Here is a 243693-nt window from a genome sequence, read left to right as displayed (position 1 = left end):
TTAATTTATCTTCCACCCTGTTAGTGAACTTGTCCAGTAGGAATTATTTTGATCCTAGAAAGCCTATGGGGCCACCCTGAGGAGATGTGACTCATCAAGATAAAGCCTATTTGCTTACTTGCCTTCCATCATTTCCTGATATCTTTTGTCTCACATTATGCTTCTTGCTTTAAACATGGTCACAAAGCAAAAAGCATTGAATCCGCAAGACTTTCTCTTAGAAAAGGAGCCTCAGCCTGGAGCACCCATTTCTGTTTAGCTTTGTAAAAACATGTACTGAATTCTAAATAGATAAATGACTTAACCAGTAGGTGGGCTTGAGGAACAAAGCCACCTACTCTTGTGACTTTGAGCTCCTCCCCTTAGGCTCCCGTGTCTTTTGTATATAAAATAAATAAAACCCTCACGACTAATTAGAATGTTCCGAGTTGCCTTTGGAAGGTCTCCAGACACTCCACTCACATCACGAAGGCTTGTCATCGGATGCCTCTGATTACATTTCTCTTCAACCAGTGAGCAAACAGCATCAAAATCCTGCTCACTTTTGCTTCCCTTCGCAGGAGCGCTCAGTGCTTTAAGCCAAGCAAGCTCAAGAGGTCCCTCAGCTGGCCGGCCACGCCCACCTTCCAGAGTCCTCGGCTGGCTCATCCAGGTCAGCCACCCAGCGCCACTTTGTTCCAGGGATTAGCAGCACAGTGCCTGAAACAACGGTTTAAATCAATTTGCAGAGGATCAGTTTTAATGAGCTAAGAGTGGGATAATGCCACAGATTTTGCAAGCTGTAGCTTCTGTTCACTTTAATTACCTCCCTCTGTGGAGTTAAAATCAACCAGCGCTTCAGACAAAGGGAACTTCATCTCTTTCCCAGCATTCTACATGGTAGGTATATACCTACAGATCAGGATATGCTAGAGTAGGCAGCATCCATCAAAACTGACATAACCATGGTGACGCTGTCAAACTAAGGGTTCTAACAGTGACACCTGGTAAAACATAAAATACTCATGAATGCTAATGCTTTGTCAAAGTTCAGAGAGGAGAGTGGGATGGAGTGGGCAAAAACATCACTGCACAGGACAGCTTACTCCTCCTTCACCCCCAGGCCATCACTCCTGCCAGGTGCTGTCATCTGGCCCCACTGCTCTGGCAATGGATGTCAATGAGCATGGTTTAAGTTCTTTTCATCAAATCCCAAAATTCAGTTCGGCACACATTCATCAGGGGCCTGCTATGTAGAAAGGCATTGTTCCAGGGCTGTCAGAGGACACAATCTTTGCCATCAGAAGCTCACAACTTGTAACTACAATACAAAAACCGTGTTGACGGAGGTACAAGGTTTCATTGCACCAACAATGAAAGGGGGGGTTAATTCCAAGTGGGCAATATGGGAGGTGACATTTACACAGAGCCTTGGAAAATCAGTAGAAATCCCCAAAGTAGGCCTGGAGATCAGGGTATGAGAGCTGAAGGGCATGGTCCAAACAAAGTAGAGAGGCAGGGAAGAGAAGGACTTGTCTGGCAAAGGACAGGGGAGTGGTCTGCTGGTGCCTGGTGCCTGCAGTGCACAGGAAGAGGACTTGGGGGTGCCTCGAAAGTCCAGCTAACGAATTTATGTGATGGGAACAAGTGATGGCTTTTTAGAAAAGAGTGACAATGATGAGATCTGTTTCAGAAAGGTGACTCTGGCTGTGGTTGGTAGGATGAACTGGAAGAGAGGAAATGCAACCAACACAGGGTTCTTCACATCTTAAGAAAAGGATTTTCATCCAGTAGGGAATCCATCTGTTGGAACAATACTCTGAAGTCGAGCAGCAGAATCAGTTTCAGACCAAGGGTTCTTTGACTTCTAAATTCCATCACGGGGCACTGCTCCCCACCACTAACCAAGCCTTCCATCCTCATGCTTGACCTGGACTTCACAGACAGTTTTCTACCTCGCACTTTGGATGAAAGCCAGTGATTGTTTTATCCATTATATTTTTCCATTATTTTTTTCACTATACCATTCTCAGAAAAAATGCTTTGAAGTGCACCAATATGGCCTGAAAGTTAACACCTGAAATACCTGAGAGAGTCACCTGCTTTTTCCTACTGACAAAGGGAAAGGGGCATTGGGTTGCTTCATCTAGAGCAGATAGCAGCTCAAATCCATTTGAATCCTCTGATTTATATGTAAAAAACTTTTTCTTTCCAAAATTTAGAGAAGATTTGTGTCATAGCCTATCAATCCAACTCAAAGAAGGCAAGATACCAACCTTAAAAACTAATTCACTGCAATGAAGTAGGAATTACAGTGTCCTTACAAAAGGCAGACTGTTCAATCTACTGACATTTACACACTCTAAGCATGGTATATTATAGTTAGATTTATAGTGCCACATTAATAGGATGTTAAATAGCCAGGGCACACAAAGCATTCTGTGACCTGCTAATGTTTTTTAAAATCACATCATGGCAGATACAAAGAATTATTTCCTCAACAAAGACAAGACCCTGATTCAGGGTAATTTTCTGCACGGCCAGCATTTTTTTTCCCCCTTTTGTTTTCTTTTTTTCTTCTGGATAGTTGAATAAATGCTTGTCACACATCACAGTGAAGCGATTATATATACCCACATAATATATTGACATAAATTAGGTTTACGAGTTCTGAAATAAGTTCTGGGCCATACAAGCCCAGCGTTAACAAGTGAGTGACTTAAGAGTAATTCACAATAATTTTTTAAAATTCATAAGATCCATGTTGAATGACAATGTGAAAAGGGTTCATTTTCTTACTGATCACTGGATGAGTTTTAACTTTCAGGTGTTTTGCTACTGCTAAAGCTCAGGGATTTAAGTAAAGTCACAAATTTCTGGAAACTACAGTCATAACTTTACAAATTAACATTGAATTCTCAGTTACACTAGCTAGTTTTGCCTATTAATATTATCAATAAAAACAAAGTGCTATGTAGAACTTCTGTCAGAACCTTTGATCTGAAAAGAAGAAGGAAGCAGAGAATTGTGGTTCACACATAATAAACAAATCTCCAAATTATTACAAAGGCATTTTATTATAAATACATTTTAGTTGTAGCAGTAAAATACATTTTGTGTTACCATGAATCTTTTAAAACAAAAGAACTTCACTGAGACAATGGTCACACTGTAGGAACTGGAGACCTCAAAACTGAAAATTTTTTTCTAAGAAACCGAAGTGGCTAAAATAATTCAGACACTAAGTTAAAAAAGAAAAAAAAGAAAAAGGAAAAGAAATCGAGAAAAAAAATTAAAACCCTAGAGAGTGGCTTTGGGGTGATTTTATACTACAAAGTCATTTTTACTTTTAAGGATAAGCTCTGTAGGTATTAGACCCTCTCAAATGAGGTATCATGAACTGCACAGAAAAAAAATAATAATTTTGTTAAAATTTTACCATAAATTATGCTTAATCAGATGGCTGCACAGCTGGTACTTTTACTTTAAGAGATGGGAGCTGACCACCTCAATTTTACAGAGCCTCCCTTAGACTTTACAAAATAAGGCCCAATATAAATTTGTTAAGTAACTGGTCATATGACATTAGCAGAACAAGTTTAGATAAGAACTCTATTTTTGAAGCATTAACAAAAAAACAGCATTACTAATAACAGGACCCTTTAATAAAATGCAAAACCCATTACCTTTATAATTTAGAAGAGAGGTATTTTAATCATCAAATTTACCTAGGATGCTACCACTACTAAGGTATAACCAGTACCTTCATGGGTTTCAAAGAATCAAGTCAGATGACTGGCACAGAAAGCGAATACAGTACAATGTCATGTACGTGGGTTTAGAGGAAGCAGGCATGGTCTGGCTATGTGCAAATCCAGGACCCTTCCTCTGGATGGGAGGGGACTGAGAAACATTCTCAGGTGTAACTGATACATTGGGACTTTAACCTGGACAAGAGAACCCTCTGATATATTGAAAGATATAAAGAGGTCTTCTCATACAAGGTGTTGTACAAAGCAAAATGTAAATAAACTCAAGCTCCTTATAAGTTGGGACTGAATGAAGGAGCCCATGCTGCACACACGAACAATCCCCAGCAAAGGTGATCGAGTCTTTCAAGTAGAAAGTGCTGCACTTGACGAATACCATGGCTGGGCATTCTGTGATGGTCATCATGTTTACTCATGTGTCTAAGTCGTTCTACATTCTATTATCTTAAAAATATAATTTTTTCTTTCTAGTATCTCAAATTCAAAGCCAAACTAAAAACCAGAGGCAGAGCCCAATATCCCTCACCCTTCAGTCCAGGATGAATATTAACAATGATGACAACAATGACAACAACACAAAAAATTTAAAATATCCAAAGACCTGTCAGATTTATTACATTATAGGCAGTTTCTTTCTCAAAAATAACTTGCTCATACATGTGCACCTATGATTTCTGCATAACTCATGCTGTGTAGATAGATGGTAGATTCCCCCAGACTATTTTGGAAACATATATAGATTTTTTTAAAAGGTAGCAAAGTAATCAGAGTCAACGATCAAGTTTCTGCCATATACAACACTCAGGCTCCTCTAACAACCTGCTGACATGGCAGAGAATCCAAAGTAACTTTATTGTTAACCTGAGAAACACATAATTTGAAATCCTTTGCCCTCACCCCCATACCCACAGCAAACAAAAACAAAACAAAACAAAAACCTTAAAAACTACAGAATCCATCATTTAGGGATTATTTATTGTTTGCATGATCCACGCCACTCGCATCTAAGTAGTGTCTCCTGTACTTAGTGCCTCAGTAAACGCAAAGTGCATTCTCACGACATGCTGATGACTTCTACAATTCTCATCTCCATGTGTGGATCATCACGACTGACTCTAAGTATGCCAAACAACCGCACAACTTCCAGACCAAAGCTCTGGCAGCAGTGTGCCCCAAATCAAGCTCACCCTAGAAATGAAAGAGCTGCTGCACCCTAATGTGGACAAGCAGCACAGAGCCTAAAGGGGACAGGCTGGGGGAGGGTGGCAACCAATCCAAAGGGCTCATCACTCCACACAGATCCTTTTCCAAGAGTGTCCCAGTCCTGGCGTCAGAATTATAAAAATAAGTCTCAAGAGATCAGAGTTTTCTACTGTGTAAACGCATGGCTGAAAAGACCTTCAGACTTTTTTTACACCAGTGGTTCTCAAAGTGTGGCTCCTAGACCGGCAGCAGCGGCATCGCCTGGGAACCGGATGAAGATGCAAATCATCGCAACTCCACCTGAGAATCAGGAACTCTGGAGGTGGGATCCAGCAATCCATATTTTAGCAAGATCTCCAGGTAATTCTGATGCTTGCTAAATTTGAGAACCACTACTCTATGCTGTTCCCTGTTCTAAAATCTTAAAATAGAAGCACTACTCTATACTGTTCACTGTAAATAGATAACTTGATTTTCATTCCTGACTGTGACTTCTACTCTGTGTCGAAAGCTATGTCATTTGCCACCCCTTCTACCTTACCTCTCAAACATTAAGAAAAGAATTATGGAAAAATTCATTTCATAAAATCAAGCATTTTTTTAAAAGGTAATATTGATTTCCCCTCCTCTACACAGTTCTAAGGCAATCACATGCTAGTACATAAAATAAAACATAGAAGAGACCTCGTTGATGAAGTGTAGAAATAGCTAAAGGACTCCCCAAGAATATAATGAAAACTCCACAATATTGTTTAATGAATTCATTGAATTATATAAAACTTACTATGCTTTATGCTTAATATCTATATCAAAATAAAATCTCTGTTGAACAGGTTGCAAGTAAAGTCTGATCTAATACTGTAGCTGATTACCAAAACTCTAAGTATATGAATGTCTCTGGGCTTCCATAACACTCCAGTTTTAGAAGCTTTACACTGCCACTGTATAACTGGGTTTAGGATTTAACCGCAGTTCACATTTCCAAGTCTGGATTCTTCTGTTAGGTACCTCCCTTCAAAAAAAAATTTAGAAAATCATGTGACTGTTTCCTTAAAGTTCTCTCCAAAGTAGATATTTTCAATCAGATCAACATTTTAAATGTTGAAATAAAAACTTTAATTTTCAATCTGTTTAATCTGATAATCTAGCATAAAGTAATAACAAAATGCCATTTTCTGAATGTGTCTTTAATAAAGGATGTTAACCTTAACTAAGATTCACTCCTTGTAACAATGGTCTCAAAATCGCTAATTTAAATGGTTATGAAAGTAGTAAGTGTGAATTTAGCAGCTTTACAGTAAAATCTCAGCAAATAAATATAGGACCTCAAGTAGGAAGAAAATGCAAGATGCCTATCAATGCGCACTTGGAAGACTAACATGCCACTTACTCTTCATGATGCTACCTGTATAACGTGACGGACACCACTAAGTGATATTCTGAGCAAGAAATCATAGTCAGAACACTATCCATTACTTCTAATTTCTAGGTGGTTAAAATAAGGATCAGACGGCTATGAGGGAACAAAAAATTCAGATTAAAACACTTATTTAAGATTCAGGAAGACAGAGAGGGTAATGATAGAGTCAGAGGGTCTTTATATGTTAAGGAGATGGTTAGCAAGAAATAATGTTTTGTAAATCAGAGAAGACAAATTACTACCTTTCAGGTTGAAAGAAAAATGGATGGCTAGCTTAAATAACATTTTAAGGCAGCAATTTGTATCTTTCAATATATTTAAAGTTTTTACATTGTGTTTGTATAGACTTTCTGGAATTCCCTTTTTAAAAACAACTTCAATGTGAAACAATGCTAAATGTAACAGGTGTCCATTTTGAAATGACTATTTCAGTAAATATAATTTTTAAATACAGTTGAAATACTAAAATTTATCCTAAAATTGTTTTTCACTCCTTGGCTTTCTTGTGCCAAGATGGCTAAAGATACCTTCTCATAGTTTCATATCTTTGCTCTTGAGATGTATGTACATGAAAAATACCAAACATGTAAAATCCACTACCCTATATGTTAACTATCCCGAAGTTAGGAAAGTCAGTTAGCTTTCTCAGCAACTTCAATGCCTCAATACACAAGGAAATTATTTTAATAAATAGGTCTTTGAGATAGCTATGTTTAATTAGGTAATGCTTATACAGTAGGAATTCTGCTTATTTTACTTTTTCTGCAACTCTTTGAACTGAAAAGACCAGTTGATGTTTACACTGAACCTGAATTTATTCTAGGATCTCTGATGGAGAAAAACACACACAGTTTGTTATTTCACACATACAAAATGGCCTAGATAGAAAGGAGGAAAGGAAAATTAAGGCCATGTTAGTTTAAATGGTCAATAATTAACAACTGATTAATCAAAAACAAAGTACTATTATAACAATCTGGCAAAGCACATACCAAAATGGAAACCAAAACCTCTTTTAAACACCAGAAAATATCCATGTTACACTGAGTGAGGTACTTCAAACCTTAACAAGAATTCATTTTTAGATCAGGAAAAAAAATTTTCCTTTACAAACTCCATCACCAAAAGGAATTTCTTTTAAGGTTAAAAGAAAAGAAAAGAAAAATTTCAAGGAGCACTGAAATTAAAAAGTGAGAGGAATAAAAAATATTTCTGGCAAGAAAAAAGAAACTCCAGAGCAATACAAAGAACAAAGAAGTAGAAAGCCATCATGTGAATAATTAACCTCACTTAGAAAAAATCTGTTCTGGAAGCAAAAGAACTTGGTAATACTTGGTATTATCAGAGGGTTATCATCAAGCTTTCTCAAAGAAAAAAAAAAAAAAAAAAAAAGAGTTCCACCTGAACTCTAAAGTTGAACTTCATGTATAAAATAAGTTGTTTTGTAAGTCTGATTTGTGGGTGCTTGCTAATTCTACCTAAGTAATACCCAAACAGCATCAATTGTATTCAAAAGCCATGCTTCATTTCAACTCAACCTTGCAATGATTCTTACAATAAAACTTGCTTGAAACCGTTACAAGATACTATGCATAAATAAGTCTTTAAAGCAATTGGAAAGATGGCATTAAATAATAACGAGGAAGAGTAAGCTTGTTAGAGGTTAAAATAAGCATTCAATTAAGAATCTAAAAAGAGCAGATGGAACCAACATTCAAACCCTTGACTGGCTGTAGACACAAAAAGGAAATGAGGAACTCTTGGACACTTAGCAGAGCAGTAGACTAATAAGTAGCTACTATAATTTTTTGTTTCTTTACAAATAACTGCTTGAAATTAGGATGTTACAACAACCAAACAGCTTCTTTATCCAAAGCTTCCACCATTAGTATATTTAAGGTGGTGGGGTGCACACATGACCCCCTTAACTAAATATAAATATAAATAACTTTAAAACTGATATTTTTTAAAGGTTCAAGTATGGAAAACAAAAAATTAGGCAATTACTTCATGATAAGGGGTTAAACGAAAGCCCTGCCATTACACTTCTGCTTTTCATGTTATCAAAATGTTTTTGAACATTGATCTAGCTTATGTTGTAGCCCTCTATATTCTGGGGAGGTGGTGATGGGGGGAATCATCACTGATCATAAAATTATTTACACAGACCTCCTCCCATCAGGAACACCTAATGTCCACTTAAGCTATGTCTTAAGTTTTGTCATAGAGTAGGAAAAACACAGCTATATGGCAAATTTTTTTCCCTCTTTTCTTCTGCCTAAAATAATGTTGAGTACAAAGACAATGTGGTGGTGTAACTTGCTGGCTCAGTTTTCCAACTGTGATTTATACTAACCATTAACAGGTCTGCTGTCTACAGAGCTACATCTGCCACCGCATACAGAGACCCACGGCCTGTAATATGAAGCTGCATACAAATGAACTACACTCTGAGCAAAAAGATAAAACCGAATAAAAGAGGCACACCTCCATCTGTCCTGCAGCTTACTAACCTTTAATTAAAGGCACTCTCTTATCCTAAAGTGTCTGAGGATTACAGGGGGTTGTAGCTGGCCAACACATAACTAAATGCCAATCCAGTAAGAGATGTAAGAAGTTTTTCTTTACCCCTGCCACTTTTCAACCCCATTTAAAAAGTGTACTTCCATTACAAGACAGCCTTTTCAAAAGTAGTCCTCCAAAAAAACTATTCTTGAAGGGCTCATCAGGAAGGTTGGGTCCATTTGCAATGTTTCCCAGCCTTATCTTATTTAAAAAAAAGTTATGATATAGTTTCAAGATCTCTGAAGTTTAAAGTAATACTACTAGATCAGGAAAAATGATGACATGCAATGCTTCAAAAGTATTACAAGACCACAAATTTAAGAGGGTAAATGTTTTCCCTTGGATTTTACCAAAGTTCATTCAAAACAATTTGTAGATTGCAGAATTTTTAAGGTAGCTATTTAAGAAGTTCATATTATTGTACAAGTTGAGTGGGGTTATTTTAGAAGAATGAAAAACAAAGGTAGTTTTCTGTCCCAGATTTAGACGAATTTTGATACATTTTTGACTAACATATTTCTCCTTTAATGATGCTCCTCAAACAAAACAGTTAGCAAAATATTTGAATTTCCATGTATAGTGTCACATTTTAATGTAAACAACATATAAGGTACCAAAAGTTTTACTGGTGGAAAAAAAAAACAAACCTTAAAGCGGCACGATTCTTTATACCACTGGAGAAGGGGGGAAAGCCAGATTACAAACATTTATACATGCATAGTGAGAAAAAAAGTATTTTACTAAATTCACGCATTTTTAAAATAGTTATCGAGTCTACTAAGCACCAACAATCCTAAAAATTTTTCAGCTTCATGATTTGTTAAAAAAAAAAACCCAACACTATCAAATTAACATTAAAAACAAGCCTGAAGTTGGCTTGTCCAAAAAATAAAATAACTAAGTGTGCCAATGTTTTTTCACATTTCAAAAAACAGTGGCATACTAAAAACACCTGCAAGAATGCCTTTAACTCTATCCTACAGTGGATGGAGATTACAACAGCACATCATACATAGTCCAAAAACTATAAAAGTTTTAGAATGCAGCATCCTGTCACAAAAAAAAAAAAAAAAAAGCTGATAAAACTTAAAGTATTTAGAAGATGCTGCCCCTTTATTTTAAAAAAATTTAAATGAATTTAAGCAAAAATAACATACATTTGTACATCAACTGGCCATTTCTGGTACAGAAACCCAGCATATGGTAATATTACTGAATAAATGTAAATGCTACTTACAGTTTTTTTTCTTTTTAAATACATTTTAGACAACTTTTTTCTTTTTTTTTTAATAGTTGCACAATTAACCTCTTAGCTGCTAGCTTGATGCAAACATATGTAACAATACACAAATTTAAAAATACTTTTTATTCTACATAAAAGCTGTCAAAATTCTGACACATCAAAAATGCAAAATAATGGAATATACTTTTAAAAAATTAGTTGCAAGTCTAGCAGCAAAGCAATTAAGTGAGAACATATTTAATATTAAAAACAAAGGGAAATGTGCATCTATAGATGAAGTCCAACTATCTTAATTCTATTGATATGAACAGAAATTAAAACATTCCCCCTTGAGGGAAAAAAAGTGATCATTTAAAATAGGAGTAAAAGCCATTGCTGCCTGATGAGCTCCCCAGGCTAAGTTCTTGGAAAAGAGAAAGAGGGTCACTACCCTTCTTGGCCTGCTCAGGCGGGGGCCTTGGCTTGGGAGGGGCTCGCAGAGCACTGGCATAGGACATGGTGGGCTTGCTCCCCGCAGAGGTCTGCTGGCTACTGCTGTTGGCCGACTCGGCGAGCTGCTTGTTGGGCATGAGTGGGGGGAACTGGCCGAGATGCTGCAGCACATTATAGTTGAAGGAACTGGATAACTCGAGGTTTTCAGACTTCAGTTGATCCTCAAGGGGGATGACAGTTGTGGGAGGAGCTAGAAGCAGAGAACAGTGACAGTGATTTAAGTGCGACTCGTGATAGTCATGTACCTCAATGACTCATAGTGTCATAACAGGTTCTCACATATCAAGGAACTGAGTGACAGGTGAGCCACAAAGACACACAATTAACTACACAGAACGCTGAAATCACAACACATCTAACCAAACTTCTCAATCCTATAAACGCACTCACAAAACAATGAACTTTGTGACCTCGAACAGCTAACATAGAAGAACCAAAGGTCAAATTTGAAGGTTTACTAAGAAAAACAAACAAAAAAGTTGTACAACTGTACAATTTGATATTATATTAATGGCTCTTAGTTTGAAGATGGGAACAAACATTTCCTTTCTTCAATACAAACTAGTTGTATATGCAGATTGCTGGTCAAAATCTTTTATTATTAACCTAATTATGGATTCTATTTGTTAAAAATGCTATCTTTTCTTGTAATATTAAATAAACATGGAATAAGATGGGTTCAAAAGAAACACATAAAAAGCAACTTCTCTAATTAAAAAAATTTTTAAAAAGAAGCTGTAAGCCAGTTCACATTTCTATAATCTGCTTGACTTTCAATGTCTTTTAAAATTGGACTCCACCTTTCCTAACCAATTTTCTTGCCCACTAAATCCCACTACCACAGCATGTTTTGAAATACTGTTTGTTTAACTCTTTAAAAATTTTTAATAACATTTTATTGGATTACAAATATAATACAGATTCATCGACAATTTGGAAATTACAGAAAAGTCCAAAGAAGAAATAAATAATTCATATTCCCAAATATCAGAGATAAGCCTTAGCTGCTTGGTGTATTTTTTTCCTGTGTATACCATTAAAAGCAGAATATTTCATAACTTATTTAAAAGCAATCTCTCATTTTTAGAAATTTGGATTATAGCCATTTTCCCCTTTTATAAACTGTGATAAATGTTATTACAGAAAAATATTTCTAAGTATTCATGACTATTTCCTCAGAATAAATTACTAGAAAAATGGCAGGGTCATATGGTATATACATAATTAAAGCTTTTGGTAACTATGGCCAAACTCCAAGAACTGCCCATTTATACTTACACCAAAAATGTTAGAGAGTGATTGTTTATCTAACCAACCACAATATTGCTGTTATGATTTTTTCAGCCTTAACTAATTTTATAAGTGCATAATTTTCTTGTAGTTTCAATTTGCCTTTCTTTCATTACTGGTATGTATGAACATTTTTTCCTAATTTAATATCTATTTGTTGCTTTTTTCATATTATTTTGTAAGAGCTTTTTACATATGAGGGATACTAATACTTTGCCATATGTTTCAAACACGTTTTACCTACTTTGTGATTTCAATTTTTTTTTTTGCCTTGCAGATTAAAAAAAAATTTTTTTTACATTTTATTTTGAAATAAAGTCAAAGTTATAGGAACAGTTGCAAAAACAATACAAACCCCATACACAGAACTCCAGCATTCCCTGACCCCCGATACCCCGATCCACTAACTTTAACATGTTGTCACACTGCTATTTCTTTCCCTCCCTCCCTCCTTCCCTCTCACCCTATCATCCATCATCTATTGCTCTGTCTTCTGAACATATGAGAGCTAGCTGCACACATCCTTGAACATACACTATAATTCACATATACAATTCCCATGAACAAGAACATTCTTCTATGCAATCCCATTAAGCGCAGCTAAGAAGTACAAGAGATTCAACAATGATACAAAGCTTACATTCTATATTTCCTTTTCCTTATGTCTCAACTGTATCCCTTTGAGCCTCCTGTCCTCCATCCTCAGATCCCATCCAGGGTCATCCTTGGCATTCAAATGTCATCTATTTAGACTGTCTTTTTTTTTTTCCCTCAATTGTGGAAACATATGTATAGCCTGAATCTTCCCATTCCATACCCTCTCTAGCATTCCATTAGTGGGATTAATCACATTTAGAATGTTATAATGCTATCACCTTCCCACCATCCATTACTAGAAATTTCCCTTCACCTCAAACAGCAACCCTACACTCATTTCTTAACTCCCCATTGCCCCTCCCCCCCATTTCTCATAACCCATACTCTACTTTTCATCTCTACGGTCATATTCTTTGACAATTTCTTTGTGTTTACTGTGGGGCTTAAAATTAAACTCTTAAATCCATAACAATCTTGTTTTTCTTTGATACCAACTTAATTTCAATAGAACACATAAACTATGTACCTATACTCCTCCATTCTCCCACCTTTATATAGTTCTTGTCAAAAATTACATATTTTACATTGAGTTCAAAACCACTGATTTGTCATTAGAGTTTGTGTATTTTATATCATGTAAGAAGTAAATAGTGGAGTTACAATACAAAAATTATTGACTTCTATTTGTATTCCATTGTGGTCAGAGATTGTGCTTTGAATATGTTAAATTGTTTTTTTGTTTTTTTAATTTATTGAGGCTTGTTTTATGTCCCAGCATATGGTCCATTCTGGAGAAAGATCCGTGAGCACCAGAGAAAAATGAGTGTCCTGGTGATTTGGGATGTAAGGTACTATATATGTCTGTTAAAATTCTCTATATCTCTTTCTCCTTTCTTTGTTTCTCTGTCAGTAGGGCTCTCTTTAGAATCTGAAGTAGGGCAGGTCTTTTATTGGCAAAGTCTCTCAGCATTTGTTTGTCTGTGAAAAATTTAAGCTCTCCCTCAAATTTGAAGGAGAGTTTTGCTGGATAAAGTATTCTTGGTTGGAAATTTTTCTCTCTCAGAGTTTTAAATATGTCATGCCACTGCCTTCTCGCCTCCATGGTGGCTGCTGAGTAGTCACTACTTAGTCTTATGTTGTTTCCTTTGTATGTGGTGAAGTGCTTTTCTCTTGCTGCTTTCAGAACTTGCTCCTTCTCTTCAGTATTTGACAGTCTGATCAGAATATGTCTTGGAGTGGGTTTGTTTGGATTTATTCTATTTGGAGTTTGCTGGGCATTTAAGCTTTGTGTATTTATATTGTGTAGAGGTTTGGGAAGTTTTCCCCAACAATTTCTTTGAATACTCTTTCTAGACCTTTACCCTTCTCTTCCCCTTCTGGGACACCAATGAGTCTTAACTTTGGACGTTTTATTTTATCTATCATATCCCTGAGATCCATTTTGATTTTTTCAATTTTTTTCTCCATTCTTTCTTTTGTTCTTTCATTTTCTGTTCTGTGGACCTTTAGGACACTGAGTCATTGTTCAACTTCCTCTAATCTTGTATTATGAGTATCCAGAGTCTTTTTAATTTGGCCAACAATTTCTTTTATTTCCATAAGATCTTCTATTTTTTTATTTAATCTTGCAATTTCTTCTTTATGCTCTTCTAGGGTCTTCTTTATGTCCCTTTTATCCTGCTCCATGGTCTTCTTCATGTCTTTTACATCCTGTGCCATGTTTTCGTTCCTTGACTGTAATTCTTTGATTAATTGCGCCAAATACTGTGTCTCTTCCGATATTTTAATTTGGGTGTTTGGGACCGGGTTCTCCATATCATCTGGTTTTATCATATGCATTAAGATTTTCTGTTGTTTTTGGCCTCTTGGCATTTGCTTTGCTTGATAGGGTTCTTTCAAGTTGTAAAAAAAAAAAAATATCAATCTAATTTTTCAGCAATACAAGTTGGTGGCATACACTTTCTCCAACTAACCAGCAGATGGCATCTGTGAGTCACCTATACCCCTGAAGTCAGTTCTCCCCAACTCTGTCTCTGTGGTGTGTGGGGAAATGATTTTTGTGGGGTTCAGTTGGTGAACTCAGTTTGGGTTTGTTGTTGGAGCTGTCCACCCTGAATATGGTACATGTGTCTGGGTGGTCAGGGAGGCAGGGCCGCTTTAATATTCAAACCTCTCAGGTGTTCCTGCAGATTCAAGGCTGTTGCAAGAGTCTAAGCCTTCATTTCAGTTTTGCCCCAGATTTTCTCTGTCACGGACCCACAAACCACCGGCATTGACATAGCGTCCCTGGGTTTTCCAAGTGGGCCCCCCTTCTCAGCTGTGATCTTCCAGGACCTCTGCTGAGGGAAGGCTGTGCTACGTCACTAGTGCATGTCATCCCTCAAGGGAAGCCCCAGGCCGCCGGGACATGCAGGGGCGCTCTGTGCCTGATGCAAAGATTAGCGTATAATTCTTGACTGGTGTAAGTTCTGAACGAAAGGCAGGTAGTAGAGCTGGGCCCCACCCCTTTCCTCTTAGAGAAGATAGACGCCTTAGGGGGAGGTCATTTGCATTTCAATGGTCTCTCTCTGCCTCTGCCACACCCCTGTCTGGGTCAAAGAACTGGGAACTGAAAATGGCTGAGGCTTTCTCCACTGAGTCGAAAAAGGAACAGAGCTAGTCCGAGGCCACCCTCCGGCTCTCCAAGGTCAGTCGTCACCCAAAGCCTCTGTCTACTTGCTGGGGATTCGTACCTCGTAGTGAGCAGTTCACACTCGCTAATTAAAACCCCAATTGGAGCTCAGCTGAACTATATTCACTTGCTGGGAGAAAGCTTCTCTCTGGCACCATGAGGCTTTGTAGCTCAGGCTGTGGGGGAGGGGTCTCCCAATTTGGATCTGCAGTTCTTACTTACAGGTTTTATGCTGTGATCTCGGGCAATCCTCCCAATTCAGGTTAGTGTATGATGAGTGGACGGTCACGTTTATCCCCCTGCAGTTATTCCAGATTATTTACTAGTTGTTTCTGTTTTTTTTTTAAGTTGTTCCAGGGGGACTACTCAGCTTCCACTCCTCTCTATGCCGCCATCTTGGATCCTCCCATGATTTTAATTTAAAATATTTAGTTTCCACTTTGTCTATAAATGTTTTGGATTTTATATAAATATATCTATGAACTATTTCCTTTATGGAATCAGATAAATACTTACTATATTTTTTCTTATATCTTTTATGATTTCATGTTCTAAATTAAAATCTTTAATCTATCTGAAATTTGTTTAAGGATATGGCATACAGTAAAGACATAACTTTTCATTTGTTTATTTTTCCCCTGAATGAGTAGATGATTGAGCCAGAATCATTTAATGAATAACCCATTCTTTCCATGCAGATTCTATTTTTATTATATACTGATTTTTTCATATACTTGAATATGTAACCAGGCTTTCTATTCTGTTCCACTAAGCCATGTGTGTATTTTTATACTAGTACTGTTTTAGTATCTCAGTTCAATAATGCATTATATTTTCTGTTATTCAAAGCTCTCCTCTATTATTTTCCTCCCCACTGCCTCCTCCTAGATAAATTCTGAATATTCTCACCAGACCATCTATATAATTAGACAGCCCTTGTGTATAATGCTCATTCCTATTTCCTGCTTTCTTACAGGTTGCTTCTCTTACCTGGAATCTGCCCATTTCACTACCCAAAACCTTAAATTACCAAGTCAATTCAATTCAGTGAGTATTTGCTGAGTGCTCACTATGTATGAGGGCTGTGCTAGGCCTACGGAAAGTACAAAGTTACTACCCGTGGCCCTGCATGAATTATGATTTCATTGCAGAGATAACATATAAACCCATGACATGGATAAATAACAATTGAAGTGGCACATGTCAAGTGTCAAGTGAATGCTGATGGGTAGTGAACAAGTTCTGTGAGAACAGCAGAGGGAATCTTCATGGGAAAAATGAAATTTAGGATGAGTCTTGAAGGACAAGATTTAGATAGGTAGGGAAATGTTGGGAGGGTGTGGTGGACACCATTAATGGTTCCTCAGTGTCCATTTTTTTATCTTCTTACTTTTAGTGATAGAAACCCCATCCACTCACCACACTAATTTTAAACTGGACACATGGGTACCCAGCTACTGACTACATTTCCAGCTTCTCTTGCAGCTCAGAAAGCTGCAAGTGGCTAAGCGACTAAATTTGACCCAATGGAATATGCACAGAAGTAATGCATGCAATTCGTGTCATCCCTAGCCTGAAGACAAACAACTTGCCATGAAACACAGCCATGGAAGAGACCCAGCTTTGACCATGCAAATGAAGACAATCCCTTGGAGGACAGTGAAACAATATAGAAGGTACTTGTGTCCCCTGACCTTTTGAAACAGAGCTACTCAGCTAGCCTGGACCAGCCAGACTACTACTAGGTGAGAGAAAAATAAATTTCTATCTTATTTAAGCCACTGTATTTTGGGGTCTCTTTGTGACAACAGCTTGGCCTTTATCCTGACTAACGTAAGTAGAAAAACCACAAAGGTAAAAGATGACCAAGACAAGAATGGGAACTAATTCTTCTGAAGACTACCCTTGGTAGGGTAGGTTAATGTTAGACAATGGAGGTAAATAAGGTGGGAAAGGTGAGTTAGTCCCCCTTCTACAAAGCCTTCTCTTAATGATTTCAGCATTTCTAAGGGTACAGGATCTGTACTGCACACTTCACACTTGATTTCATGCCTTTTAAAATTGACTGCTACTGCTTCACCTATGTTATTCTTTTTTCCCAAACTAGATAGCTCCTTGTAGGAGAGGACAATGCTGTCTTTTTAATCTGAATCCTCATAGTATGCTGTTAGGCTTACTAATGATCCAGTGGTCAGTGGACTGGATAAAACCCTCCTGTGTTCTTATCTTAAATAAAGTGTTCTGCTCACAACTCTGGACCATGCCTGATCCAAACTAGACCAGATTCCTTCTGAGTGTGTGTGTGTGTGTGTGTGTGTGTGTGAAAAAGAGAAAGATGGAAAGAAAGAGAAGAGAGAGACTGGTAGACTGAGCCCTTTGGCTAGATTATGTGGAGTCAAGGCACCGCGGCATTCCAAAGCTAAGCACTTAAAAATACACGAGAAGCAGAGCAATCAGAACACTAACTCTAACAGAGACAAATACAAAACTGGAGCAGAGCAGAAGGCCACATGGCCCCAGGGAGAAATGTTATGATAATTACATCTAGTATTTAAGTAGATACAGGCCAGACACTTGTGCTATGCACGTTACATAGATTTTATGTATATCCCAGGAAACTATCCGGTTCCCATGAATCCAACTGTCCTTCCTATGCCTTATTTCCAATAAAATCCTCTTTCCTTGAGGTACTTTGGCTAAGTTTCTGTTCCTTGAAATAAGATGTAGCTTAAGGCAATCACCAAATAGATGAAAAACAAACTTCTGATCTTCAGATATTAACACTAGGTTGCTCTATCCTTGAATTCAAAATAATAAAACAATTGAAACCATTAGAAAGCCTGCTAATATTTCTTTTTTATACCTGTGGTAGGTTGAATTACGTACCCCAGGAATACACACATTCCTTATTTTAATCAATTCCTGGATGGTGTGAACCCATTGTAAATAGGACCATTTAAAGATGTTATTTTTACTTAAGGTGTGGCCAAATGAATCAGGTTGAGCTTTAATCTGGATTACTGGAGTCCTTTATAAGCAGAATGAAATTCAGACATAGTGAGAGAAAGCTACGCAGAGAAGCTGGAACTCAGTGGAACCTGGAAGAGTAAAGGAGAGGATATCGCCATGTGACAGAAAAGCCAAGGAACCCCAAGGAATGTCAGCCAGCCAGAAGATACTTATCGTGGGAGGAAGCAAGACTTGTAGCCTCTTAAACTAGGAGTCAATCAATTCCTGTTGTTAAGCTAATCCATTGGATAGCATTCATCTTAGCAGCTGGGAAACTAAGACAATACCCTAATTACAATGGTTCACTTTCTCTAAAACATGCAGGTAATGTTTGATGGAACTACTTCACTTCCCATAGGACAAAGTTTACAAAATATTTTAACATCAGAAAGACAGTTGCCCAATAAAACCTAAAGCTAGGATTCAGAGGTTAAGATGAAAGTATTTCATTTTTTAGTATTTTAGTATTTGTTAGTATTTCATTAACTCAAACATTAATTTCACACTACTATTTTTAAACTTTTAAAATTCATAAAATTGTTTAAAACTATTTTAAATACTGCTAGAACATTTATCATTTACCCCCCTAATGTTACTGATTTGGGGAATGAAATAATTGCTTTTAAGGGCATTAGTTTATCAAAACATTTCAATATACAAGCAACCTGCATTGCCTAAAATAATACATAAAGTACTTAATGTCTAGGCAGTTCAAAAACTTACTGTTTTTATATAATTGATAATGCAATTAGTTTTTAATGTTTTAAATCAAATAAGTATTTACAAAATACTATTTTAGAAGCAGTTTAACCTATTACCCACATTCCCATCTGACCATGAACACAAGATCTGCATTAATTTGATCTAGCACATATACTTCCTATACGAGACCCACTGTTTAAGACCGCAAATTTTACTAATCTAACAACCAATGATATTTTTCAAAATACACATCTGTATTTACTCTTAAGTTTTCACCAATGCATTAAAAGAAAATGTCTGATAAATTATGTCTTACTATGAAGGCAAATGAACAGAGCCCAAACACACCAGTGTTGGAAAGGGGAGCCCCATCAGAACTTGGCCACCACGAGGTGGGACAGCCCTGCAGTGTGCATGGATTGTGCTCTCCATCTCATGAATTTACTTTAATTATCTCCTTACTCAGCAAGCACTACCAAGAGGCTGCAGTATGTTCAGTGACCAAAGGGGAAATTCAAAGTTCAACAAGGTCAAAGACATGGTCTCTACTCTCAAGCTTCCAATTTGGAGAGAAAACATGGCCATATCAGACACAATGATCACTTTTAAATTTCAAACCAATATAATATGAACAATTTTCTTCATGCTCAAGAAATAAATCTCGCACTTCAAAAAGAAATATCCCATGTGGTGATTTTTTTCCTCCTGATTTACCCCTGGTAATTGCTATGCTCCTCTAAGGAAAAAAAAGTACTGATAAGAAAGAAGTTGTGTTTCAGGACATGACTGATTTTGAATTAATGTTCTAATACTTAATAAGGCATTATTTCAATTAAAGAACACAACAATTTGTCTCCTAGTAATGAAGAAAATAACCATTTTATATTTGAGGAAAAGATACCGTAAGTGACATGAGCTTTGAGTGTTTGTTTAGGAACATTCTACCCTATCAGCTCTAGTCAGGTTTTTAGCAATTTGGGCCAAAACCCATCCTAAAACTTAGAGAAGGAAAAAAAAGAAAAGAAATGATGTTATCTTTAAAATAAATTATAATAAACAAAGCAACTAGAAAGTAACAAATTAATGGCACTGATTTATAATTTAGATGTTTCTCAGGAAATTCAAATATCATAGTATATGTATGTTAGACCTTTAAAATGACAAGACAACCTCAGACAAAATACAGCAGCTTACACACAGTAGGAATTAATGAATGTTTAAAGATTAAAATGACAATGTCTCTTGCCAGGAAACAAAACCAGAATTTTTTTCATGTTTTTGTCCAACCATGTCTATTGTTCCAAAAATATGCTTGCACAGCACATACTCAAAAATGGGTCAGTTACAAAAACAATGAATTCACATTCTAAAGATGAACAAAATTAATTTCAAATACAAAGAATGATGCTACCATGGCAGAAATTCTCCATGCAAGATCACAGACTTGGTCACAAAGATTAACATCTGTAGCCTACAAAGAGTAGGACATCAGAGAACTCATATAATATAGTTTCTTTACATTCAACATGAAAAGAAGAGGGTACAAAGGAAAGATGAAAGTGCATTCGTATTCAAGGCTAAAGGAAAGACTTCCCACCATACCATACAAAGTTTAGAGTGCCTTGCCCATTCCTATTCCTTTTTATGCCTTTATTTCTTTAGCCACAGACTTCTCAGTTTGTTAGAACAGAAGGAACAAGCACGGGATTTCTAAATCTCAAAATATTAGACTCTACTGGTCTCTCTTGAGACTAAGTTCTATTACATAGCAAAATGTCAACAGTTTTATTGAAAACAGAACCTTGAAAACTGATTACTATTGAACCAACTAACTTACACCTCAATTCTGAATTTAAAAAAACAAGAAACAGAAAACAAATAATGCTCAAAGATAATAATGCAAATAGAGGGCGGTAGAAGACAAACTCCATAAATATCCAGGAGCTGAGTATTTACAATTGCCGAGTTTGGGCAACCCACCAACTCTATCTTACCTATCAACTCTTGGGGCTGAGCTGTCCTACTGGATCCATTGCACGGAATGTTCTGGTAGGGGACAGATGAGGTGGTGTTTACCCAGGACTCCGGGGATGAAAAGTTGATAGAAGATTGGTTATTATGGTCCTGAAGCTCTTTACACTGAGCAAGACTGTCTTGAGGAGTGTTTAGTTCTTCAGAACAAGGCTGGACTGAGCTAGATGAGATTCTTCTTTGGTACAAGGGCCGACCAGGTCCTCTGGGTTCATACTGTACAAAGAAAAAGGACACTTCTTAAATCAGTGCACCTTATTCCACCCACCCCTTTTCAGTCCAATGCAATCACACTACATTAAGTCGAAATTTTAAAGAATATTCTCTTATGTAACTGTGAAAACCTCCACAAAAGTAACCCGAGCTCTGGACAGGGTGTCAGGGGACTGAGGTTGAAAATCATTTCTGCCCCTGTGACCAAGAAAAACTACCTATCTTTAGTTTTCAAATTCTATTTAAGTTTTACATAAGAGAAGATTAAGAATAAGAATAAAGGAGTACATTTGCTCAGAATTAAAAGGGAAAAATTATAGTCACAAGTCAATTGAATTACAGCCATCTTGAACAAAGTCATCCATTCTGGATTCATCTCTTGGGTCTGAGCCTTCACAACCACCCCACACACTAGTCCTTTTACTTCAGGGCAAGGCAAGATGTGATTTCTCCTGTCCTGAAACATAACTACTACTGACTAGACTGAACTGCATTTCTTTTTTTAGTCAAGGCTATTGATACATAACATTCATTATTTTGTTCAAAAACCCTTCATGTTTGAAACTCAAATAACTTATTATTTTCTCCTCCCTAAACTACAAAACCCCAGATTCCTTTAACTCTCTTGACAAGATGTTTGCTTACCCTTTTGAGTTTTTTTTTATTGTTACCTAAGTGCCCTCTAATTATTTTCTGGCCTGACTGTTGCCAGAATTCAGTGTAGTGGAGAGGCAGTGTAGAGTAGTGGTTGTGTATGCAGCCTCAGTCTAGAGCCAGACTATCAGGGTTTGACTTCAGGCTCTGCCATTTATCAGCAAGTCACCCTGAGCAATTGACTTAACCTCTTGGGAACTCAGTTGCTTCATCTGTAAAATGGATTACCCATAGCTACTACTTCTTAGGATTGCTGTATTAAATGAGTTAAGCATTTACAGCATTTCGAACAGTTCCTGATACACAGGAAGCGTTCAATGTTGTATGATCATTTTAGTGTAGAGGAAGTGTTCAAAATGTTGTACGATCATTTTAAGGTAGCATATAAAGATAAGATTCTGTCTTAGATCTTATATGACAGTTCCTTTTAACAGAATGGGATTGGCTTTTCACTGTGCCTCTCTCTTTCCCCTAAATAATAATACACTTCTTAGTTCCTATCAGTTTGTGGTTCATTGGGATCCTAAGTTCAGAATCTTTCTTTTATCACTGTTTCAACAATAACTGGAAATGAGGAAGTGGAGGTTGGATTAAAAAGGAGAGAGAGAGACAATTGTGCATTAACAACAGGGTGTTTGGGGGAATATAAAGACAACATAAACAGATATTGTAAGGTGAATTAAATAGGGAAATAATGGATGTAAACATGTGGGTGTCAGGTTACCATGGATGGAACCATGGGAATATAAGCCAAAGAAGTGAATGGGTTCTGGACTCGCTGCCCTTATGCTGGAAGACAGCAATTCCCTCATTATTAAACCGTAAGTGGCTAAGTTGTTTCTGTATTTCCAAGGTTTTAGTTACTGGATGAGGAAAGCCAGACATAATACTCCCATCCAGTCAATTCCTTTTCTCATATATTTTTATTGTTCTTTTGTCTCTAAATATAATATCTGAATTTATCTTTAATTTTAATCTGCATTAAAGTTAATTTTTTCCAGTGGTCAAGATGATTTTGAATTAGATTTTTTCTCCACAATACAACCCATCCTAACTAATTTAGTGTCAACTGCAAATTTAATCAGCACATTTGAAATTTCCTTGTCTAGGTCTCTAAATGAAGGTACTGAATACAATAATCAACCTTTCCAAGCTGTTTTATGTTGTCTATGCCTAGACAATACCTGAATGATCGACAGCAACAGCTCGTGCCATGTGCGTATTTTATCAAGGTCTGTTATGAACACCAATTAGATCTTAAAACCAAAATCAAGTGTTTCTTTTTATTACCATCCCTGGAGTGTTTAGCCTAGTCACAACTCTGTAGCAGATCACAGTCCAAAGACTTTAAGTGTGAATAATGAAGTACAAAGCTAAGGTCTGTTATGGCCTCAGAAAGAACCAGTTACAATAATTAAATCTCCAGTACAGAATAGTAAACATGCTCAGATGAACATTATGCATTAACTTTTTAAGCCCTATTTCATTAGATAATGAATACATATAGTATAAACAAATACTTTTGCAATGATTCCATAATGAACCACAATGCTTATTAAATGAGTAAAGCTAAAAATCAGAAAGAAATGGAAGACTGATATAAGAAGGCAATAATATTCAATTAAACTTTATAGACAATGTGCATCCATTTGTATCTACCAAACTGAAATCCAAGAAATCACACAGTTGAAATTCACATCAGGATTTGGGGAAGTATTGAGTGATGTATTTATGACAGCTCTTAAGCAACTATTGACAAAAATGAATGTGTAGATGAATTGCGAAATTCAACTTCAAATCACATTATAAATATGACTGATTCTGGGAGGCGGGGCAAGATGGCAGACTGGTGAGCTGTAAGTTTTAGTTACTCCTCCAGGAAAGTAGGTAAAAAGCCAGGAACTGCGTGGACTGGACACCACAGAGCAATCTGTCTTTGGGCATACTTCATACAACACTCATGAAAACGTGGAACTGCTGAGATCAGCGAAATCTGTAAGTTTTTGCGGCCAGGGGACCCGCGCCCCTCCCTGCCAGGCTCAGTCCCGGGGGAGGAGGGGCTGTCAGCTCCGGGAAGGAGAAGGGAGAACTGCAGTGGCTGCTCTTATCGGAAACTCATTCTACTGATTCAAACTCCAACTATAGATAGACTTAGACCAGACACCAGAGACTCTGAGAACAGCCAGCCCAGCAGAGAGGAGACAGGCATAGAAAAAAAACAACACGAAAAACTCCAAAATAAAAGCAGAGGATTTTTGGAGTTCTGGTGAACACAGAAAGGGGAAGGGTGGAGCTCAGGCCTTGAGGCGCATATGCAAATCCCGAAGCAAAGCTGATCTCTCTGCCCTGTGGACCTTTCCTTAATGGCCCTGGTTGCTTTGTCTATTAGCATTTCAATAACCCATTAGATCTCTGAGGAGGGCCGTTTTTTTTTGTTGTTTTTTTTTTTTAAATCCTTTTTTCTTTTTCTAAAACAATTACTCTAAGAAGCCCAATACAGAAAGCTTCAAAGAATTGCAATTTGGGCACGTCAAGTCAAGAGCAGAACTAAGAGAGCTCTGAGACAAAAGGCAATAATCCAGTGGCTGAGAAAATTCACTAAACAACACAACTTCCCAAGAAAAGGGGGGTGTCCGCTCACAGCCACCATCCTGGTGGACAGGAAACACTCCTGCCCATCGCCAGCCCCATAGCCCAGAGCTGCCCCAGACAACCCAGTGTGACGGAAGTGCTTCAAATAACAGGCACACACCACAAAACTGGGTGTGGACATTAGCCTTCCCTGCAACCTCAGCTGAATGTCCCAGAACTGGGAAGGTGGAGCAGTGTGAATTAACAAAGCCCCATTCAGCCATCATTTCAGCAGACTGGGAGCCTCCCTACACAGCCCAGCAGCCCAGAACTGCCCTGGGGGGACGGCACTCACCTGTGACATAGCACAGTCATCCCTCAACAGAGGACCCGGGGTGCACAGCCTGGAAGAGGGGCCCACTTGCAAGTCTCAGGAGCCATACGCCAATACCAAAGACTTGTGGGTCAGTGGCAGAGACAAACTGTGGCAGGACTGAACTGAAGGATTAGACTATTGCAGCAGCTTTAAAACTCTAGGATCACCAGGGAGATTTGATTGTTAGGGCCACCCCCCCTCCCCGACTGCCCAGAAACACGCCCCACATACAGGGCAGGCAACACCAACTACACACGCAAGCTTGGTACACCAATTGGGCCCCATAAGACTCACTCCCCCACTCACCAAAAAGGCTAAGCAGGGGAGAACTGGCTTGTGGAGAACAGGTGGCTCGTGGACGCCACCTGCTGGTTAGTTAGAGAAAGTGTACTCCACGAAGCTGTAGATCTGATAAATTAGAGATAAGGACTTCAATAGGTCTACAAACCCTAAAAGAACCCTATCAAGTTCAGCAAATGCCACGAGGCCAAAAACAACAGAAAATTATAAAGCATATGAAAAAACCAGACGATATGGATAACCCAAGCCCAAGCACCCAAATCAAAAGACCAGAAGAGACACAGCACCTAGAGCAGCTACTCAAAGAACTAAAGATGAACAATGAGACCATAGTATGGGATATGAAGGAAATCAAGAAGACCCAAGAAGAGCATAAAGAAGACATTGCAAGACTAACTAAAAAAATGGATGATCTTATGGAAATTAAAGAAACTGTTGACCAAATTAAAAAGATTCTGGACACTCATAGTACAAGACTAGAGGAAGTTGAACAACGAATCAGTGACCTGGAAGATGACAGAATGGAAAATGAAAGCATAAAAGAAAGAATGGGGAAAAAAATTGAAAAAATCAAAATGGACCTCAGGGATATGATAGATAATATGAAACGTCCAAATATAAGACTCATTGGTGTCCCAGAAGGGGAAGAAAAGGGTAAAGGTCTAGGAAGAGTATTCAAAGAAATTGTTGGGGGAAACTTCCCAAATCTTCTAAACAACATAAATACACAAATCATAAATGCTCAGCGAACTCCAAATAGAATAAATCCAAAAAAACCCACTCCGAGACATATACTGATGACACTGTCAAACATAGAAGAGAAGGAGCAAGTTCTGAAAGCAGCAAGAGAAAAGCAATTCACCACATACAAAGGAAACAGCATAAGACTAAGTAGTGACTACTCAGCAGCCACCATGGAGGCAAGAAGGCAGTGGCACGATATATTTAAAATTCTGAGTGAGAGGAATTTCCAGCCAAGAATACTTTATCCAGCAAAGCTCTCCTTCAAATTTGAGGGAGAGCTTAAATTTTTCACAGACAAACAAATGCTGAGAGAATTTGCTAACAAGAGACCTGCCCTACTGGAGATACTAAAGGGAGCCCTACAGACAGAGAAACAAAGACAGGACAGAGAGACTTGGAGAAAGGTTCAGTACTAAAGAGATTCGGTATGGGTACAATAAAGGATATTAATAGAGAGAGGGAAAAATATGGCAAACATAAACCAAAGGATAAGATGGCCGATTCAAGAAATGCCTTCACGGTTTTAACGTTGAATGTAAATGGATTAAACTCCCCAATTAAAAGATATAGATTCGCAGAATGGATCAAAAAAAATGAACCATCAATATGTTGCATACAAGAGACTCATCTTAGACACAGGGACACAAAGAAACTGAAAGTGAAAGGATGGAAAAAAATATTTCATGCAAGCTACAGCCAAAAGAAAGCAGGTGTAGCAATATTAATCTCAGATAAAATAGACTTCAAATGCAGGGATGTTTTGAGAGACAAAGAAGGCCACTACTAATAAAAGGGGCAATTCAGCAAGAAGAAATAACAATCGTAAATGTCTATGCACCCAATCAAGGTGCCACAAAATACATGAGAGAAACACTGGCAAAACTAAAGGAAGCAATTGATGTTTCCACAATAATTGTGGGAGACTTCAACACATCACTCTCTCCTATAGATAGATCAACCAGACAGAAGACCAATAAGGAAATTGAAAACCTAAACAATCTGATAAATGAATTAGATTTAACAGACATATACAGGACATTACATCCCAAATCACCAGGATACACATACTTTTCTAGTGCTCACGGAACTTTCTCCAGAATAGATCATATGCTGGGACATAAAACAAGCCTCAATAAATTTAAAAAGATTCAAATTATTCAAAGCACATTCTCTGACCACAACGGAATACAATTAGAAGTCAATAACCATCAGAGACTTAGAAAATTCACAAATACCTGGAGGTTAAACAACACACTCCTAAACAATCAGTGGGTTAAAGAAGAAATAGCAAGAGAAATTGCTAAATATATAGAGACGAATGAAAATGAGAACACAACATACCAAAACCTATGGGATGCAGCAAAAGCAGTGCTAAGGGGGAAATTTATAGCACTAAACACATATACTAAAAAGGAAGAAAGAGCCAAAATCAAAGAACTAATGGATCAACTGAAGAAGCTAGAAAATGAACAGCAAACCAATCCTAAACCAAGTACAAGAAAAGAAATAACAAGGATTAAAGCAGAAATAAATGACATAGAGAACAAAAAAACAATAGAGAGGATAAATATCACCAAAAGTTGGTTCTTTGAGAAGATCAACAAGATTGACAAGCCCCTAGCTAGACTGACAAAATGAAAAGAGAGAAGACCCATATAAACAAAATAATGAATGAAAAAGGTGACATAACTGCAGATCCTGAAGAAATTAAAAAAATTATAAGAGGATATTATGAACAACTGTATGGCAACAAACTGGATAATGTAGAAGAAATAGACAATTTCCTGGAAACATATGAACAACATAGACTGACCAGAGAAGAAATAGAAGACCTCAACCAACCCATCACAAGCAAAGAGATCCAATCAGTCATCAAAAATCTTCCCACAAATAAATGCCCAGGGCCAGATGGCTTCACAGGGGAATTCTACCAAACTTTCCAGAAAGAACTGACACCAATCTTACTCAAACTCTTTCAAAACATTGAAGAAAATGGAACACTACCTAACTCATTTTATGAAGCTAACATCAATCTAATACCAAAACCAGGCAAGGATGCTACAAAAAAGGAAAACTACCGGCCAATCTCCCTAATGAATATAGATGCAAAAATCCTCAACAAAATACTTGCAAATCGAATCCAAAGACACATTAAAAAAATCATACACCATGACCAAGTGGGGTTCATTCCAGGCAAGCAAGGATGGTTCAACATAAGAAAAACAATCAATGTATTACAACACATTAAAAACTCGAAAGGGAAAAATCAATTGATCATCTCAATAGATGCTGAAAAAGCATTTGACAAAATCCAACATCTCTTTTTGATAAAAACACTTCAAAAGGTAGGAATTGAAGGAAACTTCCTCAACATGATAAAGAGCATATATGAAAAACCCACAGCCAGCATAGTACTCAATGGTGAGAGACTGAAAGCCTTCCCTCTAAGATCAGGAACAAGACAAGGATGCCCGCTGTCACCACTGTTATTCAACATTGTGCTGGAAGTGCTAGCCAGGGCAATCCGGCAAGACAAAGAAATTAAAGGCATCCAAATTGGAAAAGAAGAAGTAAAACTGTCATTGTTTGCAGATGATATGATCTTATATCTAGAAAACCCTGAGAAATCAACGATACAGCTACTAGAGCTAATAAACAAATTTAGCAAAGTAGCGGGATACAAGATTAATGCACATAAGTCAGTAATGTTTCTATATGCTAGAAATGAACAAACTGAAGAGACACTCAGGAAAAAGATACCATTTTCAATAGCAACTAAAAAAATCAAGTACCTAGGAATAAACTGAACCAAAGATGTAAAAGACCTATACAAAGAAAACTACATAACTCTACTAAAAGAAATAGAAGGGGACCTTAAAAGATGGAAAAATATTCCATGTTCATGGATAGGAAGGCTAAATGTCATTAAGATGTCAATTCTACCCAAACTCATCTACAGATTCAATGCAATCCCAATCAAAATTCCAACAACCTACTTTGCAGACTTGGAAAAGCTACTTATCAAATTTTTTTTTTTTAATCATCATTTTATTGAGATATATTCACATACCACGCAGTCATACAAAACAAATTGTACTTTCGATTGTTTACAGTACCATTACATAGTTGTACATTCATCACCTAAATCAATCCCTGACACCTTCATTAGCACACACACAAAAATAACAAGAATAATAATTAGAGTGAAAAAGAGCAATTGAAGTAAAAAAGAACACTGGGTACCTTTGTCTGTTTGTGTGCTTCCCCTACTTTTCTACACATCCATCCATAAACTAGACAAAGTGGAGTGTGGTCCTTATGGCATTCCCAATCCCACTGTCACCCCTCATAAGCTACATTTTTATACAACTGTCTTCGAGATTCATGGGTTCTGGGTTGTAGTTTAATAGTTTCAGGTATCCACCACCAGCTACCCCAATTCTTTAGAACCTAAAAAAGGTTGTCTAAAGTGTGCGTAAGAGTGCCCACCAGAGTGATCTCTCGGCTCGTTTTGGAATCTCTCTGCCACTGAAGCTTATTTCATTTCCTTTCACATCCCCCTTTTGGTCAAGAAGATGTTCTCCATCCCACGATGCCGGGTCTACATTCCTCCCCGGGAGTCATATTCCACGTTGCCAGGGAGATTCACTTCCCTGGGTGTCTGATCCCACGTAGGGGGGAGGGCAGTGATTTCACCTTTCAAGTTGGCTTAGCCAGAGAGAGAGGGCCACATCTGAGCAACAAAGAGGCATTCAGGAGGAGACTCTTAGGCACAAATACAGGGAGGCCTGTATTATGTAGAAAACTACATAACTCTACTAAAAGAAATAGAAGGGGACCTTAAAAGATGGAAAAATATTCCATGTTCATGGATAGGAAGACTAAATGTCATTAAGATGTCAATTCTACCCAAACTCATCTACAGATTCAATGCAATCCCAATCAAAATTCCAACAACCTACTTTGCAGACTTGGAAAAGCTACTTATCAAATTTATTTGGAAAGGGAAGATGCCTCGAATTGCTAAAGACACTCTAAAAAAGAAAAACGAAGTGGGAGGACTTACACTCCCTGACTTTGAAGCTCATTATAAAGCCACAGTTGCCAAAACAGCATGGTACTGGCACAAAGATAGACATATAGATCAATGGAATCGAATTGAGAATTCAGAGATAGACCCTCAGATCTATGGCCGACTGATCTTTGATAAGGCCCCCAAAGTCACCGAACTGAGCCATAATGGTCTTTTCAACAAATGGGGCTGGGAGAGTTGGATATCCATATCCAAAAGAATGAAAGAGGACCCCTACCTCACCCCCTACACAAAAATTAACTCAAAATGGACCAAAGATCTCAATATAAAAGAAAGTACCATAAAACTCCTAGAAGATAATGTAGGAAAACATCTTCAAGACCTTGTATTAGGAGGCCACTTCCTAGACTTTACACCCAAAGCACAAGCAACAAAAGAAAAAATAGATAAATGGGAACTCCTCAAGCTTAGAAGTTTCTGCACCTCAAAGGAATTTCTCAAAAAGGTAAAGAGGCAGCCAACTCAATGGGAAAAAATTTTTGGAAACCATGTATCTGACAAAAGACTGATATCTTGCATATACAAAGAAATCCTACAACTCAATGACAATAGTACAGACAGCCCAATTATAAAATGGGCAAAAGATATGAAAAGACAGTTCTCTGAAGAGGAAATACAAATGGCCAAGAAACACATGAAAAAATGTTCAGCTTCACTAGCTATTAGAGAGATGCAAATTAAGACCACAATGAGATACCATCTAACACCGGTTAGAATGGCTGCCATTAAACAAACAGGAAACTACAAATGCTGGAGGGAATGTGGAGAAATTGGGACTCTTATTCATTGTTGGTGGGACTGTATAATGGTTCAGCCACTCTGGAAGTCAGTCTGGCGGTTCCTTAGAAAACTAGATATAGAGCTACCATTCGATCCAGCGATTGCACTTCTCGTTATATACCCGGAAGATCGGAAAGCAGTGACACGAACAGATATCTGCACGCCAATGTTCATAGCAGCATTATTCACAATTGCCAAGAGATGGAAACAACCCAAATGTCCTTCAACAGATGAGTGGATAAATAAAATGTGGTATATACACACGATGGAATACTACGCGGCAGTAAGAAGGAACGATCTGGTGAAACATATGACAACATGGATGAACCTTGAAGACATAATCCTGAGCGAAATAAGCCAGGCACAAAAAGAGAAATATTATATGCTACCACTAATGTGAACTTTGAAAAATGTAAAACAAATGGTTTATAATGTAGAATGTAGGGGAACTAGCAGTAGAGAGCAATTAAGGAAGGGGGAACAATAATCCAAGAAGAACAGATAAGCTATTTAACGTTCTGGGGATGCCCAGAAATGACTATGGTCTGTTAATTTCTGATGGATGTAGTAGGAACAAGTTCACTGAAATGTTGCTATATTACGTAACTTTCTTGGGGTAAAGTAGGAACATGGTGGAAGTTAAGCAGTTATCTTAGGTTAGTTGTCTTTTTCTTACTCCCTTGTTATGGTCTCTTTGAAATGTTCTTTTATTGTATGTTTGTTTTCTTTTTAACTTTTTTTTTCATACAGTTGATTTAAAAAAGAAGGGAAAGTTAAAAAAAAAAAAAAAAGAAAAAAGACAAACAAGGAAAAAAAAAAAAAAAGATGTAGTGCCCCCTTGAGGAGCCTGTGGAGAATGCAGGGGTATTCGCCTACCCCACCTGCATGGTTGCTAACATGACCACAGACATAGGGGACTGGTGGTTTGATGGGTTGAGCCCTCTACCATAAGTTTTACCCTTCGGAAGACGGTTGCTGCAAAGGAGAGGCTAGGCCTCCCTGTATTTGTGCCTAAGAGTCTCCTCCTGAATGCCTCTTTGTTGCTCAGATGTGGCCCTCTCTCTCTGGCTAAGCCAACTTGAAAGGTGAAATCACTGCCCTCCCCCCTACGTGGGATCAGACACCCAGGGAAGTGAATCTCCCTGGCAACATGGAATATGACTCCCGGGGAGGAATGTAGACCCGGCATCGTGGGACGGAGAACATCTTCTTGACCAAAAGGGGGATGTGAAAGGAAATGAAATAAGCTTCAGTGGCAGAGAGATTCCAAAACGAGCCGAGAGATCACTCTGGTGGGCACTCTTACGCACACTTTAGACAACCTTTTTTAGGTTCTAAAGAATTGGGGTAGCTGGTGGTGGATACCTGAAACTATTAAACTACAACCCAGAATCCATGAATCTCGAAGACAGTTGTATAAAAATGTAGCTTATGAGGGGTGACAATGGGATTGGGAATGCCATAAGGACCACACTCCACTTTGTCTAGTTTATGGATGGATGTGTAGAAAAGTAGGGGAAGGAAACAAACAGACAAAGGTACCCAGTGTTCTTTTTTACTTCAATTGCTCTTTTTCACTCTAATTATTATTCTTGTTATTTTTGTGTGTGTGCTAATGAAGGTGTCAGGGATTGATTTAGGTGATGAATGTACAACTATGTAATGGTACTGTAAACAATCGAAAGTACGATTTGTTTTGTATGACTGCGTGGTATGTGAATATATCTCAATAAAATGATGATTAAAAAAAAAAATATGACTGATTCTTTATGTCAAAAAAACAGAGCCACAACTTGAAACTGTTTTAATGTTCTTTAAATTTTAAAAATGTTGAACATTATATATATATATATAAAGTCTAGTAGTAATACAGCTATTTCATACACCAGAGATGAGCATAAATTCATGAAAAAATGATTTGCTACTTTGGAGTCAGTCCTCAAAAGTAATTTGAGTAGAGGCAGAGAAATCTTGATGACAAGTGAATAGCTTATATATCAAATAAATTACATTTAAGCAATTTTTCAGCATACAGATCTTGTGCAGGTTTTTAGATTTATACCTACATATTTCATTTTTCTTTGAGCTATTATAAATGGCATTGTTTTAAAATTTGGGGTTTCCAATGGAACATTGTTAGTATATAGAAATCTAGTCGATTTTTGTGTGGTTGACCTTACAGCCAGCCTGTGGCCTTGCCAAACCCACTTATTAGTTTTAAGATTATTGTCGGTTTTTTGGGTAGATTCTTTGGGCTTTTTCTACATTGACACTCATGTCATCTGTGACTAGAGACATTTTTATTGCCTTATTGCACTGGCTAAAACTTCCAGTACAATGCTGAATAGGAGTCTTAAGAGCCTACATCCTTGCCTTATTCCCAGTCGTAAAGAGAAAGCATTCAGTCTCACAACATTAAGTATGGTGGTAGCTGCAGGTTTTTTGTAGATGCCCTTTAACAGGATGAAGAAGTTCCCTTCTATTTCTAATTTTTATCAGGAACTGATGATGAATTTGTCAAATGCTTTTTCCTGTAATTGATATGATCATGTGGTTTTTCTCTTCAGATTGCCAATGTGGTGGATTACACTGATTTATTTTCAAAACTGTATCAGTCTTGCTCCAGTGATAAATCCCACACAGTTGTAGTGTTTTAGTCATTTATTATTGTGTTAGAGTCAATGTTTTGTTGCAGACATCTGCATCTATGTCCACAGAAATTGGTCTGTAGTTTTCTCTTTTTGTGTACTGTCTTTGTCTAGTTACCAGTATCAGAGTAACATGGGCCACATAAAATAAATTGGGAAGTTCCCTTCTCTTCTATTCTCTGGAAGAGATGTATAAAACTGGTAACATTTCTTCTTGAAGTGTCTGGTGCAATCTGGTAGGGAAATCATCTGGGCTTGCAGATTTCTTTTTCAAAAGGTTTTAAACTATAAATTTAAAGAAATTAAGAGTTACAAGACTAATTATGTCATCTATTTAATTTTTAGTGAGCTTTTGTAGCTTGCAGTTTTCAAGGAATTGGTTCATTTCATCTAAGTTGTTGCATTTACGTGCATAGAGTTGTTTGTAGTATTCCCTATTATTATCCTTTTGATTTAACAGCAAATGGGTCTGTAGTGATACTCCCCCTTTCATTTCCGATATTGGTAGCTTATGTCTCCTCTTTCTTTCTTTGTCAATCTTGCTAAAAGTTTACCAATTCTATTGTTTCAAAAAAACAGCTTTGGGTTTCACTGATTTCCCTCTATTTTTTTGGATCCAATGTTATTCAATTTTGCTCTGGTCTTTATTATTCCCTTTCCTCTGCTTAATTTTGAGTCTATTTTGCTCTACCTTTTATAATTTTTTAAGGTAGCAGCTTAGATTATTTATCTGAGACCTTTCTTCTTTTCTAATACAAGCTTTTAATGCAATGAAATTTCCTCTAGCACAGCTTTAGCTGCACCACACACAATTTGACATAATGTATTTTCATTTTTATTCAGTTCAAAATATTCTCTAATTTCTGTTGAGACTTCCTCTTCCACGAATTAATTATATGTGTGCTATTTAATATCCAAGTTTCGGAGATTTTCTTGTTATCTTTAAGTTCTGGATTTCTAGTTTAATTCCATAGAGTCAGATAACACAATTTGTTGGTGAATGTTACATGTGCACTTGAAAAGATTGTATATTCTGCTGTTGTTGGGTGGAGTGTTCTATAAGTGTCAATTAAATTCAGTTGGTCAATGATATTGTTCGGTTTTTCTATATCTTTGCTATTTTCTGTCTACTAGTTCTATCTAATACTGAGAGGCAAATGTTGAAATTTCCAACTATAATTGTGGATTTGTCTATTTCTCCTTTTTTTTTTTTTGCTTCATGAATTTTGAAGCCCTGTTGTTAGTGGCATACACTTTTAGGATTATGTCCTTCTGATACATTTTCCCTTTTATCAACATATGCTGTTCCTCTAAGTCTCTGATAATTTTCTTTGCTCCAAAGTCTACTTTGATACTAATACAGTCAATCCTGCTTTCTTTTGATTAGTCTTTGCATGGTGTATCTTTTCCTATCCTTTTGCTTTTAACTACCTGTATCACTATATTTGAAGTGAGTATTTTATAGATAGCTTATAGTAGGGACACTCTGAAAAATCCATTCTGACAATATCTTAACTATTAACTAGTGTGTCCAGATCATTTACATTTAACCTAATTATTGGTATGTATGAATTTAAGTCTATCATTTACTTGTCTTCTGTTTGTTTCCTTTATTTTGTATTCTTCTGTTTCCCCTTTCCTGCCTTCTTTTGGTTACTTGAACATGTTTTAGTATTCCATTTTAATTTTTCTATTGTGATTGACTAAATCTCTTTGAATGATTTTTTTTTTTAGTGGTTGTTATAAGGATCACAGAATACATACTTTTTAGTCTACTTGGTATCTATAAATATATCACTTCAATTGGGTTGTAAAAATCTTACCACTACATACATCCTTTACCTCCCTCCTTTATGCTATTAGTCTTATATATTACATCTACATTGTGAACATAATGAACAGCACTGAATTATATATTTGAATGTGATTAAAAGGGAAAATTTTATATATATATGTTAATAGAATCAAAATTTTAAAAAAATTATAGGGCTGTACCACACAGTGAACCCTATTGTAAATGACAGACTATAGTTAATAATATAACTATAAAAATGTTCTTTCATGAATTTAACAAATATATCATACTAAGGCAAGGTTAAGTTAATAATAGTACTTTATGCATAATTTTTCTGTAAACCTACAACTTCTTTAATAATAAAAGGGGGGTGGATAAAAAGAAACCTTATCACCATATATATCCTCTAGCCTCCCTCCTTCATTATATTAGTGGTCTCACATATTATATCTACACACATTGAAAAATACATCAGGTGATGCTATATTTTTTGCTCTCAATTGTCCAACATCTTTTATAGGACTCAAGAAGAGAACAGTTTATAATATTTACTCAGATATTTACCACATCTACTGTTCTTCCATTGCGACGTGCCAAGTTTCCTTCTGGTATCACTTCCCTTCTGTCAGAAGAACTTCCTTTAATAATTCTTTTAGAGAAGATCTGTGGGCTACAAATTCTCTTAGTTTTCCTTTATCTAGGAATGTCTTTATTTCACCTTCATTCCTGAAGGACATTTGTGCTGGAAATATAATTCTAGGTTAACAGTTCTGTTCTTCTAGCACTTTAAAAATGTTCTGCCACCTCCTTCTGGCCTCCATGGGTTCTGATGAGAAATCTTCAGCCATGTGTATCACTGTTCTCTTCTAGTAATGTGCTGTTTAGTCTTAAGATTTTTTTCTTTTAGTTTTCAGGTGTTTGATTATAATGTGTCTGGGCAAAGATTTCTTGGGGTTTAACATGTTTGGGGTTCACTCAGCCACTTGAATCTGTAAGTTTACATCTTTCACCAAACTTGGGAAATTTTCAGCCATTATTTATCAAACATTTTCTCCACATCACACTCTTTCACCTCTCCTTGTATGACTCTGATGACATGACTGTTCAGCATTTTGTCTTTATCCCACAGACCTCTGAGGCCCTGTTCATTTCTTTTTCTCAATCTTTGTTCTTTTTCCAGACTGGATAAATTCTACTCATCAGTCTTCAAGTCTGCTCTTTCCTCTGCATAGTTCAGTCATTGTTAAGCCCTTTGGATGAATTCTTCATTCTGATGTTGTATTTTTCATTTCTAGCATTTCCATTTTATTCTTTTTTACAGTTTCTATGCCTCTGCTAAAATTCCTCCATCTTTTCTTGTATATATATTGTCTTCCTTTTTCTCTAGCTTTTTTTAGCATTTTTATCAAAGCTAGTTTAAAGTCCTTGGGTGATAACACCAACATCTGTGCCTTCTTTCAGTCTGCTTCAACAAATACTTTCTTGACTATAAGTCATATTTCTTGCTTCTTTTGTATCTTACAAATTTTTACTACATGCCAAACATTTTTATAAAACACAGTGGTAAATGAAGTAAATAGTCACATCTGGAAAAAGGCGTGCTCTGTTCTTGTGTGGAGGGACTGAGTCAGCCTGATCTGTGGGTGAGCAGGGTCTGAGCTTGCTGCAGCTTTGGTGTGATTTAGCACACCACAGTACCAATATTGCTAAATATTGGCAAAATTCTAGACATCTTTCTGTGCTTTATGGCTAAGCAGCTAGCTTTCCAAACCACGGAAATAATAATCTCTACTTAACAGCCGCTGGAGGTTTTTTGTTGTTGGTTTTTTTCCCTCCTCTTTACTTCTATCCCAGGCTTTCTGCAATAGGAAGCCTTCTCTCAGACTGGAATGCGTGTGAAGGATTTCTTTCAGAAAGTTCTCCTGCTCCATCCCCTGCCCTTGGCAACTAAAAGTCCAGAATGTTCAGATGGATTTCTCTCAGCAATCCCGCCCCATCCCCAGCCACTTCCCCAACCTTCAGGGGACCTTGCACTTGGGGGAGACTACATGCCTTGGGGGGAGGGGTCTCTTTGAGCTCTACCACCCTTTCCCCCAGCTTTGAGCACTTGTGAAGGCATCTGAGAAAGAGCATGAGGGAGAGTGCAGGTGCTGTGACTGGGACGTCAGAAGTCTACTTTGTCACACTAGCCAACAGTCCTTAAAAGGGTGAAGTCCTCCTCCTTTAACTGTTCTGCCTGGGATAAGAGCGGCTATGGATTTCTTCTCTCCTATGAAAAGCTCTTTATTTTCTGACGTTAAGTTTACTTATGTTTCTTTGCATCCTATCTCTCTGATTAGTTCAAAGGAATCAACTTTGTAGTTTATCTAGTTTATACTGATTATTAGAGCAAGTGTGATGATACCTTCCTATCTCCTATTCGGAAGTAGAACTTAACAAGCTTTATTCCATCACCTCTCATCACCTCTGCTATTCAATTCTCTCACAGACTACTATTATAAATTCCTATCAGTTCTTTCTTCTATTACCATATTGGCCATGCTACCTCCATCTCTGTCACCAGACAATTTTCTTAATGACATGGCATAGTTTCCAAAATTACAGAAATGGTGTCATACTGTATATGTCATTCTTCAATCTGGTTTTTATATTTTTCACTTAACATTACATTTTCAAACTTTATGTATGTTGATACTTGCAGCTCTAGTTCATTAATTTAACTGCTATACAGAACTTGACTCAATGAATATACCACTTTATTTATCCATTCACTTGTTGAACATTTAGTTTCTTATGTTTCTATATGACAATGTTGCAATAAACATTCTTGTACAAGTCTCCTTGCCTACAGGTGTTAAGAATTTCTCTAGGGTATATATCCAGAAAAGGAATTTCTAAGTGGGATACATCTCCAATTTTTATAAGATTTTGCTTTCCAAGGTGGTTGTGGCCATTTATACTCTCACCAGCAAGTGTATGAGAGCTCCTGCCATGCCTCCTCACAACTCTTGGCATTGTCAGACTTGTATATTTTTGTCAGTCTGATAGGTGTGTACTAGTATATTCTTTTAATTTACATTTCCCTGATTGCTAGTGAAGTTGAGCAATTTTTTGTTATATATTTCTGATGCATTTGGGTTTCCTTCTCCTATAATTTGCTTGCTCACACCTACTAATACCTGTTCATTGCTTATTTGTGTACTGAATCATCTACTTGTCTTATTGATTTGCAGGAGTTCTTTAAATCAGCTTTTCTGAAAGTGTAGTCCACAGACTGATGAAGGAGTCTCTGCGATCCTTTTAGGAGGTCCATGGCATCAAAATTGTTATCATAATAATACTAAGGCCTTTCCTCTGTGTTAGCATTTGCACTGATGGTGCAAGAGCACAAATGGGAAAAACTGTTGGTACCTTAGTACAAACCAGGACAGTGCACCAACTGTGCTAGTACTCATCGCATCCTTCATGGCTATGCACTCACTGGGGGAAAAAAAGACAGCTTCATTTAAGGATATCCTTAAAACAACAAAATTCATTAATTTTTAAAAATTTCAACCCTTAAGTATATCTTTTAAATATTCTGTGTGATGAAACGGCACATATGCGCCACAGTGAAGGACAGTGGTTTTCTTGAGAAAAAGCACTCGTGCAATTATTTGAACTGTGATCTGAACTAGCTGCTCTTTTCAAAGAACAGCATTTTTACTTGAAAGAACAACTGACTATTCATACTTGGCTGTTCGGCAGATAATCTGCTTGGAAGTGAGTCAAGTGAGCCTGTCAAATCAAGGACAACAATTCACAGTATTTAATGCCAAAGGTAAAATTCAAACTATTGTGTGAAAATTGAAATTTTGGAAAACTTTTATCTATAAAGTGAGCTTGACAGCTTCCCAAAACTTAAAGATGTTTATGATGAGACCGGTGGTGCTAGTAAAAATTGCATACTGAAATGTGTCAGTCTTTGGAAGAGCTGCTTCTGCAGCTCAGTAAACTAATAGTTTCCAAGTCATGCACCAGTAAAAAAATCCATTCAAAGTGACAGACAAACTAATGGCCTATGATGTAACAATATGAAAAGTTCATTCATAAGGTTTCAGATTCCACATTGCAACTAATCGTTAAAAAATTACCAATTGTCAGGTTTTGGTATAGTAAAAAGCAAAGAAGATATCTATAATCATCCAAAAAAGCTATTAAAATACTGTTCCCTTTTACCTACTACATATCTGTATGACCAGATTTTCTTCATATACTTCAACCAAAATAACATATTGCAGTAAATTTGCAAAAATGTGAAAAAAACAGCACTCTTCTCACTAAATATCTTTGTTTTACAAAAAAATAATTATTTTCATAAAAAAATGTTAACTTGTAATAAGTCTATTATTATAATTTTAAAATGATTCAGTTTTTCAAGTTCAGTTTTAAACATTAGTAGCTTGTGTAAAAAACTATCAATAGTTTTAAAAATATTGACAGCTATAACTCACATAAAAGCTCTTTGAGATCCTCAATAACATATACATTCAGTTATTCCTTGAAGCAAACAACTAGAAACAATCAATAGCAGATGGTTAAATAAACTATGGTATACTATGCAGCTATAAAAAGGAATCAGGAAGATTTCTATATACTGCAATGGAGTGATCTCCAATCTATCAAGGTACATATCAATAGGAATAGCACACTACCTTTTATCTAAGAAAGGGGGGAGTATATTTTACTTATATACATACATATAAGTATTTGCTTATATTACAAAAAAAAAAAAATAGAAGGATAAACCAAAAACATAATAATGGTTATCTATATAGGGAGGGGGCAACCTAGGGTTAGGGAATAGCAGCTTCACCTCTCTGAATATTGCTTGTCTTATCATGTGGACTTTGGGAGCATGTTTTAATAAATGCTTCTTTAAAAGAAAATTAAATTTTAACAGGCAATCTTTAAAAAGTAAAAACAAATAGAAATAAATGAACTCAATGTTTATCAAATGGGGACTATAACCACATGTAGAAAAATTATTTCAAATGCCCTTAAAATCATATTGCTTTAGGACAATATGAACCACAGAGATAACCGTACTTAGTAGTCTTATTATTAATTTAATATTGGTATTGTTATTATAAAACTATTATATATACATTTAGATATATGTAAACACATACAGATACAGAAATAAGCAACTATGTTAAAGTCATTCATTAGGAACCAAGATTTTTAGTATAAAAGAAAGGATACAAATACTTAAAACTTTATAACCCTTCATTTGACTTAGAAATATCAAATATGAACTCATGATTTATTTTCTCTTTCAAATAAATAAGTAAAAGTGTTTCCCACCTCTGCCCAGTGAAAAGGCAATAACAATTCAGTGGTAAAGAGCATCCTTAGCAGCAGACTATAGCCAGGGCTCTCTGAAAATAACTGATTCCTAGTCTGGGAAGAAAATGTACAAAATAAACTAGGGACATCTTACCATGCCTCAAAGCAAGGAAGCTATGAAACATTTCTGTAGTTATGTCCAAAGAATGCATGCACCAATATGAAGAGGCTCTTACCGGGCAAAGAACAATATATCAAAAAGTATAATGACTACAATGAATTGAAAACTCAAACACATAATAATACTTAATTCACATGACATTCACAAAGAAAATGGAAAACAGAAGTCTCAATGGTCACCTTTGGAGCCTCCAAAAGCACCAACTCATTACTCTGAAAACTAACTAATAAAAGGCAAGAATTAAGCATTTATCCTTCCTTTTCTACATAGACTGTATAGAATAGTTGATGAGGAAAAGTTCTCCTTTACAGAAGAGAAATAAATACAGAATAAATGGAAAGTATTCTTAAATCACCATTTTGCAACCTCCAGTAAAACAATGAATCTAAGCAACAGTTTTCATTAGCTGCTAAAATCTGAAAGGTTGTTGGGAAGTTTTAAAATCAGTGGATCAGACTGATAACGTGATCACTGACATCCAGGGATCAACATCAGTAAAAGTAGGAAAACCAGATATTTTAAACATCCTTCTCTATATGCATATAAACAAACGTTTATTTAAAATGAAAGCATATTGTATGCTGTTGGTAATTTTTTCATTAAAATATCATGGATATCTTTCCATGTCATGAAAACTGTTTAATAACATCACATTTAATAGCTGAATCTGATTTCATTACTTATTTAAACTAAGAGTAGCAAATTTCAATGCCCACAGGGCCAGGTCAAGACTTAAAGGTGGAACTCAGACCAGGCATTAAACAAGAGTCGGGTTGTGAGGAACTGGAAAATACATGCCTGCCACTCAAACCAGTCAAATTCAATTTTTTAACAACCACTTAAAAAGCCAAATACAACAAATCTGGGCCATCAGTCTGTACTCTTTGAGTTAAAAGACCTCTTATTCCTGGGACATTTACATTTTTATAATTTTTCATAATTATACAGGTTGAAAGGTCCAAAAGATCACTAAATGCTATTGCTTTATATCTTTGTTCAGCTAAACTCTCTCATAAAATGTGAAGGTTATTGATCCATCAGCAAAATTGTTTTTTTTGGAGAAGCTCATGTTTTTCTCTTAATAAAAAAAGATGTTTTAAGCCTAAATTTGTTTAGACCTGAATTTGTATGATCCAAGGAGAGGCATTGAGACATTGACCTAATTAAAAATGTCAGGGATATACAAAGGATATACAAAGTTTCTGAGGGCAGAAACTGATGTTACTCACTTTTGTATTCCCAGCACTCAATACAGTGACTTGTACATAAAAGCCCTCAGTAAATATTTGACAAAAGAATTAAAATACTGAATGTTGCATAAATGCCACATTGTTTCTATTTAATTTTCCCAAGATTTGAAGAAGAAATTCTTGGCCACAGAACTCACTTGGACTCCACTATTTCAATTTAGCTCTTAGGTTTGAAGCAATGTATTTGGTAGAGAAGAATAGCATTACCTAGAAGGAAAGAAATGAGGAAGGAGGGAGGAAAGGAACATCACTGTAGGATTTAAAACAATCAATATTAACAAGTCAGACAATATGCAATGGATAAGTTGTAGTCTGCAACAATAATGAATATGGTGGGTTCACATGCTATAATCTATTGAAAAACACTTGATAAACTTAAAACATTATTTTTTTAAAGATGTGACTCGTCTGCCCCTGAGTATCTCTTTGTTGCTCAGATGTGGTCCTCTCTCTCTCTCTCTCTCTCTCTAACTAAGCCACCTTGGCAGGTGAACTCACTGCTCTCCCCCCTACATGGGACCTGACTCCCAGGGGTGTAAATCTCCCTGGCAATGCAGGATATGACTTCCGGGGATGAATTTGGACCTGGCATCGTGGGATTGAGAATATCTTCTTGACCAAAAGGGGGATGCAAAATGAAACGAAATAAAGTTTCAGTGGCTGAGAGATTCCAAATGGAGTCGAGTGGTCACTCTGGTGGACATTCTTATGCACTATATAGATAACACCTCTTAGGTTTTAATGTATTGGAATAGCTAGATGTGAATACCTGAAACTATCAAACTCCAACCCAGTAGTCTGGACTCCTGAAGACAATTGTATAACAATGTAGATTACAAGGGCTGACAGTGTGATTGTGAAAACCTTGTGGATCACACTCCCTTTATCTAGTGTATGGATGGATGAGCATAAAAATGGAGACAAAAACTAAATGAAAAATAGGGTGGGATGGGGTATGATTTGGGTGTTCTTTTTTACTTTTATTTTTTATTCTTATTCTTTCTGATGTAAGGAAAATGTTCAAAAATAGATTGGGGTGATGAATGCATAACTATATGATGGTACTGTGAACAGTTGATTGTACACCATGGATGACTGTATGGTATGTGAATATATTTCAATAAAACTGAATTTAATTAAAAAAAAAAAAAAGACGTGACTCTCTACTTATATGAAATAACTAGAATATGCAAATTAATAGACACAGAAAGTAGCATACAGGGTACCAGGGGAGGGAAGGGGGAGTAATTGGGAGTTAATGCATAATGGGTATAGGGTTTCTACTTGGGGTGATTGAAAAGTTTTAGTAAGGATGATAATGATGGTAGCACAACATTGTGAATGTGCTTAAAGCCACTGAATCATATGCTTGGGAGTGACTAAAAAGGGAAAGTTCATGTTGTATGTATTACCACAATTTTAAAAATAAAAGACTAAACAAACAAAGACAATGAAGTGCAATACATGATTCTGGACTGGACCTAATAATGGAGGAGGAAAAGGTCCAAAATGATACCACTGGGACAAAAGAAAAACTGGAATATAGACTGTAAGCTTACATCAATGTTAAACTTTTTGGACTTAAAAACTGTACTTAACGTGTTTACATATTTGAATATCTTTGTTCTGAGGGAGTAAACACGGAGGTATCAAGTGTTAAAGGAGCATGACGTATGCAACCTACTCTCAAATGTTCAAAAGGCAAAAGGAAGAAAGAAAGGAAAGAAAAAAGTCGTCTCCAAAGGAATGAATCAAAATGAATCTAGATTTCTCATCAACAACACTAGATACCGGAAGACATTTTGGTGGGAGATGGAAAATTGTTTTCAACTTAGAATTCTACACCTAGACAACCACTGTCAATCACCTATAAGGACATTTTCGGACATCCAAGTTCTCTCCTCAAACCTTTTCTTAACAAAGCCACTTGATTCCTTGGTCTCAAACTCTCCCATCTTCATCAGGGTTTCACTTTTGTAATGATTTCCTTTCTCTCCTACATCATCAATTTCCCCCTCTCAACTGGATCATCCCACTATCATACAAAACTGATTTTAACATCACCAAATAACATTAATCAAACAAACAAAACTCCAACCCTACCCTCCCCCACACCCAACTCCACATTATCTTCCAGACTATCCATCTCTTTTCGCTGCTATCTTTCACAGGAAAACTCAATAGTCATCTATTGTCACCATTTCTAATTGTTTCCCTCTAATTTTCTTAATATATCCCAATAGTTCTTAACAGGTGACCAGTAATAACCACTTATCATTACCAAATCCTGATATACTTGGGCCTTCATCAGCATCTGATAAAACTGACCACGTCCTCTGTCTGGAAATTTTTTCTCTAAGCATTAATGACACCTCACTAACCTAGTTTTCCCATCTTTCTTATCAGTCATTCCTCCATCTTCTTTGCTGGCTCTTCTTCTCTATGAGAATGCCTCAAGGTTGTGCCAAGGGTGCCGTGGATTGAAATGCCATCTCTTGGGTTAATTTGTATCTCCAGTCCAGCCCTCCCCCCCGAGTTCTAGACTCCTACATCTAACCATCCACTTGACACTTCCAACTGGATGTCAAATAGGCCCCTCAAAATTAACATATCAAAATAAAATCTCCCCACCCTGCCATAATCCCTGCAAATGTGCTCCCTTATCCAAGCCAACCTCATCTGAGCAAATGGCACCACCATTTAGGTAGCTGGTCGGGCTTAAAACCTAGGTCCTATTCTCCTCACAAACCACATCTAATCCATCAGGAATTCCTATAGGTTCTATATACAAAGTAGATCCTGAATTTACTTACTTCTCACCATTCCCGCTGTTACACCATAGTCCAAGCCACCATCATCTCTTTCCTAGTTAACTATGATACCCCCCACTATTAAAATAATTATTTTAAAAATAAAATGCATTATCTCAGAATTTTAAAAACATCTTTAACATTCTGTATTACGCTCATAAGATTCAACCATAATAATAAAAGCAAAAATTTGTCTGAATTTCCAACATTATAGTACATTTATTTCAAACTTTTATTATCGTTTTTCTTGAAAGGAAAGTACACCGAAATAAACGTAACTATGGCAAAGTGCACTAAAATCAATATAGGTCCATACAAAGAAAAACACCATTTGAAACATCTCACAGGCAAGAGCACTTACAATCGGCAAGTAGTATTTTCCCTCCAAACAATATTATTTTTCTACATCCTAACAGCAGGTAATAGAAGAGATACTAGAATGAATGCACATATCACATCTAAGAGGGACATGTCAGATTTACTGCCACGACATTTTCAGCTACCTTAAATCTTTCTAGCTTGTTTACTCTTCTTGGATATGAAACATCGAGATATCAAATATAGACGATAGCACCTCTTACAATGAAAAAACTGCCAGTTTGGGTAGGAAACAAAATAGTTCACAGTTTACCTTCAATTCATAACTGTTTATGCTTTCTTTGAAGAATCATAAGTACATAATGAAATAAAATTTCCAGCTTTTTAAAAAAAGTTGTAATGCTAGGGAATTTCTGCTTTAGTTTTAAAGAATATTGAGAAAAGAAGTACACTGCTTACAGTTAATTTTCAGGTATTTGAGACCTCTAAATTAATCATTTCAGCAAACATTTAATAGCTAGAACTGGAGAGCTTTCAAGAATCAAGAATTCTAAAATGAAACATCTTCCCTCTCCCCAACACCACACACACACACACACACACACACGAGTAAAATGTTTTAGAACTGAAGACATAATTCTTAAATCCCAAGAATATAATTTGGCTTTTCCCATTTATTTCTGTAATTTTACTCATTACTCATTTTCAGTAATAAATCTTTCTCATGGTACAAAGATCTGAAGAACAGTATGATGTTTCAGAGGCAGCCTGGGTCTGGAAGTCAGGAGTCTCAGCTCCACATTAATTGCAAGTCCTGTTATATCTTTGTGTTCTCAGTTTCCTTTAAAAACAGGGAGTTAGAATAAATAATCTTCAAGACCCTGACTAGTTCCAAAGTTCTAAGAAAGACTTCGATGATTCAAAGTCTTTGTCAATAAGAGCAATAGATTTCAATGTTTTATTATAAAAATTTCCATCACTAACTTTAACAACCATCAACAATTTGATACACTGGCTAAAATATAAACATAAAATAATCCAAGTGTGATGACATACACAAAACTATTTCAGTAACTTACATTCAGAAAACTATAGAGAATGCTAATTGACTACAATAAAATACATTCTGGGCAATATGTTTAAGATTTCTGATTTTTTTTCCCCACAGAGGAAAGTTTCTATACAGTAAGTTGAAAGATCAGAAAAAGACCCCTTGCCCACGAAATAAAAATATTTTTGATAGGGAACATCAATTATATCTCCATCCATACTCAGTCCTGTGGAACCCTATCTAGGCTGTTTAAATATTTAAGCTATATTTTTCTCCCTTCTTTTCTTATTTCTTGAAATTTTTTGTTTCCTGTTGCTTTTGCCCAGTTCTCCTTGGGTTTTTTTCCCCCCATGAAGAGACTATCCCTTCTATATACATCTCCTACCAATCAGATTGTTCCTTTACTTTTAAATTGCAACCTTATCAGTGACAGAGACTCAGGTTTCATTTTAGAATCCCAGGCTCTTAAATAATTTCATTATTCATTACTTAAAGGTTCTTTCTATTGTATCAGAGATGCTTACTTCTGGGTTTGGTGTCAACTCTATATACTTCTGTGTGTTTGTAAATATTCTTCATGTTAAACTGTGAAATGATTATGAGGCTAAAAATATTTTTATTTTCAAAATTCTTGAAATTCCTTCTAAATATCAAAATGTACTGCTAAAAATTTTAAGTCACTTAATATATGAAATATAAATAAGGAAAAATTACTACATTAATGTATAAATTCTGTTAAATATAATTATCAGTTTAAATAAAAACATATAATTTGCATAACACTCTCTCTTACCAATATATCTCTACTGTATGATGTTAGCAAGCCATTTCACATGGATGTGTATAAATAAATACCTGGAGGAAAGGTTAGCACCTTAATTAATTAGTGCTCTATTTATAATCACACTAGAGAAGATCTAAACACTGGTGGAAAGTCAAGTCTCATTAACTACGGTGCCAGAAACTTTAATCAAAGAGGACATCTCATTTAAATGATTAGTTTTGATAATTTAAGCATGAATAAGATCCAATTTATTAATTTATTGATCATTGTCTCTGCTGTGTGTATCAGAAGATTTATTAGATACCATACATTAAAAATCTCTCTGAGAAGAAACTTCTGAGAAGACAGCAGCATTTCCACCTGGTTATACAGCACAAGTCATTAGCTATCATCATCCACAATTATAATCTTCAAGCTACATTTGTACAATACTTTGCTCCGCAGAAGGGAACCTGGGGGAGGAGGGGTGGGGAATGATTAGACAACAGTAAAAAATCAAAACTATTGACTAACTTAAACTAGAGTTATTGAAGGAAAACAAATAGATGATTCAAAAATGTCTTCGTTCAAAAGCCATCATAAAACAAAAAGTATTTCAAAACTGATACATTACAGGAGCATGCATGTCCTCTCTATAGAGGATGCCATAAGTAATGCTGATTTACCGAAAGCTGATCAAAATGAGGGACTAATAAACATTCAACGTGTGTTAGAAGGGCATCACAATATCACCATTGCAGCACAAAAATACACAGTTTTATATACCAGTGATGCTTTTAAAAAGTATTTTTATTAATAAATAATAAATAAATAATAAATAACATAATAAGTTAGGAACATTTCTAATCCAAATATTTCATAATAAAGAACATCGTAAATGGTAAAAGCTTTGCTTTGTACTACTATCAGTATCACTGGTTTTAACTTGGAAAAACTATGCCCATTTTTTCGGGAAAAAAAAAGTCATTAGCTATCATCATCCACAATTATAATCTTCAAGATAAAATAACTGAAAAGTATAATGGAAAAAGGGATCCTGTTCAAAAAAAAAAAAAAAAGAGTAAATTTATCCAGAAATACTTAAGATCTAAGTGAAGACACTACAGAATTTTACAACACAACATTCAAAAAACAAAAAGAAAAAAAAAACTTAAAATATTGAAGATTGCACCAGTTCTTAAATGAAAAGTTTAAAGTATTCATAAAGACAAAATTTCTTCCAATTAAGTCATATATTTAACTTAATTTAAGTGAAACCTTAGGAAGGAGGGAGTTCACAAAGGTATTCTAAACTTCTGTAGAAAAAAACAAGAAAAATAGCACACATACCCCCACATGCAGAAATTCAAAGTAGGAAGAAAAAAAAAAAAGAATGAGGGGGGACTTTACACTATTAGGATAGAACACTATAACACCTCAAAAATGTAAAACAGTGTAGTTCTGGTACAGAAACATATAGATAGCTTAAAAGAAACAAATAAAAAGACCAGAAACAGAGCCTAGCATATCCTGAAGAACTGCATTTTACTCAGAGGTTAGATTATAAAAGTTTCATGCAAAGTGAAAAATCTTACCCAGATAAAATTACCCTTGACAAACCCTTAATCATGCCAAAATTACCAGAAACTGAACACCTGTCAGAAACCAGGAATTAACTTCATTTCCCTTTGCATTCATCTTTTGCTCAAGTCTCCCCCCAACAATTAGTTGAACATGCAAATATGAAACAATATTGTTATAAAAATAATTTACTATTTAATAAGAAAGTTTCTTCTAATTAGTGAAAAGGCAATAATTTAATAAATGGTATAAAGTCAACTGGCTAAATGTAAATCAAAATCCCAAGCTTACACTGAAATTTGAAATCAAATTGGAGCACCTTATCAATCCACTGTTAATCAAGAATAGGTAACCTAGCCCTAAGGACGGCATCTTTGCCCTTTGTTCTCCTCCTTATCCTATCACACTGGTGGAGAACTGGAAGTCGAAGAGGATGCAGGCCCCACTTCCAGTCCACAGAACCCCAGTCTCCTCCAAGCAGCTGAGGGACACAGTCTTAGCTACATTGAGGGTAGGTGCAGAAAACCCTTGGAGTTAAGCTGTAATCATCTAAATGAGAACATTCAACTTGAAAGTGGTGAAAAAAGAAAAAAATGTGTGGAATAGGACCAAGATCCTCACAAAGGTGCCTTGACAAAGTGAAAGGAAGGGTTTGATGGGGTGGTGTAGCTGGACACAGTGATTAGGGGAAAAACTGGAGTTTTCTTCAACAAGGTAAGGCCCCCTTGATAAATCAATCACACATGTATATCTATGCACAAGAGAGTAAATGGCTAAATGCTACAGTAGTTATCTTTATATAGTAAAATTATAAATAATTCCTCTAACTTCTACATTTTCCATCCTGATCACGTATTTCATTTGTCAAAAGAAAATCAAAGTCATTATAAAAATAGATAAAACTATTGAAACATAATATAAAAACCCATCTCCATTCAAGTTAACTATTAAGCTAGATTCTAGGTGTTTTCATCCCACATAACATCAATCTGCCAAAATATCTGGAAATAAAACAATTCACAGTAGGGAGGGAAATAAGACATTGCTCTGTACCATTAATGTTATAGAAATTACTTGAAAAGGCTGGAAATAAACAGCAAGCACATTCATTCTATGAGATAATTCATGCAAAATCATTTTTTACAATGTAACAGACAAAAATTATCCTAATGCACTAAAAACTTTAACACGTGCAAAGTGGCAAAAAAAAATTTTTCCTTGTCAATGTATTTATTTAATGTTGCAAGTTTCTCATCATTTGTGAATCTCATGCATCTAAATAAACATGATCAAATGATTCTGTGAAAATAATTTCACTCTAAGAACTCACTGACCAATTGAAGGCACTTTACTCATACATTCACTGCTACACAGTAAATACCAAACCTTAAGAGCACCGGAGTGCAAAGAAATTAAATTCCAAAATTAAGGATCATATAAATACATCAATAATTAAAGAACATTATTCAGTATTAAGTATTATTTAGTAAAGCAAAAACCTTTATCAAATGTCATTAAAAACTTTGGCACATAAGTTTTTGCCACATATTATAAACTCATTTGGCAGGCTAAATCAAAACTTCATGAATGATAGCAGTGAACATGGCAAAGTAAGGAATTGCAAGTCCAATCCTGCTTAAAAGCAACAAAAAAACTGACAAAAACTCAGAATCAATTTTTTGTGCCTCTGGAAACTAACCAAAAATCTGCAGCAACCAGGAGAGCATTTAATTAAGAAAAAGAGCTGAATTTCAGTAAGAACAGAAAGCTTTTAGGTGTGTTAATATCCCCTGGCCCATCTTCTGCTCCCTACTTCAGCAGTAGCCTTGAAATTAAGAGCCCATTTACCAGTTCCAATACCAGAGAGAGCAGAATAGATCTCATTAAACACCTGTCTTTTTTTTTTTTTTTTTGATCTGTCTGGTGGCTCCCTGGAACACCGGCTCAAAAGGTTTGTCTTATCTAACTGGGAACTCCGCCAGTGCTGAAGTACTGTGAGGTGGGGTTGGAGGATGTCCCAAAACATTTACAAGTAAATGTTTCAGTTGCTGCTGCCTAAGACAATTGTTAACAGTCGGGGCAAACAACAAACTAACCAAAAAGCCTGGGAGGAAAAGCTGGGGAATGAGATGCTTTGGAGAACGCTGACTTTGAAAAGTTCTGACACATTCCTTGGAATCTGAAAGGCCACACATATATCCAGGGCCGTATGCATGCTCAGGAAAAATGTGAGAAGACCCACAGTTCTCAACTCTGGTTGACCTTGAGGCTCTGCACAAGCAGGAAGTAAAAGCTAAGCCAGAGTCGTAAACTGCTTGGCTGAGTGTTGAACACAGATCCCCTTGGCATTTTTGGCTCTCTATGTTCAACGATTAGTTGACCACTAAGCTAACAGAATTGAGACTTCAGAGGCCACACATGACAAAGAATACAGGTGTTACAAAATTAGTTAAGAAGTCAGTAGACAAGCAACAACTATAACAAGCAGCCAACAACCAACACTGGGGAGTGGAAAGAATCTGATTTCCAGAGCTGGGACATAATATTCAAAATGCCTAGTTACTAACAAAAAAAATTATGAGGCATGCGTAGAAATCAGAAAGTATGGCCCAAAAGTGGGGCAAAAAAAAAAAAAGCAATCAATAGAAACTATGCCTGAGAAGCCCAGACATTGGACTTAATAAGCAATGACTTTAAATCAGCTATTTTAAATATGTCCCAAGAGCAAAGGAAAACCATGAACAAAAAACCAAAGGAAATCAGTGAATGACGTCTCAACAAAGAGAGAATATTAATAGAGATAAAATTATAAAAAAGAAATCAAATACAGAATTTTTCTGTAAACCCACAATTTCTCTAACAACAACAACATTATCTAACTAAAAAAAAAAAAAAAGGAGAAACCAAATAGAAATTCTGGTGTTGAAAAGTACAATAACTGAAATTAAAATTTCACTAGAGGGGCTCAATAGCCCCTTGATTTCAGCAAGCAGGAAAAAAAAATCACTGAACTTAAAATCAGTCAATTGAGATTGCCAGTATGAGGAACAGAAAAAAGAATGAAGAAAAATGAACAGAGTCTCAAAGACCTGAGTGACTCCATCAAGTTTATCAACCATATGTATACGAGGTGTCCCAGAAGGACAGAGAGAGGAAGGGGCAGAAAAAATATTTGAAGAAATAATGGCCAAAAACTTCTCAAATTTGATGAAAACAATCTACACATCTAAGTCGCTCAATGAACTCCAAACAGGATAAACTCAACGAGATCTACATATAGATGCATCACACTCAAACTGCTTAAAAACAAAGAGAGAATCCTGAAAGCACCAAGAGAGAAATGATACTTCTCGTACAAGAAATCCTCAATCAGATTAACAGCTGATATCTCATCGGAAACCACAGAGGTCAGAAGACAGTCGGATGACATATTCCAGGTGCTGAAAGAAAAAAATATCAATCGAAAATTTTGAATCTGACAAAACCATTCTTCAAAAATGGAAAAATTAAGATACTCCCAGATAAATAGAAACTGAGGGATTTTGTTGCTAGCAAACCTAACCTACAAGAAATGCTAAAGGGAATCCTTTAGGCTAAAATGAAAGGACACTGGACAGTTATTCAAATCAATACAAAGATAAAGAATATTGGTAAAGGTAAGTACATGGGTAAATATAAAAGACAGTAATAATGTATTATTCTGTTTTTAACTAGTCTTTATTTCCATGTGATGTAAAAGACAATTGAATAAAACAACCATTATAAATCTTTGTTGATGAGTACATAATGTATAACAATGCAACTTGTGATAATAACAGCATGGGGAGGGGAATTGAGGTATATAAGAGCAAAGATTTGCATACTACTAAAATTAAGTTCACATTAATCCAAAATCCATTCTTCTAAATTAAGATGTTAATTGTAATCCTCAGGGTAACTACTAAGAAAATTACTCAAAAATACACAATAAAAGAAAACAAGGGAGCCAAGATGGTATACTAGAATATATGTATAAATACAAAAATGACAGTAACCGAGGAATTGAGATGCAAAAAAAAAAAAGTAGAAAATAAATAGCAAAATGGCAGAAGTAAATCCTTCCTTATCAGTAATTACATTAAAAATAGATTAAACTCTCCAATTAAAAAGCACAAATTGGCAAAGAAACATGTTCCAAATATGTGATGGCTATAAGATTTAGATTCAAAACACAAATAGGTTGAAAGTAAAAAGAATGGAAAAAGACATTCCATACAAATAGTAACCAAAACAGAGCCGGAGTAGCTGTATCAATATCAGACAAAATAGACTTTAACACAAAAATTGCTAGGAGAGAAAAAGAAAGGCATCATATAAAATAAAAAAGGCCAATCCATCAAAAAGATATAACAATTATAAACATGTATGCACCTAACAATAGAATCCTAAAACATAAAGCAAAAACTGACAGAACTGAAAAGAGAAATAGTTCATCAATAACAGCCAGATTATTCAATACTAGATAATGGAAAGAATGACTTGATAGAAAACCAGCAAGAAAATAAAAGATTTCAACAACACTATAAACCAATGAGACCCAAAATATATCTATAGAACACTCCAACCAACAATAGCAGAAGTTTCTCAAGTAAACCTGGAATATTCTCCAGGACAGGATATATCATATGTTAGGTTACAACAATGTGATTAAAATCATACCAAGTATGTTCTCCAACCACAACGAGACTTAATTTTGTTAAGCTGGTAATAACCCCCAAATTGATTTAAAGCAATCTGTATCAAAATCCCAGATGGCTTTTTTTTTTTTTGCAGAAATTGACAAATGAATCCTTAAATTCATATGGATATTCAAGGGACCCAGAACAGCCAAAACAATCTTGAAAAAGAACAAAATAAGAGGATTTGCACTTCTGGGTTCCAAAATTTACTACAACAATATGGTAATAAAGACAGTGCGGTACTGGTATAAGGATAAACATATAGATCAATGGAGTAGAATTAAAAGAGCAGAAATAAACCCAAACATCTATGGTCAACTGATTTCCAGCAAGTGTGTCATGACCATTCAATGGGGAAAGAACAGTCTTTTCAACAAATGGTACTGGGAGACCTAAAAATCCACATTCAAAGGAATGAATTTTTACTCCTACCTCACACCATACACAAAATTTAACTAAGAATAGATCAAAGACCTAAATGTAAATGCTAAAATTATAAAACTCTTAGAAGAAAATATAGGTGTTGATCTTCATGACCTTGATTTAGGAAATGGTTTATTAAATGACACCAAAACCACAAGCAATAGAAGAAAAACATAAATTGGACTTCACAAAATGTAAAACTTTTATGCATCATCAAAGGACACCGTGCTGGTTTGAATGTATTATGTCCCCCAAAACGCCATTATCTTTGATGAATCTTGTGTGGGCAGATGCATCAATGTTGATTAGATTGTAATTCTTTCAGTGTTTCCATGGAGATGCGACCCACCCAACTGTGGGTGATGACTCTGATTGGATAATTTACATGGAGGTGTTACCCACCCATTCAGGGTGGGTCTAAATTAAATCACCAGAGCCATATAAATGAGCTGACAAACAGAAGGAACTCAGTGCAGCTGAAAGTGACATTTTGAAGAGGTACTACAGCCAAGAGGGACACTGTGAAGAAGCACAGGAGCTGAGAAAGGAACTGCAGTTTACAGAGACATTTTGGAGACGGCCTTTGAAAGCAGACTTTTGCTCTGGAGTAGCTAAAAGAGGACAAATGTCCCAAGAGCAACTGAGAGTGACATTTTGGAGAGAAGTTGAAGCCTAGAGAGGAACGTCCTGGGAGAAAGGTATTTTGAAACCAGAACTCCAGAGCAGACGCCAATCATGTGCCTTCCCAGCTAACAGAGGTTTTCCGGACACCATTGGCCATCCTCCAGTGAAGGTACCCGATTGTTGATGCGTTACCTTGGACACTTTATGGCTTTAGAACTGTAACTGTGTAAGCAAATAAACCCCCTTTATAAAAGCCAATCCATTTCTGGTGTTTTGCATTCCGGCAGCATTAGCAAACTAGAACAGACACTATCAACAATGTAAAAAGACAACCCATGAGTAGGAGGAAATATTTGCAAATCATATATCTCATAAGGAACTAGAATCCAGAAGAGATGAAGAACATGACTCAACAACAAAAAGATAAAAAATCCAATTTAGAAATGGGCAAAGGACTTGAATAGATATTTCTCCAAAGTTACATAAATGGCCAATATGCACATGAAAAGATGCTCAACATCATTAGCCATCAAGGAAATCAAAATCAAAATCACAAAAGAGGTTCTTCACACACAGTTGGATGGCTATAACAAAAAAGATGAACAATAATAAGTGTTGGCAAATATGCAGAGAAATTGAAACCCTCAGACATGACTGGTAGGAATGTAAAATGGTACAGGCACTATGAAAACAGTCTGGCAGTTTCTCAAAGTTAAACATAGAGTTATCATATGACCCAGCAATTCCACTACTAGGTATATGCCCGAGAGAAATGAAAACATATGTCTACATAAAAACTTGTTCACAAATGTTTTAGCAGCATTATTCCTAATAAATAGTAGAAACACTGAAATATCCATTAACTGATGAATGTACTAAATGTGGTATATCCATGCAAGGAAATATTAATAAGCCATGAAAAGGAATGAAGTACTGATACATGGTACAACATATATGAGCATCAAAAACATTACACTAAGTAAAAGAAACAAGTCACAAAAGGCCTCATATTGTTTGATTCCTTTTATATGAATGTTTCCAAAGACACAGAAAGTAGATTAGTGGTTGCCAGGGCCTGGAAGTACAGGGGATTGGAGAGTGATGGCTAGTGGGTATGGGGTTTCTTTTTGGGGTGATGAAAATGTTCTGGAATTTGATAGTGGTGATGGTTGTGCAACCGTATGAATATACTAAAAATCACCAAATTGTACACTTTAAAATGGTTAAATGGTGTTTTTGTGTTAAGTGAATTTTATCTCAAATAAATAAATAAAATGCCACAAAACTGAACATTAAATTACTTCTCGATTGTAAAGCCATTCCATTACAATTTGAAATAATGTCAGATGTGTGTTAAATTTTTGTAAAGTATGGTTTCAAATTTCTAGATCTTCAGAGTACCTACATACACATAACAATTCATCTTTATCATGCTTATAACTTGTTTTAGGAGCCTATGAGAGCACTTGAGTTGTTTAAATGATAGCTATTATACATGATGAGCCAATCAATGATACTAGAACAATTCTGAACAAATTACATCCAAAACCCTAGAAATAAGATATACAGCTCTCCCTATGAAATTGACTTTGTAATCAGCATCTGCAGCAGAGAATTTGCGAACATGTGAATTATTAATTAATTAATTCTAAAGGCATTTTAGAAACCAGTAAAATGCCAAAATGAAGCTAACATTGAAAAATTATTTTTCATATATCAAAATTGGAAATTTTTATACTGTTTTAAAAAGAGGTCACTGATAATGATCACAACTAGCTTTATAATTCTTATCTTTAATAACTGTAAACTTAATGAGAACAGCTTTTTTTTAGTCTACATCAAATGGAAGTTTTATAACCTGGAGTCATTACATTTTTCACATCAGAAAAGTGCCACAAAGATGCTCCTTTGAAACACTTTAAATAACTTTAAACACTTAAAAATACTTTAAGATAAAAATTCAATTTATATTAAAATGCTTTGTTTAGCAGACTCAATTCTATGTTGAATACCTGCAAATTCTGACATGTGGAAATCAGAGTATCATTGTGTATCAACTGCCTTAGTCTAAGAAAGCTTCAGGATGAATGACAAGAGAAAGAGCAAAGCACTTGGAACTGTCCACTGGTTGAGAAAAGCCAACATCTTTGGAAAGCTCTAATTAACAAATTTGTAATTAACAAATGTGACTTAAGGTAAAAAGATGACTCAATAAAAACCATTTCCCCAGATTAGGAAGGACAAAGCTGCTTGAACGAATAACCTCAAGTCAAACGGATGTTAAGTGCTCCAAAACAGTTTTAATAAAAGGCTCTAAGAGGCTTCATGTTTCAATGATAATGATCATACTACAAAAGCTGAAATACCACAATAAGAAGAGGGGAATTCAAATAATTCTAACAAAAACCTTCAAAACCCGCCAGGTACCTTCCAAGAAAGGATTATCTTTAAAAGATTATTAAATTCAATAAGATGTGTCCGCTGATATCAGCAAATCAATAAATACTGATTTTTTTTCACAATCAACTAATCCCAAAACGCAAAGAGGAAAATAAAAAAGATATTTACCTCTTCTAAGCTAGGGAGCGAAGAAGAAGACACTGTTCGAGATGACAATGGGTGAAATGGCTCTTGACCAACAGCATGTTGATGATTCTGAATTTGTACAAAAGGGTTTTGCGGTGGCCTGTGAGGCAACGGAGGTAGGCCATAGGGAAAACCTGGCCCCATTAGATGATTCTGTTGTAAATTAGCAAAAGTCCATGCTCCATCAGGTGCCAGGTACTTCAAGGGAGGAGGGGCAATGTGTTCAGATGGCAACGAGAAATGTGAGCTGAATATCTGGGGTGGTAGGCGCTGCGGAAATGCTGGGCTACTGGCTACTTCAACGTCTCTGCTGTTGTCACCAAAGTTAGAAAAGTGGCTACTGTGGTCTGAACTGGATGGGGGAGATGGGAGTGCTGGTGGGCTCCTAGTCTGAACTTGTCTATATTGCAAAAGTCTTGATTGAGGTGGTGGCATTTCAGCTAGCTCCCGTGTTTCACTTTGATCACGACTGGACAGTTCTCTGATTAAGTCTTGAAACCTACACAAAGACAATGAAATATGATGAGAAGAAAACAAAAGAAAGACTCTATCACACTAAGGAGAGCTTGGTCAACTAGACATGTAATTTATACAAACAAAATTGCAATACTTAATTAGAACTAACAATACTTAATAGCTCGAATCTCAAATGTAAGTGTTAACAATCAACAGATGCTAAATTGCAGACACTAAATATGCCTGAGTACCTGACTAGAAAAAAGATATATATTTCTTTCTTTCTTTTATCTTAGTATTAAAAACAACTGTCCTTATTGCTACATGCCTTTGATAAATGGTAGTTAGAAAAGGTCACCATAATGGTGACTTTATTCAGCAGGGATTAAGAAACACTTCATAGCATTCACATGACACTGGCCATAAAAACAAGTTTAGAGTCAAGATTGAACACACTTCACTACTTGTGGTTATAGAAAGGCAGAGTTCTGTGCTACTTCAAAAAAGAATTAATGATAAATTTTTATTTTAACTTTTAACGTCTAATTTACTGCTGTCATTATTCATTCTTTGTAAGCATTACTACTAAGAAAGAAAAAAAACACCCACAGTGATGGTGTGTTTCTTTTACAGGAAAGACTAGAAGACAAGGAGCCTAGTTAACTTACATTCCATAGAAGATTATCTATGCCTAGATTTTTACAAGACTTGCTACTACATGAATTATCTATGTTTTAGAGTTAATCAAGGGAACTTTGTAGCATGTGACTAGAAGGCCAGCATGCAATTTCTTTGGGACAATATTCTAAGTTGACACTATCAGGATTAAATGCAAGAAAAGTAGTGAGGGTAATGCTTCAGAGGCTATTTTGAGGCTGCTGAAATAAGGCACCTTGAGTATGTTGTTTCTGCTTCATTTTCAGCACTGCTGGTGAGCTTCCAGTCTGCCCTTACTTGTGGATGATGTAACCCAATGGGAGGCTGAGGGAGATGTGGGAGGTGAGGGTGGTGGTGGTGTGGATACGGAGGACCGCCATGGCTGAGATAGGCAGGATGCTCAGTCCACTGCTGCAACCGCGCTTGCTGCTGCCTAAATGTTTCCAGAGTGATGCTCCCAGGCACACGATGATCTACAAACATATTTGTGAAAATTTTAAGGTTTTGAGTATCTGGAGTTTCAGGTTAATTTTCTTCAAGAGTTTGTACAGCCAGAGTTCTCTCCACAAAGACAAAGAAATGCTACAATTTGGTTTTGGGAGAAAGTAAATGTTTTCTAAATTTGCCAGTAACCAGAGTTATGGTAACGATGACAATTCTTCCTTACCTTGAAAGTAATGTAACCTGCTATCAATTGCATACTTGATTGTATATAGCATTTGGAACTAGATTCTGATTATTACACTAAATGGTTGATTTTTGCTAGCATTTTTTAAAGAAATGAATCAATGGTGATTCAAGTTAATATTGTATAGTACATGTTGTTTTTAAGTAAATAGTCACTGAATTTTATCACACCCAGCTTTGACAGAATAAAGGAAGAACTTACCTAAAGCCTCCCTGATAGTCAATCCCGAGGAGCTCTCCTCAATGAAGTTACTCAGATGTGAAGGAAGAATGGGGCTGGGCTGTGGAATGGCCCTCAGGGGACTATGGCCTTCTTGCAGCGTGGGAGGGGGCTGCTGCTCAGGAATCACAGCCTCTGCAGGAGGAGACTGCGCCTGATGACAAACTGCATTATTAAAAAAAGCGTTGTTGGGTCCTGTCTCGTATGCAGGAGAAAGTTGAGGAGGTGGCTGCTGAGTCTGCTGATTCATCTGATTTTGCTGCTGGACTACCTGATTTGGTTGGGGTGGCATTTGATTTGGTTGTTCAGGTAAATTACTCTGCTGTTGATTTAACAAGTTGTGCTGCTGTGGAATAGGAAATGGTGGCCTTGGTAACTGGGGAAGGGGATGAAAATGGCGATTAGGGATTGCATACTGTGTATGAGGAGCAGGAAGAGGAAGATTTAGGTGTCTTGGGTTGAGGTTATCTTTGCGATGAAATTTGGTATTGGGATAAACAATACCAGGACGTGATTCAGGACTTCTATTCTGTGGATTTGATTCCAAATCAACCTGGGGGGGAAAAAGGCAATTTTTTTTTTAACTGCAGAACATCAAGTTCAGTAGCTCTCCATCTTTTTCTACCACTGACACATCTAAAGTTTAATATATATTCTTATCAGTAATGGCAGGAGTGCTGGGTGCCCAGCCCAATCAATCACATACTGACAATCAAATAAGGAATCAGTATTTTTTTAAATTAGGAAAGATGAAACACAGATATATATATATATATAACAAGTTTGCATCATAAAAAGGTACTACGATCTTCTTAGCATATTCATTTTAATTCCTTTAAAAATATTATTTTTAATTTCACACTTTCTTTCTTAAACAGATAACCATTTATTCATCTCTGACATAAATCATTAAAATGTTTTCTTTCCTTCTAATTTTATTGTATTTATATATTTAATCTACTTCCTCAAACATATCCACATTAATAAAAAATATTTATCTCAAATTAGACAACTTTGAAATGAGCAAAGAAATAATTACTATATCACCTTTGGATAACCAGTTTGGTTGTCAATTTTTGCCATTATATACTGACATTCATTCCTTCAACACAAATTTACTGAGGAGCTACCAAGGATGTTGAGCCTGGTGTTGAAGATGAGAGAAACAATAAGATTTAGCCTGGATGCTGAAGAGTTTAAAGGAGGGGTCAGATTACAGACCCCAGGCCAAACCTAGCCCATTGGATTTCTGTAAATCAATTTTTTAAATTATGTTACACATTGTTTATAGCTGCTATGCACTACAAAGACAGAGTTTAGTAGTCAACAGAGACTATATGGCCAAGAAAGTAAAGATTTACTATCTGGCCCCTTAGAGAAAAAGTTTGCTAATCTCTGGCTTAGAGTCTAGGAGAGGATACCAATATGTAAACATATAATTAGAGTTTTATAAAAGAAAGTGCTATGAGATCCTATCCTGAGAAAATGAAAGAAGTCTTCACAGAGGCCTTGGCATTGGAGTTGAATCTTGCAGGAAGAGCTGGAATTTGCCAGGGAGGGAAGGACAGAGCAGGGAAGGGTAACAAAATCCTAAGTAAAAGGGAGAGGAGAAGCATGGTAGATTTGGGGAGCATGAGAACTTTTGTGTAAAGAGAGCTATTACTTCACTTGTTTACAAGTTAGTTTTCCTTTCTCAACATCAGATGAAACTGTAAGAGCCTAATTATGCTAGAATCTAAATGATTCAATATTGAGTATAAACATATTTGTTTTAATTCCATAAACTGTGTAAGCTACTAAGGTTTTGAAGCTAGTGAATGCTGTCATCCTTCTAGAACACCATAATAAGTGGTAACAATGGAAAAATGAAACGTAAGATGGAAAGAGACAAGTTGTCTATTCCAGATCTGCCAAAATATTCAATGAGCTGCTTGGCATATCAATCTCCTTACAAGTTTCAATGGTGAAGCAGTCACTGAGGAATCCAGAGTATTTGCTTCACCAGAGGCTACCAAGTGAGGCACGGAGCTGACCGCTCCCAAAGAAAAAGAACCAGTAGCTTGTCCTAAATTGAAGGTGGAGTACCCCAGGTTTCTACCTTGTGACCAAGCTATTAGAACAAATGGTTGTGATGTGCCAATCGTGGCCAAGTGCATGCTCATCTCTAATCTACTAGCCCAAGTGAACTGCCATTAAATTTGGCCAATCAAGTCCTTAAGGTTATAGGACTGAAAACGAAGTGAGGATGACAATTCTGTCCCTGTCTTCCCAAGTAGCTACAACGCATGCCCTTCAAATATCTCAGAACCTGATTAAGATTCCTTATAAATGAAACAATTTCCCCCATAAATCTCCATCTTTTTTTTGGCTTTTATAAAATCTCCATCTTTTTGATGACTAAAGTTACATCCATCTGGGTTATACTTTCCTCCAGAAGATGCTAACAATACACATACTCCGACTGCATGAGGGAGACCATGATTAGACGTCAAGATTGTTTGTGGATAAGATGCTGTTTTAATTGCCCCTTTCATTTCTAACTTTGATAGGACAGGAAGCTAGACCTGCAACACAGAAATTCAGACCAAGGCCATGGTACTTGAAGTTATTACAAGGGGCTTGCTAAATTGGATCAAGAACTGTCAAGTCTGAAGGAGCCTCTACCTACTATTGTCAGAATCAGATTATCTTTCATCACTATTACTTTTCTCATACTACTGAAGCTCTGAGTCAAAAAGAGCTATAAACTCCCTCCCCCACCAATTGGCTGGGAAAAAGAAAGAAACATGTCTATTACATTACCTTGTTTCCTATAAGGGAAGGTTCATCAGAGAAATTTAAAAACAAGGACATGAGAGACACTTAACTATCTTGACTTCAATTGGTCTGGATAGCATCTAGGACTCTTGTGATTGGTTCAGTCCTAGGCTGCCTCTCACTACAACCACTGCTGTTGCTGCTGTACTACCCTAATACGACATTTATTCTCTTTCTCAGATACACTCCACTTCTACTTTCGCTGCAGTTCCCCTCTTCCTCTAACTGGAGGTTCTCCTGGTTGCCTCATTCTCAACGCAGCAACTCCAGTGGGTGAATTCTTCCAGTTGTAAAAACTATGAGTCAGAGCTGCTTATGGGATTTAAGCAATTGAATATAGAGAAGAGTTGCTTAGAAGCAAGACTAAGATAGGGGATAAAGATTTGGAAGTCATTTACCATGGAGAAGATACTGAAAATCTTAGGATTACAGTAAGAAACTTATACTAAGAAACCACAGAATGGAAACAGAGATAGGATAATGATAGAACCATGGGAAACCTCAATTCAATTTAAGGACTAAGAAAAGAGGTAGTGGACAGGAATTTATAAAAGAGACAGAAATGCACATTAGAAAAGGTATGTTAAACGTAGAATGTTCTGTCAAAGAAACCAAAGGAAACAAAATGTCAAGACCGAAGTAGAAAACATAGCCAAGTAACAAAGAAAAGTCAAATAAAACTATAACTGAAATGTATTCGTAAGATTTGGTGACTTGGGGCTCAATAGTTTCAGTGAAATGTTGAGGCCAAATACTAAAAACAGAGATAGGATAATGATAGAACCATGGGAAACCTCAATTCAATTTAAGGACTAAGAAAAGAGGTAGTGGACAGGAATTTATAAAAGAGACAGAAATGCACATTAGAAAAGGTATGTTAAACGTAGAATGTTCTGTCAAAGAAACCAAAGGAAACAAAATGTCAAGACCGAAGTAGAAAACATAGCCAAGTAACAAAGAAAAGTCAAATAAAACTATAACTGAAATGTATTCGTAAGATTTGGTGACTTGGGGCTCAATAGTTTCAGTGAAATGTTGAGGCCAAATACTAAATTGCATGACTTAAGGAGCAAGTAAGAGATGTGGTGGAAAGGAGAAATTAGGCACTAACCAGAGGGGGGTTGACAGTCAAAGAGTCTTTTTTAAAAAAAAACAGTGTATCAGTCAATTTACTTACTTTAGGGTAGAAGAGATATAAACATCCTACAGGCTGAGTAGGAGGAACCAGTAGGAAGAAAGAATTTAAAGATAAATGAGGAGAAGGGACAAGGTCTGTGAGGTGACAAGAAGAGGGATTAGTCTTTATATTCCTCTGAAACTGCTGATAAGGAGTAAGGATGTTCAAAGATAACAGAAAAGGTGATAAATTAATGGGGTAAAATCCTGATGACTTAAGTCTAAGGTCATCCCTGATAATAAGGGTAATAGAAGGTTGAAGGCAACAAGGCGTGCAAAGGGCCGCTGAAAATTGGGCAACATGCAAAAGGAATGCAGGTTCAACTGTTTTTAGAAAACATGAATTTCCAGTGGCAATAATTCAACCAATGACATGATTTCCTTTAACTGGGTTCACAAGCACAGAAGCAGAGAAAGAAGATGAATGGACTAATAGTTAATGATTTAAATAGTGGGTGTGATATGAGAAAAAGGGTGAAGGACTTGAGGAAGTTAAGCCTTCCTCTCCACCATAACAGCTCTTCCCATTTTTAGATAATTTTCAAAGATCCATGTGCAGCTGTGTCTTCATTTACTACCTTATCACAGAAACTCTCTAAATTTACGTCTATTGGTGAACAACAGTGTTTAAGAAAAATATACTAGATAAATGAAATAAGGCAGCCAAAGAAAAGATGAAGGAAGAGAGGGCAGCATGACCCACTAGATCCTTTTAGAATAATAAACATAGAAGACATATGTAAAAAGGAAGACACTCTTCTTTAAAAACATCAAGACTCTAAGATGATCAATTAGACGAGATCCATTAGAAAAATGCATTCACTAAATGTAATCAGCATACCTGTTTTGGTTCTGTAGGCTTTTTCTCTGGTGTTCGAATCTTATTAATTTCAGGTCCAGGATTATTTGTATCACTTTTACCTAAGAAAATATTTAAAAATCCTTATAAATTTTTTCCAGTGGATGTGACATTTCCAACGACTATCCATAATTAGAGACGCAGAATAATTGAAACATTACCCACTCATTATTAGAAATTTATATTACTGCTTGGATTTTGTTCTTAAATTTTCAGAATTGCAGTTTCACTGCAAGAAAGAAAATCTATAAATGACTCAAACCCCATTGACAAGGCAAAAGCTTAATAAGGGAATAACCTTAAAACATCAATTAATCCAAAGTAAATCATCCAGTCTCTAGAAATTGAGATTCTAGCCTCATTTTCTCGGACTACACATATAAAGGACTTGACATTCTTGCCTATTTATAAAGGTTAAATGCTCTGATCATTTACAAACACAATTAAGCAAAAGTGCAAATAATGTACCAACTCACTTTAGAAAAATACTATATAACCCGAATAAATTAGAAAAGAAATGTAGTTATACTGTTTAAAATTATTAATAGATATCAAACTAAATATAAGTAGGTCTTGAATAGTAGAGGAAGCAAAGTTTAAAAAAATACAACTATAAAAGACTTAAATAACACTGCTTTATGATTGTGAAAAGTCTTTTAATCTATAAAAATTCATTGTTAGATACTTTAAGCTCCTTGAAGAAATCCTTGATTTGGGTCCTTAGTTTAGAAACATTCTTATAGTAATACCACTGGAACTTTGTAAAATGAATTATCATGCTAGAATAACTTTACTACTAAATTTCGAGAGATGAAAACTACAATGTCTGAGATGAAAAGTATACTGCGTGGGTTTAATGGCAAAGCACATTGTAGAAGAAAAGGTTAGTGAACTTGAAGGTACTTAATACAAATGATCCAAAATGAAACACAAGGAGAAAAAGGAATTTTTTAAAAATCAAGAGTATTTGTGAGCTGTGAGACAACTTTAAGTGGCCAAATATATGATTAATTGGAATCCCTGAGGAAGAGGGGAGGTGGAGGTAGGCCAGAAAATATATCTGAAGAAACAAAGGCCTAAAATTTCCAAATTTGATGAAAACTATAAAACCACAGATCCAAGAAGCTCCACAAACCCCAAACACAAGAAACATGAAGAAAATAACACCAAGGTATATTATAATCAAATTCCTCAAAACCAGTTATAAAGTCTTTAAAGCAGCCAGCTAAAGATATGCTATGCACAGATAACAAAGATAAGGATGACAGATTTTTTCACTGGAAACAATGAAAGTGAGAAAACAGTGAAGTATCATCATTAGCATACTTAAAGATACAAGCTGTCAACCAAGAGTTCTAAACTCCCCAAATACATCTTTCAAAAATGAAAGAGACTCCCCGGCAATACAGAATATGACTCCTGGGGATGAATGTGGACCCGGTATCGTGGGACTGAAACTATCTTCTTGACCAAAAGGGGGATGCAAAATGAGACGAAATAGTTTCAGTAGCTGAGAGATTTCAAATGGAGTCGACAGGTCACTCTGGTGGACATTCTTATGCACTATATAGATAACACCTCTTAGGTTTTAATGTATTGGAATAGCTAGAAGTAGACACCTGAAACTACCAAACTCCAACCCAGCAGTCTGGACTCCTGAAGACGATTGTATAACAATGTAGATTACAAGGGGTGACAGTGTGATTGTGAAGACCTTGTGGATCACACCCCCTTTATCTAGTGTATGGATGAGTAGAAAAATGGGGATAAAAATTAAAGGACAAATGGGGTGGGATGGGGGGATGATTTGGGTGTTCTTTTTTCACTTTTATTTTTTATTCTTGTTCTGGTTCTTTCTGATGTAAGGAAAATGTTCAGAGATAGATTGTGGTGATGAACGCATAACTATGTTATCATACTGTGGACAGTGGATTGTATACTATGGATGATTGTATGGTGTGTGAATGTATTTCAATAAAACTGAATTTAATTAAAAAAAAAAAAACCAAAAATGAAAGAGAAATAAAGACGTTTTCAGACATACAAAAGCCGAAAGAATTCATCGCAAGCAGATCTGCACTACAAGGAATGTTAAAGGAAGTCCATTAGGCAAAAGGAAAAGGATATCAGATGGAAATACAGATCTAGAGAAAGAAAAAAAGAATACTAGAAATGGTGACAAAATAGGTAAATATATAAGATTGTTTTATTATTTAACGCTTTAAAATATAATTAAACAAAGATAACAGCAATGTATTATGAGTTTATAACATATGTAAAAGTAAAATATATTACAATAGCATAAAGGAATGGAGAGGAAAAACTGAAATACTGTAAAATTATTTTATTATTTATGAAGTGGTAAGATATCAATTTGAAAACAGACTGTGATAAGTTAAAGATGTATACTATAAACACTAAAGCAATCATTAGAATAATAAAACAAAGATTATAGCTAATAAGCCAATAAAGATGATAATACGTGTGGTGGTTTGAAGCTGTACATACCCAGAAAATCGTGTTCTTCAAGCTAATCCATTTCTGTGGGTGTAAACCCATTGTAAGTAGGACCTTTTGATGAGGGTACTTAAGTTACAGTGTGACCAACCTCATTCAGGATGGTCTTAATCCTATTACTGAAGTCGTTTATAAATGGAATGAACACAGAGAGCGAGAAAGAGAAAGAAAGCCCTGGAAGCAAGAAGCTGAAATCAACAAAACCCAGAAGAGAAGTGAGAGATGCCATGTGCCTTGCAATGTGACAGAGGAGCCAAGAATCGCCGGCAGCAAGTCTTTGGCATGATAATGCTTTGATATGGACATTTTCTCAGCCTCAAAACTGTAAGCTAGAGGCGGGGCAAGATGGCAGACTGTTGAGCTGTATGTTTTAGTTACTCCTCCAGGAAAGTAGGTAGAAAGCCAGGAACTGCGTGGACTGGACACCACAGAGCAATCTGACTTTGGGCATACTTCATACAACACTCATGAAAATGTCGAACTGCTGAGATCAGCGAAATCTGTAAGTTTTTGCGGCCAGGGGACCCGCGCCCCTCCCTGCCAGGCTCAGTCCCGTGGGAGGAGGGGCTGTCAGCTCCGGGAAGGAGAAGGGAGAACTGCAGTGGCAGCCCTTATCGGAATCTCATTCTACTGATCCAAACTCCAACCATAGATAGACTGAGACCAGACACCAGAGAATCTGAGAGCAGCCAGCCCAGCAGAGAGGAGACAGGCATAGAGAAAAAAAACAACACGAAAAACTCCAAAATAAAAGCGGAGGATTTTTGGAGTTCTGGTGAACATAGAAAGGGGAAGGGCCCTGAGGCGCATATGCAAATCCCAAAGAAAAGCTGATCTCTCTGCCCTGTGGACCTTTCCTTAATGGCCCTGGTTGCTTTGTCTCTTAGCATTTCAATAACCCATTAGATCTCTGAGGAGGGCCTTTTTTTTTTTTTAAATCCTTTTTTCTTTTTCTAAAACAATTACTCTAAGAAGCCCAATACAGAAAGCTTCAAAGACTTGCAATTTGGGCAGGTCAAGTCAAGAGCAGAACTAAGAGAGCTCTGAGACAAAACGCAATAATCCAGTGGCTGAGAAAATTCACTAAACACCACAACTTCCCAAGAAAAGGGGGGTGTCCGCTCACAGCCACCATCCTGGTGGACAGGAAACACTCCTGCCCATCACCAGTCCCATAGACCAGAACTGCCCCAGACAACCCAGTGTGACGGAAGTGCTTCAAATAACAGGCACACACCACAAAACTGGGCGTGGACATTAGCCTTCCCTGCAACCTCAGCTGATTGTCCCAGAGTTGGGAAGGTAGAGCAGTGTGAATTAACAAAACCCCATTCAGCCATCATTTCAGCAGACTGGGAGCCTCCCTACACAGCCGAGCAGCCCAGAACTGCCCTGGGGGGACGGCACTCACCTGTGACATAGCACAGTCATCCCTCAACAGAGGACCGGGGGTGCACGACCTGGAAAAGGGGCCCACTTGCAAGTCTCAGGAGCCATACGCCAATACCAAGGACTTGTGGGTCAGTGGCAGAGACAAACTATGGCAGGACTGAACTGAAGGATTAGACTATTGCACCAGCTTTAAAACTCTAGGATCACCAGGGAGATTTGATTGTTAGAGCCACCCCCCCCCCCTCCCTGACTGCCCAGAAACACGCCCCATATACAGGGCAGGCAACACCAACTACACACGCAAGCTTGGTACACCAATTGGACCCCACAAGACACACTCCCCCACTCACCAAAAAGGCTAAGCAGGGGAGAACTGGCTTGTGGAGAACAGGTGGCTCGTGGATGCCACCTGCTGGTTAGTTAGAGGAAGTGTACTCCACGAAGCTGTAGATCTGATAAATTAGAGATAAGGACTTCAATTGGTCTACAAACCCTAAAAGAACCCTATCAAGTTCAGCAAATGCCACGAGGCCAAAAACAACAGAAAATTATAAAGCATATGAAAAAACCAGACGATATGGATAACCCAAGCCCAAGCACCCAAATCAAAAGACCAGAAGAGACACAGCACCTAGAGCAGCTACTCAAAGAACTAAAGATGAACAATGAGACCTTAGTACGGGAGACAAAGGAAATCAAGAAGACCTTAGAAGAGCATAAAGAAGACATTGCAAGACTAAATAAAAAAATGGATGATCGTATGGAAATTAAAGAAACTGTTGACCAAATTAAAAAGATTCTGGACACTCATAGTACAAGACTAGAGGAAGTTGAACAACGAATCAGTGACCTGGAAGATGACAGAATGGAAAATGAAAGCATAAAAGAAAGAATGGGGAAAAAAATTGAAAAAATCAAAATGGACCTCAGGGATATGATAGATAATATGAAACGTCCAAATATAAGACTCATTGGTGTCCCAGAAGGGGAAGAAAACGGTAAAGGTCTAGGAAGAGTATTCAAAGAAATTGTTGGGGAAAACTTCCCAAATCTTCTAAACAACATAAATACACAAATCATAAATGCTCAGCGAACCCCAAATAGAATAAATCCAAATAAACCCACTCCGAGACATATACTGATCACACTGTCAAACACAGAAGAGAAGGAGCAAGTTGTGAAAGCAGCAAGAGAAAAGCAATTCACCACATACAAAGGAAACAGCATAAGACTAAGTAGTGACTACTCAGCAGCCACCATGGAGGCAAGAAGGCAGTGGCACAATATATTTAAAATTCTGAGTGAGAAAAATTTCCAGCCAAGAATACTTTATCCAGCAAAGCTCTCCTTCAAATTTGAGGGAGAGCTTAAATTTTTCACAGACAAACAAATGCTGAGAGAATTTGCTAACAAGAGACCTGCCCTACTGGAGATACTCAAGGGAGCCCTACAGACAGAGAAACAAAGAAAGGACAGAGAGACTTGGAGAAAGGTTCAGTACTAAAGAGATTCGGTATGGGTACAATAAAGGATATTAATAGACAGGGGAAAAATATGACAAACATAAACCAAAGGATAAGATGGCTGATTCAAGAAATGCCTTCACAGTTATAACGTTGAATGTAAATGGATTAAACTCCCCAATTAAAAGATATAGATTCGCAGAATGGATAAAAAAAATGAACCATCAATATGTTGCATACAAGAGACTCAGACACAGGGACACAAAGAAACTGAAAGTGAAAGGATGGAAAAAAATATTTCATGCAAGCTACAGCCAAAAGAAAGCAGGTGTAGCAATATTAATCTCAGATAAAATAGACTTCAAATGCAGGGATGTTTTGAGAGACAAAGAAGGCCACTACATACTAATAAAAGGGGCAATTCAGCAAGAAGAAATAACAATCGTAAATGTCTATGCACCCAATCAAGGTACCACAAAATACATGAGAGAAACCCTGGCAAAACTAAAGGAAGCAATTGATGTTTCCACAATAATTGCGGGAGACTTCAACACATCACTCTCTCCTATAGATAGATCAACCAGACAGAAGACCAATAAGGAAATTGAAAACCTAAACAATCTGATAAATGAATTAGATTTAACAGACATATACAGGACATTACATCCCAAATCACCAGGATACACATACTTTTCTAGTGCTCACGGAACTTTCTCCAGAATAGATTATATGCTGGGACATAAAACAAGCCTCAATAAATTTAAAAAGATTGAAGTTATTCAAAGCACATTCTCTGACCACAATGGAATACAATTAGAAGTCAATAACCATCAGAGACTTAGAAAATTCACAAATACCTGGAGGTTAAACAACACACTCCTAAACAATCAGTGGGTTAAAGAAGAAATAGCAAGAGAAATTGCTAAATATATAGAGACGAATGAAAATGAGAACACAACATACCAAAACCTATGGGATGCAGCAAAAGCAGTGCTAAGGGGGAAATTTATAGCACTAAACACATATACTAAAAAGGAAGAAAGAGCCAAAATCAAAGAACTAATGGATCAACTGAAGAAGCTAGAAAATGAACAGCAAACCAATCCTAAACCAAGTACAAGAAAAGAAATAACAAGGATTAAAGCAGAAATAAATGAAATAGAGAACAAAAAAACAATAGAGAGGATAAATATCACCAAAAGTTGGTTCTTTGAGAAGATCAACAAGATTGACAAGCCCCTAGCTAGACTGACAAAATCAAAAAGAGAGAAGACCCATATAAACAAAATAATGAATGAAAAAGGTGACATAACTGCAGATCCTGAAGAAATTAAAAAAATTATAAGAGGATATTATGAACAACTGTATGGCAAGAAACTGGATAATGTAGAAGAAATGGACAATTTCCTGGAAACATATGAACAACCTAGACTGACCAGAGAAGAAATAGAAGACCTCAACCAACCCATCACAAGCAAAGAGATCCAATCAGTCATCAAAAATCTTCCCACAAATAAATGCCCAGGGCCAGATGGCTTCACAGGGGAATTCTACCAAACTTTCCAGAAAGAACTGACACCAATCTTACTCAAACTCTTTCAAAACATTGAAGAAAATGGAACACTACCTAACTCATTTTATGAAGCTAACATCAATCTAATACCAAAACCAGGCAAAGATGTTACAAAAAAGGAAAACTACCGGCCAATCTCCCTAATGAATATAGATGCAAAAATCCTCAACAAAATACTTGCAATTCGAATCCAAAGACACATTAAAAAAATCATACACCATGACCAAGTGGGGTTCATTCCAGGCATGCAAGGATGGTTCAACATAAGAAAAACAATCAATGTATTACAACACATTAAAAACTCGAAAGGGAAAAATCAATTGATCATCTCAATAGATGCTGAAAAAGCATTTGACAAAATCCAACATCCCTTTTTGATAAAAACACTTCAAAAAGTAGGAATTGAAGGAAACTTCCTCAACATGATAAAGAGCATATATGAAAAACCCACAGCCAGCATAGTACTCAATGGTGAGAGACTGAAAGCCTTCCCTCTAAGATCAGGAACAAGACAAGGATGCCCGCTGTCACCACTGTTATTCAACATTGTGCTGGAAGTGCTAGCCAGGGCAATCCGGCAAGACAAAGAAATAAAAGGCATCCAAATTGGAAAAGAAGAAGTAAAACTGTCATTGTTTGCAGATGATATGATCTTATATCTAGAAAACCCTGAGAAATCGATGATACAGCTACTAGAGCTAATAAACAGATTTAGCAAAGTAGTGGGATACAAGGTTAATGCACATAAGTCAGTAATGTTTCTATATGCTAGAAATGAACAAACTGAAGAGACACTCAAGAAAAAGATACCATTTTCAATAGCAACTAAAAAAATCAAGTACCTAGGAATAAACTGAACCAAAGATGTAAAAGACCTATACAAAGAAAACTACATAACTCTACTAAAAGAAATAGAAGGGGACCTTAAAAGATGGAAAAATATTCCATGTTCATGGATAGGAAGACTAAATGTCATTAAGATGTCAATTCTACCCAAACTCATCTACAGATTCAATGCAATCCCAATCAAAATTCCAACAACCTACTTTGCAGACTTGGAAAAGCTACTTATCAAATTTATTTGGAAAGGGAAGATGCCTCGAATTGCTAAAGACACTCTAAAAAAGAAAAACGAAGTGGGAGGACTTACACTCCCTGACTTTGAAGCTTATTATAAAGCCACAGTTGCCAAAACAGCATGGTACTGGCACAAAGATAGACATATAGATCAATGGAATCGAATTGAGAATTCGGAGATAGACCCTCAGATCTATGGCCGACTGATCTTTGATAAGGCCCCCAAAGTCACTGAACTGAGCCATAATGGTCTTTTCAACAAATGGGGCTGGGAGAGTTGGATATCCATATCCAAAAGAATGAAAGAGGACCCCTACCTCACCCCCCTACACAAAAATTAACTCAAAATGGACCAAAGATCTCAATATAAAAGAAAGTACCATAAAACTCCTAGAAGATAATGTAGGAAAACATCTTCAAAACCTTGTATTAGGCGGCCACTTCCTAGACTTTACACCCAAAGCACAAGCAACAAAAGAGAAAATAGATAAATGGGAACTCCTCAAGCTTAGAAGTTTCTGCACCTCAAAGGAATTTCTCAAAAAGGTTAAGAGGCAGCCAACTCAATGGGAAAAAATTTTTGGAAACCATGTATCTGACAAAAGACTGATATCTTGCATATACAAAGAAATCCTACAACTCAATGACAATAGTACAGTCGGCCCAATTATAAAATGGGCAAAAGATATGAAAAGACAGTTCTCTGAAGAGGAAATACAAATGGCCAAGAAACACATGAAAAAATGTTCAGCTTCACTAGCTATTAGAGAGATGCAAATTAAGACCACAATGAGATACCATCTAACACCGGTTAGAATGGCTGCCATTAAACAAACAGGAAACTACAAATGCTGGAGGGGATGTGGAGAAATTGGAACTCTTATTCACTGTTGGTGGGACTGTGTAATGGTTCAGCCACTCTGGAAGTCAGTCTGGCAGTTCCTTAGAAAACTAGATATAGAGTTACCATTCGATCCAGCGATTGCACTTCTCGGTATATACCCGGAAGATCGGAAAGCAGTGACATGAACAGATACCTGCACGCCAATGTTCATAGCAGCATTATTCACAATTGCCAAGAGATGGAAACAACCCAAATGTCCTTCAACAGATGAGTGGATAAATAAAATGTGGTATATACACACGATGGAATACTACGCGGCAGTAAGAAGGAACGATCTCTTGAAACATATGACAACATGGATGAACCTTGAAGACATAATCCTGAGCGAAATAAGCCAGGCACAAAAAGAGAAATATTATATGCTACCATTAATGTGAACTTTGAAAAATGTAAAACAAATGGCTTATAATGTAGAATGTAGGGGAACTAGCAATAGAGAGCAATTAAGGAAGGGGGAACAATAATCCAAGAAGAACAGATAAGCTATTTAACGTTCTGGGGATGCCCAGGAATGACTTTGGTCTGTTAATTTCTGATGGATATAGTAGGAGCAAGTTCACAGAAATGTTGCTACATTAGGTAACTTTTTTGGGGTAAAGTAGGAACATGTTGGAAGTTAAGCAGTTATCTTAGGTTAGTTGTCTTTTTCTTACTGCCTTGTTATGGTCTCTTTGAAATGTTCTTTTATTGTATGTTTGTTTTCTTTTTAACTTTTTTTTCATACAGTTGATTTAAAAAAGAAGGGAAAGTTAAAAAAAAAAAAAAGAAAGAAAAACAAGGGAAAAAAAAAGATGTAGTGCCCCCTTGAGGAGCCTGTGGAGAATGCAGGGGTATTCGCCTACCCCACCTCCATGGTTGCTAACATGACCACAGACATAGGGGACTGGTGGTTTGATGGCTTGAGCCCTCTACCACAGGTTTTACCCTTGGGAAGACGGTTGCTGCAAAGGAGAGGCTAGGCCTCCCTATGGTTGTGCCTAAGAGCCTCCTCCCGAATGCCTCTTTGTTGCTCAGATGTGGCCCTGTCTCTCTAGGTAAGCCAACTTAAAAGGTGAAATCACTGCCCTCCCCCCTACGTGGGATCAGACACCCAGGGGAGTGAATCTCCCTGGCAACGTGGAATATGACTCCCGGGGAGGAATGTAGACCCGGCATCGTGGGATGGAGAACATCTTCTTGACCAAAAGGGGGATGTGAAAGGAAATGAAATAAGCTTCAGTGGCAGAGAGATTCCAAAACGAGCCGAGAGGTCACTCTGGTGGGCACTCTTATGCACACTTTAGACAACCCTTTTTAGGTTCTAAAGAATTGGGGTAGCTGGTGGTGGATACCTGAAACTATCAAACTACAACCCAGAACCCATGAATCTCGAAGACAGTTGTATAAAAATGTAGCTTATGAGGGGTGACAAGGGGATTGGGAAAGCCATAAGGACCACACTCCACTTTGTCTAGTTTATGGATGGATGAGTAGAAAAATAGGGGAAGGAAACAAACAGATAAAGGTACCCAGTGTTCTTTTTTACTTCAATTGCTCTTTTTCACTCTAATTATTATTCTTGTTATTTTTGTGTGTGTGCTAATAAAGGTGTCAGGGATTGATTTGGGTGATGAATGTACAACTATGTAATGGTACTGTAAACAATCGAAAGTACGATTTGTTTTGTATGACTGCGTGGTATGTGAATATATCTCAATAAAATGAAGATTAAAAAAACAAACAAACAAAAAAAACTGTAAGCTAATAAATTCCCATTGTTGAAGTAAAAGGATATGAAATAAGCTTCAGTTGCAGAGAGATTCCAAAAGGAGCCGAGAGGTCACTCTGCTGGGCACTCTTACGCACAATATAGACAGTTCTTCTTAGGTTCTAATGAATTGGGGTAGCTGGCGGTAGATACCTGAAACTATCAAACTACAACCCAGAACCCATGAATCTAGAAGATGATTGTATAAAAATGTAGCTTATGAGGGGTGACAATGTGATTGGGAAAGCCATATGGACCACACTTCTCTTTGTCTGGTTTATGGATGGATGAGTAGAAAAATGGGGGAAAGAAACAAACAAACAAAGGCACCCAGTGTTCTTTTTTACTTTAATTGCTCTTTTTCACTTTAATTATTATTCTTGTTATTTTTGTGTGTGTGGTAATGAAGGTGTCAGGGATCGATTTGGGTGATGAATGCACAACTATGTAATGGTACTATGAACAACTGAATGTGCAATTTGTTTTTTATGACTGTATGGTATGTGAATATATCTCAATAAAATGAATTTTTAAAAAATTCCCATTGTTTGTGCCAAGCCATTTCATGTTATTTGCTTTAAGCAGCATAAGAAACTAAAACAATATGGAATCATAAAAAAAAAAAACACTCAATACGAAAAAGCAGACTAAAAGGAAAAAGGGAACAAAAAACAGAATGGACAAATAGAAAATAAACAGCAAGATGATAGACTCAAACCTAATTATATTTCAAGCTTCCCCTGTAAGTGATGGATCACTTTTCTCAGCTGCTTTCAAAATTTCCTCTGTCTTTGACATTTGATAATCTGATTAATCATCTTGGTGTAGATCTATTTGGGTCTATTCTGTTTGGGGTATGCTGCATTTCTATGTAATCTGTAATTACATGTCTTTCATAAGAGATGGGAAATTTTCAGTGATTATGTCATCCATTATTGTTTCTCCCCCTTTTCCCTTCTCTTCTCCTTCTGGAAAACCTATGACATGTTCATTCATGCACTTCATGTTGTCATTCAATTCTCTAAGATGACGCTCATATTTTTCCATTCTTTTCCTATCTGCTCTTTTGTGTGCAGGACTTCAGATGTCCTGGCTTCCAGTTCATGATTTTTTATTTCTGCCTCATTAAATCTGCCATTGTATGTCTCCATTGTGTTTTTTATCTCTTGCATTGTGCCTTTCATTCCTGTAAGTTCTACCAATTGTTTTTCACACTTGCGATTTCTTCCTTATGTTTGCCCAATGTCTTCTTTATTATCCTTCATCTCTTTTGTCATTATCTTCCTTCAACTCATTGATTTGATTTTTGGATTGATTTAGGAGATTTGTTTGATTAATAATTAGTTGCTTCAATTCCTGTATCTCAGTTGAAGTTTAAGTTTGTTCCTTTGACTGGATCATATCTTCATTTTTCCTAAGGTGACTTGAAATCTTTTATTGTCTAGGCATCTGGTTTCCTTGATTATCCCAATCAGATTTTTCCAGACCAGATGCGCCCAGGTCTCAGGAAGAAGGGGTAGTGAGTATCAAGTTTCTCTGAGGAGAATGTTGTCTGACTTTCCCGTGAGGCCTCTAGACTCAGTGCTTCTCCTATTCTGCCCAGCAGGTGGTGCTTGTCAGCCCACAGCTCCTCACCAGAGTAAAGAGGTGCAGTCCCTTCAATTCACAGTGGAGCCTGTCCTGGCCAGGGGCTGAGGGCATCAGAAGCCAAGCCCAAGCTGTTTCTGGTTTGTTTGTTTTCCCCCAGGCCCTGGGGTCTGAGTTCTCTGAGGGAGGGCTGCCACCCTGAGCTGGACCCCACCCCCCCCTCCTAGGGAAGATACACATCCCAGGGAGTCCTCTTCTACACTTGAATTCCTCCTTTGTCTGACTCTCCCAACTGCAGCCTTGCCTGGGTCAGCACTGACAACTGAAAATCCCTGAGGCTTTCTCCAACAAGCCACCCAGAATGAGAGAGAAAAAAAGGAAACAGAGCAAAAGACCTTTTTCAAAGCCAGTCCCCAACCGCCCAGCCTCACCGGTTGACAGGAGCCTGCACCCAGTACTCTGTACCCCTCCTCCTGGGACACAGCCGTCCTCCAGCACTCCGAGCTCAGCCATCTCCAAAAGCCTCCACTTTCATCTAGTTATGTGTGTGTGTGTGTGTGTGTGTGTGTGTGTGTGTGTGTGTGTGTATTTTTTTTCTTCAGCCCTGCCTCCTCCCTGCTAGGAGGAACCACAGATTCCTGCTTGCCCAGAGTCCATCCATGCTCACAGGTTGCATTCAATAGTCAAACTTGTTAAATGAAAACACCACCTGGAGCTTGGTTGAGCCATACACCCCCACTCCCGGCAAGGACTACTTCCTTCTCCCACAGTGAAGTCTTGCAACTCAGCCTGCCAAGCCAAGAGGGAGGGGCACTGGCTCTGCAGTTTTGACTCACAGTTTTTATGCTGTGATCTCAGCCATTCTACCCATTCCTGACTGGTGCACAACATGTGAACAGTCACGGATGTCCCCCAACAGCTGTTCTGGACTATTTACTAGTTGTTCCTGGCTATTTACCAGTTGCTCTAGAGGACTAAATAAATTCCACACCTCTCTATGCCACCATATTGTCCCACCTCCTCGAACCTAATTATATAAATACTCACATTAAATGTAAATGGTCTAAACACTCCAATTAAAAGGCAGAGTTTGTCAAGTTGGCTAAAAAAAATCAAAGCCAACTATATGCTGCCTATGAGAAAGGCTTTAAATATAAGAAACAAATGGGTTAAAAGTAAAAGGATGATACTATGAGCCACTGATTGTATTCCTTGGATGAATTATTCGGTGTGTGAATATATCTCAATAACATTGCATTAAAAAAGGACAAAAAAAAGATATATCATGCTGTGATGGTTAGGCTCATATGTCAACTTGGCCAGGTGATGATACCCAGCTGTCTGGTCAAGCAAGCACTGGCCTAACCACTGCTGTGAGGACGTTTGTGGCTTGTTTATTAAATCATCAGCCAATTGGCTGCAGCTGTGACTGATGACTCAATGAAGGGCATGTCTTCCACAATGAGAGAATGCAGTTGGCCAGATTTAATCCAATCAGTTGAAGACTTTTAAGCAAGACAGACAGAGGACCTTCACTTCTTTGGCTGCCCAGCGAAGCATTTCCTGAGGAGTTCATCGAAGTTGCCAGTTCATTCCTGAGTTCATCGAACATCTTCATTGGAGTTGCTAGTTTGCTGACTGTCCTACAGAATTTGGACTCGTGCATACCCACTTTTATAAATCTTATATTCACAAATATCTCTCATTGATTCTGTTTTCCTAGAGAACCCTAAACTAATACACATGCTAATACAAGTTAAAAGAAAGCTGAAGTGGCTATAACAATATGAAGCAAAATAGATCTTAGAGCAAAGACTATTACCAGGGATAATAAAAGTTCCTTCCATTATGAAAATGGATTCACTAATCAACAGGACATAACAATCCTAAACATTTACACACTTAGTAACAGCTTCAAAATTCATAAAGCAAAAACTTATAGAACTTTAAAGAAAAACTGACATACTAATTTTATAGTTGATTTCAATACTCCTTCCTGAATGTCTGACAGAAAAAGTAGATAGAAAATCAGCAAGGATATAGTATTAAACCTGAAACACATTATCAATCAACTTGACCTGTTTAACAACATTTATAGAACACACCATTCTTCTCAAGGGTACACAGAACATTTATGAAGATAGATGGGCCATAAAACAAATCTGATTAAATTCAAAAGGATTCGAATCATATAAAATATATTCCTTTACCACATGATCTTAAAGTAGAAATCAATGACAGAAGAATTCTTGGAAACCCCCAAATAATTAGAAACTAAAAATCACATTTCCAAATAACATATGGATAAAAGAAAAAATCAAAATGGAAATTAGAAAGTATACTAAATGGAATGAAAATGAAAATACAACATATTGGAATTTGCTGAATGTACTAAAGCAGTATTAGAAGGAAAATTAGAGCATGAAATGTCGATGTTAGACTAAGATTCCACCGTATCAAAATCTTTTCAAGAGTCATATACTGAAAACTTTTAAAAATTGCTGAAATTAAAGGTGACTTTAAAAAAATGGAGACATATACTCTGTTCATTGATCAGAAGACTTAATATTAAGATATTAATTCTCCCCAAATTGACTACAGATTCAAAAAAATCCCAATCAAACCCCACCAGGATTCTGCAAAGAAATCAACAAGCTAATTCTAAAATGTACACGAAAATGCAAAAGATCTAGAATAGATGAACAATTTTGAAAAATAAGAACAAAGTTGGAGGATCATACTACTTAATTTCAAGACTTGTAAACCTAGAGTAACCAAGATAGCATACTGGTATAAGCATAAACATATGAAGCAATAGAACAGAACAGAGTCTACATATATGGTGTGGTAGTTTGGAGCTGTTATGTACCCCAGATAAGGCCATGTTCTTTTAATCCATTCCTGCAGGTGCAGTCTTATTATGGGTGGGACCTTTTGGTTAGGTTATTTCAATTTGAGATGTGACCCACCCCACTCAAGATAGATCTTAATCCTTTTACTGGAGTCCTTTATGAGAGGATAAAGGACAGAAGAAGCCAAGAGAGCTTAGAGAGAAAAGCCCTGGAAAAGCATGCAAGGAACCAGAGAAGCCGAAAGAGTCACTGATGCCAGAAGTTGAAAGCAATGAAACCCGGGAGAGAAGGACCAGCAGACACTGGCCATGTTGCCTTCCCATGTTACAGAGGTGTCCCAGATGCTGGCAGCCTGTCTTCAGAGAAGGTATCCTCCTTTTGATGCCTTAAGTTGGACATTTCCATGGCCTTGGAATTGTAACTTGTATGCTAATAAATCCCCATTGGTAAAAGCCAGTCTATTTCTGATATATTGCATTTTGGCAGCTTTAGCAAACCGAAACATATGGTCAATTAATTTTCAACAGAGGGACCAAGGTAGTTCAGTGCAGGGAATGGAGAGTCTTAACATCAAATGGTGCCGGAACAACTGAACACCCATATATTTAAAAAAAAAGAAAACAACAACAATAAAAACCCAACCTCAATTCTTATCTTACACCATATACAAAAATTAACTCAAATGGACTAATATAAGAACCAAAACCATAAAACTTCTAGAAGAAAACACAGAAGAAGATATTTGTGACCTTGAGTCAAGCAAAGAGTTTCTGGACACAACAGCAAAAACACAATCCATAAAATTTTATAACTGGATAAACTGGACTTCATAAAAAATAGAAACTTTTGTTCTTTGAAATAAAGTGTTATGAAAATTAAAAGGCAAGCCAAAATCAGGGAAAGAATATTTTCAAAAAAATATGTAAGGATTTGTATCTAGCATCTATCAAGAACTTTTAAAACTTAATAAGACAAACAACCCAATAAAAAAGTCGGCAAAAGATATAGACATTTCACCAAAAAAGATATACAGATGGCAAACAAACAGAATGAAAAGATGTTCAACTTCTGCACTGATTTGAATCTATTGTGTCCCCCCAGAAAAGCCATGTTCTTTTATTCCAATCTTGTGGGCGCACACTTACTATGGGTGGGATCTTTTAATTAGGTTGTTTCCATGGAGATGTGACCCACCTAACTGTGGGTGAGACTTGTGAATAGATTATTTCCATGGAAGTGTGATTCTGCCCATTCAAGGTGATTCTTAATTAGTTTACTAGAGTCCTTGAGAAAGCTCAGGGGCTGACACAGCCCCAGAAGGTTGGAGATGCAGATAGAAAGAAGTTCAGAAATGCTAAGCTAAGAGATGAAGCCCAGAGTTTGCCCCAGAAAAAATGAGAACCCATAGACACTTGGAGAGAAAATGCCCTGAGACATTTTGGAGACAGCCATTGAAACAAGAAACAGAGAAGCTAAGAGGAAATTCAGAGTTTGCCCTTGGGAAGCTAAGACGGGACCCCCAGACACTTACAGGGAAACAAGCAAAGATGCACAGTAGCTGAGAGAGCTATGTTAAGACAGAAGCTCAGAGACATTCTAGAGAAAGCAAGGGAAACCAGAAGCTAACCCCAGGAGAGGCCCGGCAGACTTGGGCCATGTGCCATCCTATGTGGCAGAGGAACCCCAGATGCCATCAGCCTTTCTTCAGTGAAGGTATCCTCTTGTTGATGCCTAAGTTTGGACATTTTTATGGCCTTAGAACTGTAAATTTGTAACCCAATAAATCCCCTTTATAAAAGCCAGTCATTCCTGGCATTTTGCATTTTGGCAGCATTAGCAAACCAGAACAACATCATTAGTCATTAGGGAAATGTAAATTAAGACCTTAATGAGATACCACCACACAGCCACTAGCCAGGGTAAAATTACAAAGACTGACAACACCAAGTGCTAGTGAGAATGTGTAGCACCTAGAAATCTTGTACATTGCTGGTGAAAATGAAAAATGGTTCAGTCACTTTAGAAAACAGTACGGTAATATTTTTTAAAGTTAAATATACATTTACAATATGGCCAACCACCTTACTCCTAGGTATTTAATCAAGAGAAATAAAAACATAAGTTCACACATGTTTGTAGCAGCTTTATGCACAAGTTTTATTATTTTAGCTCTTTATTTGTAACAGCTATAAATTAGAAATAACGAATGTATCCATCAATTGGTGAATGTATAAACACATTGTGGTACATCAATACAAAGGAATACTACTCAGCAGTAAAAAGGAATTAACAATGGACACATACAGCAACATGGATGAATCTCAAAAGCATTAAGCTAAGTAAAAGAAGTCAGACACAAAAGCCTATATACTATACTTTATATACTATACTATATTATATTATTTCATTTATAAGACTTTGTAGAGTAAAGATGAAAGTTTAAGTAGAAAAATCTGATTAGAGGCTGCCCAGGGCTGGGGGTTACAGAGATTGCCTGCAAAGGGGTCTGAGGGAACTTCTGAGGTAATATAAATGTTCTTTATCTTGATTGTGATGGTAGTGTTAAACAATTCTATATATTTTTCAAAACTCATCAAACTGTACATTTAAAAAAGGGTAAATTTTACTGTATATAAATTATATCTCAGAAAACCTGACTTTTTAAAATGCAGTGGGTAATTTCCTCTTATTTATAATTCTAGCAGACAAAAAAACTATGATTTGAGTATTAAATAACTTTTAAATCAACTATCACCATAGTAGCAGTAATGCTAAGCATGTCATAAAAATATTTTTGGTTAACAAAAATATTTAAGAGGAGAGGGTTTTTTATTTCAATTTTAAGCAAAAACACTTTAAACACTCTAAATATTAAAATTCAATAGTTTTCAAAAATTAGTGATACCAATTATATGTGGTAGAGTTTAACCTAGGGAATCCTCTGTAATTACATGCAAATTTTGTGTACATATGTGTATCTTCTGGGAGAGAATACATAATTTTTATTTCAGATTCTCTCTCAAAGAGGTCTATAGTCCATGAAATGTAATAATCACACTATTAAGGGAACTTTGTATATATTGTAAAACTTGGCCTGTCATCCATCTGGGAATATGACAACAGCAAAGCAGCTCACCGTTTCGATTCTGTTCATGCTGATCCTTCTCCTGATGCTGATTTTGTGGCTGCCCTATGCTGACAGGTGGGTGATGTCCAAGGCCATAAGGTATGGGAGACCCACGTCCATGTGTCTGTAACAGGTTCATATTATAGGCCATTGCTGCCTGGTGTGTAATGATTCGAGGATCAACTGCAAACCTACCCTGGTATCCTGTCCATGGTACCTAGGTTATGATAAGAAGTAAATAATTATATTAAGTACATTTGGGAGACAAACTACTCCAGTGCTGCTGATTAGGAAAAAGCAAACACACACAGGGAGACGTTAATTTTATCAAAGTCAAAAAAAAAAACTGATCCTAACAGTGAAAACTGGTAGAGTTACTGCTATGTCTTTACTGGCCAAAAAATGGCTTCCTGAACCTTTAGTGTATAAGGGAAAATTGAACATTTTTAAGGTTAGGATAAAATTGAAGACTTAAAGTCTTAAAATTGGCAATCATATTTCCTTGAGACATTAAATCATATTATGGTCTTGAATAATTTCCCCTTAATACAAATATATATATGTCACAAGTTATCATGAAAGATAATTTTAAGCAATATCTGCACAGTTGCATAATTTAATAGACTGAAAACGAAAACTGAGAAAAAATTTTAAGAATTTAGTCCAAGGAGATTCAATTCAAAAACTGGGCATTCCAACTTTATAGAGATAACCAAATCATTTATTGTTCATTTATAGTAGGTAAAATTCATACAATTACTTTTAATTAGTGCATTTGATTAATTCAACTTTATCTTAAAACCGCAGAAACAGAAAAAAAGCAAAACAAAAAATTAATAAGTTTTTAGGCATGTCTAAATATATAATCTGCATATTAACATAAAGGGAATTAATACAATGAAACTGAGCTACTTTCTTTATTATTTTACTATAACTGTTAAAGGCAGACTCTTGGAAATTTTATATAACAAAGGACTCTTTGACCTAGTAAAATGAAATATAAGTCCTAAGGGACATACTATTTAAAGCAGATGATGTATAATGTTGCCAGGCTATCTGGAAAGAAATAACTCAGCTAAAATCTAAAGTCTACAGGGTATGGACATGAATTACATAGCTCATACTGATAGTTATTCTCATTGGTTGCTGTGACTGAACTATCATGACCAACATGAATGAGAAATGTTGGCAGCGAGGCATTTTCCACACTGGGGTGTTGACAGGGGTGCCAAAGATCCTTTGCAATGATCACATATGCCTGAAAATACAGTACTTGCCCTAAATGAAAGAAATATTTTCTAGGCTAAAATCCCTGAATTTGGAAATATTCTAGTAAATCATTAAATTAACAAAATTACCAAAATATTCAAAAATCTTAAAGGAAATAAAATTATTTACTTAGATGGAAGCCCTCTAAAACCTATACTCAGAAAAGACTTAGGTTTTTAAGTAGCAGTAAGATTTCTTAAGGCTTGGAATTTCTCAAATAAATTTAGATCCAAGGGAACTGGACTAATTCAAGTCTCTCTGCCTCCTCCAATGACCTATATTTCATAGGAAGGATTAACAACTTGTACAAGTATAAAAAACAAAAGCAAAAATAAAAACATCACTTGACAAAACAAGAGACCAACTTATTAGCTCTATTAATTTTGAGCAAAATTTTCCCAGTAAAAATATGTTAAAAGAATACAGTCTTCTAAATCAAACCATGCAATCTACAGATTTCTTCATAATCACTGAAGTAATAAGTTGTAAGCAAAAATTCACATTTCTTTGATCATTTCAAATTATGAAAGGTTAAAAATGAGTTGCTTTAAAAGAAGCTCATGGGCATTGAAAAATTAACCAAAAACAGAGGTTAGAAGAATACTATTTGGGATAGTCACTCATTTAGGATTAAGTGAAGCCTATTTTTTACTTTACTCGATGGGAAGTATCTCAAACATTCACTTACAGGTAAAGGCACCGACATAACTACGTTCCCTCCATAGACAGCAGGTACATAAAGAATACTTGTCCCAGTGTGGGGATCTATTCTTTGAACAGGGCTTGGAGATTTCCCCAAATTTGGGTGAGGTCCAAGAGGAGGTGGAGGAGTATATGCTCTAATAGGATTGCCAATAAGTACAGAAGGATTGGGCTGAACTGAAAAATAAATAGAAAAAAGATGCACTTGGTAGCTGTACATATCCACTTATACAGAAATAATTTAAATCATTCAATAGAAAAATATATTTCCCAGGTTTGCCATAACATATCTCATATCCAAAGGATTATCAATGTATAATAGTAAATTATATTAAAAACATAACCATTTTACAATATTCTCTAAAATTAGCTTGAGATATACAATGTATTCCTTTTGTAAATTGGCACACTTTAAAATGTCTTCTGAGGAACCGGAGATGTGTTCTTCAGGAGAGAAAACCATGCACACACAAACGATCACAGTAATTATTTTTCTAAGACTGGGAAAACACACACAATTCTTCAGAATAAGACTGACTTGCAATTGCAATGTAGCCACATACAAAATGAAGGTTAATCAACTATTATTTTAAAAAGCATAACTCTACAGCATTTAAAATCACTTAAATAAACTGCATTTTGAAATTTGTATGACCTGATATTTGTAGAATATAGATCTTTTCTAGAAACCTATGTTGAATAAAACGCTTATGTGTTTTTTTCTCAAAACTTTTGGATATGTAGCAAGATCTATAAAATCATGCCTTTTCAGAAATGGCATATCAAAGCATTCCCAAGACATGTTGAATAAAAGAGTTAATTAAGTTAGGTTCCAAGATATGTGCCTGTCTGTGTGTGACTCTCTCTCTACTCTCATCTTTGTAATGGTGGAATCAGGGTTAAATCTCATATAATAAAAGCTTATTTCCAAGCAACACATCCCAAAGTAATCTGAGCAGAGAATAAAAATATATACACAGGGCCCCCCTGAGGAGCCGGGGGGAAATGCAGACGTGTTGGACTTCCTCACCTGGATTGCTGCTGATGTTCTCACAAACATTGAGGACTGGCAGTTTGGTATGCGGAGCCCTCTATCACGGGACTTGCACTTATGAAGCTTGTTACTGCAAAGGAGAGGCTAAACCTACTTATAATTGTGCCTAAGAGTCTCCCCCTGAGAACCTCTTTGTTGCCCAGATGTGGCCCTCTCTCTCTAGCTAACCTGACTTGGCAGGTGAACTCACTGCCCTCCCCCCTACATGGGACCTGACTCCCAGGGGTGTAAATCTCCCTGGCAACGCAGGGATTAATTTGGACCCGACATAGTGGGACTGAGAACATCTTCTTGACCAAAAGGGGCATGCAAAATGAAACAAAATAAAGTTTCAGTGGTTGAGAGATTCCAAATGGAGTCGAGAGGTCACTCTGGTGGACACTCTTACGCACTATATAGAAAACCCATTTTAGTTTTAAGGTATTGGAATAGCTAAAAGTAAATACCTGAAACTATCCAACTGCAACCCAGTAGCCCTGATTCTTGAAGACGACTGTATTATAACAATGTAGTTTACAAGGGGCGACAGTGTGATTGTGAAAGCCTTGTGGATCACACTCCTTTTATCCAGTGTATGGATGGATAAGAAGAAAAATGAGGACAAAAACTAAATGAAAAATAGGGTTGGGGGGGATGATTTGGGTGTTCTTTTTTACTTTTATTTTTTATTCTTATTTTTACTCTTTCTGGTATAAGGAAAATGTTCAAAAAATAGATTGGGGTGATGAATGCACAACTATATGATGGTACTGTGAACAACTTGATTGTACACCATGGATGACTGTATGATATGTGAATATATCACAATAAAACTGAATTTTAAAAAAATTAAACATACATGTACCCTTTAATCCAATAATCCCACTACTGAGAATCAATTCTGTAGAAATAAAAACCCCAGTTCACAAGAAAAAAAAAAAAAAAACCTATTTCCAAAGGAAGAATTTTTCTACTTACCAATTCCATCATTCTGGAAATGATCATTCTGGGTATGATGGAGGCCTTTCCCCTGTGAAGAAAAAAAACATGGTTAATAAATGGTGCAGAGTCATTTAATAGTATACTAGTATACTAGTCCATCATAAAAAAAATGATGACATTAGGGCAGAAACAATATTTGAAGAGACAATGGCTGAGGATTTTTAAAAACTGATGAAAAATATCAAGTTCTACATGTCCCAAGCAGAATAAATATAAAGACAACTACATTTGAATAAATTGTAGGAAAACTGGTAAAAAAAAAAATAATAAAGACAAAAAAAATATATATGAAAGGCAGCCATGGGGGTAAAAAAGACATACTACTTTCAAAGGAGCAATAATAAGACCAACAGTGATTTCTAAATGAAAATAATGGATGGTAGAAGACATTCAGAGTACTGGAATAAAAACCGCAAAACATACCCAGAAAAAAAATGTTCTATACCCAGAAAAATACTCAGAAAAGTGATAGTGAATTTCTTCCCCTTCCCCCTGTTCAGTTTCAGGGCAGAAGGTGTGTTCTCCAGAACCAGGGCTGCAGACTCAGCCAAGGACCCAGTAAGCATGTCCACCAGGACTCAGGGCCAGGAGCTCAACTTAGAATAAGGCTGAGGCCTCAAACAAGTGTGTTTATCAGAGCTGGGAACTCAACTAGCATGTTTTCCAAGACTAGGGCCAATATAGTAGCCAAGCAGTAGGAGCCAGTGAGGGCCATAACAGGGAAATGACACGCATAGTCAGAAGACTGATTTTATAGAGGTATTCCACAGGGGTAAATATTTTGAGATATATTCTTAATATATCTTTCTTTCTCACTGTCAGCAAAAGGAATTACAAATATGGAAAGTGGAAAGACTAGAAATAATAATCCTATGGTATTAGATTAGAATTGTAGATATTGGTGTAAACTCATGATTTTAGACTAGGTAGACAGATATAGATACAGATATACAGGTGTGTATACGTATATAAATATTTCCTAGTTCCTTGGAAGGGCATAGAAGCACGATCCCCCATAGCAATGAGCATTCCTAGCCCCTAGATCTAGGTTTTTAAATATGATTCTCCACCAAAATGAATTAAGGCTCTTCGGAGAAACGGATGATCCTAGGGCTAGAGCAGGAAAAGTATAAGAGGAATCTGTAAAATCTTTTTATGTCATAAAGGAAGGAATTGATCAAAGAATGATGGAGACATATCAAAAGGAAACAGGAGCCTGTTCAAGAGGTTACCCACTGGCCAAATGTGGGACTATGTGAACATCAAAATAAATAATGAAATAATGAAGGTACTGAATTATAACCTACTGAAAACATATATATATTCATGAGACATACTGAAACAAATAAAAAAAAATAATAACTGGAAAAGGAAAAGCTCTACCTTACTACAGAAATCTGATTAGTAAACATAGAAGAAATTATGGGGAAAAAAATCACCATTTTGTAAACATCCTTGAAATAAACTGAGATAAGAATCATAGATGCTAAAACCAATAGATAGACATTTGAGAAACAGGATATTTACCTAGTCTCGAATCGGCCCTCCCTAAAATACTAATTAGTTAAGTATTTACCAATAACTTTATAGTAGAGAAAATTATCAAGTGACAAAATTTAATATCCAACATCATGTGCCTCCTGAAAAGCATAGCATCACTTTTGTAATATTCCTACCAAAATCCATGACCTAAATTTAATCATGAAAAACCATCAGACAAACCCACACTAAGAGGTACTCTTCAAAATATAGCAGGCTTGTACTCTTCAAAAATGTCAAGGACATGAAAAACAAGGAAAGACTGAGAAACTGTTCCAGGTTGAAGGATACTAGAGACTTGACAATTAAATGCAACACATGTTCCTGGCTTACATCTTCATTCTCTAAAGACATTATTGAGCTAACTGGCAAAATTTGAATGGGATCAATGGATTAGATAGTAGAGCTGTATCTACAGGAAAGGGAGAGAGGGAAGGGGAGAGGGAGAGGGAGGTGAAGGGGAGGGGAAGAGGGAGAGGGGAGGGAGAGGGAAGGGGAGGGAAGGGGAAAGGGGAGAAGGAGGTAGGGGAGGGAGGGGAGGGGAAGGAGGGGAAAGGGGAGGGGAGGAAGGGGAGGGGAGGAAGGGGAGGGGAGGAATGGGGAAGAGGAGAAGGAGAAGAGGGAAGGATGGAGGGGGAACGAGGGAGGAAAGAAGGAAGGGTAGGCAAATACGGTAAAACATTAACAACTAGGGAAGCTGGGTAAAGGATATATGAGATTTCCTTGCATTTTTCTTGCAACTTCTCTGTAAATTTCTAATTACTTCAAAATAAAAACTTACAAAAATTAACTGACAGTGAAATAAAGGCATTTTCAGAAAAATAACAACAGAGAATTCATTACCAACAGACCTGAATTAAAGGAAATACTAAAGGGTTAAAAGTTTTCAACTGAAAAAAGAAAATGACCCCAGACAGAAATATGGAAATATAGGAAAGTACAAAGAGCAATGAAAATGGTATAAAATACAAAGTAATGACAATGTCTTTGGTTTAAAATACATGCTGAAATGAAATGAACGCCAACAATAAGACAAGGTGGGAAGGAGTAAACAGAATTAAAGTGTTCTAAGGTCCCAGCACTGTCTGGGAAGAGGTTGAAGCACTACTAATTTGTATTCAACTGTAATAACTTAAGGGTGCATACTGTATTCTTTAGGGTAACCTCTAAAACATAGCATATATATAAAACTAAGAAACTAACAGAGGGAAAACACAAAAATAAAAATATTTGATTAATTTAAAAGAAGGCAAGAAAGGAAAAATTGAATTTAAAATTAATCGCATTTCAGAATAAAGGAGGAAAAAACCTTATGATCATCTCAGTAGATGTAGAAAATAATTTGATAAAATTAACATCCAGTCATAATAAAACCTCGTAGCAAACTAGGAACAGAAGGGAATTTCCTCAATCTGATCAAAATATCTACAAAAGCCTGAGATCAACTGAGTCATGTGGGAGCTGACACTAGAATGCACCTTATTGCCACTCTATTCAAGAATGTCCTGAAAATCCTAGCCAGTGCAATAGGCAAGAAAAAAAATAATAAAATTATATAAGGTTTGGAAAAGAGGAAATTTACAGATAACTTGAGTGTATGTAGAAAATCCAAAAGAATCTATGGAGAAACCATTAGAATTAACATGAGAATTAGAAAGTCAATATATTAACAGTAACTGTATTTGTATATACCAGAGATTTTTTTAATTTAAAAATATAAAGATAACACTTATAACAGCAATTTAAAAATCAAATACCTAGAAGGAAACAAATCCAAAGAAAGAGATGCACAACCTATGTGTTAAAATTTTTAAGACATTATTGAGAGAAATTTAAAGAAGACATACATAGATGGCAGGATAGTTACCGTGCTTGTGGATTGGAAAACCAAATATTGTAACAGTAGAATGGTAAGGTATGGTACATTCACATAATGAAATGATATACAAAATGTGAATGAACAAACTGCTGTTACATGAAACAATATGGATATATCTCACAAACATAATGTTGAGAAGTCAGACACAAAACAACACATACTATATGATTCCATGTATATAAAGTTCAAAATCAGGCAAGAATAATAGAGTTATAACTTAAGATAGTGGTTATACCCTATATGTGGATGTGTGTGTATGATTATGATTGGGAGCAGCTTAATGGGGGCTTCTGGGGTATTGTCAATGTTCAATTTCTTGATCTAAGTGCTAGTTACACTGATGAGTTTATGTTGTGAAATTTTATCAAGCTTTACACTTATTGTGCAATTACTTTATGGATGTTAAATTTCAAAAAAAAGTTTGCTTTAAAAAATGACAATATTGGTATATCTTTGTTGACATGGAAAGGTATTGAAGATATCCAAAGCAATATGCAATATATACAGTACACACATACACATACATACAACACACACCCACTGTGGTAGTCTGGAGATGTTATATACCCCAAAAAGGCTACATTTCTTTAATCCATTCCTGTGGGTGCATACCTAGTATGGGTGGGATCTTTCGGTTAGGTTATTTCTGTTGAAATGGGACCCAGACCATCCAAGGTAGATTTTAATCCTTTTACTGGAGTCCTTTATGAGAGAATAAAAAACAGAGGAAAAAGCCCCCAGAGGAGCTCAGAGATGTAGTCACTGAAGCCAGAAGCTGAAAGCAACGAAACCTGGGAGAGAAGGGCCAGCAAACGCCGGCCATGTGCCTTCCCATGTGATAGAGGTGTCCCAGATACCAGCAGCCTTTCTTCAGAAAAGGTATCACCCTGTTGATGCCTTACTTTGGACATTTTCACAGCCTTAGAACTGTACATGTGTAAGCAAATAAATCCCCACTGTAAAATCAGCCCAATTCTGGTACATTACATTCTGGCTATTTTAGCAAACCAAAACAATATGTATAATATACAATACACACACACATATATACACAATACACACACACACACACACACATATACATACAGATTGCTATGACTACAGTTGATTTTTCTTTCTTATATTTTCTACATTTTGCACCATGAATATATATTACTTTTCTAGGAAGGGGAAACAACAGTTCTTCAACTTTAACTTGCCTTGTAGAACACCTTAGAGAACGCCCACTGTGTATTAATAATGCTTTTCAGTTGCCAGCTAATGAAAGTGTCATCCAAAATGGGATAAGAACTACTAAGAGATAATAATATGATACATTATATTCTTCCATTTAAAAATAGATATTGGAATGCAAATTAATGATACCCATAATGGGAAATAAACATTCCCTTTACCTTACAAAGTGCATCTACCATAATGCAACCAGATTTCACAGTGCAATGTGGTTATTATAAATTATCATAAGCCAGATTTACTGGAGAAAAAGGAGGAAATCTTTCCTTAGAGGAAGGTAGTACAGTACAGTGGAGGAGGATTGACTCTGAGGTGAGCAGAACTGAATCTGAATCCTGGCTTCACTATTTACTGGCTATGTACCCATGGGCAAGCCACCTCATCAACCTGAGGCCCAGCTTCCTCACTTACAAACTGTGCACAACAGCACCTATCCTGCAAGGCTGTTGTATAGAACTGATATAAAGTCAGGCACTTAGAAAGTACTAAATAAAGGTAATAGTTATTAAATTTATTAGAAGTTTAAAACTGATACATATTGGTGGGCCTATTCTAAAGTTCATGTGAGAACAAATTTACTAAGGAAAAACACATCATCTGAATAGAGACTAGAGAGACAGGTGGTTTGAGGGGCTGGTGGCCACCTGTACGATCATATTAAGGTCCTGAGGTGTGAATGCAGCTGTGAGGAAAAAGTAACAGCTGGTGCTATGGAAAAAGTAATCAAAAACTTTTTAAAAGACTGATCAAAAAATAAAAATGATAATCTTTACATTAGCAATATTCCTTTTTTCACATTTTTAGCTGACATATCTCATTAGAACCTATTAAGAATATAAAATGTATAGTATATTAAACATATACATTTCTATATGTAGTGAGAACATGATTTTATGAAGAAGTAAAAAATCATGCATCCCTATTCTTAAAAAAGTAACTTTAGAGATATAAAGGAAAATTATAAAAACACATAGCTATTAATTTTCAACTTTCTTTGCTCTCTCCCTCAAAGAGCAGGTGCTCTCTTTCTCAAGACTTTTGAATTTCTGGACTTCAAAAAATCTTTCTTTCCATTGGCTAAATGTCCTAAGCCAGCTAAGCAAAAATAATACATTATGCAATTTACCCTTAGACATAAACAAATTTATTATTGGTATATTACAGTTGAAAACTAAAGAGGGGATAAGGTTTATAGCAGGAAGAAAAATTCATTCTTGACCAAAGCAGAAGTATGGTAATACTTCATTTATCTGTCTGTTAGCAACTTTAAATATTCTGATGCGCACTGAACATTGAAGGTTTGAGATCAGTTGGTTACTTACGGATGAGCAAGGCCAGCTAAGATCCAACTCTTGAAAAGTCAGAAAAAAAAAAAAAAGGCTCAGAAAAAAATCATACTTGGTTCCTTAACCAGAAGAGAAAGAATATTCACGGTGACTGGCATTGGGTACAAAAAATAAACTTCTGACAAATAGAGAGATGATAAGAAAAGCAGACAGAAGAAAAGACAAAAAGTGAAAAGGAGAAAAATGGCAAACATCAGAGATAGCAAAAGTCAGCAGGAAGATCAGAAGCATGACCAATTAGAAGGGACAAGAGCAGCCATGGCAGATGTACTGACAAACAAAAGGAAGGCCAGGGACAGAGACAAAAGATAAGATAGTTCCAAGAGGGTAACAAATCATTTAGATTTCTTAGCCTGCAAACCTTATCACTACAACCTGAGAAAGACCCACCAACCAGGGGCAATTGTAAGGCCTTTGGAAAACAGAGCAATTATGTCATAGGAGGGTAGGCAGAATAGCCTCAGATTGTTACATGGCAATTAAGCTTAATAGATCTTAAAATAGGATATTCCTGGATTATCTGGGTGAGCCCAAACTAATCACAGGAGCCCTTATAAGCCGAGAAATTCTCCAGCTAGAGTCAGAGAGATACAGCAGCAGAAGTAAGAGATGTGGTGGAAGGGGAAGTCAAGAGAGATCCCAATGGAGAGAGATTCACTAAGCTGTGGCTGATGCCGAGACATAGGGGGTTCCATGTAAGGACTGGAGAAAGGCCTCTAGAAAGGAGGGCTCCCATATGACAGCTAGAAGGGAAATGGGGACCGCAGTCCTATCACCACAATGAACTGGATTCCGCCAACAACCAGCAGGAGCTTGGAAGCAGATCCTTCCCGGAGGCTCCAGATAAAAAAACCATTCGGCCAATACCTTGATTTCATCCTGGTGAAATCCAGATCAGAGAAACCAGCTGAGCCAACCCAAGTTCTGACCTACAGTACTTTGAGATAATTTGTGTTTTTTTTCCCAACTGCAAAATTTGTGCTCATTTGTTATGGCAGCAACAGGAAACTAAAACAACGAGTAACCAAGCCTAGGCTAACCCTATATGGTAATGCTGAAGCATACCAGACAATGTACGTCAACAGTCTAGGTGCTCTGTGGTAAACTAAATGAAAAAGCAAACTGGAGCCTGTAGTTTCAAAGTGATAGGCAAAAGGATTTTACATGCCCACAAAGGTGGCTCAACACTCTGTACAGCCCAATATAGGATACAATCCTCTAGGGTATTTTGACATAGCATACAACTGTACAGCAGTAAGCATACTTAGTCTATACAAAACATGAAGTGTTTGGTAAGTTGTAAACTTAATAATAATGTAGCAGTAAGCTAGAGCTAACTCTATATAAAAGTCATTCCATAAAATGAATCCAAACTTTCACTAATAAATCTCAGAAAGGACATCTATCTTTGGTAGAACACTAATTAATGCAAGGGTTTTTATAGGCAAATACTGTTCAGAGTAATTTTTTTTTCAGAGCAACTATTTTCTGAAGATTATCTTTTTGACATTTAACTATTTACTCATACAAATCTCATTCATTCACTTTTCCCCCATTTATTCACTCAGTAAAGTTTTCAGAGGGTCTACCATGTCCACCCTGGCTAGGCACTGAGGTAAACAAGAGTGATGCATTTTCCGATGACTGGAAGTGGGACACAAAATCAGCAGCTAGATATAAGTAGTAAAAAACAACTAACAAACTATCTATAAAATAATGCTATGGTGGTTCTTTTCAGAGAATTCATTTCTGAATAGTATTTATCATCTGAATAGTTTTTATAAAAACTGTGTGCAAATGAAACTGGTCCATTTTCACAAAACCTCCAAGCATTGCCCTCAGCTGTGAGCAGAATGAGTGGAGCAACTTGTTTATGCACATGCTAATTCTGCAGGCTCCCATGAAGCATATCCTTTACCATAAACGATGGCTAGAGAGCGTAAGGCTAACATTTTATACCTTTACTAAATCTTACCACCAAACTGAAGTCTTCCTCAGGAAAATAAGTAGTTACTTGATTGCTAGATAGCTAGGGGGATGTTTTGTTGCCAATCACAACCCTGAGGAAGAGGATCTGGGAGCATTTTTAAGCACTGCTTAATAATTAAAGCATTATTGCACATTAGGTCTGTTTTTATGAAACTCAGAATATACAACAGTATATTAACAATAGAAAGTAGCTCTCTTTTCGCTTAATACTTACTTACCTAAAAGATTTTCAAAATATTAAACCATTAATTACTGCATACACATTGGAGTTTACATTTTTGAAATGAAGCCCAAAATTGATGTGCACCTGATTCATGTCAATAAGTTTAATACCACACTGGTGACTATAAATATACAAAAAAAATTGAAACAAATACTAAACATGCCATTCTCATAAATTTCTCTTCCAGACGATAAAGACAAGCATTTTTCCCCCAGGTACCCCAGCAAATAAGCCAGCTGTCTGTCCAAAATAACTATGGTTTAAAAGCAGAAATGGCCTTGACTCCTAACTCCTGTACCCATCCAACTAGACTACTTTTACAACAAATATAGGTCAAAACTGATTAAAATAATCTTCAAAAAGTTGGGCAAATGCTCTCATGGATTCAAATTCCACTATAAATGAATGGGTCATCAAAAAAGGCTTTGAATTATTTTCTTTACACAAATGTTGTTACTATATCATTATTCTTTGTAAATAATATGCTACAGAGCATGCTTTTTATAAGTGACAGTCTTTAAAACTGCTTTGTTTCATTCATATCTTGCTAAAACAAGGCTATCAGTAGAGTGGACTGGGAGGTTATACTATATGTAGAACACCAGGAGCAATCAGGTACTTAAAAACTTTTGAGGATGATTATGACATTAAACATGGCTAAACACCACAATGTCTTTTCATTTACATATCCAAATCTAGACATGTTCCTTGCAGAAACTGTGCTTATCACCAAATGTAAACTTTAATTCCAATATTTCAGGTAACTTGCAGTCCAATAAAGCTCTGACACTTCCATGCTGCTCCCTGCCTTTAACAACTTCAATTACATTAACATAGACTTTACCTTAGGTGGCGACTGCTGTTGTTTGTTGGTATTTCCTGAATGCTGCAGTCTTAGAGCCCGGGGGATAAATTCAGGTGCCAGTGGATTCAACACATACGTCTTCTTTAGTTCTAAAGCCTCTAACTGAGCTTTGATCTGTTCAAAAGTGATTCCGTGTAGGCTATTATTTTCATGACATAGGGCAATAAACCGCTCCCAAAATTTCCTACAGAAAAAGTTTAAAAGATCAGTTTACAATTTCTGTAGATGAGATCACAGGTATCAGCATAAGCAACTAAAGATAATTTTGAATTTCCTCCTATACCCTGCCCCCTAAATCCTTAACTCCTGATCTATAATCATGCCTAGTATTGTAATATGCACAAATCAGACTCAATTAATTTTGGATGATCAATGCAAGTAACATTGCCCATGTTCACCTATGCACACTAGTCTAGAGTAACATATTTTAACAACCACGTAAGTAAGGACTTGAAAACTGACAACTCATTTTACAGAAGATTTGTTATGGCTAGGCATACATACATATATACTTATATATATATTTAAAATTAAATTGAAATATGGGGTTAAAGTAGCCTGGGTCATTCTGGGAAAAGGTGCTAGATGACTAAGAAAAGCCAACCCAGAACATAAATTTAAGCCACAAAGTAGACAATCCCCATGAGGATCATTAGGAAATAACTAGCTACTCCTAGGTTTTTCTCTTACTTAACAGATGCTTATCACAAGCACAACTTAGAACACTGAGTTAAGAGTTAAAGGAATTATGAAAAATATAGGAAGCTGGAATGCTAATTTTAATATTGATCATTCATGTCCTAATCAAATTAATAAATACTAAAGGATAAAAATACATTTAAAACATGTTGTAGTTACACACTGTTGCTCCTGAAGGTTTGAAAATTGATCTCCAAATATTAAAAATATTAAATACATATTACAAAAGATAACATATAAAAAGTTTTTAAATTTTAAATGACTTATAAATATGCATACCTATGTCTAATAAGATGTTCAAATGTTTTATTATGCTATAAAAAATATGTGATACGGTTTCTTCCCAAGTTGGGATCCTTATGTCCAGATGGACAGCAGATAATCAAGATGGCTTCAAGAAGCATAAATGAAAAGGTTTATATTATAAAAGTTAGTAAATGAATGGGAATTTGATTATCAATATATTCATAAAACTTTACAGAGTTAAATTTCCAACTATGTTTCTCTTACATGTCTTCTACCATCTTTTCTAAATTTTCAAAAATGATTTAAAGAAATGATCCAGAAAAAATTTTAAGCTCATTTGTAAACAACAAAAGTAAAAACGCTATAAAATATTAAATACGTATTTCTGACCATAAAACATAAAGGCTAACAAGATAGTCCATTCAGTTACAGGAAGTGTGTTTTGCTAAGAAACGCACACTGCAAAGCTGTCCTTTATTTTTATGGTTAAGAACCCTTCTGAAGGAATTACAGTTTTTTTCTTAGTCTGATACCTGAGGAAGGGTTATCTTTATGTAGCGCTCAGTATCTAAAATCAATAAACTTTCCCCACCTTTTGATAAAAATAGCCACAGTTTTCAACTGTATGATTTAAGAACATAATTCTATTACATGCTGTATTCAAAAGTAAGATTTTTTTATTCTAATTGATAAACTATCAATTTCATTGAATGGCATTTCTTATTTGTCTTAACATTTAAGACAAAGGAAAGCAAAGAAGAGAATGGATTGGTTTCTACTATATCTATATATATCGGGCCGCCGAGTTACGCGTGGATGCTTCAATACTGACGGGGCACATTAGGGTTGTAGTGATTATGTAATTGGTCAGGGGGTAGTTTAATAAGAATGTCAGTTTTGGGGGCTGATGGTGGGACTAATAGTGGTCTCCTTCCTGAAATATCCTTGGAAGAATGTTCTTCATTTTTGGTTTACAAGACCAGTGTAATTTGTTATACTACAGGGACTTATCATTTTATTAGGTTGTTTTCAATTAAACCTGCTGTGGGTATTAGGATTAGAATAATGGAAAAGTATGAGATTGATGCTAGTTGGCCAATGATGATGAATGGGTGTTCTACTGGTTGTCCTCCAATTCATGTTAGAATTAGTAAGTCTACCACTAGCATTCAGAACAGGCATTGGCTGATTGGTCGAAATATCAGGCTTCGTTGTTTTGCTGTGTGAAGTATAGGTAGGATTGCTAGGATTAGGATGGAGAAGACAAGGGCTATGACGCCTCCGAGTTTATTAGGAATGGAGCGTAGGATGGCGTAGGCAAAGAGGAAGTATCACTCTGGTTTAATGTGTGGTGGGGTGTTGAGGGGGTTTGCGGGGGTGTAATTGTCGGGGTCTCCTAGGAGGTCTGGGTAGAATAGTACTAGTGCTAGTGTGATGAAGATTATTGGTAATAAGCCTAGGATGTCTTTTATGGTGTAGTACGGGTGAAATGGGATTTTGTCGGAGTCTGGTGAGATGCCAAGTGGGTTGTTTGATCCGGTTTCGTGTAGGAAGAGTAGGTGTGTTATTGTAAGGGCTGTGATGATGAATGGGAGGATGAAGTGTAGGGCGAAGAATTGGGTTAATGTGGCTTTGTCTACAGAAAATCTGCCTCAGATTCATTCTACTAGGCTTGCTCCGATGTACGGAATGGCTGAGAGTAGGTTTGTGATTACTGTTGCGCCTCAAAATGATATTTGTCCTCATGGTAGTACGTAGCCTATGAATGCTGTGGCTATTACAGTGAACAGTAGGATGATTCCGATGTTTCAGGTTTCTAGGTAGGTGTAGGAGCCGTAGTATATATCGCGGCCAATGTGTAGGTATAGGCAGATAAAGAATATTGATGCTCCGTTAGCGTGGAGGTAGCGGATGATTCAGCCGTAGTTTACGTCTCAGCAGATGTGGGCTACGGATGAGAAGGCGGTGGTTGTATCAGGTGTGTAATGTATGGCTAGGAAGAGGCCTGTTAGGATTTGTATGATTAGGCATGTTCCTAGGAGTGAGCCAAAGTTTCATCAAGATGAGATGTTTGATGGTGTGGGTAGGTCGATAAATGTGTGGTTGACAATTTTAAATAGGGGGTGTGTTTTGCGAATGTTGGTCATTAGTTCTTGTAGTTGAGTTACAACGGTGGTTTTTCATGCCATTGGTCATGGTTAAATTCCATGTGAGAATTATGATGTATACTGTGTTTTTGTTAAGTGTGATTTTTGTGGCTAGCTTTGTTGGTTTTTCATGCAAGCCATCTCCTATTTATGGAGGTTTGGGATTGATTGTTGGTGGGGGAGTTGGTTGTGGTATGGTAATAAGTCTTGGGGGTTCTTTTTTGGGCTTGATGGTGTTTTTAGTATATCTTGGTGGAATACTGGTGGTGTTTGGGTACACTACTGCTATGGCTACTGAGGAGTATCCTGAGGCTTGAGGGTCTAATGTTGTTGTTTTAGGGGGTTTGTTAATGGGTTTATTGGTTGAGGGGTTGGTAGTCATTTTACTTTTGGGTGGTGATGGTGTGGGGTTTGTGTCTTGTGGTTTTAAATGTATAGAGGATTGAGCTGTTTTTAGCGGTGGGGGGGAGGGGTTTGTTCGTGAGGATTGTGTTGGGGTGTCTGCGTTGTATAACTATGGGGTTTGGTTTATAGCTATGGCTGGATGGGCGTTGTTAGTTAGTGTTCTTATTGTGGTTGAGGTTACGCGAGGTGGTAGGTTAGTGGGAGTAGGATAAGGAGTAGTGAAATGAGGAAAGAGAGGAAATAGAGTTTAATTAGTCCTTTTTGGTTGGAGATGTTGTTTGAGGCTAGAAGGTTAAGCCGGGATAGGCCTTTTGGGGCTGTTTTTTCAAGTCAGGTTAAGTCTAGTAGGGTTAACGCTAAGTTTTGACTAATGCTGAGGGTGAGATGTGGTGGTGTTCGGTGTATGATGGTTGGGAAGAAGCCTAGTAGGTTAGAAAATGTGTAGGGGTGAGGTGGGGTTTTAAGTTGTAAGTTGCGTGTCAGTTGGTTTAGTTCTATAGCAACTAGAAATCCGGAGATGGTGATTGTTAGTGCTGATAGTTTTAGGTGTGTTGGTATTGTCATTTGGGGGGTTGTTATTGGTGTTATGCTGTTAGAGATTAAGAACCCTGCGAAAATACTGCCCAGTGTTAGGCGTTTAATGGGTTTAAGGAGGGAGGGGTTGTTTTCGTTAATTGAGGTTAGGGTTTGGAAGCGTGGTTGGTTAAGTAGAGTGAAGAAGATGATGCGTGTGCTGTACACGGCTGTGAGGGAGGTGGCAATTAAAGTGATTAGGAGGGCTCAGGCGTTGGTATTAGACGTGTTTGCTGATTCGATGATTAGGTCTTTGGAGTAGAATCCTGCAAGGAATGGTATTCCGGTCAATGCTAGGCTTCCAATGATAAGGGAGGATGTGGGAAGTGGGAGGGATTTGAATAGTCCGCCTATTTTTCGGATGTCTTGTTCATTGTTTAGGTTATGAATGATGGAGCCAGAGCATATGAATAGCATGGCTTTGAAGAATGCGTGAGTGCAAATGTGCAGGAATGCTAGGTGGGGTTGGTTAATTCCGATTGTCACTATTATTAAGCCTAGTTGACTGGATGTGGAGAAGGCAATGATTTTTTTGATGTCATTTTGTGTTAGGGCGCAAATTGCAGTGAATAGGGTGGTGGTAGCTCCTAAGCATATGGCTAGTGTGAGGATTAGGCTGTTGTTTTGTAGTATGGGGTGAAATCGTACGAGTAGGAAGATGCCCGCTACTACTATGGTGCTGGAGTGCAGTAATGCGGATACTGGAGTAGGTCCTTCTATGGCTGAAGGTAATCACGGGTGTAGGCCGAATTGGGCGGATTTTCCTGTTGCTGCTAGGAGTAGGCCTAGGAGGGGGAGGGTGTTTTCGTTTAGGTTAAGTATAAAAATTTGTTGGAGTTCTCATGAGTTAGAGTGGGATAGAAATCATGCTATGGCTAGGACGAAGCCGATATCTCCAATGCGGTTGTACAGGACTGCTTGGAGTGCTGCCGTGTTGGCGTCGGCTCGTCCGTACCATCATCCGATTAGTAGGAAAGATATAATACCTACCCCCTCTCACCCAATGAATAATTGGAATAGGTTGTTAGCGGTTACTAGGATGATCATGGTGATAAGAAATAGGAGTAGATATTTGAGAAAGCGGTTGATGTTGGGATCGGAATGTATGTATCATATTGAGAATTCTATAATAGATCATGTTACAAAGAGTGCTACTGGGATGAATGTTAATGAGAAGTAGTCTAGTTTAAAGCTTAGGGTAAGTTTCATGGTTTGGATAGTTATTCAGTGCCAGTTTGAGATGATCGTTTCTTGTCCTGATCAAATGAGTATGGTAGCTGGGGCTAAGCTGGTTAGCATGGAGTATATGATGGATGTTTTTACGTAATTTGGATATTGGTTGGTATGGTAGGTTTTTGAGGTATATATTATGACAGGCGTGATGAGAATAAGAAAGGTGGTTAGTGTGAGGGTAGGGAGTAGGTTAATTACTTTCATCTGGAGTTGCACCAGTTTTTTGGTTCCTAAGACCAATGGATTGCTTTTATCCTATAAAAGTAAGAAAGCCATATTTTTATATATGGGAACAAGAGTTAGCAGCTCTTGTGTAGCTGTCTTGGTTGGCAAGGATTTTTGGGATCCTGTTTCTAGGTTCACGATCTAGTGTTTTTGGTAAACTATGCCTACAGTAGGGTAGTCCTAGAATGAGTTTTGGGTTGATTGATAGGAGGGCCAGTGGCAGGAGATGTATGAGTATTAGAGTATTTTCTCGTGTGAATGATGGTTTGATTGTATGTATGTGGTTAGTTGGGTTGCCGCGTTGTGTCATGACTAGTATAGACAGTGAATATATGGATGTAATGGTCATACTGAGTCCTAGGAGTGCGATTGTAATATTGGATCACGAAATCGTTGGTATAATCACAAATAGTTCTCCGGGAAATTACTTAACCTCTCTGTACTTCAGTTTCCTCAGGTGTAAAATGGGGTACCAACAAGCATTATTAAACTTAATTATTGAAATGCTTTTATTTCTCATTTAATTTCACTTAATTATTGAAATGCTTTTATTTCTCATTTATAAAATTTCAGAGAAGTAATTTTTCCTTCAAAAATTCTTATTTTTAGAGCTAAAAATTTTCCTTTTTCTTTTAGTGAATGTTCTTTCAAAGACTATTCACACTGCCCTTGAACTCCTTGATATCTTACTGAAGTACTACACCTGGCATTCTGAGGCATTTCTGAACATACATAAATGGAAGATCTACCTGAGAGTTTTAACTATACCCATAATGAGGGGCTAAGAATTCATCACTATGATTATTTAAAGCTTCACTAATTCTCAGTGCCCACAACAAAATGAGAACAAGATACTGTTGTTTAGGGAACCTATGTGTATCTGCCTCTGCAATGAAATAGAACTTTAGGTATTTCAAAGGATAAAACCTTACTTTTAATCATGGCATGAACATAAAGTTTAGTTTTGTTTATATGTTAATCTTGCTCCTAGGATCACTGATAAAACTGGAAAAATCACTTGCCATCCTCAGGCCACAGTGATTTTAGTGTATGTTGTGTTTAAGTGTGTGTGTGCCAGTGCAAAAATGTGTAGAAAGATACATCTACATACATCACTACACATATATGAAATGTGTTTCTATTTCACTGAGTAAATGAAATTTGCTAATGAAGAAATTCAGCAAAGGGAAGATCTACCTTCTCCAAATGTGCTGGTTTGGAGAAATGCTGACTTCCTTCTCTACCTCTCCCCATTCTATGCAGATTTACCATGCATATTCATCACTTCCTGGGAAAGGCAGGGTAGCCCAAAGAGAACAGCAGGGGTTTTGAAGTCAATCTAACATCCATGTGAGAGAACCACTTACTAGCTATGTGACCTCGGGCAATAAATTAACCTCTCTGAATCCAGCTGCCTATTTAAAATGCAAATAAAATACCCACATTGCAGGGTTGTTGGGATAACTGAATGAGGCAATGTGTGCAAAGCACTTAAGCCAACACCTGGCACAGAGAAAGCTGCCAATAAACAGCAGCCACTATATTAATATTTGTTCCGTTGGGGAGGTGCTGTTCAGTACATTCATTTCAGGTTAATAGAAAAATTCTGTTTAAAAATACTTTACAACAAAAAGAATACATAACTGGCTGACTTCTAAACTGGTAATTATTCCCTGAAAAAGCAATTGGTATTTGAGAGTATCGTATTTGTTTTTTATAGATATTGAATAAAGAAAAAAATCCTGATGAATTCAAACTACAAAAAATTCATTTCTCCATTCTTGTAGTACCTAGGAACACATTAAGTCCTCTAGATTTGCTTGTATTGTGAGATTAATTCCTAATGAAATTAGATATTCATGTGCTCTAATTATCAGCTCACGTTTTAGAACCATGATTTAAATAGTCAAATAACATGGATAATCAAAATTCCCATTCAGCTATGAGACACATGATTTTCTTTCCATACAATGTATTATTTATCTCTCTGAAAATATTTTCCTTAATTTATAAATAATTTGCAGTCCATAACATACCCTAGCTGAGTGGTAAGAAAAAAAAACCCACCAGTAAAGCCAGCTTGCGGTTAAAAATTAGCTGTGGGTGACTCTGACAGCATGGCCTCAGAAAGAATTATTCACTTATTTGCTCTGAGAAAGTAATGATTTGTGGTCAGAAAAAAAGGGGTGAAAATGTTGATCTCATTCATTTCACAGTATAATATAAATCTATAGAATGAGGAAATGATTAAAAAATATATTTGGGTTGGTAAATGTTTGGAGTTATTTATAAGGAGGAGCCAAAACTAATGTGGCTCAAGACTATCCTTATATCATTTGTCTCTCCAATAGTTTCTTGGTTTCAATGCATGTTATCCTATTTTATACATGTTTTAACATATAAAACTCTAATGAAACTGAATGTGTTCTCTCATTAATCAAATAATAAAGAAAAATGGTAAAATACACAGCAATATTCTAACCAAATACAGTTCCAAAGAACAGGAGTGAAGCAACTAAAGTAAAATTCTCAGCAAGGAAGGCAAATTAGTAGAGTTGTTAGTATATTAGTTCTATTCATTTATAACTTGGACTTAACATATTTCCTTCCCCAATTTTTCATCATTAGTTGCTAAAAATGAATGGAAATCTATTTTAAAAATACAAAATTTTTCAAGAAAAAGTTATCTAAAAAATACGAAATTAATGGCATTTTACAAAGGAATTGTCTAGCTATAAATAAGTCATGGGCCCTTCAAGTTTTGTTTTTAGAAAATAAAAAGCTGTTTTTCATAATGCAACCATAAATTAAAATAATTCCTTTAATGTCTCCTATAAAAGATAATAACTTCTTTTGGGGTCTTAAATCCTAACACTGCAGCTTATGCTTAAAGTTCCCAAATAGTTTCCCTTCCCACAGAATATTTTTTTCCTGCTGAAACATGAAATCAGACAATAAAATGCTGTCATATACATTTTGCAACAGAGAACTTAGTTTAAAAAGGGCCACTTCCTCACAAACTTGTCTACTTTAATTCTAACATATCAAAAAGAAATAATTACCCAAGATATTTTTGAGCCTGTCTACAACTCTGTTGATTCTGAACTCACTTTGACAGGTACCAGAATGCTCATAAAATTTTAAATAATCCCTAGCGTATTTCTTTTCTGAGTATCATCACTATAAATTTCCATTCAACTGTTGTAGTTCTAATGCTAACATACTCTTTCAATACTCCAAAGGCCAAGTCTTAGTATGACAACTTCATAAGGTTAAAATTCCAATTAACTGGTATACGTAACAAGTGTATGAAGAGAAACTTTTTGTTTTTTGTTTATACTTTAACCACATTTCAGTAGAAATAGTTTCTTAAGACTAAAATCTGATGATACTAAGAATGCTATCCAGAGACAGGTAATAATCACTTCTAACTACCCAAATTTTAAGATTCTCTGGATAAGCTAGATACAAAGAACTATTTACAATGAGAAGGCTTAAGAGAAAATGACTAGAGAAGGAAAGTCATAAAAAAAGGGCGTCAAAGTAACAACAGAGGAAGACAAAGTGAAGCATCTATATAAAATTTAGTCTCCATTAAAAATATACACACACATGAAACTGCCTCTGGGCTCTTGTACTAATTGGTCCCTCTTTTTGAAGCATTTTTACCACAGATACCTGCATAGCTCACTGCCTCACCTCCAATGTCGGCTTTCTGGTAAGGCCCTACCATGGCCACATTATTTCAAGTAACTTAAAATATAAAATTACAAACCAGCCCCATCATTCCTCATCCCTCTTACAATGTTCTAGTTCTTTTCACTGAACTTACCTCCTAAAGTACGATATGTGTTAGTTTGCTAGGCTGCACAAAGCAGATATCATGAAATGCGTTGGCTTTAACAATGGCAATTTATTAACTTCTCTCCCTTCTCTTCCAGGTTTTGTTGATTTCAGCTTCTGGCTTCCCTGGCTTTCTCTCCCTGTGTCTGAATTTCATTCTCTTATAAAGGACTCAATTAAGAGGATTAAGACCCACTCTAGGCCATGCCTTACCTGAAGTAATCTCATCAAAAGGCCCTACCTACTTAAAACAATAGGTTTACACCCACAGGAATGGATTAGCTTTAATGTACCTCATGATTTTCTGAGGTACATACAATTCCAAACCACCACACTCCATCCTCTGGACCCCAAAAAGTCGTGTTCTATCCATTTAAAAGCCTTAAATCATTCAAAAAAAAATGTTAAGCACAGTCACATAAAAATTGGTTATAGATGTGGTCTGTTCTGGGGCACAACTCCCCTCTACCTGTGGACCTGTGAAACCTAGAGAACAAGTTATCTGCTTCCAATATACAAAGGATGGACAGGCACAGGAAAAACATTTCCATTCCAGGAAGGAGAAATTGGAAGGAAAATGGGTCACAGGTCCCAAACAATTCCAAAACGCTGCAGGGCACATCCCATTACATCTCAGTCTGGACATGATGGAGCGGCAGCCCCACCCTTTCCAAGTGTTTGCGCAGCAGTCATGCTTTCACGAAATACTGGAGTGTTGTTCTCCCAAATACTGGGGTAAAGGTTCCACCCTCATCAAGCATCGGGATGGCGGCCAGGCTCTAGGCTCCATCCTCGTCAAACATCAGGGTGGCAGCCAGACTCTCCACAATCCCCAGGCATCTGAGAAACTGGGGTGGTAGCACTCTTCCTGAACAACAGGGCAGAAAGCCTACCCTCTCCAAGTACTGGGGCAAACTCACCCCTTCTACACATATGGATGGGCTTGCTCTCTTGACCCAAGAAGATGTCTTCAGTCCAGACCTCAGCTTCCATGGCTCTGCCTTTGAAGTCATTTTTCCTTCAATCTGTCCCTTCTCTATCCCTTTTAGTCAGGCAGGCAGTGGTTCCATTCATACAGATCTCACAAAAAAACTTGTAGATTTCATATGTGGTACACAGGGGTCCAAACCATCAGACAAAAGAACTTTCCACATATCCTTTCTGGATAACTGCATTTCCAATACTGAATTGCACTGAAATGGCTGGCCAGATCCACATTCAGTTAAACTCTCACATGGAGCACTATTCTCTAAGGACTCACTTTCTGGAAGCTCAGAATTCTCCAAACCATCAATTTCTGGTTTCTCTGTGCCCAGGAGTTTAGTTCTCAGCTTATCCCTTTCCTCTTGCATTTTATTATACGCTGCAAGGAGAAATCAGGCTGCACTTTCCACATTTAGTTTGGAAATCTCCCCAAGTAAATATCCACGCTCATCACTTTCAAATTCTGTCTTCCCTGAGAGATCAGGACTCAATTTTGCCAAGTTCTCAGCCACTTTAAAACAAGAGTCACCTTTCCTCCAGTTTGCAATGACATGTTCATCATTTCTGCCTAAAAGCTCATCAGAAGTCCTTTAGCATTCATATTTCTACCAGCAGTCTCTTCAAAGCAATCTAGGCCTTTTCTATCAAGCACCTCACAGTTCTTCCAGCCTCTACCCATTATCCAAATACATTTTTGGTATTTGCAATAGGAACACCCCACTCTTCTGGTACCAAAATCTGTTTAAGTTTGCTAGGCTGCACAAAGCAGATACCATGAAATGCATTGACTTTAACAATGGCAATTTATTAGCTTACAAGGCTATAGCTTTGAAGTTGAGAAAAATGTCCAAATCAAGGCACCATCAAAGCAATGCTTTCTTCCTGAAGACCAGCTCTGATGATCCTTTGCTCTTCTGCTACGTGGCAAGGCCCATGGCAGCATCTGCTGGTCTCTCCCTCCCCTTCTTTTCAGGTTTCACTGATTTCAGCTTCTTGCTTCCCTGGCTTTCTCTCACTTTGTCTGAATTTCATTTTCTTACAAAGGACTCCAGTAAGACAATTAACGCCTACCTTAACTGAAGTAACCTCATCAAAAGCTCCTACTTACAATAGGTTTTCACCCACAGGAATGGATAAGCTTTAAGAACATGATTTTCTAGGGTACATACAGTTCCAGATCACCATACCATATAATTTACTTATTTTGTTTATTGTCAGTCTTCCTCATTTTCCCCCACTGCCATAAAATGAAAACCCCAGAAGAGCAGATATTTTTGTCTATTAGGTTTACTAATGTCTCACCAGTGGCTAGAAAAGTGCTTTTTATACAGTAAGCACTCAGGTAGTATTTGTTGAATGAGGAATGAATGAATGGATGGGTGGATGAATAAATACACAATTAAGCATATAATGAATAGTTCCAAGACAATATACTTCTGTGTTCTCAATGGATATCAGGTAAGACTAACCTGATTTTAATTCACTAAGGAGTCAAACAGATAAATGTACACATAGGGGTACAAATCACTTTACATTTCCCCTTTTAATGTTTCCATCAGTAACATGTAATTACCTGCATCTTCCAATAGAGCACAGAGCAATGGGATCACCCACCACAGCAACCAGGGATTGTGCTCTTGTGATGGCAGTATTAAGAAGCTTGTAGTTAGATAAAAATCCATAATCTAAGTCCTCTGTGGAATCTTCTAGCAGTTGCTCTTTCTTTTTAATTGGCGTCTGTTTATGTTTACAAGTATGCCTTGTACGCACCGTGCTAAGAAACAAAACTCTGAATTGCTTTCCTGAAAAAAAAGCAAAAGAAAATCAAAGACTTAAGATTGTCATTTTGAACCACTAATACAATAAAAGCACTGTATTTTTAAAAATTTTAGTGCTGGAAGCAACCAAAGAGATCATCTAGACCAACATCCCTCCCATACAAGGACATTTTCCTTGAGGCAGGGTCACCTAGCCTGTTGCTATCCAGGGCGAGCACAGCTGATTCCATAAAGCTTCCTTCTTCCTTATGGAGAGTCTACTTTGTACAGTGTTGTTTCTTACGCTATTTCTTAGAGTAACACATCTATTCTTATTCTATGACAAACCTCCAACCTTTGAAAACAGTTTTAATGTCTGTCCTTACCCTTTTCTTCTCTAGGCCAAATAACTCGAGTTCTTTCAACTACTCTTGACTCCCATAGACTGTTTCTAGACCATTAACTCTACCAGATCTCCTCTGGGTACTTTCTAGTTTACTACTGATGTTCCATCTAAACTGCACCATCAAATTATGCATGATCTGGAAAATACGTTGTTCAGTGGACTATTTTTTTCCATGACTCAAATATTACATTACTCTTACTATTGCATATTACCATGAAACCTACAATTATACTCTGTTTTTAGCACTCACACCATATTGTTGCTTTATATATTTAAAAACAGATTTAATAGCAATTAGTTACATGAGGACAATGTACATTAGGACAGTACACATGAGGACGAGTTGCTAAGAACTATTCACTTAGAGAGATCTACAGAAGAAAAGCACAAGCTGCACTTTGAAAAATGCACCTAAACAAAATTTGCAAGGCAGATGCAAGTGTTAAAAAATCTTCATGAAAAAATTAGTCCGCAGATATAATAAATCTACATTATGTGTTGTATGCTACTGTGCTTGTAACTACAGCATACAGGTATTATATGGCATTTATATAATTACGATCATTGAAAAAGTCCATTTCTTTATACTTCTTTTATTTGAATATATAAATTTAATAAAAGTATAAACAAGCTTGACCTTTAATTGTAAAATTTGGCACTAAAGCACTTGATACAAAATGAATACATAAATGTGTGTGCAGAAAAGAGATCCTGAGAATTAAAAATCAAATTTAGACACATTTTAAAGAATAAAGCATTTGAATTACTTAATTCATTTCAATTAATACTTACCTTGAACATTTAGCACCCGTTCAACATTAACATCAGACAATCTCTTTTTTCGAAGTTCAGCACGTATCCTAAACACTTGGTCAGCATATGGAGTCACCACACCAATACTTCCATCATCTAACTTCCCCCACGCTACTGGCCACTTCCTTCTTAACTCTTCTACACGTTCCACCACTTCAAATACCTTTAAACACATGCCCACACAAATTAAAGTTAGCACCAGGGTCTGGAGAAAAGAATATGGTAAGTAAATAGATGCATAGAGGATCTCACTGAGCAAATGTCATCATAAAAACTACATCTAAATAGGAATAATGTTTTGCTGATATAAACACAGTAAGAATAAAAACTTCTTATTTACAACTGGAAAAGTGAAATTCTATGATAATGCACCCATGAAAACATGAAAATCAGAAACAATGTAATAGGTAATTGAACCCCACCCATCACCCAGCCCCCTTTGTAAATGCAGACAGGCTCAAGTTACTGTGCAGGGAAAAGGAAAGGGATAGGGTCTTGAAACTGGTAGTACCATCGAGGAAAAGAGGAAGCAAGCCCCCACTCTCTCAGACTACTCTCTCCAGATCAGAAACTAACCAACCAACTAGGAGATTCCTGGAAATCAGTGCCACCACTAGGTTCCAGCAGCACAGAAATTAACATTGCTCTTCCTGTCATTTATATAACTAAACAGAGCAGCCAAGAGCCATCACCTGGCTCCAAACCATAGCTGAGACTAGGACAAATTTGGATCAGAGAGAGACTTCAGAACTTCCAGCATTCTAGCTGTGCAAGTTTGTCCTAGCCATTTTACTAACCTCACAATAAAGTAACCCCACATTTTATGCAATTAAATTTTTTGGACCCACTTACTGGATTATGATAGGGTTTTTTATTGTAGTTTGATCTATTTTAATTCAATAAATTAAGCAAACAGTTCCCATGTTTAGCACAGTGGGGGATCAAATCTTGCCCACTAAAAGATTACTACTGGATGAATGAGTAGAAAAATCGGGGGGGGGGGGGGGAGGCACCCAGTATTCTTTTTACTTTAATTGTTCTTTTTCACTTTAATTTTTATTGTTATTATTTTTGTGTGTGTGGTAATGAAAATGTTCAAAAATTAATTTTGGTGATGAACGCACAACTATATAATGGTACTGTGAACAACTGAATGTACACTTTGTATGGCTGCATGGTATATGAATATATCTCAATAAAAATGAATTAAAAAAAAAAAGATTACTACTTAGTAAACAGATTCCTAACATATGTATACTTATTTGGCAAGGCCAAAAGAGGGTCAAACAAGATTCTAGGAATGAATAGAGGGAATAGAAGAAGAAGAAATCTGAAAAGATATCTTTAAAATACATTTATTCATTAACTATTTATTAATATCTATTTGAATATACAATGTTAAATATGCTTAACAAAATTTGACAGTTTTCTGTCCTTTCAAGAAACTTGAGGATTACTGGCCAGGATTCAGCCCCATGTCGTGATACACATTCAGTGAATGATAAAGGTAAAGACTCTAGTCATCCTATTGTTATAATGATAAAAGAGTAAGTACATTAAACATGGAGAATGTTCAAGGATTCAGAAGAGCAAGCCTGACTAAGATATGGTACGGCTGAATCTATTGCAATAAAGTGTATAAAAAGCTGTTTTTACCTCTGATTAGATATGGTAGTAGATGAAAGTTGGAGAGATACCCCCCCCCCACACACACACACACATACACAGGATTCCTACTGCTAAGCAAAACATAATCATTTTTCCACTTTATCCCTCCTGTTCATACTCTTATATTCTAGTTAAGGGGTCTGGCAGTTGAGCGACAGTTCCCATCTTCCCAACTTCCTAGGGTGGAAGACCTAAACTGGATAGATTTTGACAGCCAGTGAGCATCAGCAGATCCCATCTTCCCTGGCACTGTAGTTAAAATACACAGACTCAGAATGGTGGGATAAGGAGTTTGAAGAAAATGCTCTCCCAAACAGACATCTATTAAGCTGGTCAAAGTTAGAAATTGATGAAAGGGCTTATAAGAAATCAAGAATCATTTATTAACAAAATCTACAGAAACTAAGAACAGTGGCAGGCCATGGCATCAGAATTAGGGATTGCATCCATGCCCCCACAGGTCTGCTTACAGAACTGTTTCAGTGAATTTGGTACCAAGAGTGCCACACTCTTGCTTCCTGGAGTAGAAGAGCTATTCGGGTGGTTTGGGCAGCTGGTGACATCAACAGATCTAATTTTCTATAGCTCTATGCTGCAGAAGGCCTATATTAAGCAGTTGGCAGTAGTCAGGTGGTACCTGTTCCCCTACCCCAACTCCAGCTATATAGGGAGGATCTATCTGAGTGGGACAGCGGGTGAAGAGTGAGTCTCCCTCTTCTACACAGTTCTGTGTTGCAGGAGGGGTGCTCCAATTGGTTTGGCAATTGAGCGACAGACAGCTCCCATCTTCCCCAGCTTCCTAGGGTGGAAGACCTAAATTGGACAGATTCTGATATCCAGTGAGCATCAGCAGATCCCATCTTCCCTGGCTCTGGGCTGTGGAAGATCCACACCGAATAGTAGCAGTAGCTGGAAAGCAGCACCTGAATGGCAGCTTCAGATCTTCACCACACATGACAGTCACAGAGCTCCTCTCCATTGGGATGATCCAGGTGGGAAGGTGAGTGAAGAACAAGTCCCCCATCCTCCTCCAGAAACTATTCCACAAGTTCTACCCTGCCTCTGCCAAGGAGTCCAACTTCAGTTGGATCACATTTTAGAGCAAATTATGCTGCAGGAAACTACCAAAAAAAAAAAAAAGAGAGAGAGAAAAAACAGCTAGCAATTAGCAAAGGCTAACACCTGGGTGTGGTACCAATCGCGACAGACCAGCCAAAACTTAGTGGGAGAGAAATCCCAGGTAAAACCAGTCATCCTTGGTGATGAAGAAGACTAGGTGCATGCCCAAGGCTGCACCCTCTGAGATGCAACATCAGAAACCACACACTGTGGAGGGAATAAACTTCAATGAATTAGTCCAGCCAAGACATAATACAAATAAGCAAACAACAAACTTCCCAGGGAGAGGAGAATCAGTATCCAGAGTTACTATTAAATAATGTCTAAAAGATCCTGATTAGAACAAAAAATGATGAGACATGCAGAAGAATAAGAAAGCATGAGCCTCATAAGAACTGCCTTTGAAGGGTTCCAGATGTTGGACTTTTAGCAGAAAAGACTTCAAAGCAGCTATTATAAATATGTTCAAAGATCTAAAGGAAACCATACTTAAATAATTAAAGGAAGGTATGATGAAAATATCTCAGCAAATAGAGAAAATAAAGAAATAAACATTATTAAAAAAAAAAAAAAAGACCAAATGGAAATTCTGGAGTTGAAAAGTAAAATGACTGAAATGAAAAGTTCACCAGAGGGTAAACAGTGAAAAAACATGAGATATAATAGAAAACAAAAGCAAAAGGCAGAGTTAACTTCAACGATATCAATATAACAAGAACCAGTGATATGCTATATATAGGAGACACACTGTAGATTCAAAGATACAAATAGGATGAAATAAAAGGATGAAAAAAAGATATACCAAGCAAAAAGTGACTATAAGCAAGGTGGAGTGGCTATACTAATACCAGACCAAATAGACTTCAAAGCAAACAAAATATGTTACTAGAGATAAAGAGCGACATTTCATAATAATAAAAAGGCCAGTCCGGATGATATAACAATTATAAACACCTACATACACCTAACAACAAAATTCCAAAATACATGAGACAAAAACTGTGTTCTTCTCTATGCCACAGGTCCCACCAAGCCTGATGGATTCATTTTTGATATCTGTATTATCCTGTGTACCTCTCATTTATCACTATCTTAAGGTTATTTTTATCTTTTTTTTGGTAGTTCCTCCCTTCAGACTGAATTTCTCAAGGTTAAGAATCACATCTTGGTGCTTACTATTTAATATTCTGCCTTTATTCAACTCAGCATTATATTGAGGCCATTTCATTATTGTGGGATATGAATTCATAATCAAGAAAAAATGGTCTTTTTCAATCTCTTTCATTCTATCATTTTAAACATGTAAAAGAAGGCACAAGTTCAGGTGATGAATAAAGCACAAGACATAAAGGAAAAAACATGTTCCCTAAACAAAGGATTACACATAGCAAAAATGCTATGAGTATTCTTAAATCTCCAGGTTCTTTAACTTTACTTTTAATTTCATCCTATGTTTTACATTCACTTTGGCTATAAATTTATGTAAGATCATCTTATTTTCACAATAATGAAATCTAAACTACATTAAACCTCACAACACCCTCCTAAATTTTAGCCAGAAACCATGAAAGTAGAGTTCTCATTTTCCCTCTTTGATATAACTGGTGCCACTTGCTCTGCTTGCTCTAGACCACAAAATAGATCTGAGTTTCATCCTTTTCTGCATACCATCAAGAAAATCTCAGGGCTTCCAAAAACATATTTACCATTCAAATATTTCTGCACTGTTATTCAAAACTTCGGAAAATTTTGCCTGTAAACTCAAGAGCTTCTATGTTCAGCCCATAGGAAACCTATAGCTCCTTTATCCACTGCAGTCAGTGAACAAGAGTCAGTTTATGCCCCTTGTAGAAAAAGCCCCAGGGCAATGCGTGTCAGACATTTTTATTGCAGTAACTCCCAGGGCTGAGGAGAGTAACTGAACAAACATGGTCTGGTCTGGTAGTGAAATTCAGAGAGGCTTAAAATTTCTCTAACATTACAGGTTTAATATTTAAAGGTTACTCAAATTTTGTCTTTGCTTATTTTAATATTAAAAAAAAAAAATACATCCTCTCTCCCAAAATTTCCAAATAAATAGAGGACAGTACAGGAAGATAGACTTTATTTCTTCTACTGCTTTTATGTTTCACGGAAAATACCATGTCACTGTGAAGGAACAAGTATCCTAGGATGAGAAGCTGAGCCTCTGGCAAACATAAATCCTGCCTTGGGCTCAGCTCTGATACCAGTGTCACCACAGAGTCAACAAGACTTCTTGGCTATCATAACTTAAATGCCTCTCCCAGAGAGACCCTCATACACCCACCCTCTATGGTCAGTTTCCTACTTTACAGATCAGTGGTTTCCAAACAAATACAAAAGTAGTCAAGATGACCCAAGAGTTATAGTCAATATTTCAAATATCTAAAGAGAATTTTACCTTTTCCTAAAATTAAATGGCATAGACTAGCTAAAATGTTGAATTTCTTTCCTTTGGGCTAGAATTTCATCAATAATAAGTAATGCTGATTTTCTTGTACTGACTTCTAACTGCAGGTTTCTGATCAATATTTAAAAGAAAAGATAAACCACTATTATATAATAAAGGTCATTTCTTTGTAAATAAAATGAGTAAAGCATGAAATGCAAGGGAATAAAATGAGGTGGAGCTCAGAGATCAAGAACCATTCCTCATGCCACTCTCCCATCCCCTCCCCATCTCGGTTTCCTGGCTTTGTTAACACTACAACCTTAACCACAGGGTTTCTGACCCTCAAAGACTTCACCATGCTTTTGCCTGGTGTCCGATCTGACTCCTCATACCACTCCCACTCTCTCTGTATTAAAAAGCGAGAAACAGTAAGAGACCCACGTGATTTGTAGCACAGAAAGGGATAGCAACATCATCATCATCTGGGTCTGGATGACCTCCAGGACAGGATTCTGCAATCCAAGTCCTACTCATTTAGTAAGTGACACCTCATTTGAGTATGCTCTATAAAACTTAATGAGAGAGAGGCGGGGCAAGATGGCAGACTGGTGAGCTGTAAGTTTTAGTTACTCCTCCAGGAAAGTAGGTAGAAAGCCAGGAACTGCATGGACTGGACACCACAGAGCAATCTGACTTTGGGCATACTTCATACAACACTCATGAAAATGTGGAACTGCTGAGATCAGCGAAATCTGTAAGCCAGGCTCAGTCCCGTGGGAGGAGGGGCTGCCAGCTCTGGGAAGGAGAAGGGAGAACTGCAGTGGCTGCTCTTATCGGAAACTCATTCTACTGATCCATACTCCAACCATAGACAGACTGAGACCAGACACCACAGAATCTGAGAGCAGCCAGCCCAGCAGAGAGGAGACAGGCATAGAAAAAAAAAAAACAACACGAAAAACTCCAAAATAAAAGCAGAGGATTTTTGGAGTTCTGGTGAACACAGAAAGGGGAAGGGCGGAGCTCAGGCCTTGAGGCGCATATGCAAATCCGAAGAAAAGCTGATCTCTCTGCCCTGTGGACCTTTCCTTAATGGCCCTGGTTGCTTTGTCTATTAGCATTTCAATAACCCATTAGATCTCTGAGGAGGGCCGTTTTTTTTTTTTGTTTTTTTTTTTTTAAATCCTTTTTTCTTTTTCTAAAACAATTACTCTAAGAAGCCCAATACAGAAAGCTTCAAAGAATTGCAATTTGGGCACGTCAAGTCAAGAGCAGAACTAAGAGAGCTCTGAGACAAAAGGCAATAATCCAGTGGCTGAGAAAATTCACTAAACAACACAACTTCCCAAGAAAAGGGGGGTGTCCGCTCACAGCCACCATCCTGGTGGACAGGAAACACTCCTGCCCATCGCCAGCCCCATAGCCCAGAGCTGCCCCAGACAACCCAGTGTGACGGAAGTGCTTCAAATAACAGGCACACACCACAAAACTGGGCGTGGACATTAGCCTTCCCTGCAACCTCAGCTGAATGTCCCAGAGTTGGGAAGGTGGAGCAGTGTGAATTAACAAAGCCCCATTCAGCCATCATTTCAGCAGACTGGGAGCCTCCCTACACAGCCCAGCAGCCCAGAACTGCCCTGGGGGGACGGGACTCACCTGTGACATAGCACAGTCATCCCTCAACAGAGGACCTGGGGTGCACAGCCTGGAAGAGGGGCCCACTTGCAAGTCTCAGGAGCCATACGCCAATACCAAGGACTTGTGGGTCAGTAGCAGAGACAAACTGCGGCAGGACTGAACTGAAGGATTAGACTATTGCAGCAGCTTTAAAACTCTAGGATCACCAGGGAGATTTGATTGTTAGGGCCACCCCCCCTCCCTGACTGCCCAGAAACACGCCCCATATACAGGGCAGGCAACACCAACTACACACACAAGCTTGGTACACCAATTGGACCCCACAAGACTCACTCCCCCACTCACCAAAAAGGCTAAGCAGGGCAGAACTGGCTTGTGGAGAACAGGTGGCTCGTGGACGCCACCTGCTGGTTAGTTAGAGAAAGTATACTCCACGAAGCTGTAGATCTGATAAATTAGAGATAAGGACTTCAATAGGTCTACAAACCCTAAAAGAACCCTATCAAGTTCAGCAAATGCCACGAGGCCAAAAACAACAGAAAATTATAAAGCATATGAAAAAATCAGATGATATGGATAACCCAAGCCCAAGCACCCAAATCAAAAGACCAGAAGAAACATACCTAGAGCAGCTACTCAAAGAACTAAAGATGAACAATGAGACCATAGTACGGGATATAAAGGAAATCAAGAAGACTCTAGAAGAGCATAAAGAAGACACTGCAAGACTAAATAAAAAAATGGATGATCTTATGGAAATTAAAGAAACTGTTGACCAAATTAAAAAGATTCTGGACACTCATAGTACAAGACTAGAGGAAGTTGAACAACGAATCAGTGACCTCGAAGATGACAGAATGGAAAATGAAAGCATAAAAGAAAGAATGGGGAAAAAAATTGAAAAAATCAAAATGGACCCCAGGGATATGATAGATAATATGAAACGTCCAAATATAAGACTCATTGGTGTCCCAGAAGGGGAAGAAAAGGGTAAAGGTCTAGGAAGAGTATTCAAAGAAATTGTTGGGGAAAACTTCCCAAATCTTCTAAACAACATAAATACACAAATCATAAATGCTCAGCGAACTCCAAATAGAATAAATCCAAATAAACCCACGCCGAGACATATACTGATCACACTGTCAAACACAGAAGAGAAGGAGCAAGTTCTGAAAGCAGCAAGAGAAAAGCAATTCACCACATACAAAGGAAACAGCATAAGACTAAGTACTGACTACTCAGCAGCCACCATGGAGGCAAGAAGGCAGTGGCACGATATATTTAAAATTCTGAGTGAGAAAAATTTCCAGCCAAGAATACTTTATCCAGCAAAGCTCTCCTTCAAATTTGAGGGAGAGCTTAAATTTTTCACAGACAAACAAATGCTGAGAGAATTTGCTAACAAGAGACCTGCCCTACTGGAGATACTAAAGGGAGCCCTACAGACAGAGAAACAAAGACAGGACAGAGAGACTTGGAGAAAGGTTCAGTACTAAAGAGATTCGGTATGGGTACAATAAAGGATATTAATAGAGAGAGGGAAAAATATGGCAAACATAAACCAAAGGATAAGATGGCCGATTCAAGAAATGCCTTCACGGTTATAACGTTGAATGTAAATGGATTAAACTCCCCAATTAAAAGATATAGATTCGCAGAATGGATCAAAAAAAATGAACCATCAATATGTTGCATACAAGAGACTCATCTTAGACACAGGGACACAAAGAAACTGAAAGTGAAAGGATGGAAAAAAATATTTCATGCAAGCTACAGCCAAAAGAAAGCAGGTGTAGCAATATTAATCTCAGATAAAATAGACTTCAAATGCAGGGATGTTTTGAGAGACAAAGAAGGCCACTACATACTAATAAAAGGGGCAATTCAGCAAGAAGAAATAACAATCCTAAATGTCTATGCACCCAATCAAGGTCCCACAAAATACATGAGAGAAACACTGGCAAAACTAAAGGAAGCAATTGATGTTTCCACAATAATTGCGGGAGACTTCAACACATCACTCTCTCCTATAGATAGATCAACCAGACAGAAGACCAATAAGGAAATTGAAAACCTAAACAATCTGATAAATGAATTAGATTTAACAGACATATACAGGACATTACATCCCAAATCACCAGGATACACATACCTTTCTAGTGCTCACGGAACTTTCTCCAGAATAGATCATATGCTGGGACATAAAACAAGCCTCAATAAATTTAAAAAGATTGAAGTTATTCAAAGCACATTCTCTGACCACAATGGAATACAATTAGAAGTCAATAACCATCAGAGACTTAGAAAATTCACAAATACCTGGAGGTTAAACAACACACTCCTAAACAATCAGTGGGTTAAAGAAGAAATAGCAAGAGAAATTGCTAAATATATAGAGACGAATGAAAATGAGAACACAACATACCAAAACCTATGGGATGCAGCAAAAGCAGTGCTAAGGGGGAAATTTATAGCACTAAACACATATACTAAAAAGGAAGAAAGAGCCAAAATCAAAGAACTAATGGATCAACTGAAGAAGCTAGAAAATGAACAGCAAACCAATCCTAAACCAAGTACAAGAAAAGAAATAACAAGGATTAAAGCAGAAATAAATGAAATAGAGAACAAAAAACAATAGAGAGGATAAATATCACCAAAAGTTGGTTCTTTGAGAAGATCAACAAGATTGACAAGCCCCTAGCTAGACTGACAAAATCAAAAAGAGAGAAGACCCATATAAACAAAATAATGAATGAAAAAGGTGACATAACTGCAGATCCTGAAGAAATTAAAAAAATTATAAGAGGATATTATGAACAACTGTATGGCAAGAAACTGGATAATGTAGAAGAAATGGACAATTTCCTGGAAACATATGAACAACCTAGACTGACCAGAGAAGAAATAGAAGACCTCAACCAACCCATCACAAGCAAAGAGATCCAATCAGTCATCAAAAATCTTCCCACAAATAAATGCCCAGGGCCAGATGGCTTCACAGGGGAATTCTACCAAACTTTCCAGAAAGAACTGACACCAATCTTACTCAAACTCTTTCAAAACATTGAAGAAAATGGAACACTACCTAACTCATTTTATGAAGCTAACATCAATCTAATACCAAAACCAGGCAAAGATGCTACAAAAAAGGAAAACTACCGGCCAATCTCCCTAATGAATATAGATGCAAAAATCCTCAACAAAATACTTGCAAGTCGAATCCAAAGACACATTAAAAAAATCATACACCATGACCAAGTGGGGTGCATTCCAGGCATGCAAGGAGGGTTCAACATAAGAAAAACAATCAATGTATTACAACACATTAAAAACTCGAAAGGGAAAAATCAATTGATCATCTCAATAGATGCTGAAAAAGCATTTGACAAAATCCAACATCCCTTTTTGATAAAAACACTTCAAAAGGTAGGAATTGAAGGAAACTTCCTCAACATGATAAAGAGCATATATGAAAAACCCACAGCCAGCATAGTACTCAATGGTGAGAGACTGAAAGCCTTCCCTCTAAGATCAGGAACAAGACAAGGATGCCCGCTGTCACCACTGTTATTCAACATTGTGCTGGAAGTGCTAGCCAGGGCAATCCGGCAAGACAAAGAAATAAAAGGCATCCAAATTGGAAAAGAAGAAGTAAAACTGTCATTGTTTGCAGATGATATGATCTTATATCTAGAAAACCCTGAGAAATCGATGATACAGCTACTAGAGCTAATAAACAAATTTAGCAAAGTAGCGGGATACAAGATTAATGCACATAAGTCAATAATGTTTCTATATGCTAGAAATGAACAAACTGAAGAGACACTCAAGAAAAAGATACCATTTTCAATAGCAACTAAAAAAATCAAGTACCTAGGAATAAACTTAACCAAAGATGTAAAAGACCTATACAAAGAAAACTACATAACTCTACTAAAAGAAATAGAAGGGGACCTTAAAAGATGGAAAAATATTCCATGTTCATGGATAGGAAGGCTAAATGTCATTAAGATGTCAATTCTACCCAAACTCATCTACAGATTCAATGCAATCCCAATCAAAATTCCAACAACCTACTTTGCAGACTTGGAAAAGCTATTTATCAAATTTATTTGGAAAGGGAAGATGCCTCGAATTGCTAAAGACACTCTAAAAAAGAAAAACGAAGTGGGAGGACTTACACTCCCTGACTTTGAAGCTTATTATAAAGCCACAGTTGCCAAAACAGCATGGTACTGGTACAAAGATAGACATACAGATCAATGGAATCGAATTGAGAATTCGGAGATAGACCCTCAGATCTATGGCCAACTGATCTTTGATAAGGCCCCCAAAGTCACTGAACTGAGCCATAATGGTCTTTTCAACAAATGGGGCTGGGAGAGTTGGATATCCATATCCAAAAGAATGAAAGAGGACCCCTACCTCACCCCCTACACAAAAATTAACTCAAAATGGACCAAAGATCTCAATATAAAAGAAAGTACCATAAAACTCCTAGAAGATAATGTAGGAAAACATCTTCAAGACCTTGTATTAGGCGGCCACTTCCTAGACTTTACACCCAAAGCACAAGCAACAAAAGAGAAAATAGATAAATGGGAACTCCTCAAGCTTAGAAGTTTCTGCACCTCAAAGGAATTTCTCAAAAAGGTAAAGAGGCAGCCAACTCAATGGGAAAAAATTTTTGGAAACCATGTATCTGACAAAAGACTGATATCTTGCATATACAAAGAAATCCTACAACTCAATGACAATAGTACAGACAGCCCAATTATAAAATGGGCAAAAGATATGAAAAGACAGTTCTCTGAAGAGGAAATACAAATGGCCAAGAAACACATGAAAAAATGTTCAGCTTCACTAGCTATTAGAGAGATGCAAATTAAGACCCCAATGAGATACCATCTAACACCGGTTAGAATGGCTGCCATTAAACAAACAGGAAACTACAAATGCTGGAGGGGATGTGGAGAAATTGGAACTCTTATTCATTGTTGGTGGGACTGTATAATGGTTCAGCCACTCTGGAAGTCAGTCTGGCAGTTCCTTAGAAAACTAGATATAGAGCTACCATTCGATCCAGCGATTGCGCTTCTCGGTATATACCCGGAAGATCGGAAAGCAGTGACACGAACAGATATCTGCACGCCAATGTTCATAGCAGCATTATTCACAATTGCCAAGAGATGGAAACAACCCAAATGTCCTTCAACAGATGAGTGGATAAATAAAATGTGGTATATACACACGACGGAATACTACGCGGCAGTAAGAAGGAACGATCTCGTGAAACATATGACAACATGGATGAACCTTGAAGACATAATGCTGAGCGAAATAAGCCAGGCACAAAAAGAGAAATATTATATGCTACCACTAATGTGAACTTTGAAAAATGTAAAACAAATGGTTTATAATGTAGAATGTAGGGGAACTAGCAGTAGAGAGCAATTAATGAAGGGGGAACAATAATCCAAGAAGAACAGATAAGCTATTTAACGTTCTGGGGATGCCCAGAAATGACTATGGTCTGTTAATTTCTGATGGATATAGTAGGAACAAGTTCACAGAAATGTTGCTATATTATGTAACTTTCTTGGGGTAAAGTAGGAACATGTTGGAAGTTAAGCAGTTATCTTAGGTTAGTTGTCTTTTTCTTACTCCCTTGTTATGGTCTCTTTTAAATGTTCTTTTATTGTATGTTTGTTTTCTTTTTAACTTTTTTTTCATACAGTTGATTTAAAAAAGAAGGGAAAGTTAAAAAAAAAAAAAAGAAAGAAAAACAAGGGAAAAAAAAAAAGATGTAGTGCCCCCTTGAGGAGCCTGTGGAGAATGCAGGGGTATTCGCCTACCCCACCTCCATGGTTGCTAACATGACCACAGACATAGGGGACTGGTGGTTTGATGGGTTGAGCCCTCTACCATAAGTTTTACCCTTGGGAAGACGGTTTGCTGCAAAGGAGAGGCTAGGCCTCCCTATATTTGTGCCTAAGAGTCTCCTCCTGAATGCCTCTTTGTTGCTCAGATGTGGCCCTCTCTCTCTGGCTAAGCCAACTTGAAAGGTGAAATCACTGCCCTCCCCTCTACGTGGGATCAGACACCCAGGGGAGTGAATCTCCCTGGCAACGTGGAATATGACTCCTGGGGAGGAATGTAGACCCGGCATCGTGGGACGGAGAACATCTTCTTGACCAAAAGGGGGATGTGAAAGGAAATGAAATAAGCTTCAGTGGCAGAGAGATTCCAAAACGAGCCGAGAGATCACTCTGGTGGGCACTCTTACGCACACTTTAGACAACCCTTTTTAGGTTCTAAAGAATTGGGGTAGCTGGTGGTGGATACCTGAAACTATCAAACTACAACCCAGAACCCATGAATCTCGAAGACAGTTGTATAAAAATGTAGCTTATGAGGGGTGACAATGGGATTGGGAAAGCCATAAGGACCACACTCCACTTTGTCTAGTTTATGGATGGATGTGTAGAAAAATAGGGGAAGGAAACAAACAGACAAAGGTACCCAGTGTTCTTTTTTACTTCAATTGCTCTTTTTCACTCTAATTATTATTCTTGTTATTTTTGTGTGTGTGCTAATGAAGGTGTCAGGGATTGATTTGGGTGATGAATGTACAACTATGTAATGGTACTGTAAACAATCGAAAGTACGATTTGTTTTGTATGACTGCGTGGTATATGAATATATCTCAATAAAATGATGATTAAAAAAAAAAACTTAATGAGTCTATTTTATATAGGTAACAATAATGATCTATAGGAGAATAATGTCAAATCTTCTTCTAAATGAAGTGATACATTTTGTTTATCATAAAACAGAAAGTAAATCGAAATTTTTGTTCCCCACAGGAGATTCATCTTAACAAATCAATGTTATTGAAGAATAAACTTTACATTCTATTTTCATGTAAAAATCTCAACACACAACTCAATGTTAACCCCAAATTTTAAATGAATGCTCAATAAGACCAGGCTGTCTGACTGCAAAAATGTTAATTTGCAAAAAGAACTAAGGTACCTCTGCATTATTATAAAAAGCTGTGCTATTTTTTTCTTGTACATCTTCCCCTCGTGCTGTAAAGAAAGTTAGTGGGTAGAAATCCTTGTGAGCTGGTTGCTTTCCACTGGCCATCAGTTTGCCCTCATAGAAAAGCTCAGATGTGTAACTGTAGAAAAAGACCAAAAACAAACAAACAAAATAATTATCATCAAAATTAATTTCATCCACAAGAAAAAAATTATCAAAATCAGTTCCAATAATATTACTTCATGCCCATGATTAATTTTAAACCAAACATTTAATACCTAGGATGCCAAGATTTTCTCCAAAATAACTACAGCAATAAACAAAGTAGGCACCTGGTATACCATCACCAAATGGCTTGGTTTGGGTAAGATATAAAGTCAGAATACATAAAGAATAGGCAGAAATGATGGCAGTTCAATACTAGATGAAATCTATGCTATATGAGGAAACTTGCTAGCCAGTATATTTTCCTGGTTAATACATATTTTTCTATTATACGTATCATATGAATATACATAAGTATATAAACAGTTACATAAACATTAAAACAATGCAGACACTGAATATCATTCAACCCCTCAACTGTGTAACTGTGTGGCAGTGCTAACAAATGAATATACTTTACTGATGAAGGTACCATCATTTAGTACTTGTCTCATTACTGACTGCAGCATACAAATGGCAACAATAAAGAAGAATCACATTTTGAGATACTGATAAGAGCCATAATTAAAATTTATTTTTTTTTAGATATCTTATTGCTTTTAGAGAAACCTAAAAATGGTTTTCACATGATGGGCATAATATTATTAAATGATATTATACTAAAGTTTAAAAAACTATATGTTTCTGGTAGGAAGTGGTGACTGGAAAGGAGAACAAATGGGGCCTTCCAGTGAGCAGGTAATGTTCTGTTTCTTGACCTAGACACTGGTTACGTGGGTGTGTTCAGTTTGTAACTATTCACTGAACTCTTCGCATATGATATGTTCACTTTCATGGGTGCATACTACATGTAATAGAAATCTTTAAAAACTTTATTACAGTTTAATGGTCTTCCTTCCTTCCTTCCTTCAGTTCTCCCCCCCTTCTTTCCAAAACAGATTTCTTGTCCAACACAGCCTGAGACATGTAAATAAACCATTACATGGTTTGTCAATATATTTATTAAGGCAAACTGTTTTTCATATATATTGTAGTGTCACAGAAAAATACATGTCATAGCTAGTAGAAACTCAAGTTTTACTTTTCAGAATTGCCCTGTTTTATGAAAAACTACAGCTCTGACTTTGGAAGTATTCTTTTAAAAACATAAAATTAAACATAATTTGCAACACTAGGGACAGCATGTAACTGTGTTGGGAATAATCTGTCCCTAGTAACAGTGCAGTCTGAGTTCCCTCCCACCAGACCACAGAAAGTGGAATATAGAAAGGGCAGTTCACACCTACTTGATGATAGCTTCATGGGAGCGGTAGTTCTCACACAGGAGGATCCTACAAGGAAACTCGGAAGGGTAATGCTCATACAGTCGATCCAGTAATGAAACATGCAGGTTTCTCTCCCTAGCAAACTCGCTGTAAACAAAAGGACTGAGCTGTAACAGACAAACATACAGAGAACATTTAACTAAAGATATGAATAGTATTTTTTTAACCAACTTACAAAAAACCTGCTATGCTGAAACTTGTGATGTACAAAACCTCAACACGATCTATGCTGAAGTAAGCAGAATCAAAAATATTTTCTTTGAACAATTTAACTACTATAAAAAAAACAGGATAAACCCTAACTTTTCCTCATAGTACATAACAACCCTAATCTAGAGTTTCTACCAACATAAAAGTTGTTAGAAAGAACTCCACCAACATAATAATAAATAGCTTCTAGTGCAGTAACTTCAGGGATGCAATTCATTGCATAACTGGGGGTGGGGACTGGGGAGTGGGGTTCAAATAATCTATTTCACTGAAATTGATCAATTGTTTACCATGGCAGGACATACAGTCTATGACTAAAGTAAATTTTTAAAATAATTAACAAAAGAATCCTCTTTATCTCATAAAGTATAAGAAGCCATTCTTGGTGATGCCTTTTACTGCTAAAGAGCAAAATTAAACTGCTTTAGACAAAGAAACAAAAGCAGAATCTGCTCCCCTACATTTAACTCTTTCCTGGATGTCCTGACAGCTACAACACCACATAGGTAAAACCTTAATCAAGGCAGAAGATAAAGAAACCCAAACCGCAATTTTATAAAATAGATATTTTAATGGAAAAACTGAACTTCTCTTTCTTATTCATAGGAATTCAAATACATAAAATTGGACATGTTCTTTGGGATTCTATTACTTTTAACAAAGCACTTGGTTTCCTATGACACTGAAAACTTAACCCTTCAGGAAAACAATTAGGGATAGGAGGAAGAAAACTATAGGGAGGGTAATTTATATTTTATTTTATGTTATGTTATAAAGAAAAATAAAAATCAAGTATCACACTACAGAGAACTGAACTTCAAATTAATAAATATGAAAATTTTAACAATGATAAACTCCCATTCATTCCAAACTATCGATCCAAACGAAGAAGAAAAAAGTGGCAGAATAATAATTTTCCTCCAGAAGAAATTTTATCACTAATTAGTAAAGAGATATTACAGTACTTAAACTATAATACATGGCACAGTTTCATAGGATGTTTTAAAAAAAGAATTATTAAACATCAAAATATAACAAAAAACTACTTTCACTATGATGATTCAGAGTGCACTTACCTGCATGTGGTCTCCAGCCAAGACAATCCGAGTGCTCTTAGTTGCTAATGCTAGAGGCATAATGGTTTCACACTCCATGGCCTGTGCAGCTTCATCTAATAGAATGTGCGTAAAAATCCCTAGAAAGTACAGTGTAAGCACAGTAAAGCATATTACAGCTGCAATTAAGGTAAGAGTAGTTGTTTTCTTTTCTGCCAAGGAATTTAAGAGTTGTAAGTACTTTTAGTACCAATCCTCAATTTAGACAATTAGACAATTTAAATTCAAATCATTTAAAAATTAGAGATTAAAAATAATAACTTTACTTATTCACATAAACATGACTGGAAACTGGTGCTAAAGGCCCAAAGACTGAATCAACATATACAGAAAAGATTTTAAAAGTACAAGACAGCAGCTTTTGACCAAAATGGACTGGCAAGTAAACATAATAGCTCCAAAACCCTTTCAGTATCTAGTCTGCAAAACACCAAAAAATAAAAGAAGTAATTTTACCCCAAACATGCATATTAGACTTTAAAGAAAAACATACCCAAAACCTAATATAAAGAGAAAGTTACAATGTATAGGAAAAAGTTATTTCAGACAAAGACCTTAAAAATCCACTTGGACTGAAAACAAAAGGCATTTATTAGCAAAATCACACTAATTCGTTTATGTTTATTTTACTAGAATAAATAGAAAATAGAATTAATTTCTATACATAATTACATAAGGTTTATCTTTTTGTTGTTGTTGTTGTTGTTGTTTAAGGCCCTAATCTGGCTGAAAAATTACTACTCTGCAAAAACAGTGACTGATGATAAAGGTCAGCAATGGACATTATCAAATGTCCCCCAGGTGCAAAACACCCGCAGCAGAAGGTACCCTGCATCTTGGTTGCTGCTGCTGGTCATACTAGGGCTCAGGGCTCTGATATGTTGGGGGACAGGTGTGCAGCGAGGAAAAAAAAGCTCCTTTGCCCCCAAGAAAAGGAAAAGAGGCAAAAACCTCCTTGCTAGCAATGCAGAAAAGGAAAAAGGCCCTCCCAACTACCAACAAATGGGAGAAGAAGACAGAGCTCCTCTTGCTAGAAAAGCAAAGGACAAAAAGTAGTTTCTCAACATAATAGAAAGCTATATAGATAGGACTAGTTCTCTCGAGTCCAGTGGTGTTATGGATTAATCAGACTCTTGTAAGATGACCCAGGAACCTCTGTCTGTCTTTCTGTGAATAGTAATAATTTCCAAACAATTTGTTTATATAATTTCCTAATGCAACCTGTTTTTAGGTTGGGAACTTCATAATCTACTGACAGGCAGTAATAACCATCATCACCATGCATTCAAACAAATGACGGAGGTTAACAATACAAGTAAACTAGTTAACAGCTGTTGTCTATTTACCAATGGTGGCACCAGCATGATATAAATATATACACTTTTCTCCATGTTGAGGAGTATTTGCACTTTTGTCCTATAAGACTAATTAAGGAAGACTATGTAAACACAAGACCACATTGGAAAAAACTGTGACTAGTTGGGGGGGGGGGACCACCCTAGTGTTTTCATTAGATAACATTTTAACTAAATAGAAGTAGGCTTGCATCCGGAGCTGGATAAATCAAAAAACTGTTATGGTTATTGCTTAAGCTAGTTAAGGTAACTTGAATTAATAAAACTGATTTAGCCTGAGCCCTCGTTTTCGTATCCGTAAAATAACCTTCTACAGGCTTATATGAATTAAATGAAATACAGTATACACAAAGTCCAGAACAAAGCATATAGACAACTTCTAATAAGCATCATTCTACATTCTTGCCCTTCAAAGCCATTCTTTACTCTTTTCCACAAAACTATACTGTTAAGGAGGTTTGGGTTTTTAATCTATGTGGCAAATAGGCAGAGTGTAATCATAAAGTAATGGGACTAATTTTTAAATAAACATACCAAAATTTACATTTCAAACAAATGTGATTCCATTCAAAGAAGTCACTTTGGAGGAAACATAACTCATTTCAATGAAGGTGCCACTGATTAAAACATTTCTGAAACTCTGCTCCTGCAATTGCCCTCATGAGCCAGCTATGAGCTGCATGCACAAGAAAATAAGTCCCATTACATGAGAGGCACGTCTCACTATTTTTTTTTAACCTTCCTGATATTACTCAGTTTGATCACTTGCCTTATTCATCAGACATAGCTCAGAAAGATTTTTTGAAGATTTTCTAAAATTAAATCTACCTTCAAAAAAGAAAGTTTAGCCATAATTCATTCACTGAAGATAAACAGAAGTTTATCAAGGGCCTCCAAGTGTCTACACCCTGGGCCAGGTGCCAGGAATCCAAGGTGAAGAGAAGAGGCTCTACTCTCCAGAGACTCAGATGTTCAAAAAGTTCTCAAGGCAATTCCAAAAGGAGAGCGCAAAAAAGTGTTGAACAATGTCAACAATTTTAATACAGCAGTAATAAATGAATATTCTTCCAAAGCAACTACTTTAAAGGGATGCCACCTTTGATGGTTAAGTTCTGCTATATTTATCAGAACATCTTCTTGTCACCTTATCCATTCTTCACACAATATTAACATGATTTTACAGTGTCTGTACTTAATCTTAACAGTATGTCATAAAATCCCCCATCATTATTGTTGTACCTACAGTACATAACACAAAAGCATTTTAAGAAAAAAACTTAATTATGAACGAACAAAAGCCACCAGCACTGTCTAAATTTGAATTTTTCACATGAGTAATAGTAATAAATACCAGCTGAACCGTTAGAAAATAAGTGGAATAGCAATAATCACTAAAATGTCTAAATGAGGGAATGAGGGATAAGAAAACTTTTTCGATAAAGGGCCAAATAATATATTTTATGTTTTGTGGGCCACACAATATCTGTTGCAACCACTCAACTCAGCTGTTGTAGCATAAAGCAGCCATAGACAATAAATAGGTAAATAAGTGGGCATGGCTGGGTTCCAATAAAACTTTATTTACAAACACAGGCAGCAGGCCATATCTGGCCCACAGGCCGTAGATTGCCAGTTCCTGGTCTAACCTGAATGCATAAGTCCTAAACCTGTGAGACCCCATATCTGTGTCCTGAGTCAGCATACCAGGTTCAAGGTCCAACTGACAGAGGTACTGGGAAGTATTCAATGTAACAACAACCACTCGATGTTTAAGTATATCTTCTTTCTGTGGCATCTGAAAGGTGGAATGTGCGCTTGAGATCAAACAGTACTGATGCACAACTGGGTGGACAGTCTTTACCCAGCGATTTCTGAAATATACCCTATAAAGCAAAAGAAGATAATATTTCCTATTTACACTTAGTAACATCTTAACAGTACCTAATTATCATAATACTGACTGTTATTTTAAGACTACAATATCTTGAAATCAAATAAATTTGATAATTGTCAACACTCTACTAGATTAGAATTTAACATACAACTATCACTAAAACTACTGCTACCTTCTCCCTGTCAAAAAAAAAGGATTCAAACAGAAAGCATTTGCACTGCCACAAAATAAATACCTACTTATTTTTAAATGTTTAATCTTTGCAACAGAATGACACAAAAACATAAGTTTCCTAAGCATTAGTTTTTTTAATTTCAAAAGATCCACATTCAAGAATTACTGTATATTATTATATCTATATTTAAATAGATCACTGAGATTATGGAACTTTAAAAATAAATTTGCATTTAGGACAATCAATTCCATTAACTGTGAAATAAAAATATTAACAGGCCTTATGAAATAGATTACCAAGATGGTACACAACTCATCCATCCATCCACCCACCCATCCACCCACCCACACATATATAAAAAAGATTTACTGGGTACCTACTATGTTCTAGCACAGAGGCAGGGCTTATGAGCTACAATAAAAGCTTTGGATTTCATCTAAGTTTAACAGAAAGCCATCAGAGAGTTGTGAGAGGGCAGTCACATGACATGACTTAAGTTGTTAAAGGACCAGTCTGATTTCTCTGGGCAGAATACATGGGGGAAGTCCATATGCCAGTAAATGGTCAAGAACTAGCTCTCTGAAGCAGAAAAAAAAGCCCTGATTTGTAATGTTTGCTGATTTCTGTGGTATAAAAACCACCACCATGATCTATTTCAAGCTACCAACAATGATGTCATTGAACAGGAATTTGGGAAGGGATGCACTGATCAGCTCTGCTGGCTCCAACACAACATTGAATGGGATGGATGAAGAAAGTGGAAGCAGGGAAACCAATTAGGAGGTTATTGTAAGGGTCTGGACAAAAAAAAAAAAAACGATGGCTTGGACTAGAGTGGTAACAGTGGAGATGTGAAAATAGTCTCATATGCTATACATTTTCAAAGTAGTGCTGACAAAATTTACTAATGAACTAGATGTGGAATGTAAAAGAAAGGTTGATTTCATGCTTTTGCCACTGGTGGAATGGCGGTGATGTTTACAAAGGTGGTGAAAGGAGAGGAGTTGATTTGGATTGGAAATTGAGAGTTCTGTTTTGGAAATATTCAGTAGTAGACATCCAAGTGAAGATATCCTGTAAACAGTGGGATAAATAAGTATGGAGTTCAGTAGAATGCCTGGGGCAAGAAATAGACAATTACGATGATATTTAAACCTTGAATTTGGATGAGATCTCCTGGAGAATAAGTACAGATAAAAAAGAAACTAGTTGGAAAACTGGGTGATGGGCCACTCCACCATTTAAAAGATAGGAGAGGGATACAGCAAAGGAGACTGGGAAGGAGCAGTCAATAAAACAGGAAATAACTAAGGAGAGAGTAGGGTCTTGGAAACGAAATGAAGAGAGTGTTTCAAAACACAAATGAGAGTAACTAACACGTCATTAAGAAGCCTAGTAAAATGACTTTTGGGCTTAACAACAAAGAAATCATTGGTTATCTCAATATGATGGTTTCAGAGTAAAGGTAGAGATGAAAATCTGATCAGCTTGAGCTCAACAGAGAATGGGAGGAGAGGAACTAAAAACACTGAGGAAGTAAGATCAGTGAGCACAGACTAGTAGGTAGTAAGTTCTGCTTAAAGGAATGCAGGTATAGGGGAAAATGGGGTCTAGACAACTTTTTGTTTTGTTTTTAAAATAGTAGACATTATAGTATATTTGTATGGTGGTGATAATCCAGTGGAGAGAAAAAAGAATGCAGGAGAGGAGAATGTGAGTAGAAAAGGGATGAGAACTCATTTACAGGTGGAGAGATGAGCCTTAGAAAGGAGCAAGAACAGTCTGCCCATTTAAAATGGGAGGGAAAGTAGTGATTATGGCAGATGTACATCAGCTGGAAGATCTGTTAAATGCATTTTAAAGCTAGTAAGAATACCAAGTTTCATGGTTAGGATTATTTTCTTAAAAGTCTATTCCAGTGCTTACTAAAAAAGATTTAGGTATAAAGTTTAAGTATTTTCTCTGTACTTTCATATTTGGCAACATTTAAGGTAGACAGACTATAATAAGATTATTTAAAACACTTCCAAAAACATTTTTCAAAATTGAGAACTGATAGTGACAAGTGACACTTTCAAGCCCATAGTATAAAATGTTAAGTGACACTGATTAAGTAATTTACATATTTTAAAGAAATAAACCAATTCACATATCCCACATGAATTATAATGATTCTTAAAACAGGTATCTGATAATATATCATGTTTAATTCGCTGAAGTTTTATTCATGTATTGAATCTATATGCAATAAATAAAACCCCCCAAAATTTTTATTATTTAAGATATTACTGAATCAATAAGACCTGAGCCTGGGAGAAAATGTTTCTTTAAAGACCTATATAAAATAACAAATACCTTCAATTTGCCCAGAAACATATCCAAAGTGCACCAAACATCCACCATCAGTGAATACATGCTTTTCTCCAAGTGATAACTTTGCCAGAGCTAGATACTGATCTTCTAATCCACACATAGAAAGAGACAGGGTTTTCCTCTGTATTCCATTTTTAAAATCTTTTAATTCTAACCAAGAGCAAACTGATGCTAAAAGTAATCTAAAATGGTTTCTAAAACCTCCATTCCCAAATATTTTAAGCTTGACTCCTGGCCAACTACTAGCATTTCATAAATTTTAATCATGTGTAGCTATTTAAAAATATTTACTGCATTTACTATTTAAAGTTTATGACTATATTCACTACTGTCACATTCACCAGGGCCCCCTCCACACAATACTGTGAAGAAAGCAAACTCTGGATCAGTCTTACTCCCTAGAGAGGCCACATCCTCATGGTCGTACACAGACACTACTGCCCTCTAGTGTTCTTTCCCCTGCATCCTGGGAAAGTTCAGGTAAAACTGATCTCCCCAAAGTACTCAATGATTCTAATCTTTATTCCATCTCCCATACCTCTCATGTTTGTTGTACACTAGGAAAATGATAAATTAATCAGAGTTAATGTAATAATATGTTGCTAATAAATCTTAACAACTCAATACATAAATTTTCTTAGGAAATACACTTGCAAGCTAACAAATTTTTCCAAAGGGAAAAGTTATGGTGAAACCACATGGCAGCCTGAAGATAATAAAATATTATTATTTTATTCCATTTACTAAATGAAATATTTAAAACTTTTATTTGCATATATTTATGTAGTTTTCCATCTTGGACTGAGCCACTCTTGAGACTTGTGGAGAGGTGAAATTTTCTGCTAAAGGGCAAGTTTCTGTATTTGGGTCACTATGACTACACACATACCCTACTGAAACATGACCTCTTATTATACATATTTAGATGTACTACATGTTGGATTATAACTTCCAAAACATAATTTTACACGGAAAAAGCTAAAACAACCTAACCAAAAGATGGATTTTAATGTTCGCCAACAACTCTACTGCTCCAAATGTTGAATGACCTATGCTAGATTACTGAGGTTTGAGGGGTCTCCCTCCATTGTTTCCATGCCAAGTACACCATGATAATTGAGATTGTCAGTTTTCCTATTGTAACACACACACACTCACACACTCTCCTCTCCCCCAACAAGATAAACATCCAAAACAAACAACTTGAGGTAAAAACACAGCAAAAATGCTAGCTATCCAATTTTCACTTAGGAGCCAAAAAAGATTAGAATCAAAAGTAAACTAGTTATTGATGAATTTACCATCAATAAGTGCCACATTTTCATTTATCATGATTGTGCATGCACCATGTGTTATTTTCTTATTAAATACAACTGAATTCTACTTAAAATAATTTTTTGTTTTAATTTATATTCCAAAATGAAAACAAATTATATCATAAAAACCTGTGTTAACAGGCCACATCACTTTTTTTCTCTTTTGTTCTTTTTATGCAAATCTAAAATCATTCAAATGATTTTGGTTATGGTTATAAAATAATTAAATAGCGTAATTTCATTTTTCCATGCCTGGGCTACTAGAAATAAAAAGTTAGTGACTTATGATTCAAAGGTGTGGTTAGAAATTAATTTGTAAACAATAATCGTACTCAACATAGGGCATGACATATTAGTTTGTAAAATGGAAAAACTAAACATTAATTCATATAACAATGAAAGCAAATGGTATAATAACCATTTAATGATTCTTTATTGTTTTCTGAAGAAAAGGATTTTCTCCCACAGTCCAGTATTTAAGTATGTTTTAGGTCCATATACACTCATAAGATCTTTCTATATCCACCCAAAATTTTCTTTGACACTTTGTCTCCTAAATGTTTTTAACAAAAGGTTGTAAATACCAGTCAACTACATTTGGTTGCAGAAAACATTTCATTACTTCATACTTCTCTAATGCATAGCTTTTATGAAATTACCTGAATGATCACAATCAAAACTTACTTCCATAAAGAACTGTCACTGCCATTGCATGACCATTCTGCCATGCTAAATGTGCTAGAATATTAATTATATTAAATTTTATTTAAATTAATATTTATACTATTTCATCATAGTTTTACAGGTAACATGTCAAAATCTGCTTAGATTGTAACAATATTTTTATATACAAAACTTAAAAAAGGATGTCTTTCTCATTAATGTTTAAAAATGGATGGTAAAGGTTTTTAAATTTCTCCTAAATTTAAATGGTTTCTTCAAAATGCCAATGCACAGTTAAAAGATTTTGTTATTCCTAAAGTTACTAAAATCTTTACAGACACCTTTTCTTAAGAATAATAAAGTATGATAAAGATACATAATAAGCCTTAAAAATACCTGAGAGGTCTTGCCTGGGGATTGCCTGCTTCTACATATGGATGTAAATAATCCTTTATGTAGAGATCAGCAGCACTATTAGAATGGGTGCAAATGAGAATCCTGCTGAAATAAATGGTGCAAATAAAAAGAATGATAAAACACAAAACTATTCAAGCAATATAATACAAAAAAAAAAGCAGTGGCCATCTTAATATCATACATTTCCCTCAACCAACTCAGTCATCTCTTAATATATGATGCCTTTAGAAAATTATAAGACTCTAAGCTATCAAGGAAGTAAGCTCCCCAAAATTACTTTTAAATCTATCATATAAAATAATTTTTTTAAAAACCCAACCCTTTTAGTTCAAATATATATATAACAATACCCTAGCAAACTTGGAGTTTTAATAGCTATTTAAATAGTATCATTCTCTATGTTGCCAATTTAAAAAACAATGAGTTTTAAGAGGACTCAAATTTTAGTGCTTCAGGTTTTCTTCTCTTTTGCTTTTTTTTTTTTTTTAATTTTTAAGGGCTGGATGGAAACAGTCTTGCTAGCCCTCACTTTGTATTTAAAACTAGAACAGAGGTAGTGCCCTACTAATCAAATATGAACACACATACCACCATCTCACCTAGTCTCCTGTTGTTGAAGTATGTGCTTAACAGCCTGAGCTAGAGTGAATGTTTTGCCTGTCCCATAGGGTCCGATGATAAGAACAGGAGGCAGCTGTATTGAAAGCGGAGTAGTAATGGCCAGAACAGCCTCTTTCTGTTTTGCATTTAGTCGAGGATCCAACTGCTCATCCCACTGTCTATGGAAAATTTAAAACAAATTAAGTTATTTTAAATGCATGCTTCTCATTAATGAACAGTACATGACACACAGGTATGCTGAACTGAGCCATTAAAACTACTGAAGTAACACAGCATCTATAAAAACTAATGTTTATTTTAAAAATACTTTATAGAAAATTACCTAAAAGAGTCAGTGTAGGGTGGTTTACCATGTAGATCAAAACTAAACTATCTTGACCTATTCCAAGTACAAGATTTTGATAGCTAATCTAAAGAAATCACACACTTCTAATGTAGTTGCTGCCAAGTCTGTAAATAGTAATGGCAATGTCTCAAAAACATAATTTCCCTGTTATATAAAAGCATCAAAAACTCCCCCCCCCTCCCAGTAATAAAGTAGTAGTATTTTCCTTGCACAGCAAAGAAAATGCAAAAGGAAAAACTCACTGAATTTCAAATTCTAATCCACTGAAAGATCTCTTAGGAAAGTTTAAAAACAGGAGACAAAACTTTTATGTTCCCAGTCTAAGAGACATCAAACATTTATAAAATCTTAAATTAGAAAATAGCAGTTTTTTAAAAAATGAACCAAAGGCCAAAGATTATGAAATGTCTTCTGATATTTCCTCTCTCTCACTCCCTCCCTCCTCCTCTCTCTTTCTCTCAAACACACACACAATACACATATATCGTATTTTTCAGGGTAAGAGAATGCCTGTAGCAGTAGAAAAAATGGCCACTGTAGTGAGATCTTACTAGTGTCCCCACTATGACTTGGCTTAGTTTTGAAGACTTAAATGGATAACAGATGCTGAAAGGGAAAAAAACAAATGAAGAATCAACAGCATTCTCTCTCACAACTACAATTAAAATACTAAATATCACAATAACTACGGTAAAAATGATAGGGATGTGAACCAAAATAGGAAGGGTGTGTTAAGAGACTCTTAGAAAACATGCAAAGTGCCTACAAAATATTCCCAAATTGGATGACAGTTTAGACAGGAAAATTCCCTCTGCATGAGGCTTATTACACTTTGATCAGAAGCTAGTTATTTCTGGAAAATTGACTTACACCTTAAGTTTTAAAATCATAACTAAGGCTATATCGTAACAATTTCAAACAAATTGAATTCTCCTCAAAAAAACGTAAAACCTTAGACAGCAAACTTTGACTATATAAACACTTCATTACTTATTTTGCTCAAATCCAAAATTTTTCAAGTTAAGTGACATAGATTTCTTGGAAGCTGTTCGTTAACGCTCAAGCATTTTACTCCAAAGAGTCCGTCAGCACTTACCAGCTAATTTACTTATAACTTTTCTACTAACTTGCAATGTTCCTTCATCTGTAAATTAGGAAATTGCTGTAGGTAGTCTCTAAATCCAGACCTATTATCTGCGGCAGAAACTGTGGATCAATTACCCCCAAAACATTCACCACATCATTCTCCTTTGCCTTCTGTACTATTGAGATGTGACAGCTAAAATACTCGATTTCCCAGCCTACTTTGTTGGAGAATGTGTCCTAATTCTAGTCACTGACAGGTAAGAAGTCATCCCTGGGACTTTATTGTATTTACATAGTCCATTCTGCTTATCAATTGTTTCAGTATAAATAAGTGCTTCACAGCAGATCAGAAACTTTATCAGTGTCAGTCAACTCTGCAGTGTCTGGCCAATGATGATAACCATTGATAGAAAGCCAATCAGTAAAGAAAATTGTACTTATTAATTGTAGCACCTGCTTAATAAGGAAAAGAAGGTTTACAAGATGCATGCCAAGAAGATTCATATCTGATTTTCACAATTTAAACCAATACAAAATAAAATGTCCTCAAATTTATCCTGAATAAAATAAAAATTACTTTATTTCCTGAACCAAATTAATTCAAAGTCCTCTTGTTTCCTGGCCTAATGCATCACTATAATTAATTTATAGTCCACATACTCAAGAATAATTTCCCAATTTCATTTATTTATCCATATCCCACATTATTCCAGAAAAGTTTTTAAACAGCTAATGCTTTCTCAGCATGTTCCTAGACTCAGATACTTTTTAATTACAATTTAAATTAAAGTTTTTATGGAGTCTTTTCCTGTTTGAAAGTTCTCTGCTATTTGATATTTTCTTTTTACTTTTGCAGTTAACACTTGCAGTCAGTAGTATTTGAATATGCTATAATTATAGGCAATGTAGTCTTCAAAAGTGACCATATCAAGTAAACTTAAAATTTTACTGATATGGCCTCACATTTGAAACCCTAATTTTCTTCTTTAAACCTGAAATTCTTATTAATTTAAAAAATCTGTCAAATATTAATACGTATAAGATCCTGCTGGAGATTCAAAGATAAAGTATGGTTTCCTCCTTCAAAAAGCTCAGTCTACTAAGAATGGTAGAAATGCACACAATTGACAAAAATTAGTTTGAGAGAAACCAGCTTAAAAGTATGTAGCTGACTGAGCCTAGCACATGGCAGAACCTCAATAAATATTTACTGAAATAATGAAATGGAAAGGTCAGGTTTATGTACTTGAAAAAGAGTACCTGAACTGGGCTAAGTCTTAAAATGATGAGTAGATCCTTGTCCTTTCAAAGGAAGGAAATCACTTAAGGGAAGCAAAAAAGTATAGGGTAAATTAAACTTCAAAGTAATCCAATATGGCTAAAACATGGAGATTTAGAGGGAGGAAGAGAGTTTGTCAAGTAGAAAAAGGTAAAAGAAATTTGAAAAGATACTGTTGGAAAGCAGAGTCAATGGACCACATAATAGAGCTTTGTATTCGACTTTTCAGAATTTCTCTACATACTGAGAAGCCCTCGCACAACTGTGAGCAGGGAAATGATAGGATTATTCTAGAAAGCTAACACTGGAAGAAATTTGTGGGTTGGACTGGAAAATAAAGACAAAAATGGCAGGCTAGAAGACCCATTAGAGGGCTACTGGAATAGTCCAGGTCTAAATAAGCACTATGAGAATGACAAGAGAGGGAAGGAAGCAGAGAATCTGAATCAAATGAGAACTGAGACGATGTCACTGGATTTTTACAATTAGTACATCACTGCTTACTTTCAAGGGAATGAAGAAAGTGTAAGTGAATAAATAAGAATACTGAAAATATGTACATTACTGTTCCCTCTTGAGAATTCTGGCAATAAAAGGAAAAAGGGCAATAGGTTACTAAGGGAAGCAAAAACAAGGTAGAAATACTTTGGTTCTGATTGCTTCTGTGTTCTAAGACATATTTTGTTTAATTCTATCTTTAGGACCATAAGAAATGGAATGTCAACAGAGCTGATACATGCCACTACTAGGCCTGGCCCATAAAAATCTCCTACATGATCATCTGTGCTCATTCTTCCCCTGCTGCCAACACAACGTCAACAGCTAGGGTGACCTTGGAAGTCACTTTGTGCAGATACTAGAGCTTCCATCAGTCATGGAACAGGGCCACCCAGTCATGACTGCATCAACACAAGTGATTAACTTCAATTGTGTAGTCTCTGAGATTTAAAAGAAAAAAAAAGATGGAGTGTGCTGAGCAGACAGAGGCCTTGTGAAAAGGATGAAATTAAAGACACAGCTAGTTATACAGCTATTGTGTCTTCTCTTCTTAAAACAAAATAGAAGTATCTTAACATTTAATTATGTGTAAAGACACGCCAAAAAGAATTTAAGCAGAACAATATTTACACAATTATTAACTTGAGAGCAGTTATAGAAGTAGCAACTTCTATAATATTTTTTCCATTTTGCTAAATTACAACACTGTCTTCTGAATTCAAAAATTATTTTAAATTAACCATTTGAACCACTTTAGAAAGGCCCTAATTTTTCCATTAAATTCTACTCAAAAATATTCCTAAATTGTTTGTAATCCTATCAAATGAAGGCTGTTGAGAAAAACAATAGAACTTGTTTAGACCATGAAGAAAATACATGATGCCCCTCAAATGTTTTCATTCTAAGGGTTCTTTTATTCTATTTTCTTAACTAATAAAATCTCTACTGAAGAACACAGGCCGTCTTTCTCATAAAATTATGCTTAAGTTATTTGATACAACTATTCAATTTAAGTTAACATAACTTCCTTTAATGAGATATCTCTTTTTTGTACCTGTTGGGACTCCAAGGAATGGTAGGAGTCATAGTGATGTCTGGAAACAAAACCCCATTGTCCTTGATCCTATCTAATGCATAATGCATTTCACAGAGGGGTAATCGATTTAACTGAAACTGAAGTTCGACCTGAAACATAAAATAAAAATTTTTAATAAAAGCATCTAAGCAAACATAATGTTGGCATGTCACTAGAATAGTTTGTGGAAATAACCTTTCAGGGGGGAAAAAGCTTAGAGATTTTTTTGAAGTATAATCATATTCTAATAATACTAATTATTGCTAATATTTGCCTTGTTTATTTAGTTCCAGGAACTATAATAAGTACTTTAAATGGATTATCTCATTTAATAGTATCAATGATACATATATATATATACACTATTATCTTCATTTTATGTATAAAGAAACTGAAGTAATTACAAATTACTTCATCTCTAATATCAAAAATGAAATAACTTCTGATAATTAAATGTTACAAGACACTGTGAAGGATATGGCTGGAACTTCAAATAATGCAAAACAATTCATTCAACAAAATAGATTCCTCTGTAGGATCTTAAAAGAAATAAGTAACATGATAAAAAAATACCCTAGTGTTCAAAGCAGTATTTAAAGTTGATATTTAAATAAACTTAATATTCATTTATATACATTTCCTTTATAGTTTTTACAAAACATTTTATTTGTGAACCAATTAAATGTCCCTCTCATAACACCTGGATTTAATAATAATATATGATGTCAACAGTGAGCTGAAGAAAGGAAGTGAATAACTTAATAATTTAATTTAAGCGCAAATTGACCACACATAAGCTGAATGTTACTAATGTTAAAAGTAGGGTTGTTGACACAACTTCTGTTGAATGCTTCTGTCTCCAATAAAGTAAGAAATCAGAGGAATGAACAACTTTCTCTTGCTGACAAATCATATTCCTCTAAACAAAACGTGATATCTTGTTTAACAAGTAAATAATAGAAACTTTATGGCAATCTTTTCTTAATTAGTCCTGTGGCTAGAAATTGTTTCTTTTCTGTTTATTTTCTTTTTAGGTAGTTTTATTTCTTTTTTATTTAATTGAGGTATAACTCATACAGTAGAGTGTACACATCTTAAATATATGGCTTAGATATTTTTACATTCTTACAACCAGCACCCAGATAGTGTTGCCAGATAAAATACAGAATTCCCAGTTAAATCTGAATTTCAGATAAACAACAAACAATTTTTTAATATAAGCATGGGATTTTTATTTGCTAAATCTGGCAACCCTACAACCTGTCTACCATTCCAGAAGACACCCTAATTTCCCTCCCTGTCAAAACCCACCCTCAGATTATTCTGACTTCTATCACTACACACCAATTTTCCCTAGTTTTGGACCTCACGTTAGTGGAATAATGTAGTATGTACTTTTTTGTGTACCTAGCCTCTTTCACTCAATATTATGTCTGAGATTCATCCATGATGCTCCATACAGCAGCAGTTTCCTCCTCATTGCTGTGTAGTATTCCATTACATGAATACACCATAACTTCTTTAGCCATTATACTGCTCTAGAATTTATTTTTAACTAAAAGAAACCGATTCTAATTCCATAAGCATATAACATAATAGAATATAAGACAGTAAGTATACTCAATAATTCACTCAATAGATGTAGATGAGCACTGTAAATCTTCTGAAGCCACCAAAGGAGCTTTCAAATGCTCAGGGCACAGCTGAGTTACTAGATTATCTAACTGCACCATTTTTATGAAGAATAGATTTGATAAAATCAGTAGAACACTTGTGAAATATCATCTCCAGTGATAAAAACCTTTCCAGTTCCATGACACTTTATCAATTACTATGAATGAAAAATATTTGCCAAGTTTTATGTTTAAAAAGAAAAAAGATAAGTCTTCCACTTAAATATGGCAGAATGAACACTTGGGTCATCAATAAACCCAGGACAAAGAAAACAGATTTCAAAGATGGATGATAACTTCATTTCCTTTTCTCTGTTCTTCCACTACTGGCTTAAAATTCTAATCAGAGAATTAAATCTTCTATGGAACTATTTTAGTGTTACTTAGATTAAAAAGTATCACATTTCTTTGGGAGATACCAGAGGCTCAATTCTCAACTCACCAGTACAACACTTTGAAGTCAACCGCACTTCTGGTTACAGCAGAAAAAGGAAAACAAAATTGAAAAAGAATACCAGCTGACAATGAGATTACAGACAACCATACTTAAGCTGCCATCCTCCAAAACATACCTGTGTGTCACAATCAGGTCGAAGGTTAAGTTCTTCACAGCATTCCCTGGATAACCTTAAAAATATATATTCTTTTGTTTTTTCTTCAATAGTAGCTTCATAAACCTTCTCTTTGGTTCCCTGGGTCTGTACTAACTTCTCTTTAGGGACTGGTAATAAATAAACAGCATTGACTTTGGTCATGACCAGTCGTCCAGCCAAAGTATCTTCAGAAAGTGTTTCAGTCAGCTTAAAGCGACCAAATAGCTGTCCATTCTGAGCATACTTTGCACCCCCAGAAACACCAGTGAGCATGAAGCTTGCTAGAATCTGCAATTGCACTTTGAGGTTGAACCTAAATCAGAAACAGAAAACTAGTTTAAATATTTTATATCAAAAACATAAAAACTAGAAGAGTAAAAAATCAAATATAAGCATATCAAAACTTAAAACTTCATATCAATTCCACTTGGTTGAGCTGCAAATTATATACTATCTTTCTGCCTTTATTCAGAGCTGGAGGAAACAAAAATTTTTTAAAAGAATAAACTTCCACACAGGTTAAATAAGGATGTATCCTTAGTTGTGCTGAAGAGCTGAAGAATACACAAATTCAAAAAAAAAAAAAAAAAACAGTACTTAGAATGAAATTAAACAAGATTTTTAATAGAATGAAATATAATTTATTAATTTATATGAAAGTATGTCTTAACACACCACTGGGATAATTAAGAGTTTCAGATTGCCTCAAACTAGAAGGAAATACACTGCATTGAAACTATGATGATCTTTTATTCAACTGATCTTTCAAGTACATCTTACCAAAGGTCTATTTATGAAACTTCTCTTTCAATAATGTTGATGAATAACATTCAGAATAAATTTTCATTCATGGCTACACCAAGGCAGATCTCATACAGGAATTATGGAAAGAGAAGTTAAAGGCTATCATATTAGACAATGGTTGGTGTACTCACTCAAGCTTCCATGTGTACACACACAACTAGGAAAGAGAAGATGCATGCAAAAGAAGCAAGAGAATCAGAATGAATTAACACAGACAAGAAACAAAAAGGGAAAGAAAGATTTAAACTGACAGCTCTATTCCTTTGCTATTCTGAAATAGCGTTATAAGAGGCAAGACAATGGGTAAATTTTCTCCTTTCTCTTAGAAGTTTTAAAAATTTGAACTGAAAAAAATTGCTTTAAAACCTATATTTCCATTTGTATGTAGAAATGGCTACATTTTTTTCTCTTTTTATTTTTATTTTATTTTTATTTTTTTGTTAGAGGAGTTGATTAAAGATTTTTATAGAAAAATCATGCAGAAAATACAGACTTCCCTTTACCCCCCATTATTAATACCTTGCATTAGTTTAGTGCTTTTGTTACAAACGATGAAAGAATATTATTGTAATTATACTATTAATTATAGTCCATGGTTTATATTAGGGTCCCCTTTTGTGTTGTACAGTCCTTTGGTTTTTTTATTATTATTTTTATTTTTATTCTTTTTTAATAGTATAACTGAAATTTTCCTTTCTGACCTTCTTTTATATACAGGACACAGATAATGTCTTATAAATCCTTAAGGAAAAAAGAACAACACTTTTTAAGACATTATCAATTTCTTTAATGGAGATATTTGTATTGCTTGCAGTATTAGGAAACCAAATACTCTAATTAAAATATACCAAAATGTTAAACATCCATTTATATAAAGTTATAAAATTATAAGTACAGAGAAATATTTTCCCAGAAATAAGAAAATATTTCAGGAAAATAACATACTTGAAAAATTCTGCATATAATAATTATTAAAGTTTACAAGCCCCATTAGTAATTTAGAAACCCATTTACAATACTTAAGGCTTCAAAAAGACATCTAAATACTTATTAAAGTTAATATTTAATGTGACTTTATATGAGGATTAAAAGAATTCTAGCAGTATTTGCCTAACAGACATAAGTGGATTTTTTAATCACATTATATTTCTCTCATTCTCTATTCACATTTCAATAGACCCAAATTAGAGAAGTAGGATGGTAATTAAAAGAAATACAGATACATGTTATCTAGTTACATCTGGCTCTTTTAAAGACTGGAATGTGCATTAAGTATTCATATAAAAATTTCTCTTAAAATGAAAATGAAATAAAGTTTACTATACTTCCCAGTTTGCAATATTATAATCTAAGCTCACCTGCTTCTTTATAAAATATATGCTTTAAGAAAGTGCTGGACCATTTCTCAAATGAAGTTAAAATTTTACTTTCTTTTTCTACCCATACAATATAAATGAGGTTTGGCGTCATTAAAAACTTTCTCAGAGGGAACAGATCACTTATAGTACATTCTTGATTCACATATCATCTCTCTGTTGCTAAAGCAGATACAGTTTTCAGATTTTCTTTTTGACTTTGTATCCTCTCTCCTCCTTCTTTAAGCTCCCTCCATTGACTTCTGTGAAATCATACTCTCCTAGCTCTCTTACCACCTCTACCTGTGCCTGCACCTCCATCCACTCTCCCCTGCCCTCTTCCGACCCTATAAATTCTCACTGGGTGATGTCACCCTCTCCCAGATCTCTAGCCTTAGTTCAGAGCTATAAATGCAACTGCCAAACTGACAGCTTCACTTATATGCCTTTCAAACTCAGTATATACAAAACCGAACTCACTACCTGATCCCTCTACGTCACCTCCAACCCAATCCTCTGGTGCATTAGACAACTTAGGGAGCAGTATCAGAGTCCACCTAGGTGTCCAAATCAGAAACCAAGTCATCCTTGCCTTTCTCACCAACCTGTCATTCAATCACCGAGCCCTGTTGGTTCCTCCTCCTTTTTCACCTGCACAGCCACTACATTACTCTCGACATTTTAACTTAATTTCTCTAACAAACCCCTAACATGACTCCTTGCCAAATCTACTCTCCACACCACAACCAGAGGACCTTTGTAAATCTGCTGATAAGCAGCTTCCAATAGCTCTGAGGATAAAGTTTAAACAGCTTGATCTCTCACCTACACCACCCCACCAAACAACCCTGCATTACAATCACAATGACCAACTTGCAGCTTCCTCAAAAACTCCATGTTCTTACTCTCATAATCTGCTTCCTTCAAATCAATAAATACCTTCGTCCTACTTCCTAACCTGACATCTTCTACCTGTTTTTCAAAATCAAGTCACCACTTGACTACCCTTCTTCTCCCCTCTAATCTGAGGGGGGGGGTTCCCTCCCAAAAGACTTTTTGCATACCTCTATCATAGTGCTAATCACACTGTATCTAATCACATACCATATCAGTAAAGGTCTGATTCCCTACTAAATTTTAAACTTCTTGGGGACAAGAAACAAACTTGTTTTCAGCAGTGACGAGCCTAGAATCTTATCTTTGAGTACTCAATTAAAATTTGTTGTTGAATTAATTTTATATTTTTGTAATACTCCGATTTTTCCCAGGTACCACATTCCCATTGCAACCACTTTACATAATCCCTAACAAATTCTAAAAATCTCCTAATATATGTCTCAACTAACTTAGGCAATATGCTAAGTTCCACTGTTTATATCTATTTTTAAATCTGCCACCCAGAACTTGATTACAACTTAGCAGCCATAAAAAATTAAGCTCAGAGCATTAGAGCAAAAGAAGATCCTGTCACATTCAGTTGTGCCTTGCAACCCAAAAACTTGTGGTAAAAGCACGAAAGAAATACACCTTTTCCCACAGAAGTTCATCATATGTTAAATGCAGACATTATACTTTCTTGTAGAAGATACAACTACTAATATTTAATTTTCTAAAAAGAGAGGCTAAAACTGAAGTAAAATTATAAGCTCCCTTATATACTTAAAATAATATGCATTTCTGAAATTTAATGATTCAGAAATACCTAAAATATAAAATATATCCTACAATAAATTAAAGATATTCTTATAAGAAGAAATCTATCTTTCCATGTTTCAGGGAACATTTTGAAATCAACCTTAAACTACATAATCCCTAACCTTTTTAGTATGCAAATAGTACCTACCAAATTTTCAACCAATTTAAAATCGGGAGGGAAGGAGGGAAGGAGGGAAGGGAGGGAGGGAGGGAGGGAGGGAGGAAGGAAGGAAGGAAGGAAGGAAGGAAGGGCAATACGATTGAGTACTAAATCCAGCCTAAAGCCAAAATATATTTTGTCTACTCTTGAGAGCCTTCACTCAAGGAAGAACTGCAAAGACGACTATGTAAAAGTCTGAACCTTATAATCAAAACATAAGAAACCAGTATGCAGTCTCTTAATGCTACTTTCATGATAAGTAATATTCTGTTTAAACTGTCAAAGTTCACACATGACCAAAACAGTCTCTTGACTATGGGAAATGCCTTATCAATCATGTAGCAGGTCTGACTATAATATCAAAGAGGTGTATTTTAGTACAACAGACCATACTTATTACTGTCTACATATCCAAATCACTTAGAGGGAGGACTCTGTTTATCCATATCTTTCTTTTCTGTCTTTAAATTGGGTCTCAATCCACAAAAACAAACAAACAAACAAAAAACATTCTTCACAGTTCTAATGGTGACCTGGGTTTGCCTTGATGACTAATATTGACTGAACAGACAGGCAAAACGACCCAATCAGACAAATTAGAGCATGGTCTAAGAGCCAGACTCACTCTTTGGCCTGTTTTTATCCAGCCCTTGACTAAGAAAGATTTACACAAGTTTTTAAAAAAGCAACAGAGAAGGCATGTGGCCTGCAAAGCCTAAAATATCTACTATCTGGCCCTTTACAGAAAACATTTGGTGATTCCTGTTCTAGAGTATAGCTTAGTAGCTGCATACAGACCTCCCAAAAAATCCGTTTTTAAAATATATCTTTAGTTGTGCTATCTGTGTTTAAAGAACAAGTAAATTCAAGGTAACATAAAAATGCATGTAAATATTGCTTTTAAGGAGCGAAGGAGAAAACAAACTATTTCTTAAAAACAATGCATAAACTTTGTCAAAGGACTTTTGAAAATCCTTACAAATTATTTCTTTGTTGTCTCTTGCCTACCTGCTTACAGATGTTCTCAGAGAACTTTAACTACCAATAGGATTTTGCGTCTTTGTATATTCACCAATTCTATACTATACTTCACTAAATTCTACAAGCCTACCAAATTCAGAGGCGCAACTTACCAGCTTTCACATCCAGGGTGAACTCTGGGTGAGAGTAACTTAGAAATTTTCTAGGCTTCTCTGGCACAGTAACTATTTCTTGTCACACATTAGATATGGAGCAATAAATTTTCATTTCTATCTTCAAGATTCCTCAAAATTTTTGTGTATTTAGCATATATAACACATATAAATCAATGATCTGACTGATCTATATTCAATTTGCAAATATCCTTATTTGAGTCAATAACTATGGTCTAATTTTCCAAAGAATAAAAAAAGAAAGAGATTAAGCTCAGATGTTCCTACAAAAAGACTAGACCCTATCTACCACTGTCTGCATTCTGCCTTACCAAAATCTCTACTTTCATACCTCAGGGGACTTTTTACACCATGCTCACAAAGTGTTGAAACTGATGATGGATCAGTTTCCTTTATCTCTTTGTTTGCTTTTTCTTATTATATAGTAACACGCGGTCATTTGTAGAACATTTTAAAAGTAGAGAGAAACCATATATTAGAATATAAAAATCATCGGCAAACCTCCACCCAACCAGAACACTTTGCTTATTCATTCTAATATTTTTATATGCAAATAAATATTTTAACAAATTTGAATTGCAGTGAATAAGGTTTTATAAAATCATATTTTTGCCTTAATATTACATCTTGAGCATTTGTGCTAAAATTCTTTGAGAACATCATTTAATAGTTGTTTTTGACATTTAATCATATGGCTATATCATAACGTACTTAAACTTATTCTTACTACTCTGTGAAAGACTTGTGCACAGACATCTTTATCTTCATCTCTGATAACTTCACAGGGATGATTTCCCATAATCAGAATTACTACACTAAAAGATTTCAATTTTCTAAAGGCACTTAATACAAATGCAAAATAACCTCCAGAAATATTGTATCAACTTGGTTTTCACTGATACTCATTTCACAATGCTGTGTATTTCAAGCCCCTCTTACGCTGGCTTGGAACCCCGTACAAGATGCTCTTAAGTCAACTTTGACCAACTTAGTTTCCTGATCAGAATCTGGCCTCCAAAATTTTATAGGGTGAACTTCCAGTTTCAATCAGGCAAAACTCATTTTAAGAGATTTTTAAAACTATAATCATCCAGAAGCTTTTTGGTTTTTAGCTATGATATACATTCTAAGATAATGTACACAGAATGATTTACAAACTTGATAAATATAAATAACTGTAAGTTAGTATACAATGTTTCTGAATGTCTACTACAGCATGCAAAAAGTCTCCAAGATTCTAGTAAAGTTTTAAAGTATTTTAACCCCAGTTTATCAGTGTTTTTTCTAAGAAAAAGGAAACTAAGATAATGTAAATAATGTACACATACATTAGTAATCTGAATAATGTATATGATACAAGGCACTGTGCTTGTTATTTAAAATCTGATTTATTCATTAAAACTGTCTACAAACACAATCAATAAAGGCCTTTTTAAGAGGACTATCAATGGGCAATGATTTAAAGTCTCAGAGTAATGAAAAATATATTATAATTGATTTTGTAAATTTATGTGCAACTAATTTAAAACTAAGATACTTTCCAAAAATTAGACCATATTTAATCTTATAGAGTCACATAGGCATCTTTTAAGTTTTCACTTATTTTCCTTTTTTGAATATATCCTCTTAATGAGTGTGCAGTAAGTATCTATTAATGATAAGGTACCATTAAAGCAGCTTTGAAGAAGAAAAATATGTTGCTTGGGCCATATTTAAAAGGAATACTATTTATAAAATGTATTCATGCCTCATTAATTGTGGTTCAATCCTTAAGGCTCACTGCCATTTTGTCTAAAAGGAGAAAGTTATTACCATGTATAACTATTTATTGATAGTCTTCCTTCACTCGAGCTTTCATGTCTAAGATTATTCTTCCTATAACAATTCAAATAAGCTTTGGATTCAAGCACTTCATCTTATTACCTATGGCAATGGATATAAATGTTCAAATTTTTTTTTTTTCTCTTTATTTATAGAAAAGAACACTCCATCCCTTCCCTTTCATTCAGAAGGAACTCTCTTCAGTGCAATGGAGAATATAAATTTTATACAATGAATTTTTGGAGACCAATTGACAATACCTAGTAAAGCTGAAAATGTACACTGTTTGGAATATGGTCATTTTGTTTTAGAATAAACACCTACAGAAATCACTAATGCATCTATATAAGAGAATATTTATACTTATGTTTTTGACAGCACTACCTGGTTTTAGCAAAAACAGTATAAATTAAATGTCCATCTAGATGATACAATATGGCTTATTTGTACAATGAAACACCATACACACAGATAAAAGGAATGAACTGGATGTAAGAAAACAAAAAACATAAACTATAAACTGTCCTAAAGGTATTTTATTACTATCAAACAATTTTCCTGAAGATCTAGATTGTTTTGTTCTTAAAGTTTTTAAGTTTTTGTTCTTAAAATCTTAAAATTTGCTTTTCAAAATATGTGGTCTCTTTCAATTTTTATACATTTATTCAGACAAAATTCATTAAGGGATTGCTATGATTGAAAGCTCCCTTTGAGGGCAGAGACCATATATTTACATTCCCAGCACACAACACAGAGCTTGTCACCTAGTAGATGCTTAGTAACGCATCTACAAGTAAGGGCTTATGGAAATGAACTCAACACTAGGGATACCAAGATAAGCAGGACACATTTCTTACCTTAAGAAGCTCATACTTCATTTAAAGATAGAATACAGCTATTGAATAACAACCATTTCACTACCAAAGTTCACTTGGGCTCTCCTCGATTTTAAAAATTAAAAATAACATCCACAGAAGAGATTAAAAAAAATATAACTGTCGGGAAGTGTTTCTCAAGTAACTTACTTGCTGACTTCTTTATACTGGGCTATCTCCTCAATATAAAGAAGGTCATGCAACCGTGACTGATAGTTGGTCTTGGTCAATGATTTATCTAAAACGGACTGGGTAAATAGCTGGTCAGCAGAGAGAGGAATTTGGTATCTGATAAGAAGGCTCTTCTCCAAATCAGTAGTTTCATTAGGCTCAAAATCTATAATAGTCTTAGAAGAAGAATCCCAACGCTTAGCTGTGGTTACTAACTGCTGTCTTGCATGCATCAGGTATCAAGATCTAATGGAAACAAAAAATACATTTATAAGAGGGCACAAATTAAAATTCTCAAATAATTACATTACACATTTTGATATAAAAATTTTACATACTAGAGCTAAAATTCTTAAAAACAACACAAAAACCCATTCAACACAGTATTTTTCCCACACAGAAATATTTCTGTCTTGTTAACAAAGTAACATAAATAGGAATTCATGAAACCACTTTTTACAAAATTAGGCTAGGTCGTACAAGTAATAGTTATTGACATTTTAAAAATACAGAATAACATTCAGGGGTGAACCCTTCAGTTAAGAGAAAACTGATCTGCAGAAAAAAGATATATTAAACTCCTCATAAGGCAAATCTATCAGGTGTTAACCACTTTTCTCCTACTACTACCAATAAGTAACTTGCTCCATTATAGAAAAAGATGACTACAAAACTGCAGAAGATTAAATCTTTTTGGGTGTGGTAAAAAGCACAGTGGAACTATCTGAAAGTCAACTTACTACAAACAAAATTCTTTATAAAATATTCATGTTAAACATTGTTAATTCCACATTAAATGTAATACGATGTGCCATTCAATGCACTTGCAGAAAAATCCAGGTTAGCCTCAAATTATACTGTAAGTAGGGTGCAATGTCAAAATGAATGACTGTTCTAGTTCTGACATCTGTGAAAAAAAAAATGTAGCATCTTTCTAGCCCCATGTGAAATCCCATGAAACACAAACTCTGAGCACCAGACATGCTCACTCTGTCTACACTTCATATTACTTTTCTATTGGGTGGAACAGATATACATCTATAAAAGCAGAGGTTAAGCAAAAGAAAGAAAAGTTGCTTGACTAACTCATTAGGCCAAGATCTAGGTGTAATATAACATAAATTAGAAAGATGATTTGACAATTCAAGTTAAAATTTTAGGAAGAAACAATAAAAAGTCTAGATTAAGATCCATTCATCTCCAAGTACAAAGACAAATTATCCTATACTATCTTTGAAATAAGAATCTAATGCATAATTGCCATGTCTTGTTTAATGAAAATTTTTGCTACATTTGTTATATGCACATTAATAAATGTTATTCATCCGCCAAAAAAACATTTCTCAATAGTAGCAATGAAAACAAAAACCAAAAATGTAAAGGCTTCTAATTCTAGAAGCCTTTGGTCCTTGAAAAAGGCACCTTGTATGCCAGTTTTATTGTTTGGCAAATGACAACAAAAATACAACAAAATCATCAAGATATAAAGATTGATTTGCTCATTAGAAATTCGTATTTTTAAATACTCTGGATGAGATGATGATGATGGTCTGTTTTTGCAACAGCCTTACAAGCAAAAGTCTCCTAAAGTAAACTACATTTTCTTCCTAAATCACTTTAAAATTGGGTCTGGCCTGCTCATTCTTTAGAACACAGTTAAAAAAAATATTTCAATTAGACAAATGCCAATACTTCTAAAACAGATTATACCATCACTAAAGATTAGATGCTAATTATTATCAAAATAGCAAGGATGTACATAATTTTCTTCCTTAATTTAAAAGTCAAAAGAAAAACCACACTGATAACAGTGACAAGCCAAATAATTAGCCCTTAAAAAATAAATTTTAAAAACTCTACATAATATTGGAGAATCTATTTAATATATACACAGTTCCTTGTTCCTACCCTGATTTTATGGAACTTGTAAAAGTGTCTCCAGTGATCCCAAAGGGCAACACAGTTTCAAAACTGTGGCCAGTGGCTACTAAGGACGTAATCTGCAGAAACCACTTCTCCTTCCCTCCTTCATCTGAACTAGAGTCAAACTTCTGCCTCCATTACTGACACTTGTAAGAAGAAATTTATTAAAGCTATTTAATTACCCACTTAACTTACAGTACATAAAAGTAATTAGGTCTTGAGCGTTCCTCCCTAAATAGAGAAGGGAGGTAAAGGCAGAACGCATGTGGGGATACTGGACATGACTGCTGCTGGGGCTCACTGCATCCCCGCCTGTGGCACATGCATACCTGCTAAATCTAAACCAAACACATGCACCACTCAGGACAGCCTGAGCGGGCTCATCCTTGGTATGCACTTTTCTTCAACCTAAATTAGGTTTAATGAAAAATACTCTGAAAAGATGAAAAGTGAATAGGTTAGCATCAATATTCACAAAACCATTTGGGGAGAGTTTACCACTGAATGTATATACTAACTTCTATAATACTAAACGTCAAAGCAAACGCGACAGAAATAATAAACCCACGGAACTTGCTACCCTGAGACATGGTAGGCAGAAACTATATACAGATTTTAGGGAAATTCATAAGAAAGAAGGAGTCAGAGGTAATTTGAATACATTTAATCTTTTGACAATAACCTAAAGGAAGGATTGCTGCTGTCAAAAATAGAATTCAGTGTTGGAAAGACTAGTCTGGCACATGTTTCCCAACTTCCTCTGCCCTTCTGATTACCGAAAATAGCAGTGCTCTCTTTCAGCCACATAGTTACTATTTTAAAAAAGGATCCAAAGGGCCGGTTTATTTTGTCTTGAGGTTTGTCTTTAGGAACTTAACAGCAAAACATTCAATGATACAAATTTTAAAAAAATATGTAGTGCAGCAAGCTTGGAAAATATCTTTAACGGGATCTGGATAATGAATAAAAGAAAGTAAGGCAAAAAAAAAAAATTTTTTTTTTAAATTTAGTGTTCTAAGCACCCAGGCACAGGGGCTGACACACAAGAAGCATGCAATAAATGTGTGCTAAATATGGAACTCATTTAAAACAGTTATATTTATCTAAGACATAAAGGGAATGAGATAAAATGCTTTCTAGTTCCATGTTCTTCCTCAGACAATATTTTAGTCCGTAGCTTTACAAGTCCTGACTGCCCATATTAATAAGAAAATAAAATCCAAGGGTAATCCCAAACTACCATTTCAGCTAGCAATTTCAACATCCTTCCTTTCACCAGGCCTGCAATACAAAAACAAGATGAACATCTCTTAGCTTACCATGTTGTCTGTCCCTATCTTCCAACCCTTAAAGAGGCAAATAAAAAGCTAAAACAGCCAAGTGATAGCATGAGAACCTCATACTTTTTACATACTTCTATTTAGAGTTATATTTTATTGACAAACAGTATTTTTAAAATCTATTTTTCTATTACTTTTCTCATCACATAAATATAAATATAATAAACATATATATCTAAACTGTTCTTAATTTACTGACAACATTGGGAGTTTGGGGGTAATTTTTTTAGACCATACTAAATTTTAACGTTAATGTGAACACACTCTGCTAGACCTAAAGTAGAGAAATATATAATGTCAAGTTTTCAGATTTAAATACAAGAATTAATTTTCAACACGTAGCTTCTAGATTATTTAAAGCAGAATTCCAAACTAATTATCCAATCCTGCCAAGCAAAATTTTCCCATTAATCAAAGTTCTGGTATAAAATGTATAATGCAGTTTGTTTTCTAAGCAAGGGAAAAAACTCACTAGCTTCTTTCCTGTGAAGATGTCTTTTGCCACACATTTTTGAGAGGCACATCTTTAATCCAAAAAAAATTTTTTACATATATTGTCTTTTTCTGAACCTGAATCTCACCAGCCAAGGGAAAAACACTGAAAAAAGGCAAAGTTAAAAGTTATACATTATTTCCTGAACAGTTTGCAGGACTGCCATAGAACAATCAGAAAGAAAAAAAATTAATTTATGGCCTACAAACAGAAAAGGTTTGGATGCCTTAACTATCATGACTATAATGTAAGAAAAACAACTGTGGGGTTTTTTCCCCAATTCAAAATTTAATGAATTAAAGTAAATAGGATTTTTAAAGTTCAATACTTAACAATTGAATTAGAGAACCACATGTCTGCTATGTAATTTGGTTTTAAGTTTCAAAGTGAGAAATGCACTAATATACATAAAAAAGGTTTCCATGATCAAATCAGTTTGGCAAATACTGAGAGGCTTTAATCATTAAGATGTACTATGAAACTCTAAGAGGAAAATAATACATACAACACTTCAAAATTTATTTGTACATGGAACTTTTTCCCACGTAATAACTATTAATTTCGGTGGAACACAGTTTAGGAAACACTGAGCTAACAGATATTCCAGCATGGTCCAAATTTATAATTCCATGGAATAGAAATATATTATGTTTCCAGAATTAACTTAAGGACAAAAAACTGCTTAAATAATGAACAGCCCATGAAGAGGAAGACTGACAAATAATAAAGTTTTTCCCACTCAAATTCCATTTTCACACAATCACTAAATATTTTCATGCATGCAGAAACCAAACTATACTATCATATAATTTAATTATATTTAAACATAATTAAAAGCATATAAAAACATGATAGAGCCCAGACCTAATCAATTCTCAACATCTGGCCTACTTATACCTGGAATGACACTTTTCTCTTAATTCCAAGCCAAGGGAGCCAAATTATGGGTTGGCTGAGATTGGAAGTCAAACTAGCCAGACTGTCACATTGTCACCAATTTAACAAAGGAGTTATCTTGCTTTCAATGTCCCTGAATGTTGTCCATACAAGTATCCCAGGAAAAGATACAAAATATGGCACCAAATTTTACATATTTATTGCTGCAGAATGTTTTATAAAATTGTGATTTCACATGAACAAATGTTTTGTCTTCAAATTCTTGCTGACAAGAATCTACTGAAATAATTTTTTTAACCTAACTAACAGTAAGCTAGAAGCACAAAACAAATGCTATATTCTTGATATCCTCTTTTTATTTGTCCAGAATTCTGTTAGGATCCAGTACACACTCAATAACACTTCTAAGTCAGTAATTTTTAAGTCAGTAACACTGAAACAAATATAGTCATACAATAAAAATTTTAGGAACTTAACAGCAAGACATTCAATGCCACAAATTTTTAAAAAATAGGGAAAATATGAGACAAAGATAGAACTAAATATTAGCACAATAAGTCAGCTAATTTAAGTAACAACTCAAAAAAGCCAATGTCATATAGCTTGCCTAGTCCTAGATTTAAGTTCTTTTTAATAATGTTCAAAATCTTACAGAAAACATTTCGTACATTTTTCTATTGTTCTCTTGTCCTATTTTCCCTCTATCTTTGAAAAAACAAATTTCACTATATGAAATTGTTTTAATGTTTCCAAATTAGTTCAAGAAAATGTTTGATCTCTTTTAATTATTTTCTATAATGTAACTACTCAAAGGTAAAACCTGATCTTAGGGAAAACAGGCAAGGATATCAAACTGCAAAAAGGTTACTAACAAAAGGAACACAGCGTTATAAAAAGGGGGAAGGGTTCCAAATGAGAAGATACCTGTATTAATTTCCTCTACCAAATCTGAATGAAATATAATTCCATTATATGTTCAAATTGATATATTAGAAACATAAGAAATAAGATTCTTGTTTTCTTCCAATTACCAGGCAAAACATCAATCATCTTGGACAATTTATCTTTCACCCCCTATATTGCCTTCTGTTGCCATGATCTACAGACACTGACTTGAATGGCTCAGGTAGGCAGCTCTGCTTTTTTGTCTCTCTGCTGGCACCTTAGTTCCAGTCTTCATTATCTTCACCTTGAATTACTTAAACAGACAACTAAGCGCAACTGCTTTCTCACCTCAATCTATCCCATTTAACCATTCATGACAATCAAGCTAATATTCCTTAAAAATATTTTTAGCCAATTCTATAAACTAGTTCAAAGGCTTTCAGTGTTGCTACAAACCCCCAAAGCCATAATACCAAAACAGGTACAAAAGTTTCACTCTGGCATTCACACACACACACACACACACACACACACACACACACGAGTCTCAATATACATTCATTGGCCTCTACCAATCATCCTCCAGGTTGCTACAAAAAGTAAGCCCTGTTCCTTTTACATGCCTAAGTTGTCCCACTCTACAATTTGTCCACTATTCTATCCACATAGAATGAACTCTTCTCTCTTTTTTCATCTCTCCATCACTATCCCATTGGCCCATTATGTTGAAATTTTTGTCATCTGTTCAGCCCAACTGAAATGTTATCTTTACTATCTAATGACACCTATAACTAGACTTAATAATTCCCTCCTTTGAAATCCCAAATAATTTTCTTTGTACTTTTCATAAGACTTACCTTACTCTCTCTTCTAAGTCATATACACCCTTAGATTGAAGACAAGAACTATGCCTTTCTCACCCTTGAGTCCTCTATGGACTAACACAGGACTGTACCCAGGAGGCACTGAATAAATGTTAACTGAATTGTGTCTAGTACACATGTACAGATCACGGAATTTTCTAATTAGTCCCTCACTTCCCTTCTTCTTAGAAGACTAATGACTGAAAACTACCAAGGAATCAAAAGCACATATTCATGGTTTGTTCTGACATCTCCCTACTTCCCTATCTTTTTCCTTCTTTCTCCAAGAGATCAGGAACACACACTACCATTCTCCCTTTCCCAAAGTCAATCAAATCCACTTATCTTTTAGAATTCTCCTTCATTCTTTTGTAAATATTAACTTTAATCCTCATTCACATGTGAATATTCATGTTAACCCTCTTTCAGATCTCTGCCCAGTTATTGTGGGTGAACAAAGCAAAACAAAAACAAAAATCTTCCTCTCTCTTTCTACTTTCTTCATTCTGTCAGCTAGAAATTATCCTAATCATAGCTAATGCTAAAAAATAATAGCTACAATTTACTAAATGCTACTATGAGCCAGATACTATAGGAGGCTTATTTCTAGTTCTCACAATAACCCTCTAAGACAAATATTACTATCCTCATTTTACAGATGTTTCCACACAAAGCTCAGAAACTTAAGTACTTTGCCCAGGCTCAAACAGGTAATAAATAGAAAATCAGGATTCAAAGCCCAATTCTCTGTGACTCCAAAGTTTGTCCACTACTCTTTTTCTCTAACTAGAAAAGTAGCACATATCTGAGGCAAAAGTAGTCAAAGCACCTCAATCTTCTCATGCCCATGGAAGTGCCTTGAAGTCTTCATCACCACATTATCATCTATATTTTAACAGCATTCTTTTACCTTTTATTGCAGATGTTTAACATTTTATATTATTAATTAAATAGGCTGTTATTAACTAGTATGGATTCTTAACACTTACAAGCTTACTTCCACGGGAAAATAAGTCATGGCGTTAAAAACCAAAAATCTAAAAGCAAATTTTTAAACACAACCCACATATAAGCTAACATTCTGTTACAGTTATACTTGAAAGTAGGTCTCTATGATTTAAATCTCCCTATAACTTAAAAAGGGTGCTAGGGGTAGGCCATCCACACCATATGTGGGCCAAATCCAGCTCAGTGCTTGTTTCTGTAAAGTTTTTATCAGAATACAGCCACACTTATTCATTTACATATGGCCAGAGGCTGCCTTCCTGCTACAATACAGATCAGAGTAGTTGCAACAAAGACCGTCTGGTCCACAAAGCTTAAAATACTTACGGCCTGGCCCTTCCTTCACAGAAGAAAATTTTCAACTCCTATAGTAGTAGATATAAACCAAATACTCTCTTTTTATCTTGTCAACTATCCTATCTGTTCAGCTATGTAAATTACTTTAAACTCATTCCAAAGTGAGATGACAAAATACATATAATAGGATAAAAACAGGTAAAGGGAATCAAAGTAAGTGGAAGATTCAGGTTAAATGAAGTCTAGAAAATATTAGCATATATGCAAGGAGGTATTGCCTAACTGTGTAACCTGGACACAAATACTGCTTTAGCCTTACCTAGCAGTTGAAGCAAAAAAAAAAAAAAGACAGAATCAGTTCCACCTTTTTACTATGTCCAGAAAATAAAATCCTAGCATTTACTCGTGAAAAAATCTTCTAGGTTCTTATATATGGGACACTTGTGGTACAAAGTAAAAAATATTCTCCACAACATGGTTAGTTGTAGTCAATACAATAGAGCAAGTTTCCTACAGCTCTGCTATATGAAGTTTCATTAAATAAATGTTTGTTAAATAAAATAAAGCACCTATAAATGAAACTAAGAGCCAAAGAAATGCAGGCTAACATGCCCTTTCCTTGTCCTGTTGAATCTTGGCATAAAATTTAGGTATAGTCAGTAAAATGACAACATATGAAGTAATTCATCATCTTTTGTAGATGCTTACATATTGAAACTAGGTACCTCTTTCCAAGAGAATGGAGCAGGTCCTAATAAGGAATCCTGGTCTGGTGAATGTACAAAACTGACCTATGAAGGCCTGTATATAGGACTTTTCCTTCAGAGATAATATATCTACATCAGCAAGGTTAATATGGACAGTCAGAGGAACATGGAAATAGACATAGTGGTTGTATTCACAATTACCATCAAAATGATTTTTGACCAAAACTAATATTGAAAGGTTTTACTGTGCTAAAATCACCTTATTTTAAAAATGAAGTTGGTAGACCAAAGCAGACCTAAATGTATTCATACAAGTTTGGGGACTCTCAAAGCAAGCTTTGCTGATGATTGTGAAAAGAGAACAGAGTACAATGGGAACCAATTCTAAGCCTATTACACAGTAAATGAGTCAATTAATTTGGGATTTTTTTCCCTTATTCCCTTCTTATCCATGGAATGTCTAGGGGCCAATACATATGTTTTAATGTTGCCATTAAAGTGCCTTTTAATACATCATATCAGGGGAAAAAATTCTAAATATTACCTTCTGTAGAAGCTGCATCAATCATTACTCTTTGCATGAGTACTGGCTCCAATCCAAAGTCGAAAACTATAGTTTGGCGAAAAGTTCCAAATATTTCTGTGTTAAATGCTATTCCGACTTTATACACGTAATGATCTAATCCATTTTGGACCATCTTTCCTCCTATCCATTCTTGACAGTTTTCTGGGACTTCTTGTGATACCTGGGTAGTACTATCTCCGGCAGATATTGCAATGATACTAAAATGAGGACGATGAGCATCATAAAGCAATGCTACACGATACAGCATTCTTGCAGGCTACAAGGAAGTTAAAATAATTCATTGAGTACAAAGGGGGTAAAAATCCAATTGTAATTGGGCTCTTCAATGAAAATATTTTCTATAAGGGGATTTTACTTTCCCATTCCATCCCATCCCATATGTGTTAAAAATGTAAATTTTCCTCATAAATCATTTAAAGAAAAAAAGCAAATGGTTAAAAATATATCAGTTGTTAAAATGATATATTTATGATACATCACTAGCCTCTATGGTCTTTCTGTGGTATGTTCATGTTTCATTGTGGCAAAAGCTATGAGCCCATATGACAAGCAACCTCCAACTTTCCATACCCTTTGCTAAATCATTTTATCTGATAGCCTCAAGCAAGGAGTCTTCATAGAAAGGCAGTTACCTGTGAAGGCACTGGATTGGGTTCAAGGCGAGGCTAAACATTCCCAGATTTTTTTCATCCCAAGTATAGATGGTACAGTGGAAGAAACACCACCAAAAAGTATACAAAACTTTTCCACTGCACATATTCACATAAATTTTTACTTTGCTTCAATCTTAAACTTGAACATTATAATTTAAGATGGCATCTACTGCAGAAAACATAGTCTCTTGTACTAAAACCCCATTATTACAGAATTTATGATTGCATCAAATATACAAGCAAATTGTCATTGTTTAAAAATCTTAGTACTGGCAGATTAAGTAATTCCATTCCTAATTAGTTAATTATTAGCCATGAAACCCATCTTATATTCCAAGTTTGGAAGACAGTATTTCAAAGATCTCTTTACCAAATAAATAAACAAACAAGCAAGCATCCTAGACATCTACAAAGATCTTACCTCAATCTAAAAAAAAATTTGTAATTTTAATGATCAAAATACAGAATTACACTTTAGCACAATAAGAACCTATTTTAAATGTACTCAGTTGAAAACATTATCAATGACCTTTTAACACAGAGATCTAAAAGTCTAAAAATGCTTAAAGAAAATTGTACATTTTCATTCTTTAATTGACACAAAATTCATACCTTACAAGTGAGAGCAAAGGTCCATGTTTGATGAGATTTTTTGGTGTTGACAGTAACTGACAGATCAGGATGATGCTCTACTTTTACTCCTTCTATACATTCACTAAGCTGAAAAGAGAGCAATTAATGCTACGATTTTACTTTTAAAAACACAAACAAAAACATTTAGAAAAATGGAAAATAAATGTCAACAGTAAAGATGTTGATGAAACTGTTTATCAAGGTATTTTATTCATTCATTTTCAGTTATTTTCAGTTATTTTTATGAGCAAAATATAATATACAACTAAAACAAGAGACATAAAAAAAGTTAACCAAATAAATGACAGTAAAAAACTTCCTGAATGAAGACAATTAAATACCAGCAAATCCCCCAACACATGGTTTAGCTCTTTATTTTAACCAATGGGTCTACTTTTGCTACTACAAACATCATTTTATCAAGAATCAAGTTCTTCATGTAGAGGGTAAGGAAATAAACCAAAACAGATCACAAAGTAAAGTCAAGACTCAAGCAAGTTCATTGTTTAAAACAAAACAAAACAAAACAAAAAATACAGTTTATTTTTCTCACCACTTTTTCAGGTGATAACGAATTCATCCACTTTTCAATCAAGGTTTCCATGTAACTGCCTGAGAGCTGTTTATTCTCATTTTGCTGTTTCAGTTTTATCAACCGTGAAGCATATCTTTTCTGCCATTCTGCTAGTTCTTCCTGGGAATGTGCTGAAGTACACTGGGCACCATACCTACAGATTCCTTGCTCTAAAAATCTAAACAGAATAGTAAAATCTGTTTTAGCATATATTTCGTTGAACCATTTAAAAGATAAAACTTCCAGCACTTTCCCTCTAATTTTTCAATAACAAAAACAAAACTTCATCTCCTGAAAAGTCATATTTATCACACTCTCTTATACAAAAGGAGAAGTGGTTTAAAGAACATTTATCCCAGTTAATCAAAAGTAGCCTACTCCCCACATTCACTGGTCACTTTTTTTAGACTAAGGGGTTCCTAAAGCATAACATACTCACGATCCCCCCCAAAAAAAACGGAATTGAAAAGCTAGTCATCTTCCTTTATGATTCAACCACTTTACAGGCAATTCCTCTTAGAGCAGAATTTTTCTAAAACAACACTGACATCAAGTGGATTCATTGCTCAAATACAGATACAGTCTACTTCCCAAAACTATATAATCTAAAGAAAATTTTCATATACTGGAAATTTCATTATGGGAAAAATTTAGTATAGCATTAAATTATCATTTTGAGGCTTCTACTTTTCACCATCAAACTTAATGCTCTTACCATTTTCTGCATTACTATTACTTGTATTTCATTGAAAATATTATTGTTTGAAATTAGAATAAAAGTTTTATACTATGGAGTCATGATTTATTCAACAATATATTCAATTCTTCAAAGGTTAAGTTCATAAATTCTCATTTTAAAGGAAAGGGTTAATGATTTCTCAATGTTATGATTTAACTGTCAAATTCAGTGGTCAAAGAGACAAAAATACAGTATTTTGATCATTAATTAATTTTTTTAATACTCTGCAAACTTATGGGTCAAGTTTGTTTTTAAATCAATGAAAATTAATGGCGAAAGACCTTCTGAGAGGAAAAAAAGAAAATTAAACTATAATTAACAAAACTTAGACAAGAGAGATGTTATATTATAGATAACTTTGAACTGGGAAAAAATATGGATAGTAAGAAATACAAAATGAACCACAGCACAACATAAATTGTTAAATGGTTCATCATATTTGAAAGGATGGCTGCATTTGAAGCCATTCTTGATGACATCCAAAGTACCTGAAGTTAAATTATACCATTTGTTAAGTTCTCTTATGCTTCAGAAGACACATTTAAAATCATGTATTTATGTTTCTCTTATGTATGTCTTAATTAGGAAAGTACTTGTTTTTCTACTGCTTTGTTTTAAATTATTTACCTGAAAGCTGAAGATTTTATATTCTGATCAGAACTATAATTTTCTCATATTTCCTTTTCACAGTATCGTGTTCTACCTTTCCTACAACATACCAACAGGATATTCAAAATTCACTATTTGGTTTCCTTATTTCTACTATAAAAATCAAATCTGATGTCTTGACTTTTTAATCATCAAAACTACATATCAAATTTCCTTAATTATCAAAAGTAATATCTAGAGTAATAAGAACTTACATTTAAAATCCCAATAGTTACTAGTTCTTATAAAAGAACTAAAGAGCTTACCTTTTTAAATGTAACTTTAGTAATTCTTTATACATTAATACATAATTAATCATATTTGAAAGATTAGCCCTTCAATACTTATAAATTCCATATAAGCATCACATGAAGATAATGGTTTTTTTTTTTGGTTTTGTTTTGTTTTTTCAGAAAAGTTATTAAAATAATTTAACATTTCGTTATCTATTTTATGCTCTACTCCAGTTCGATAAAGTAATAGCAATTTCAATCACCATAACTCGGACAAATTTCACATAAACAAGAGACCAGCAATTAAGCTCAGCCATAATATTGCAACTGTTATTATAAAAGACTTCTGAACAAAGTTGCAACAACCTCCATTTAGGTCATCATTTATTGTAATTAAGAGAAGGTGGCTCATCAATTTGGTTTTGACTTTCATTACTTAATGACCATTATGGCTTCTATTTCAAATTAAAAATAAAAAATTTAATCATTATAATTTTCCTTCACATATTATCTTCTTCTTTAAATTTGAATTACAACTTTCCAAAAAGTGAAGGAAAATTATCTATCCTTTGAACAAAGACATGCCATTGGTTTAAAAAAAAAATCACGTTACCTTTTACACAAAGTATATTCCTCGCTGCTTGTGATTCCCCTAGGTGGTGGGCGGAAATGCCAACCATTACAAGATCCTAGAGAGTAATCAGGATATAGTCTTATCATTTGAGGCTTACTAGTGATTCTGATACTTTAATGTGTAAGAAATACTATAATCCCTCCACACACATCATCCCAGATGATGTAAAAAAGGATATAACATACTTGCTTCTACCAAAAAGGCAGTCTACCCACCAGCAGAGTTAAATCAATTAATATATGAAACTTACAAATCACTGAAGAAGCAGTTACCCAGCAGTTAAATCAAGTTAATAACTCCGGTTCCATCCTAGCAACTGGTAGATAAATTTCCCATGCAGTCTCTTCCCTGACAACTAAAAGGGAAATGCTGCCATGCTTGTCATTTCTTAAGCATGGGATATGTCTCTATTAAAAATTCCTTCAGGAATGAAAAAATTATTGTATTCTGGAAGGAAATCTTGTATAATGAAATTTCAATACTGCATATTAAGTGAGAAGAAACTCCACATTATCACCCATGTTCCTTAGGATGTGTCTGACACATTACTGTATAAAGTAATCCTTTTTTATAATTGACATAAACTTCAAGAAGTTGAATTCTGAAATAAGAGCTAAAATAATGATATTTGTTTACTTCAGAATTCTATGAGCTTTGATTAATTTAGATAAGAGTTTCCAAATAAGCCAGAGAAAATACGGCCGAAGAAAAAGGTTAGAGCTATAACGGCTAAGCAGTGACAAGTTTTCAAAGACTTTATAGACATTTTCTATTTTCTATTTCTCACAAGACACTGTGCCAAAAAAAAAAAAAAAAAAGACATTCAGCCAGGCTGAGCTTAAAAACTATGCTTCATCCCTTACAACCTATGTGACTTTGGGCAAACTATTTAAGCTTAGTAAATACCAGTTTCCTCACCTAAAATAAGGTGGAAACAGTTCTAAGAAGTCAGTATATGTTTATGTGAAATCCACTACCATAGTTGATAGCATTTAGCAAGCACTCAATGAACACTGGTCTCTCTTCTCTTTCCTCTGGCAAGAGATGGGGAGATCATGGACTTTAATGGAATAATGCAGGTTACAGATCAGAACTTCCAAAAAGTAATCATTGTACTAGTCTCAGATAAAGAGGAGAAAACATCCTCCCTCTACAATTGCTGAGAATGAGGTTTAAATTTTAGTCCTACATGGAAAAAGATGAACTAGATGACCTCTGGAGTTACCCTGGCACCTCCATCCTTCCATTATACTTGAAAAAGGGCCAGTGAAAAAACTGCTTTCAACAACACCTAATTCTGAAAATTAAATCTTTATGTTCTCTCTTACATTTCTACTTATACGTATTATAATTCACCTTATTTCCTCCCAATAACTAATAAAAAACCAAAGCCTGGAATCACAAGAAGTTAGTTTGTACTTACCTTCTTCTAAGTCTTCCACATGATAATCAGAGAGGACGTTACTAGTTGCTGTCTGCAATTTTTCAAATGGAAGACATTTAAAATAAGAAATAACTAGTTGTTTTTGAATTAAACTTGGACATTTTCAACATTTAAAAAAAATGTTGAGTTTGCATACTTAGAAATTTTTAATAGACTTTAATCTGTTGCAAATGATATTATTTTTGGCTCTAATTTATGTTATACTGTATTTTAATATGGAAAAGAAGTATTTGTGTGGCCCTCATTGAGGAAACTGATAAGAGTCCCCCTACAAAAAAAATTACCCGGTAGCAGAAGAGAGGTCTAGAGTCTCCAGCCCTGAACCCCACAGGGTCAGTACCTTCCATCCATTTATTCATTTCACTCTCCTCTTCCAACACCTAGAGAATGACTAACTAGTGAGGTACCTTTTTTTTCTGCAGCACACGTTGCACCATGGCTTCAGGGCCTGGAGCATTTCCTGCAAAGTCCCCCTCACTCTGTAATGAGCCCTTCTCCCACAGGGAACCCATGGCTGGGGACCCACTCACTCTAACTTTTGAGTTTTCTTTTACCCCCTGGTGCAGATAAATCCCAAATCTACCCCTTTGGCTCTAACTTTACCCTAAGCTCCACACCTGCAATATCAACTAAGTGCCAGCTGAAACACTTTCTCCTAACTATTCTGTTGTACTTCACATGCTAGATCAATGTTAGCTACATAGGGATTTTTTTTTTTTTTCCAATAGCCTGTACCTGTCTTTCTGCATGCCAGCTTCTAGCAGACTAACAGGCACATAATGGGGGCTCAGTAAACACTGAATGAATGAATGAATGAATATCACCCAATTCAAAAACATCATGTCCAAAACAAAATCCATCAACTTTCCCCCAAACTTGATCCTCTTCCATTGCTCCTTATTCCAAGTTAATGGATTCATCTTCCTCAAGAAACCAGACTGAAATTTTGAAAGCCATCTTGAACCAACCCCTCTTCTCTCCTGTTCTGGGTACTCTCCATATCCTGCCTGAGCAGGTCTAGAATGACTGTCATGTCTGTCTCCTACTCTTTACTCCCACTGCCACTATCCTAGTTAAGGCCCTCATTACCACCTGTCTCATCTGCCCCTCAACCAACTGGCTGCTTGCCAGTTTTGCCCTATACTTAGTCACCTCTTGGTCTTTACTTAGCTGTCCCCATCAGTTCCCACACTTGTGCCTCCACATTTTCCCAGAGGATTCATTGCTCCTTTCACTGCTTGTAGTTCCACGGCAGCATTTACTGAGCACAAGCTGCCCTGTGTCCACATTAGCTATGTGCATGTCTGACTGTCCTGCCAGATTGTTTCTCACTGATATCTCAGCTTCCCCAAACCCCATATCCATGAAAAGCACAGATACTCAGTAAATGTTGAACTGAATAGAAAGGAGGAAATGGTAATCCAAGTTGGAATTTGGAATGTCTTATACCATAAAAAGAACTCCATAAATGCTATTTGGGTATAACTGAAACAACAGCATCACTGTAACTTTTATTTGGTTGATTAAACTGGTCTTTTTAGGTTGAGCTGGAACTAAATCACCATAAGACTGTTTCTCCAGGACAATGCCTCTGATTCTCACACACCCTACTTACTAACAAACTGTTAAAACACATTCTTTCTGTAAAAATGGGGGACTGAATATTAGAATACATAAACTACAAATAAATCAGGAGTAATTATTCACATTACAGGGATCCTATGTGTCACAAAATTTAAAGATTCATTGAAAGATCTCTTTAAATTCTACAAGTAAGGTGTCAGTGCCATCATTGCACACTAATCCTTAAAACATGATTCCATTTACAAAGAATATATAAATATGAAAGGCAAAAACTCACCATAGGTACAAAAATTTTAAATATTTCTTCTTAAAAATTCATAAAAACAAATTTACCAAATATGCAAAAAAAATGGGACTAAAATGTTTTACTTATTTTAAAAAAAGCTAAAACATTTATAATTGTTGGAAGCAAAAACCACATGGTGTGTTTAGCAAGTGTACATATGAGATGATCAGCAAATGTGCAGCGTGTATCTGTGCCAACTCCGCAGTTCTCAGTACGGTGGTATCTGGCTAAGAGCAGAGCCTCATCAGAAAAGCAGGGCAAGAGAGAAGCTGGGCCTAGGCTGAGTATTTGGCCACCTTGGCTTTTATAGTCCAAGGTGGTGTTCTATTTTTAACAACCTTTTATGTACTCAGACCCCAAAACAGAAGGGCAATATTAATAAGCTTATGATCTTCAGCCTTTCCTGAGGCTTTCAGGGAAAAATCATACTGTTAGAACTCATAAAATTCACAATCAAATCTAGTTATTACATAACAAAATTTACTAAAGAACACTTTGCTTATGTTTTCATTAGTCAACCTTTAAGTTCCATGTCTTTATCCTCATCCACTAGAGTTTATAAAAAGTTAAATACCAGCTCAACCCAATCTTTTTTTTTTTTTTTTGAGGTCAGAGATTGAAGCTATTTTATTCAGCAATGTATTCTCAGTTCTTGGACATAGTAGACAGGGGCTATCTGTTGAATGAATAAGTCAATCAAAATGGAAAACAATGATTAGATTCTGTTCATTGACTGTTTATATGTGCCAGGCACTGTGCCAAGTTCTTTACATAAATATTTGCATCAATTTTCACATTGATGGTATCAACCCAATCTTTAAATAACAAATTGTTGCTATTTTTAAATGTCATGTGCCATAATAATCAAGGGCAGCATTGTTTGTTAGCTTTTCTGTAGATGATTTTTTAAAAAATAATATCAGTTCACTAACCAAAAAGACTACTACTCTGGTTACAGAGAAAAGAAATTACAAACAAAAACTTAACATCACTCTACCAAAAGTATAGTCACAAAATAAGAGTCAAGTGATCTTTCTGGCCTCATATGTAAGCAAGATTATAAATACTAAAAATAAATTTTTAAAATATGTTTGTGTGTGATTATTAGATGTGGTAATTCAATTAAGACAATAAAAGAGAAGAACAAAGCCAAAAATCTTAATAAAATGAAAAGTCATTTTATTTTAAGGTCTCATTAAAAAAAAAAGCCTATAACATTTATAATTGTCATCCTTCACTCCTTAGAAATTAAAAAGACTATACATATGTACAAGAAAGGAAATGGCTTTGAAGTTAATTAGGGCTTACTAATTCTCAGTAAATCACAGTAAGATTATACAAGACAAAGAAAATGTTTTAATAAAAAAAAACTAATAGTAGCAAAATAGTTTGTGTAATCCACAGTGACTGTCTCTTTGCTTATTTGTTTGTGACGTATAAGATTTGAAATGAGAAAGGAACTTACAGGAGGTGAAAGTTTATACTCGGGCTCTCTGCACATGCTCTCCACCGGTTTGAAGTACTCCCCACTGCACTCTCCATGAGACCCACACCATCTCAATTCTCAGCTCCTGGCTGAACTGTCACATCTCCTGACCACTCAATCCCAAGTTATTTTTCTATCACAGAAAGCATATTCTTCTTCTTCATGGCATTTACCTCAATTTGAATTACACCTATAGTTAATTAATTTATTTGTTGTCTGCCCTCCTCCCCCACATCCCCAGGAACTTAAGCTCACAAAGAACAAGTACCTTGTTCAGCCTTGTATTCCCAGCACTAGTACAGGACCCCCTAGCTGGTAGGTGCTAAAATCTCAAAGCAAGCCATCAATCACTTTACATGAGCTTCCGTTTATGACAAAAGCTGACAAAATGGCTATTTTTAAAATAGGGCATATAAATGAAAACAAAATTTATATCCCTGCATAAAGAAAAAAAATCTAAGATTTACAAAGCCATGGGCCTTTGACATGCCACTGCCATCCCTAGCCTTCCATGTGCCCAAGTTCTGCACCAGAGCACCTTTTTTACACCATTTACCCTGACACACATTATTTCTACCTCCCAAACCCAGTCCCTAAAATAGGTCTTCAAATCACAGACTTCCTTTAGTTGATTAAGAAATATGAAAGGCTTGAGGAGTATCTCATTTTTAATTATTGCATTTTCTAAAGTCAAAAGTAATTAAAAACTCAAGTTTCCCAATCACTTTTCCATTTATTGGTCAGAGACAGCTCTGACCAATAAAAAACTAAAGTTTCCCAATCATTTTTCCATTTATTGGTTAGGGGCAGAACAGAAAACCTAGGATCAGAGGAGACATAAAAAGAAGCAGAGTTCCTAGCATAGGACCAAGCCGTGTTACAGGGAAAGTTTGGGAAGGTCTCACTATCCCACCTTTACAGACTTGCCTTCTTGGCTGACACCACATTGATTTTCCCAATTTTAATGAAGAATGCATACTAGCCAGACTGAGTTAAACTATTTCCAAACAGATCCACTAAAATAAGTCTTACCTCTGTTTCTGTGAGAAGTGTTTTTAGTCTTGTCAAATCTTTTGTTACCATCCCATTCTGAATGGGAGAATAAAAAGAGAAAAATCAATTACCTTCGGAGACCTAGTTCAATTCCTCAGCTGTTTCTGAAGTTTATCTGTAAAAATCAATGATATCCTAACCCCATCCACACTACCATCAATGGTGATAATAAAGCTCTTCATCTACGAGGAAAGTTCAAAAAGATTAAGTAGACAAACTATGCAGTGTGCATTTTCTGGTAAGTAAAACACTGTCATGCACCTTACATTAAAGTTGAAAATTTATTCAATAAAATATTCATAACCTGTATCACTGTAGATCAAGACAGGATTACTGAAGAGAAAAATAAACCTAAAACTTTTTAAACTCTTTTTCCTGAGACTAATAGGTTTATATTTGCAAAATAGTGAAATCAAACAGTTAACCATGACTCAGAGAGATTCACATAAAATGATCATCACTTTAAAGTCGGCTCATCAATAAAGTTGTTGAAGGAAAATACACAAAATATTCACTTTTCTTATATTCATATTTCACTTGAGATTTAAAAGCAAATTAGTTCTTTCTAGTTTTAAATTTGAAAATCAAACAAGTAAAACTGTAATATTTTTAACATATATAGAAAAGTCCTTAATAATAGAATTGTCCTAACAAAGAAGAGATATATTTATCATCTATTTATAACTAAATAGATAAAAATACAATTTTGCTATATTAATAATACATTTTAGCTTTTAAATTCATTTGTAAGTCTGGTGAATTCAAGAGACATTGCTAAAGGAGAGGCTAGCTTCCTTATAATTGTGCCTATGAGTTTCCCCCACAGAACCTCTTTTGTTGCTCAGATGTGACCTCTCTCCAAGCCCACTCAGCAGGTAAACTCACTGCCTTCTCCACTATGTGGGACATGACTCCCACAGGTGTAAATCTCCCTGTCAACACGGGACATGACTGCCAGGGATGAGCCTGGACCCAGTATCGTAGGATTGAGAAAGTCTTCTTGATGAAAAGGGGGAAGCAAAATGAAACAAAACAAAGTTTCAGTGGCTAAGACATTTCAAATGAAGTTGAGAGGTCATTCTGGAGGGTATTCTTATGTGCTATATATCCTTTTTTAGTTTTTAGTGTATTGGCATAGCCAGAAGGAAATACCTGAAACTGACAAACTGCAACCTGGTAGCCTTGATTCTTGAAGACAATTATATAACCATGTAGTTACATGGTGTGACTATGTGATTGTGAAAACCATGTGGCTCACACTCCCTTTATCCAGTGTATGGACAGATGAGTAGAAAAATGGGGAAAAAAATTAAATGAAAAATAGGGTGGGATGGGGGGATGGGATGTTTTAGGTGTTCTTTATTACTTTTATTTTTATTCTTATTTTTATTTTTGTTTTTGGAGAAACGAAAATGTTCAAAAATTGATTGTGGTGATGAATGCACAACGTATGATGGTATTGTGAACAACTGACTGTATGCTGTGGATGATCGTATGCTATGTGAATATATCTCAATGGAACTGAATTTTTAAAACAGACATTACTAAAACCAATTAAATAATTCACTACAAAATAATTTCTTAGAAAATGACTAAGATACCCTCTTAGATGGGTCAATATATTACACTCAGCAATATGTCAGGTACTTCCCTAATTTCTTTTTTTTTTTTTAATATCAAATATGTTTATTTTTCAGTGAACACATAACTTCGCTCCAGATTTTCACAATTTATATCAATTCAATTCAGAAGAATAAGTAAGGTACAGGGAGTTCATGCTGTGTAGTAAAATATACATATTACTTTCTTGCTTGCACTGTTTTTTATTTTGATCCCTGAAAAATATCAGCATATTACATAACAGTTAATACCTGGTGAAAAAAATTGTATCTTTTTCTTCCAATTTCTATAGAGCACCAATTCTAAAATTCCAAAAAGTAAAAAACTACCCCCCCTCAAAAAAAACTCTAGAAAAGTAAATGCTTTGATTACAAAATTATCTCCAAGTCTGAATAGAATTGAATAGTTCCTTCAAAATGGTCATGGATATTAACTTAGATATTAACATCTTCAAAAACAAAAGTATCACTTAAACATGGCAAATTAAAAAAAGACATTCAGAACCCTATAAGATCATATGTCCATATCAGCATTTTAAAGCTGAAAATATTTCTAGGCTTCATTAAATTAAATCTTTAAAGAAAATCATTTAGTTATACTATAATTTCAAAATTTTAGAAAGTGTCTGCAAATACATTATCACAAGCTATAAGAATCCAATGATTAAACATCAGTTTTGTTCTTGAGAAATGAGTTTCTCAAGATACTCAAGAACTTTGACTTCTGATAAGAAGAACTAAGGGGGAAAACACACATTAATTATTTTTTCCAATAACATCCTAAGGAGTCCAGTAAGAATCCATTTTCAGGTAGATAAAATTAGAGCTCATCAACATACCAGGGACTCTCCTGTCAGTGACTTGGCAAGAATGTTGGATACAAGCTGGAGCTTTCCTTTCAGCTGCATGCAGCACAGCACTGCCTGAAAGGCACCATCTCCCTTGGCCAGTCCTTCTCCCAACACTGTCATGAAAGAACAGCAATCATTACCTACATGACGTTCCAGACACATTTTTCTTGATTATATTAACGTACCATCACCAGCATGGCTTATTATATGCTAAAAGAATAATTTCAAGTCCTAGAGGAAACAGCTGTTTCAGTTCTGTCCAAGACACACAAAAGGACAAGAAAAACCATGGAGCAATCACCATATTAACCCATTAAAGTCAGGTAGCTCATACTAAAATTGCAGGGAAAAGAATCAGTCTGAAAGCTCTTCAATAAAAAATAGGGTCCAGCCTATGATTTCTAGGTAAATGAGGGCTTTTAAATTGCAACAATATCAGCTGAATAAAGTTGCCAAATTTTTGACAGTGACACGAGATGCTGTGCCATTAAAATGCATAATAGAAACTGCGATATCCCCAAGCAATTAAATATTAGCCGTTTTCTAAATAAGAAAGATTAACTGAGAACTCACCTGTCATAGAAAATGCCATACAAATTGTTTGTAAGTGTTTGCAGATTTAATTTAATACAATCACAGGAAGCACATGTTCCTAGCAATACAGAATATATTAATATACTAATTTTTATGCCATGTCATTTGAGACGATATCTCAAGGCAACCACTAATGGCTCAACCATTAGACAGCAATCTATAAACTTCTCTTTACTGCTAAATCCAAGATTCTATTTTTAGTTTGTACATACATTAGCTTCAGTTGCAAGAAAATAAATTGCTGAAGGAAAATATTTTGGAAATTGCAATTTTTTTCTAATTATTGCCATGGAAAAATTTTTTTGCTAGCAGAAGAGTTTCTATTTTCAGTTTTTGTCTTTATTTGCAGTAATGTAATTGGTGCAATAGATGAAAATGATTTTTTTAAAACCTACATATTACCTTCCTTGAATTTTTACTTGATACTTGAAACGATCTAACATATGGACGTACCCTCAACTCCCCCCACCTACATGTCAAATTTTTAATGTATCATCTTTGATTATCTTCTTACTCTCTCCCATCTCAGAAATGAGGATGATTCCTCCTTTCCCAATTGGTTCTATCCACTGTACCCTTATTTCATTCCCTCCCTTCTTCTCCAAGTTTCCATTCATCAGTTATCCTCTTTCAAACCTTTCATTTGAACACTCATTGCTTTTGTCACTCAGAATCCATTCTCCATTTTGTATTAACAGTACCCTGATTTTTCTCCAGGGAATCATGTCCTCCCCATTCTTGGTCAATGTGCTTCCCTGGGGCTCCAAGTCCAGGCCTAGACCAATGAGTGAACTCTATCCCCATCAGGAATGGGCTGTTCACTCCAGTGAAGCTAATCCAAGCCCAACCAAAGCTAATTCCAGGGCTCTGCTTAAGCAGCTAGGTAAATGCCTCTTTTGTTTTCACTAGATTGGAAGTTGGGAAGATATGGGGCTGAAACTACTGTATCTTGCTACCACATGGAATGTGAAAATGAAGCCACCACACACAGGAAACAGAGTCAAGCCAAGAGATACTGATGGCATCAACTGAACCCTGAATCTATCCATGCCAAGAGCCTGAACTACCCCAGTAGATTCTCCAGTTATGTAAATTTTTGGTTGGGTCATCTGTCACTAGCAATCAAAAATTTTCTAGAGAATACAGCTGATGCTCTCTCATCTGAAGGACACACACTCCTTCATTTCATGGTATACTTCTTTAAAAATCAGAATACATTTACTGCTTCCAATTTTCATTTTCCATATATTCTCTCATTATTCTCTTAAAAGTCACCAAGCATATTCTATAACCTAATTTAAACAGCTCTCTCTCAATCCTTATATTCCTTGGATACACAGAAGCACTGTTAACTCATCAACTCTGTTCTTGAAACTTTTTCCTCTTTTAGCTTCTATCCTTGATCCCTCTCCAAGCTCTCCTCTGGCTTCTTTGTCTCCTGTTACCCTAAATATAAGTGTTTCCCAAAGTTCTTTCTTATTCCCATTCTACCTTCTCTTCTTCAGCAGGGAATTTTTCTTTTAATTATCAATATGATATACTGCATATCTAAAGCCCATTGGGTCTTTTCATAATATATCTGCTTAAGTGGTAATGAATATATATTCTCATTATTTTGTTCAATTTTTCATCACATAAATAGCATTATAGCAACACCAATAAAATCCTACAAAAACTAAACTGCTTTCACTTATTTATGTTCTCTTCCCATTTTTATTGATATTTACATAATTTTTCATAACAGTTTGCATTCTGCTTTATTCCCTCAGCACAATGTATTTCCATGTTATTAGCATATTTAGATTCATCATATTATTTGCTATATAATGTTCCATCAAGTGGATGCATCATTTAATCATACCTTTTCCAGAAAAATTCCAATATTAGCTATTAAAAAAAAAACGGCAATAAAAACATCATACACACACACACACACACACACACACACACACCCTTTATTGCCTACAAATTGTTTCCGAGGATAAATAACAATTTGAATTAGATTATTAAATTGAAGTTGCAGGCTCTGAATTTAAGAATGTTTTACTGGATTACTTTTAGTTTGGGACAACCTGCCATCTCCCTCCATGAGTAGATCACTCGTCTACTCAACTGCCACTGAATAATTCCAGTAAGGGAATAATCCCAATAAAGTATGTCTTGAATGTCTTATGAAAGTCTACAGTAAACCCCAATCTCCCTCAGATCTTATTATTCCTACAGCTATTCAAACATGACCTTGAGCAAGTCACTCTCTCTCTCTGGTCCTCAGTTTAGTCATCTGTAAATTTGTTGTAAGGATTAAATGAAATAATGCAAGTGAAATATTTTGAAGAAACAAAGCAGTCCCTAATAAGGTCTAGATTACTTACATTCACTAAGCCTGGTTCATCCCCTATAAAATAGAAGTGACAGCAGCTACCTCATAAAATTGTGTATAGATTGTGTTAATTAAAAACAGCATCTACCATAGTCTCCTGAATAAGTAAGGTTCCCTAAGTGTTACCTTTCTCTTCCAAAAATTATAAAGCAGTATTGAGAACTGCAAAGGAAATATCCTATTTAGTCCCTTTTCAGTAATCAGGATATTAAGAAACTAGTTGTCAAGAGCTGAAAAAATGTTCAGGGGAATGAAAAAAATATAATAATATTTGAACCACAGATGATTATGCCATGTTTAGAAAGTATTTAAAATAATACAATATTTTACCGACACCATTCAAAGATCTCTGGTTTTCCACAAGGTATTTGCTGAATTTTATTTTACATTAGTGTTTGAATGTCTCAATATTTGTTCAAGTTGTTTCCCATTTCTCTCTATTTTAGACAAGATGTAGGACTAATGTTACTTTCTTGCAACTGCTGCCTTTAAATGAAATTCAGTTTATGTCCTGGAGGATCCCACACGAAGAATTAGGCCAAAAAAACACTAGTCAATAATTACAGACAAAAAGCTTTCCTGCTATGGCATCATACAACAAAATTAGCTTGCAGTGCTGCCAATCTGGTCCCTTATTATCTTTACTATTTTGAAAAAGCTTGGAGGAAAAAAAAGTATGGACTAGTGTGTTATTAAACTTGTCTCAGCCATAATTGAATTTGCCAAAAAAAGATGATATTAAAAATATAATCTAATGTTGAGCAATTGTAAAAAAGTTACAATCTGTAGGAATCTACAACTGTTCCCAAACTAAACTGCTCCCTTCGGTCCACTAGGATTTACAGAGGAGAACATCTGTACACCTCAGCTGTGTGGTCACCTTCAAGTCTCTACCACCTTTCATTCTTAAATTTGTGTAATATTTTCTAACACCTGAAAAATAAATGTCTTACTTGGCCTGTTTGGACTCAAGAAGTATTCATTCAACTATCTCAACAAAAATAGTTTCTCTTGAGTTTCTGATAAGAGGATTAACAATGAAAATGTCATCCTCTTACTTGTAAAGAATTACCTACAATGAGAAAGGTAATCTTAAAACAAGCTTAAAGTATAATAAATGTTAAGTATCGTTCTCTATTTTCTCAGTAACAAGACCATATAAGGTATTTCTTTTACCAAATCCTTAATTATTTCTAAAGCTTTTTATTGAAGAGCTTAGCCTAGGGCAAATAAAATATTTTTCCCAAAATAGGAATTTTTTTAATTACCATAAACTCTAAATCTTTTCATCATTAATTAAGCAAAATCATTCACTCCTTGGATATAATCATGCTCTCAGAACCACCAAAACTTCAGGAACTGAATCAAAATTGAAAATAAATTCCTTTCAAATTCTCTTTCCTTTCAAAATTCTCTTTAATTTTGATAATAAACTCATTTGCCACGCATATAGTTATATTTATTTATACATACATATTTAACTTACCTTTTTTTTTTTGCAAAAACATATAATAGACTCCAAATAATGGAAGGCCTAAATCAAGTTATTAGAAGAAGGAGGTCAAAATGTCCATTTGTTACAAGTATCAAAAAGTATAATATAAACCAGAGTAACAACACAGTGGCAAATATCTCACCAGTGACCCTTTTGCCAAACTAGGTGGGTGGGTTTTTTCCCTCCCATCTTCTCTTCCTTCTCTCCCCTTTCCCATGCCCTTCCCATCCAACTGTAATAAATAAATGCTTCTGAACATATGGGCTGCAGCTTTTGTGACATTTTACACTTTTCCTACCAAGGTCTTTTGCAGATAAAATATATAAGGAAAAATGAAAAGCTCCCACAGTATTTAATGTTAGGTATTATCTAGACCTCTTTTGAATACTTCATCTCCAGCTTTAAATTATATGACGTACTTAAATTTTTAAAAATCCCTGCTCCCTTGCTCCCTTTCAATATTCAGGCCTTTCTCTGGTCACAAGAATCTTTGTGATCTAACACTCTCCTTGGGTGTACAATGAGCTTTTAAGTTAAAATCTTATTGTTTATGTTTGGAAGTACCATTTCTACAAAGACTTCTGAATTCCTTCCTTGTATATGTGTTCATACTACAGAAAAACAAGTAATTTTTCCTGGTTTATTTCCAGTGTTCAAGTTTAAAGATTAGAGCTAAGTACTTTAAAGTCTCTCAAATTCCTCATTATTATATAAATAAAATAATTATAAACAGTAAAAAGCTGACAACTCAATTAAGTATAAAAACGAACCTGAAACCTGGTTGTCTGTAACATCATAAAAGGTTTTTATTTTACCTGCATGCTTGAATAAACTTTTTACTTAAGGCACTGTTAAGCAGCCTGTCCTACACTGTGCGTAAAAGGGAGAGAGAATCTGCTGCTTTGCAGCACCTTCCTCTTCCTCTTTAGAAAGAATCCTAATTTCAGAGATACATTTGCAATGCAGGTATAGCAGAGTTAGCCTCTGTCAGCTGTTCAATAACCAGTTAAGAAGCCTTTTCTATAGAAAATGGTCCATTTAACTGTATTTTTTAAATCTTAAAACTTCTCCAACATCACCTTTTCTATTTCAGAAGTCATCAATTCACCCCGTCTGTTATAAGCACTAGAAAGAAATCTTGATTGTGGAAAAAGTAAGATTTGCTCAAATCCTCTGCTAAGATACTCCCTTGCTTCACAGTTTCCATAGCTGATTTGCTTATTTAGAAAAACAGTCACATTTTACTACTCTTCTGGCTATTTTCTTTGCTCTATGGGAGAGAGCTCTGTTCAGGTGTAAACAATAATCCTTAATTCCAGCCCCCTCCTTGGTACATAGGTATTTACTGAGATTTTACAAGGCAAAATACTATTCATTCTAAATCTTCACCTTTTATGTGTATATATAATTTCAATTAAAATGAAATTAACACTAACAAATATTTATTCCATGAGTCACAAACAACACAAAGTATATCAGAAATGATACTCTGGCTATAGCTGACAACCTGCATAATTCAGAAAATGCCTAGAGCCAGAAGGGCAATCATATAGCCATTATGAGACTTTTGCAATGAAGTTTACATAAATTCAGACTACTGCTTACTTAAACACTTACTCATATAAAACACAGCTTGCATGTTTAGAGGATACAGTCCTCAAACTTAACTCAACCATTATATAAACTTTCACTTCCTAATTTATATTCTGTCCCCCCAGTCAATATTCCATAACTTAAATCTTTACTCTGAACAACCTAAATATAAGACCATTTAAAACATGTAACTGCATCTACAGAACAGTGAGTTTTTTTAATGTTATTAGAATTCATTTCTATTTTTAAAAGTCCGGAGAACAGGAAAAAAACACGGGATGGACTAGAAGATTCAAGGCCCAAATTCTTGACTCTTCTCCACTAATAATCATCTAGGTAATCTTGAGCCCCAGTCTTTCATTTCCAGAATTTAAAAATAACACTTTATTTGCCTTTTTCCAAGATTGTTAGGCCGAACTGGATAATGTCTGCAAAAACCTGAAGAATACACAGGCAGTAGTTTAGGATAATGAAGAGTAGCATGGCCTTTCAGATCAGAAAGACCTCACTTCAAAATCCCAGTTCCCCTCAGACTGGCTCTGTTCTCTGAAGCAACTGACTTAATTTCACAAAGCCTATTTCCACACAGGTAAACTTGAATGCAATGTGATTAAATAAAAGTACATAATACATGTAATAAATACATGTAATAAATACAATGTGATTAAATAGAATATTTCAAAGAGCTTGACCCAGAGATAATTCTGAATAGTGTTACCCTTTTATACCAAAATATTTTTCAAAGTAAATATTTTTTTAATTACCATAAAAACTATTTTATCAAAACTCTTCTGAGAAGGAAGGTTGTTAAAGATGGCACTGTCCCCCTCAAGGAGAGTGTAAAAAGTTCAATCAATCACCTATCATTTTGCCTTTAAATACAGTCAGCCTCCAATCCAGAAGTGATGGCTGTGTTATTGAAATATTTACTTCACAGGTCAAGTACCATTATAATAAACATCAGTAGATGGCCCAAACTCCTTTGCTTATCATGATGATTTCTTAAATTAACCACACTTTCAATTAGGACTTAAAAATCTTGCAGCCTTATACAAATTTCTCGTGCATGTGTATGATGATCGGGTTTGACCTACATATTATATGAATCAGTACTCTTTTAGTGGATAACATTGCTTTCTTTTGATTTCATTTTTCTCCATTTACCTCACTCCATTTTGTCATATTCAAGTTAGTGTAAAAAAATGTATGCTTCCTAGACAATGAATATTTCAAGGGTAGAAAAAAGAGTAATTTTTTTCATGAAAGTTCTTCTGTTAACCAAAATGCAATTTATGTTTACATAATGAAAAATGGTTTGACCAACTCATTTATCTGCTGTTCCCCAGACTGGCAACCTTCACTATCCAGAATATAATCCTAAACTCAGACTGAAATCCATTAACTTAGAGCATTTGTACATTTTATTTTCAAGACATCCATTATTGCATCCACACTCACACACCATTTGCCCTTACTGAAGCAGAATTCCAATTTTAAAATATTATGACTCCTTGATTAGCTCCTGATTTGAACAAATCAGCTACAAGAATATTTTAGGGAAAATTGGGTAATTCTGATTCTGGACTGAGTTTTAGATAATATTTCATTAATTTTATTATCATGGTTATGTGTAATGCCCTATTTTTTAGAGATGTAAACTGAAGTATTCAAGAATAAATGCCATGATTTCTATAATTATTTAGAATAACTTGGAAAAAATAAATGAAGTAAATCTTTTTTTGTTTTTATTTCTATGACTAAGACTAGCCTGACTGCAGGTCTGAAGCAGCAAGAGAGAAAAGAAAAGAGAGAAGCTGCAATGAGGAATGTTAAGAATTGCTAGGAATGCAAACTGATAGCTGGACAGTAAGGGAACAAACATCAAGACTACACTGCATATAAAATACAAACTTAAGTACTCATCAGTCTGGGGCCAGTAAGATAGGGCCTATCCATCCTATTCCTAGAAGCATCCTGGCATTACAAAGCAGTATAATAATTAACACATAGAGAGATCCTAGACTTGCTTTTATTACTGGCTGACTGCCTAACCATGGTATTTTACCTTACCACAAAAATAACATGATCATTCAACATGAGAAAATCAATTAATGCAATGCACTACCATTAACACAATGAAGGAAAAAAAAAAAACAATCATCTCAATTGATGCAGAAGAAGCATTTGACAAAATACAACACCTCTTCTTTTTTTTTTTGATGTATTAAAATACCTAAAACAAACAGAGAACTATATATACACCATGACATTTGGTTTAAGATTTTATTAGGAAGTTATTGTTTCTGTCTTTAAGGTAGTATTTTTATGTTTCTGAAATAACTTCAAACATATAAAACAAAACATAGAGTACATTCAGCAGGATAACTCCTTACCTGTACACGGTAGAATGTTGAGTAGCAACCCTGGTCTCTACCACTAAGATGCCAAAAGCACCCTCTTCCAGTATGACAACCAAAATGTCTCTAGATGTTGCTAAATGCCTCCTAGCAGGCAAATTCACCCCTAATTTAGAACCACTGGCCTCAAAGAATGCATATTTTTGCAACAGATGTTGCTGAATGACGACAATTTAAAAAGCATATTAGGTTTGGGCAAAAATGGTATCAAGATCACTATTTAAGAATAAACATTGTACACTGTGGATGATTATATGGTATGTGAATATAACTCAATAAAACTGAATTTAAAAAAAAAAAAAAAAAAAAAAAAATAAAATACCTAAAACAACTTTACTAATAATTACTCATTAAGTAATAAAAAATCTTATAACAAACAGAAACAAAAAACTTGGTAGTAGAATAAAAAATTCTCAACTGTTATTTATTACTATTATTATAACATGTAAAACAGTAGAGAATTTTTTCAATCTAATTTCTTTTATTAATATAAACACAAAAAGCATTTCCCCAAACAAAGCAAGTGTTGCCTTGGCAGCAACCTTTCTTGATAAAAACACTTAGAACACAAGGAATAAAAGGAAACAACTTCTATATGATAAAGGACATACATGAAAAGCCCATAGCTAACATCCTACTTAACGGTGAAAGTCTGAAAGCTTTCCCTCTAAGATCAGGAACAAGACAAGGATGCCCACTGTCACCATTGTTATTCAACAATGTATTGGAAGTTCTTGCCAGAGCAATTAAGCAAGAAATAAAAGGCACCTAAATTGGAAAGGAAGAAGAAAAACTTTCCCTACTTGCAGATAATATTATCCTATACACAGAAAATCCTGAAAAATCCACAACAAAGCTCCTAGAACTAATAAATGAATTCAGCAAACCGGCAGGGTACAAGATCGACACACAAAAATCGGTAGAGTTTTTATTCACAAGGAATGAAATCAAGAAAAATATTCCATTCATGCCCCAATATATCCCAGAGTAATCTGGGCACAGAAAAAAAAAAAAAAGTATTTGCAAAGTCCCCTTGAGGGACTGGGGGAAAATGAGGAAATATTAAACTTACACACCTGTGGAATTCCTTATAATTTCAAGAACTGGGGATTAGTAATTTAATAGACTGAGCTCTCAATCTTGGGGCTTGCCCTTATGAAGACTGTTACTGCAAAGGAGAGGCTAAGCCTACTTATAATTGTGCCTAAGAGTCACCGCCACGGGACCTCTTTTGTTGCTCATATGTGGGCTCTCTCTCTAAGCCACCTCAGCAGCTGGACTCGCTGCCCTCCCACACTACATGGGACATGACTCCCAGGGGTGTTAATCTCCCTGGCAACGCAGGACTTGACTCCCGGGGATGAGCCTGGACCTGGCATCGTGGAATTAAGAACATCTTCTTGACCAAAAGAGGGAAGGAAAATGAAACAAAATAAAATTTCAGTGGCTGGGAGATTTCAAATGGAGTCAAGAGGTCATTCTGGAGTTTATTCATATGCATTATATAGATATTCCTTTTTAGTTTCTAGTGTATTGGAATAGCTAGAAGGAAATACCTGAAAATGCTGAACTGTAATCCAGTAGCCTTGATTCTTGAAGACTACTATGACTATATAGCTTATATGGTATATCCATGTCATTGTGAAAACCTTGTGGCTCACACTCCCTTTATCCAGTTTATGGACAGATGAATAGAAAAATGGGCACAAAAGTAAACGAATAATAGGAGGGGATGGGGGAGAATGGGATGTTTTGGGTGTTGTGTTTTTACTCTTATTTTTATTTATTTATTTATTTTTTTTTTTTTTTGGAGTAATGAATGTGTTCAAGGGCTGATCAGGGTGATGGATGCACAACTATAAGATGATTCTGTAAATAACAGTATGTGAATATATCTCAATAAAAGTGCTTTAAAAAATTCCATTCACAATAAAAACTAAAAGAATCACATATCTAGGAATAAATCTTACAAAGGATATAAAGGCCTTGTTTACAGAAAGCTATAAAACATTGCTAAAAGAAATCAAAGAAGAACCTAAATAAATGGAGACATTCCATGTTTATGGATTGGAAGCCTAAATATCATTAAGATGTCAATCCTACCCAATGTAATTTATAGATTGAATGCAATCCCAATTATAATTCCAATAGCCTTCTTCGCAGAAATGGAAAAAGCCTATCAACAAATTTATATGGAAGGTGAAGGGGTCCCAAACAGCCAAAGCCATCTTGAAAAAGAAGAACTGCAGAACTCCCACTTCCCCATCTCAAATTTTATTACAAAACCACAGTAATCAAAACAGCATGGTACCGGCACAAGGACAGACATAGACTAATGGAACAGAATTGAGAGCTCAGAAATCAACCCTCACATGTATGGCCAACTGATTTCTGACAAGGGGGGCAAAGACCACTCAATTTGGAAAGTAAAGACTTTTCAACAAATGATGCTGAGAAAATTGAATGTCCATTTGCAAAAAAAAAAAAAAAAAAAAAAGGAAAACCCCTACCTCACACTTATATAAATATCCAACTCAAAATGAATCAAAAACCTAAATATAAGAGAACTATTAAAATCCTAGGAAAAAAAACACAGGGACAACCTTCAGGACCTTGTGTTAGGCAATGGCTTCTTAGACTTTACACCCAAAGCACAAGAAACAAAAGGAAAAACAGATAAATGAGACCTCACCAAAATTAAAAATTTTTGTGCCTTAAAGAACTTTATCATGAAAGTAAAACGACAACCTACACAATAGGAGAAAACACTTAGAAACCATGTATCCAATAAAGAATTAATATCCAGAGTACATAAAGAAATCCTTCAACTAAACAACAAAAGGACAACCGAATCAAAAAATGGGCCAAAGATTTGAACAGACATCTCTCCAAAGAGGATATACAAATGACCAGAAAGCACATGAAAAGATGCTCAACATCATTAGCCATCAGGGAAATGCAAATCAAAACCACACTGAGACACCAATACACACCCATTAGAATAGCTACCATTAAAAAAATGGAAAATAACAAGTATTGGAGAGGATGTGGAGAAACAGGAACATTTATTCACCACTGGTAGCAATATAAAATGGTGCAACCACTGTGGAAGACAGTTTAATGGTTCCTCAGAAAGCTAAGTATAGAATTACCATATGAACCAGCTATTCCATTACTCAGTACATACCCAAAAGAATTAAAAGCAGGGCTAGTTCCCCTGCACTGAGATTCTTCTGTGTAAAGTATGCGGAGCAGCGTCCCCATCAGAGCGGTGACCCTGTCAGAACCATCTTAGTCCCATCTGTGAATTCCTTCTTGGTGGGGCCCAGAAGCTGGATAATCCACTCAGTAGGTAGAAAGCCAGGAACTACGTGGACCGGACACCGCAGAGCAATTTGACTTTGGGCATACTTCATACAACACTCATGAATGCGTTGAACAGCTGAGATCAGCGAAATCTCTAACCTTTCAGCAGACTGGGAACGCCCCTACACAGCCCTGCAGCCCGGAAACACCCTGGGGGTAAGGCGCTCACCTGTGACATAACACAGTCATCCCTCAACAGACGACCTAGCAGTGCACAGCTTGGAAGAGCGACCCACTTGCAAGTCCCAGGGACCACATGCCAATACCAAGGACTTGTGAGTCAGTGGCAGAAACAAACTGTGGCAAGACTGAACTGAAGGATTAGACTATTACAACAGCTTTAAATTTCCAGGAACACCAGGGAGATCTGATTATTAAAGTCGCCCCCTCCTCCCTAACCACTCAGACACACGCCCCATATGCGGGGTGGGCAACACCACCTACACCCGCAAGCTTGGTGCACCAATTGACCTCACAAAACTCACACCCCTACTCACCAGAAAGAAAAAGTGGGGGAGAGCTGGCAAGAGGGGAACAGGTGGCTTGCGGACGCCACCTCCTGGTTAGATACAGAAGGTGTACTCCATGAAGCTGTAGATCTGACAAATTAGAGATAAGGGTTTTAATCGGTCTACAAATCCTAAAAGAACCCTATCAAGTCAAGCAAATGCCAAGTGGCAAAGAATAACAGAAAATTTTAAAGCATATGAAAAACACAGACGATATGGATAACCCAAGCCCAGGCACCCAAATCAAAAGAACAGAGGAGACACAGTACTTGGGGCAATTAATCAAAGAACTAAAGATGAATACCGAGACCATGGCACAGGATATAAAGGACACAAAGAAGAGTATGGCACAGGATATAAAGGACATGAAGAAGACCCTAGAAGAGCATAAAGAAGAAACTGCAAGAGTAAAAAAAAAAATAGACCATCTTATGGAAATAAAAGAAACTGTTGACCAAATGAAAAAGATTCTGGATACTCAATAGTACAAAACCAGAGGAAGCTGAACCGCAAAATCAGTGACCTGGAGGACGAAAGAACAGGAAATGAAAGAACAAAAGAAAGAATGGGGGAAAAAAACGAAAAAATTGAAATGGACCTCAGGGATATGATAGATAATATAAATGTCCAAATATAAGACTCACTGGTGTTCCAGAATGGGAAGAGAAGGATAAAGGTCTAGGAAGAGTATTCAAAGAAATTGTTGGGGAAAACTGCCCAAATCTTCTAAACACCATAAATACACAAATCATAAATGCCCAGCGAACTCCACATAGAATAAATCCAAATAAACCCACTCCAAGACATATTCTGATCACACTGTCAAATACAGAAGAGAAGGAGCAAGTTCTGAAAGCAGCAAGAGAAAAGCAATTCATCACATACAGAGGAAACAGCATAAGACTACGCAGTGACTACTCAGCGGCCACCATGGAGGTGAGAAGGCAGTGGCATGACATATTCAAAATTCTGAGAGAGAAAAACTGCCAACCAAGAATTCTTTATCCAGCAAAGCTCTTCTTCAAATTTGAGGGAGAGCTTGAATTTTTCACAGACAAACAAATGCAGAGAGAATTTGCTAAGGAGAGACCTGTCCTACTTGAGACACTAAAGGGAGCCCTACTGACAGAGAAACAAAGAAAGGAGAGAGAGAGATGGAGAAAGTTTCAGTACTAAAGAGGTTCAGTATGGGTACGTTAAAGGACATTAAGAGAGAGAGGGAAAAAATATATATGACAAACATAAAGCAAAGGATAAGATGCTGATTCAAGAAATGCCTTCACAGTAATAACGTTGAATGTAAATGGATTAAACTACCCAATGAAAAGATACAGATTGGCAGAATGGATCAAAAAATATGAATCATCAACATGTTGTATACAAGAGACTCATCTTAGACACGGGGACACAAAGAAATGGAAAGTGAAAGGATGGAAAAAAATATTTCATGCAAGCCTCAGCCAAAAGAAAGCAGGAGTAGCAACATTAATCTCAAATAAAATAGACTTTAAATGCAAGGATGTTAGGAGAGACAAAGAAGGCCACTACATACTAACAAAAGGGGCAAGTCAACAAGAAGAAATAACAATCATAATGTTTATGCACCCAATCAAGGTGCCACAAAATACATGAGACAAACACTGGCAGAACTAAAGGAAGCAATTGATATTTCCACAATAATTGTGGGAGACTTCAACACATCACTCTCTCCTATAGATAGATCAACCAGACAAAAGTCCAATAAGGAAATTGAAAACCTAAACAATCTGATAAATGAATTGGATTTAACAGACATATACAGAACATTACATCCCAAATCACCAGAAAACACATTCTTCTCTAGTGCTCATGGAACTTTCTCCAGAATAGATCATGTGCTGGGACATAAAACAAGCCTCAATAAATTTAAAAAGATTCAAATTATTCAAAGCACATTCTCTGACCACAATGGAATACAATTAGAAGTCAATAACCATCAGAGACTTAGAAAATAAACAAATACCTGGAGGTTAAACAACACACTCCTAAACAATCAGTGGGTTAAAGAAGAAATAGCAAGAGAAATTGCTAAATATATAGAGACGAATGAAAATGAGAACACAACATACCAAAACCTACGGGATGCAGCAAAAGCAGTACTGAGGGGGAAACTTATAGCACTAAACGCATATATTAAAAAGGAAGAAGGAGCCAAAATCAAAGAACTAATGGATCAACTGAAGAAGCTAGAAAATGAACAGCAAACCAATCTAAGCCAAGTAGAAGAAAAGAAATAACAAGGATTAAAACAGAAAAAAATGACATAGAGAACGAAAAAACAATAGAGAGGATAAATATCACCAAAAGTTGGTTCTTTGAGAAGATCAACGAGACTGACAAGCCCCTAGCTAGACTGACAAAATCAAAAAGATAGAAGACCCATATAAACAAAATAATGAATGAAAAAGGTGACATAACTGCAGATCCTGAAGAAATTTAAAAAATTATAAGAGGATACTATGAACAACTGTATGGCAACAAACTGGATAATGTAGAGGAAATGGACAATTTCCTGGAAACATATGAACAACCTAGACTGACCAGAGAAGAAATAGAAGACCTCAATCAACCCATCACAAGCAAAGAGATCCAATCAGTCATCAAAAAGCTTCCCACAAATAAATGCCCCTGGCTTCACAGGGGAATTCTACCAAACTTTCCAGAAAGAACTGACACCAATCTTACTCAAACTCTTTCAAAACATTGAAGAAAATGGAACACTACCTAACTCATTTTATGAAGCTAACATCAATCTAATACCAAAACCAGGCAAAGATGCTACAAAAAAGGAAAACTACCGGCCAATCTCCCTAATGAATATAGATGCAAAAATCCTCAACAAAATACTTGCAAATCGAATCCAAAGACACATTAAAAAAATCATACACCATGACCAAGTGGGGTTCATTCCAGGCATGCAAGGATGGTTCAACATAAGAAAATCAATCAGTGTATTATAACACATTAACAATTCGAAAGGGAAAAATCAAATGATCATCTCAATAGATGCTGAAAAAGCATTCGACAAAATCCAACATCTGTTTTTGATAAAAACACTTCAAAAGGTAGGAATTGAAGGAAATTTCCTCAATATGATAAAGAGCATATATGAAAATCCCACAGCCAGCATAGTATTCAATGGTGAGAGACTGAAAGCCTTCCCTCTAAGATCAGGAACGAGACAAGGATGCCCGCTGTCACCACTGTTATTCAACATTGTGCTGGAAGTGCTAGCCAGGGCAATCCGGCAAGACAAAGAAATAAAAGGCATCCAAATTGGAAAAGAAGAAGTAAAACTGTCATTGTTTGCAGATGATATGATCTTATATCTGGAAAACCCTGAGAAATCGACGATACAGCTACTAGAGCTAATAAATTTAGCAACGTAGCGGGATACAAGATTAATGCACATAAGTCAGTAATGTTTCTATATGCTAGAAATGAACAAACTGAAGAGACACTCAAGAAAAAGACATCGTTTTCAATAGCAACTAAAAAAATCAAGTACCTAGGAATAAACTTAACCAAAGATGTAAAAGACCTATACAAAGAAAACTACATAACTCTACTAAAAGAAATAGAAGGGGACCTTAAAAGATGGAAAAATATTCCATGTTTATGGATAGGAAGGCTAAATGTCATTAAGATGTCAATTCTACCCAAACTCATCTACAGATTCAATGCAATCCCAATCAAAATTCCAACAACCTACTTTGCAGACTTGGAAAAGCTACTTATCAAATTTATTTGGAAAGGGAAGATGCCTCGAATTGCTAAAGACACTCTAAAATAGAAAAACGAAGTGGGAGGACTTACACTCCCTGACTTTGAAGCTTATTATAAAGCGACAGTTGTCAAAACAGCATGGTACTGGCACAAAGATAGACATATAGATCAATGGAATCGAATTGAGAATTCAGAGATAGACCCTCAGATCTATGGCCGACTGATATTTGTTAAGGCCCCCAAAGTCAATGATCTGAGTCATAATGGTCTTTTCAACAAATGGGGCTGGGAGAGTTGGATATCCATATCCAAAAGAATGAAAGAGGACCCCTACCTCACACCCTACACAAAAATTAACTCAAAATGGACCAAAGATCTCAATATAAAAGAAAGTACCATAAAACTCCTAGAAGATAATGTAGGAAAACATCTTCAAGACATTGTATTAGGCGGCCACTTCCTAGACTTTACAACCAAAGCACAAGCAACAAAAGAAAAAATAGATAAATGGGAACTCCTCAAGCTTAGAAGTTTCTGCACCTCAAAGGAATTTCTCAAAAAGGTAAAGAGGCAGCCAACTCAATTGGAAAAAATTTTTGGAAACCATGTATCTGACAAAAGACTGATATCTTGCATATACAAAGAAATCCTACAACTCAATGACAATAGTACAGACAGCCCAATTATAAAATGGGCAAAAGATATGAAAAGACAGTTCTCTGAAGAGGAAATACAAATGACCAAGAAACACATGAAAAAATGTTCAGCTTCACTAGCTATTAGAGAGATGCAAATTAAGACCACAATGAGATACCATCTAACACCGGTTAGAATGGCTGCCATTAAACAAACAGGAAACTACAAATGCTGGAGGGGATGTGGAGAAATTGGAACTCTTATTCATTGTTGGTGGGACTGTATAATGGTTCAGCCACTCTGGAAGTCAGTCTGGCAGTTCCTTAGAAAACTAGATATAGAGCTACCATTCGATCCAGCGATTGCACTCCTCGGTATATACCCGGAAGATCGGAAAGCAGTGACACGAACAGATATCTGCACGCCAATGTTCATAGCAGCATTATTCACAATTGCCAAGAGATGGAAACAACCCAAATGTCCTTCAACAGATGAGTGGATAAATAAAATGTGGTATATACACACGATGGAATACTACGCGGCAGTAAGAAGGAACGATCTGGTGAAACATATGACAACATGGATGAACCTTGAAGACATAATGCTGAGCGAAATAAGCCAGGCACAAAAAGAGAAATATTATATGCTACCACTAATGTGAACTTTGAAAAATGTAAAACAAATGGTTTATAATGTAGAATGTAGGGGAACTAGCAGTAGAGAGCAATTAAGGAAGGGGGAACAATAATCCAGGAAGAACAGATAAGCTATTTAACGTTCTGGGGATGCCCAGAAATGACTATGGTCTGTTAATTTCTGATGGTTGTAGTAGGAACAAGTTCACTGAAATGTTGCTATATTATGTAACTTTCTTGGGGTAAAGTAGGAACATGTTGGAAGTTAAGCAGTTATCTTAGGTTAGTTGTCTTTTTCTTACTCCCTTGCTATGGTCTCTTTGAAATGCTCTTTTATTGTATGTTTGTTTTCTTTTTAACTTTTTTTTTCATACAGGTGATTTGAAAAAAGAAGGGAAAGTTAAAAAAAAAAAAAAAAGAGAAAAAAGAGAAAAAAGACAAACAAGGGAAAAAAAAAAAAAAAAAAAAGAAAAAAGATGTGGTGCCCCCTTGAGGAGCCTGTGGAGAATGCAGGGGTATTCGCCTGCCCCACCTCCATGGTTGCTAGCATGACCACAGACCTAGGGGACTGGTGGTTTGATGGGTTGAGCCCTCTACCATAAGTTTTACCCTTGGGAAGACGGTTGCTGCAAAGGAGAGGCTAGGCCTCCCTGTATTTGTGCCTAAGAGTCTCCTCCTGAATGCCTCTTTGTTGCTCAGATGTGGCCCTCTCTCTCTGGCTAAGCCAACTTGAAAGGTGAAATCACTGCCCTCCCCCCTACGTGGGATCAGACACCCAGGGAAGTGAATCTCCCTGGCAACGTGGAATGTGGCTCCCAGGGAGGAATGTAGACCTGGCACCGTGGGACGGAGAACATCTTCTTGACCAAAAGGGGGATGTGAAAGGAAATGAAATAAGCTTCAGTGGCAGAGAGATTCCAAAAGGAGCCGAGAGGTCACTCTGGTGGGCACTCTTATGCACACTTTAGACAACCCTTTTTAGGTTCTAAAGAATTGGGGTAGCTGGTGGTGGATACCTGAAACTATCAAACTACAACCCAGAACCCATGAATCTCGAAGACAGTTGTATAAAAATGTAGCTTATGAGGGGTGACAATGGGATTGGGAAAGCCATAAGGACCAAACACCACTTTGTCTAGTTTATGGATTGATGTGTAGAAAAGTAGGGGAAGGAAACAAACAGACAAAGGTACCCAGTGTTCTTTTTTACTTCAATTGCTCTTTTTCACTCTAATTATTATTCTTGTTATTTTTGTGTGTGTCCTAATGAAGGTGTCAGGGATTGATTTAGGTGATGAATGTACAACTATGTAATGGTGCTGTAAACAATCGAAAGTAAAAAAAAACAAAAAAAAACAAAAAAAAACAAAAAAAAAAAAAAAAAAAAAAAAAAAAAGTACCATAAAACTCCTAGAAGATAATGTAGGAAAACATCTTCAAGACATTGTATTAGGCGGCCACTTCCTAGACTTTACAACCAAAGCACAAGCAACAAAAGAAAAAATAGATAAATGGGAACTCCTCAAGCTTAGAAGTTTCTGCACCTCAAAGGAATTTCTCAAAAAGGTAAAGAGGCAGCCAACTCAATGGGAAAAAATTTTTGGAAACCATGTATCTGACAAAAGACTGATATCTTGCATATATAAAGAAATCCTACAACTCAATGACAATAGTACAGACAGCCCAATTATAAAATGGGCAAAAGATATGAAAAGACAGTTCTCTGAACAGGAAATACAAATGGCCAAGAAACACATGAAAAAAATGTTCAGCTTCACTAGCTATTAGAGACAAGCAAATTAAGACCACAATGAGATACCATCTAACACCGATTAGAGTGGCTGCCATTAAACAAACAGGAAACTACAAATGCTGGAGGGGATGTGGAGAAATTGGGACTCTTATTCATTGTTGGTGGGACTGTATAATGGTTCAGCCACTCTGGAAGTCAGTCTGGCAGTTCCTTAGAAAACTAGATATAGAGTTACCATTCGATCCAGTGATTGCACTTCTCGGTATATACCCGGAAGGTCGGAAAGCAGTGACACGAACAGATATCTGCACGCCAATGTTCATAGCAGCATTATTCACAATTGCCAAGAGATGGAAACAACCCAAATGTGCTTCAACAGATAAGTGGATAAATAAAATGTGGTATATACACACGATGGAATACTACACGGCAGTAAGAAGGAACGATCTCGTGAAACATATGACAACATGGATGAACCCTGAAGACATAATGCCGAGCAAAATAAGGCAGGCACAAAAAGAGAAATATTATATGCTACCACTAATGTGAACTTTGAAAAATGTAAAAAAAAATGGTTTATAATGTAGAATGTAGGGGAACTAGCAATAGAGAGCAATTAAGGAAGGAGGAACAATAATCCAAGAAGAACAGATAAGCTATTTAACGTTCTGGGGATGCTCAGGAATGACTATGGTCTGTTAATTTCTGATGGACATAGTAGGAACAAGTTCACAGAAATGTTGCTATATTAGGTAACTTTCTTGGGGTAAAGTAGGAACATGTTGGAAGTTAAGCAGTTATCTTAGGTTAGTTGTCTTTTTCTTATTCCCTTGTTATGGTCTCTTTGAAATGTTCTTTTACTGTATGTTCTTTTTTTTTTTTTAATTTTTTTTTTTCCATACAGTTGATTTAAAAAAGAAGAAAGAGTTAGGGAAAAAAAAAAAAAAACAAGGAAAAAAATATGTAGTGCCCCCTTGAGGAGCCTGTGGAGAATGCAGGGGTATTGGCCTACCCCACCTCGATGGTTGCTAACATGACCACAGACATAGGGGACTGGTGGTTTGATGGGTTGAGCCCTCTACCATAGGTTTTACCCTTGGGAAGGCGGTTGCTATAAAGGAGAGGCTAGGCCTCCCTATAATTGTGCCTAAGAGCCTCCTCCCGAATGTCTCTTTGTTGCTCAGATGTGGCCCTCTCTCTCTAGCTAAGCCAACTTGAAAGGTGAAATCACTGCCCTCCCCCCTACGTGGGATCAGACACCCAGGGGAGTGAATCTCCCTGGCAAAGTGGAATATGACTCCCGGGGAGGAATGTAGACCTGGCATCGTGGGATGGAGAACATCTTGACCAAAAGGGGGGTGTGAAAGGAAATGAAATAAGCTTCAGTAGCAGAGAGATTCCAAAAAGGGGCCGCGAGGTCACTCTGGTGGGCACTCTTACCCACAATTTAGACAACCCTTTTTAGGTTCTAAAGAATTGGGGTAGCTGGTGGTGGATACCTGAAACTATCAAACTACAACCCAGAACCCATGAATCTCGAAGACAATTGTATAAAAATGTAGCTTATGAGGGGTGACAATGGGATTGGGAAATCCGTAAGGACCACACTCCATTTTGTCCAGTTTATGGATGGATGAGTAGAAAAATAGGGGAAGGAAACAAACAAACAAACAGACAAAGGTACCCAGTGTTCTTTTTTACTTCAATTGCTCTTTTTCACTTTAATTATTATTCTTGTTATTTTTGTGTGTGTGCTAATGAAGGTGTCGGGGATTGATTTAGGTGATGAATGTACAACTATGTAATGGTACTGTGAACAACTGAATGTACGATTTGTTTTGTATGACTGCGTGGTATGTGAATATATCTCAACAAAATGAAGATTAAAAAAATAATAAAAAAAAAGGACAAATATTGTATGATCTCACTGATTTTAAACAATTAGAATAAGCAAACTCACAAAATCAAAATCTAGAATATAGGTTACCAGGGGATGGAGTGGGGATAGGGAATGGGAAATTAAGGATTAAAATGGACAGGATCCTATGTGGAATGATGGAAATGTTCTGGTAATGGATGGTGGTGATGGCAGTACAACCTTGTGAATGTAATTAATAGCACTGAAATACATATATCTGAATGTAATTAAAAGGGGAAATGTTAGATTTTATATGTGGTAACAATAAAATTTGTTTTAAAATCCATGGAACTACACTACATAGTGAACCCTAAGTTAAATCATTAACTGTAGTTAATAATAAATTATAAAAATGTGCTATCATCAATTGTAACAAATGTGCCACACCAATGTAAGGTGTTAATAATAGGGTGGTGTATGGGAACCCTGTATTTTATGTATGATTGTTCCATAAACCCACAATTTATCTAATAAAGAAAAAAAATTATGAAATATTGGAAAGAAAGAAATTTACATATAATAGCAGAACTCTAACACTACAAACTTCCAGTATGTTCACATAAGGTAGGCCAATATTTACAAATGTCTATTTCAAATGAACAACTTTTTTTATACACTGATTTTGTATTTACTGAAAACTAAGCATTTCCAGGTTTTATCACTTAAATAGGAGCAAAGAATGCACAGAATGTAATTAATAAGTTCCTCCCTTATTGCAAGCTAACCAATTGTTCACTTTTACACACAGCACTGCAACAAACACTATACTGCATGTAACTTTTTCCTTCTATTAGATTATTTACTTCGGATAATGTCCCAGAAATGAGTTTAGTGGGGTCTCAGGGTGTGAGCATATATTACCAAGCTTCATTCCACTTTATACCCCACCAATAACACAAGAGTATACTCATCTCATTACAACTTTTTATTAGCATTGGTTAAGCTCTTCTTTTGCTAATTCAATAGTTGTAAAACAATACTTATTTTTAAAATGCTAAGTAAAACAACTAATAGAAAAAAAACGGAACATTTTCCCATATGTTCTTTCACCGACAGCATTCACTCATCTGTGACTTTTCATAAGTCATTTTACCTTCCGGGACTTTTGTTTCCACATTTCCAAAATGAGAAGACTGGATCAGCCTCACTGGTACTTAAAGATGTGAAATTAAACAGACCATTTCTCATACATCATAGTGTCAATGATATTATAAAGAATGGTCATTCTTATACACTGCTGGTGGGCACATACAGTTGAAAACTAATCTGACAGTGCCTATTAAAATTACAAATACATATTCCCTGTGCCAGTTTGAATGCATTACGTCCCCACAAACGCCATTATCTTTGATGTACTCTTGTGTGGGCAGACCTATCAGTGTTAATTAGATTCTAATTCTTTGAGTGTTTCCGTGGAGATGCGCCCCACCCAACTGTGGGTGATGAATCTGGATAATTTCCATGGAAGTGTTGGCCCGCCCATTCAGGTTGGGTCTGAATTAAATTACTGGAGCACTATATAAGATCAGACAGAAGGAGTGAGCTTACTACAGCCAAGAGGGACACTTTGAAGAACACACTGGAGCTGAAAGAGGAGCTTCAGCTTACAGAGACATTGTGGAGACGGCCTTTGAAAGCAGACTTTTGCTCCGGAGAAGCTAAGAGAGGACAAATGCCCCAAGAGCAACTAAGAGTGACATTTTTTGAGGAGCTGAAGCTTAGAGAGGAACGTCCTGGGAGAAAGCCATTTTGAAAACAGAACTTTGGAGCAGACACCAGCCAGGTGCCTTCCCAGCTAACAGAGATTTTCTGGACACCACTGGCCATCCTTCAGTGAAGGTACCCTTTGTTGATGGACACTTTATGGCCTTAAGACTCTAACTCTGTAACCAAATAAACCCTCTTTTACAAAGGCCAATCCATTTCTGGTGTTTTGCATTCCGGCAGCATTGGCAAACTAGAACATTCCCTAACCCAAAATCCAACTTTTAAAATTATCCTATAGAAACAAAGTCAGAATGGGTTTATAATGACAGACTAAAAATCTAAAACCACCTGAATACCCATCAATATGGAAATGACTAAATAAATTATGGCATATCCAAACAATGGAATATTAAGCCACAGTTGGAGCTGGTGTATTGACTTAGAAAGATATCCATTATATACTGGAAAATAAGAAAGCATGCTGCCTTGTGATGACTGCACTATAATTTTTAAAAACAATTTTAAAGGTAAAACCCTATCTATATATTATAAACATTTATGTTTATCACTATAGAGAAGGCTGTGGAAAATATAGCAAGCTAACAACAATGATTTCTTCAGACAGGGGAAGAAGGGGAAATAACACCATCCTCTGAATGATTTGGCTTATTAATAATGTTAAAACGTCCACAGACAGCAGGATCTGTGTGTATGTATGTATGTATGTGTGTGTATGTGTGTGTGTGTTAAGGAAGATGGTACTAGATATTTCTGCAATTCTAATTAACTCCTAAAGAGGTCACTGACTCTTTAATAAATGGTTAAATTATTTTCAATATCCAACAGGAAAATGTAATATATTTTGCAAGATTTATAACAAAAATAGTTAATACCTATAATAGATTTGACATAAAGGAGTAAGTCTTAGCATCAAAAAAATTAATTTATGCTAAACACCTCATCTCCCCCAAATTCTGAGTAAATGAAACATTACATTATTCAAATCACTGAGCCTGCGCAAAAAATTCCACCAATGGTATGTGAGAAGTTACACTGAACTCTTCTTCACCCACTTGCTCCTAGACTCATTCTAGTGAACTGGCAGCAGTGAAGAAGAAAAGGATTCTTATTCTGTGAGTACCAAAAGAGCAGGACTCTTATTAATCTCAATTTCCTGCCCCAAAGAATACAGAGGAAAAAGCACTAAAGAAGTCAGTCTCTTTTCTCTACGGAAAATCTTCCAATGAAGTAGGAGGGTGGGGAGAGGGGATGGATTTAGGAAGAATAGGCCCAAGCTTTCAATGTATCCAATTTAATATTTTAGTATGTATTGTATTTCTTAAAATTTGGCTCTTATTGACTGCAATTACTCACACAAACATAAAAGTACACTATCAATGTTCCCAGAGAAGTGATGGGATGTCAACACTCAGGAACAGCAACAATATTCACGAGTGTACCAGACAGCAGAAAAGTCATCATCCAAATTAGTCACCAGTCACCAAAGATGGTTTTTAAAAAATATTATAATCACTTCTGAAATTAGCAATTGAAAAATATCAAACCCCAAACTTATTGCTCAATTATATAATTCAAAATCTCCAATTCAGAAAAGAGTCTCATTTTTAAACATACCATGCCTACAATCTTCATCAGCTTGCCCATAGTTTTTCTGCAAAATAAAAGATACAAGATAAAATTAAATAGCTCAAGGGCTGCTTGTAACATCTATTTTATCCAAAAGAAGCTCAGCTTTGTTTCAAAGTTTAAACCTTAATGTTGCAAATTTAATATGCGCAGAGCAAAGCAACCTCATATGCTATCAGAGGATTACAAGGTACTCTACAAATAAACATCACACTATCCTTCCCTAGTCCATTTACTCACAGTCCTATTTCTCACCTTCTCTAACCTCAAATCACCAAAACTTCATCCCCCAACTTCACTCTCAGCTGACTTTACTGAAAAAACTGAAACCATGAGATGTCACCACATCTACATCTACCTACCTCCCAGCATCCATGCATACCAGATGAATAGCCAGCTCCTTTCTAAAGCCAACCCTACCACTTGTGCAGATCTTGCTCTGTTGCCTACTCAAGAACATTACTTCAGCAAGCCTTCTCTATTTTCCTACTTTTTTTTTTTTTTTTTGCTTTCTATTGGTTCATTCCTATAAACATACAAACATGCTGTTATTTCTCCCATCTACAAAAAATCCTTCTCTTGACTTCACTTCTCCCACCAGCTACCACTCCATTTTCTTTGCACTGCTTTGTGGCAAAAGCTCTTCAAGAGTTGTCTACAGTCATGTCTTAAATCCTTTCCTGTGATTATCTTAAACCCTCTTTAATTAGACTTCACCACTACACAGCAACTGCTCTCACTAAGGTCACCAATGACCTCTGCTGTATCCAGATAGCTACCTAGTCTGTATCCATAGTTACCTATTTGAATATGACCATGGCTCAATCAATTCTCAATTCATATTTATCTGTTAGTAGCATTTGACACTATTGAAACAGTCCCTCATTTGATACACTTTCTTCACTGGCTTCCAAGACACCTTACTCTCTTAGTCTTCCTTTTACCTCACAGGTTGCTCTTGAGGCAGCTCTCCTGGTTCCCCTTCTTCTACCCAACCTCTTAACACTGTAGTGCCACAAGACTAAGACCCTGGTCCTCTTTTCTTCATCTACACTCATTTCCTTGGTTATTTTACCCAGGCTCAAGACATCATATATCATCTATATGCCAAAGACTCTTAAGTTAACATCTTTAGTTCAGACCTTTTCCCAAACTTCAGACTTGCATATCCAAACTCCTTATTCAACATCTCCACTTGGATATCTCAATGACACATCAAACTCAGTATGCCTAAAAGTGAACTCACATCTTTCCCCACAAAACCTGTACCCCATCCACAGCCTTCTCATCCCAGTTGAAGGAAACTCCATTCTTCCAATTGCTCAAATAAACCACTCAAAAAAAATCTGTGACTGTTCTCTCATTCCCCACGCTCAACCCATTAGGAAATGTTATTTGTTCTGCCTTCATATTATAACTAAAACCGAGCCACTTCTCACTATCTCCACTGCTAACATTTTAGTCTGAGCCACTATTATCTCTGACCTCGATTATTCCAACAGCCTCTAAACTTGTTCCCTTGTATCTACCTTTATTCCTTTGAAGTCTATTCTCAACACAAAAGCCAAGACTATTCTTGTTAAATCAGATTAAGAACTTCTCTGCTCAAAATCCCACAATAGCTCCCTATCTCACGCAGAGTAAAAACAAAAGTCCTTACAATGACCTAAAGGCCCTACAATATCTCCATATTCATCTACTACTACTACTCTCCTCTGGCATACTCAGCCACAATGGCCTCCTAGCTGTTCTCAAAAGTAGCAGGCATGCTCTTGCTTCAGGGTCTTTGCACTAACTGTTCCTTCTGCCTGTAATGCTCTTCCTCCAGATTTCCACATGGCCCTCAGCTTCTTCCTATCACCTCAATGAGGCCTGCCTTGACCATCCTATTTAAAATCACAACACGTCACTAACCTCAGTACTCCTGACCTCCCTTACCCTTTCTACTTTTTTTCATGTCGTTATTACCCTCTAAAAATCTTTAATATTTACTTATTTATCATGTATATTGTTTGTCTATTCCGCTACTAGAAAAAGTACCATGAAGAAGGGATCTTTCTCTTTCACCAACATATACCAAGTACCTAGAACACTAACACACAGTATGCACTCAGTCAACATTTGTTTAATCGGTGAATAACCCAAAATGCCATACAATCATACAATTTTCAAAGTTTAAAAAAACAGTTGCTTGCCACAAAAGATATTTAGCAATCACCAGCCAATTCATTTATATCCTTGGCCCAGAATTAGATGATTTGTATAGGAATGACCAGCAGTAGTCCCTACTCAACGAAAAAAGTCATTTTACATGATTCATCTTTGGCTAATACAGTGTTTACTCACCAGTTGCAAAAATGAGGCAATTCTGTAAAGGAGACTTTCAATTTTGATGCGTTCTATCTCCAATGGACATGGCCCTGTGAAGTCTGCCAGGGAGTACTGGCCTAGAGAAAGGAGGGCCTCTGTGCAGTGCTTGAGGGCCATTTCATAGTCTTGCTTTTTAAGTGATTCACACGCTTGTTCACATGACTTCTCAGCTCTTCTGTCTTCCATGACTCAGGGACAAAAATCCTAAAGACAGGGAGAAAAAACAAGTAAAAGAAGGTTTTAAAAATGTATTAATTATACATTCTAGCCCCATTCTTATCTCAGCTGGCTTAATTATCTCTTTGAATAGGTACACTCAACTAGCCTCTGATCAAGGTCACAGCTAAGAAGCAGTTATGGATACAACCAAATCTATACTTCTCTTTTATGTATCATGATGCCTTTACACAAAACACCAACTACAAACCAGCATCATACCAAAAATACATGAAATTCATAAGTGAGACAAATGTATAAATGAGACATGGCTTTGAATACTACAAAGCACAATAAGGTTGTTTTGAACCAAAAGGTACAGAAGTATTTAATATTCAATCCTCCAAATTCCAGTTTCCTCAGTATCTTCTTGCAGTTCTGTGACTGTGAACACAGAAAACCAAAATCTATACTGTGTATGATTTTCCCCCATAGATAAAAAAAAATGGCCAAAAAGAAGTTTGAACTGTCTATCAATTCAATGCAGTAAGCATTTCCTGAGAGCCAGTCCCTGTGCTAGCAGCAGTGAATACAAAGATGGAAAATGTTATCACAGCTTTCTAGAAACTCAGATTCTAGCAGAAGGGGCACAATGCTTCTCAAATGCACAATTACAAGAAAGACTCATTCCATTTGCCTAAAGGCATGAGCTGGCCTTAAAAGGTGAACAGGAGTTCACCACAAAGAAATGATAAGGAGAGCAAATGAGAGCTTTTCAGAGAGAAGAGTTCAAGCAAAATCAGAGGGGGAAAAGTATATGGCTTAAACACAGAATGGGTGAGAGGAAAAGGAAGAGGTATAAATGACCCAAATGCCACAACAAGAAGTGAGAGCTTTATTCTACAGGCAGTGGAGCAGAGCGGAAAGTTTTTAAATAAGTAAGGACCCTATCAAATATACATCCTATGAAGAAGCAGTAAGAAGATGACGAAACCAGAAGTAGGCATAGCCCTTAGTAAGAGACCCCTAAAATAGTCCAAGTAAGAAATAATGAGAATTCAAAAATGCCTTCTCCTTAGCTATTTGCACGCATATGCCAGGGAACAGAAGACCTGAACAGAAATGCTGATCCCCTCGTCACCATCTCTATCAAGCCTATCAATTACTTTTCTTGCCTGTATCCATCCACCTTACTCACTTTCCTGCTGTTTTCTACGTCAACAACTTACCAACTGGTCCCAAGGTACCTGCCCGTTCCTCCTTTCTCCAGCCTACAAATATATTCTCTGCCTGGCTTCCCCAGCTTTGACAATGAAGACCTGGCTCTATCCTCACCTATTTGTTCTGCAATCACCTGCTGCCTACACCCTCCAGTGAAAGACGAAGGAAGAAATTTGTTGAAGGGTAGCTAAAAGACAGTAGCGGCAAGTGAGAGCAAGATGACAGATATCAGAAGAGGTCTAGCCCCCTCCCATTTTTGAAATTCTTGGTATATCAAAAAAAAAAAAAAAAATGTGCAAATATCTCAGGAATGGGATGAAGAGGAGTTCAAAAAGAATTTCTGCTGCATGTGTTACCATTTGTTAATACAAATGGCACATACATGGGGTATTCTCTGTACTCTACTCTGTTTGAAATTTTTTATTTAAAAAAACAGGGTTTGAAAAATTATAGTACATTTTAAATGTTTACATTTAACAAATTAACACTTTTAACATAAAAAAATGAAATCTAATTGTCATTATTCATAAGAGAAACCAACAGATAGATACTGTATCCTCAGTCTTTAGGTGGTTTTCCTTTAAACTTCCTCAGCTTTCCTTCAGTGGCTATAATTCTCAGTTTGATTTAAGAGAATCTGAATATTTATGATTAGCATTTATGCCCCTTATACAAACATGTATTAATTTGAGTGAAATCAATTATGAAACAAAAATCAAAAATAATGACTTCCAAATTACCACAGTGACTTTGCCTACGAGACCTAAAAATGGCATTACAAAATAATTACTAACGTGATTTAGACCAAAGTTTCTCAGCATTGGTACTACTGACATTTTAAGTCAGATAAGTCTTTATTGCAGGATGTCTAGCAGCATCCCTGGCCTCTGCCCACTAGATGTCAGTACCATACACTCCCCCCACCACTTGTGACAACCAAAAAATTATCTCCAGACATTGGTAAATGTCCCGGGGTGGGGGGAGGGGGGGAGTCAAAATTGTTCCTAGCTGAGAACCACAGATACAGACAAGCTGTTTGCCTGCAGATAACAGCAACAGTAGACGGATAAATCCATGGACACCAAAGGCCTTAGAATCAGCAAATCTTTCCTACATAATCCCAGCCCACATCTTGAAAACTAAAATATTACAAAAAGACTTAGCAAGAAAAGCCAAACTAATAATATAAGAGCTAAAATCTTTCCTTGGAAGAGACTAGCACAGTGATCTATGGCACAGGCTCTAGAACCAGAGGAACTGGGTTCAAAACTCAGGTGCATGACTTACCAACTCCATCTCTCACCAGCCCATCATTCAACAGCTCCGTGGCCTAAGGCAAGCAACTTAACCTCAAGTATCTCAACTTGCTCACCTCTAAAATGGTAAGAAGACAACTAACCTCCTAGGGTTAATGTAAGGATAAGTGAAATGAAAGCACATAGTACGTTAGCCATTGTTATTTCCTGAAATTCCAAAATTTCAATTTATGTAAAGTAGGAATCATTTTACTGATCTCATCATAAGATACTGCGTTTATAAAAAACAAAATATCGCTGTATGTAAGAATGAGTTTACCTACTTGACACAATTATTTTCACTTATTTTCTCCATTTCAGTAAACTGGTAATGATAATACAAGAATAGCCATTACAGAGGTAAGTACATCTGCATGTCACTGACAAAGACTAGTTAATCCCTAGGAGGGGACTTTGCTGAAGTGTGGGTCTCAGGACAAGAAAGATCTCTGTTCAACTGTTTTCTGTTTTGTTGTTGTTGTTTTCAGAAAACAAGACCTCGCTACACCTGCTCCTTCTGAAGAAGCTAATGTGCTTTCTCAAACATAAAAATTAAAACTGTCAAAGTGAAAAAATGTCTCAGGCCATTCCAAAAAGGACTACAGGGAATACATAGTGAGAGATCTAAAACTACTTCTCCTATACTAGGCCAGTTCCCTAAATACACCTCACCATGTAGCTGACACCCTTCTCTAGGACACAGAGAATCATCCATCATCCATCTCTATAGCAAATGATTCTGCCCCTCTGGCCATAACAGCCCGATCTAAGAGCAGACACTGACCAAGCTGTGTCCAGAAGAGTCTCTCCCCTGGAGACTGAGAGGCCCAAAGAATAGAAGTTATGGAGTTGAGTCACATGAATCACAGCAGCGCAGGAAGAAGCACCACATTCTCCCACTGCTGAGGTCCACCCCATCTGCCTTGTTTCTTTCTCTTTCTGTTAAAAGTACCCAAAACTTTCACTAAGAGATCATAACACACTGTAAATTTCTACACTTTCCTTCCCCTGTGAGGAACATTTACTTGGAGGGTGTGACTTCCTGGGCAAGAAAGCTAGAATCAGAAACCAAGATTCTAATCCAAATCCATTAATTCCTGTGATCTACTGCTGACCTGTAAAAAGAGATTAATACCATGCAGTGGACATTGTTTTGCCACCTAGTATCCATCCCCTTCCCTGTGGTAAAAGCCCACAATTTTCCTTTGAGAGTTCACCTCTCCGCCATTCGGTCCCTGTGATTTCTCAGGAGCTGACTCCACCAGGGCTCTAGGGTTAGCATGTGACTGGAACTGACTAATTAGAACCCCACCGCTCCCAAGACAGCGATTGGCTCAGGGAAGGACATGTGACCCCATAAGAGCCAACGAAACATCATCAGACTTGTTGAGGCTTCTGGGAAAAAGAAAGGTGCTCCTCCTTCCTGCTGAATCTAAAATCTGGAGGCTACAGAGGTTGAAATGTACCGCAATCATTTTTCTAACACATACTGCCTGCAACTGGCGTCTATACAGCAAAAGGCAAAACTGATTCATGGGGAGAAATTAAGTCCTGATGACATCATTTAAGCCCTGAATCCAGACAGCTGTGCCAGGACTTTACCATTAGGGGAGCCAAGAAATCTCATTCTAGCTTAAGGCAGTTTAGATTGATATCTGAGGAACTTTGAACCAAGAGAGTCTTGATACATGTGTGTATATAGGATTAGTACCTCCATTAGGTGTAAAAAACCAAACGAGATGATGTAAATCAAATGTCTTGTAAAATAGAGTACAAACATATGAATATCAACAACAGGGGGCATATGGTTTTGAGTATTAATAACAACAGTGAAATCCTGATACATGCCAAAGTAATATGGGCAGAGAGTGAGGATATATTTGCAGGGCCCCCCTGGGGAACTGGGGAAAAAAGCAAAAATGTTGGACTTCCCCACCTGGGTTATCATTAATATTCTCACAAACATTGAGGACCAACAATTTGGTAGGATGAGCCCTCGATCTGGGGGCATGCCCTTGTAAAGCTTGTTGCTGCAAAGGAGAGGATGAGCCTACTTATAATTGTGCCTAAGAGTCTCCCCCAAAGAGGTGGCTGAGAAATTTCAAATGGAGTCGAGAGGTCACTCTGGAGGGCATTCGTTTGCGCTACACAGATACCCTTTTTTCGTTTTCAGTGTATTGGAATAGCTAGAAGGAAATACCTGGAACTATCAAACTGCAACCCAGTAGCCTTGATTCCAGAAGACGATTGCATAACTATGTAACTTAACGTGATGTGACTGTGGGATTGTGAAAGCCTCATGGCTCACACTCTCTTTGTCCAGTGTATGAACAGATGAGTAGAAAAATGGGGACAAAACCTAATGAAAAACAGGGTGGGATGGGGGATGGAATGTTTTGGGTGTTCCTTTTTACTTTTACTTTATTTTTTTGAAGTAAAGAAAAAGTTCAAAAATAGATTGTGGTGATGAATGTACAACTATATGATGGTGCTGTGAATAGCTGATTGTACACTGTGGACGATTGTAGGGTATGTGAATGTATCTCAATAAAACTGTATTTTAAAAAAACTATCAGGGGAAAAAGAACTAAAAAAAAAACAAGTGGACAGGGGAAAAAGAAGTGGTGAGGGAGAAAGGATTTACTGTGACATTTGGTTATTCTACTTCCTGAAAATATAATCCCAACGTATTTGGCCGAACAACTTTATTATAAAGCTACTTCAGTAGTAAGAAGAAGAACCACTGACTGAATGCTTACTGTTGCCAGATGCTACTGAAAAGACTATGTAGTCTAATTTAATTCTAACAATGATCCTATAAAGTGGACATTATAATCATTTCCATTTTTTATATGTGGGAAGAGAAGCACAGAAAAGTCACCCACAAGAGTAGCACAAAAAGTTACCCACAAGAATACAGGGGTATTGGCCTGCCCTTCCTTGAGGGTTGCTAACATGCCCACAGACGTAGGGGACTGGTGGTTTGATGGGCTGAGCCCTCTACCATGGAATTTGCCCTTGGGAAGACTGTTGCTGCAAAGGAGAGGCTAGGCCCCCCTATAATTGTGCCTAAGAGCCTCCTCCTGAATGCCTCTTTGTTGCTCAGATGTGGCCCTCTCTCTCTAGCTAAGCCAACTTGAAAGGTGAAATCACTGCCCTCCCCACTACGTGGGATCAGACACCCAGTGGAGTGAATCTCCCTGGCAATGTGGAATTTGACTCCCGGGGAGGAATGTAGACCCGGCATCATGGGATGGAGAACATCTTCTTGACCAAAAGGGGGATGTGAAAGGAAATGAAATAAGCTTCAGCGGCAGAGAGATTCCAAAAGGAGCCGAGAGGTTACTCTGGTGGGCACTCTTACGCACAATATAGACAACCCTTTTTAGGTTCTAATGAATTGGGGTAGCTGGTGGTGGATACCTGAAACTATCAAACTACAACCCAGAACCCATGAATCTTGAAGACAATTGTATAAAAATGTGGCTTATGAGGGGGGACAGTGGGATTGGGGGGGCCATAGGGATCACACTCCCCTTTGTCTAGTTTGTGGATGGATGAGTGGAAAGGTGGGGGAAGGAAACAAACAGACAGACAGACAAGGGCGCCCAGTGTTCTTTTTTACTTTAGTTGCTCTTTTTCACTTTAATTATTATTCTGGTTATTTTTGTGTGTGTGGTAATGAGGGTGTCAGGGATTGATTTTGGTAATGAATGTACAACTATGTAATGGTACTGTGAACAATCAAATGTACGATTTGTTTTGTATGACTGCGTAGTATGTGAATATATCTCAATAAAATGAATAAAAAAAAAAAAGTTACCCACATACATGTATAAACAACAGAGACAGGACTCACATCCAGCCTGTTAGACACAACTCATGCTTTTAACCACAAGGATTCTGAACCCACAAGCAGGAAGATTCTAATGCTGTCCCAATGGAGTAAAAACTCAAACTCAGGCACTCACATCACAAAAGCATCAAATGTGACTGTAAAATATCACCGCTTTAACTCTAAAACAGCATTAAAGACTAATTTCCTACTTAGTTGTGCATTATAAAACTACATCTGGGTTCATAACCACAACCACAGGAAAAAAAGACCTGAAAAAGCACACAAACCTAAGTCAATCATCTGCTTTACTTAAGCAAAAGTCCTGTGTCCCCAAGGCTAAGTCTACTAATTAGCACCAGCTTTCCATAATGTGACATTTGTACACTTCCACAAAAGTGAACTTCATGAGACTGTCCCCAGTTTCTTTTCACCATTTTTATAGAATAGAAATTTGTTTTAAAGTACAGCCATCTCAGCCCAATTCAAAAAAGAAAAAAAGTCCATAAATTGAACTTTATCAAAATTAAAAACTTTTGCTCTGCCAAAGACACTATTAAGATAATGAAAAGGCAAGCGAAAGACTGGGAGAAAATATATGCAAATCACATATCTGAAAATGGACTTAAAATATATAAAAGAACTGTCAAAACTCAATAACAAGGAAGCAAACAACCCAATTAAAAGCTGGACAAAAGATTTCAACAGACACTTTACCAAAGATATAATGATGGCAAATAAGCACATGAAAATATGTTCAATGTCATTAGCCATCAGGAAAATGCAAATTAAAATCATGATTAGATACCACTACACACCTAACAGAATGGCTAAATAAAACTTATTGATAATACTAAGTGCTGACAGTAACACAGAGTAACTGGAACTCTCATACATTGCTGTCCCATATGACAGCACTCTGGAAAAAAGGTTAGCAGTTTCTTAATAAAGTTAAATATGGACTCACTACATGACCTAGCAATACCACCCCTGGACATCTACCCTAAAGATGTGAAATGAAAATGAAAATGAAAATTTCTATTCATGCAAAAACCTGTTCACAAATGTTTATAGCAGCTCTATTCATAATTGCCCAAAACTGGAAACAATCTAAATATCCTTTAACAAGTCAGTGGATAAACAAACTGGGGCACATTTAAACAATGGAAAACTAATCAGCAACAAAAAGGAACAAATTGTTGATACATACAATAACTTGCGTGAATCTTAAAGACATTTGATTGAAAGAACGCTGCCTAAAAGGCTTACATACTATACGATTGTTTTTATATGGCATTCTCAAAAAGACAAACCTATAGGGATGGAGAACAGATAAGTGGTTATGGGGGAGGGGATACTCCCCAGGGAGGTTTTCAGGGTGATAGAACTGTTCTATATGCTGATTGTGGTAGTGGTTATGTGAACTATGCATGTGCATGTGATAAAATTCATAGACCTGTACTCCAAAGGGGGGAAAAATCTATTTTACTATATGGCAATTTAAAAACTAAAAAGCTTTAAATTATTTTTTAAAATGAGTCTTGATCTTACAATGGCCAGGGTTTTTATAATTGAAAACAAAAGATCCAGAAGAATAAGTTTGTGTTACTAAATGGAAAACTCATTCATTTTTCTTCCTGAGCATGTAGGCTGGAAGTTCAGAAAGAACACCTCCAAACAGAACAACCATCGAGTTCACTTGGCACAAAATCTAGGATACTTTTGAAGAATTCCTTATGGTTAGATGGTTGGTCCAAGACCAAAAGTAATTAGAAGAAGAATAAAATCAATACTGTATCACAGAGGCAGTTGGCTGACTTAGTAGGCTAAGATATTCAATACAGATGATAAGGGGGTGATTTATTAGCATCATTTTCTTCCCTGTCTTACACTGTGGACCTCCTTTCATGAAAGTGAGAAAATAACCACCAGATCACCTTGAAATCAAATCATGAAATGTACTTTTACTAAAAAAAATCAGCCACCTTCCTTAATTTCTCTTGTTAATGCAGTCATGGTCATCTAATATTTCAAAAAACCTAAATTATTTATTTGAGTCTCAACTATTAATGAACAGAAATAAACTGCGACCAAATAGCAGGAACCAATATTAGTAACTAAAATTTCATCAATCTAAATTTAAGATTATTTCTGCAACTCTGTGTTAACTTTGTCTTATTACAAAAACAATATTCCAGAGAAAGAAGAGAACATCATCATGTGACGCAAAACAGAGATTTAAGCCAAGGAACAAAGAAGATCTCCGTCAGCCAGCACCAGAATGTTACAGACTTTGGGGAGAAAGCATTGCTTTGTTGACAATCTTGCTTTTTGATTTCTCCTAGCCTCAAAATTGTGAACCAATAAACTCCTGTTATTTAACCTGTGGCAGCATCAAACAGACACTGTTAAACAGCACAGGGCTTCCGGAAAGATGGCGGATTAGGAGAGGCAGAGCAAAATTCTCCTGCATGAAAAAACACTAAAGGACAGAAAGCAATCCAGAACAGCAGATCCAGGGTTCCGCTGGCTGGCAGGGACTTCTACACCCATAGTGAGTATGTAGTTGGAGAAGCCAAGAGACTGAGTTTAAGACAGGTGAGTGTTCGGCCCAGAACCCCACCGGGGAACAGGCAGTTGAAGTCGGCTGACAAGCATGGTGGGGAGCAGCCTTCCAGACCCTGGGCACCCTCCTCAGCACTTGGCTTGGATGACAACGTTTCGCGAACCTGCGGTCGAGAGCCCCCATGCCAGGGACTGGTGGTTGGAGCAGACAGATGAATGCAGAGGGGGGCAGCTTTCCATGCCCCATGTAGTCATCTTTGCAGTTGGGCAGGAAGATGAAACTTTGCAGCCCCAAGGCAGAGAGCTTCTTTGAGGGAACTGGGGCTTCGGCGTGCTTGTGACAGCATCTACTGTTCCACCCCAGAAGCCCGTGGTGTGCACACCCTAGGCAAGGGCATGGCATGGAAGTCCCAAACTCAGGGACTCGAAGGTGCACAGCAGACAGGAACTGTAGGACATTTGAGCTGGAAGGTGAGACATGCAGATCTGCAGACCAAGAGCACTCTACCCGCAGCCCCTGGAATGGTCAGGACCACTGTGTCCTAGAGCCGACTCCCTGCCCAACTGCACAGGGCATGCCCCTCACCCTCAGGGCTGGCAGTTCCCAGTGCACATGAAAAACTGGTGCAATGACTGGACTTCCACACAGTACGGACCCCCACCCAGTGCATTGACCATACTGGGGAGAACTGGATTGGGGGTAAGAGGTGCCTCGGGAGTGCCATCTGCTGGTAGGTCAGGGAAAGTGCACTCCACCAAGCTGCAGCTCCGCCAAATTAAAGATAAATGTTCAAATAGTCCTGCATATACTAAAAGAACCCTATCAAGAGAAGCAAATACCAAGAGGCCAAAAACAACAGAAAATTATAAAGCATAAGAAAAAAACAGAAGATATGGATAACCCAAACATCCAAAAAAGCCAGAGGAGACACAGAACTTGGAGCAATTAATGCAAGAAAGACACACAAACATCAATGTCATGGCTCGGGATATAAAGGACATGAAGAAGACTCTAGAAGGCATTAAGAAAAATTTGCAAAAGTAAATTTAAAAACACCAGACCTTATGGAAATAAAAGATACTATTGATCAAATTAAAAATATTCTTGAGACACATAACAGCAGATTTGAAGAGGAAAAGGATCGAATTAGCAAACTCAAGGACAAAGCAATGGAATGCAAAAGCACAAAATAATGAATGGCGAAAAAATCAAAAAATTTGAAATGGAGCTCAGGGAAATGATGGACAGCATGAAATGCACAAATATATGAATCATTGGTGTTCCAGAAGGTGAAGAGAAGAGTAAAGGGCTAGTAAGAGTATTCAAAAATACTGTTGGGGAAAACTCCCCAACCCTTCTAAACAAATCAAAGATGCTCGACAAACTCCAGATAGAATACCTCCAAATAAACCAACTCTGAGACATATTCTGATCAGATTTTCAAATGCTGAAAAGGAGAAAGTTCTGAAAGCAGCAAGGGAGAAAGCGACTGATCACATACAAAGGAAACAACATAAGACTAAGTACTGACTACTCAGAGGACACAATGGAGGCAAGAAGGCAGTGGTATGACATATTTAAAATTCTGAAAGAGAATAATTGCCAGCCAAGAATTCAAAATTGAGGCAGAGGTTAAAATTTTCACAGACAAACAAATGCTGAGATAATTTGTTAACAAGAGACTGGCCCTAAAAGAAATACTAAAGGGAGCACTACCGGCTGAGAAGACAAGAAAAGAGAGAGAGGCCTGGAGAAGGGCACATAACTGAAGAGTATTACTAGAAGGAACTTCAGGGAAATAAAGAGATAGAGGGGAAACACAAATCTGACAAATAAAAACCAAAGGATAAGATGGTTGATTCAAGAACTGCCTTCACAGTAATAACATTGAATGTGAACGGATTAAACTTCTCAATTAAAAAATACAGATTGGCAGAATGGATTAAAAAATATGAACCATCAATATGCTGTTTACAAGAGAGTCATCTTAGAGCAAGCAACACAAAGAGATTGAAAGTGAAAGGATGGAAAAAAAATATTCCATGCAAGCTACAGCCAAAAGAAAGCAGGGGTAGCAATACTAGTTTCAGATGAAATAGACTTTAAATGCAAGAACGTCATAAGAGACAAAGAAGGACAAAACAATACACTAATAAAAGGGACAATTCACCAAGAAGAAATAATAATCATAAAGGTATATGCACCTAATCAAGGTGATCCAAAGAACATAAGACAAACGTTGGCAAAACTGAAGGAAGCAATACATGTTTCCACAACAAGCATGGGAGACTGCAATACACCATTCTCTCCTATAGATGGATCAACCAGACAGAGGACCAATAAGGAAACTGAGAACATAAACAATATGATAAACGAATTAGACTTAAGAGACACATAGAGAGCACTGCATCCCAAATTACCAGATTATACATTCTTCTCTAGTGCTCATGGAACTTTCTTCAGGTTAGATCATATGCTAGGGCATAAAATAAGCCTCAAAAAATTAAAAAAGATTGAAATTATTCAAAGCACATTCTCTGACCACAATGGAATACAACTTGAAGTCAATAACCATTAAAGATCTAGACCATTCACAAATATGTGGAAGTTAAACAACATACTCCCAAACAATCAGTAGTTCAAAGAAGAAATTGCAAGAAAAATTGTAAAATACCTAGAGATGAATGAAAACAAGAACACAACATATCAAAACTTATGGGATGCAGCAAAGGCAGTATTGAGGGGGATATTTATAATTCTAAATGCATACATTAAAAAGGAAGAAAGAGCTAAAATCAAAGAACTAAAGGAAAAACTGAAGAAGCTAGGAAATGATCACCAAACTAATCCTAAAGCAAGTAGAAGAAAAGGAATAACAAGAATTAAACAGAAATAAATGATCTGGAGAACAAAAAAAAAAACAGTATCGAGAATAAATAAAACCAAAAGTTTATTTTTTTGAGAAGATCGACAAGATTAACAAACCCTTAGCTAGACTGACAAAGTCAAAAAGAGAAGACCCAAATAAACAAAATAATAAACGAGAGGGGGGACATTATTGCAGAGCCCCAAGAAATTTTAAAAATCATAAAAGAATACCATGAGATTTGCCCTTGGGAAGACTGTTGCTGCAAAGGAGAGGCTAGGCCTCCTTATAACTGTGCCTAAGAGCCTCCTCCCGAATGCCTCTTTGTTGCTCAGATGTGGCCCTCTCTCTCTAGCTAAGCCAACTTGAAAGGTGAAATCACTGCCCTCCCCACTACGTGGGATCAGACACCCAGTGGAGTGACTCTCCCTGGCAACGTGCAATATGACCCCCGGGGAGGAATGTAGACCCGGCATCCTGGGATGAAGAACATCTTCTTGACCAAAAGGGGTATGTGAAAGGAAATGAAATAAGCTTCAGCGGCAGAGAGATTCCAAAAGGAGCCGAAAGGTCACTCTGGTGGGCACTCTTATGCACAATATAGACAACCCTTTTTAGGTTCTAATGAACTGGGGTAACTGGCGGTAGATACCTGAAACTATCAAACTACAACCCAGAACCCATGAATCTTGAAGACAATTGTATAAAAATGTGGCTTATGAGGGGGGGACAGTGGGATTGGGGGGGCCATAGGGATCACACTCCCCTTTGTCTAGTTTGTGGATGGATGAGTGGAAAGGTAGGGGAAGGAAACAAACAAACAGACAGACAAGGGCGCCCAGTGTTCTTTTTTACTTTAGTTGCTCTTTTTCACTTTAATTATTATTCTGGTTATTTTTGTGTGTGTGGTAATGAGGGTGTCAGGGATTGATTTTGGTGATGAATGTACAACTATGTAATGGTACTGTGAACAATCGAATGTACGATTTGTTTTGTATGACTGCGTGGTATGTGACTATATCTCAATAAAATGAATATAAAAAAAAAAAAAAGAATACCATGAACAACTGTACACCAACAAACTAGACAATGTAGAGGAAGTGGATAACTTCCTGGAAACACATGAACAACCTAGACTGACCAGAGAAGAAACAGAAGACCACAACAAACCAATCACAAGTAAAGAGATCCAATCACTCATCAGAAAGCTTCCTGCAAATAAAAGCCCAGGGCCAGATGGTTTCACAGGGGAATTTTACCCAACTTTCCAAAAAAAGAACTGACACCATTCCTACTCAAACTCTTTCAAAAAAATGGAAGAAAATGGAACACTACCTACTCATTCTACGAAGTCAACATTACTCTAATACTAAAACCAGATAAAGATGCTACAAGAAAGGAAAACTATAGGCCAGTCTCCCTAACAAATACAGATGCAAAAATTCTCAAAATACCTGCAAATCAAATCCAAAGACACATTAAAAAAATCATACAATATGACCAAGTGGGATTCATCCCAGGCATGCAAGGGTGGTTCAACATAAGAAAATCAATCCATGTAATACAACACATTAACAAAACAAACAGGAAAAATCACATAATTGTCTCAATAGATGCTGAAAAAGCATTTGACAAAATTCAGCATCCTTTTTTGATAAAAACACTTCAAAATGTACGAATTGAAGGAAATTTCCTCAATATGATAAAGGGCACATATGAAAAACCCACAGCCAGCATAGTATTCAACGGTGAGAGACTGAAAGACTTCCCTCTAAGATCAGGAATGAGACAAGGATGCCTGCTGACACCATTGTTATTCAACACTGTGCCAGAAGTTCTAGCCAGAGCAATCCATCAAGACAAAGAAATAAAAGGCATCCAAATCAAAAGGAAGAAGTAAAACTGTCATTATTTGCAGATGATATGATCTTATATTTGGAGAACCCTGAGAAACTGATGACACGGCTACTTGAGCTAATAAACAAATTCAACAAAGTGGTGGGATACAAAATTAATGCACATAAGTCAGTAATGTTCCTATACACTAGAAATGACCTAACTGAATAGACACTCAAAAAGATTCTATTAACAATACCAACTAAAAAACTCAAGTACTCTAGAGATGGCACATGATCCTAAATGCCTATAAAATAATGCTCAAGCTTACTAGTCAGATATACAGGCCACCCACAACCCAGCTACAACCAGCTTTCTTACCACTCCCATACGCAAGGCCCAAATACAGTCAGGCCTCTGTATCTCTACCAGTGCTGCTGCCTCAGCCTAGAACATCCCTTCCTCTCCTCTCCCTGGATCTATATCCTACCTAGCTTTTAACGAGCACTTCAAGGCCTACTTCTCCAAGATGCTCTTCCCCCCAAAACCAGCACTACTGCCCAAAGAATCATTTAGCCTCTTAATCATCTATTATTTTGCATTAAATCTATCAAATAAGATTCCTTATCTTCCTATCACAACTATCTTATAAGTAGGAGTTATGTTTTGACAACCATTCAATTTCATTAAAACCATTCAACAAGTACTTTAATTGAATTTCCCAAAGGGATGACCTAAAATAACCTAAATGCCAAGCATTCCAAGAACTGTCCTGTACCAAATTCAAGTTTCCATTAAAAGGCCAAGTCATAAAGAGGAACACTGTGTTATCTGTAAATGTATCTGCTTTCATCCAAAGCTGGAATCTACGATGGTTCCATAAGGTACACTGGCAAAATATTCTGCAAAGTAAAAAAGTTTTATTTATTGTACTGTACTTATATTCAGACTTGCATTTTTCTCTAAAACTCTTATAAAATCACTGAGTATGCAAAAAGCATTAGAAGAAAAGAAAGCTAAGCCTATTGAGAAAAACTAGATCATCAACCGTATTCTATTTTGAATCATCTCTTTCATAAAGAGGTAAATTCTCCTCAATTACAGAATGAATAGAATCCAGTAGAGCAAAGCAAATTATTTTAAATACATAAAATAAATATCCTGATGGAATTTTAGCATCTGTGTTAGTGAACAAAATGATATAAACAAGAAAAACTAAATTAAAAAAAAATCAACAGCTAAAATTAAGACTCCCCCCATCTCTTATTTTGTCTTTTCCCTATCCATTTTTTAGAATTGCCACAATTCTAGAGACAGACTTCTTAGTTTCAATAATTCCAAATTATTTCTTGAAGAGTTACAGCCTCCTCCCAAATCATTAAACATGGTTAGTAATCAATAAAAATATGAAAAAAATAAAAAATAAAAAACCCATATTCAAGAAACAGGACAGGCAAACTACACTAAGACTGACTTCTAGAAAAGGTTTCTGCTTGCCAAGGAAGTTTTACTGTTATGAAGCATTTTCTATTTGCATTTCTTCATTTTCCCTTCCAGGCTATCTATGTAGACATGTAATTACATCATAATCCAAAACAGAAGAGCTTTTCAAATAAAACATGAATCAATATTTAAAAGACTATATAATTAAAACAAAAGAGTACCACCACTACCCTACTTAAAAGCTGTCTTCAATTTACCAACAGATTATGTTCTAAAACTCTATTTTCAAATAAGATGTTTGGAGTTCATAACATAGTTTCCTACAGAAACAGTATTAAAAATAGGGGTTATTGGAAAGATATAAAGGAACAGAAGCAGGTTACAAAATAATATAGAGAGAGTGATGTGCGGGTTTGGATATATTATGTCCCCCCAAAAAGCCATGTTTTAATCCAGTCTTGTGGGCTACTTGGATTAGGTTGTTTCCATGGAGATGTGACTCACCCAACTGTAGGTGAAACATTTTGATTTGCTATTTTTGTGTAGGTGTGGCCCCCGCCCATTCAGAGTGGGTCTTAATTAGATCACTGGAGTCCTTTAAAGAGAGCTCACAACAGAGAGCAGAGAGGAAAAAAACGCCCCAAGAGAAGCTGAGAAGAATCATTTTGGAGAGAAGCTAAGAGCTGACCTAGATGCTTGCTGAGGCTTAGAAACACTTGGAGATGCAGACAGAAGGACATTTGGAGATGCTAAGCTAGGAGATGAAGCCCAGGGACATTCTGGAGAAAGCCATTTTGAAACTAGAACCCAGGAGTAAAGGGACAGCAGACACCAGCCACGTGCCTTCCCAGCTGACAGAAGTGTTCCGGATGCCTCTTTTTGATGCCTTTTGGACACTTTTATGGCCGTAGAACTTTAAATTTGTAACTGAATAAATTCCCTTTGTAAAAGCCAATCCATTTCTGGTATTTTGCATAACAGCAGCATGAGCAAACCAAAACAAGTGAAATCCCATTTTGTAAGTGAAACCATTCAATTTATAAAATAATATGGTCTGTGATCTCATTTTTGTAAAGTAGATATATGTATTGAATATTTTACATAAAAAGCCAGGAAGGATATGAAACAAAATACATTAAAAGTGGGTATCTCAAAGGAAAAATAGGGTGATGGGGGGGCGATTTGGGTGGTCTTTCTTTACTATTTTTTTTTATTCTTATTATCACTTTTTCTGACACAAGAAAAATGTTAAAAAAAATAGATCGGGTGATCAATGAACAACTAAATGATGGTAATGTGATCAATTGATTGCATATTTTGGATGATTATATGGTGTGTGAATAAATCTTATTTTAAAAAAAGTAAATGAACAATGGATGGAGGAGGGGAATGGGATGTTTTAGATTTTTTTTATTTTAATTTTTATTTTATTCTTTGGAGTAATGAAAATGTTCAAAGTCTGATTGTGGTGATGAAAGCACAACTATATGACGATACTGTGAACAACCGATTGTACACTTTGAATGACTGTATGTTATGTGATCATATCTCAATAAAATTGCATTTAAAAAAAAGGATATCTCCTTCCCAAACTCCCATAACCACATGAGGAAAACATCACACAGACCCAAATTGAAAGAGATTATTCAAAACATCTGACAAGTACTCCTCAGAACTGTCAAAGGTCATAGTAAATAAGGAAAAACTGAGAAACTATCACAGGCCAGAGAATGCTAAGGAAACATGATAACTAAGTGCAACGTGGGATCCCATATAGAAGCTGAAACAGAAAAAGGGCATTAGTGGAAAAAGTGGAGCAATCCAAAGAAAGTCTAGAGATTAGTTACTAGTAATGTACCAGTGATGTTTTCTTAGATTGGATAAATGTATCATGGAAATACAAGATGCTAACAAAGGGAGAATGTGGATAAAGATATATGATAACTCCAACCCACTTGGGCAAACTTTTCTGTAAATTTAAAACTATTCCAAAATAAAAAGGTTATTAAAAAATAAAAAGTGGGTATCTCTGGGTAGTGGAATTAGAGATGATTTTAAAAATTATCTGTATTTTCTAATTTTCCAACAAGCAACATGTTTCATTACCAGGAAAAGCAAAAAAGGGGAGAAGGGATTGTATTACATTAAGAGAAATTAAGAGACACAATAACCAAGAGGAATAAAAGATATTTTTGGAACAATTGGGGATATTTGCATCAGGACCTGATACTTGATGGTACTGTTGAATTAACAGTTTCCTAGATGTGGCACTGGTATTATGCCTATGGAGGAGGTTTTTTCTTAGGAGATACATGGAAATAGGGATGAAGTGCCAGACAAGATGTCTGCAACTTACTTTCAATTGGTTAGGGAAAAAAATATCTATCTGTAGACAGAGAAAGAGAGAGACGGCAAATGTAGCAAAATTCTAGGAACCAGGTGGTGTTAATTACACTACTCTTACAACTTGCTACAGCCTTGGAGATTTTCATAATTTAAATTAACTAATTTTTTAAAAAGGGATTCAAACCCCAAACTAAACCACAAAAGCTATAATTTTCTCTTAAATATAAAATACATTCGAATTTTATGTACTGCTTGGCTTACTTTTTCCAAATAAGAAAAAGTGATAGGGGTGGTTTATTTCACATAATAAATTAGACCTAACATTCAACATTGGGCAGTTTATACAGATCTTGGGCTCATTAATTCCTAACTTCTCTTGTTTTTCAAATAAATCTGTTTACTTCACTACAATTATACTATCTTTAAAGAATCTGGAAAGAGAATTAGATAACCCCAGAGAAGACACAGTTGGAGACTATAAGAAGTGTAAGAAATTGGGTCACTAGCAGAATAGACAAGCAGATCTCAAAGTTGCATTCTGTGTACCCTAGAGCAGACATAGCTCATCCTACACCTGAGATCTAGTATAGACACATCTACCCAAATTCCCTTCTCCAGTTGAGAAAGAAGTGAAAAGAGCTGAGACATAGGAGGGCACTTTTTGCCTCTTATAGCTAATTGCATTAAAAATCTTTAAAATCATTTCTAGTTCTGAAAGTCTATATTATTCCACAGAAATCACCTCTACAACATGTACATGGGCCATAATACCCTCCTTATAAGCAGTGAGGGCCATATCCTGATCCAGATGCAAACATAAGGACATATTCCTTACCCATCTGTGCCAGTTTAGATGTATTGTGTCCCCCAAAACGCCATGTTCTTTGATGCAATCTTGTGTGGGCAGACATATTAGTGTTGATTAGATTGTAATTCTTTGAGTGTTTCCAGGGAGATGTGACCCACCCAGCTGTAGATGATAACTCTGACTGATAATTTCCACAGAGGCATGGCCCTGCCCCCACCCAGCTGTAGATGATAACTCTGATTAGATAATTTCCAGGGAGGCATGGCCCTGCCCCTTCAGCATGGGCCTTGATTAGTTTACTAGAGCACTATATAAGCTCAAACAGAAGGAGTGAGCTTGCTACAGCCACGAGGGACACTTTGAAGAATGCACAGAGCTGAGAGAGGAGCTGCAGCTTACAGAGACATTTTGGAGACGGCCTTTGAAAGCAGTCTTTCGCTCCTGAGAAGCTAAGAGAGGACAAACACCCCAAGAGCAACTAAGAGTGACATTTTTGAGGAGCTGCAGCCTAGAGAGGAACGTCCTGGGAGAAAGCCATTTTGAAACCAGAACTTTGGAGCAGACGCCAGCCTGGTGCCTTCCCAGCTAACAGAGATTTTCCAGACACCATTGGCCATCCTCCAGTGAAGAAGGAACCTGATTGTTGATGACTTACCTTGGACACTTCATTTGCCTTAAGACTGTAACTTTGTAGCCAATCCATTGCTGGTGTTTTGCATTCCCGCAGCATTAGTAAACCAAAACACCATCTTAAACTGCCCACGAATGAGGACTGAGAACCAACAGGGCAGAACCAGAGCCAGATAGGAAACTGGTCCTGATCATCAGCTCGCTAAATAAACATGGAGAAGTCAATCCACAGGGTGAGGTCCAGAGTGCCTGGCAGAGACAGGCCAGAGAAGAGAAGGCAAAGGTGGAAGGAAGGGAATTCTGCAGGTCACAGGCAGACAATGAGACTGGTAGGAGAGAGCACAGCTGTGAGAAATAAGAAGGACAGAAAGCAGGATTAATCAGAGAAAGAGAGGGGAGTGGGGAAATCAATAGAAAAAAAGAGTTTAAGCAAGAAGAGAATTCAATCAAGAAGAATTCCTGCCCAAGTGCCAGCAAAAAGATGACTTCCACTGAGGTAGCCATTTGTATCTAAGGAAGCCATGAAAGACTTGAGGCTTCCCATTTTGATGCAAAAGCCTCTCAGATTATGGAAATTATCAGTGTGACTGCTGTGAGATTGGAAAAGCCTACAAAAAGTTAAGAAGGAAAATATTTTTCTATTAAAGAATACTAATATGCCTCTACCCACAGAAAAGCTAGTGGTATTTTTTTTTTTTCATTTGTTTGGGGGTTTTGTTTTTTGTTTTGTTGTTTCTTCAGGAACAATTTCAACCTGAGCCTAACTTTTTCATCAATTTAAATGTTGTAGCATAGTGGTAAGAGCATAGGTTGGTAATTTGGGCAGAGAATAAAAATATATATGCAAGGCCCCCCTGAGGAGCTGGGGGGAAAATGTGGAAATGTTGGACATCCCCACCTGGGTTATTGCTGATACTCTCACAAACATTGAGGACTGACAAATTGGTGTGTGCCGAGCCCTCCACCTTGGGGCTTGCATTATGAAGCTTGTTGCTGCAGGGGAGAGGCTAAAGCCTACTTGTGGTTATGCCTAAGGGTCTCCCCCCAGGTGCCTCTTTGTTGCTCAGAGGTGGCGGCGCGCGCGCTCTCTCTCTCGTCTTCTCTCTCTCTCTCTCTCTCTCTCTCTCTCTCTCTCTCTCTCTCTCTCTCTCTCTCTCGCTAAGCCAACTCAGCAGGTGAATTCACTGCACTCCCTCCTACAAGGAACCTGACTCCCAGGGCTGTAATCTTCCTGACAATGCAGGATATGACTCCCAGGGATGAGCCTGTACCTGGCATCGTGGAATTGAGAACATCTTCTTGACCAAAAGGGGAAGCGAAATGAAACAAAACAAAGTCTTTCAGCTGGCTGAGAGATTTCAAACGGAGCCGAGAGGTCACTCTGGAAGACATTCTTATGCACTATATAGATATCCCTTTTTAGGTTCTGGTGTATTGGAATAGCTAGAAGTAAATATCCGAAACCATCAAACTGCAACCCAGTAACCATGATTCTTGAAAACAACCGTATAATTATGTAGCTTACATGGGGTGACAGTGTGATTGTGAAAACCTTGTGGATCACATTCCCTTTTGTGCCAGTTTGAATGTATTATGTCCCTCAAAATGCCATTATCTTTGATGTAATCTTGTGTTGGCAGACTTATCAGTGCTGATTAGATTGGAATCCTTTGAGTGTTTCTGTGGAGATGTGCCCCACCCAACTGTGGGTGATCACTTTGACTGGATAATTTCCATGAAGGTAGTACCCCATCCATTAAGAGTGGGTCCAAATTAATTCACTGGAACCATATAAATGAGCTGACAAACAGAAGGAACTCAGTGCAGCTGAGAGTGACATTTTGAAGAGGAGCTACAGCCAAGAGGGACACTTTGAAGAATGCACAGAAGCTGAGAGAGTAGCTGCAGATGAGAGACAGTTTGAAGACAGCTGTTGAAAGCAGACTTTTGCTCCGGAGAAGCTAAGAGAGGACAAACACCCCAAGAGCAACTGAGAGTGACATTTTTGAGGAATTGCAGCCTACAGAGGCACGTCCTGGGAGAGGGCCAGTTTGAAACCAGAACTTGGAGCAGATAGCAGCCACGTGCCTTCCCAGCTAACAGAGGTTTTCTGGACACCACTGGCCATCCTCCAGTGAAGGTACCGGATTGTTGATGCCTTACCTTGGACACTGTATGGCCTTAAGACTGTAACTGTGTAACCAAATAAACCCCTTTATAAAAGTCAATCCATTTCTGGTGTTTTGCATCCCGGCAGCATTAGCAAACTAGAACACCTTTATCCAGTGTGTGGATGGATAAGTAGAAAAATGGGGACATAAACTAAATGAAAAATAGGATGGGATGGGGGGGTGATTTGGGTGTTCCTTTTCTATTTTTTATTCTTATTTTTATTCTTTCTGATGTAAGGAAAATGTTCAAAAATTGATTAGCGTGATGAATGCACAACTGTGAACAGGTGATTGTACAATATGGATGACTGTGTGGTATCTGAATATCTCTCAATATAACTGAATTTAAAAAAAAAAAAAAAAAAAAAAAGAGCATAGGCTAGAAGCCAGATCTTCCTGAATTTGAATCCTGGCAGTTCACATAGACCCTCTGTGCCTCCATTTCCTCATCTGTGAAATGGAGGGTTTCAATCTATAAAGCACTTAAAACAGGGCCTGACCCACACTGATCACTGTGGAAGTATTAGGTACTACTATCTAGAATATAAGCTCCACAAGAGTTGGGATTTTGTCTGTTTTGGTCACTGTGGAAGCCCAGGTGCCTGGTAAACAAGTAACTGTTGAATTAAGAAATGTTTTGGATAATATAAACTTCATGCCAGTAACATAGAAGCCCAAAGGGATGGCACTACCTACTTCTTATTACTGACACCTAAATTTGCATATTTTAGTCTCTTAAGTTTAGAATTCATAAAGGGGTTTTATATACCTTATCACATGTGATTCTGTGAAGCTGATATTACCTCTATCTCACGGACAAACTAAGGGTTAGAAGACTTAAGTGATTCTCCCAAAGACACAAAGTCTGAGGCAACATAGGAATTCTGGAAGTTAACTCTACTTTTTTTCACTCTAAAGCCCATCCAGAAAGCTAGGAAGACACCATATTAAACAATTCAACTCTCCTTACCTGCAAATACAGAAGTTTAAGGTCACCAAAAACTTCTCCCATTTGCTTCAAAATAATTGATGGGAAGAGAGGCATTAGATGAGACAACACTGAGCAATGGCTGATAACTGCCAAAGCTGGATAGTAAGTATACAGGGATTGATTATAAGCTTTCCACTTTCGTACGTTTGAAATTTTTCAAAATAAAAAATTCAAAAAAAAAAACTATATGTAACTATGGCTATTCCCTATCCCTCCCACCTAATCATTCATCTCTCATTCAACCTCCAAAATATCTCATCTCATTTCAATTCATTCCCAAGGCCACCAATTCAACTCCTCACTTGGACTACAACCACCACTAAAGTCCTTGTTTCCAGGCTCTCTCCTCACTGCCAATCCATCATACTCATCTTCAGTCTGATATTTAAGATCCTCCAAAACCCAGCCCCGACCTATTGGCAGCCTCACCTTCCACTCTGTTGCTTTATATATCCCAGGATGCAGGTGATTTGGGCATGCAGTTTCCTGACAGCTGCCACATTTCCAAACCCATTGCCTAGCCTTTGTTCAAGCTCCCCTTCCCTCCAAAATGTCCTCTTCTTTTCATGGCTTCCCATCTTCATGGTATAATTTAAATGTCACCTCTTCAGTTGAAGCATTCCCTGATATCCCCAAGGGGGCAGTATCACTCCCTCCACTTAAACCTTAAGCAACCTACCTGAACTCCTTTTTACAGCACATATCAAATTTCTACAGTTCTTTTATATTTTGGTGCCCCTATTATCCCTACTAGATGATTAGTTCCTTGTCACTAGGAACAACGCCCTATTCATCTTTGCAACCCTCAGAATAGAGCTTCTCAAAGAATGTGCCATGGCACACTGATATACCATGAATGAAATAAAGATGTCCTAGACAGTGACCTTCTCGGTCCTCTAAGCAGCCACAAAGGGTCTGTAGCAGCAAAAGCCCCCAACAAGTCAAGCCTGGAGCAGTCTCAAACAGCCTTCTCCTTCAGCCAGGTGAATGCTATGACAATAAGTAGAGAAGCACTAAGAGGACCCAATAGAGGGTAAGGCACACAGCGGATGACCAATAAATATCTGCAGAATTGAATCTTGGAATAATCCACCTGTTCCCTTTCAACCACTATCCCCAAGTTCACTTACCTTCCAGACCAGACCCTATTATGAGCATTTTCACTGAACATGTAACTGCTATCTTTTGAATTACCACGTTTATTAGTTGGTCACACTTGCCTTACCATCCAAAGCCCAAGCAATAGTTCATTGCATAAAATAGCAAAGAATATGAGCAAACAATTCACCACAAAGAAATTCAAATAGGAAAATTCAACATTATAGAAGAAATGCAACTGACATTTTATATTATTAAATTAGCAAAAACTTTTAAGAAAACAATGCATTTCTGTCCAGTTTATAGTGAAACAGGTACAACCATATATCTCTATTAGAAGAACAAACTTCTATCTTTAGAAATGCACTATCCTTGAAAAACAATATGATAATAAATACCCAAAGCCATAAAAACATTCATATCCTTTAACACAATAATGTCACACAAAAATTTATCCTAGAGATACAATCATTCAGAAAAAAAAAATAATAATATCCACAATTATGTGGATTAAAATTCGAACTGAATTCACTGATATGGATCAAAGTGTTAACTGAAAACCAGCCAACAGAATCAATACCTAACATAGAAAGATTTAGGCAAATTATGAAAGCATGACTTAATGAAAAATTTTGCAAGCTTTCAAAATGTAAACATGTAAATTAAAATTGTGAAAGCTAAAACATGGAAATGTTTTACAATGTAATAAGTAGGAAAATTCAAACTATAATGCATCATGATTAAAATTAGTAAAAAACACATATATTTTGAAATGGAAAGCCAGAAAAAGAACATCAACTGTTTTAGGATAGTAATCCTAACTTTAACAACTTATTTAATATTAATTCTTAATTTTTTTCAAAATTTAAGAACAAAAGTTTCACCATAGCCAGGAAACAAAAGGGCTCCAGGACATAAATTTGATGTAGTCTCAAGACGAGATCCACCCCTCCCTTCTACTGCTCACTGTGACCTTGACTGAGAACTCTCATGTTCTCTTTAGTTACAAAGACTTAAAACTATCTCAGACCCCAGCTTTCCAGGAACCAACAAACTACCTTAATTGGTCTTCTGATCATCCCCATGAATCCTGTGGGGGTTATATCATGCAAAACAAGCATACACCCAAGAAACAAAGAACCTCAAATAACCATCTATTACTTTAATAATCAGCAAGTAGCCAGGACCAAGTTTATTTGTAAATGCTAAAGATATACAGTATTGTCACATTAAGGTCTATGGGATTCTCAAGGCCAACTTGCTCATTCAATAGTAGCCTGAATTGCAGTTAAAAGGCAGTATGGACTAATGCACAAATCAAAAACTAGGGGAGTAAAGAGACCTGAGTACAGTTGAAAGTGGGAAAAAAAAGTAATTGTTTTTATCTAGAAGGACAGAAAGCTAAAAACTCAGCTTAAAACAGATAGCTAAAAAGTAGCTAGCAATGTTGTAAATTTTACATAGCCAAAGTCCAAAAGGCAGGATGGCAAGTCATTTTATTAAGAGCTGAAGCTTTCTGGAGCTAGAGATGTCTAATAAAAGACTAGTGTTGAAAATACACCAAAAAATAATTTTAGCACTGAGGCCCCACAAGCATAATATTAAAACAGTCTTCCAATTCTTATATTTTCTGTAGTATTACCATTTTCTAAGTTTAATAATGAAAGACCAGGATACAATAATGGGCCAATCAGTTCTATAAAATAATAAATACTCTAAACTAAACTGTCTTTAATTACAAAAGCATTTCATTAAAATATAATTCTGAAGAACTATTAGTACATGAATTCTAAAGACCTGATAGTGTATTGATGCAAGTAGCACAATCATTAGGAAAAAAGTTCAACCTTTTGTTTCTATTAAAACGTTCTCCATATTTATAATCTCAAAAGTGTTGACATATAAAAATCACTAATGACCATACATACAGAGCGGATAACAGGAAAAACAAACAATTCAATACTTAACCAAGTTCATCAGAGCATGGGGTGATCACTGCTTAAGAATGTTGACACAAAACTGAAGGACCTCTCAAGTTCCAATCATATGCAGACAGGTTAGACCCTACACAGTTACTCATTCTGAACCAAAGTGGAAGATTAACCCACCTTTACTTCTCTTTAAATAAATTCATGGGACAAAGCAGCATGCAGAACCTCTTCAGGGTCTGCTCATCGTCCAGTCTGTCCCAGAAGTAGCCAATGCAGTTAGGACCCACATTTTCAGGTGACCACTGGTTCACTACTGCCCTACATCACCCCACCGTGTCCACCTCAAACTTCTTTCTGACCAAATGCTCTTGTCTAGATTAAGTCTTTCTTGTCTCTTTCTTGGATATTGCAAAATTCTTGTTTTCTAAATAAGGTTCTCCTAAACATTACTCACCTGCAGTTCACTGCACTGGGTATTACCCAAATAGCCCATCAGAGCTCTCTATAATTTCTGAAAGAGAGAAAAGGAAGCTTTTAACTACATAGTAGAAAACACCACTCACTCATGTATCTGTTCTGAGGCATTTGTATCCAATATTCACAGCATATGGTCTTTTGGTCCATAGCATTTTAATAAAATGTAGCATAACCAGCACTGGATCAAGAGTCCAGAGACAAGAGTCCAGAGATAAGAGTTTGGTTTAATGTTGCTACTACTTAGTTGTGTGACCTTGGGCATGTCACTTAACTTTTCCAGGCCTAAATTTCCTCATCCGGAAAATAAGAGTTAGGCTAGATAGAGACAGTAGACATACTGCAACTCCAAGAGTGCAGGCTTTCCAGACAGAACACTATCTACACTACTTAGTAGCCTTGTGGTGCTAGATTAGTTTATACTTAAACTTAAATTTCCTCCTTTGCAAAAAGGAAGTAACAACTATCTTGGGAGTTGATATGAGAATTAAAGATGATAAAGAGTTATGAAAAGCCTAGAGTAAATACACTACACAGCTTATCATAAAATTTAACAGATGATAACATTACCACCATGACCTCCCAGCCCAAAGATTACATGAAGTGAAGTCACAAATATTTTCTTAAAAGATCAACAAATCAAAACTTTACCAACCTGATAATGGAATTAACTGTTAGTGTTTCCCAAACAAATCAATTACAGTTATCTTAAACTGACAGTAGTTTAAGATTAGCAATATTATTAACATCACAGGAAATAACAGCAAAATAAGAGGCTGCACATCATTTAAGCTCTAGTTCAATGTACATGCCTTCCCAAACCTCCCACTCTCTACTTTCACTACTGCCAGTACATCAGACTTCTAAAAACTAACGGATAACCCAACTGTTGACTGTGGTCACCGCTGGGGAGCAGGACAGGGATGGAGGAAGAAACACAGAGGGCTTGTTGTTTGCTTTTTGTTTGTTTTTTCTTTTTTACTTTATACACTTACGTACGGCTCAAATTGTTTACCATAAGCATGCATCAGTTTTGAATAAAAATAAACAGATTCTTAAAAACTACATTAATTACATATATTGCCTACTGACAGGAAGCTCGCCACACAGGAATATTTTCACAACAAGGAGAATTTCTACAGAGGAAAGTATTCAGATGTGCCAAGAACACCTAAAATATGGCACAGAAATTACAAAAATCACAAATATTCACACTTCAGAATGGTTGTGTCAAAAAACATTCCATGCATTATATAAAGAAGTTGATGATGAATCAGGTTCTTTTCTGTTCAAAAGCTGGATGAATATATATACTCTGACTTAATCAGAAAATTTCCTGCTCGTATTTGGAGAAACTGACCCAGTATAACTGAAAGGAGTAAAACATGAATGAATGTTTGAATGTTTAGCATTATGTTGAAAAACTTTCAACTTACTTTAGAAAATTTACAATTCAAAAAAATTATTACATATATAAAAAAAATTCTTCACGTTACATCTATAACATTCTTTTAAAATGAGGAATGTTAATGCTATTAAATTCAATATTACTCAAAGGTATCACCCTAACCTGACTAGAGGTGATAGAACACTGTTTTATGCTACTTCTAGCTAGTGCTACAGAAGTAATCTGATTACACCCATCAATTTAAATGAATTGCAAACTGGTACAGCTACACTCTCCACACATATCATACTTCTCTTCTAGAAAATATTTCAAATCACTTAGAAACCAATACATTTGCATGTACATTTATTTAAAAGTTATTATTAAAATAATCATTAACAATTTTCTTATAACTTTTTAAGTAGTGCTACTGTCAAAAAACTTGGCTCAAAACTTCCTATATATTTGAAACAACAGGCAAAGTATATTATTTCTTGTGCTGGGCCTGGATTTGGATCTTAAATGTAGTCCAACAGACAGCTGTTAACTAATGTGCATTCAATATTAATGCCAAGCCTATATTTTAAGAGTACAAAAATGCATTTATAAGATCTGGTGTACTTACTTGTACATCTCTGTGAAATATTCTTAGCCATTCATGAAAATGCTGTTTATTTTTACATTAGACAAGACCCTTTGCAAACAGGAATGCTTTCTCCTGTTGTTTTGGCATCTCTCCCTCCCCTCTCCAGTGAACAGTCTATAAATGTTGACAGACATTTTTAAACACTGTAGATTGACTACTAATGGTATTAGAAAATGAAACTACTTGCTACAGAATTACAAAAATCAAGTTTACCAACTGACAGAAATGTACTGACTCCCCAAAACTACAGCCTCACCTAAAAATAGTGTCCCTAGCTTGGTGGCCAAAAGGACAGACTAAAAAAGTTGTGTCTTTATTCATTTTAAAGACACAGACTTCTACTTAGCCACAACCTTTCAAATTACAGAAGACTCTGTGTAACAAGGTGTTTGGTAGCCAACTACTAACCTCACTTTAAAGTGAATTCTAACGTTGCACCTGGTCTACATGTGTGAAAATTGTGGAAAATGTCTGGCATGCTTCAGACCAAACAACACTGGCCACACGACATTACCTACTTCTAAACATTCCACTTGAGACTACAAATGAACATTCCCATAACCAAAAAACAGATCAGAAGTTCCTGACCACAAAATAATCTGTAAATTTAAGACAAAAGGTTCAAATTGGGAGGCCTAAGGCATGAACATGCCTCCACCTACAAACAAGAAAAAAAATTTTAATTAAAAAATCTATATTGGCCTTGCCAAAAATAAAAATAGAAATTATATTGAATACACACTGGCACTGGTGAGTTTCAAACACAAGCAAATGTGATGTGTACACTTACAAAAGTATCTTGGTTATGTCCACCTTCCTCATCCAAGTTGTGTGTGTGTGTGTGTGTGTGTGTGTGTGTGTGTGTGTGTGTGGTTTTTTTTAAAGCAAAATGTCAAACTGAAAGCCTAAATCAAAAATAAATAAATAGAGCACAGCTTATTCTTCCTAAACAGATCGTGTGATAGATAAGAAAATTCTGACAGGATTTCAAAATCCAGAGCCTGCCCAGATGTGTTGCAGAAAAAAGAAACCTGCAATAACCAATCAATCCACCAAAATAACTTACACTTTTCTAAATAAACCATAGTAAAATATTTTGTAAATTAGAAGACTGTTTGTGAAAAACGTAAAATCAGCCAATTTTTCTCAGTCTCCCAGCACAAAATACTAACTATTCACTAATACTATATCAATAATGTCCTTCAAATCTAAAACACTACAAGTGAGTTTAAATAAAAGCAACACGCTGAATTCCTCAAAGTATTTACACACACGTGTGACCAGAAAATAATGACGAGTCATATCCCTAATAAGCTAAACAGTCCTCAACAGTATCATTTTTTATTTAAAAATTATTATGAAGGAGACAAGTACTATTCCATTTGTCAGAAAATAAAAGCAAGAGTGACTGACTTTCCTGAAATAATTCTTTCCAGTGGAAAGGGTGTACTTTAAAACAGTCCCGCAAACTGTGGATACACAAAATCCATACTCACAATCATTAACACTCAATGTGAAGTTATGGACACCAAAACACAGATTAAAAAAATTCAATTAAAGTCACACTAGGACATTTATAAAGGCAAATTACAATTACCCTATCGAAGATACTTATCAAGGATGGCTGCAAACAACAGTTGCTCTGCATAAGCTCCACTAGGTTTGAGTATGTTGGAGACACTGAAAAGTTTGGCACCCATTAGGCACATTTTTCCCTTCCAAATTTAACTCTGCCCAAACACTCATTTGACTGAGTGATATGTTTGGAAAATAAAGATGGCCCCATCAAATTATCTATAGTTTCAGTCTTACTCACAGAAGTTGATTAAAATAAAGAAAGAAAAAAAGTAAATCATTTTTAATTGCAGTCTCACCTTACACATCTCACCAGTACTGTAGTTCATTAGTGATCAATTGCTTCATCCAATTCCTGAGGCAAATAAAAAAGTAAAATGTGTCTATACAACACCAGAAACAGACATTATCAGTAGCAAACATTTTATCAGCCTGAAACGAAATGGCATCTAAATTTCAAATGGAAAAAGTTACCAGAATGGTACAGTGTGCAGCTTTGCAAATGAATCTGTTTCTTTTACTTTAAAAACATTTCCTTTCAGTGAGATTAAATAGATCATAAAATGTTCTTAAGATCAAAAACATGAAGAAAAAAAAAATCATCTCCTTCAGCACTGACTGACTTTACTTTCAAAACAAGAGAGAGGGACAGAGAAGAAAAGGAAAACCATTAACATGAATTTAAGTGAGGGCAAAATTAAGAACAAATTGGCCAGGACACACACCACCACCAACCCCCTTCCAGGAATCCACTGTCTCTGGGGTTTTACTTATTAGATTAAAGACTTGCCTGAAAAGTGTAATTTGTGAGGAGTAAGGAATGAAAATTTTGAGTTAGGAACAAAACCTGAGGATTCCAATCCAAGAAGAACATGAAGACCCTGGCTTTAGAATCCTTTAGGATCCTCAGCAAAAGTTCAAATAATTTGGGGAAGGGGTGAGGGAGAGGAATCAAAGTTCCCTGGATAGGTCTGCAGTCTCTTACTTAAAGGAATCTCCTGGAAGGGCTAATCTGTTTTTATTTTTGTTGTTGTGCCTGTGGGCCATCGAGAATTTCCGAGGAGGGGGCGGGGAAAGGAGGGAAAGAAAGTGAATCTCAAGCAAACAGCCCTCAGCGGAGGAGGGAGGGGGCGCGCCCCTGACCCACTTTTCGCTACGCCCACCCTCTGGCCCCCGCCCCACCCCGGAGGAAGTCCGAGCCCAGACGGGGGGAATCCAGCGGGGCGTGGGAGGCCCGCACGCTCCCCACCCCCAGCCCGGACCCGGACGAGGGGAGCGTGCTAGGAGGCTCGACTCCCCACTCCCCGAGTGGCCCGAGCCGGGAAAACCTCCCGCGGGCTCCCCGCCCGGGTCTGCAAGACTCCCTCCTCGCCCCGGGCCGAGGGCGCCGCGGCCCCCAGCGGAGGGGAAGGGGACCGAGGAGGGGAAGAAGCTGTAAACAGCCCCAGCGTCCGGGCCTCGCCTCGAAGAGCCCCGCTTCCCAGGCCCCGCTGCGGGCCGCCCCGGCCCCCGGCCCGCCCCGGAGCCGCCCTTCCCTGGGTCAGGGAGAACCGGAGGGGGCTCAGGTCCCCCCTGGGAGGGCTCTAGCAGCTTGCGGAGCGGTCCCAGCAGCAGAGGAGGGGGAAGTCAGGACTTACCTGTCATTACTTTCTACGCCATCTTGGATCCACTTGTCAACGTCCCCACAAAGCATTATGGGTAAGAAAGAGCCTTTAAAGTGACTACCCCCCCCCCCCGCCCAGTCCCCGACTCCCGCCTCCCGTCGCCGGCGCCGCCCCCTCGGGCCGCACCTCCCGCGCCCGAAAGTTGCCCCGGGTGTCGGGCGGGACCCTGCCCCCGCAGCCCGGCCCCCTCCTCTCCTACGCGCTGCTTGCGTTTAAAATTCACCCTCATTTTTTAAATGTGGCTTTGCATTTTCCTGTTTTTCCCTGCCTGGCTTCCCTTCCCCCCACGACTGTTCCTTTTGCCCCGCCGTCCTCCTGCCCTGCTGGCAAACGCCCAACGTCTGCGTTTAATCAGCCCGAGGTTTCCCTGCAGCTGGCAGCGAAGAGCTACTCATTGATTTATTTATGCGCATTTATGTGGATGTTATTACACTATATACTCGGTGCACGGCGGCGGGCTCCTGCCGCCAGGCTTCTCCGCTCCTGGGCACCGGAGGTCAGCGACCCCCGAGGACTTCAGGGCCGGGCGGTCGGTATTGGGAGCTCCGGCCCCTGCAGACCTGCGGGTTCTTTGACTCCCTCAACCCTGAGGCAGAAAAGTGCCTCCGTCCTGGCAAGCCGCTCCAGGGCCTTCGGCTTCGGGAACTGGGCGCGCACCCAGCGTCAGAGCACGTTTAAAAATGCAAGGGAAAAAAAAAAGTAATATGCTAAATGCATCGCCCCCCACCCCCACTTATTCTCCCTCCTGCAGTCTCCTCCCTTCCGCCAGTAACGTGATCAGCGACCCTCTAGGGGTACCCCTCCCCTAGGAATGTGACTTAGGGCTCAGCCGGTTCCACCCTTATACAGTCCGGAGTTCGGACTGTGACTTCGCGAGGCAGGTAATTCAGGGGCTCAGGCTGCGGGCCTAGGCACGGCGCAGAGGCGCACCAGGGCTCAGGGCAGGTCCTGGGCCGGGAGACCGTGCTCCCGCAGGGGTCCACCTGCCCCGCCCAGGTGGGGCTGCGAACTCAGGTGGCGGGGCGAGGGAGGACTGCAGACGCCGCCTCCCACCCCAGGGGTGTGGAGGCGCCGAGTCCCCCAGCTGCGACTGTGTGAGGTGGAAGGTAGAGGGCGCCGAGACGCCGGCCGGGCACCCCAAGACCCCGCAGTCCACCCTCCGCAACCAAGCCATCTGCTCCGCCGGCAGACCCTTTGCAGGGGAGCCGAGCTCTCTCCTGGCTACTCCCTGCCCGCTGTTGGATGCGTCCTGCCGGAGGAGCCCTCACCCCTGGCCGGGCGCAGTCTCCCCTCTGCCCCGCGGAGCCCGGGCGTCAGTCCCCTCTCGCCTCCGGGCTCTGCTTTGCAGACTTTGGCGGTAGGTTCTGGTTGCTTTCTTTTTAAACCAAGTTTTTATAAGGAGGTGTCAGAGAAGAAAAAAAAAAAAAAAAAAAAGCAATGCGAAATAACCCTCCAGGCATCAATGCTTGCGAAACTATTCGCTATGAAATGCTGTTGAATGGCTCTGAAATTAGAAGACTGCACAGGCAGAGGCTTTAAAACCGCGTTTCGATGCCTGGTAAGGGCCTGGGGCCTGGGTCTACCGAAGGGTTTTACGCTCCTGGGGACACACGAAGAGAAGCCTCTCTAAAGGAACCTGGGAAGTTGCAGCCACGAGCCCTGCCCCCGGGCTGCTGAAAGCTCCACCAGGCTATTGTCCCGCCTGGGGAGAAGAGTGAGGTGTGGACTCATTAGGGATTGGCCTGGGGTCACCCGAGCGGGAGGGAGCGAGGCAGTGAGTCATTCCCCGCCGGTCGGGAACGCGAGAACCGGCGAGCCAGCCCGGGAGGGACCTCCCCTGAGTCACCCGCTCCAGTGAGCTCCGAAAGAGTTGGGAAACCCGAGCCTGGAGCCAGGTTCTCCGACGTCCCTGCTGCGGCAGCCTCACGGGGCCATGGGGCAGTGCTCCTCCGCAGACCCTCTACCGCCTGCTGGAAAATGGAAAGCCTGTCACGTCTAAAGAAGGTTCCAAAGCCTCCTCTTCCGTTTAGTCTCCTTTTCCAGTTCTAGGTCCGCACTTAGCCACTTAGTATGCACTGATTTAATGCTTGCTTCGTGTTCACATGGAGATTTAAACTTTAAATAAGCTGAGGGCAAGGACTGTGCCTTCCAGACATGTTTATTTGGTAGCCCTTTTTTTTTTTTTTTGGCCTCTACAGACCTTGACCCAGAGAAGTGCTCAATTTATGTGATTGCCTGACTTCGTCACCGACTTCAGGGTGCATCTTGGTCCATCCTTGTCCAAGACACCACCTGTCTCTTGAGCCAGGATAGCTTCCTAACTCTTCTGTCAGCCTATACTCTGCCCCCTACAGTCCATTCTCCAGCTGCCAACTCGGTGACTTTTCTGAAATGTAAATCAAATCACCTGACTCTGCTTAAACCCCACCAAAAGCTTTCCCATCACACTTGGAAATAACACCCAAATTTCCAACCATGGCCAAAGGTCCTATGGGAAGTGACCACTGCCTGGTTCTTTAACCTCATCTCTGCCACTATCCATGGAAAATGTCCTCCTTCGCTGTGGGGACATCCCACAGGCCACCCCTGCCTTCTTTCTGCCTCCAAGCTTCTTTCCAGCCAGACCCTTCTTCCCCGAGCTCTTCTGAAAATCCTCACTTTTCATCTTTCAGCCCAAAGGACACCCATGAAGAGGCTTTTCATGAGCCCGTTAATCAGAGTAGCCTCACTGGCTATTCAATTCCCTTACCCTGTTTTAGAAACTTAACTTGTGTATCTGTTTAATTTCTTATTATCTGCCCCACCCCTTTTAGATCCAAGCTCCTTAAGGGCATAGGCCTTGTCTGGCTTGTAATCCTCCATGCCTAGCCAAGGCCTGGCATATCTGTAGATGCTCAGTCAATAACTGTCAGATGAATGACCACACTTTTATCAAGGGGTAAGGGGAGTGGAAGGGAACGCTTAAGCATGCATTGTGCTACCCAGGGCCCTGCCCCTCATCTTGCCAAGCGGCCGGGACAACCCTCTGACCATGTCTAGGGGCAGGCAGAGAGGAACAGAGTTGGGAAACAACAGGCCCCTTGCTCACCCATTAAATGACACTTCATTCTGATTCTGATTCTGAGGTGACAAACACATACCTTCAAATAATTCCCCAATCACTCCCACTTTCCTCCCTCATTTTCTTCTCCGCCTCACTGGCCATACCTTCTCAGCATTGACCTGATTGAAGAACCCTAGAGCCCAGTCCTGGGTTTCTCTTCTTCAACTACACCCCTTCCCCTCATCATCTCTTTCATCTCAAGCATTTAAATACCACTTTTGTCCCGAGGAGGTTCTCCAAGACCTCTAGCTCCAGTCCAGGGCTCTCTTCCAACCTCCACACTCCCACAGCAGCTTCTTGGCATCTCCTCTTGAATTGCCCGGTCTCAAACTCAGCATATCCAGAAAAGAATTACTGATCTCCCCACTCCACAACTATGCTCCACCACAGTCTTCCCTGGCTCAGAGATTGGCCGCTCCATCTTTAAAATTGCTCAGCCCACAATCACTGGAGTCCCCTTTGACTCCAGTCTTTCTCTCAAATGCCACCGCCAATCCATCTGCAGATCCTGTTCTGCCTTCAAAGTGTATCCAGAATCTGACTGCTGCTTACCACTTCCATCATTGCCACCTGGTCCAAACTACTATTTTCTCCCTCCCTTTGCCCCCATCCAATCTATTCTCAACCCTGCTGCCACACTGTTCCTTATAAAATGCAAATCAGATCACATCACTCCTCAATGCACAACCCTCTGGTTTCTACCCATCTCATTCAGAGGAGAAACTAGAGTCTTACACAAGCTGCCTCCCCAATGTCTCTCTTCCATTTGCTCCAATTCAGCCATACTGGTCTCCTTTTCAAAGAGGCCTCGTAACTGTTTCCTCTTTCAGTAACACTCTCTCCCCAAATATCTACATGGCTCACTCTTTCATGTCCCTCAAGCCTTTGCTCACTCCAGTGAGACCTTCTCTTGCTGTTCTATTTAAAATTACAGTATTTCTTGACACACACACACACACACACTACCTAATTCTTTCCCTACTTTAATTTTCTAGCATTTAACACCTTCTAACATAAGTAAGTTATTTATATATTCATTTTATTGTCTTTCCCCATATGACAGTGTTGCCTTGCTAATTACCATGGACACATATTTGTTGGCAGGAATTGCATTTTTTAGCTGTCCCGTTGCATCTACATGGAACCATGTGACTAGTTTTTTTCCAGTGGACTTGGAGGAAAATGTGACTCTGAAGCACATGAAAATCTGCCTGACTAAAAACACCTACATTGAATGGTAAGGTGAGCAGACAAAAGACGTTTATTATGTTAATCCACTGAGAACTTGTGGTTTATTTGTTATAGCGTCTGGTGCCTTAATTACTATAACCCACTAGAATGTAAGCTCAATGAAGGCAAGGATTTATGTATGATTTGTTCACTCATGTATTTACCCTCAGTGCCAAGAACAGACCTTACCACATAGTAGGCACTTAATATTTATTGAGTGAATAAATGGTTGAATTCCCTTTTCCATGACAAACCTTGAAAATAAGTGAGTGGCTAACAAGAAAAGGACAACAGAAAAGGATTATTTTTTTTTATTTTTTTACTTTTCAGTTTCTGTGAAAGAAGCAGAAACTGTGGTATTCTACAGAATGATTGAGTACAGGGCTTTGATGAAAATAAAGAGAGTTCCTTACCTTAAGTTTTATTTTTCTCTTCTTTCATCATTTTCTTCTTTCCTTCCTCCCACTTCACCTCTTCCATCACTTTTCTCCCTGGTTCTCCTTCACTCTCCCCTTCTCCTTTTCCTTCTCCCCTTTACTTCATTGACTTTCTTCTCTTCTTCTCCCCCACTTAATCTAATAGGGTTCACTGCCTACTAATTTGATCTCCAAGTCATTTAAAACATAGTAGGAATAAAACATGGGTTAGAAAAATAAAGAAGTATTAAACCGTTGGGATCTTATATCCCACTTCTACTTTTAGACCCACCTCATTTTTACCTGAGGTGTAGAAAAGAAGCAATGGTGGAACAGATCATTCAGACCAATCTCCCACTGAGGACAGCTGAGACAGTGCACAGTATATAAAACATCTGTGTGAAAGCATTAGACGGTAAACGAGTGAAAAGCTACTAGAAGACAAAGCAGGGAGGCCATCCTGGCATTTGGAGTCCTTTTACCCAGGAGGCACTTGCTTTTGTCCACTCCTTACCTACAGAGTAAGGACTGACAGGCATTTTCTGTAAAGAGCCAGATAGTAAATATTTTAGGCTTCCAGGGCTACAAACAGTCTCTGTTGCATATTCTTGTTTGTTTGCGGTTGTCCAGCTTTTTCCTTTACAACCCTTTAAAAATGCAAAAACCATCCTTAGCATGAGAGCCCAACAAAAACAAGTGGTTAGCAGAAGTTGGCCCATGGGCTATAGTTTGCTAACCCTTGATCTAGAGGGATAGTTATTGGATTGCAGTGGTATGTTAAGGGAGGCAGTAAGATGGTTGGCCCAGACAGCAAGGAATATTTTATCACTGATGTTTGGAATTGCTATTGCATAATAAAAAGTAGGCCAGCTTTTACTCATTTTTATTATTGTTTGTAAATTCTCTGCAGACATATGCCCTTTATTGCCTGCCCCCAAGGTGACCACTCTCAACTCCCCACTGCCCTACATAAGTTTCCATAAGCCACTAGAATAAGAGTGAACCAGAAGTTTCAGGTCATCACAGAGATTTTTCAAATCCTCTCAATTTCTAAAATTGGATTTAAATGACTGCTTTCAGTTCCCCAGGGGCCTAACAGAAGTAAACAAATCATCTCTAGAAGAAGATAATATCATCAAAGGTCTCTAGTTATTTCTACACAAAAATTACAATAGCAGGCACATGAGAAAGTAAAACAACATGCAGGAAACCAGTAGAAACAATAGACAGCAGAAACTGATACCACAAAGGCCTGAGATACTGGAATTATCAGAAACACACTTTAAAATGACTGGAAAGTTTCAAAGACGTAAAAGACAAGACTGATAATTTCAGCAAAGAAGAAAAATACAATGAAGAAACAAATGGAAATTCAAGAACTAAAAAAAAATGATTAAAAATTAAGAATTAAATTATAGGGTATATTTAACAGCAATTTAAACCAAACTAGAGAGAAAAATTGGTGAGTAGTAAGCTATGGAAAAAGAAAATAGCCAAAATAAAGTATACAGAGATAAAAGGATGAAAATACAACAGAGAGGGTAAGAAGCATAAAGGGTACTGTGAGAAGGTTTAACATATATTGCAATTGGAGCCCCAGAGTAGAGGAGAAAATGGAGCAGAAGCTAAATTCAAAGAGATTATAACTAAGAACTTTTAAAAACTGGCAAAAGACATCAAAAAATCCCTATGAAGGTCAATTAAAAAAAACCTAATCTATGTCCACACAGCAAACTGTTGGGGGTGGGGGGAACGAGATAGAGATCTTAAAGCAACCAGGGTGCCCTCAAAGACATGACAGCTAGATTGACAGCCAACTTCTCTACTGAGACAGTAGACATCAGAAGACAATTGAATATTTTTAATGTTCAAAAATTCAGCCAACCTGGGGTTCTCAATTCACCAAAAGTATGCTTCAAGAATGAAGTTAAAAAATAACATTTTAAGACACATGAAACTAAGAAAATTTGTCACAAAAAATTCACATTAAAGGAAATACAAAGGATGTTCTTCCAGGCACATAGAAAATGATCCTAAATGGAAAGAATGAAGAAAAACAAAAAATGATAAATATATGGGTAAATACAAAGTTATATTGGTTAAAAAGAACCTGATAATTACTTGTAGTATAAAAAATAGGTCAAGAATTAAACTCTATGACAATAGGGTAGATAAGTTGGAGAGATGATGATTAGTAGGGTTAAGTTTTCCAAGGTTATTACATTATTCAGAAATAAGGTAAAAGTACCAATTAATATTAATATTGATAAGGCCAGGGATGCATGTTGTAATATCCAGGGTATTCACTGAGAAAATTATAAAAGAATGAATAATGTTCAAGCTAATAGAGAGGAGAAACTGAATAAAAGGAAGAAAATAATAAAAGTCCAAAAGAAGACCAGAAAAATGAGTAAAAAGATTATAAATTAGGTGGGACTTAAATCCAATTGCATAATTATATTGGTAATTACATTAAATGTGTTAATAAATTAACTAATTGCTTTAATTATAAGATAAAACTAACCATACTTTTGTTATCAAGAAATATACCTAAAACATAAGGATACATGAAAGTCAAAAGTAATTGTATAGAAAAAGACAAACATGCAAAAAAATGACCAAAAGAAAGCCTGATAGATAGATAGATAGATAGATAGATAGATAGATAGATAGATAGATAGATATAGATGCACACACACACACATATTAATAGCAAAGTAGACTTTAGAGCAAAAAACATTACTAGCAATAAAAAGGGACACTTCATAATGAAAATATGTTCAATTCACCAAGAACATATAACAATTTTAAATTTGTATATGAATGGTACATGTAGCATGAAAATGTGTAAAGTAAAAAAGTGACAGAATTACAAGGAGACAAATCTACAAGTATAGTGGAAGATATATGTAACAGTTACTGTTAGAACAAACAGGTGAAAAGCCAGTAAGAAATAGATTTGAACAACTGGATAAGCAAACTTTACCTAATGGACAAATATATAGGATACTGCACCCGACAACTACAGATTACACATTTTTTTTTAAGTGTACATGGAATGTTTATAAAAATGTTAGGCAATACAGCAAGTCTCAACAAATTTCAAATGATCTAAATCATACAGAGTATATTCTCAGACAATGATGCAATTAAACTAGAAATTAAGAATAAAAAAGGTAAGTAAAAAATGTCTGTGTGTTTAAAAACTTGGAAATTACTTCTGAGTAACTTACAGATTTAAAAAAAATCACAGGATTAGAAAATAATTTGAACTGAAAATTGATTAAAAAAAAAACACTACACGCCAAAATTGACATGCTGCTTGTGCTGGTTTGAATATATTATGTCCCCCAGAAAAAGCCATATTCTTTGATGCAATCTTGTGGGGCAGACATAATAGTGGGGATTAAGTTGGAACGTTTGGATTAGGTTGTTTGCATGGAGATGCGCTCCACCCAACTGTAGATGATAACCGATGGGATATTTCCATGGAGGCGTGGCCCCATCCATTCAGGGTGGGCCTTGATCAGTGGAGCCATATAAATGAGCTGACTCAAAGAGAAGGAACTCAGTGCAGCTGTGAGTGACGTTTTGAAGAGGAGCAAGCTTGCTAGAGAGGAATGTCCTGGGAGAAAGCCGTTTTGAAACCAGAACTTTGGAGCAGACGCCAGCCACGTGCCTTCCCAGCTAACAGAAGTTTTCCGGACACCATTGGCCATCCTCCAGTGAAGGTACCTGATTACTGATGTGTTACCTTTGACACTTTATGGCCTTAAGACTGTAACTGTGTAGCCAAATAAACCCCCTTTTTATAAAAGCCAATCCATCTCTGGTGTTTTGCATTCAGCAGCATTAGCAAACTAGAACACCGCTAAAGCCATGTTGTGAAAGGTTATATTTTATTAAATGCATGTGTTAGAAAATAAGCAAATATTCCCAAGAAATTAGGAAAAGAACAGTGAATTAAGCACAAAGAAAGGAGTAAGAAATGGAAACAAACATTCAAAAGTTCAATCTTTGAAAACACTGGTAACACTAATTTTAAAAAGTACAAATAATCATGGTCAAAAACAACAAAAAAGGGAACATTTCTACAGATTTTTCAGTCATTAAGAACATAATGATTGATATTATGAACAAGTCTGTGCTAGTAAATCTGAAAATTTAATGAAAGTGAGCAAATTCCTTGAAAACACAATTTACCAAATGGGCACAGGAAGAGTTAGAAAACCTGAATAATCTTTTATCTATTTTTTTAATAAGTCTATATTTTAAAATCTTCCCATAAAGGAAACTCCAGGCCCAAACAGCTTCATAAGTGAAGTATATTTAAAGAAAGAATAATGCCAGTCTCAGGCCAGCTCTTTCAGAGAATGCAAAAAGAGAATAATCCCTTACTCAGTCTATGAGGCCAGCCCTAACCTAACAAGGACATTACAAAAAAAGGAAAATAACAGGGAAAATTATCGCTCATAAAATTAGATGCAAAACTCAAAGATCAGTGAACTGAATTCAGCAATATATAGAAGAATCACAATCAAGGTGGGCTTGTTCTAGAATTGACAGGTTGTTAGTATAGCCCAACTCGCATGTAGACCTGACTCCCTGGGGTGTAAATCTCCCTGGCAATGCAGTATATGACTCCCAGGGATGAATCTGGACCCGGCATCATGGGATTGAGAACATCTTGTTGACCAAAAGGGGGATGCAAAATGAAACAAAGTAAAGCTTCAGTGGCTGAGAGATTTCAAATGGAGTTGAGAGGTCACTCTGGTGGGCTTTCTTACGCACTATATAGATAATGCTTTTTAGGTTTTAATGTATTGGAATAGCTAGAAGTAAATACCTGAAACTATCAAACGCCAACCCAGTAGCCTTGACTCTTGAAGACGATTGTATAACAATGTAGCTTTCAAAGGGTGACAGTGTGATTGTGAAAACCTTGTGGCTCACACTCCCTTTATCCATTGTATGGATGGATGAGTAGAAAAATGGGGACAAAAACTAAATGAAAAATAGGGTGGGATGGGGGGATGATTTGGGTGTTCTTTTTTACTTTTATTTTTTATTCTGATTCTTTCTCGTGTAAGGAAAATGTTCAAAAATAGATTGGGGTGATGAATACACAACTATATGATGGTACTGTGAACAGTTGATCGTATACCATGGATGATTGGTATGTGAATATGTCTCAATAAAACTGAATTTAATTTAAAAAATCAGTCAGTATAAAAAAATCAGTATGATCATATAATGGAATAAAAAAGGAATCATTTGATCATCTTAATAGACGCAGAAAAATCATTGAAAAACATTCAACATCCATTGTTGTTTTTTAAAAATATGTGTTAGCAAACTAGAAATAGAAAGGAATTTTCTTAATTTGACAAAGGGTATCTATAAAAACCTACAACCAACTTCATACTATGTAGTGAAATTTTGAAAGCTCTCCCTTTGAGATCAGCAACAGGATAAATACACCTGCTTTGACCATTTCTTATCAGCATTGCAATGAAGGTCCAAGCCAGCTCAGTATTACATGATAAAAAGTAACGGTTTAAATTTTTAAAAGGAAGAAATATTGGTTTACAAGATGATATGATTGTGTGTATAGAAAATTTCAAATAACTACAGATATTTAATTAGAATTAATGAGTTTAGTAAGGTTGCGAATATCCATTTAAAAACTATTTCTATATAATAGTATATACTATATAAAACAACGGAATAAGAACTGTTTAAAAAGATGCCTTTCAACGGTGTTAAATTTTAAATACATGGGAATAGATCTAATGAAACTTGTGCCAGACCACTATGCAAAATTATAAAGATTAGTGAGAGAAATAAAGAAAACTCTAAATAAATGGAGAGTACACCATGTGTGGTAGACTGGAAAATATGCCACCTAGTTGTCCTTTCAAGAAAGAACTTTCTGCTCAGCCATACAGCACATGGTCAGCTGGCAGCCTCCAGCCTTCAGGGTCTTCCCCAACTGCAGAGAATTGCCTTGCCTAAGCTTACACTTGTCCCAGAGAAGCATACAACCAGTAAGTGAGAAAGGGGGAACCTAAAGCCTAGCCAGATACTGAGGTTGGCAAGGCTTTGTGGGTGGGCATTGTAGTTTGACTTCTTCCTCTGCCTGACACTGCTTCCTCCCTTTCCTTTCACAGGTGTTGGTTCCTAAAGAACATCTTTCACCTCAAACTCCTTCTGCTTCTAGAGAACCCAACCTGTGACAGTTAATGCCAGAGTGGTTGAGTGGTTTGAGAAAGCAGGTGATAAGGTTTGGAACTGGATCACCAGGCTGTCTATGAGGACCCCATCATCAGTGGTGGGTAGATCTCAGACAGCCTTTGACACAAGATGGTGGTTCAATTGTTCAAACATTTACTGTTGGTTAAGGAGGAGGTGTCCTGGGGGAAGGGAGTGCACTAGTAGAGGCAATATATCAGACATTTGAGACTTTGGGAGGAAATAATAGATACAAGGATAGCAAGATTGGATGGCTATTGATAAGCACCTTTGATGCTCTAGGGGAAGATAATGAACAGCTGAGGGTAATTGAAAGTCAGGCAGGCCTCTTTGGTTGCATACAATGAAGCACTTCTCCCCTACTGTTGCAGGAACTTTAAAGGTTGAACACCCAACAAAAGTGGGTCTCTTATGCCCTGGGTGGGTTAAGGCCCTGGATGAGTAAAGATGAGACCCAACATATAGAATAAGGACATCTGGACAATGGCTCTGAGGATTTTGACTCCCCAGGCTCCTGTGAATCTTCTGAGCTTGCAGAAATGGTCCATCATCCCCCAGTCCCTAGTAAGAGCTAGCACTCCCCTGTGATGGAAGACAAAGGAGAAGCCTCTCCAAGCATGTAGGTGTCTCTGCAGTCTTGGCCTAGGCCTACAATTAGGTTAAGTCACAGTATATCCCAGCCAGGGACATGCTAGGCCTGGGGAGGAAATGGACTATTTCCCCAAAGATATTGCAAGACCTAGCCAGTATGCATTGACAGGAGCCAAGGACTAGATTCTGAGGGTGCTTGATCAAGGGAGCCAGAGCATAAAATTGGGTAAGAAAGAGTCTTACTGACTTGCGAGTGCTCTCCTGATACAGAGAATTTAAGATCGTGGCTAGGACTCCAGGGGCAGACATGCTCTTACAAGCACAGAGAAAGTGATGGCCCATGCTGAACAAAGTTGAAATGTCAGAATTGCTATGATAGAATGTGGAGTAAAGAATTAAAAGTTTTAGGGTAGTGGGCACACTGAACAGCCAGAAGACCCACCAGATGATTGGCTCAGAAGACACACCATTTACCAAGACATAAGGAATGTGCTGCTGGCTCTCCTATGTAGACCAACAATAGGGCAGGCTGCCACAGGACTTGGCTCCCTGATAGCAATAGAGATGAAAGGATCCTGAAATAATACAGGCCAGATGTTGGTGCTTAAGGGGGCCCGGTAATTAGAGCAGGGTCAGAGAGGCAGCTAAAGGAGCCTAACCCCCAGAGAACTATGGAGATCGTTGTTGAACCACTTGTCTTCAGGAACAAAACAGGTGAGTGGGCGACAAGTACCATACAGCTTATACCAGTGGAAGAAATCAATGAGGTTGACTGGGAAACAGAGGAGGGCCATCACAATAAAAGTTATGTTCTTTTGCCCTGTTTCTGGGCCTAATCCATTGACTAAAGAGGTGGCCAGGTCCTTGGGAAGAGTCTCACAACTCCATGGCAAGTATACATGGTAATGACTCTCCAGCCCTTCCCAAAAGGACCTATGACCATTTACTCGAGTGTACAGTGGGGAAAGAAGAGTACCCAGACATTTAGAGAATTGTTGGTCACAGGGTCTGAGTTGACATTGAAACCCAGAGACCTGAAGCATCAGCATAGGCCCATGTTGGAGTGGGGGATACAGAGGACAGGTAATAAATGGAATCCTGGACAAGGTCCAGCTAACAGCAGGGTCTCTGGGTCTGCATACCCACTAAGTGGTCATTTCCCTGCCCCTGAATGTATTCATTAGGATTGACTTACTTGGCAGTTGGTGCAACCCTCACATTTAGTCTTGGTTTGTGGAGTAAGAACTAGCGTAATAGAGAACACCAGGTAGAAGCCTCTATAACAACCACCCCACCCCTACCCCCACCAAGTTTGTAAATGAAAAATAATATCATCCTCCAAAGGGGATAGCAGAAATTTGTGTCACCCTTCAGGATCTAAAGGATGCAACTGTGATGGTCCCCACTCTGGGCTCCGCAGGATCCTTGAGGATAAGTATAGACTAACATGAATTTAACCAACCCTAACTAACCAGCCCTATTTGCAACTACTGCACTAGAGAAGCTATCTTTTCCAAAGCAGATTAATGCAAACTCTGCTATATGGTATATAACTATTACCTGAGTAAAAGGGGCCACTCTTTTGCCAAATGTGGTCTTCTATCCCAGGCAATAAAGAAGATCAGAAACAGTTCACATTCATGTAAAATGGATAAAAATATACATTTACTGTTTTGCCATAGGGCTAGTTTACCATCCCACCCTCTGTCATATTATAGTCCCAGGAAATCATGGCCATCTTGACATTCTGCAGATCACATTGATCTATCGCATTGATGACATTAAGTTGATCAGTCTGGATGAGCAAGGCTAAAGTTAATAGATACATGCACTTCAGAGGGTTGGAGATAAACCTTGAGAAGATTTAGGGACCTATCACGTCCATACAATTTTTAAGGGTTCAGTGGTCAGGGGTGTGCCAGGACAGACCTAATGATAAGTTTTTGCATTGTTTGGAGGTGTCAATGGTGGGAAAAGATGCCGTATGGAATTGTTAGTACTCCTGATCCCCAAAGGGGCACACTTTTGCCAGAAGACATAGCAGGAGACCTCCTGAATTATAACAATGGCTGCTGCCCGGACACTGTTTGGGTGCCTTGTGTCCAACACAAGGGTCAGCAGGAAAAGAAGAGTCACCATTTTAGCAGAGGAATTGACTATGCTCATTGGGAAGAGGTCAGTGTGCTGCTACAAAAAGGGTGCAAGAAGGAATTATATGTAGAACCCAGGAGACCTTCTAGGGTTCCCCTTGGCTTTCCTTTGCCCAGTTCTGACTGTAAATGGACACTTGCAGCCACTCCAGCTCAAGAAGGGCATGGCGACCAGGGATTCAGGCTCCTCCTGTTAAGCCACTGAGGCCAGCAGGGTCAATGGCTGAAGGTGAGGGGAATACAGAATTATGGAAGGATGTCTATTGCAGCCCTGAGCCCCAAAAAACAAAGGAAGCTCTAGTCCATCCTACTAGCCTCCCTCTTATAAGTTTCCCTCAGGAAGAGAAGTCCACTGGAATCACGGAGCTGCCCCCCAAATGCATATAGAGAAGTGGATCCAAGCAGCACAAGGGATGAACTGTGGTGGGCATGGAAATCCCAGATACAGCCAGATCGTCTTTCCAGAAAGGGCCTGCTGCCACCTGTGGTAGAGTGGTCAGCACACAGCCTCCTGCTGCCAGCCCCTCCGTGCTCTGCCTCAGCCGCAGAGCGCTGCTCTCCCTGAGGTCACTCCCTTCCCACCCGTCCCAGGGCAACCTGTGTTCCATGACTCACAGGGACATTTCAGCCCCACACAGGACACTCTGACGATAATTGGTGCAAAGCTCACTCACCAGGGTGACCAAGGCTTTGTCAAGCCTGAGTCTCAGTTTGACTTCTTCCTCTGCTCAATCCTGCCTCTTTGCCCTTTCCTCTCACTTGTATTGACTCCTAATGTACTCTTGCACCCCAAACTCCACCTCAGTATCTGTCTCTGGACACCCCAACCTGCAATGCCATGTTCACAGTTTGAAATATTCCAAAGTGTAAAGAAGTTTGCTTCACCTTTAATTTATCTATCTATAGATTAACTATAACTCCATCAAAATCTCCAAGTATTTTTTTATTGAAATATATTCACATACCATACTATCGTCCAATGTACAAAACAATTGTTCACAGTATCATCATATAGTCGTGCATTCATCATCACAATTTTTGAACACTTTCATTACTCCAAAAAATAAAAATTGAAGTAAAAAGAACACCTAAATCATCCCATACCCTTCCTCCCCCATAATATTCATTTACTTTTTTGTCCTCATTTCTCTACTCATTTGTCCATAAAACCTCCAAGTATTGATCTTTGTGAAATGTGACGAACTGATTCTAAAATTTATTAAGAAATGCAAAAGGCCAAAAACTGGCCAAGACACTATTGAAGAAAAACTAGGTGTGCCAGTTTGAATGTTTTATGTCCCCCCAAACGCCATTATCTTTTATGTAATCTTATGTGGGCAGATGTTATCAGTGTTGATTAGATTGTAATTCTTTGAGTGTTTCTTTGGAATGTGCCCCACCCAGCTGTGGGTGATGACTCTGATTGGATAATTTCCATGGAGGTGTTGCTCTGCCCATTCGGGGTGGGCCTTGATCAGTGGAGCCATATAAATGAGCTGACGGGCAGAGGGAACTCAGTGCAGCTGTGAGGGACATTGTGAAGAGGAGCTACAGCCAAGAGGGACACTTTGAAGAAAGCACAGGAGCTGCAGATTAGAGACAGTTTGAAGACGGCTGTTGAAAGCAGACTCTTGCTCTGGGGAAGCTGAGAGAGGACAAATATCCAAAGTGCAACTAAGAGTGACATTTTTGAGGAACTGCAGCCTAGAGAGGAACATCCTGGGAGAAAGCCATTTTGAAACCAGAACTTTGGAGCAGACACTAGCCGCGTGCCTTTCCAGCTAACAGGGGTTTTCCGGACACCATTGGCCATCCTCCAGTGCAGGTACTGATTGCTGATTGCTGACGTGTTACCTTGGACATTTTATGGCTGTAAGACTATAACTTTGTAACCAAATAAACCCCCTTTTATAAAAGCCAATCCATTTCTGGTGTTTTGCATCCCGGCAGCATTAGCAAACTAGAATACTAGGGGAGAATTTGCTCTACCAGATGTCAAAACTTATAAAGCCACAGAAATTAATATAATGTAGTTTTGGTAAAAATATATAAAAAGAAGAGAATAGAGACCCAGAAACAAGTACTGCTTGGATACCTGATTTATATCAAAAGTAGCTCTGCAGAGCAGTGAAAGAAGGACAGTCTTTTCTATTATATGCGCTGGGACAATTGGATATCCATATAAAAATAATGAAACCTGACCCCCACCCTACACCACAAACAAAAATTAATTCCAGGTGTATTATAGATTCAAATATCAAAGCAAAACAATACAGTTTCTAGAACAGCGCAGACCAACAGAAAGTGGAAATATTCTTTGATTGGGGCTATTGAATACAGGCACCCAAGGAACTGAATTTTTTAATTTTTATTTAATTTTAATTAATTTAAATT

General features: G+C 36.8%; 2 protein-coding genes and 1 pseudogene across 2 annotated transcripts; 1 reads left to right on the top strand and 2 right to left on the bottom strand.

Annotated features, from left to right (window-relative positions):
* Nucleotides 1-7790: 7790 nt before the first annotated feature.
* Nucleotides 7791-227603, bottom strand: HELZ (helicase with zinc finger). Its single transcript, XM_037810306.1, is given in 34 exon segments — nucleotides 7791-10862; nucleotides 20936-21188; nucleotides 56762-57278; nucleotides 58128-58365; nucleotides 58782-59352; nucleotides 63634-63713; nucleotides 81900-82107; nucleotides 83848-84038; nucleotides 85873-85924; nucleotides 94950-95154; nucleotides 106899-107127; nucleotides 108281-108464; nucleotides 122178-122325; nucleotides 123638-123783; nucleotides 124963-125081; nucleotides 128061-128239; nucleotides 133174-133278; nucleotides 133794-133973; nucleotides 138079-138209; nucleotides 140345-140678; nucleotides 148380-148646; nucleotides 149291-149300; nucleotides 157355-157652; nucleotides 158662-158769; nucleotides 159236-159434; nucleotides 161490-161565; nucleotides 162934-162985; nucleotides 167343-167399; nucleotides 169822-169946; nucleotides 194237-194273; nucleotides 196595-196822; nucleotides 222266-222322; nucleotides 226193-226248; nucleotides 227531-227603. Coding segments are annotated over 31 exon segments (5844 nt in total). The 5' UTR covers nucleotides 196805-196822; nucleotides 222266-222322; nucleotides 226193-226248; nucleotides 227531-227603; the 3' UTR covers nucleotides 7791-10527.
* LOC119514501 lies at nucleotides 96923-100535 on the bottom strand (annotated as a pseudogene).
* On the top strand, nucleotides 206169-239334 carry LOC119514807 (translation initiation factor IF-2-like). Its single transcript, XM_037810528.1, has 4 exons — nucleotides 206169-206338; nucleotides 227083-227591; nucleotides 231765-231897; nucleotides 238477-239334. The coding sequence occupies exons 1-4, from the start codon at nucleotides 206169-206171 to the stop codon at nucleotides 238547-238549; spliced, it is 885 nt and encodes a 294-aa protein (XP_037666456.1). The 3' UTR covers nucleotides 238550-239334.
* The last annotated feature ends 4359 nt before the right edge of the window (nucleotides 239335-243693 follow it).

Source organism: Choloepus didactylus, chromosome 18 (genome assembly GCF_015220235.1).
Source record: "Choloepus didactylus isolate mChoDid1 chromosome 18, mChoDid1.pri, whole genome shotgun sequence".
Classification (NCBI taxonomy): domain Eukaryota; kingdom Metazoa; phylum Chordata; class Mammalia; order Pilosa; family Megalonychidae; genus Choloepus; species Choloepus didactylus.
Note: the sequence above shows the minus strand (reverse complement) of the source record. Positions and strands in the feature narration are given on the sequence as shown.

Excerpts from the sequence above, each read along its gene's own strand:
- LOC119514807 (XM_037810528.1), top strand. The coding sequence starts at position 206,169 with ATGCAGATCTGCAGACCAAGAGCACTCTACCCGCAGCCCCTGGAATGG. Across the intron at positions 227,592-231,764 it reads GTCCCCACAAAGCATTATGG|GAATTGCATTTTTTAGCTGT; the intron begins GTAAGAAAGAGC and ends ATTTGTTGGCAG. Across the intron at positions 231,898-238,476 it reads AAAAACACCTACATTGAATG|GTGTTGGTTCCTAAAGAACA; the intron begins GTAAGGTGAGCA and ends TTCCTTTCACAG.